Source organism: Budorcas taxicolor, chromosome 19 (assembly GCF_023091745.1).
Source record: "Budorcas taxicolor isolate Tak-1 chromosome 19, Takin1.1, whole genome shotgun sequence".
NCBI classification, from domain to species: Eukaryota; Metazoa; Chordata; class Mammalia; order Artiodactyla; family Bovidae; genus Budorcas; species Budorcas taxicolor.
Genome location: NC_068928.1, coordinates 12,729,181 through 13,014,347, shown reverse-complemented (window position 1 = coordinate 13,014,347; position 285,167 = coordinate 12,729,181). Strand labels below are relative to the sequence as shown.

General features: G+C 50.0%; 7 protein-coding genes and 2 non-coding genes across 16 annotated transcripts; 3 read left to right on the top strand and 6 right to left on the bottom strand.

The window, feature by feature from the left end:
• The first annotated feature begins 105,047 nt into the window (after window positions 1-105,047).
• Window positions 105,048-105,120, top strand: TRNAG-CCC (transfer RNA glycine (anticodon CCC)). Its single transcript has one exon. It is a non-coding gene; the product is annotated as a tRNA-Gly (tRNA).
• A 73,172-nt stretch (window positions 105,121-178,292) lies between these two features.
• MRM1 (mitochondrial rRNA methyltransferase 1) lies at window positions 178,293-187,459 on the bottom strand. The gene is made up of 5 exons (XM_052657847.1): window positions 186,869-187,459; window positions 186,574-186,667; window positions 181,159-181,291; window positions 180,947-181,066; window positions 178,293-180,461 (listed from the first exon to the last, which is right to left on the bottom strand). The coding sequence occupies exons 1-5, from the start codon at window positions 187,429-187,431 to the stop codon at window positions 180,289-180,291; spliced, it is 1,083 nt and encodes a 360-aa protein (XP_052513807.1). The 5' UTR covers window positions 187,432-187,459; the 3' UTR covers window positions 178,293-180,288.
• Window positions 187,460-188,268: 809 nt separating this feature from the next.
• DHRS11 (dehydrogenase/reductase 11) lies at window positions 188,269-196,574 on the bottom strand. Its single transcript, XM_052657770.1, has 7 exons — window positions 196,199-196,574; window positions 193,275-193,484; window positions 190,867-190,961; window positions 189,976-190,105; window positions 189,274-189,366; window positions 189,015-189,080; window positions 188,269-188,891 (listed from the first exon to the last, which is right to left on the bottom strand). The coding sequence occupies exons 1-7, from the start codon at window positions 196,553-196,555 to the stop codon at window positions 188,850-188,852; spliced, it is 993 nt and encodes a 330-aa protein (XP_052513730.1). The 5' UTR covers window positions 196,556-196,574; the 3' UTR covers window positions 188,269-188,849.
• Window positions 196,575-198,750: 2,176 nt separating this feature from the next.
• GGNBP2 (gametogenetin binding protein 2) lies at window positions 198,751-231,542 on the bottom strand. Of its 7 annotated transcripts, none has more exons than XM_052657661.1 (15): window positions 231,404-231,542; window positions 230,674-230,875; window positions 222,579-222,659; window positions 220,065-220,318; window positions 217,518-217,616; window positions 213,495-213,620; window positions 213,292-213,405; window positions 207,128-207,337; window positions 205,923-206,097; window positions 204,311-204,505; window positions 202,327-202,474; window positions 201,869-201,994; window positions 201,638-201,786; window positions 200,426-200,674; window positions 198,751-199,367 (listed from the first exon to the last, which is right to left on the bottom strand). In XM_052657661.1, the coding sequence occupies exons 2-15, from the start codon at window positions 230,764-230,766 to the stop codon at window positions 199,164-199,166; spliced, it is 2,223 nt and encodes a 740-aa protein (XP_052513621.1). In that variant the 5' UTR covers window positions 230,767-230,875; window positions 231,404-231,542; the 3' UTR covers window positions 198,751-199,163. The 7 variants fall into 7 exon arrangements, with proteins under 7 accessions (XP_052513621.1, XP_052513624.1, XP_052513623.1 ...); XM_052657664.1 differs by having other exon boundaries at window positions 204,326-204,505; XM_052657663.1 differs by having other exon boundaries at window positions 207,134-207,337.
• Window positions 231,543-235,660: 4,118 nt separating this feature from the next.
• PIGW (phosphatidylinositol glycan anchor biosynthesis class W) lies at window positions 235,661-239,071 on the bottom strand. Its single transcript, XM_052658269.1, has 2 exons — window positions 239,007-239,071; window positions 235,661-237,699 (listed from the first exon to the last, which is right to left on the bottom strand). Exon 2 carries the CDS (start codon window positions 237,685-237,687, stop codon window positions 236,176-236,178), a length of 1,512 nt encoding a protein of 503 aa, XP_052514229.1. The 5' UTR covers window positions 237,688-237,699; window positions 239,007-239,071; the 3' UTR covers window positions 235,661-236,175.
• On the top strand, window positions 238,987-240,260 carry LOC128064815 (potassium/sodium hyperpolarization-activated cyclic nucleotide-gated channel 2-like). Its single transcript, XM_052657771.1, has 2 exons — window positions 238,987-239,759; window positions 240,125-240,260. Exons 1-2 carry the CDS (start codon window positions 238,987-238,989, stop codon window positions 240,258-240,260), a joined length of 909 nt encoding a protein of 302 aa, XP_052513731.1.
• Window positions 239,623-273,437, top strand: MYO19 (myosin XIX). Of its 2 annotated transcripts, none has more exons than XM_052657947.1 (26): window positions 239,623-239,759; window positions 240,395-240,552; window positions 241,783-241,936; window positions 246,547-246,685; window positions 247,026-247,174; window positions 248,622-248,735; window positions 254,614-254,746; window positions 255,639-255,708; window positions 256,260-256,362; window positions 257,029-257,125; window positions 257,247-257,323; window positions 258,829-258,919; window positions 259,375-259,546; window positions 261,455-261,528; window positions 262,137-262,258; window positions 262,407-262,520; window positions 262,727-262,903; window positions 263,218-263,370; window positions 264,211-264,318; window positions 265,204-265,274; window positions 266,125-266,228; window positions 268,330-268,445; window positions 268,543-268,672; window positions 269,899-269,984; window positions 271,274-271,576; window positions 272,870-273,437. In XM_052657947.1, exons 3-26 carry the CDS (start codon window positions 241,925-241,927, stop codon window positions 273,233-273,235), a joined length of 3,081 nt encoding a protein of 1,026 aa, XP_052513907.1. In that variant the 5' UTR covers window positions 239,623-239,759; window positions 240,395-240,552; window positions 241,783-241,924; the 3' UTR covers window positions 273,236-273,437. The 2 variants fall into 2 exon arrangements, with proteins under 2 accessions (XP_052513907.1, XP_052513908.1); XM_052657948.1 differs by having other exon boundaries at window positions 272,680-272,997.
• On the bottom strand, window positions 270,978-271,107 carry LOC128065757 (small nucleolar RNA SNORA11). Its single transcript, XR_008201134.1, has one exon. It is a non-coding gene; the product is annotated as a small nucleolar RNA SNORA11 (small nucleolar RNA).
• On the bottom strand, window positions 273,326-280,468 carry ZNHIT3 (zinc finger HIT-type containing 3). The gene is made up of 5 exons (XM_052657949.1): window positions 280,317-280,468; window positions 280,177-280,208; window positions 275,599-275,685; window positions 274,334-274,417; window positions 273,326-273,824 (listed from the first exon to the last, which is right to left on the bottom strand). The coding sequence occupies exons 1-5, from the start codon at window positions 280,400-280,402 to the stop codon at window positions 273,643-273,645; spliced, it is 471 nt and encodes a 156-aa protein (XP_052513909.1). The 5' UTR covers window positions 280,403-280,468; the 3' UTR covers window positions 273,326-273,642.
• Between the last annotated feature and the right edge of the window lie 4,699 nt (window positions 280,469-285,167).

Below are 285,167 nucleotides of genomic sequence, written 5' to 3'. Positions count from 1 at the left end.
TGATTCTGTCAAAAGGATGAGCTGCTGTAACAAAGAGTCCACTGGTCTAAAGAACAGAAGAGTTTACCTAGCTCTCATGTATCAGGGCAGGTAGGAGAGCTGAGCTACTCCACACAGCCAGACAAAAACCTGCTACCTCCTCAAGGTTCTGTCCCCCAGCTCTAGGTGATACCTTCATCTGCACAGTCATGCTGGGCACAGCCATGTCCATGTAATGTCTTCAGGAAGGAGAAATGTGGGAAGAACACATGAGTAGTGTTTTAAGGGCTGGGCCAGAAGTATAATAGCAACACATCACTTCAACTCCCATTCCATTTGTGGGGAGGTAGTCATCTAATCACACCCAGGCTACACGGGGGTGGGGGAGTCTGGTCCCTAGCAGGGCAACCACATGCCAAGTTACAGCTTCACTGCTTTGGAAGAAAAGGAGAATGGCCTTTGGTTCAATAATACTGTCCTCTGTTTAATGGATGAGGTAGAGATGTGGAAATGGAAAGTTTTGCTCAAAGGGAAAAGAATTTATTCAGTTAGACACCATGCTAAGTGTTTTCCTGTACATTTAAAAGGCTCCAGGGTCTCATCTGGGGCTTTCCTGATAGCTCAGTTGGTAAAGAATCCGCCTGCAATGCAGGAGACCCCAGTTCTATTCCTGGGTTGGGAAAAGCCTCTGGAGAAGGGATAGGCTACCCACTCCAGTATTCTTGGGCTTCCCTGTAGCTCAGCTGGTAAAGAATCTGCCTGCAATGTGGGAGACCTGGGTTTGATGCCTGGGTTGGGAAGATCCCCTGGAGAAGGAAAAAGCTACCCCCTCCAGTATTCTGGCCTGGAGAATTCCACGGACTGAATAGTCCATGGGGTTGCAAACAGTCCCTAAATGTCCAGTTCTGTTACCTTTCCTAAACTTAGCTTGTCCTGTTTTCCTCATCTGAAATGCACTTGTATCATGGATAAGTTGATTCCATCCTGCCTTCAAGCTGAAGGACCACCTCTTGGATGATAAAATTTTAGAGCCAGAAGGAACCTCAAAAATAATTTATAAGTGAGGAAACTGAGGCCCAGAGATGGAAAATCATTTGTCCAAAGTTACACAGCAAGTTCTACACATAGCCGCATAGTCCATATCTAGAGCTCAGGACTCCAAGTTTACTTCTTTTCTTTTTTTTTGCCTTTAAAAAATTTTTTATTTAATTGGAGGCTAATTACTTTACAATATTGTTTTGGTTTTCCCATACACTGACATGAATCAGCCATGGGTGTACATGTGCTCCCCATCCTGAACCTCCCCTCCCACCTCCCTCCCCATCCCATCCCTCTGGGTCATCCCAGTGCACCAGCCCCGAGCACCCTGTATCATGCATTGAACCTGGCCTGGCAATTCATTTCACATATGATAATATACATGTTTCAATGCTATTCTCCCAAATCAGCCCACCCTCACCCTCTCCCAGAGTCCAAAAGACTGTTCTATACATCTGTGTCTCTTTTGCTGTCTCACATACAGGGTTATTGTTACCCTCTTTCTAAATTCCATATATATGCTTTAGTATACTGTATTGATGTTTTTCTTTCTGGCTTACTTCACTCTGTATAATAGGCTCCAGTTTCATCCACCTCATTAGAACTGACTTAAATGTATTCTTTTTAATGGCTGAGTGATATTCCATTGCTTTCTTATCCATTTGTCTGCTGATGGGCATCTAGGTTGCTTCCATGTCCAGAAAGAAGGAATAGAAGGAACATACCACAACATAATAAAAGCCATATATGACAAACCCACAGCAAACATTATCCTCAATGGTGAAAAATTGAAAGCATTTCCCCTAAAGTCAGAAACAAGACAAGGGTGCCCACTCTCACCACTACTATTCAACATAGTTTTGGAAGTTTTGGCCACAGCAATCGGAGCAGAAAAAGAATTAAAAGGAATCCAGATTGGAAAAGAAGTAAAACTCTCACTGTTTGCAGATGACATGATCCTCTACATAGAAAACCCTAAAGACTCCACCAGAAAATTACTAGAACTAATCACTGAATATAGTAAAGTTGCAGGATATAAAATCAACACATAGACATCCCTTGCATTCCTATACACTAACAATGAGAAAACAGAAAGAGAAATTAAGGAAAAAATTCCATTCACCATTGCAATGAAAAGAATAAAATACTTAGGAATATATCTACCTAAAGAAACAAAAGACCTATATATAGAAAACTATAAAACGCTGGTGAAAGAAATTAAAGAGGACACAAATAGATGGAGAAATATCGTGTTCACGGATTGGAGGAATCAATATAGTGAAAATGAGTATACTACCCAAAGCAATCTATAGATTCAATGCAATCCCTACCAACAGTATTTTTCAGAGAACTAGAACAAATAATTTCACAATTTGTATGGAAATACAAGTCTACTTCTAGCACTGAGAAATTCAGGTCTGTCCCCACAGGCTTCTGCTCTGCCTCTCATCATGTGGCTCTGGACAAATCTCTCAGCTTCTCTAATCTCCAGCTTCTTAACTGCAGAATGAACAAGCTGGGTCAGATTACCCTGAAGGTTCTGCTGGACACAGACCCAGTTGTGTAATGGCAGAGCCTCCTCAGACTTTCAGATCCTGGCCCTTCTCAGTGATGCTGAGACCCCTCTGCTCTGCCTGCCACCTCGGACAAAACTGTACCAACCCTTCCCCACCTCCTCCTATGGATGAATTCACAGTAGAATCAACAGAAAGGCTTCTTTCTTCCCGCCTCCCTGGTGACCAGGCATGGGGCTGAGTACTTTACATGCGGTATCTCATTTCATCATTAAAACTCCCTGGAAAGTAAGTATTATTCTCCCCAGTTTCTAGATGAAGGAACTTGGGCTCTGAGAGGGTCATGGCTTTGATCCTGGGGTCCCCAAGGTGGAGAGAGAAGACCAGTAGGGGAGGTAACGGGGAGATTTTGGCTTGATACACTAAGGAGATTCCCAGTAGAGGCGCCTTGGGAGAGATGGTTTGTCTTGGGAGGAAGGGATTTCCGTTCACTGGAAGGGAGCACACACAGGGTGAAAGATCAAAGGATTTTAGAGACAGGGGTCATGGGGTAGACTGTATCAGTGGTTCCCACAGATTATTTTAGGAGATACGTTAATCAGCATCAAATAGCATTTTGTACACAGAGAAAAAAGTTACTCCTTCAATTATTTTTCAAGCTTTCTAATTTTTGACCAGTAGAAGGCCTTAGTTTGGTGTGAATACAGCTTTCACCACTCTGTCACATGTTCATTCCCTTTTTAACAGGAGAGATTAAACCTCAGGCTCAGAGCTCTAGAGCAGGTGACAGGACTCAATTGAATGAAATAACATGGGGCTTTCTATTTTATCTTTTTATGGTTATCTTCTTTCATGGCAAGGGATTCTGGTTTCCCCATTATTGCTGTGATTGGAAGTTTCATTTTAAAAATGAATATATTTTAAGAAAATGAAAAGACAAGCCACAAATGGGAGAAAATATTTGTAAAACACACATTTGATAAAAGACATGTAACCAAAATATACAAAGGCGTCTAAAACTCAATAGTAAGATAACAAACAACTCCAAAAGTGGGCCAAAGATGTGGAACAGTCATCTCACCAGAGAACATAAACAGATGGCAAATAGGCAGATGAAAGATGCTCCATATCATATATTATTAGGGGATTGCAAGCCGCTAGCAGTAAAGAACCCGCCCGTCAATGCAGGAGACTTAAGAGACATGGGTTCCATCCCTGGGTCAGGAAGATCCCCTGGAGGAGGGCATGGCAACCCACTCCAGTATTCAATCCTGGAGAATCCCATGGACAGAGGAGTCTGGAGGGCTACAGTCCAGAGGGTCGCAAAGAATCAGACATGACTGAAGTGACTTAGCATGCATAAGTTTTAATAACAATGAAATGCTATTAACTACCTATTAGACATTCAAAATACCAACAACACTAAATTTGGAGCAACAGGAAGTCTCATTCATTGCTGGTGGGAATGCAAAATGGTACAGCCACATTAGAATACAGTTGGAAGTTTCTCACAAAGCTAAACATATTCTTGCCACATGACCTAGCAGTCACGCTCCTTGGTGTTCATCCAAACGAGTGGGAAACTAAGGTCCACACAAAAAACTGCATGAATGTTCATAGCATCTTTATTTCTAAAATTGCCCAAACTTGGAAGCAACCAGATATGGGTAAGCCAACTCTGGCTTGCCTCTGTACATTCATACAATAGAATATTATTCAGCATTAAAAAAGAGATGAACTATCAAGCCATGAAAAGACATGGAGCAAACTTAACTGCATACTACTACGTGAAAGAAGGCGGTCTGAAGAGCTACATACTGCATGATTCCAACTATATGACATTTGTTTTGCTTGTTTATTTTTGGCTGCACTGGCACTTTGTGCTTATGTGTGGGCTTTCTCTTGTTGCAAAGAGCAGGGTCAACTCTTTGTCATGGTGCATGGTCTTCTCATTGTGGTGGCTTCTCTTGCTGCGGAGCACAGGCTCTAAGGTGCTCAGGCTCAGTAGTTGTGGTGCATGAGCTTAGCTGCCGCAAGGCATGTGAGATCTTCCTGGTCCAGGGGTCAAACCCATGTTCCCTGTATTGACAGGTGGATTCTTAACCCCTGGACCACCAGGGAAGTCCTGCATGACATTTTGAAAAAGGCAAAACTATAAAGACAGTGAAAAGATCCATGGTTGAGGGGAGGGAGGAATAAATAGGTAGAGCACACAGAATTTTCAGGGCAGCAAAAACTATTCTGTGTGACATTTGAAAGGCAAACACATGAAATTATGCATTTGTCAAAACACACAGAACTGTACAACACAAACAGCGAATCTTAATGGGAACTGTGGGCTTCAGTTAATAATAGCATATCAGTATTTGTTTATTAATTGCAACTTGTACCATAGCAATGCAAGATGTTAATGAGTGGAAACAATGGGCAGAAGGAGCAGGGTCATATGGAAACTCTCTGTACTCTCTGCTCAGTTTTTCTGTAAATGTAAAAGTTTTCTAAAATATGAAGTCTGTTAATTTAAAAATCAGCTAATGTATTTAAGAGGTTTGTCCACCAGGCAATTCTACTTATAAAAAGCAGAGACATAAATACCCCAGTGTGTCGAAGGCTCATTGAAGCAGTATTGTTGGGAAGAACTGAATGTTCACCAGTAAAAGGGCGGATAAAGTAAGCACTACACACACACACACACACACACACACACACACACACACACACACACACAGGAATACTATACAGCAATGAAAAAGCAATGTGTGTCCATTGCACACAACATGAATAAATCTTGTAGACATAATGTTGAGTGCAAGAAGCCAAATACCAAAGAGTCTATCCCCTGTGATTCTGTTTTTATAAAGTTTTAAAAATGCAAAACCGATCCATGATAGTGTTAGAAGTCAGGAGAGCAGTTCCGCCTGGAGGGGGATGGTGTTGCTACTGCGAGGGGGTCTGTGGGAATCTTTGGGGTTTTGGTTATGTTTTCTCTGTCTGGGTACTGGTTACATGGGAGTCTGTCCTACATGAAAAATTCATCTAGAAATTCCCTTACATATGGTGTACTTTTCTGTACATACACTATAAAGTTTTTTTCCTTTATTTTATTTTTTTTAATTTTAAAATCTTTAATTCTTACATGTGTTCCCAAACATGAACCCCCCTCCAACCTCCCTCCCCATAACATCTCTGTGGGTCATCCCCATGCACCAGCCCCAAGCATGCTGTATCCTGCATCAGACATAGACTGGCGATTCAATTCTTACATGATAGTATACATGATAGAATGCCATTCTCCCAAATCATCTCACCCTCTCCCTCTCCCTCTGAGTCCAAAAGTCCGTTATACACAGCTGTGTCTTTTTTCCTGTCTTGCATACAGGGTCGTCATTGCCATCTTTCTAAATTCCATATATATGTGTTAGTATACTGTATTGGTGTTTTTCTTTCTGGCTTACTTCACTCTGTATAATCGGCTCCAGTTTCATCCATCTCATCAGAACTGATTCAAATGAATTCTTTTTAACGGCTGAGTAATACTCCATTGTGTATATGTACCACAGCTTTCTTATCCATTCATCTGCTGATGTACATACACTATAAAGTTTTATACAAATTGGGTATTAATGATATTGTACGTAAATAATGATAGAGGGTGAAACCCCATGACCTTGCACTTCCCCCCGGGGGATGCCCAGAAGAAGTGTGTTCATGTATCCACTAAACAGACTGTTTAGAACTGTGCACAGTAGCACGTGTTTAATAGTCCAAACCAGAAAAAGACCTCAAGTGTCTACCAACAGGAGACTGGATAAATAAATTTTGTGGTGTATAAATAAAATCAGCATGTGAAAGGGGCACACTGTAGCCTCACCCATACGGCAGCTCACTCCAGTATTCTTGCCTGGAAAGTCCCATGGACAGAGGAGCCTGGTGGGCTTCAGTCCATGGGGCCGCAGAGAGTCAGACATGGCTGAGTAACTGGGCACACGTGCGTGGCCTCACCCAACACGGCAGATGGAGCTCCCGGGAAAAGTGCTGAGTGAAGGAAGCAAGGCAAAGAAAAGGGCCTAGTGGCTGAGCCCACTTACATGAAGTTCAAAAAAACAGACAAAACGAGTCTTGGTTACTTTTGGAGAGCAGAGTACCGACTGGGAGAGGGCAAGAGAGAGCCTTCTGGGTGCTGGAGGTGGTCCATACTGGGATGGGAGGAACACTTTCGAAAATCCATCAGGCTGAGCACTTGCATATGTGCACTCTCAGTTTAAAAATACCAGGGAGGGACTTCCCTGGTAGTGGTTAAGAATCCACCTTCCAATGCAGGGGACGTGAGTTCAATCCCTGGTCGGGGAACTAAGATCCTGCCTGCTGCAGGGCAACTGAGCCTGTGTGCCACAACTGGAGAAGCCAACGAATGTGCCACACGAAAGATCCTGTGTGCCGCAAGTAAGACCTGACACAACCAAATTAATAAATATTAAAAATAAAACTAAAAATAAGAACACCAGGGCACTTGAACTGGCCAGCAGTGTGAAAGCAGATGGGGATTACTGAAGTTTGAAAAACAGTGGCCAAGAGGTTCTTTGGAGGCTTTCTAAGAGCAGGACCCTCTAACTACAACACTACTATGCCTCCCTGACTAAGGGCCTCAAGGCCTAAGGTCAGCGGGTGACCTGCCCTTTTATCTGGCTGGGTGATCAGTGGAGACACTGGGTTTAGGGGGTCAGGTGCCGGTTGCCCCCACTCTGTCCCCCAGGGCCAGCTCTGAGCCCTGAAACCTGAGGCCTCAGGATCACGAGGGCAGATTCCTGCCTGAGCCCTTACAAACAAACACAAGGGCTGTGGGGGTGCACAGGCTGCCACCCCCCACCCCAGGACTGCTGAGGCATGGTGGACCTTCTCCTGGGATGTCCTGAGCCTCCCTGGCCTGCCCTTATCTTGGACCCAAGCACCATTGGGCATCTTCCCATGGGCTCAGGCCCCATGTCATTTTCATCCACTTGGTGTTCACTAGCTTTTCTACAGACTCTATACAATGGATCATGTCCCTTCACCCCTCCATACCTTATTTCCACCTCTGCAGAATGTGCAGACAGAGAAGATTCTGGGTAGAAACACACACCAGCCCCACCCAATGATAGGCGCCCTCCTGCAACATCCCATCAATCACCCAGCTTCTGCTTGAATATCTCCTGTAATGGGGAGCTCACTTTGATCCTAGAAAGTGCTTCTTAGAAGTAAGGTTCATCCCAGACACTATAAAACTCTTAGAGGAAAATACAGGAAGAACAATCTGACATAAATTGCGGCAAGATCTTTTTTGATCCACACCCTAATGAAAGGAAAAATAAACAAATGGATCTAAATAAACTCAAAAGCTTTTGCACAGCAAAGGAAACCGTAAAGACAATGCTCAGAATGGGACAAAACATTTGCAAATGGAGAAACTGACAAGGGACTAATCTCTAAAATATACAAATAGCTCATGCAGCTTAATATATTAAAAAAACAAATAGCCCAATCAAAAAATGGGCAGAAGACCTAGACATTTCTCCAAAGAAGGCCTACAGATGACCAAAAAGCACAGGATAAGATACTCAATATCACTGTTATTAGAGAAATGCAAATTGAAACTATTGAATACAATGAGGTATCACCTCATGGTCCGAATGGCCATCATTTAAAAAAAATTTTTTTAATCTACAAACAATAAATGCTGGAGAGGGTGTGGAGAAAAGGAAACCCTTCTACACTGTTGGTGGGAATGTAAATTGATACAGTCACTATGGAGAACTAGTACATGACCCAGCAATCCCATTCCTGGGCAAATACCTAGAGAAAACCGTAATTCTAAAAGATACATGCACCCCAATGTTCATTGCAGCACTATTTATAATAGCCAGGACATGGAAAGAATGTATATGTCCATCAACAGAGAAATGAATAAAGAAAACATGGCATATATATGCGATGGAATGGAATTTTACTCAACAATAAAGAAGAACAAAATAATGCCGTTTGCAGCAGCATGAACGGACCTAGAGATTGTCTTACTGAGCGAACCAAGTCAGAACAGAAAGATAAATATCATGATATCGCTTATATATGGAATCTGGAAAAAATGACACAAATGAATTTAATTACAAAGCAGAAGTAGAGTCACAGATGTAGAAAACAAACATGGTTACTAGGGGGTAAGGTAACCATAAGTTTGTTACCTTATCCCCTGATATAAAGGGGGGAGGGATAAATTGGGAGATTGGAACTGACATATACACACTACTATATGCAGGATAAATAACTATATATAAAATAGATAACTAATAACCTGCTTTACAGCACAGGGAACTCTATCCAACACTCTGTAATGGCCTACATGAGAAAAGAATCTTAAAAAAAGTGGATATGTGATTCACTTTGTTGTATACCTGAAACTAACACAACAGTGTAAATAAACAATACTCCAATAAAAATTTAAAAATAAATAAAATTTAAAATTAAAAAAAAGAAATAAGGTGCATGCATGCAGCATATGGCTCTTTGTAAAAAATTTAAATTATTTGTCTAAATATATTTTATATATATATATATATATATATATATGATCGAACCCGGGTCTCCCGCATTCCAGGCAGATGCTTTAACCTCTAAGCCACCAGGGAAGCCCCATATATATATATATATATATGGCTAATATGCATAGATAAGCTCTCTCTGGAAGGTTCTGCTACAAAACAAGCAATATCATTTCACCCAAGGAGGGGAAATGGGTGGTAGGTACAGGGGTAGGTGGAAGATTTACTCTCTATTTGCACCCGTTTGTCATTTGGAATTTGGTACTCTGCGTACACTAGTAAAAATAGGCAGATTACTTTTGGAAAAACCATTCTAGTTCTTCCAGTCCATGGCTGACACAGCTCAGGGTGAAGCTGGGGTCAGCTGTGCCCCCATTCATCAGCTCACAAGCTACCAGGTGGGTTTTAAGGCTTTGGAAGCAAAGGTCTGAGCCTCAGTACCTGCCATCTGCCAGCACATATTGTAAGACTGGGACTTCTCTGGTGGCTCAGATGGTAAAGAATCTGCCTGCAATGCAGGAGACCCAGATTTTAAGATCAGCAAGTGATTTAACTTCTCTGAACCAAGGTCTCTTCACCTGTGAGACATGGAGTATTTCCTGCTATATCAGTAAACAAGGATGTCACAGTCATCAGCAATACCACCCCTCCAGAGCAACCAGAAAGGAGAGCAATACCTGCCGTTCTGCAGCCGTCAGGTTGTAGCCACTCCCTACGGTGAGCACTGAGGGAAAAAGCAGGGCACTGGCTCCAGATACCCAAGATGCATATGAAAGGAATGATCTCAGTGAGCTGGGCTCTTGTTTCTTCCAATATATAGAAAAGCACTAATTTCTTAACTTGAGATGTTTGGATTATTTTAAATCACAAAACTACTTTTGATGTTCAGACCATTTGCCCTTTGTTGCAAACTTCTATATAACTTGATTCTTCTCTCAGGGTCACTTGAGATGCTGTCCCTCAGGACTGAAGTTCTAAAAATTCCCACCAAATAAAACATTTGTCCTTGGTGGTGGTGTTCATTCACTCAGCTGTGCCCAACTCTGCAACCCCATGGACTGCAGCATGCCAGGCTTCCCTGTCCTTCACAATCTCCTGGAGTTTACTCATGTCCACTGAATCGGTGATGCCATTCATCTCATCCTCTGTTGTCCCCTTCTCTATCTGCCTTCAATCTTTCCCAGCGTCAGGGTCTTTTCCAATGAGTCAGCTCTTTGCATCAGGTGGCCAAAGTATTGGAGCTTCAGCTTCAACATCAGTCTTGCAATGAATATTCAGGGTTGATTTCCTTTGGGATTGACTGGTTTGATCTCCTTGCTGTCCAAGGGACTCTCAAGAGTCTTCTTGTACCACGGTTTCAAAGCATCAGTTCTTTGGTGCCCAGCTTTCTTTACGGTCCAATTCTCACACCCATACATGATTTCTGAAAGTTGTGACTATTTTTTAAGTCAACACCTATAAAATGTTAATAATGTCTGCTGCACTGGGTTACTGAGGATTGAGGAAGTTAATGCCTTGCTTAGTATAGGTGCTTGATAATGTTTGCTATTATTCATCTGTCCATGTATATCTTTCCATTTACAAAGTATTTTCCTATTTAATTCTCATAACAATGTTGGGTGTGTTTAATTCCATTTTACAGATGAGCAATAGAGGCTTATTTTAACTTATATGCACAGTACATTATGAGAAACGCTGGGCTGGAGGAAGTACAAGCTGGAATCAAGATTGCCGGGAGAAATATCAATAACCTCAGGTATGCAGATGATACCACCCTTATGGCAGAAAGTGAAGAAGAAGTAAAGAGCCTCTTGATGAAAGTGAAAGAGGAGAGTGAAAAAGTTGGCTTAAAACTCAACATTCAGAAAACTAAGATCATGGCATCCGGTCCCATCACTTCATGGCAAATAGATGGGGAAACAGTGGCTGACTTTATTTTTCTGGGCTCCAAAATCACTGCAGATGGTGACTGCAGCCATGAAATTAAAAGATGCTTACTCCTTAGAAGGAGGGTTATGACCAACCTAGACAGCATATTCAAAAGCAGAGACATTACTTTGCCAACAAAGGTTCGTCTAGTCAAGGCTATGGTTTTTCCAGTGGTCATGTATGGATGTGAGAGTTGGACTATAAAGAAAGCTGAGTGCCGAAGAATTGATGCTTTTGAACTGTGGTGTTGGAGAAGACTCTTGAGAGTCCCTTGGACTGCAAGGAGATCCAACCAGTCCATCCTAAAGGAGATCAGTCCTGGTTGTTCACTGGAAGGACTGATGTTGAAGCTGAAACTCCAATACTTTGGCCACCTGATGCGAAGAGCTGACTCACTTGAAAAGACCCTGATGCTGGGAAAGATTGAGGGCAGGAGGAGAAGAGGATGACAGAGGATGAGATGGTTGGATGACATCACCGACTTGATGGACATGAGTTTGGGTGGACTCTGGGAATTGGTGATGGACAGGGAGGCCTGGCGTGCTGCAGTTCATGGGGTCACAAAGAGTTGGACATGACTGAGCAACTGAACTGAACTGAACTGAATAGAGGCTCAGTGAATTGCCCAAGGTTACATTCAGAAAGGTCACCAAGCCAAGAATCGGGTTTCCTAATTGCCTGTGATGCTCTTTTCTCCTCACCAGGCTGGCTCTGGCTCTGGGATCTTGTTGAAGTATCTTAAATTATTCTCCAAGGACCTTGGATATGACCCTGACCCTCTTCCCTTCCACTCTCACCTCCACTCCTTGAGAAGTGTCACTATCTTAACTGAGTCCTTGTCCTGGGGCATTTAGAGATGTGGGGTTGGGAAGGAGAGAAGGAAGTGCTATCCCCACAGCCCGGCACAGCCCAAGTGTGACCCCACAGAAAGCCGGGGTCCCTGAGACTAGTTTGGGAGAGATCATGAGGAAAGACCAGCAAACTGGATGGTCCCAGGGCTATATGAAGATGTCACCACGAGAGGCCGGCACAGGGCAGGCAGCTATAATTAAGACCTTGATTGGAAGTCAGTATGGACAGAGAAAGCAGCTCCAGGGCCTCAAACCCAGCCCAGATACTGGAGGGCAGTGATTCCCCTCAGGCCGCCTCAGGCCATAAGGAATCTGCAGGCAGGATCCCCAGCCCACGGGGATGTGTTCACGGAGTTATCCCACTAAAGTCCATCTTGCTCCCGGGGCCTCAGTGGGTTCAGCTCCCATCTGTCATGCTTAACAGCACAGACAGAGCCTGGCACATACTGGCACCCATGAAATATTTGTCGAGTGGGAGAGTGGTACCCCATTAGCCATCTCATCCATCCCCCAGCCTCTGTGCACCGCTACCTCCATCACTCACCCATTTCGACCCTCCTTGGTGGTCTGGGAAGTTCTGGCGGAAGTCGGCCCTCCACTCTCCCTGGAGCAGCCTCGCCCCTGCCCCTTGCGTGGTAAATGAAGCATCAGGCTAGGGGCGTGGAGGATATTTTATAAGGAACTGCAGCAGAGTTACTGCAGCCCCCTCGGCTCCCTGCGTGCAGGAGAAAATCACTGCTGTAAATTTCCCCAACAGCCCCGCCCGGCTCCTCCCCCCGATTCCAGCCCCTTAGCTTATGATTTACAAATGCGGAAAAGCAGAAGGCGCCTCTGCAGGATGGAAGAGGGGACCAACAGCCCTGGCAGAGGGAATGTCCTCACTGCAGGCCTGGGCCGGGGACCCCAGCCACGCACCAACACCTCTGCTAAGCACGGCTCTTCCGTCTCCCTGCTGGGGGCCCCATTATCCTACCCACCCCACTCCAGACTCCTTGGGAAGCCAGGAAGCATCAGCTCCCAAAGAAGTTCATCCCACAGCCATTTTTCCCTTGCCTCTAGTTTTCCATCTGTCCAATGGGACTACTGGGGCCTCACTCTGAAATGGGGAGGGATCTAGCCGGGACCCTGCTGGAGCTGAGAAGAAAATCACGGCATTCACTGTTTTGCACTCATTCCCTTATTCTCTCCCTCAAAGCCAGGGCCCAGGTGGCACAGAGAGGAAGCTGTGGGGTGTCTGGAGTGGGTGGGGTGGAGGCTCTCCGCTCCTTTTCTGGCTTGGGGCTCCTTCCACCAGGTGGCGACGGGGAGAGAGCACTGGGCGGTGAGCCCAGATGTCTGGATTCGAGTCCTGCTCTGCCAGCAGCTCCTGGTATTCCCTCGGGTGAGTGGCCCTTTCTGTGGCTCAGTTCTTTATAATGCAGGCCCCTGGGTCAGGTAGGGTGGGAGCCTGAGTGGCACTCCCACTTCCTCCCACCCTGGAGTCTACTTCACGTCATGGGATAACACTCGCTGATCTGGCTCCCCCAGTGACCCGCATTTCCCCAAGTTGTGACATTATGCTGTGCTCCCCACTCCCTGATTCTGGGGGAGGCCCAAGGGTGGTCAGCTGCTGCCTATGTGCCCCCTTCATCCCCAGGGCTGTCACTGAGGCCAAGGGCCCCCTCTCATCCTAGCCTGAGGTCAGAGACTCTTGGAAGTCCCCCCCACCCCCCACTGCCCTCCATCCAGTAGTTCTTCTTACACTCAAAAGAGACTCAAACACAGAAGCCACCTTCTGGGGCTTCTTATGTCCACCCCCAACCCAGGCAGGGCTGCCCAGACTAGGCTGCATCCTCACGGCTCTAAGCAGGAACCCGGGAGCTTCTGAGAGGTCTGGGCTGGGTATCTTCTTGGCCCACTCCCAGCAGCAGGCAGACACCGGGCTGTCCCACTGTATCGGGGCCCCAGGGAGCAGAAAGTGGAGTGGGTGAAGAAATGACCTACGTGGGGGACAGCCACAGCAGTCCATACACGCTGAATGGGCTGACTGCAGCCAGTGTGGCAGTGGGCTGTGGGCAGTGCTCGGCCACATAGATAACAAAGGCCACATAGATAACAAAGACGAAGCCGCATTCACGGAGCCAAGTACTGCCCTAAGCACTTTACCCCAACAGCTCTTTTAATCATCACAACCACCCTAAAAAGCATGTGCTATCACTCCAGTACTCTTGCCTGGGAAATCCCGTGGACAGATGAGCCTGGCCGGCTACAGTCCATGGGATCGTGAAGAGACAAACACTACTATCCCCGACTTACAGGTAGGAAATGAAGCTCAAAGGGGTTGAAGTACTTGCTAAGAGCACAGGGCCAGGTTAGCACCCCAGGGGTCTGGCTCTGACGCCTGACCCCTACCCGCCACCCTGAGCATCAGACTGGGAGGCACCTTTGCTCTCCTCCTTTTATGGGAAACAGAGGCCCAGAGACAGGAGAAAAATCCCCCCAAATCACACAGCAGGGCAGAAGCAATCTTGTTGCTCAAACCAGTTCCCCAAGGGCCCGCCCTGAACTCTCAGCCAAACTCAGCCAGTCCTGGGGAAGCCCCAAGCAGAGCAGTCCCCACCACACAGAAAATCCTTCCCCTCTCCACCCTCTCTTTGGCAGAAAAGAAGACCGGTCTCCCAGATGCAGGAGGCTGCGCCATGGCTGTTGGTCAGGGATTCGTAAGCCTCTTCTCAAAACACAAATCCCAAGGCTCAGATCATGAAACCGAGTTTGCCATATTTATTTATTTATTTCTATACTTTTATTCATTAAATTTATGGCTGCGCTGGGTCTTTGCTGCTCTGCGCGGGCTTTCTACAGTTGCGGCAAGCAAGGGTTGCTCTCCAGCTGCGGTGAGCGGGCTTCTCACCAGGTGGCTCCTCTTGTTGCAGAGTACAGGCTCTAGGCGTGTGGGCTTCAGTAGAGGTAGCACGCGGGTAGTGGCACATGCGTTTTTATTTTTATATTAGTTCGAGTTCTTAGGCATGAGTCTTGCCCTCCTGAAATTCAGCTTGGTTATTGGTGAAACCCTCCATCTTCCCTGAGACCTCCCACCTGCCTACTCAGATACCGAGAAACAGGATCCAAACTCAGCTGAACCAAGCTCTGAGTCGTTTTTGCCGGCAAAAAAATTTTTTTTTAAGGTCTATAGTCCCCCAGTGCAAGATCTATGTGTCTCTATCAAACTGGCGGTGTCCAAGGCAGAGCTCTGTCTCCCCCATCTCACTGGGGATTCTCTCAGGAGAGTGTCTCCCCCATCAGACTGAGGGCTTTCCTGGGCCAGAGTTGTGACTCCCTCGTTAGACTGGTTTATTCTCCAAAGACAGCAGTGTGTCTCCCCCATGAGACTAGTTGCTCCCTGAGAAGAATGCAGTCTCCCCCGTCAGACTGAGAAGGGTCTGGGCTCCCTCCATCAAGTCCCCATCCTGGCACAACTGAGCCTATACCATCTGGCACAAGACCATTTCTCCCAGAATGAAATTTTGGATGACAGAAAAACCCCTGTATCCCTCCCACCCCCACCTCAGGGAGCCAAGCCAGAGAGGCCGCTGTAAGGACTCACAGGGGGGCCTGTCCCGGGCTGGCAGGGCCCAGCCAAGCCCACAGGCTCCTCTCCCCGCCTGCCACCCCCACTGGGCAGCCCGGCGCCCCCTGACCCCGTGGCCTTCCATCATGGGAGATCTATAACATTTACAATCCCAAAACAAAAGGCCCCGAGAGCCGAGGACAGAATTCATCTTCCCAGCTGACAAGCCCCGTTAATTAACGACTTAGAAATCGATGACGAGAAGGGACAGGCGGCAAATGACACCTCATCGCGGCCAGGAGGAGGAAGAAAACGTCCGGGGACTGGCGGACATGCACCACGGGGCTGGCGGGGCGCCTGGGAGAGCCACCACACCCATCCGTCACTGTCACTTCAAACGCGGTTGACTACCCCCCGGCCCAGAAATTCTCATTTCCCACTGCCGCAGACCCTCAAGGAAAGGAGGGTATGCGCCCAAAGAGTGCAGGGGAAGAAACAGTGAAGCACCTACTGTGTGCCAGGCACTGTGCTGCTGCTTTGCATTCATCATGCCCTCCACCAGCAGCTGTGAGAGGTAGGTTTTATGATTCCCATTTTAGGGATGAGAACATTAAGGGCAGGAGGCGAGTCAACCCAAGGCTGGAGTTGTGTTTTAAACTATCTGTTAAAAACTTCTTTTAATTAAAAAAATAAAAATAAATCAATAATTAAAAAAAAAAATTTCCCCCGCTGGTGGTCCAGTGGTTGAGAGACTCAACTGCAGGGGGCACAGGTTCAAACCCTAATCAGAGCAACTGGATCCCACATGCTATGCACCATGGCCAAGAGAAACTAATATAAAATGAAGAAAAATAATTAAAATGTCTGTTAGAGGTTGTTGAAACCAGCCCTTGCATCTAAAGAGGAAACTTGAAGAAAAGAGCTTTGGATGTGACAGGGCAAAAGATCGGAAACTGACGCCGCCTTCCTCCCCACTGCCTGTGTGATATCAGACAAGCGGCTGGGTTTCTCTAAGCCTCGGTTTCCTCATCTGTTACAGAGGAAGAAATAACCTCCACCTGACTCAGAAGATCAAGGGCTCACTAACCCTTACAGCTGAGCGTGGGACGCACCACACTTAGGGAAGGAGTCGGACAGCATTTTCTCATCGCCAGGCCTCTTGATCATCCCCGTTCAAATCTGGAACATGACAGATGTGGGGTGAAGTGCTGCAAGAGCCAGGGACTGGGCCAGGGCAGGGAAGATTTGGGAGGTCCGAAGGGTGGCCGTCACAGGGCCAACGGCAACAAGAAGCAGCCCCCTTTGTGCCCGCCTGAGAGGGGCACCTTTTTCTGAAGGAGGAGGTAATAAGAGTAGCTACCTTTTAAGGTCATTGTGAACTGGAGACAGATGATGTAAGAGCCCAGAGTGGCCTGGGATATAGTAAGTGCTCAATAAATGCTGGAACCTGTGAATGTTCTCTCACCCCCTACACTTCCTGCAAACAAATGCTCATTGAGAAGAGGAGCAGAAGCAGAAAATACAGCACAAGGAACCCCCACGTGCTCCGGGACTCCAAGCTGAGGGCCCGGGCGAGGGGCATGGCGCCCGCTCTTGGAGGAAATCCCTAAACGTGGACCTAAACCATCATTTAACATCCGCCATGAGGAGCTCAGTGTTGAGACGAGGACAGAGGTTCCTAAGAGCCCAGAGGGGAATGCTGAGTCCTGCCTGGAGGAGGTGCTGTCTGGGCTGGAAGCACATGCAGGGAGTCATCACAGAGGGACGTGAGGGCAGGGCACTCAGGCAAGGGGAAGGAGTCCAGCCTGGGGCCGGCACACAGCAGACACCTCTCCTTTCCTCTTCACCTGCAGCTCAGCAGAGTCCCAGCGGTGTCTGTGGAACACGAGAATCCTCTGTGGGTGCTGGAATTATGAGGCTGGAGAACCTGGAGGGGCTGGGGCCAAATATGAATAGGCCCAGAATGCCACCCCACACAGTTAGACCTCAGCTTCCTTTTCTATAAAATGGAACCAGGTTCCAAAGAAAACATTCAAATGGCAAATAAGCACGTAGAAAGATGCTCAACATCATTTGTCATCAGGGAAATGGAGATACAATTTCAGTCTCCTAAGATGACAAACCTAGACAGCATATTAAGAAGCAGAGATGTTACTTTACCAACAAAGGTCCATCTAGTCGAAGCTATGGTTTTTCAGTAATCATGTATGGATGTGAGAATTGTTCAGTTCAGCCACTCAGTCACGTCTGACTCCTTGTGACCCCATGAAGCACAGCACGCCAGGCCTCCCTGTCCATCACCAACTCCTGGAGTCCACCCAAACCCATGTCCATAGAGTTGGTGATGCCATCCAACCATCTCATCCTCTGTTGTCCCCTTCTCCTCCTGACCTCAATCTTTCCCAGCATCAGGGTCTTTTCAAATGAGTCAGCTCTTCACATCAGGTGGCCAAAGTATTGGAGTTTCAGCTTCAACATCAGTCCTTCCAATGAACAGCCAGGACTGATCTCCTTTAGGATGGACTGGTTGGATCTCCTTTCAACCCAAGGGACTCTCAGGAGTCTTCTCCAACACCACAGTTCCAAAGCATCAATTCTTTGGCACTCAAAGCAAGCTGAGTCCTGAAGAATTGATGCTTTGGAACTGTGGTGTTGAAGAAGACTCTTGAGAGTCCCTTGGACTGCAAGGAGATCCAACCAGTCAATCCTAAAGGAAATCAACCCTGAATATTCACTGGAAGCAATGATGCTGAAGCTGACGCTCCAATACTTTGACTACCTGATGCGAAGAGCTGACTCACTGGAAAAGACCCTGATGCTGGGAGAGATTGAAGGTGAGAGGAGAAGGGGCAACAGAGGATGAGATGGTTGGATGGCATCACCAACTCAATGGATATAAGTTTGAGCAAGCTCTGGGAGCTGGTGATGGTCCAGTGGTTAGGACTCCATACTTCCATTGCAGGGGGCACAGCTTTAATTCCTGGTAGAGGAATTAAGATCCTATAAGCCTCGTAGCACAGCCCCTTTTCCCCCAAAAAGAGAGAGAATAAAGAAAGAAAAGAAACAGAAAAGAAAGGGTGGTGGGATGTGGAGACATCGGAAGCTTCATGCATTGCTGGTAGAAGTGTAAAATGGTGCAGCTGTTGAGGAAAATAGTTTGGAGGGTCCTCAAAAATTAACCATAAAATTACCATGAAAGTGAAAAGTGTCAATCGCTCCGTCAGGTCTGACTCTTTGTGACCCCTTGGACTGTAGCTTGCCAGGCTCCTTTGTCCATGGAATTCTCCAGGCAAAAATACTGGAGTGGGTAGCCATGCCCTTCTCCAGGTGATCTTCCCAACCCAGGGATCAAACCCAGTTACCATCTGACCCACCAGGGAAGGTCAGCAATTCTAGCCCTAGGTGTATATCCAGAAAAGGATTGAAAATAGGCCCCCTCAAATAGATACTAATATACCAATGTTTCATAGCAGCATTATTCACAACAGCCATAAAGGTGGAAACAACTCAAGTGTCCATCAACAGATAAACAGATGACTAAAATTTGTTGCAGACATACAATGGACGGTTATTCAGCTACAAATAGGAATGAAGTTATGCTACATGCTACAACACAGATGAAGTTTGAAGACATTATGCTAAGTGAGAAAAACTGGACACAAAAGGATAACCATCACATGATTCCACTACTATGAAATATCCAGATGGGCAAAGTCAGAAAGACAGAAAGTATATTAACAGTTACCAGGGGCGGCAGGGAGTGGAAAGTGGGGGGTCATAGCTTCACAGGTACAGAGATTCTGTTTGGGGCAATTTAAAAGTTTTGGATATAGACAGTGGGGATGGTTGTACGACACTGTAAATGTAATTAATGCCGCTGAACTTAGAAAATGATTAAAATGGCTAAGTTTACCTTGCATATATTTTACCATGATTAAAAAAATTGTAATCCAACAGGAAAATACATGGGGCCAAGACCCTCTTTGGCAAGAACTCTGCTCTGTCTTTTTGGAATTAGGGGAGCCCTGTGTAGGGTGGACCCTCTAAAGTGAGAGTGGGAGACAGATTGTACTGTCCCTCTTTCTTTTTGCCAGCGGCCCTCAAGTCCCCAAACTGCCCCCTCTTCTGGCCCAAGGCACAAGCAGCAAGTTGGCCAGGATGGGGCCAACCTGGGCCTCCTCCGAGAGCAGATGGCTTCTCTCGCCTTCTCTCTCCCCACCCCCAGCCCCCTAAAGAAGAAGAGACCTTTCCAGAATACATCATCTCACTGGCGCTGTACATGTTGAATTTAAATTCATACTTTGTACCACCTTTGATTTCAAAGCGGATTACACCGCTGCGGTGAAAGGCGACCCCAGCGCAGGGCCTGAGCCGGCCTCCTGGGCCTCTGCTGGGCCCTGAAGCATTGTTAACTCCTTCCAATTCATTAGGTCTAATCCTGGTGGTGCTGAGTAAGGGGCCCTGGGCCGCAACCGGCACTCAGGACCATATGTGCCCATTGTATCTCTCAGCTGCTAATCCTGCGCCGTTGTGGGCACCAGCCCACTGGACAAGGGCTCTGGTCCCCTACACCAGGCCAGGAGAGGGTCCTGACCCTCAGTGGGAGGGCAGTTGGGGTCTGGCTCAGCTCCACCCCCAACCCACAAGCCTTTTATAGAGTGGGCTGCAGGGAGCACAGTGTGGGAGTCAGAGAGGGGTGGGAGGATGGACACCCGCCTGCCCTGCCAAGCTTCTCTCCACCAACATGCACTCGCTTACTAAATGCCCAATGTGAATCCACACGCATGTGCACACTTATTCACACACCCACACTCACTCTGCAATACACTTGTGCAACATGTCCACATGCTCACAACACCCAGCAGCACACCTGTGCACCAAGCATGTGCACCCCCAGACACAACCACTCTTGTGCACACTCACACAATCACCCCATGCATGACAGCCAATCCCCAGGGATATCCCCCTGTGCCTGCATACTCGTACACCTCACTCGGGCAGACGTGTACACACCCATGTGCCCGCAATACACCTGATCACTCAGGTATGCCCACCCACACACCTGTATCTACCCACTCACATCTACCTGGTCCACTTTACAGAACTTTCCAGGTTTGTTTTTTTAAAAAATAGAGTCCTGGGCATATATTTGGAGAAAATCATATTTCTAAAAGATACATGCACACCAGTGTTCGTTGCAGCACTGTTTATGATAGCCAGGACATAGAAGGAACCTAAATGTCTATGCACAGAGGAATGGATAAATAAGATGTAGTACATATACACCATGGAATATTACTCGGCAATGAAAAAGAACAAAATAATGCCATTTGCAGCAACATGGATGGATCTAAAGATTGTTCTACTGAGTAAAATAAGTCAGACAGAGAAAGACAAGTATCATATGATATCACTTATATGTGGAATCTAAAAAAAAAAGGGTACAAATGAACTTATCTACAAAACAGAATCAGAGTTACAGTTATAGAAAACAGACTCATGGTTACTAGAAGGTAAGGAGGGTAGGGATAAATTGGAAGATAGGGATTAACATATACACACTACTATATAAAAGAGATAACTAATAAGGACCGACTATGTAGCCCAGGGAACTCTACTCGATACCCTGTAATGGCCTATATGGGAAAAGGATCTAAAGAAAGAGTGAATAAAACACATACGTATAACTGATTCACTTTGCTACACAGCAGAAGCCAACGCAACATTGCAAATCAACTATACTCCAATAACACAATTTTTTAAAAAGAGCCCCTGGCACTCCTCACCCCCTCACCCCCACCCCTGTCCCCCACCTATTGCAATGCCCAGGATGTTAGTGCTGGGAGGGCCTTGAACGCGAATTGAGTCCCTCTGTCTTATTTACAGGTGGGCAGACGTGGCACCGCAGAGTGACAAGGCCAAGCAGGCAGGGTGGAAGCCTGGGAGGAGCAGGACCTGCTGTGAGCAGCTCTGCCCCATCTTGCTGGTGGGCTTTGAGAAATTCTCTCAAGACCCCAGAGCTCCCTGCTTCCTCATCCAACTAAAAAGTAAACGGCACTTATTTATTTTTGGCTGCTCGTGGGCTTTCTCTGCTTGCAATACCTGGGCTTCTCCTTGTGGTGGCTTCTCCTGGCATGCAGGACAGGGTCTAGGTGCCAGGCTTCAGTAGCTGTGGCACAAGGGCCCAGTAGTAGTTATGACCTCGCGGGTTCTAGAGTGCTCAGTAGGAATGGCATGTGGGCTCAGTTGCTTCACGGCATGTGGAATCTTCCTGGGCCAGGGACCAAAGCAAAGTCCCCTGCACTGGCAGGCAGATTCCTATCCACTGTACCCCCAGGGAAGTCTAGAAAAAGATATTTATAAGCACACTGGACCCACAGGACTGCGGTGAGGATAAGACAAAACAATCTGTGTCAAAGTGCTTTGTGAACGCGAAAGTGCCCCACGCCAGTGTGTGTGCCAAATGGGTTTCCAGGGTGGCTCGTGAAACAGCAACAATGGGAAGACCAGAACCCAAAGCCCTGGCCTCTGCCCAGGTTCCCACTGCCCATGGCTTTTCGGGAGAGAAAGAATGCCAACCCAGACCTCGAGGCTGGCAGGAAGAAGCCCAACAGCCCACAGCTGGGCCGGTCCTTGCTCAGGCCGCCCCCACATGGTGACCTGAAAGCAGGTTTTCCAGGCGAAAAGAGTGAACAGGGCATGTCTGGCCACTGATAAGTCCACGCCTATGCTCTGAGCCTGGCGCTCAGGTCTCTGAGGGCTCCCTGAAATGCAGGCTGGCTGCGGGTGACTCTCCGCTGGGAGGGGGGCAGAGGCTACCATGTCACCGCTGCCGTCCCCACATGGAGCCCCTAAGGCCTACTGAATGCAGAGGCCCCGGCCCAGCACCACCTGTCTACCTGCCATCAGTCTTTCTGGCCACCTACCCACAGTTTGGGCCGCCGAGGGAGAGGGCTGAGGGTAAGGTTGGCGGGGGAGGGGCTGGTTCTGTTTCATCTGATGATTTTCTCAAGCCAAGAAAAGAAACCTGCACACACTGGAGTCAGCTCCTACCTCACAAGAACCGAACACACACACACACACTACTTTCCAACTCCGTGTTCAGGGACACCACAGTTGACAGCTTGAAACTGGCTATGATGGAAGGACTTATCCTTCCGAAATGGGTGATCGCTACTAGCCGGGACTTTTTCCCAGAGAGCCAGTTGATAAACATTCACCAGCATCCCAGGAAGCATCAGCCTGGAGTCCTGTCTCCATCACCCCCTGACAGACCCTCAGATCCTGTTCACAGTGCTGACCCTGGATCCAGAGCGCCAAGGGAGCTCCAGACTCCCAGAGCCACAGAGCCACTTGTTAATTAATTGCACTAATTATCAGGGATGAGGTCGGACATCTGGACACTGCCCCGGGTGAGTTCAGACCCTCAGCACACTCTGGCTGAGGACAGTTGCCCACAGGGACATCATCTCCAGTGTGTCGGACCTGAACTCCCCCCTCGACAGGCACAGAGCTCCCCTGACACTCTGAGCACCCCAAAGGGAGGGGACACCAGATCAGGCTGGGGTCAGGAGCCCTAAACTACATCCCCACCAAAGGCCATTCCCCCCACCCTAGCCACCTCTAGAGTGAGGAGGGGTCGTGCCTTGCCTAGGGCTGGAAGGAGCTCTTTGAGCTGGGAAACCGCTGGGCCCCTCCTTGTAGCCTTGCTCATCTCCCCTGGGGCCCATGGACCATGATCCCCTTCATCCTCAGCACCCAGGGCCACTTATTGGCGTCTTTGTTTGACTATTCCTCTAGGTTCTCAGAGGTAATGTTTCTCAGACAAAAGCAAAACCATAAAGATCTATCATCCCTGTCATTCATTCATTCACTCAAAAAAATACTGATCAAGCACTGACTCGGAGTCATGCACTACGCCAGGCACTGAGCCTGCAGCCCTAACCGATACGTGATCTATACCTGCAATGGAGGAGTATATGGTCATGAAAAGGAATGGGATTCCGATACACGCTGCAATACATGTGGGTCTTGAGAATGTTGTGCTAAGTCAAATAAGTCAGACACAGAAGGGCTAAAATTGAATGATTCCACTCACATGAGGTATAGGCAAATTCAGACACAGAACACAGAATGGGGGTTACCAGGATTTTGGGGGAGGAGGGAATGGGGAGTGATTGTTTAAGGGGGATGGAGTGTGTTGGAGATGACGAAAAAGTATAGGATACAGACAGTGGTGATGGTTATGTAACATTGCAAATGTTTCTGATGCCACTGCACTGTACACTTACAAATAATTTAAATAAATATTGTTATAGATATATATCCCACAGTAAAAACACAAAACGGAAGTCCTTATCTTCATGGAGTTTAGATCCTAATGGAAAGAGAGAGCAAAAGTAATAATAGTAAGTAAAAATATATGAAAGATGGTGACAAGTACCGTGGAGAGAAGGGAGTGCCGGGGGGAGGGCTATGGAAATAAACAGGATGGCCAGCAAAACCCCACAGAGAGAGAGGACCTTCCAGTGAAGGCATGAAGTGGGTGAGAGCACGTGAACGTCTGGGGGCACAGAAACAAAGGCCCTGAGGTGGGAGCAGGTCTGGGGCCCAAGAGGTGCAACAGGTCAGTGGAGGGAGCAGAGGGCAGGGGTGGGAGGGGAGGTGGAGAGGAGCGGGGCTGATGGGATACAGGCCAGAGCGCACCTGGAGCACTCATCACACGCCCAGCACACACCTGTGAAGGCCTGTTGCACCCCAGGACCTCCCAGGCCCCTCTCCCCAACCCAGACCTACCCCTCACACACCTGACCCACCTCTCAGGTCCATCTGTCCGTGGACCCTCCTCCCATCTCTAAACTCGACCCCCTCCGTGTTCCCCCTTCAGGTACCTGGATACCCTCCTGAACTGCCCCCCCACCCCCCGCCCAGTCTCACTGCAACTACACTCAGGTAGATGTTCTAGTTCCCATCTACACGGCCCTCGGAGGGGCCCCCAGCCCAGGGCTCTCCCACAAACTTTGTCCCCACTTCTCAGGTGGGTACATCGAGGCTCTAACAGAAGGACACCAGTTTCTTGACCTGAGGTTTCCTAATTCTGCTTCAGCAGGAGGAGGAAGGCTTGAGTCCAATCCCAGAAAACAGTATCTTCAAGCTCCAGGATGTAGCCTGCACGTGTGTGTGTGCGTGTGTGTGCACATGCCTCCCCGAGGCTCACACTCCAGAAGAAATGCCTGCCACAGACCTCAGCGGGCAGAAAAGGAAAGATGATTGGAGGAGGGAAGCTCCAGCTCGGGACAGCAGCCCAAACATGTTCTTAGCAGAAGAAAACTACCAGTTCACGTTGAACGTGCTCAGGACCACCCACCCCAGCCTCTCCGGCCCCATCACCCTCTCTGGCTCCCACCTTCCTTCTCCTACAGTCTACTGTCAACCCAGCAGCCAGAGGGACCCCATTAAGCCTAAATCAGATTACATCTCCCCAGACTCAAACTCTGCTATGGCTCCCTGCTTCCCGCAGAGCCCCCCAGCGGCCCACCAGGACCACTCTATCCGTCACCAGTGCCCTTCCCTCTCAGCAACCCCCTCCCACCATGCCCTCCCCCTCTCATTCCACTGGCTTCATTCACTGACTCACCTCCAGTTCCCCAGGCCCTGTCCTGTCTCGGGGCTTTTTCACTAGCTGTTCCCTCTCCTCCAGAATTCTGCACAGCTTATCTAGATCAGGTCTCTGCTCAGCTGTCACCTTCTCCGGGAAGCCCTCATTGACTACCCTACTTAAAACCTATTTTACTCCCACAACGGCCTCCACACCCTTTTTGTCTCTTTCACTCACCACCTGATGTTATTTACCATCTGTCTCCTTCAGCTTGGATGTAAACTCCCTGAGGGCAGTCATTTCTGTCTCTTCATTGCTGGTCCCCAGTGCTTAGAACCATCCCTGCACCTAGTCTGTTTTCCATCAAATGAATGAATCTACCAGGAACTCCAACGGAGAGTGAAGCTCCCAGGGAAGGGGCGAGGAAAAGGGAAAAAGAAGAAAACTGGCATTTGTCTTAGCCTTTGGGTAGCTCAGATGGTAAAGAATCTGCCTGTAATGCAGGAGACCTGGGTTTGATCCCTGGGTCTGGAAGATCCCCTGGGGGAGGAAATGGCAACCCACTCCAGTATTCTCGCCTGGAGAATCCCATCGACAGAGGAGCCCAGTGGGAGTCCATGGGGTTGGAAAGAGGACTGAGCGACTAACACTTTCACTTTTCACTTTCTGTAAAATGAGCACCTCACATTCAGGAGATTGATGGGTCAGAGAGGTGAAGTAACTCGCCCAGGGTCACACAGCTTAGAAAGGCAGGGAGAGTGAGGTGTCTCTGCTTCAAAACCTGTTTAATTTACCTCGCGCTGTATCCTGACCTCCTGGGTACAATCCCCTCCGCCCTTCCTCTCTGCCCTCCTTGTTCCACTAAATGATGTTTCCAACAATTCTCCCTCTGCTCCTACATCAGGCAGCAATCCCATTCCTCGCCCCTTCCCCCTACATCATTCCCACTCGGAATCCTGTTCTGAAAAACCCTGGATTCTGAGTTCTAGTACCAAGAACCCATGTGAGCTTAGGCAAGGTCCTGCCCTCTGCACCCTGTGCTTTCTCACTGGTAAGCTTCGGGGCTACATTAGAAGACATCTAGGTCCCTTTGCGCCTGCTTGAGATGGGACGGACGCCTCCACGTGCCCCCAGTCCATGTGCCCCTTCACTTGCCCCCTACCCAGAGGACCTGCGCACGCGGCTGTGTTTCTGGGGGCGGGGCGGGGCAGGATGGAGGGGGCGGGGCAGGATGGAGGGGGCGGGGCAGGATGGAGGGGGCGGGGCAGGATGGAGGGGGCGGGGCAGGATGGAGGGGGCGGGGCAGGATGGAGGGGGCGGGGCAGGGGAATGAAGGAAGGGAACACCCTTGAAGCACTCCAAGCTTCCACAGGTGAGGGCTGCAGCTGGGACCAGGTCGAGGGACCCCACCCAAAGGAGGCGGCCGGAGAGGAGCTGCTAAGGAGAACAGAGCTGAGGGAAGACCCTAGGTGGGCATGGGGACAGGTGTGGGCTTACAGCCCTCTGCGAACCCATCAGTTGCAGGGTGATCGCCGCCACCATTACTGAGCGCGTGCTGTGTACCCTGTGTCGCGTCAACAGCTTCACACGCATTACTCTCCTTTCGTTCTCCCAGCTATCCTGGGAGGTTGGTCCTATTACTAGCCTCCATTTTATAGGTGAGAACACTGAGGCTCAGGGAGGCCGAGTGACCCGACCGTGATCCTACGGCCAGAAAGAGGCAGAGTTGGGATTAGAACTCAGTCCTTGCTGAGCCCAAAACCCATGCCCTGTTTTGCAGCTTTTAGGTGGGGCACCCAGCACCCCGCCTCTCCCAGGATGCCCCAGTTCCCTCAGTCTCATATTTAGGGTCATCGATTGATTATTGATGGGTGCATTTGTGGTCTGGCTCGGGCCTCTCAGTCAGGCCCTGGGCAAGGACAGGAACGGGGGTGGGGGCGGGGATCCTCCAACCCCAGGAAAGGCCCTCGGGCTGCCCCCACCCCAGCGCCTGCTTCTGGCGGCCAGCTCTGCCAACTCAACCCACCTTCCCTCCGCCTCTGGATTTAAAGGCACAGTGACAATTAATCACCCCACGACGTGGAGGGCAGGCTGCAGAGGAGTTAATTAATTAGGGAAATTTCTCCCAGCCCTTTGAAGGTGAAATGTGTGGGGAGGGGACAGGGCCAGAAACAGTTATTATTCAAGCTGAACAAGCTGACTCTGAGAGAAGTCTTCAGGAGTGGCTCCAGGGGGGCTTTGGTAGGGTGGGGGCAGCTTTTACCATCACCACTCCCCCATGTAGGAAAAGGGGGCTTTTACTAGGAAAGATCTGGGCATGCCCAAGACTGCCCTCCTCAGCCCAGCTCTAGGCCTCCAGCCTCCAAGGCTGGGGTCTCCCTCCTTTGTCAGTGGGATGTGTGTGCATGTTAGTTGATCAGGTGTGTCCGACCCTTTGCAATCCCATGGACTGTAGTCCACCAGGCTCCTCTGTCCATGGGATTTCCCGGGCAAGAATAGTGAAGCAGGTTTCCACTCCCTTCTCCAGAGGATCTTCCCATCCCAGGGATCGAACCCAGGTCTCCTGCATCGCAGGCAGATTCTTTACTATCTGAGCCACCAGGGAAACCCTGCCAATGGGATGGGGCATCCCTAGAGGCAGATGGGTAGAAGAAGAAAGGCAAAGCTGATTCCTGCACCTCTTCACCAAAAAATAGCAGCCAATGATATTGCATGTGCCAAAGCCCCCACTCCCACCACCTGGAATGATCTGAGTGTTGTTTTCACAGCTTCGGTGCCCCAGACACACAGATGCCTGGTAGCGAACTCCATCAGCCTGGGCTCAGGGAGGGTAACTGGGCAGGGGCCGCACTTGGTCATCAGAGTGGGGGACAGGAGGGTCATAAGCCCCCCTCCCCTCTGCCACTGTGTCCTCGAGGGGTTGATTCTCTTGTGCTGGAGGGGGCTCTGTGCTTTCTGCCAGGCTGGGCAGCTGGCCCTGGGGACACACTCTCACCCACTGGTGGAGCAGGTGGGCGGTTGACATGGTCATGAGAGTAAGGGCAGCAGGAAACCCCAACTGTCCCCCCAAATGCACATTAACTCTCACTCTCTGCAGCATCAAGGCTCGGAAGCTAGAGAGACACTGCTCTGAGAGAGATGCTTGAGACCTACCTGGTCCCTACCTCGCAGTCCCCCACGATGGGGTCAGATCATCGTATACCATTGGCAGACAAGCCAAAGGTTGAAGTCAACACATGGTCGATGCAAAGCCCCGAAGGAGCACAAAGGAGGCCCTATTCAGAATGATTAGGGGGCTCAGGAAAGACTCGAGGAGGCGTGTCGTCAGGGTGAACACCTGGAAGACAGTAAAAATCTCAACAAGCAAAGGAACGGATGGAGGTGGCACTCACACGGGGCACGTGGGGAAGGGTAGATGGTGAGCAGCCGGCCGCACTGTAGAGTGGATAGACGTGGCGTGGGGAGGGCTGGACTAAGAGCAGAGCAAGCAGGTGGGCCCCAGCAGCAGATGGCCTTATATGCTGGGACTGGACAGGATTCAGGCAGCAGGAGGGCTTTAAGGCAGAGCTGCCGTGACTGGAGAGCTCTGGGCTTGAGAAAGAATCCCCTGGCAGCTGGGGGGTCAGTGGGTTCACTGGGGAGGGGTGAGGCAAGACGGGAAACCACTGAGGAGGCAGGTGTCACGGTCCAGGAGAGAGATTATGTTGGCTTCAGCCAGGAGATAAAGCACAGGGGAAGCAACTATGGTTTATTGTTCACCTACTACGTCCCGGACATTGCACTGGACATTTTCATCATCTTCTCCCTCCATCTTGGGATTTGTATTATGTCCAGCATTTGGGGGCAGCTAGAGTTCCAGAAAAATATCTATTTCTGCTTTATTGACTATGCCAAAGCCTTTGACTGTGTGGATCACAATAAACTGTGGAAAATTCTGAAAGAGATGGGAATACCAGACCACCTGACCTGCCTCTTGAGAAACCTGTATGCAGATCAGGAAGCAACAGTTAGAACTGGACATGGAACAACAGACTGGTTCCAAATAGGAAAAGGAGTATGTCAAGGCTGTATATTGTCACCTTGCTTATTTAACTTATATGCAGAGTACATCATGAGAAATGCTGGGCTGAATGAAACACAAGCTGGAATCAAGATTGCCAGGAGAAATATCAATAACTTCAGATATGCAGATGACACCACCCTTATGGCAGAAAGTGAAGAGGAACTACAAAGCCTCTTGATGAAAGTGAAAGAGGAGAGTGAAAAAGTTGGCTTAAAGCTCAACATTCAGAAAATGAAGATCACAGCATCTGGTCCCATCACTTCATGGGAAATAGATGGAGAAACAGTGGAAACAGTGTCAGACTTTATTTTTTTGGGCTCCAAAATCACTGCAGATGGTGATTGCAGCCATGAAATTAAAAGACTCTTACTCCTTGGAAGGAAAGTTATGACCAACCTAGATAGCATATTCAAAAGCAGAGACATTACTTTGCCGACTAAGGTCCGTCTAGTCAAGGCTATGGTTTTTCCAGTGGTCATGTATGCATGTGAGAGTTGGACTGTGAAGAAAGCTGAGCACCGAAAAATTGATGCTTTTGAACTGTGGTGTTGAGAAGACTCTTGAGAGTCCCTTGGACTGCAAGGAAATCCAACCAGTCCATCCTAAAGGGGATCAGTCCTGGGTGTTCATTGGAAGGACAGATGCTGAAGCTGAAACTCCAGTACTTTGGCCACCTCATGTGAAGAGTTGACTCATTGGAAAAGACTCTGATGCTGGGAGGGATTGGGGGCAGGAGGAGAAGGGGACGACAGAGGATGAGATGGCTGGTTGCATCACCGACTCAATGGACATGAGTTTGGGTGAACTCCGGGAGTTGGTGATGGACAGGGAGGCCTGGCGTGCTGTGATTCATGGGGTTGCAAAGAGTCAGACACGACTGAGCGACTGAACTGACTGAGGGATCTAACGGAGAAGGAAATGACAACCCACTCTGGTATTCTTGCGTAGGAGATCCCACGGACAGAGGAGCCTGGCGGGCTACAGACCACGCGGTCACAAAGTCAGACACGACCTAGCGACTGAGCATCAGCAGGGGAGCTAATAAAGCTGAGCTAAGCAGGTTCTGCACACCTGAGCAGGTGGCTTTTCTCCCTTCTTTCCTCTCCCCTCCCCCTGGAAACCTCCTTCCCACCCTGCAGGAGGGTCAGGGGCCTGGGGACCCTGCTGGTGCCCAGCTCAGGGATCCCCATGGAGAAATCGTGAAAAGCAATGCCACGCAGTCCACACTGCCCCCAACCCCCCCATCCCCACCCCCTCTAATCATTTGTATGACAGGAAAAGAACCTAATCCCGAATCTGAAAAACTATGTGATGGAGGATTTACAGTATTAGAAGGCAAACAGTGGCAGGTGTAATTAGGAGAAAAATTTGTCATGCTCTCGACTTGGGGAAGGGAAGGGAAGGTCTGGCATCACAATCTCCCCGGTGTTTACCCAGTGTGTGCACACACGCAGGGGAGCGGGCGCTGGCCACGGGCAGATTAATATTTGATGCAAGGAAGAGAAATGCATGCTGTTCATGTTTATTTAGGATATTGTGAAATACAGTGAAATTTGCAATTTTATTGGATTTGGGGGGGGACGGTGTTTTGGAGAAGTCTTAAGCTGCATGGTAGGACACGCACATCTCTCTGGAGCATACCAGCTTCGGCTTTGGCGGTGAGCCCTCTTGACCCCCCTTCCCAAATCCAAACTTCTAGTTCCATTCCCCCTCCTGAAATGAGAGACGATTGGCCCCAGGGGTATGGGGGGAATAAGAGAAATCTCAGCTGGGCCTCTTAATCTGGAGTTTAGTGGCATGTGGCTGGCACAGAGAGAGGCCATCTCGGGGAGTGGGGGTTCTTGTCGATTACAGTAGGGCTGGAAGCCACGCTTGGACAGCTTTAGGCACTGGTGTCCAAGGCTGGTCTTAGTGGGGGTGCCTGGGAGGGGTAGGGAGAAAGGACAGAGTGAAATAGAGTCTTTCTCTTTGTATTCAGGAAACTGGGTGATGGGAATCCCCTGGCGGTCCAGTGGTTAGCCATCAGCACCAAATTTTTTAGATCTGTGAAAACGAAAGAAACTGGCTGATGGATAGAGCCTTAAAAGGCGGGAGTCTAAACTCCTTCTTTCATTCAGGGGTTCAACGTTCCCATTTCCTTTCTCCACATGGCCATCTAGCCTGCGCTTCCACGTCTCCAGTGCTGGGGAATCTCATGAACTCATTCCACGGACGAACACTCCCCACGGAAAACTTTCCCTTAGAAACAGTTTCCAAGGTACATAGTCAGGTTGCGGGGTGGAGGAGGGGCAAGGGTGAGGTCATGCATGCTCTCTGTCGTGTTAAAATAAAGGATCCAGATGATAGACAGATAGATAGATGGAAAAATAGATTGATCGATCAATATATAGATATGTATCCATTTCTGAAAGAAAACATGAGCATTGGTAATAGTGATTGTTTCCGGAGAGGGAAACTGGATGACTGGGAAACTGGGAAGTCTGGGAAGGGACAGAGACCTCCTTTTCACTGTATATGTTTGACCAGTTCGAACTTTTCATCACGTGCACGTAGTACTTTTTGTGAACAAAAACACTATTTACTTTTCAAAATAGAATATTTGCTACTCAGAGAATAGGGTGAGATAAAGATAAAACAGCGTGGTATAAAGAAAGAAATATGGGGACTTCCCTGGCGGCCTGCCAATGCAAGGGATGTGGGTTCGATCCCTGACTGGGGACCTAAGATACCATTTGAGGTCAAGAAACCAAAACATAAAACAGAAGCAATGTTGCAATAAATTCAACAAAGACTTTGAAAATGGTCCACATGAAAATCTTTTTAAAAAAAGAAATAAGAGAAATAGGAGAGCGGCTGAGGTAAAAGACTACTAGGAAACTAAGAATTCAAGAGCAGAATACACGCACACAGAGAAGTCACACCGATCGTTATATTGAACCAAAGTCTGACTGTCTCCCTGGAGCTTCTGCCCACTTTGCCGCTGCGCTAGTTCTATCAACTGGGTCACACAGAAATCCCTTCCCTCTGCCTATGGCAGCTCTAACGGTATTTGAAGATAGAATGAAATTCCACGAGTAGGTCTGGTACCTATAACCGTCTGAGCTGGACTGGATCGAGCCCTCGCCCCCACCCAAGCTTCTCTCCTTCACTACATTTGCTCCTCTTTCCCTCAAGGATGTGCTCTGGTGAGCTTGTCACTTCTGCTCTTGCCCCCAGGCTCACAGTCCTCTTAGGCTAGGAGCTCAAAGCTGGGCTGAGCCATGCCCCATTCAGGGCTGTCTCTGCTGTTGGCTCGCACTCCACGACCTGGACAGAGGCCCAACCTTCTTCAGCAACAAAAACTGTAGACCTCTGCAACCTTGGAGACAATCCAATCACCACATTTTAAGGATGGTGACCCGAGGTGTCACAGGATGGGGGATCATAAAAGCAAGTTTGGCTTTGGGTCTCCTCCCGTGGTGGTGAGCCCTCTGGAAATCCCACCAGGCTGGGACCTTGGGCCAGGTCACTGGGAGAAGTGGGAGCAATGGGAGGCAGCCTAGCGTTGGAAGTGGCTCTGCTTCCAGTATAAACCACCACCAAGCCCAAAGAGCCGGGCAAGCCAGACAGGGCAGGTGACTCAGCCTTGCGGAAAGGCCGGAGGCCAGGAAGACACCAGCGTGCAGCAGTGAGAGTGGGAAGGTGCCTATACTGATGCTTAGGGTACTCGTGTGTGTGTGTGTGTGTGTGTGTGCGTTTGTGTGTGTGTGCACATCTGCTACAGCCCCCAGCGCCCGCCCTGTCTTGCCACCTTTGTTCAAAAGGTTACCTCCTCCTCTGAACTGTGACCTGAGGTCTCATCTTTTTTTTTGAAATTTCAACATTCCCAGTGCCAAGCACCATCGAAGGCATATAGTAGGTGCTCAGTAAACACTTGCTGGACTGAACTGGACTGAACTGAATTTTCCTAGTGTACCAGGGAGGGGACAGGTGCCACGAGTGAAGCCTGGGGACAGTGTGCACACGCATGTCTGGGGCAAGGCTCCGAGTGTGCGTAGGGGTCCATCTACATGTTGTAAACCCGCCCTGGCACGAGTGAACGCAAACCACAAGGAGAGAATACGCATTCACCTGTGCGTATATGTGGGTGTACACACACGTGTGCCGGTTCCAAAAGCCCTCGCGGGCATGCAGAAAGCCTAGGGACTCCTGGCGTTAGTTGAGCCAGGTTTCTTCCCGGTAAACCTGGAGCAGCTAAAATTAGTATGAAAATGGTAGTGTTCGGTTAAAAGGAAGGGGGGTGGGAAGAGCTGAGGGTGCCCGTGAGTGCTATTTTATTTCTCAGTGAGAGGATAAAGTGATTTTTCCTACATAATTTTTGATGTAGAGGCTAAATTAGGCCAGAGGAGAGGGACAAAGCAACTTTCGCCCTCATTAGTATTCTGGCCGCGTTGGCCCAGCCACGGCAGTTATGTATTTTTGCAAGTATGCATATAATTTATTGTGGAGAACACAATTTACATGGTAGTCGATGCCTGTTTTATAGCCTCACAAATAGATGTATGAACTCAAGCATATAATGGCCCAACCAGCAGGCGCAAATACGTTCTAAATCTTCTAAATGTGCTTCACAAAAATGTAACTGAGGAATATAAAACAGATCAATTCTTGCATGTTATATATTGGTTTTTGATTTACAAATCTAATCTGGGACATTTCTTCAGAAATGAGGGGATTTTTTTCCCTCTTCCTCCTCCTCCTCCTCTTCTTCCACCAACTTCTCTGTGCACAGACCTGGCCTGTTGGTCAGGGGCCTGCAGGTGTTGCCCCCTCCACAGTGTGCCCACGTGTGTGCCCGTGTGTGGCACATGCTCTTCCCCAGCCCCCCGTATGTGCACTCGTAGGGGTGTAGGAAGCTGCAGACCTTGGGTGGGAGGCATGGAGTTATCTTTGATCCACCTATGTGATGTCCCCCATCTGAGGCTAAAAATTGGGACAGAGGGCTGATAAGAGAGCTCTCTTTGGCTTCTGGCGTCTCTCAGATCTAGTCCCTCTTGGCTCGGTTCTAAGTGACCTATTTTCTCTGAGACCCAGACTGGCATTGTGACTGACTGGAGAAGAAAAAGAAAGTGGTGAAGGTCTTAGAAATGAACATTGAATTAACACTCTCTGAGTTCCATCTTCAATTTGTATTTACTGTAAATATTTTTACCAATTTGTTTTCATGTCTTTTAACTTTTTTTTAAAGCTTATTCCATCAGTAGTTGGATGGACACATAAACAGTGATAGACTTATACAATGGAATACGATACAGCAAAGAAAAGGGAAACTCTCGTATTCAAGAGTATGGGTGAGTGTCACACACATGGTGTTAAATGCAAGAAGCCAGATCCAAAGGAGGACCTGCTGTAGTCTGGATTTATATGAAGTCCAAAACACCAACTGAACCAAAATATAAAGTTTAGAGATGGCAAAACTATCAAGGTAAGTAAAGAAATACTTTCCATAAAAGCCAGGATGCTTGTTATCTTTAGGGAAGAGAGGCTGGGGGAGTGTTTAAGGGGGCATCTGGGCATCTGGGCATCTGGCAGCATTCTACTTCTTGACTGGGTGTTAGTTCCAAGGGTGTTCCATTGGTGATAAGTTTCTGAGCTGGGTATTTGTTTTTGCTCACTTTTCCGTACATGTGCTTTATTTCACAATGAAAATATTTACAAAAACAGCCTGTAAGTGCTCACAGTTAAAAGCAAATGGCCTTCCCCCCCCTTCTTACTCCCAGAAAACAGTCCCTGGTAACTGTTTCTGACTGCTCTCTTCACAACTCGAGAAATGTTGTGGAACTTCTCTGGAGCCTCTGTACTAATAGCACTTTATAATCCTTTATATTTCTATAAGGTCAGTAGTGATATCTCCACTTCTATTTCTGATGTTAGTAACTTGAGTCTTCCCTTCCTTCTTGGTCAGTCTAGCTAAAAGTCGGTCAGTTTTGCTGATCTTTTCAGAGAACCAGCTTTTGGTTTTGTGGATTCTCCTTTGCAGTTGTTGCTCTTTTTCACTCCCCATTTATCTCTAACCCTTCTGCTGGCTTTGGGTTAAGTTCAGTCTTCTTTTCCTAGTAAAGTGAATTGAAAGTCACTCAGTCGTGTCCGACTCGTTGTGAACCCATGGACCATACAGTCCATGGAATTCTCCAGGCCAGAATACTGGAGTGGGGTAGCTTTTCCCTTCTCTGGGCGGGGGTAGGGGGGATCTTCCCAACCCAGGGATCGAACCCTGGTCTCACGCATTGTAGGTGGACTCTTTACCAGCTGAGCCATAGGGAAACCCAAGAACACTTGAGTGGGTAGCCTATCCCTTCTCCAGCTGATCTTCCCGACCCAGGAATCGAACCAGGGTCTCCTGCATTGCAGGCAGATTCTTTACCAACTGAGCTATCAGGGAGGCCCTTTTCTAGTAAGGTGAGGGGTTACTGACTAGAGATATTCTTCTATTTTAATGTTGATATTTCAGCTATAAATTTCCCTCTGAGCATCGTTTTTGCTGAATCTCATACATTTTGGTATGTGGCATCTTTTTTTTCATTCATCTCAAAGTATTCTCAGATTTCCCTTGTGATTTCTTCTTTGACCCATTAGTTATTTAACAGTGTGTTGTTTCATCGCCACATATATGTGACTTTTCCAAATTTCCTTCTTGATTTTTAAATTTCATTCCACTGTCATCAGAGAGCATGCTTTGTATGATGTCAATCTTTTACGACTTACAGAGGCTGATTTTGTAGCCTAAAATGTGTTCTCTCCTGAAGAACATTCCATGAACACTTGAGAACATGCATTCTGCAATTGTTGGGTGGAATATTCTATTAAGTTAGAAAATAGTAGGACTTCCCTAGCGGCCCAGTGGGTAAGACTCCTCGCTCCCAATCCAGGGGGCCTGGGTTCGATCCCTGGTCAGGGAACTAGATCCCACATGCTGCGCCTTAGAATGCCACAACTACAGATCCGGTAAGCCGCAACGAAGATGGAAGATTCCGCTTGCTGCAACTAAGATCCGCAGAGCCGAATAAAGACATATTTTTTTAAAAAGAAAGAAAATAGCGTCTGCTAGGCCTAGTGGTTTATCGTACTTTTCAAGTCTTCTATGTCCTTGTTGATCTTCTGTCTAGCTGTTCTAGCCGTTACATCAATGGGATTTTGCTTCTCACCTGTGTGGTACTCATGATATGCAAATCACAGCCCCAGTTTCAAGGGCTTACCATCTGGGGAGAAGATGGAGCTTTGGTTCTGCTGAGCTGGGCCACCTCATCCCTGCTCCCCGATAAAGGATGTGCTCTCTCACCCCCACTGGAGAATGCGATGGCACCCCACTCCAGTACTCTTGCCTGGAAAATCCCACGGACAGAGGAGCCTGGTAGGCTGCAGTCCATGGGGTCGCTAGGAGTTGGACACAACTGAGTGGCTTCACTTTCACTTTTCACTTTCATGCATTGGAGAAGGAAATGGCAACCCACTCCATTGTTCTTGCCTGGAGAATCCCAGGGATGGGGGAGCCTGGTGGGCTGCCATCTATGGGGTCACACAGAGTCGGACATGACTGAAGTGACTTAGCAGCAGCAGCAGCAGTAGCAGCTCTCACCTCCACACAGTCCTGTAGCCTGGGGGACTAGTGGAAACCCCAGATCAGCCTTAAACATCCCCCTCATTCCCAAGGTTAGTCACCCTGGGAGAGCAAAGCAGAACCGGGAGAGTCTTTGAGACCATGTAGTAGCGGCCCATGTGCCCCTGGTACCCAGGGGGAAACTGAGGCTTGGGAGGGGAGGATCTTGTTCAAGGTCTCTTGGAAGCAGGCCCACTGGTGTCTTATCATCTGCTCAGCCCACTGCACCATGACTAACACACTGGTTGTCAAATAAAGAGGGAGGACCTGTTGAAGTCACCCTGGCTGGCTCAGCGGGAAAGAATCCGCCTGCGATGCAGAAGATCAGAAGAGGCCGCAGATTCTATCCCTGGGTCGAGAAGATCCCCTGGAGGAGGGCATGACAACCCACTCCAGTATTCTTGCCTTGGCGAATCCCATGGACAGAAGAGCCTGGCAGGCTACAGTCCATACTGTTGCACAGAGTCAGACACAACAGAAGCGACTCAGCACACACACACAGGCTGGTGGAGGTGAACAGGGGTTGGACAGAAGGTCAGGAGACACGTTGAATGGCCATCCCAGCAAACTTAGAAGACTTCCATCTCAGCCTCACTTACTCTGAGCTGTGTGACCTTGGGTGAGTCATTCTTCAAAGTTCAGTTTCCTCTGAAAGTATCACAATCATTGCCATCATTTTCTGAGTCTCCAGCATGCTCCTGGTATGGTACATATAGAATCTCATTCAATCCTCCCCCTAGCCTTGGAAGAGGTCAGTACCTCAGGTGTAAGAGGAAACTTGGGTCCCCTAAAGCAAAATAACTTCCCCAAAGCCACAGCAATCACCCGTCACTTCTCTGGAGGTCCCAAAGCTACAGCCCAGAGAGTTTGCTATTTTGGCTTCCATTCACCCTCGGATTATGAGTCTACATACTTAAAGGCAGATTTAAAGCCAGACCGAGAATTAGATGATATTCATCACTGAGATTACTGTTCATTTGGTTAGGTGTGATCACCGCGTGGTCAGTTATCAAGGGGAGATACATGCTGAAGTGTTTCCAGATGAAATGGCCTGCTATCTGCTGATTTGCTTTCAACTACCCCAGCCAAAAAATTAAACAGAAAGTGAGAGAGAGGCAGTAGATGAAACAAGACGGGCGAAGCTGATGATTGTTGTACCTGAATGATGAATACCTGGGACTCAAAGTACTCTCTCCACTTTTTACTGTTTGAACATGTTCGTAATGAAATACTCACAAAAGCCCTCAGGGATTCTGACTCCAGATAGACCCCCATCTAGGAGAGTTGCTGGTTCTCAGATAAATTGGACACTCTTTGAGAACAAGTTCGAGGCCCCTCAGTGTCCCCAGGGTCAGCAAGAGTCTGGTCTCCTGGCCAGGAGGAGGGGAACCAGACGTGTGGCTGGGTGACTCCCTGCGTTTCTCTTCCTGCCCTGGCCACCTGCCAGCAAAGCCCTGGGGAAGCAAGAGGCCAGCCCCTGGACGCTGAGACCCAAGGTCCCCAGGACAATGGAGACTTTTCCCTTTGGCCCAGGAGAGCCCTCCTGAGAGGCAACGGAAGGAACGGAGCCCTTTGCTTTAAATAACAAAGAGGTGGATGGGCTGGCCCTCCAGTCCAGTTTCCCAGACAAACACACCCCGGCTGGGGGTCTCCACCTGCCAGGAAGGGGAGGGGTTGGAAGGCTCAAGTTGAACTTCCAGGCCTGTATTCATAGCCAGCATCCCCATAGCAACAAGCTAGTTAGAGGGTCCTCAGCACGGCCCCCTGGGGCCACTCAGCTGCACCCCCCACCAGGAGGGCAATATTAATGGGCTACTCTGCTCTCCTCCCACCTCCCAGCTCTCAGGTCTTCCCAAGCGACCCCCACCCCCTCCAACCAATTCCCTGGTGTACAGAGCCCAGGAGACAAAGGCTCCCTACCCCTGGCCCATGCAGACTCACGCATGCACAGACATACACACACACACCCCCTCATCTGGCTCTCACACATGTACATGTCCTTCTATCTCACACACACACACTTCTCTCTCATGCATATACTTCCTCTGCTTGACCTCGCTCTCCCTCCCACACAGAGAGGCCACTCTACGTTCAAGGGAAAAAAGGGGCAAGCATTTGCTCCCATGCTCGGACACACTCACAGTCACACAGATGTTCTCACAGTCACGCATGACCTGTCAGGCGTCAGCGGCCAGGCCTGCACGCCCTCCACACACACAGGAAGGGAAGGTCCAGTGTGGGAACCTTCCAGCCTGGGGAGGATCTGGCTCTGCTCTCGGGTATAATCACACCAGCTCAGCAAGCCCTGCTTCACCACCCAGCAATAGGGAAGTTGCTCATTGAGCCTAATTTTCCCCATCACTACATTGGGAATAATCAGACCAACCACTTATGCCAGCGGTTGTAAAGATTAAATCTGATTAGGAGAACACAGTAGGTGCTCAGTAAGTGCTTCCTCCTTCTACGCCTGGACCCAGGGCGGTCTCTGTCTGTGGGAGGCTGTGCTGGGTTCTGGGGAGGTAGGGCCTGGGCGTCAGACAGCATGGCAGGTGACTCTGGGCTCTGCCACCGACCAGATTCTTGACCTAAATGGTCATGTAATCTCTCAGAGCCCCAGTCTCCTCCTTTCTGGGTGTCCGTGAGGATTAGACATGTTAACACAGCATTTAGAACAATGCTTGCTATGTTGTTGTAGTAATAACATCACTATTGCTTTTCAGGTGGGTCAGGGGTAAAGAACCCTCCTGCCAATGCAGGAGATGTAGGTTCAATCCCTGGGCCAGGGAAGACCCCTTGGAGAAGGAAATGGCAACCCACTCCAGTATTCTTGCCTGGGAAATCCCATGGACAGAGGAGCCTGGCAGGCTACAGTCCATGGGGTCACAAAAAAGTCGGACACAACTTAGCAACTAAACAACAAAAATAATACTATTAATAATGTGTGTGTGTGTGTTCAGTCGCTCAGTCATGTCCGATTCTTTGTGACTCCATGGGCTGTTAATAATAATTAACAACACTATTACTATTATTACAAAAACTATTACAACTATTTTCACAACAAAACCTGATGCTGATGACAGCAAACGCTGCCTGATCAGAGAGCTTACCGTGTGCCCAGCTCTCCATCGACGCATGAGCCCAGCTAGTCCCTGCAAAGTCTAACAGGGAGGTATGCCCATCATTTCCATTTCACAGATGGGAAAACTGGGGTATAGAAACACTAAGAAACTCATTCAGACCGCAGAGATGGAAAGTGGTGGCGTGGGGCTTACACGCCAGGGAGCTTGACTCTCCTTGCCCTGCTGGGCTGCCCTGCAGTGTTGGGAGGTGCCACTGTCATTTTTTGGGAGAGGTCACGGATCACTGACCTGCTCAGCTTGAGTGAGGGCTGGACCCCTCACTTGACAGAAGGGAGAAGTGAGTTTTTGAGAGGTCACCCCATCGCATCATGTGCCTGATGCCACCTCCCTTCTAGGGGGCTCCACGCTGACCCAGGGCTGCAGAGAATCGGGCAGCGATAGTTGGCTGGAGCCTCAGTGGGGCTCTCATTGGCAGAGACCCCGGAATCTTGCCATAAGTCCCTCCCCTCCCTCATTTTTCATCCTTCACTCCTTCCTTCTTTTTCCCTTGCATGAATCTGACTGAATCTCAGCTCCTTGGGAGCAGTCTTTCATGCTCAGCAAGACTGCCCTCCCCCGCCCCCTCCACCAAGCTAGACAGCACACAGTGGGGCTTCTCTGTTTCCAGATTCCTTGACCTTGGGCGACCCTGCAACCACTTGGTTTTCTGTCTGTAAGATGGGGGTATCACACTCTCATTCCCAGGGCTTTTGTAACAAGTACCTGAGAGAACCTGGAAAAGCTCAGAGCAAGCCCTAGCGTGTGACACGTGCTCAAGAAAATGCTTTACTTCCAGGGCGTCCCTGGTGGTCCAGTGGCTGAGACTCTGCGTGTCCACTACAGGGGACGAGGGTTGATCTCTATTTGGGGGAGGTCCCACATACCACCTGGCACAGCCAAAAAATAAGTAAATAAAAATGAAAAATGCCAAAATCTTTAAAAAAGAAAGAGATGCCTTTCTTCTATTCTGTGCAGTTCTCAGCAGCAGCAGGGCCACTGGCAGACCCCATGCTCCTCTCTCAGCCCCTGCCCCCAGGCTTGGCACCCCTGGGGCCCAGGCTCATGCATTTCTCCCCCCCTCCAATGATCCGGAGCGGAGAGCCATTTGAGGCTGTATTTGCTTAGACCCTGGCTTCAGAGGACCCCACACATGGCAGGAGAGAGAAGCGAGCATCCTAGTAAGTGAGGAGACCACTCCACACACACAGGGAGACAGCCAGCTCCAGTGGTCCTCATCGCAGGATGCATGTCAGAATCTTCTGAGATTCCTATGCCTGGAGCGTACATGATGGGGTCACCCGTGGGGTTGGAGTGGACCACAGGGTCTCCTAGGGCCCTTGGTCACAGTGTGGGGGGTGGAGAGGAGGCGGAGCACAGAGTCACCGCAAGGAAAGAGTCTGGTACCCACCCCCTCTATCACCAAGTTCTAGAAACAGCAAAAGCTTTAAAAAAAAAAGGACTTTTAGATACATGGACTCTCCAGGAAGTTCCCCTGGAGGAGGAAATGGCAATGCACTCCAGTACTCTTGCCTGGGGAAGCCCACGGACAGAGGAGCCTGGCAGGCTACAGTCCATGGGGTCACAAAGAGTCGGACACGACTGAGCACGCACACGTGCACGCACGCACTCCACTCCAAGAAAGAAAGTGTCTTAGAAATCAACTTGTCCAACTCCCCATACAGATGGGGAAACTGAGGCCCAGAGAAGCGCATGCAGGGAGTCACCAGCATCTGGGGGGCAGTGTTGCATGTGAGCATTCCCTGCACAGTCCCTGGGGGGAGGGGCAAGGATGGGGGATGCCCCCTGGCTGTTCTCGCACTGGAGAACTCACACTGGAGGCCGGTGAACCAATTTTAAGGGGCTGTATTCATCTCCTAGGGCTGCCACAAAGGTACCTCACTCTTGGTGAAACGACAGAAATGTCTCACAGTTCTCCAGACCAGAAGGCTGAAAGCAAGGTGCTGGCAGGCTTGGCCCTCCTGCAGCTTCTGAAGGAGAGTCTACGCCGGGCCTCTCTCCTTACTTTCTGACAGCTGCCAGCATTCCTTGGCTTCTGGCTGCATCACCGCAGTCTCTGCCTCCATCTCCACATGGCCCTCTCTGTGGGTCTCAAATCTCCCTCCTCTTCAAAGGACATGGGTCATTAATGCAGTCGTTGTGGTTTAGTTGCTAAGTCGTGTCCAACTCTTTGCAACCTCATGGACTGCAGCCTGCTAGCCTCCTCCATCCATGGGATTTCCCAGGCAAGAATACTGGAGTGGGCTGCCATTTCCTTCTCCAGGGGATCTTCCCAACTCAAGGATCAAACCTGTGTCTCCTGCTTGGCAGGCAGATTCTTTACCACTGAGCCACCAGGGAAATCCTGTAGCTGCTACTGCTAAGTCACTTCAGTCGTGTCCAACTCTGTGCGACCCCATAGACGGCAGCCCACCAGGCTCCCCCGTCCCGGGGATCCTCCAAACAAGAACACTGGGGTGGGTTGCCATTTCCTTCTCCAGTGCATGAAGGTGAAAAGTGAAAGTGAAGTCGCTCAGTCGTGTCCGACTGTTTGCGACCCCATGGACTGTAGCCTACCAGGCTCCCCCGTCCATGGGATTTTCCAGGCAAGAGGACTGGAGTGGGGTGCCATTGCTTTCTCCAACCCTGTAGGGCCCACCCTAAATGCAGGATGATCTCATCTCAAGATCCTTAAATTAATTATATCAATGAAGATTCTATTTCTGAATAAGGCCACATTCTCGGGTACTGGGGGTTAGCTTTTGGACACATATTTTGGGGGGAAGACAATTCAGCTCACTAATAAGGGCCTCTCTGGGTCACCATGGAAGAGAGGGGAGCAGCAGGGTCCGCACATCTGACCCTCTCTGCCCTGCACTGTCCTGGGTCCAGCAGCCTCAAGTGTGCCCTCCATGCTCATCGGCACCCCAGGATGAGCCCAGGTGTGTGCTGGAGCATCAAGTCCCAGAGAGAGCAGGACACTGTCTGCATGCTTCCCACGTGCTGGGGACTGCGCTGGGTGCTGGTGGGAAGCCAGAGGGGGAGCTGAGTTCCAGACTCCTGAACAGAGGGACCTGTGAGTACTGGCTTGGGCTGACAACGCTGTGGGGCAGGGACCGCCCAGGGCAGCCTGCCAAGAAGACCAGGAGGAGATGAGGGAGGGTCAGGAGATGATGCTGGGTTTAGCCTTGAAGGATGTGGAGGACTTCAAAGGAGAGAAGTGGGAAGGAGGTTCTAACTGTGGGAGTGGGTGCAGGGAGGGTCGTCCCTGGAGCTCCCCAGGCTGGGCCCCAGGAGACTCTTGCTACACGTGGTGTCCTTGGTTTGTCCTCCGCTGACCCCTCCACCCGGCACTGAGCTCCTCAGAGCAGAGGCTGGGTGTTTCATCAGAGCACCTGCACACAGTGGGGACTCAACACCTTCTCTGACTGAGCGATGGACAAAGGACTGCTCCTGCAGGGACCCCCTAAGGGAAAGCCCCTGAGAATCTTGAGATGAGGGCTCCCCCACTTCATTTTCAACTCATGCCACCATCATTACCATCAGTGATTGACTCCTAGGGTCCTTTATGTACCATGCAACACACACACACACACACACACTGTCAAGAATTTGGTGCAGCGTGTAAAAACAACATACAAATCAGTTCAGTTCAGTTCAGTCGCTCAGTCGCTCAGTCGTGTCCGACTCTCTGTGACCCCATGAACCACAGCACGCCAGGCCTCCCTGTCCATCACCAACTCCTGGAGTTCACCCAAACTCATGTCCATCGAGTCAGTGATGCCATCCAACCATCTCATCCTCTGTCGCCCCCTTCTCCTCCTGCCCTCAATCTTTCCCAGCATCATGGTCTTTTCCAATGAGTCAGTTCTTCACATCAGGTGGCCGAAGTATTGGAGTTTCAGCTTCAGCATCAGTGCTTCCAATGAACACCCAGGACTGATCCCCTTTAGGACGGACTGGTTGGATTTCCTTGCAGTCCAAGGGACTCTCAAGAGTCCTCTCCAACACCACAGTTCAAGAGCATCAATTCTTCGGTGCTCAGCTTTCTTTATAGGCCAACTCTCATATCCATACATGACCACTGGAAAAATCATAGCCTTGACTAGACAGACCTTTGTTGGCAAAGTAATGTCTCTGCTTTGGAATATGCTGTCTAGGTTGGTCATAACTTTCCTTCCAAGGAGTAAGCGTCTTTTAATTTCTTGGCTGCAGTCACCATCTGCAGTGATTTTGGAGCCCAGAAAAATAAAGTCAGCCACTGTTTCCCCATCTATTTGCCATGAAGTGATGGGACCGGATGCCATGATCTTAGTTTTCTGAATGTTGAGTTTTAAGCCAACTTTTTCACTCTCCTCTTTCACTTTCATCAAGAGGCTCTTCTTTACTTTCTGCCATAAGGGTGATGTCATCTGCATATCTGAGGTTATTGATATTTCTCCCGGCAATCTTGATTCCAGCTTGTGCTTCCTCCAGCCCAGCATTTCTCATGATGTACTCTGCATATAAGTTAAATAAGGAAGGTGACAATACATAGCCTTGAGGTACTCCTTTTGCTATTTGGAACCAGTACAAATAGGTAAAGCAAAATTTAAATATATGAAGATGAAATTGAGGCCAAAGAAAAATGTAGATAGAGGTATTAGCACTGGCCTCATCCATTGAGTACCTACTGTATGCCTTCACAGATGGGTGACTCCAGCTTCTCAGTTGGACCTGGCCAGGGAAGGGGCTGGTCATTTTAGAATTCCAGGGGTTTCAATCTGGAAAAGCCCCTAGAGGTGCCTGAATTCAATCTCCTACACAAAGAGGAGTGCCCTAGACTCCATTCGTTCACTCATTCATGTGTTTATTCCACAAGTCTTTTATTGAGCACCTGCTGTGTGCACACTGAGAAGCATAGACAGGCTGTCTGGACAGAATGGCAGCCGTCTGTCCCTGCTCCATCAATCTCCACACTTCACAAAGTGCTCTCCAGGGTCTCTCTCTCTTTCTCTCTCTTTCTCTTTCTCTCTCTCTGGTGGCTCCATGCTGTGACAGAGCCACCTCTACAGGGAAGCGGGACACAGGTGCTGGGATCCAGCCTGCCGGGACCATTGAATAAGAGACAGGGTGGAGGCCAGGCCCGATCCAGGCTTTCTGGAATGGGAACGGGACTGAGGCCAGGCATTAAATAGGCTTTTCATGTAGTGTACTTCATTTTCTGTGTCATAATGCAGCGTGACCTTGGGTTAGATACTCAGCCTCTCTGGGCCTCCCTAAGCTCATCCGTGAAGGTGAGACGATCAAAACCTCAAGGACCTAAATGTGCCAGTGTTGGTTTTGACAAATGTACAGTGGTTAACGTAAGATGTTAATAATAGGGGAAGCTGGGTGAGGGGGTTATGGGAATTTTCCTCTGTTTGGGCAACTTTCCTGTAAATTTAAAATTACTCCAAATGTAAAAGTTTAGTAAAAAAAATTAAAAGGCTATCTCCAAAGTTTGTTGTGAGGAGGACTAACTATGTAATAAAATACATTCTAAGTACTGGTGATCATGACTTAATCCTCACAAAATACTGAGGGAGGCTTATGATTTCCATTTTCCAAAGGCCTCAGAGAAGTTCAGGGAGTTGCCTGAGGTCACACAGACAGTATCGGGCAACATCTGGATTCAAACCCAGGCCTGAAATGCTCCAAAGGCCACACTCTACCACACTCAGCTCCCTCTAACATTTTAGAACTTTCAGTGACAAGGAAATGACCGCTTTGCTGGGAGCAGTACTGCTAACTGGAGCCTGATCACCGTAATGACAAATGATCGCATGTCCTCTCCTTGCTCAGGCCTCGATTCTGAATGAATGGTCACCACCTCACCCACCCCATCTCACACAAGCTGACCCATCTCAGCTGGTCATCGTCTCCATTTACCTTAAGTGAGGGGCTCAGAACAGGCTCAGGGCTCTGGGTATGGCCCCTTAGAGTTCAGCCATCCTCTTCCTCCAGGGATCTGGGCAGCACGGTGCAGCTCAAGCAACCTGGGAGGAAGGAAGCCTCATCCTGCTGCTGAAGGAGCCAGAGAGAGCACCACCCTGGCTGCTCGGATGTCATCAACTAAAAAGGCACAGCATTCAGTCCTGGCCATTCTGTGTGTCGGTGCGGTTGTGGGCAGTCCATTAACCCTCCTAAGACTCAGTTACCTTACCTGTTACACAGGAGACTAATAACAATACTTCCTGTCCCCACCTGCCTCCCAGGCAGAGTTTCAGGTGAGCTACCCCAGCCCTGCCCATCTGCCCACCACAGTCCCTATACTTCCCAATGGCCTAGCCTATGGGACTGATACGTAACATAGCATAGCCTATGGGACCTTGGGCTTCCCTGGTGGCTCAGACTGTAGAGAATCCACCTGCAGTCTGGGAGACCTGGTTCCATCCCTGGGTTGGGAAGATCCCCTGGAGCAGGGCATGGCAACCCACTCCAGTATTCTTGCCTGGAGAATCCCCATGGACAGAGGATTCCAGTGGTCTACAGTCATAGGGTTGCAAAGAGTCAGACACAACTGAGCAACTATGCACATGGGACTGTGACACCACTTTTCTTGTATCTCTGCCCCCCAGAAATCTATCATTCCTTCTGGCAGGAGCAACTGTGTCTTGTTTATCTTGGGGTTGCTCAATGTCTAATCAGATTGACAGAAGAAAACTTTCTAGAGCACTTCCTCTGGGTTGGGCTCAACCCTGCGAGGTAGACACTATTTTTTTTTCCCAGAAGATCACTCTGATACATATTTATTCATCCAACAAGCACTTATTGAGCACCTACTATTCGCCAGCCATGGGCCTGTAATAGCTGCCCTCCTGGAGTTGACCTCTTGTGGGAAGAGAAAGGCAGATGGGCGATGGGGCAAGCAAGACCACGGAAGAAAGAAGAGGCCACAGGGGTTCTGAGAAAGAAAGAGAGGGACAGCGGAGCAGATGGGGATGTGGAGGGGAGAGGAGAGAAAGGGAGCAGTCTGAGAGATGCAGGAGGAAGCGTCCGCAGGCGTCGGGGTGAGTCAGCAGTGGTCCAGGGGAGGGCGGTCATGGTGGGGACTGTGAGAAGAGCCCGGGGTCGGGCCTCCTCGGCTCAAGCTGAGAGCTCTGCGGCCAGGACACCTGGCCCGCATCTCCTCCACCGCCTGGAGGAGTCTCACAGGTGCACCACACCTGCGCTCTCAGGCTTCTCCGACTCTGTGCATCCCGCCTTGGGCTCCACCCCTTACCACCCAGATTTCCGAGACCAGTAGATCCTATTTTTATCCCTGTTTTACAGACGAGGAGCCTGAAGCACAGAGAGATGTCTGGAACTGTACCTGGCACACAGTGTCTAATATCTGCTCGTTAGAAAGATGGAAGCAAGGATAGGTGAGTTAATGAGCGGCTCGGTGGATGGATGGTTGGGAGGATGGATGAGTGTATGAAGGAATGGGTGGATGGGTGCATATGAAGCGCAGATGGCTTGGTAAATAGGTGAGTGCAGGCGTGAGTAGACGGGGTGGGTGGGCATGTGGAAGGATGACTGGACGAGTGGGAAGATGGATGGGTGGATGGATGGGGGCGTGGGTAGATGGATGGATGGGGGAGTGGGTAGATGGATAGATACTGGATGTGTGGGTGAGTCAGGAAATGGATGAAGGAGTGAGTGAACAGATGGATACCTGGACAAGTGCTCAGAGGGTGATTCGGAAAGCGCCTCTGTTATCAAGTCCTGAGAGTGAGGAAATAACCTTGCAACCATTTAAAGGGTGGAGGCATTTAGAAATAGCAAAGGAAATCTCCTCCGCACTAATCTTGGAGAGCTACTGCAACAGGAGACAGCCTCCCTCCACTCCTGACTCCAGATCCTTGGGCAGACAGCCACCCCAACACGTGTGATCTCTCTCCTCCCCCGCCCCTGACACTGGCCCCCACCCCTCACACCTGAGGATGAAAGGTGGGCAGAGGCGGGGGTGAGGGGTGGGGGGTGGGGGTGGGAGGGGGGAGGGCAGCTTGCTCCCTCATTGTCGGAGGTAACCTTCCTCCAGGCTGCTTGTTCTTCGTAATGTTACACTTGTCTTCCTGCAACACTTGGATACCCGAGCCAATTTTGTCATGCAAATTAATTCAGCCCACTGTAAATCCCGCGGAGGGAGCGGGTCTCTGAGCCAGCGGGGGCGGGGCTGCGCCAAGAGCCGAGCGGTGCCCCCCCCCCCTGCACCCCCTCCTCCACCACGGAGGAAAGGGGTTACAGAGCTTTGCAGCGGACCACTGGCCCTTCCCCACCCCCCCCACCCACCCCCACCCCCCAGAATCCCAGACCGTTAAAGGCTTCACAGATGATCATCTCCGATGACAGGTTAATAATCTGAGGCCCAGAGAGGGTCAGTGACTTGACCTAGGCACACAGCCGTCATTAACAGTCAGGGCTCACCTGCTTCTCAGTCAGCATTCCCTCCACTGCGGTGGAGCTGCCCCTGCTATGTCTTCATTCAGAGCCCACTGGCCACCAGAGTGGCCCCAGTCGACTCCTCCATCCAGTCTAAACTCCAGGGAGACAGTAGGACCTTCCAGGGGCAGGGGCCTCCCGGGAGCTAGTCCTGCTACAGGGGGCAAGACTGAAGTGGGGACTAGGGACAGGTCTGACTCAGGAGAGGCAGGAGGGTCTAGGGAACAGTCCGTCGGTCTAGGCAGGTGAAGGCCGTGTCCAGGGATGCTGGACATGGCAGGCGGGGCTGCACTGACAGGTGTAAGAGGTGGGTTTTCAGGCTGGAGTGCAAATGCCAGGGGTTTTGCTGAGGACAGACTGGCATGAATGCCAGGATGTCATCATCAGCAAAGGCAGGAAAGGGTGGGAGCGGTGCTTGGCCCCTGGGAGACGAGGTGTGACTAAACGCTCATCGCTATCTGGGGCCTTGAGGAGCGTGAGTGCTGTGTGTGAGCTGGCCTGGGGAGGGCAGGCCGCCTTGTCCCAGCTGCAGTGCTGACAGCGGGCAGGGTAGGAGGTGAAGAAAGGAGAACTGGCTTTTAGCTCAAGGCTGCAACACTCCAGCCACTTGACACAATCCTGAGCTAATTCTTGCAGCCATCTGTGAGACAGGTGTTGTCCCCACTTTACAGATTAGAAAACTGATTCCAGGGAGATGATCTTCCTGGCCCCCAAAGCCTCGGAGCCTGGAGATCTGATTCACAGTTCACTAGATTTGGGCATTCCAGAGGCAGTGATCTTGCCACGCCACATTCTGCCACTCCTGCCAAACTCTGCTACGGGGAATCAGTCCCACAGTGAGCTGTTGACACCTGAGGAAGATGGGTTTGATGAGGGTGGTAGTACTGCATAGTTGAAAGCAGGAAAGAAGGGAGGGAAGGAGAGAGGAAGGCGCGGATGAGGCGGGAGGGAGGGAAATGGGGGGGGGAGGGGAGGAGTGGGAAGGGAAGGGAAAGGAAGGCAGGAACTGGAGGCCAGCTGGCCCTAGAAGGAAGACATGGAGCAGACATGGAGTGAATAAATCCCAAACTTTGGAGTCCAAGAGTCCAGAGTCTTACGGCCTGTTACTTCGTCTCTCTGGGGCACTTCCCTGGCAGTCAAGTGGTTAGGACTTTGCCCTCTCACTGCCGAGGGCCCAGGTTCTATCCCTGCTTGAGGGGACTGAACACATGGGATGTGCAGTGGAGCCGAAAAAGAGAGAGAGAGAACACGCTTCATCTCCCTGGTCTCAGTGCTTCCCCCTGTAAACTGAGCATGGGGATGGCTTCCTCTTAGGTAGTGGTGAGATAACAGAAGAGAAGTAAAAAAAAACGTGTGATATGTAAGAAGGGCTCAACAGATGCTGAGGCCCTTAACTACGCCCTGCCCAGGGCTGGGCTCTTGCCAAGTGCCCAGGAGGGTGTGTGGGTGAGTCGTGTATCAGGAGAGGCTGCGTCTGAGGGCTCCCCCACTGTCCACACCTGCCCCATCCCGTCACTACATCCTCTGCTGATGACCCTGTCCCTTTCTCAGCTGGCCTGAGCCAAACCAGATGCAGAGGCGCAATCCACTGCTAGGAGCACTCCCATTTTGGAGCCTGACTTGGGCCATTCTGAGCAAGCTGCAGACCAGAACAGCCTCGGATACGGGCTCAGGGCCCCAGGGCCAGTGGCAGGGCCTTGCGTCCCCTCTGCCCCCCACAGCTGCAAGCACCAGTGATCTCTCCTGCCTGGCCAGCCTGATGACGGAAGCAGCCCAGAAGGCAGGATGCTGCAAAGGAGAGGAACTCCCCCACCACCACCCCGGAGAGCTGTGAGACCTGAGCCTTTGTCCAGCTCTGCCTAGGACCTACCGTGTGCCCCGGGCCAGCCCCTTCCTTCTCTGGGCCTCAATACCCCATCTGCCAAGCGAAAGGAATGGACTCAGGAAATGTCAAGGCCTCAGCTTTATGGAAGCAGAAACCTCTCCCCTGAACCTCACTTTTCCCCTCGCTGGCCCAGATGAAGGAGGAAGCGCTGCGCTGTACACAGGCCTTAGGACCATCCAGGAACAGCAACCACACAGAAAGGAACGGGCTTACCGAGCACGCGGAAGGTGCAGGCATTGTGCTAACATGTGCGCGTTTGTGCTCGTCACCACAGTCGTGTCCGTCTCTTTGTGACCCCATGGTCAGTAGCCCGCCAGGCTCCTCTGTCCATGGGATTCTCCAGGCAAGAATACTGGAATGGGTTGTCATGCCCTCCTCCCGGGGATCTTCCCAACCCAGGGATCAAACCAGCATCTCCTGTGTCTCCTGCCTGGCAGGCGGGTTCTTTACTCTGAGCCATCGGTGGCGGGGGGGCGGGGGGGGGGCCGGGAAGCCCCAGGGTGCTGACAGACCTTCTTCAATGATCTCGCCAGTCCTTTCGACCACTCTACAGGGCGGCCCCCATTATTATCCGCATTTCTCAGTGGGGAAAGGGCAAGAGAAGGGCCCCTGTCCCAAGCTCCCCAGAGCCCAGTTCTGCCCACCCCAGTCTCCACTTCGGCATCTGGGTTGGACCCCGCCTGGCTTCAGGGCTTGGTCTGGGGACATTTGTGAGCCTCTCTGCCCAGACGTTCCCACTCCCCTCTGCTGACTTTGAAGGAGGGTGGCCCATGGTAGACAGAGGGAGGAGTTTACAGGCAAAACATGCTCACAGTGCCCCTCAGCGCCTGGCTCCTCCTAGGCACTGGTGCTGGAGGAAGGGCAGGTGAGGAAGGGAGAGACCCACAGCCCCCGATGTTCAGGGCACATCCACCCTCCACATCACCACCTGGACAGCAGTCCGGAGGCTCACCTCTTTCAACCAAGCCACATGGGAGGTGTGGGCCAAGGTGGAAGTCTCTAGAACGACAAGAGCCTGCAAGAGGCCTCAGGCGCACCCTTCCCTTCTTTGATCCTCATCCCTGCCAGACGTGGACTTGAACCCCAGGACCGTCTCCACCGCCCACCGGCTTCACCGCACTCCCCCAGCCCCTGGCAGCTCAGCGAGCCTCCCCCATCCCCCCACACCTCCGCCCACAGCCCCCGCTGGTGAATACAGTACGCCCAGGGGGTCCGGATGCGGGATCCCCTCCGGGCCTTCCACCGCGCCCACGGGGTGCGCCTGGCCGCCCGCGGGCTGGACGCCGCCTTTCGCGGGCGTAATGTATGCCCCGCGCCGCCGCCACCCCGTCACTCGGTCCCAGCCGGTCTGCGGAGGCAGAGATAGTCCTTAATGAGAAGGGCCCGGCTTTATCTGCTTTCTACTTCAGCCATTATCTCCCCCAGTCTATAGACACGCAGTTACCTCTGACAATAATGCTCAGAGGCAACAAATGCTGATGAGTTTTCTATGCAGTCCGCACAATAAGTCTATCAAAACAACCTCGGAAAATTATGAACCCCCGTGACAGACAAATACAACCAGCTCCGGCATGAATTTAGAGCCCCCAACGCTCCGTTTCTTTTAATCCTTCAGGCCTCTCTTATCTCTGCTGTTCCTCTTCTGGTAGGGAGATAACAGTAATTCTTCTCCGTGCTGGGTTTTTTTTTTTTTCTCTCTCTCTCTCTCTCCCTCCCCCCTCCTTTTTTTTTTTTTTTTCCACCCACTGAGTGAGATGTTTTCCATGTCTTTCTGCTTGCTAAAGATAAAGGGTTAAAGACCAACTTATGTTGGGTGCTGGGAAGGGGGGAGGGGGCACGGGAAGGGGGGGCCAAAAGTAATCAGCATTCAAGAGATTGCTATCAGAGAATCGGCGCAGAGAACAGTAATTTTGCTGGCTTCGGCGAGGGCTCTCTCCGCTCCCCCCCCCCCCCCACCTTCTTTTTTTTTTGAATGCACATAATGCCTGGAGTGTTGGGGCCAGATAAAAGAATTAGCGGCAGGCAGGGGGACGGCGGCCCGGAGAACAGGGGCGAATTAGAATGTCTATCTTTGTCTCTTCCGGCTCATCCAGCCAGCCGAGGCTCCCGGCTCGTAAACAATTTAATCTTTTTGCTACAGTTAAAACACAAAGACAGCAAGCCTCCTTCCAAATGGAAACGGGAGGAGGAGCAGGAGGAGGAGGAGGATGGGGAGGTGGGGCTAGGGGGGGTCCGCAGGGTGAGGGCGAGGCAGATAGGAAAGGGCTGACGCCAGAAACTTAGCTGCTGGGGGCTTAACCCCTTGGCCTTGAGACCTCAAGAACTGACCCCCCTCCCATCCATCCACACTGCCCCCGACTGGGGACACAGCCTAGACCTGGTTTGGCCCAGCCACTGGAGGAAGGGGACACTGCAGGGGTTGGGGGGTGGGGCGGTGCTGGAGGCAGTCTTGCTTCTTCAGAGGGTCCCTGGTCCCCTGTCTTCCAGGGAGGTGACAGCTGAGGCCATTCTCCCCATCCTTCCTCCCTTGGAAAGTAAGGAAAGCCAAGGCCTGTCTTTACTCCTCCGCCACCTCCTGCCTCTCCTCCCCTGGCTCCTTGTAAGCTCTGCTGAGAGTTCTCAAGTCTTGCAAAATGACTTGCTCGCCAGGCTGCAAGCTCCCTGAGGCTCAGAGGTTATAGCGGGCATTGTGCCACCGTGCTCCCTGCAGGGGACAAGAATGGGGCTTTCTGCCTTGAAGCAGGGCTCCAGCTCTGCACCTACTGAGACCAGGGATGGAGAAGGAGGTCCTAGGGATGGAGAGAGGTAGAGATGAGATGTAAGGGCACATCCTTTCTCCCTTTTTCCTGTTCTTTCACACAGGCACACACACAGTGGAAGACCAGAACTCAGGAAACAACCTAGTCTAGAAGGAATAGCCCCTCTGCAAGGACAGATCATTTTGAGGAACTTGAAAATAAGCCAGAAAAGTAGAAGCCTTCTAAGGGGTCCTAGAGATGAGTTTAGAGAAGGCAGGACCCCTCCAACCCAAGGGTGCCAGCAGCCCATGTGACTGGCCAGCTGGGCATCCTAAGGCAATCCAAACAGCCCCCACGTGCTCGCGGTGACACCACACTGGGGCCACTCTGAGCCATTCCAGCTGGACTCTTGTCCCAGATGACATGAAAAGCTCCCTTCCCATAGGGCCGAGTTGGAAGCTGGTTCCTCCTCCTCTGCCCTCGTCTCTCCTGCACAGTACTCATCCCAGGGTACCGGCAGCGAATGCGCTGCCCCCTCTTGCTCGAAAGCTCTTAAATGGCCAGGAGCGTCCTCCCCACCCCTGGATGCCTGAACCCAGCACAGCGCCTGGCCAAGCCGAGTGAACTCATGCTGAGTGATTCGGTAAATGAAGACAGGAGTGAAGGCAAGGAAAGCTGGGTGAGAGGAGGGGGCTTCTTTGGCACCAGACAGGCACTTGAGGAGGGGCCACCAGGCAAAGGACAGGGGATGAGGGCTCACAAGAAGCAGGATGGAGGTGTGGTCCCGAGAGCCAGTCCTTTCTCCCCAGGATCCACCGCTGCAGCCATTCCGCTAATGGCAGGAATCAAAGCGATCGGGCCTCAGCCACTGTCCAGTGAAACCCCAGCCCCTTGGCTTGGGTCCCTTCCCAAGCAAGCATGGAGGGAAATCGTGGGCCTTGGGGTCAAGGAAGCTGGGGGCACTCGCAGCTCTAACCTCTTGTGAGCTGTGTGTGTGCACTCCATCCAGTGGGTCCATCTCTCTGAGCCTCCTCAGCCCCCTATCTATAAAATGGAAATAATAAAGACTCCTATTAATACCTTGGAGAGTTGGGTTAGCACATAGTAGTTGGTCATATCAAAGGAGAAGAAGCAATGCCTTGTAACGACAAGCACAGCAGACACAATAAACCAAGGATGCTGAAAACTGAAGCTCAAAGCTCCACAGAGAAGCTTCCATTTACAGTTGACCCTTGAACAGCCTGGGGGTTAATTTCAGGTTATAAGCTAGACATAACATATATGTCTAACATAACACATATAACATGCATAACATATACATATGTATAACATGGCATAACATATACATATAACATATATATATATGTAAAACTTAAATAACCTGTAACTTGGAGTTGGCCCTCCGTATCTCTGGGTGCTGCGCATCTCTGTGTATTTACATAGTCCATCCTACCTCTGCCCTCTACTCTCCGGGAAACTGAGACTGGTCTGAGCCATGATTGGGGGGCAGGGATTGTAAAGTTGCTTCCCTCAGCTCCTCTGTCCCTCCCAGGCCTAGGAAAGGAGCAGTTCAGGATGAGCTCTTGGGGGAGACTCCAAGGGAGGTGGGGGCTAGTCACCTGCTCCAGGGTTCACAGCTTTGCAAATAACCTCCAGCCTGCTGGCTTCCCTTCCAGTCCCTTCACATCTGTGACCTGGGCTAAACTCTCCCTCTGGTCCCAACTCCAAGCCCAACTTATTCATCCTTCTGCACCCTGACTCCAATGTTACCCTGAAAATGACCCCCCCAGTGTAGCCGAGGTGACGTGGGAGTGGAAAGTAGTGTATGAACATGGGTTTACATAAACAATGTTCAAATAATAATATTTAGTATTTATATCTTCAAACCAGGTAACAGTTATTTTCAAACATACATGAATTATATGTAATCTTGGTCATGTCCTAAGCCAGGATATCCCCAAATCATCCACATGTCAGGATCACATGGGTAATTTTAAAAGAATACTAGATTCTGAGGCCAAGCCTGGAGATTCTGAATCAACGTCTATGTGGGTGTTTTTAGATTTGGGGGGTGAGAAAGTAGATTTTTTGAAAGATCCCAGGTGATTCAGTTGAGCAGTCTAATTTGGGATCTGTCTTTAGCAGCAAAGAAAATGGCTTCACTTTATTCATTAATTCAACTTTTTAAATTAATGAATTCATTAATTCAGTACTTTTGAGCCCCTTCTATCTATCCTTGTGTTGCAGACGCGGTTTGGGGGGCAGGACATAAGCCAAAAAACCCACAGGGCACAAACAGCTGTGTCTAACCACGAAGCTAGTCCCCACTCCCCAGCCTCAGTGGAAAAATGCACCCAACACTGATTTGTCCCCTTCTGACATCCGTAGGGCTTAGTGTCTCTTCTCTACTTAAGAACAGAGCGAGTCAAACTCTTTGCTACCCCATACAGTGTCACCCCTCAGGCTCCTCTGTCCATGAGATTCTCCAGGCAAGAATACTGGAGTGGGGAGCCATTCCCTTCTCCAGGGGCTCTTCCCAGTCCAGGCACTGAACCTGGGTCTCCTGCATTGTAGGCAGATTCTTTACCATCTGAGCCACCAGGGAAGCCCCAAGAATACAGCAGGAATACATATTAAGTAAGGATCTGTTAAGTGCCAAGCACTATCAGTGTGTAACTATACCTATGATTGAATTTAATCCATACTTTGAATTGGTAGTTATTGTTTTTTTTTTATTTCATTTATTTGGTTGTGCCAGGTCTTGTTTGCAGTACGAAGGGTCTTCAATACTCATTGTAGCATGCAGGATCATTCAATTGCAGCACGTGATCTCTTAGCTGTGACATGTGGGTTCTAGTTCCCCGACAAGGAACCACACCCGGGCCCTGTGCATTGGGCGTGTGGAGCCTCAGCCACTGGACCACCAGGAAAGTAGTTATTATGACTTCATATTATGAATGAGGACACAGAGACACAAAGAGGCTGAAGAATTCACATAAGCTCACAATGCTAGCAAGGGACAGGGTATACCTTTCCACCGGAATTGTGTGCTGCTTAAGTGCAGGGTCTTGGCTTTCTATTTTTTTAATGATTAATCACAGTGCATACTGCTTAATCAGTCATTCAGTGAAAAAACTGATAAACCACCCACTGTGTGCAAGGCACTTGACTGTGGGGGCGGGGGGGATGAAAAAGACCCTGTCCTCAGAGTGCAGTTTAGCAGGTGAACCTGGACAACTAGCACATAATTCAGAGGAAAGGTATGAGTGCCTCCCAGGAGAGGGGCAGTAGCAAGTGATCAGAATCCGTGGAGAGACATTCCTTCCAGCTTCAGGACTTGGAATGCCAGAAATCCAGAGGTCCTTGGCAAGCACGGAGGCCTTATTTCATCAGAGGTGACACAACTCACGCAAGGTCCCGCAGTTGGGTGTGCCATAAATACATGATGAATCGAAGGAGATTATTCACTAACGCCAATTACATCTTCACCGCTAATAACTTGGCGCTGGCTCCCCTAATGGGATTTCCTCCTTGGACATCAACTTTCCCTCCCCCTTCCACTGACATCAGCCAGTTAGAGAAGGGCAGGTGCTGTGATTGGGGTCACCGTGAGAGCAAGGGATGAAGAGGACCACAGCTCACCCTCACCCAAAGCTGAGAAGGAGGTGATCAGTTTCAGGGGCTCACAGCCTCTTGTGACGGCGTCTAAGAGAAGCTCACGCATGTGGCACTTGGATGTCCATGTTCAAATGCCCCCAACACGAATGCCTACAGCATCCTTTTCGCACCATGTTGAAGACCGGCGGGCGTGGGGAGGGATGCAGAGCTATATGGAGAGACACTGAGGCAGACCAGCAGAACTGAAGACAGACACCGACAAGGAGAGGAACGATAGCCCAAGAAACACACGCATACCCGAGCACAGACTGGGTACTGCCCCCAAACCAGCTACTGAGAGAGTCACAGAGACCCAGAAAGATGCGGGCAGACACAAAGGAATTCTGGGCAGATTCAGGTATCCACTGATTTATTCCACTGGAATATATGCGTGCTTGAGTGCTCAGTCGTGTCTAACTCTCTGCAATCCCACGGATTGTAGCCCACCCGGCTCCTCTGTCCATGGGGTTTTCCAGGCAAGAATACTGGAGTGGGTTTGCCATTTCCTCCTCCAGGGGATCTTCCCGACCCAGGGATCAAACCCGCATCTCCTGTGTCTCCTGCATCACAGGTGGACTCTTTACCTGCTGAGCCATCAGGAAAGCCCACTGGAATGTACGAGGCACCTACTATGTGAAGGTGCAGGGCGCTCTTTGTCCGCACAGAGCTCATGCTCTGGTGGGAGAGAGCAGGCATGGGAACAGCAATTACAATGCACGGAGCAAGAAACACAAAGATGAAAAGCAGCCCGGAGAAGCACAAAAAGACAGCCAGGGAGGAAAAGACACAAAGAGAAACCCAGAGGTGCTGAGGAAGAGGAAGGCAGAGGTGAAAACACACAGAAGTGCTTAGAGAGGGCAAGAGGTGTGCACAGGCACACACACACATGCCAACACCTCTGCTCCGCATGGTGGAGTACAGGAGAGGTTCCTGCCCAGAGCCCCCTCTCAGCAGACCCAGAGCTTCTTCCCGTGAGGACATGAGAGTGGGGCTTGGGGATGTCTAAGGTTTCTCCTGCAGGGGCCCAGTAGGCTCAGGTGTGGGAAGGGTCAGGCCCCGAGGATGGCAAACAAGATCTGTAGATGTGGGCAGAGAAGAGCAAGATGGCAGCTGCTGTCCCGGGAGCCAAGGCCACCTGCCCAGCTCCTGCAGATTCTCCATGATGACTATGTTTGGGTCAGCATCCCTCTGCCACAAACCAAGAGCCCTTCAGCTGGCCCGCTGCAGAGGAAGGGGGTCTCCTGACCTTGAGAAAGTGCCCTCGGGCTTCTCTGGTGGCTCAGTGGTTAATGAATCCTCCTGCCAATGCAGGAGACTCAGGTTTGATCCCTGGTCCGGGGAGATCCCACATGCCTCTGGGCAACTAAGCCCATGTGCCACAACCACTGAGCCTGTGATCTGAAGCCTGGAAACCGCAACTACTGAGCCTGAGTGCCTAGCACCCATGCTCCACAACAAGAGAAACCACCACAATGAGAAGCCCAAGCTCACCGCAACTAGAAAAAAAGCCCATGCTGGAACAAAGACCAAAGCACAGCCAAAAACAAATAAATAGATAGATAACAATTTTTTAAAAAAAGAAAAAGTCCCCAGTCACCTAAGCCGGAACCACGCAGTCCTGAAAGCTAACATCCTTTCAGTCTACCTTGTCTCTCCAACTGGGGCTTAGGTCCACCTTCAGTGGTAGAGGGCAGGAGCTCAAGGTCACAGAGCTGGTCTTTCCAGCATGCCTGCTTCATTCTGATCACCTGCTCAGGAGCCTGGCCCTGTGGAAGTCACCTAAAGTGGCACCCCTTGGAAGAGGTTCTAGACCGAGCTTCATTAGACAGAGGGCAAGTCAGGGACAGGATGGGGAGGAGGAACTGGGCCAAGATTTTGAAGAGGTGGGATTGGAAGGGGGTCCTGACTCCTCACAGGAAGGCTAAGTCATTTCAGCCGAGTCTGAATCTGTGCAACTGCATAAGCTGTAGCCCGCCAGGCGCCTCTGTCCATGGGATTCTCCAGGCAAGAATACTGGAGCGGGTTGCCATTCCCTTCTCCTCATAACACAGCCCTTTACCCCACCGCCCCTGGCCACTGGTTCCTGGTGGAAGCCAGGAGCCTCTGGCTGACTTGAACCCAAGGGGACACAGTCCACACCCCAAGGACTGGAGAGGGTTTGGATGCAGTCTTAGAGGACATGAGCTTGTCCCAGCACCCCACCCAAGCCCTACACACATCTAACAGGACAGGGTCAGGCACCCCACGGGTCACCCACCGCGGCCAGCCCCCTCCCACCACCTGAGCCCAGGGGTCAGCTAATTTCCTCAGCATCCTTCCTCCTGCCATGTTTCCATTCATTCCACAATTGTCTGTTGAGAGCCTCCCCCTGGGCTGAGCACTGGGATGCGGAAGTGATAAAAACTAGACTCCCTGAAGGGGCTGATGAACCGGGTTGGAAGCGCGAGGGAGGCCCACGCAGGGCCAGTAACCTCACAAAAGGCTGAATAGGAGCAGAGGGGCTGCAGGGCAGGGGCTCATCCACCCGGTGTCCACTGCCCGGGGCCTCTGCACCCCACAAGTCTCTCGACCCCTGCTCTCCTACCCAGCCCCGCCCAGCCTGGGCATCCCCCGACCGCGTGTGCCCGGCCCAGGCTACTCTCTGATTCCGCTCGCGCCCCGCCGGCCTCTGCCACCTGCCCGTGACCTTGACCCTGCCCGTGACCCGGCGCTTGCGCTGCGGGACGCCGCCAGACCACCGTCCTGCCGGCGGGCCGCGGGCTCAGCTGGCTCCACGGCCCGGAGCGCAAGCGCGCCCCGCCGCTCCTGGGGACTTGCCGGGGGCGGCGCGCACTGCGCCTCCAGAGGCAGTGCCCGGCGCGCCCCCCGCATGTTAAGTGCGGGGCCCAGACTTAAACAGCAATTAAGGCTGCCAGAGAAGAAAGAGAGGGCAAACAGCCTGTTTATTTCCCTCCCTCCTCTATCCCCATTACACACACACCTCGTAGATGGAAGAAAAAAGGGTAAGAGTGAGAGAAAAGGGAGGAGGAGGGAAAAAAAACTAAACCAAACATCACTGCAATTAGAAGAGCCGGCTGGGGGAAAAAAAAAGATATGTATTAAATGGATGTTTCTGCACAAAAGCCCCAGGCTGACAACATCTCTGGCCTTGTAAGGGGGAAATGACCGAGCCTCGGTGTTTACATAGCCGAAATCAGGGGGAATTATGCTGTCATACCGACGACTGTAGGCGGACAATTTTAAAATTACACCGTTCAACACCTTTAATGATTTGTAACAGAAGAGGTGTGGCTACTCCTATTAAATGTGTTGCCAAATCAATAAAAGGGATAATTGGAGTTGTTAGAGCAAATTATAGCCGCGTCTCTTCTGTTGCTGTACAATGTTCCCTTGTAAACTGCTATTACAGGCAGTGCCGTATTTCTCTCTTATTTGGCCGCTTTGTAATGAGTTGGCATTTTGCGGCATAATAGTTCCACTTTCTTTTATGGAGCTCTTACTTTAACTTTTTCTCCTTTGTGCAGCCTATAATTTCCTCGCCTTCCCAGCCTCCCTGCCTGTTTTCAGAGGTGGCCGCACTGCCTGTCAGCAGCCTCTGGGTGATAAACTATATTATTTCACATTATTTTCAGGCCTTTTCAATTGGCAGTTGGATGGGGCTGAGGGGTAGATGAGTCTGAAGGGATGGGGCTGTGGAAGGCAGGGAGAGAGGAGACAGGGCCAGGAGGAGAACTAAAAATTGCCAGAAATGGAAAGGAAAGGGGATGGGCAGGGAGTCCGAGGTGAATCTGAATCCCAGGGGTGAGGGACCTGGCCCTTCAAACACAGGACTTGGCAGAGGCTTCTGAGCTGAGCAGAGACTCTGCCTGGTGGCTTGGCTATTGGTGTGATGAGGAGAGGGTGTGTTGCAGAACCCTGCCAGACCCCAGCTTCACCCTCAGCACCCTGGAATCTCCACCTTTCCCTGCTCCTAAAAGTAAAACCCAACGAACAGCTCAGGAGCAAGGAGCTATTATTTCTCCCTACCCGGGCCCCATCCACCCACCTTCTCTGCCTGGGCAGAAAGAAGCAGGCATCCAGAGCTAAAGCCAGGCCACCGGAGGAGTGAGGAAGTTGCCCTCCGGGAAGCATCTAGGAACCCAGATGGATGGAGGAGCCTTAGAGGGTGGACCATTCCCATTATAGACAAAGCCTGAAACCGCAGGGAATTCTAAAGCACCACAGTCGCAGCAGAGGCAAGGAGATGGAGACCATTGCAGGCCTGTTCCTGGGGATGTATCAAGAAACCAGAAGCCTAGCTTCCAGGCCTGAAAGTGCCACCACTCACCTCACCCACACACAGGCTTTGGACCCTGGCTGGAGAGGACCGTGCCCCTGGGCAGCTCTGGACCAGCCTCGTGGTATGTACCATTCAGTTCCCAAGACAGCGACAAAAATTCTAGCCCAGATAAACCTGACTCAGTCAGTCCCTGCGTCGGGTTACAGGACAATCAGTCGGAATCACTGAGGGGTCTCAGTGAAAGAATTGGAAGCGAAACACCACTTGATTACTTCCACGGGGCTACCATCCCTGGAACCCATCTGCTGCCAAGCAGCGTGGCAGCGAGACCAGCTCGGATGAGCAGATAAGACTTGATGGCGAGCAAATAAGATCCATCTGCAATGAGCAGCATCAATTTGCTTGCCAACAATGAACGAAGTCCTAATTCTCTATGGTAGGTGCCTTATGGCCTTTGGAGTGTCCTCTTGTTTCTATCCTTCATGGTTCAGGCTAACTTTTTTTTTTCCCAAGAAAGCAAATGAAAGTCAGCTTGCTTAGGTGAGACGAGAAGAAGTTTTAGATGATTAAGGTTTGAGTGAATGCCATTTAGCCTGTGACAGATTTCCAGGTACCTGTCACCAAGCTCCCTAATTTGAGCAATAATCAGTCCCATACAATCCCAGCAAAATGAAAACGTGTGGACAGTCCCATAGCATCTGCTTTCAGCAAGAAGGTGACATTTTTCTTTATACCAGTCTGTACTGACAGTACTTCAATTCAAAGAGTTAACTATCAATCCAACCCAGGTTAACAGCCTCTGATATTCCAAGCACTGTACTGACTGTTAGGGATTCAGTGGTGAACACAAAGAACATCATCACTACCCTCCAGGAGGGCACCGCAAACGCCATGATGAGCAAGACAGGTGTCAGGCTTGCTCCTATGCAGCTTAGGGTCCAGTAGCAAAGCTAGACATCAATCAAATCATCATATGAAAATGTAATTGCAGAATGGGATGAATACTGGGAAGGAAACTTCAGCAGGAAATTTACACTACATGTTAGGAATACCACTCACCGCAGATGTCCTGGGCAGATGGGACTAGAGAGGCCCAAAGCAGGAAGAGGAAGACTGGTCCTGGTGGGCTATAGTCCACGGGGTCACGGAAAAGTCAGACACAACTTAGCGATTAAAGAACATTAAAGTTAAATATAAGTATACACTGTGACCCAAAGTAAAGCCCACCAAAAGACATGAGCTTTATGTTTATTTGTAGGAGCAAAAAAACGGAAACAAATGTCCAACAACTGCAGAATGGGCACATAAACCATGGTCTATCCACAGTGGAACATTGTACAGCAATGATAAAGAACAGTCTACTGTTAAACACCACATGGATGAATCTTGCAATAGAAGAGAAGATATACTGGATGTTTCTATTTATATGAATTTCAAAATGGGCAAACAAATCTATAAGGACAACAATCAGAATAACTTATTTTGGGGAGGGACAATGACCATGACGTGGTAAAGCTGGGAGCTTCTATATCTCCATCTGGACGGTGGTTACAATAGGGTAAAAGCTCATCAAACTGCATTTCGGGTTTGCACACTTTGCTAAATGTGGCACCTCCAAAAAAGCTTAGTGAAAAGAATTGACAGAGGTTTAGACTAGGAAGGTGGCAGAGGTGATGGCGAGATGTGGACAGAATAGAGAGAGAGTTAACATGTAAGATAATACCTATCTAGCTTGCCTTGCCAAAGTGTCCTGAGGCTTGAATGAGATCATACACAGGAAAGGTTGTCAGCCAGTGGCTTTCTTGCTGTGAAAATTCCAACTAAAACAAAAAGAATTTCTGGCTCAGAGCTAATTTGTTTTAGATGACCCCACAACACCCACCTTTCCCACACCCCAGAGGAAGAGCATAATGAAAGTGTTTGCCTGAAGTATGGGATTCCTTGTTTTACAGAAGGTGTAGTTTCAACTAGAAGCCTCAGCAGCAGCCTGGGACCAACTGGGCTGGGAGACACGCAGGGCTTCCTGGTAGTAAAAAGGCCACTTGCTTTCTGGCTGCAGTGTAGCCACTAGTGGCTGCCCCCAAGTCCCTCTTTATCCTAATTACATTGAATCACACCATTTTCCTGTGATAACGGGATTTCCACGGGTGGCACGGGGTTGCAGCTAAGACCGGATAAGGCTGCTGCTAGTGAAATAGGATGAGAGCGCCTAAGGGGAGGCCACGGAGAGCTTCCCCAGTGCCCTCCTCGACAGCCATGTGCGGTAGGCATTTCTAACACACAAGGGCATTAAAGCTCAGAAGGGGAAGGGGATTGCCCAACCCAAGCTGGGGGGAGCAGAACTAAACTGTGAAATTTAGGTCTGGTCCACTGCCCTGCTGGTCTACTAGTGTGGCCCCTCCTTCCCCACAGCCCAAGCTCTGAAAGCATCAGCTATCACTTCAGTTCAGTTGCTTAGTCATGTCCGACTCTGCGACCCCATGGTCGCATGCCAGGCCTCCCTGCAGCATGCCAGGCCTCCCTGTCCATCACCAACTCCCTGAGCTTGCTCAAACTCATGTCCATTGAGTCAGTGATGCCATCCAACCATCTCATCCTCTGTCGTCCCCTTTTCCTCCTGCCTTCAATCTTTCCCAGCATCAGGGTCTTTTCCAATGAGTCAGTTCTTTGCATCAGGTGGCCAAAGGATTGGAGCTTCAGCTTCAGCATCAGTCCTTCCAATGAATATTCAAAACTGATTTCCTTAAGCTGAAAATTCTTTAAGTTGCCATAGTTGAAAGCATCAACTACAAAAAAGCCGAATTCACCATCCTTCACAGACATAGGCCTAGATATAAAGTGTCACTGGTTAGTAACCTCATTCAGCAGACCCCCCTCTTTTTGATCCCTAGAGGGGTACCACTTCATGGTTTACTCATCTTGAAGGTCCCCCAGGGAGCAGCGCTGCTCAGAAGGGGAGAGTCCAACACAGCACTCATAATGTGGACATGGCCCAGTCATACCTGCCCTGAAAGTTTCTCAGGCCAAGATCAATCCGGTCATGGTCCACGGGGTGGAATTGTGGGTCTAGATCAAGTTCCTGTCTGTGAGCATGACGGGTAGCAAAAGACCCATCTTAAGGGGAAAGCTTGGGTTCGCCTACACGGGGACCCTCCAGTCCACCTGCACACGAGACCTTCCAGGTAGGAAGAACACTTACCCATCTCCTTTAGTCTTAGCATGTTGTCCACTCCTCTGGGTTCCAAAACCTAAGGATCTTCCCACCCTCGGTGGGTGACTGGAAATTCTGAGGCTTCCTTCAGCATGCTCAGGGAACGGTGCAGTTTTGAAATGTTCTCCAGTCCAGGGAAAATGTCCAGCTTAGGACTGTGAAGAAAAGTCTCAGTCCAAAGACTCAAAGTGGAACAGAAAACCTATTTTTCTTTCATGTAAATTAGTTTCCATTTGGAGTCTTCATTCCACTAGTAACGGGGGGCAGGGCAGGGCAGGGGGAGGTTGGACAATTCAGTCTCAGGCATTTCTGTTTTTTCTCCAGCTCTTTTCCTTTCCCTAGACTTGTAAGTTACAGCGGTGTATATAGTACTTATGTCAAGGAGGGACCATATGACTCACCATGTTATCTGTTCACTCTCTAAGAGGACCTTCTTTCTTGCCAAAACTTACGCCTTCAGGTCTGTGCTGTATGGGACCATGATGGAACGCACATTGGTGATTTGCTGCTCCTATCTTGGGAATGGGATTCCCCCTGCAGGCACAGATGCCAACTGTCTAGAGTCACCTCTCAGCTACGCCCTCTGGGATCTTGGGGCCTCATCATCTGAGGTCCAGCAACACCTAAATTCTCAGCCTGGAAACTGTCCATTCCCCCCAAGCTCCTGAGGTTTTGAAGACCCAAGCTAGAAAGCCTTCATGATCTCCACTTTCTACCCTGCTGTGGTGCTGAGGGGTGGAGAGAGGGGAAGTTGTAAAGGCTGAAAAGAAAAAACAGTAAGCATTTCAAAAATACCCCACCACAGAAGTGATATTTATGCAGTACTTTTATTCAACAGTAAACATTTATTGTACACGTAGAATGTGCCAAGTAAAATGCTGAGGTTAGGAAAAAAAAAAAAAAAGACCTAAAGACCAAAAGTACTATAGGAGACTGTGATGTTAAGGGAAAGTCACACTCTGGCCTCACACTACCCGGGTTCTTTCTAATCATGGCTCAGTTACTCCAGCCCTGGAACTTCGCACAAGTTCCATAACCTCTCTACCTTCAGTTTCCTCATCCATAAAATGGACTCAACACATGGTTTAAATGCAGCAATATTTATCTTTTCTAAAGTAACTAAACACAGTGCAAGTGCCTATTAATTGTGGTCATTATGCCAAGGAAGCCATAAGAGCTCAGAAGAGAAGCAGCTGAGCGCTAGATGACATAAAAGCAACAAGGAAGGGACTTCCCTGTGGCCCAGCAGTCAAGAATCTGTCTTACAACTAAAAAAGACACATGTACCCCAATGTTCGTTGCAGCACTATTTACAATAACTAGAACATGGAAGCTGGAGAAGGCAATGGCACCCCACCCCAGTACTCTTGCCTGGAGAGTCCCATGGACGGAGGAGCCTGGTGGGCTGCAGTCCATGGGGTCGTGAAGAGTTGGACATGACCGAGCGACTTCACTTTCACTTTTCACTTTCATGCATTGGAGAAGGAAATGGCAACCCACTCCAGTGTTCTTGCCTGGAGAATCCCAGGGACGGGGGAGCCTGGTGGGCTGCCGTCTATGGCGTCGCACAGAGTCAGACACGACTGAAGTGACTTCGCAGAACATGGAAGCAACCTAGATGTCCATTGACAGATGAATGGATAAAGAAGCTGTGGTGCAATGGAATATTACTCAGCCATGAAAAAGAACACATTTGAGTCAGTTCTAATGAGGTGGACGAGCCTACAGACTATTAGACAAAGTGAACTAAGTCAGAAAGAGAGATATAAATATCGTATACTGATGCATATATATGGAATCTATAAAGATGGTACTGATGAACTTACTTTCATGTCAGCGATGGAGAAACAGGCATAGAAAGCAGACTTACGGACACAGAAGGAGGGGCGGAGGGAGAGGGTGAGACGTATGGACAGAGTAACATGAAAACTTATGATATCGTATGGAAAACAGATAGCCAATGGGAATTTGCTGTATGAGTTGGGGGAACTCAGACAGGGACAATGTAACAGTCTGGAAGTGCAGGATGGGGAAGGAGATGGGAGGGAGGTTCAGGAGGGAGGGGACATGGGTGTGCCTATGGCTGACTCTTGTTGATGTATGACAAGAAAACGACAAGATTCTGTAAGGCAAATATCCTTCAATTAAAATAATAAAGTGGCAAAAAAAAAAATCTGCCTTACAAGGCAGGGGACACAGTTTCCATCCCTCGTTGGGAACTAAGCTCCCACATGTCACCGAGCGACTAAGCGTACACGCCACAACTCCTGAGTCCCTCTGACATGACCAGGGTCTGTGTGCCGCAGTGAAAGGTCCTGCATGACACAGTGAAGATCCCCGTGCTGTGACTAAGACCCAACGCAGACAAATAAATAATGTTTTAAAAAGCAATAATTACACGCTAAATGATCTTTTTACTAAAAAAAATATATACTTAAGTATAGAGGGAAAAAGAAAAAAAGGGAGCAATCAACCATAGTCTCAACACTCAGAATTCACACTGTGAGAACCTTGGGACATCTTTTTTTTTTTTTCCCCTAAAGTAAAACCACCCTATTGCTTTTGTAAGCATTATCCACACTTGTTCTAAAAATTCAAGCAATGACTAAAAATTCCAAGCTGAGAGTAAACAAATTCACTTCATATCTCACCACTTGGTCACTGATGGATTTTTAGGGTGGGGAATGTGGGGGGTGATGATGGGGTTTGTGTGTTAGAAAGATCACAGACTGCTGGGCGGGGGACAGTCTGGAGGTAGACCAGGGAAGAGGCAGGAAATGACGAGGTCCCACCCTACCCGGTGACAGAGGGAAAGAAAGAAAAGGACGAGCTGGATTGGGATGGCCGGTGGGGGCACGCCCTCCAGTAGGCATTCTGAATGCTTTCCTTGCTTCCAGCTGAGTCCCTAGAAAGCCGTATAGCTGGACCGCACTAACTTAGCCTTCTGCAGGATCGCCTTCACTGGGTCTGAGCTTTCACACTGTGCCTTCGGCTTTTATTGAGGGCAGATGCCAGAAACAGCCACATGAAGATCAGGGCTGGCTGCACCTGCTGGAAATCTCCAACGGAAGCCTTTGTCCACTTGCTCTCTGAGTCCCTGAGCAGCAACTCGGGTGACGGCTACATATTTGAATGTAGAAGCAGGGAATGTCAATCCTAAAGGAAATCAGTCCTGAATATTCATTGGAAGGACTGATGCTGAAGCTGAAGCTCCAATCCTTTGGCCACCTGACGTGAAGAACCAACTCACTGGAAAAGATTCTGATGCTGGGAAAGACTGAAGGCAGAAGAAGGGGACAGGGAGGCCTGGCGTGCTGCAGTCCATGGGGTCACAAAGAGTCGGACACGACTGAGCAACTGAACTGAACTGAACAGGGAATGGGGCTTCCCTGGTGGCTCAGTGGTAAAGAATCTGCCTGCCAATGCGGGAGACACAGGTTCAACCCCTGGGTTGGGAAGATTCCCCTGGGGAAGGAAGTGGCTACCCATTCCAACATTCCTGCCTGGGAAATCCCATGGACATGGGTTACAGTCCATGGAGTCATAATGAGTCAGACACAACTGAGTGACTAATCCACAATAGCAGCCAGGGAACAGTTTGTTTCTCTTGGAAAAAAAAAAAAAAAAGTAGCAGATTTTTTTTCTCCCAGATAATGAAAATGATGTGATCCAATAGTTTTCCCCTTTTGCCCTTGTTGCCAAGAAGCTCAGAGCCTAATTTCATGTTATATCAGCTCTATGCCTAGACACCTTTACCTCTTTACTGCTTTTCCATCTTAATTTTGATAACTTTGTTGCAAATGTATCTTTTGAGAAAATCTTTTATGAAATAAAAACTCCCACTTTGAGGCTGGTGGACAATAGATGTTGGGAAAGTGTTTGATGAGTGAATGAAGGAATAAATTAAAAAGTCAGATTTTAATTCTGCTTGGGAGTCAAGCGGGGTGATTCAGAGGCAGATATCTCTTGTGGCCATGGGTGCAGCCCACAGGAAATAATGGGGCGTTTAAGGAATTAATAAGGAATTAATGAAACAGTCTCTTCTGGATTGAGTACATATGACTTATTCTCAGAGCCTAAGTACTATTCAGGAAACACTGAGCCAGTGAACGGAAGAAACAAAAATACAGTATGAGTGTGTGTGTGTGTGTGTGTGTTTGATCCTCTGAACTTAACCCTTGGCGACAACTACCCTCTGCCTATCAAATTTCTGCCTGCCCTTAAGTGCGTAAGGCAAGTTACCCCTGGATCCCAGTACATGATTATAATTGTAACCCATTTTGCGAATATAGGATCTTACAAGAGGCTTCCCAGGTGGCTCAGTGGTAAAGAATCTGCCTGCCCATACAAGAGATGCAGGTTCGATCCCTGAGGTCAGGAAGATCCCCTGGAGGAGAATATGGCTACCCACTCTAGGATTCTTGCCTGGAGAATCCCATGGACAGAGGAGCCTGGTGGGTTACAGTCCATGGGGTCGCAAAGAGTTGGACATGACTTAGTGACTGGGCATGAGTACACAGTATCTTAGAAACATATTGCCTCTCATTCCATTTTCCAACAGCCCTGTGAAGGGCATGGTGCTAGCCTTGTCTATATTTTGCAGATGAAAATAATCGGGGGTCTCGAGCTGTGCAGTCCCTTAAGGTTGGCCACTAGCCATACGTAAGCTACCAAACACTTGAAATTTGTCTAGTCTGAATTGAATTTGGCTCCCAGTGCAAAATACACAAATGATTTCAAAAACAGTTCCCCAAAATACAAAATATCTCATTAATAAGTTTCATGTCGATTACATGTTGAAATGACAATATTTTCATTATATCGAACTAAATAAAATATACTCTAGCTAACTAATTAAAATAGACTCTAAATTCACCTGCTTCTTTTTACTTTTAAAATGTGGCTACTAGGAAATGCAGACTCAAACATACAATGGTGTTCTGGATTTCTGTATAAATAGATGGTATTTATTCCATATAAAAACATTTCTGAATAAATAGATAGTAAATACTTTAGCGCCTACGGGCCATACAGTCTCTGTCACAACTACTCTGTCACTGTAGTGCGAAAGATGATATCAGCCAGAGGTGATAGTCAGTAAATGGGAGTGGCTGTGCTCCAACGATTATATTTACAGACAAGGCCAGCAGGCTGAGCAGTAATTGACTGATTCTTGCTCTAGACCAAAAAGAAGCAATGTAGTGCAAGAGCTCAGGACTGGGAAGAAGAGAGCTTTGTATCTGCCTCCGCCTGTTGCCAGCTGTGTAACCGTGAGTGGATTACTTAACTACTCCGAGCCTCAGTTTCTTTGTCCACAAAATGGGGATAACTAGTCTAATAGAAAGTGGGCAAAGGGAGGAGGGGGCTCGAGGGACGGGACATATGTATACAAATGACTGATCCATGTTGATGGATGGCAGAAACCAGCACAATACTATAATTATCCTTCGATTAAAAATAAATAAACCTTTTAAAAGAAAGAAAAGCAAGTGGGCAAAGGGAATCCTCTGGCTGTCCAGTGGTTAGAACCCTGGATTTTTCACTGCGGAGGGGCCAGGTTCGGTCCCTGGTTGGAGGAGCTAAAACCTTATAAGTGGCCAAGAAGCCAAAAAAGAGAAAATGGGCAAAGAATACCAACGAACAATTTATAGCATGCAAATGGCTGAGAGGTGTAGAAAATATGTTTAACTTCACCACAAGAAACAGTGAAGACTAAGACAGTAACAAGTTGAAAGGTTTTTTAAAATTATGAAGTGTGTACTTAAGTGTATGTCTTCTATATAGTTAATGGGGATGTAAATCTATATAACCCTCTTGGGAAGCAATTTGGCAATCAGTTCAGTTCAGTCACTCAGTCGTGTCCAACTCTTTGGGATCCCATGGACTGCAGGACACCAAGCTTCCCTGTCCATCCCTAACTCCCAGAGTTTACTCAAACTCATGTCCATTGCGTCAGTGATGCCATCCAACCATCGCATCCTCTGTCGGCCCCTTCTCCTCCCGCCTTCAATCTTTCCCAGCATCAGGGTCTTTTACAGTGAGTCAGTTCTTTGCATGAGGTGGCCAAAGTACTGGAGTTTCAGCTTCAGCATCCATCCTTCCAATGAATGTTCAGGACTGATTTCCTATAGGATAGACTGGTTGGATCTCCTTGCAGTCCAAGGGACTCTCAAGAGTCTTCTCCAACACCACAGGTCAAAAGCATCAATTCTTCGGCACTCAGCTTTCTTTATAGTCCAACTCTCACATCCATACATGACCACTGGAAAAACCATAGCTTTGACTAGATCGACTTTTGTCGGTAAAGTAACGTCTCTGCTTTTTAATATGCTGTCTAGGATGATCATAGCTTTTCTTCCAAGAGCGAGGGTCTTTTAATTTCGTGGCTGCAGTCACCATCTGCAGTGATTTTGGAGCCCCTAAAAATAAAGTCTGTCACTGTTTCCATTGTTTCCCCATCTATTTGCCGTGAAGTAATGGGACCAGATGCCATGATCTTAGTTTTCTGAATGTTGTTTTTTTCACTCTCCTCTTTCACTTTCATCAAGAGGCTCTTTAGTTCTTCTTCCCTTTCTGCCATTAGGGTGGTGTCAACTACATATCTGAGGTTATTGATATTTCTCCCGACAATCTTGATTCCAGCTTGTGCTTCAACCAGCCCTGCATTTCGTATGATGTACTCTGCATATAAGTTAAATAAGCAGGATGACAATATACAACCTTGACGTACTCCTTTCCCGATTTGGAACCAGTCTGTTGTTCCGTGTCCAGTTCTAACTCTTGCTTCTTGATCTGCATACAGATTTCTCAGGAGGCAGGTCAGGTGGTCTGATATTCCAGTCTCTTTCAGAATTTTCCACAGTTTGCTGTGATCCACACAGTCAAAGGCTTTGGCTTAGTCAATAAAGCAAAAGTAGATGTTTTTCTGGAACTCTCTTGCTTTTTCCATGATCCAGCAAATGTTGGCAATTTGATCTCTGGTTCCTCTATCTTTTCTAAATCCAGCTTGAACATTTGGAAGTTCACGGTTCACGTACTGTTGAAGTCTGGCTTGGAGAATTTTGAGCATTACTTTACTAGCGTGTGAGATGAGTGCAATTGTGCAGTAGTTTGAGCATTCTTTGGCATTGCCTTTCTTTGGGATTGGAATGAAAACTGACCTTTTCCAGTCTTGTGGCCACTGGTAAGTTTTCCAGATTTGCTGGCATATTGAATGCAGCACTTTCACAGCATCATCTTTTAGGATTTGAAATAGCTCAACTGGAATTCCATCACCTCCACTAGCTTTGTTCACAGTGATGCTTCCTAAGGCCCACTTGACTTTGCACTCCAGGATGTCTGGCTCTAGGTGAGTGATCACCCCATCGTGGTTATCTGGGACATGAAGATCTTTTTTGTATAGTTCTTCTGTGTATTCTTGCCACCTCTTCTTAATATCTTCTGCTTCTTTTAGGTCCATACAATTTCTGTCCTTTATTGTGCTCATCTTTGCTTGAAATGTTTCTTTGGTATCTCTAATTTTCTTGAAGAAATCTCTAGTCTTTCCCATTCTACTGTTTTCCTCTATTTCTTTGCATTGATCGCTGAGGAAGGCTTTCTTATCTCTCCTTGCTATTCTTTGGAACTCTGCATTCAGATGGGTATATCTTTCCTTGGCAATATGGATCAAAAGTCTTTAACAATTTATACCTTCGATCCTGTAATTGCACTTCAAGGAATCTCTTAAGAAAACAATCAAAGACGCAGACAGAGATCTATGTACAAAGATGTTCACGCTAGTGTTATTTATAATAGTGAAAAAAACTGGAAGCAACTTATAATTCTGTAATTAGCATAATGGCTAGATGAATGTTGATTTGATCAATACTGAGCAAACATTAAAAATTATGTTTAAGATATTTAAAAGGAAAATGTGTCCATTGTAATGTCAAGTGGGAGAAGACGTACAGGACTGTATAAACCATGTTATTCTAAGAGTAGAAGTACGGAGCACAAATATTTGCATAGAAAAAAGGTGCAAAAATGCACAGAGATGCTCCCCAGTGTTATCTCAGGGTGGAGGGATTATATGTTGAATCTATTTTCTTTCTTTGTTGCTGTCTTTGTTTTCTAATAGCCTTCATTTAAGACGTACTATATGTATTTTATACTCAGAAAATTAATATTATAAACACCTTAAAGCCTCAACCCAATCAAAATATAGGCAAAGCATATACCTAGATGAGATATAAAAAGGGCAAAGAAGGACTTCCCTGGTGGTACACTGGATAAGAATTCACCTGCCAACGCAGGGGATACCAGTTTGATCCCTGGTCCGGGAAAATCCCACATGCCTCGGAGCAGATAAGCCTGTGTACCGCAACTACTGAATCTGTGCTCTAGAGCCCACAAGCCGCAACTACTAAAGTCTGCATACTCCAGGGCCTGAGAGCCGCGACTAATGAGCCCCTGCGTGGCGGCTGCTGAAGCCCGCTTGCCTAGAGCCCGTGTTTTGTAACAGGAGAAGCCACCACAGTGAGAAGTCTGCATTCCACAACTGGAGAGCAGCCCCGCTCTCTACAACTAGAGAAAGCCCACCGCAGCCAGAAATAAACAAATAAATATAGCAGTGTGTGTATGTCAAAAATAAATAAATAAAGGGCAAAAAATATACAAAAAATAGCAAATAAACAAAAAGCTCCTCAGTCTCAGTGGTAATCAGTCAAATTAAAACAATAAAAGTTTTTTTTTTTCATACACAGCTTAGCAAAAAAGGAAAAAAGATGCATCAAAGGATACAAGGCGATGAGGGCCCTCTCATACACTTTGCAGGGAGCATGATGCCTTTTTGGAGGATGGTTTGGCAACAGCTATAAAAATGTTAAGGCACATTCTGCTGCTGCTGCTAAGTCGCTTCAGTCGTGTCTGGCCTGTCTGCAATTCTACTTCTAGGTATTGAGCACATGTGCACAAAAGGGCTGCACTGGAATGTTTGGGGAAGCACTGCTCATTACATTCAATATCAAAGAACTGGAAACAGCCCACCCGTCTATCAATGGGGGCATTAAAGTGAAACCATTCTGGGAAATATTAGGCAGAAGTTAAAAGAATAAGATAGATCTACTTGTATTGACATCAATGAGAAAAGAGAAAAGCAAACTATAGAACAATACAAAAGAATGGTGGCATATGGGGGAAAATCCATTTATATAAGCATACGTAAATGGGGTGGTGGTGGTTTACTTGCTAAGTCATGTCCAACCCTTGCGCCCCTGTGGACTGGAGCCCGCCAGGCTCCTCTGTCCATGGGATTCTCCAGGCAAGAATACTGGCATGGGTTGCCATTTCCTCCTCCAGGGGAATCTTCCCAACCCAGGGACTGAATCCTCGTCTCCTACATTGTAGGCAGATTCTTCACCAACCAAGCCATCGTGGAGGCACATATGCATAAATGTGTGTGTGTGTGTGTGTGTGTGTGTGTGTGTGTGTGTGTGTGTGTGTGTGAAAATTCTACCTCATAGCTCTTTGAAGGAAAGGGAGATGGGAAGGTAGAATGTGGCCAGGGTACAATGAGGCAACAGGGAGCTTCTCCCTTTGATTCCATAAGCTTCTCTTATTAAAAGCTTTGGGTCAATGGCTCTGGTGATAGACTCAGTTTAGTTCAGGTCAGTCGCTCAGTCATGTCCGACGCTTTGCAACCCCATAGACTGCAGCACGCCAGGCTTCCATGTCCATCACCAACTCCCGGAGCTTGCTGTAACTCATGTCCATCAAGTCAGTGATGCCATCCAACCAGCTCATCCTCTGTCAGCCCCTTCTCCTCCTGTCTTCAATCTTTCCCAGCATCAGGGTCTTTTCTAATGAGTCAGTTCTTCGTATCAGGAGAACTTCAGCTTCTCATGTTTTGGAGCTTCAGCTTCCACATCAGTCCTTCCAAAGAATATTCAGGACTGATTTCCTTTAGGTTGACTGGTTTAATCTCCTTGCAGTCCAAGGGACTCTCGAGAGTCTTCTCCAATACCACAGTTCAAAAGCATCAATTCTTTGGCACTCAGCTTTTTTTATGGTCCAACTCTCACATCCATACATGACTACTGGAAAAACCATAGCTTTGACTAGATGGACATTTGTTGGCAAAGTAATGTTTCTGCTTTTTAATATGCTGTCTAGCTTTGTCATAGCCTTTCTTCCAAGGAGCAAGCATCTTTTAATTTCATGGCTGGGCTGAATTCCTGGTTCCCCCACTTATTGCATGCGTCTGAAGAAGTCGATTAACCTCCTCAAAACCTCGGTTTCCTCATCTATAAAATAGAGACGATACAGTAGCTGTCTCATGAAGTTGTGGAGGAAATGAAACAGGGCAGTACTTAGCACAGAACTACCGTCCCTAGAACCATGATGATCAGACGCACGGCACTTAAAATACTTCCGTCAAATACTTGCACAAAGATAGAAATATTAAAAGGGCCAACAGATTTATACACACCTAAATGACAGTAAAGATCTCAAACTGGGGAGGGAGCTGTGAAGAAGCAGGTATGTGGCACACAGCAGATTATGAGTTTAAGAGCTTCACCTCTGGAGTCAGCTTGTCTCGGAATCTTCCAGAATCTCCCACATGCTGGTTGTGCAAATTCTCTGCACCTTAATTTCTCAGCATCTCAGTTTCCTCATCTACAGAGTACCAGTCTTCCAAGGTTGTGAGGATAAAGTGAACTTCTATGGGCTAAACTTCTTGAGAAAGTGCTTGACACAGAGAAAGCATTAACTATTCTGGCTATTGCTACTGATAGTACTGTTGCTGCTGCTGCTAAGTCATTTCAATCGTGTCCAACTCTGTGCAACCCCATAGACGGCAGCCCACCAGGCTCCCCCATCCCTGGGATTCTCCAGGCAAGAACACTGGAGTGGATTGCCATTTCCTTCTCCAATGCGTGAAAGTGAAGTCGCTCAGTCATGTCCAGCTCTTTGCGACCCCATGGACTGCAGACTACCAGGCTCCTCCGTCCATGGGATGTTCCAGGCAAGAGGACTGGAGTGGGCTGCCATTGTCTTCTCTGGATAGTACTGTTAGCCGCACAGTAATGGTAGGGGTACTGCAACCACTGTGCTGTGTTTAGTCACTCAGTCGTGTTCGACTCCTTTTGACCCCATGGACTGTAGCCCACCAGGCTCCTCTGTCCAGGGGGATTCTCCAGACAGGAATACTGGAGTGGGTTGCCATGCCCTCCTCCAGGGGATCTTCCCAACCCAGGGATCGAACCCAGGTCTCCTGCACTGCAGGCAGATTCTTTACCATCTGAGCCACCAGGGAAGCCCAACCACCACCACATCTATTGCTAAATGTCTTCTCTCTCCCCAAGTGGCCCCCAGACTCCTCCAGGGCAGCAACAACATCTCATTCTTATGAGCCTCTCACCGGTGCCTGACAGATAGTAGGCACTTATATATTTGCAAGATTACTATCACTGCTTTAGTTTGACGTATCATTTCAAAACCAGAGCGAGGGGCAGCCAGAGGGAATGGGAAGAACGTGAGCTTTGGAGGAAGGTGGCCTTGAATTCCAATCTTGGTGCCTGTCCCACCTGAGTGACCTCTGGCTGGCATGTCATTGACTGAGTCTCCCTGATCCTCAGGGTCCTCATCAGTGAGATGGCTTAGTAATATTTTATATCTGGTAAGGTCATTGAGAAGATAAAGGAGGTAATTCATGTAACCCCACCTCCCCAGCCCTCAACAGAAGTCCAACAATGCTGGCTCCTTAATGCTACTCTCTATGCTGGCTTCATAGGGATGGGAAAGGCAAGTGCATACTAAGCCTGCTTGGATGTTTGGATCATAATTAGACATCACCACACATCTATTCTGGAGAAGGAAATGGCTACCCACTCCAGTACTCTGGCCTGGGAAATCCCATGGACAGAGGAGCCTGGTGGGCTACAGTCCATGGGGGCGTCGCAAAGTCGAACACAACTGATCAATTAATAGTTTCCCTTCCACACATCTATTCACAGTACACCACAACTTGGACCAAACACCGAACAGGAAATAGCCACTTAAAATGCAGAATTTGCCAAGTTATGGATAGGTAGTAACTTCCTAGAGGCTGAGTTGTAGAAAACAAAGGTGGATGGGAGAGGGTAGAATCAAATAATAAAATGAGCAGCAACAATAGCAATAGTGTCTGTGCTGGGCACAGAGCTAGGCGTCTCACATTTATTAGTATCTTTCTTCTTTACGATGTTCCTGTAAGGTTTCATTCCCAATGTGTGTGTGTGTGTGCACACAAGCACACATGCTCAGTAGCTCAGTCAGATCTGACTCTTTGCAACCCCATGGACTGAAGCCCTCCAGGCTCCTCTGTCCATGGGATTTCCCAGGCAAGAATACTGGAGTGGGTTGCCATTTCCTTCTCCAGGGGATCTTCCTGACCCAGGGATCGACCCCAGGTCTCCTGCACTGGCAGGCAGGTTCTTTACTACTGAGCCACCAGGAAAACCCATTCCCAATATAATAAACCCCAACTTAGAGATGTGGAAATGAGTCTGAAAGCAGTGAAGAAACTCTCCCAAGGTCAAAGATCAGGAGGCGGCAGAGCAAGATCCTGAACTGCAGATCCTCTGTTTCTAGGACTCAAACAGTGAACGTGTCTCCTCTGAGGGAGATAGGGCACATGCACACACACACACATACATGCACGCACACACGCCTCAGCGCCCACCCAAGGCATGGATGGCTACGTCTGCAGGGCTTCAGAAGTCTCACCTCGCTTTGTCTCCTGTAGGGAAGGAAAACAGGCCTCACACAGCACACCTGGGCAGAACTAAGCGCCTGAGTCCCAGCGTCTGCGCTCTTAGTTCAGCAGGAGCAGCCTTCATCCTTCCCGGACACGCAAACGTGTCTACATCAATTTTTTTAAGTCTGTACTTTTCTGAATGAGTATACATCTTTACATAAAAATGAACACACAAAAATAAAAATAAAGGCTCCAGAAGGTTGGGGAGCCAGGAGTCGGTGTTCAGGATCACAGAGCAGTGAAAACCAGAAAAGACTCAGCTGTGCTGCCCTCTTGGGGCCGGCAGATGGCGGGGCACGGGCAGGAGGCCAGGGACAGAGCGGCCCCAGCTTGGTCTAAGCAGCAACCTTCACCCTCCCAAGACTGGAACACACTCGGGCCCAGGGAGCATCTTGGCGCTGGGTACCCTGGACCACCCTGCACTCCGGCAGTGATGGGCTATCTGGTTATCTGATAACTATTCTTCCTTGCAGGGTGGACAAGGCCTCAGCATTAGACAGGAGGGCAGACGGCATCATGATAGAGATGAGAAAACAGGACCAGTGGGACCCATTCCTGGATCCTCTTAGTTAATCTCCGGAAGTTGTGCTTTGTGAATGGGCAAGGGCTCTGAGTGAAAATTTAATGCATGAGAGCAGGAGGGACAATGCAGAACGGAGTGACAGAGCCAGCTGTGGGTTGCACGAGTCCACACGGTGGTGTGCAAGTATGTGTGTATACGCACTCATCTGAGAGTTGCAAAGGGAAGGCGGCCAGATGCGCCCATGTAACCTTACAGGTTTTTTCCAGGCCTGAGATCCTGGGTCTTGGTTTCAGGGAGCAAGAAGGAATCAAATGGTGAAGCCATGCCTGCATTCAAGTGTGTGAGACTCAGCCGGGGAGAGCTCAGAAGCGTCACCAGGGGTATCTGTTGTTGGGTGATGGAGCCAGCCCAGAGAGGGTTTCCTACCGCTCCTTTCCCACCTAATCAAACCTCCTGGCATTGACAGAGGGGAATGGGGGTGGAGAGATCTGCCTCACCATTATCTCTGCTCTCGCGGCACCTTCTCCTCTCTCCCTCCCTTCTCTATCCCAGCTTTGCTCCCGCCTATGAAAAATCAGCAAATAAAAAGTTACATTAACCCCACCCTGACCTCACCGACATAATACACTGCAGGCTGATGCGCTGCCTTTGGAGGCTCGCTGAGAACCTGTCACTCTCCAATGTCCCGAGCACAGCCTGGGGAGCATTTACTGGATAATTAATATATTAAATGCATGAAAAATAGTTACACAGACTTCCCCTCCCCACCCAGGGAAGAAGGGTGGGATGCAAAAAAGACAGATTCAGGCTGTATACCATCAATATAACAGCATCCCCCGAATAGCCGTCATAAAAACTGTTCATAATTTTATAGCTTCATTCCTGTTGGAGCACCATAAAGGCAAGTCATATTTTTTACACTCAGGATGCCCCATAAAAAAAAAAAAAAAAGGAGCAAGTGAGAAAACGAGAACTTGGCAGGAGGTTCTTTACTCTCACCTGAGGGTGAGGGACAAGAAGGCGCCCCCCACGTTTGTCCTCTCTGACCCCTTTTTTTCCACTTTTCTTGGCCTGGCTGTGAATTCTGATGAGTCTATCAGAATAATTATTAATTGCATGACTTTATTACTTTTTATTTGACCTTTTTTTTGGCTGGTTCCGTATTTGCCTTTTTGTGAGGATGGAGGTGGGTGGAGTTGGGGGTGAAGTACTGTGTCCAAGTACTTCAAGTCCTTCACCTTTCTTCTGAGAGGCTGGGGTATAAGGAGAGAATGATGAGGGTCTGGTTGGACCGCCTGGATATGTAAAGGTTCAAGTGAAGAAAAGGGCAGGTGCCGTGGACATGTATTCTGTGGAAAATGGTAAGGGCCCCAAACTGGTTGATGGAGAGAGAAGGAAGAAGAGGGGCTGGCACACGGTAACTGCAGTGTCCCCTGATCTCCTGAGCTTAAGTTGTCCTGGATGAAGTCCTCGGGTCCCTCAAAGAAGCCCAGTGTTCCTGCGCTAGACTCTCCTGCAGACAGCTCCAGAGTGGCGGCAGGGAGCATTTGAGATTAGCTACAGACCCAGGCCTGCTCCCCCACCCTGTGAGCGGAGCACTCAGAGCTCAGGAGACGGTCGTTTTCTAGTCAGCCCTGCACTGCCCCCAAGAAGGCATGAACAGCAAGAAGACCCCTTTACAGCAACACCCCCGAACACATCCCTGGGCCTTCAGAGAGACCCATCAGGCTCCCGATCCCGCTGGCCCCAAGAGGAACCCTTGTAGCTCTTCCTAACCCTGGAGAAGGAGAGCGGGTCTGGGAAGGGTTTCCCCTCTTCGCGGGGTCAGGTTCTGGCAGGAGAGAGACTCGCAGATGCGCATTCCCCAAGCCTCTGTGAGGAGCTGCGGACGCATGGGGGAGACAGATACTCGGCGGAGAGACGCGTGAGGGAGGCGCCCCACCTCCTGACACACACCCCGGCGCCTGCCTGTTAAACTCCGGGAACCTTTGGACCGAGAGGAGAGGCATGAAGAAGGCAACGGTGTGAGAAGGACCGGAGGGCGGAACTGCGGGTACCCACGGCTGCGTGGTCACTGGCCGAGGTGCTGAAAAGGGAGCTTTCCTGGCAGGCCGAGTTTTCCCGCAGGCTTCCAGTTCGACCTTACAGGGTTAGGCTGGCACGCCCAGACTCGCTGAGGATCCGCCACTTTGGTAGGCTTGGGGTGATTTCTTCAAGGCTAAACTGAATGGTGTGTGCCTCCCCTTCTTGGCATTACCTGCTTTCAGTTGCCCTGTTGTCCCTGTCAGAGTAGAAGCTAAGAGACACTATGTCTCTTCAATCAAGACTGGAGCATCTGTCCCTGCAGAAAAGCCCCCACCCCCAGTCATCCTGGCACACCTCGCTGAGGCCAAGGGGTCTGTCTTCCTCAGCAGTCTGGGAGCTCTGTTTTCTCCCACCAGAAAGGCCTTTTTTCCGGGCTGTTTCATCAGACTGAAATCTCTCCAAGATAAACTCTGTCTCCCATCAGATGGGATTTTACTATGCCAGGCTAATGCATCTCTCACCAGGTTTAGAGCTCCCTTGAAGTAAGAACTGCCTCTACCAACAAACTGGGGTCCTCTCCCTCTCCCTCACCCTCAGAACAAAGGCTGCGTGTCTCCTCTACCAGACTAGAGCTTCCTCAAAGGTAGGTAGGGGCTCAGTTTCCCTAACCAGATTAGAAGCCCTCCACCCTGATCAGAAGCTTGGTTTCTCTCACTGAACTAGAATGTCTCCCAGACTGAGGTCTGGAATCCCCTCATAAGACTAGTACCCCCTCCACACACCAAACACACACAATAGGCACTATAATTCCTTCTTAAGATTTGCAGCCCCTCAAAGGACAAGGGTTTCACCAACAAACCAGAAGCCACTCAGGTCAGAGCCTGAGTTTCTGTCATAAGATTAGGGGCCTCCAGGGTAGGGATTATGACTGCTTCATAGGACTTTAAGGCCCCTCAAGAACAGAGGTTCCCCCACTACACTGGAAGCTCCCACACATGAGGTTTCCCTGGGGCAGGAGGTTGTGTGTATCCTTTGTTTGACCCTGCACCCAGGAGAGGTGTTTGGTTCCTGCTGTAGTTGAGTCTGACCACACCATCTGTGAACAGGGGAAAATAGACTAACATGATTGGTCCCCTCCATGTGCTAGCCACGGTCCCAGGCTTTTCACACCCGTTATCTCCTGGCCTCCCCACCATCTTGCATGGCAGGTATTCTTATCCCCTTTCCACCGATGAGATGAGACTAATACCCAAGGGTCCTGCTCCAACTCTCTCACCCCCGGTCCTGACCTCCCCCCTCCCTCACCTCCCCCATGCTCCTGCCCAAGCCTGATGATCCATTCCCATAAAAGCGGCCAACTCAAGACCAAAATCCCAGGGCTTGAGAGAAATCAGCCTTCCAGCAAAGAAGAAACTGTACATAGGTACATTCTTCCATCTCCTTGAATATTCAGGATTGTGGGCAATAGTGGGGCTGGGCCTGCAGGTAAACAGGGGACTACATTCCCTCTAGAAGCCACTGTTAGCTCTGTGATTCTGTATGCACTAGGAAAAGGGGAGATGAATGGAGAAAAGGAAGGCCACAGGGGTACTCTTTGTAAATCAGATTTTATGATTCCACTTTTCCTTTTTTTTTTCCTTGCTAAATCAAAACCTAAGCCCTCCTTCTCCTCCTTATTTCCAACTTAGTGTCTCCACATGCTGGACTGAGAGCAGCTATTAGCATCTCTGTATTATACACGGTCTGTGTGTGTGTGTTCAATAAAAACAGGTCCACCTCCTCTTCTAGACCAGAACTAAAAATAGAGGGGGTGGGGGTGGGGGAGAAGCATCTCTTCCCCAAAAGGAAAAGCATCAACTAATTTGAAAAATATTTAAGAAACTCTGGGTCGTCATCCACTCGCCTCTCCCTGCTCCATAATTACACTGCAGTGCCTGATATTTTCATGGGACATTAAACCAGGAGTCAGGTGATGGGTTCCTTCCGTCTACGCCTATCCGTTAGCCGCCAGGCCCCCGCGGACCTTGACATTATTAATAGTCCTATTCATTAAGTATTACTCTTGTAGAATGAGTAGCATAATATTGGCCTGGAGATAGGAACAGGCAGAAGGAATAAGTCAAATTAATTTTCCGGAGCAAACGCCCCGGTTCTGTAAATGACATTCTGTACTGTTAGCATTTTAAATGTGGCACAAATGGCAGGAGACACAATTTGAAAGCAAAATACTAGAAGACATGGCTCAGGGTGGAATGTGGCAGTAAGAAAGTCTAAGAGCATCGGGGACCTGGAAGTGGGAGGGTCTGGCCCATGTAGTTGTGGGAAGAGGAGGCTTTTTTTTTTTTTAATAAGCATTTATTTTAAATGCAGGTTAGGGAGGAAGGTGGCAGGAGGGCAGGTAGCAAGGTCTGTGTGTGTGACAGTGTGTGAATATATGGAGACATGTCTCGTGGAATAAGAAAGAGGAATCAATCACTGCTTTCCTTCCCCCTCTCTGACCCCAAGGGAAGGGTTGGAGCTGAGAGCTTTCTGCCACTTACTCCCTAAGTGGGAGGTTTTTCACCCCTTCCAAGCCTTTCTGATCAGGTCTAGGGAAGGCTAACTCATGAATTCTTTGATAGGTAAGAACATTCCACTTCTATTCATTTGTATAACAATACATGCCAATTCTGAGACAGATCCTGTTTTATATTTTAGAGTGGGTCACACACAAATTGGTTGGGGGTTCCCCAGTGGCTTGGTGGTAAAGAATCTGCCCGCAGTGCAGGAGACGCAGGAGACTCCGGTTCAGTCCCTGCATGGAGAAGATCCCCTGGAGGAGGAAATGGCAATCCACTCCAGTATTCTGGCCTGGAGAATCCCATGGACAGAGGAGCCTGGTGGGCTACAGTCTGTGGGATCGCAAAGAGTCAGACATGACTGAGAGACTGAACATGCAAGGCAGTGTACATGTAAATTGGTTAGGCAAGGCCTCACACCCTCAAAGCTTAGACTAGTGGTTGACTGAGCCAGGAGGAGCCCAGATAACTGTGGTATAGTGCAGTTTCTAATAAGGGCAATGAGAGAAGGAAATGTGAAGACTATAGGGTGCTCAATACAGAAAGAGTCCATTCCACTACAGGATGCTTGCTAGAAGTGATGATGTGAACCTGGGCTTTGATGGATGAGCAGAATTTGGACATGAAATAACAGAGAAAGGCAATTCAGATGAAGAGAGTGGGATGAAACAAGGCTGGAGGTATCTGAGGGAGCCATGTGAATCAGGAACAGTGGGCCATCGTCCAGGACAAAAAACTTGGAAAGGGTCATCATTAGAGATGACATTGGGAAGGCCACTCTCAGAAAGTCCTGTTTGTCAGGCAGCTGAAAGTACAGATGCTAGTCTGGGAAGATGGTGCCTTTTTGGAAGTCTGTACTCCTGCCTCATTCTCCCCAAGACAGAAGGGCAGGTGCTTGATGGGAGTAGGAGGAGGACACTATGGACTACAGGCCATGCCTTGGATGGTTTCTGGGTCCAAACCATTGCATCCCAGACAGTGGCTAGGCAAACCAGCCTGGCTAGAAATAAGACTGCTCCTCAACAAAGTTAGGCTGTAGGCAAGGAAAAAGACAAATGTCCACTCATATGACCTTACTATTCCCACCCAGAAGCCAGAAGCAGAACTTCTTTCTCTTCAATACTCACTTACCAGTGGGTTTTTTTGGAGTCTAACACTTATCACTACCTAAAGTACCCTCAAGTGTTTCAAAAATCCATAGAGGACAGGCAGAGACTTCACCCTGGGCCTCATGCTTGCCTGGGTTTCTACATAACTAAGTTTCTGTCCTCCTTACCCCATCCTCATCCAAGTTGAAGAAGGCTTTTTTTCTTCTCCTCTTTGAGCAGGGCAATATCCAAACTTACCTAGATCCTGAGTAGGACCTGAGGCCATTCTAGACCTAAGTAAACAAAATTCCTGAGGTACAGGCCTTAGAATCCATCCTTAAGGAACTCAAAGAACAGAGACAAATACACAAACAACTTAATACAGTGCAGTGCACATTTAAAATGTTAAATCCAGAATAGCTATCACTTACATAGCAATCTGGAGTACAAACTGGCAACCCACTCCAGTATTCTTGCCTGGAAAGCTCCATGGACAGAGAAGCCTGGCAGGTCCATGGGGTCACAAAGAGTTGGACACCACTGAGTGACTGAACACACATGCGCACGCACACACACACACACACACACACACACACACAGCAATCAGACACTGTTCTAGGTACTGTTGTGTATATTAGCTCATTTAAACTTTATATCAACCTTATGAGGTCAGTACTGTTATCATAGGGGTTAACTTGCACAAAGTTACAACAGTCATAAAGTGGCAGGTCCAGGATTTAAATCCAAGCAGCTTGGCTCCAGAGCCCATGCCGTTAATGGCAGCCAGGGCCTAGGGGACCCAGGTCCAGGGAGATAGTCTAGAAGGTTCTTAGGATCAGAAAACCCATATATGTTGGCATCTCAGACAGGGATGAGTAACCATACAAAGAATCCCTCTTCCCCAAGTACAGGGGAGGAGATGCTGCCTTAAGTCTGCCTGGTCTGAGTTTGGCCTTGGCTTGTCTGGGGCAGAGATTTACACACCCAAAATGCTAACTCATCTTAGCCCCTGCTTCTAGTACTGGCCCTGTTCATGCTACCATGAAAAAGGGAGGGGTGTAGTATGAAAAGCACTGGATTGGGAGTCAAGAGCCTGATCCACCCCTATGGATCTTGGAGAGGCCATGGCCTCTCTGAGCCTCAACTCCTCATCTGCAAAATGAAGAACTTGAACCAGGTGCTTATCTCCAAGCCTTGGTATGCTCCTAAAGGGATTCTCAGCTTTGGAGGCACACTGGAATCACCCAGGTTCTTACTGATTTTTTTTTATCAGTAAGAACACCAGCACTTGGGTCACACACACCCCAGGCCAATTGAATCAGAATCTCTTGAGATGTAAACCCAACATACACTGGCATTTTAAAAACCTCTCCCAGTCATTTTAATGTGATTTCATGGGTGTATAGAACCCAGGTGCATTGAAGAACTAAGGCTGTACTCTTCTTCTAGTCAGAGATCTCAGAAACTGGTGACCAGAGCCATGGATAGAAGGTTGTGGGGTTCAACAGATAAAAAGACCATCACAGTTGACCCAAGAGTTCCAGAGTAGCCTCAGAACCTACAGAAAAGCAGCCTCTTAAAAATGACTGACTAGAATAAAACCACGATTCTGTGGGCAAGTCTCCAAAGTGAGGACCACATGAAGATGCCAAGACACAGGATCTGGCTCATCCTTCTTCCTCCTAGCATTCAAGTCCCTTAATGGCTGGCATCTCCCCCCATTTTTGGAGTTGTCTCCCTCCTTAAGTTCCTCCCAGATAACTGGGATCCCCACCTCCCTCCAAATCCCATTGGGTACCACATCTTTTGAGAAACAGTAGGGAGAAGGATCTCTTCTACCTAATCCCAGAGGAGAAGCCACATCGTCCCCCCACAGAACTGAATAAATACATTTAGCACCGCCTCTGCCTTTTTTTCCCCAATTTAGTATTGTTTAATATGCATTTAATCAGGCCATTCGGTATTACAGCGGCTATGTAGCGTGACTCCCCCCGCGGGCGCGGGGGGAGGGCGTTATAGGCCATTAGGCTAAAGTAATATGTATGAGGAGTCACTTTTCCCCAGGGCGCAGTAACTATTTTTGCTCCCCAGTCGTCCCCATTAAATCATTAAACCTCATGACTATACTTTCTGAACTCTACCATGATCTTTAAAAAGCCAAGCATTAAAGGGCAGCTGTCACCCTCCACCGCCCAGGCCTCGCGCTTTATGTATTCACAGCATTAAGTCCTTTGTCAGTCTATACATCATTGGTGCTGGGGTGGGGGTGGGTGGGAGGTAGTTACAGCGCTTGAGGAGTCGATCCGGCCCCCAGCTCTCCCCTGGGCGGGGCGGGTGCCCAAAGGGTCTGATGATGGACCGCTCCTTAAGAGAACGCAGGTAACAAGGCAGGGCTGCCAGGCAAGAGGGGCGAGGTTGCCGGCGTCTGGGGCTGTCCGTGGTGCTGAAGTCCTGTCCCACCAATGGACGTTACCCTCTCTTCCCTTCTCTAACCAACTACATTTGGCTTTCTCAACCGGCAAGTCACTGTATAACCAAATATATCCCCGCAAATCCCTGTTTTTTTTTCCCTCTATAAAGTGAGTATGATACCGCCCAAGGAAAGCTGTGGAGTAGCAGAAAGACCTGTGGATTAGGACTTAAAAATAGGCTGCAACCCACTCCAGTACTCTTGCCTGGAAAATCCCATGGATGGAGGAGCCTGGTAGGCTGCAGTCCATGGGGTCCCAAAGAGTTGGACATGACTGAGAGACTTCACTTTAGCTTTTCACTTTCATGCATTGGAGAAGGACATGGCAACCCACTCCAGTGTTTTTGCCTGGAGAATCCCAGGGATAGCGGAGCCTGGTGGGCTGCCATCTATGGGGGTGCACAGACTCGGATACAACTGAAGCGACTTACCAGCAGCAGCAGCAGCAGCAGCCACATTTAGACAAGTCTGAGTATCAGTTTCTTCCGTGGCAAACAGTGATAATGTTGGTCACACAGTGTTGTCAGATTTAGAGGATTTATATTTGTTAGTTATTTGCAAACCACAAACACTGTGTATGTAATAATATATTAATGTGTTCATAATAAATATTGATATTAATTTTGCTTTTATTATTTAGTAAATATTTATTTTATACTGATACTACTGTTTATGATTGTTCTTGTGGATAGGTGTTACTCAAGAACCATTTTCCAGAAATTTCCTTCTGCTCTAGGAAATCTCCTCCCATAGGGATGAAAAAAGAGGACTCTTATCAGCAGAAAAAGAGAGCCCTTATCAGCAGAAAAAGAGACCTGGTATGTTTTTATTTATTCCCTTCCTATGAGTTGAAGTAGAGAAAACCCTTGAGTCCCTTTTCCCAAGACCCAGCCCCAACCCTGTGGGGTCCCTGCCCAACCCTAATTTCGACTCTCCAATCTTCATCTCTGACACACAGGTGCTTTTCCTGCTCTGCATCTCACCATCAAAAGCCTGGGCAAGGAAGGGTTAAGCATCTCAGCAACCCCCGACAGGGTCCTCCTCACAGGCTGGGAAACAATGGAGCCATCAGTCTATATTTGACCTTTGCTCCTGCAGCGCTTATGACTTATTCCTCTCCTCCACAGCCTGCTGTGATTCAGCCTTCAATCTCCCACCTCTTGCCAGAGCATAGCTGGCCCTCCCCCAACATCCTCCCCAGCCTCTTAGGCCTCCTTCCTTCCCCTTTTCTCACCTTCCTTCCTCACCTCTCCCAGATTCCTTCCTGTCTCCTTCCTCATTTGCTTGTATTTCCCCCCTCCCTGTATTTCCTTTACAAGCTCTCCACCCCAACTTCCGTTCTCTCTCTCTTTCCTGCCTTTTCTTCTCTTCCCTTCCTTCCTCCCTCCTTGCTTTTTCTTTCTCCCCTTACCATACTAATTTATCTGTGGGCATGCCAGATCTGAGTAACACTCTTAGAAAAATCTCAGCTTGCTCTCTTCTCTCCAGTTAATAACCTCAAACTTATAGATCCCTTCCTGCTCACCCCTCATCCCTGACATTATTTCCCAAAGTGGACATTAGTTGGCAAAATGAAGGTGTGGGGAATAGGGAGGGTGCTGTATCAATTCATGAGGTGGGGGCTCTCCATGGGTGGGGATAGTTTCACTCAGACTAGAAAAGAGATGAATGGAGGGTCTTATCAAAGAGGAGGAACCCTGGTGGGTAGAAAAAAGGAAAAGAGTGCAAGGGCTTAAATATCAGAAAGAACCAGATTCCAGCCCTAGCTCATCCACCTACTAAGTGACCTTGGACAAGCCCCTTATCCTATTTGAGCTTCTTCCTGCACTGCAAAATGGGAGTTAATAATATCTGCCTTGACTTGGCTTGCAAGGTTGTTACAGGGATCAAGAAACAGAAAGAGTATAAAACTGTGTTGTAAACCATAGAGGGCTGGATAGATACAAAGCAGAAGGTTGTATTATTTTTTTCTTAGAGACTCATCTGGCTACCCTGCTTCCACTCCCTGCCTCACCCCACCCCACCCCACCCCACCCCACCCCTGCATATGGATGGAGGAAGCAGTGATCTATAAGTTTGAGGTTGTTAGCTGGAGAGAAGAGGGCAAGCTGAGATTTTTCTAAGAGTCCTTACCCAGATGTGACAATGATTCTGTAGCACCTTCCTATTTAAAAAGCATTGCAACAGCGTTTTTTCACTTTTAAAACAGCCTTATGGATGGAAGACATATCATTGGCCCCATTTCATGGATGTGGGCAACAAGGCTTAAGCAGGTTTGAAGTGACTTGTCCAAGGCCATTACACTAGAAAGTCATAAAGCCAAGACTCAAGCTGAAGTTTTCAGTCTCCAAGTTCATTGCTCTTTCCACCAACTCCTATGGTTTCTCACTTGCCCTGAGGTCCCCCCGGGCAAAAGGGCATCCATCTGAACCAGCCTATTACCTACCTTGCACTGTCTGTTTACAAGCCTACCTTCCTCCAGCAATGGTGAGTTCCATGAAAGGAGAGAACACGTCTGGTGGGCACTTGAATTGTTTGCCAAATGAATGAATGAATGAATGAATGAAACCCTGCCCCATTCCATCACATACAGTGTTACCCCTGGGGGCAGGGTTATGTCCCAGAAGGTGAATTACAACTTGGTCCTCTTCTTCACAACTCCAGAGGACTCTGGGCTCTGGCATGAGAGTCTCTCTGGAGGAGGGGTCCAACCTGCCACCCCTCTGCACACACACACATTGCTCAGCCCCTGCCCCCAGCCCTGTGACAGCAGCCTCTGTAATGAATGGCTCTGCAGTGGGGCCCAGCAAAAGGACAGGAGGGCACCAGACAAATCATAGCTGCCAGGCGCTAATCTTCCCCTGGGAAAGTCACCTCCACCCCCCTCATCCATCACTGGGCACTGGGCTGCCACTATAGCCCCACACGCACACACCCAAGACAACTGTGGATGCACGTGAGAGTACACAGAGAGGTGGGCTACAGCATTCACGTGGCTTCTGTACACAAGCAGAGCAGCCCCTGCAAAAACAAACCAAAGAAAAAGGCCATTAGTGCTCTATATGAGGCCCCTGCCTCGGTTCTCCCACCCCCAGAAAAAGTGACATCTAATGATCCCAAATAGATCCACTGAGCCATACATTTGTTTAATTGCCTAAGAAATGTTTGTTGAGAGTCTATTTCAGGTAAAGCAATGTAGTACAGAGGACACAGAAGTGAACAGAACAGGGTCTAGTCATGAAGGATCTCACAGTCCAGCAGGAGAGCTGAAACAGACCAAGGGACGTGGGGAGGAGAGGGACACGGGAGTGAGATAAGAGGAGGATGGAGAGTCAAGGGAGGGATTTTTCCCAGCTGAAGGTGCAGGAACAGCTTCACGAAGGAAGAGCTTGAAGGGTGAGTGGGGTTTGCAGGGATAGGAAGAAAGCCATCCAGGAGCAGCAAACTGGGTGAGTCAGAGCAGAGTGTGAAGGCAAAGTGTGCCTGTGAGAGTGGCAATAAGTGGTTCATGAAGAGGGGCAGAGAAAGATGAGACTGACCTCTGTCCACTGAAAGCCACACGCTCCCCCACGTCCATCGATTCCCAGCACACGCACACACAAAGCATCTCAGCATCATGAAAGAGGAGCCAGTCCAAATTCTGCCAGAGATCAATGGCATGGAGATATGTCCAGCCACCGGCACATCTTTGGAGGCGCGGACCTATACCCACAAGCCATGTCACTGTCGAGCCGCTCTGTGCGTTGTTACCCTCCAGGCCAGTGCTCACTGAGCACCATTCTTAGTGCTTCACCGAGTCATGAATTCCCACTAGAATGTAAGCCCCATGGGGCATGGAATATCTCACGCACTGCTAAACCCCCAGAGCTCAGAACAATTGCTTGGCACACAGGTGTTTGACTAGCTTTCAGTGAATAAATGAAAGAGCTCATGGCTTCGTTTAATAAGGTGGTTATGCTATCAGAAGACTTCCCAGGTGGCACAATGGTAAAGAATCCACCTGCGGGTGCAAGAGACACAGGAGACGCAGGTTCAATCTCTGGATCAGGAAGGCCAATTCCAGTATTCTTGCCTGAGAAAATCCATGGACAGAGGAGCCTGGTGAGCTAGAGTCCATGGGGTCGCAAAGAACTGGACATGACTTGAACACGCATACACAGGCATGCTAAAAGATAGACCCTCATTTTATAGAAAACTCAGTCTTGGAGAGATTCAAAAACTTGCCAACTGGTCATGCAACTAGCAGAGGGTCCTCAATGCAAACCCAGCTTGGTCACCAGGGCAAGCTCTCTGCCAGCTAGGCTAAGAGCAGCGGCCCTGCCTCTGGCTTTTATATCTCTGCAGTTGTGGTTATGTTTCAAGAAGGTCTAATTTGAGCCTTCTTTTTCATAGGCTACATAATCATGAACTCTGATAACAAGGCACTAATATAGCCACTGTCTACAGTTACACACCCTCAGTCAGCCCACTTAAAGAAAGCCCAATACAAACAAGCATACCCAATTTTCAAAGTAGGTAAATCTAGGAGCTCTCCTTTGCTTTATAGAAAAACTCTTTGCACTATAAATAAGAGGTGTTATCAAAGCAGTGTTTTAAGTAGCAGAACTTCCCTGGACACAGCAGTGCTTACCCAAAGGGGACGGATGGAGTGTTGACACTAACATTCGTGGCTCGCCCACTGTGTGCCAGGCATTTCAGCTCCTTGTAGAGGAGATAGTTTAACCCCGCTTTAGAGATGAGGAAGCTGAAGACCATGGGAACTCCCTGGTGGTCCATTGGCTAGGATGCCAAGCTTCCACTGCTGAGGGCCTCGGTTCATTCCCTGACTGGGGAACTAAGATCCCTCAAACTGCAAGGAAAGGCACAGCCAAAAAAAAAAAAAGATGGGGAACTGAAGATCAGGTTCAACACATGTAGTCATTCAGCATTGCTCATTCTGGCTCTGTGCAGGCCCCAAGAAAGCAGATATATACAGGCACATCTTTGCACCTACCCCACTCCCCGACCCCACCCCACCTAAGGGCACTTGTAATGGGGAGAGATAGGTAATAAATGAATAAGTGCACAAATCTTCAAGAAAATGTCATGTTGTGAGAAGTGCTATGAAGAAAATGCAGAGGGTGATAAGAGAGAGCTGGGGTGTCTCATGCAGATATGGAGGCATTAGGGGACCCCCTTGGGCCCCTCAGTTAGAAGCTGGCTGACTTCATCTCTGGCTCTTCCACCTCAATACAAAAAAAAAGGGCGGGGGGAGAAGGAAGAAGGAAAGAGGGAGAGAGGGAGGCATTCAGCCTCCAAATGGGCAGAAATCCAAATGGAAAAGAGTTGCTAGAGAAGCAAAGTGTATTTGAAGTCATTGTCCATCACACACCCCTCTGCAGTTAGCTCTGGAGCCCTGGCACTAACTCTCTGCAAAAACAAGGGAGTGATCTGTAAAATTCCAGCTCACCTTGCTTGGTGGGAGCCCTGGAGCGAGGAGGTCTGGGGCCGTGGGGGGAGAGGGCGATGCAGGCTGATGAAGTGAGGCTTGGGGAGGGATGAGGAGCCAGGCCTGTGGCTCACCTGCCTAAGGGCACATGGCTTCCCTGGGGATGTCCAATCTCTCTGCGCTCCAGACTCCCCATCTGTCAGCTGGGGATGGTGATGGGCCCCCACTTCGAGGGCTGTGGGAGGAGGAAGTGCATCAGCGCGCACCGCTGTCTGCTGTGGAGGGACCGGCCGAAGGTCTTCTCATGTGCAGGAGCTGGAGGAACTAAGGGTGCAGACGCGCAAAGAGGGCAGGAAGGAAAAGAGGGGTGCAGAACTGGAGAGCGGTGGGGGGACGAGAGGAGATGAGCAAAGAGGAAGCAGGTGTGCAAATCGTGACCAGGCTTCCCTCAACCTCCCCCCAAAGCTTAATAGATTTCTAAATGGGCTTATTATCACCACCTATGAATTCTTTTAAAGGACCTAATTATCAATAGAAAACACCAAACTAGCTAATTAGGTTTCCTGAGCGGGCCTTGACAGGGGTGCAAACAGGCTCTCCGGATGGTAGTCCTGGCAAAGCCTACAGACCCGAATCAATGGCTGGGGGGTGTAGGGGGCGGTGGGGAGGGCTGCCATGGCCCCCAGTTAGGCCCATAACTGCAGGGCCCCTCCTGCCAAGGCCAGGTCCCTGGAGACACTCACTGCCCGACCTCTCTCACCTGGTGGCCTGGAGCCCAGGGCCCACAAAATAGGGTCCAGCTGCCCTTGCACCCCTCTGGGCTAGGAGCTGAGGAGGAAGCAAGCGGGTGTTCTCAGAATCCAGCTTGATGGGGGGGCGCTGCATGCCGGTGGAGGGGTCAAGGAATCAAGCTGTTGGCATCCCTCCCTCCAGTCCTAAGCAGAAATGCCCAGGGCAGGGGCTTTACTGAGATGCTGAGAAAATGCGCTTGTCCTGCACATCATTGGAGGGATTGTGGTTGGGGGCATAATAACATGACAGAGATGGCTACGCCCCTCCCCCATCAGATTACAGGACCCCGGTGAGGGGCGAGGGCCTGAGTTCTCAAAGACTGGATGGTGCTCACCTGAAACCCTGTCTCCACTACAGTGGTTTCCAAAGTGTGTTCCCCAAACCCCAGAAAACATCAGCATCATCTGGGAAATTGTTCGAAAGGCACACCGTCGGATACCACCCAGGGGTAGGGCCTAGCAAACGGTGGGTTTATTATTATTATTTATCTATTTATTTGGTGACATTGGGTCTTAGTTGCAGCATGCGGGATCTTCCTTGCATCATGTGGGGTTTTTCTGATGAGCCCTCCAAGAAATTCAGAGGCTGTCTCCAGTTTGAGAACCTCTGCTCTCGTGTATATGTACAGGAGGAGGTCATTCATCAGCACAGCTGCCGATGGTGCTGCCGCTGGCTTGTCTGGGGTGGGGGTGGTGGGGTGGGTGCAGAGAGGTCTGTTTCTTAAATTAAACTAAATGATGGCCATTAAGGGGGCGTCCCCTGCACATAATTAATTCTCCTTTAGCTAAAAGAGGCAGGTGAGAATTGGACAGCTACTGATGATCTCGGCGTGCCGCATCCTCCTTCTCTGCCACCCTCCCATCTCCAGGGTCCTTCTCTGGGAGGCCCCACCCCTCAAGTCGGGTTCTCCTTCTGTGCAGCCACCCAGGGGAGTCTGAGCTTTGTTAGCTACCTGGCACTCACTTCTCCAAGTGCCACACCCCTGTCCCCTTCTCCAAGTCAGTCACCCCTCTCACAAAGTCTGACCTCCTCCCCCCAGTCCTCTGGTCCCCATGTCCCTCTTTCATCAGAGCACTTCCGCTTTACCCAGGTTGGCATGTTAAACTCATGGGCAGAATTTTGTTTACTATTTAAACCGCAGGTGCCATGATGTTTAGAGATGTAAAAATCTTGGAGCTTGAAATCCACACCCCAGGCCTTTCCAGACTCAACGGACTGACTAAGGGAAGCCAAACTCTTGGGGTAGATTGGGGCCGTCCTTTACTAGCTGTGTGACCCCAGATGAGTGCACTCACCTCTCTGAGCCTCATTTCCACAGCTCTCAGATGTGGGTGATGCCACCCATCTTGTTAGGTTTTGGTAAGGATGGACAGAAACTCTATGTGGGAAGCCTCCAGGCAGACTCAGTTCCACATTAGGGCTGGGGACACACTCCCCCTTCACGCCCTCCAGTGGGTTCCAGATGAACCCAAATGGGGCTCATTCTCTGGGTCTCAGCAGCTCACCCCCTTTATACCTTTATATTTATATTAATAAATCCTGGAGTCCAGGTGCTAGGCCAAGTTCAGGACAGTTCAATAAACCTTTTCGCAGGTACCTGCTGTGTGCCAGGTGCCTTGACAATGGCTGAAGACGCAGAGACAGAGCAAGAAAGGACCTTGCACCCCAGAAGTTCAAGTGTGGTAGGACAGACGCATCCTTAAGAAGACGCATCCTTATAATGCATCCTTAAGAAGAAGGGAAGAAGCAGAGTGGTGCCCCAAAAGATAGTAGCCTTGGAGACAGACCTGGGTTCAGATCTTGACTTTGCCACTAAGGAACCAGCTAACGCTGTGATTTTTCCAGTAGTCACGCATAGATGTGAGAGTTAGACCATAAAGAAGGCTGAGCACCGAAGAACTGATGCTTTCGAACTGCAGGGCTGGAGAAGACTCTAGAGAGTCCCTTGGACTGCAAGGAGATCAAACCAGTCAATCCAAAAGGAGACGTACCCTGAATATTCGTTGGAAGGACTGATGCTGAAACTGAAGCTCCAATACTTTGGCCACCTGAGACACAGAACAAACTCATTGGAAAAGACCCTGATTCTGGGAAAAATTGAAGACAGGAAAAAAAGGGGGTGACAGAGGATGAGATGATTGGATGGCATCACTGACTGAATGGACATGAATCTGAGCAAGCTCCAGGAGATGGTGAAGGACAGGGAAGCCTAGCATGCTGCTGTCTATGGGGTCACAAAGAGTTGGACACGGCTGAGCGACTGAAGAATAACAACGTTGTGCTAATATTACTTAATCTCTTTGTATCCCCTTTTTCTCCTTTATAAGGTGGGGAAAAGGAACTTCAAAGGATGAGGCCTACAGATGTAGGTAAGCACCTGGCACGTGTGGAGGCTCGGAAAATGCTGCCATCATTATCATCATTATGAACGCAGTGGGCTTCCTCATCCTCCAGGACCCCACCCTTCCTCTACAGGGTCAGGGGCTGCACCATCCTGGTGGCCCCAGGCTTTGGAGTTAACCAGATGATCCTTTAATACACAAAGAAACCCCAAATAGCTTAACCTCAGCTGCAGCACAGAGGGCCCGGCTGCCCGGCAAATACTGGGCCCGAATCCTGTGCTCCATTATTGCATCTGAAAATCCGTTAACATTTCACACAATTTCCTGCACAGCAGTGCGCTTCATAATGCTGGGAGCCAAGCCGGCCCAGTAATTGGGACTGGAGTGGGGCAGAGTCCAAAGCAATTAATCCAGCCTCCTTCCTTGTTTGCGCCAGGATAAGCCTGATGGGGTGGAGAGTAATTGGAAAGGAGCGGCCTCCATCCCCAACTCGGAATTAATATTTTCCTGTCCTGATTTAATTCCGCCCGGGAACAGTGACACAGAGACACGCCGTGTCAAGCGCTAAGTAATCCACCACGAGCCACCTGAGGAGGAGCGAAGGACTTTTCCTTTTCTTTACGGTTGGCAGGGGGTAGAGGGCAATGGCGGCTAACGAGACAGAACCTCACAAGTTGGAGGGCCTTCCAAGGACATCTGAAGCCTAACTCTCCTCTCACCCAACCCCACCCAGTGCAAGGACATGCCGCAGAGGAGACAGACCTGGGTTCAGATCATGGCTTTGGGACTTCCCTGGCAGTTCAGTGGTTAAGACTCTGTGCTTCCAGTTCAGGGGACAGGGGTTCGATCCCTAGTCAGGGAACCAAGATCTCACTTGCAGAGCAGCAGCGGATCAAAATATATATATATAAATCCTGGCTTTGCTGCTTAGAGGTGTGACTATGGGCAAATCATTTAAATCTCACTGAGCCTCAGTTTCCTCACCTGCAAAATAGTACCTCCCATGAATAACTGTCATCGGATGCATTACAATAAATACAAGGCACTTAATGCCTATATAATGGCCCATCAATGGTTGCTATATTTCCTCTTGTTCTAGTTTTTATGACCAGGAGCCAAGCACAATGGTAATCATAAAGAATAACACACGAGCAAAAAAAAAAAAGAAAGAAAGAACGCAAACAGAAACAAAACAGGGGCCCAGGACTTCCTGGTGACTCAGTCGTAAGGAATCCGTCTCCCAGTGCAGGAGACACGGGTTCCATCCCTGACCCTGGAGGATTCCACACGCCTCAGACTAACTAAACCAGGGCTCTACAGCTCTTGGGTCTGTGCTCTAGAGCCCGGGAACCACGACTGCTGAAGCCCCACCCCCACCAGCATCAATGAGAAGCCTGTGCACTGCCACGAGAAAGCAGCCCCCATTCACCATACCTGGAGAAAAGCCTCCACAGCAACGAAGACCCAACACAGGCAAAAATAAATAAGTTAAAAAAAAAAAAAAAACGGGCCCAGCACTGTAGGAGCTTGAATTCTAGTCCCATATAGCTAAAGCTTGCTGTATACAGCAGGCATTTAATATGCACTGGCTCTTTGCCTTGTGCCTCTGGCATCCCTGGGCAGGCGAGCACTCGGCCTCTGCCTGATCACCTCCTGTCACTGTGCTGCTGATGCCTTTGCCCACGTGTCGGCCTCCTCTTGGGCTTCTGGCTGCCTCCCTGTCACCACATCCCCCCACCCCACCTGCACCCAGTTCTAGCTCCGTTCTAGGGCCAACTAGAGAGAGACACATCCAAGCACAGGATCTGGGACTCAGGAATGTGCAGGTTTCTGCTGGAGACTCCTGTGTGGCTGAGCCTTTTCCCAACTGGCTCAGCCGTCGTCTCGCGGGAGGAGGGCTCCCAGCTGTATCCCCTCTCATCCCCGGGGCGCTGTCCGCAGGGGCTCGGGCATGTTAGGCGAGGAACTGGGGAGGAATTAACCTCAACTACCAAAGAGGTACCCTTTTGCATCCCACATCCCATCGGTTCCTGGAGCTCCCTTTCACCTCCCCGGCAAACGATTTCCAATGAGTTCTTGTCCCAGAGTCTGCTTCTGAGCAGACCGAGACCGCTGGGTATTCTATAGACCCTGAGGCCCGCATGGCCCGGCCAGGGGTCCCCCCTAATGAAAGTCAGCACCAAGAAACAGAGCGGGGAGGACATGCCTGCTGACCGCCAGGCAGCCTGAGCATCCCAAGGCTTTTGAGGTGTTGGCAGAGGTGCCGGGTGGAAGGGCAGACGTTTCCCAGGAGGTGGGGCGGGGCGGGGGCAGACTTATTCACGAGTAAGCTGAGACCCCTACCCACCCAGGACACTCAGAAACACTTACAGGCCACCAGGCAGCAGGAATCTTACAGGCTCACAAAGGGGCAAAAATCAGGGAGGTCTGGTTATTCGTGTTCCCCTCCACCCAACAGGTGGAAGGAAAAGCTTCAAGGGTGGGAAGGAAGATGCCTCACTGGGCTCCCAACTCCCCCAGAAAAGTCGAAACAGAGAGTTGCCAGAAAAAACCCTGTGTTCCACAAAACTGCAGGAAAACACTATGCAAATGTGAAACTGCTGGGGGGTGGGGGAGCAGGCCAGGAATAAGCCAAACATTAAATCACAGCAGTAGGAGAATAATAGCTGAACTCCTTCTTACTTGTAGCACTCAATTCTGCAGTCGATACGGGCCAGAATGAATGAACAGCTTCCTCAGAGCCACATCTAAATTCAACGTGTGCAGCACCCCAAACTCCAAGAGCGGGGCAGGCCAGCCAAGGGCAATCCTGCCTCACTCCATATCTTCCACCCACAGGGGTTCATGGGAAGGTACCAAGCCTAGGCCCCCAAGGCAGCTAGGGTGTAGCACAGGGGCTGGGTGACATGGGGCAAGTCAAGTGCTGTCTCTGAGCCTCAGGGAATCACCACGGGGGCATCCTGAGGGGGTTGGTGGGATGCAGGGTCACAGAGGCCTGGTGGTTGGCCACAGTGCCCAGAGGGGGAGGAAGCCGCTTGAATGGGGCCAGGTAGTCTGTGCCGTGGCCCAGAGTGAGCCTGGGGGCACAGGAGAGGCTGAAGTGCCCAGCTGCATTCAGGTCCCATGTGCAGAGGGTCATGGATCAGCTGCCCCTGTCATTCATCCCACAGCCATTCATGGATAGAGACTGCATGTCAGGTACGGCCAGTACCTGGGAACAACCACATGTGTGCTGTGGTCCTGCCCTCCATCAAAGACCAAAGGGGAGGGACTTCCCTGGTGGTCCAGAGGTTAAGACTCTGCCTGCCAATGAAGGCGACACAGGAAGATCCCACATGCGATGGGATAGCTAAGCCCTTGACCCACAACTACTGAGGCCCACATGCCTAGAGCCAGTGCTCTGTGGTAAGAGAAGCCGCCGTAATGAGAAGCCCATGCACCGCAGTGAAGATAGCCCCCTCCCAGCGCACAGCAACGAAGACCCGGTGCAGCAAAAAATAAATAAATTTTAAATGTTTAAAAAAAAATTTTTTTTTTACTAGGCAGCAGCTTTAAAAAAATTTTTTAATTAAAAAAATACTTTTATAAAAACCAAAAGACCAGAGGGGAAGACACAGCAGACATATCAATTCAGAACCTGGGAGGATTTCTGTATGCAAGTTCAGCTTCTAGGACCAGGGGGCAAATGGGTCTTACCTGAGGAGCTCCTGGGAGCCAGGTTGGGGTCAGCACTCATGTTTTCTCACTCCATCCTCAGAAACTCACTTCACAGAGTAGGGGATTGGCTCAGAGTCCCATTGCTGGAAAGAGGATGTGAACCCAAGTGTGTGATTTTAGAGACCAGCACTGCTGGTGACTCATCAACCAGGCCCACATAGAGATGAGGATGTGGGTGGTGGAGCTGGAACATTTCTTCCCTTCCCCAGGAGGGCAGCCTCAGGGCTCCACTGCTGTCTTCAAGCTCCCCCAACAGGTGAAGGACCCCTCACACCCTACCTTGGGCTTTATCCCAGCTGTCTGCAAAGGTCTAGACATGACTCAGGGCCAGAAGAACCTCACCTATTCTGCGTTCATCCTCCCCACTGCTCCTGCCTCTGACCTCGGGACTTCAGTGGATTTCTGTGGCTTTCATCTCTCCAGAATCGATCTCTTTTCAGACTGTGCCTCGAATTTTCCTGGGAGCCTGCATCCCTCTCGCACTGTGAGTCCATGACGTTCTGCAGGGGCAGAACCAGGGATGCCTGTGGGCCTAAATCCTCCCTCTGCCCCCAGCTAGAGTGACTGGTTCATGAGTGGGCATGTAACCTCAGCTGGGCCAATGAAATTCAGTCTCGAGAATTTTACTCTTACTATTGGAAAGAACATGTTTCCTTTGCTGAATCATTAGGATATGGGCCTAGTGCTAATGGCAGCCATTTTGTCACCATGAGTGGAAGGCATTGCCTGAGAAAAATCCCTAGAGGGCAAAAGGAACTGAAAGAAGAAGAGAGATATTTGGTAATGTCTGAAGTTCCAGGTCACATGTTACCTGAAGACTCCCTTGGCCTCTTTAATAGTCAATAACCTCCTTTGTGGTGCTAGAGAAGACTCTGGAGAATCCCTTGGACATCAAACCAGTCAATCCTAAAGGAAATCAGTCCTGACTATTCATTGGAAGGACTGATGCTGAAGCTGAAGCTCCAATATTTTAGCTCCCTGATGCAAAGAGCCAACTCATTGGAAAAGATTCTGATGCTGGGAAAGATTGAGGGTAGGAGGAGAAGGGGGCAACAGAGAATGAGATGGTTGGATGGCATTACCAATTCAATGGACATGAGTTTGAGCAAATTCCAATGAAGTGAAGGACAGGGAGGCCTGGCCTGCTTCTGCCCAAGGGGTCCCAGATAGTCAGACATGACTCAGCAACTGAACAACAATAATAACCTCCTTTTTGCATAAGCCAATTCAACTTTAGGTTTCTATAAGCCTCTTTCCCCAAACTGAAAAGAACTGGGACTAATGTAGGCAACAACATCCCTTGGGAATTGTGCCAGCGTGTGAACCTCTGCCCACCCTCATCCTCTAGAAGGAATCTCAGACAATGGAGTCCAAATCCATCTTTGGCAGTGGAAGAAATTGAATCCCACAATTTTTTCAAGTCACTTATTCAAAGCAACAGAGCCAGTTAGGGACAGAATTGAGATTCAAATTCAAACCTGAAAACTCACTCCTGTGTGCTTTCTGGACAAGTGTGTGATCTGTTTGTCTAGTTCTGAAAAGGAATGTGTGTGTGTGTGCATGCACTTCTGGGTCCTCAGAGAGATACTGAGGTCCCCAAGGGCCAAGCTTGTGCCACGGATATGCCCGATGAGTGCATGCTAAGTTGCTTCAGTTGTATCCGACTCTTTGAGACCCTCTGGACTGTAGTCTGCCAGGCTCCTCTGTTCATGGGATTCTCTAGACAAGAATACTGGAATAGGTTCCCATGTCCTACTCTAGGGGACTTTCCCGACCCAGGGATTGAACCCTCATCTCTTGCATCTCCTGCATTGGCAAGTGGGTTCTTTCCCACTAGTACCACCCACCCAAGTTAATGTAGTGGGTCCCCCAGGTGATCCCTGGACATTAAGTATCAATGGGCTTCCTGGAGATGTCCTCTGGCATGCCCAGTGTTGGGCAGTCATCTGTTTCTGGGAATGACACACTGTATGCCCAGGGGAAGAGGTCAACCTTTCTGAGACACAGGCTAATATAAAGTTGAATATAATAAGCATAACGCTAGCAAAAGAGGTATCTTTCATGAGTTATCTCTTGTGCAAAAATGGACACTTGCTAAAAAAAAAAAAAAGGACATTGTATTCACCTTAAGAGAATCCAAGACCCGAAATTTAAATTTACCCTATGAATTTAGAGGATAAAGGACAATTTCATAAAAAGAGTCTAATTGTTACAGCAGTTCTACTAAGGATCCAGAGTGGGTGTTTACAGACCTCCCCAGCAGGAAGGCAGGAATGAATGAAACAAAGACGTTAAGGCCCGAAGCCCTACCCACTGAGAGCCCCACTGAGAGGAAGGAAAGGATCTCAGAGCGGGCAGAGGAAGAAGTCAGTGGACAACAGTCATGCAGATATATGATTGTGTAGAGGGGGTGTAAACACCTGCATAAAGCAGCATTACTCCTAATTACACTGAGCTGAGATCCCCTGGTCTATCCAAACAAGATCCTGGACCCCAAATCCTGGAGCAGCCTGGACCCAAGACCAAGTCCAGGAGGGTATGGTTTAGCACATCACAGTATCCACTGCCTTCTCCTTCAACCCATTGCTACAGGGCCTCCCCCCATGGCCATCCTCCTATGGGAGAAGTGTACTTTCCACTCCATTGACACTGGAGTTGATAATATGACTCCTTTTGGTGAATGGAATGGAAGCAGAAGTGATATATATGTGTCAAGCAAAAGTTTTAGGAAAGGATAATGGTAGGATAATGCATGCAGGCAAGCTTAGTCACTCAGTCATGCCTGACTCTTTGCAACCCCATGGACTGTAGCCAGCCAGGCTCTCTATCCATGAGATTTTTCCAGGCAAGAACACTAGAGTAGGCTACCATTTCCTCCTCCAGGGGATCTTTCAAATCCAAGGATTGAACCTGCTTCTCCTGTGTCACCTGCAAGGAGGCAGATTCTTTACCCACTGAGCCACCTGGGAAACATCAGATATTTCCACCATCTCTCTTGCTCTTTTCCCTCTGCCACTGAAATAACAAGTCTTTGATTGAGACTGCTTTTTCAGTCTGACCCCAAGAATGAAAACATACAGAGCTGGGTCACAAACGACCCACAGCAGATATGTACCATGAGCGAAAAAGTATCTCTTGTTGCTGTAAGCTGCAGAGACTTGGGGATTGCTTGTTACTGCATCCCAAACTAGCAAAAGCTGACTAATGCAGAGGGCAACATTCACAGCCTTCAGGCCACCTCTGACAACAGAATGGGATAAGTGGTTCAGATCACGTCACTTCAGATCCATGGGTACCAAACACGTCTGGGAATCACAAGAGACACTTAGTAAAATGCAGCTTCCCTGATCCCGCTCCTGAGCTTTAGTCAGTTCATCCAAGGAAGGGCCCAGGAAATTAATATTTTTGACTAGATCTGAAGGTGACTATCATGTGGCTATCAACAGACTATAACTTGGGAAACTCTGATCCAATGAGTCCAGTCTTTTTGATACCCAGAGAGGCACAGTGACATGCCCGAGGTCACACAGCAAGATGCCAACAGGAAACAGATCTTCAGCTCTTTTTCCTGAAGCACACGGTCCTTCCCCAGAGAAGAGGGGCAGGAGGCAGAAGGGAAAAGAGAAACTCACAGACTGAAAATGCAGTTCCAGAGAGAAAGACCAGTGAAGGCTAGGAATTCAAGTTGAATCAGGGTCCAGATTCCAAGCTGAGAAGGAGGCTGCCCTGTGGGTGGGTGGCTAAGTGGCCCCTGGAGGCCTTCTCCGGAAGACTAGAGGTGGGGAGAAAGGATTCGGCTTTCAGAGCAGGGAGGCTAGAGGAAAGAGATAGAAAAAATAAATAAAAATAGAAAGGGGATAAAAAAGCCTTCTAGCCCTGGTGAGCCCAAACATCCCCAGCATCACTGCAGGAGCCGCCCCAGCCCTCTTCGATTTTGATGTACAGTTTGAAACAAATCAATAGCAGTATAATAATACTCAGCACGCTGTGTAATTTTTATATCATTAGTTTTCATTTTCCGCTCCCCATGCATCAAAAAACTTACAACGGGCTCGTAAAGTTTATTTAGTATTCCATGAATTCCTAATCAGTTTCATTTCATAATGATTCAGGAGCCGCCCGCTGCCTAGGCCCCCATGTCAAAAAATCGATAAAACCAACACAGTTTTCCTGATGGCGGCTGCAAAAGGATCTATTGTAGGGGAATTATGATTTATGCCCTGGCCTGACCGTGAGCAGCAGCCTCCACCCGGCAGCTCAGGGCTGAGGTCTTCGCCAATAATGATTTATGCACCTTCTGCTGGCCCCACCCTGGCTCCCTCCCTGCCCCAGCTGGCCTCTGACACTGGGGGGTGGGGGGGAAGGAGGGTGGACAGGGCGGGCAGGAGAAGGCAGGTTCAGCTGGGAGGGAAGAAGGCACAAGGGAAAGGTTGACCAGAAGTCTGAGCATCTGTGCATGGGCCCAGCATCTGTCTCTGAGTCCATATACTTCCAGGAAGGCCTGAGCAGAGAAGTGGGTTGTTTGGGGATCCCCCCACCTGGCCCCAAAGATCTTCAAAGGGAATAGGGGTGCGTGGATGAAGCGGGGGTGTCCCTGGCTTTGCAACTGGAAACCTCAGTCCCATCCAGCCCTCCATTCTGGCTTCACAGGTAAGTCCTTGGCCCCCCACCTCAGCTCCATGCAGTCACCTCCACTCTTGCTGATTCTGCCCCAGTGGCTCCAAAGAAGCTCAGTGGGAAAGCGGTCCCAAGGGTCATGGTGGCCAAAAGGCCTCAGCTGAATCTCTTGGGATGCAGACACAGCCAGCCTCCAGGAGTTCTGAGGCTGGAAAGCAAGTTTCCCCGCCTCCCAAGAGGGATCAAAGGGTGGGCTTGAGTCTCAGGCGCCTTCTTGTCTCCAGAGGCAGCTTGGCTTGGTTTTGAGAACCCTCTGCCCTCCCATCCCCTTCCTCCACTGGTGGGGGATTGCTAGGTCTCGGAGACAGGATAAAGGGAGGCATTCAGTCCAACAACTGATTTAATTAAGAGTAACCAATCCAGCCCAGAAACAGAGACCTCAGGGTGACTTTCCAGGGGAGAGGATGCTACCAGCACTGAGAGGGGCCACCAGAACTGCGGCCCCAGGATGTGCACCTTCATCCACCACAAATCAGTTGGCTCGCCTGCCTGCAGGGAGAGGGGGGCCACATTTAGGTGGGTTGAGAGGGACAGATGTTCAGGGGCTGGGTGTCTGCAGGGACCCTGTCCCCGGTCAAAGGGGGAGCTCCAGCCTTAGACCCAAGTTAGAATATGTGTCTTCCTCTTCCTGCCTCAGCTTGCCTTTTTGTTCACTTATTTGGCAAACAGGGAAAAGACACCTCACAGCCACTCCATCTACGTGTGACTCAGAGATAAGGGGCTCACCCAACCTTGCACAGGTGAAAAGGGGCAAAGCCAGGGTGCTAAGGAAGGTTTTCCAGGCCTAGGGCACGCCCCGCCCCACTACACCCGGTGAATCCCTCCCCGTGCCTGGCATGTACCCCTCTCTCCCTCATTCAGGCTCTCCCCTCCCCCGCCTCAATCCCATGCACACAGCAGCATGAAAAGAGCCAGACTTTGGGACCAGACCTGGATTCGAATCCTGATTTCCATCATCACTGGCTGAGTGACCTTGGGCAATTTAATTAACCTTTCTGAGTCCGGCTTCCCTCACGTGTGAAAATGGGAGTCATAATTTCTGCCCCACCGATGGCAAGGGCTCAAAAGGGCAAGTATATAAAATGCAAGTATATAATCCCCCGGGAGGCCCCTGAGAGAGGCTTCCTGCCCTTCCCCCCACTGCCCTTCACCTCTCAGCCTCACATCCCCAGCAGAAAGTTACCTGTGTGGTGCTGGGGGTCAGAGGAGGCCTGGACATGTCCCCACTTGCCCAGAATAATTGAAAAACCAAAACCCAGCCAAGACTTGGCATCCATGGGCTCCGAGCTGTGTCACTACTCCAAGCTGCGGTCCAGCTTCATTTACACAAATCTGAGCTGAGCTCCTGCCAGGGCCCCTGTCCCCGGCTGTGAGACAGAAAGGAGCCTGGAGCCTGGCAGCCCACAGTCCTGGGAATCGTGTCTTAGGAACCAGCAGCTTCTCCCAGGTCAGGAGCTGGAGGGTGGAAGGGGGTGGGGGGTGGGGGGGCCAGAGCCTGGATCCAGGTGAGAGGAGAGGAGAGACCAGGGCTGGAGAAGCCCTGCCTGAACCCCTCCATCCCCCAAAAGGGGAAGCTGTGTTTCTCCCCTTGCAAAAGAGTCCAGATTCTTCCCCATGGAAACGGAGACCCTGGAGCCTGGGCACCACTCCAAGGATGCAGGATTTGCCGCCCCGGCTCGACCGGGATGGGCAGCCAACAGGCTGCTGTTGGTTCTCCCTGGTCTCACTCCTTCTCTGCCTACTTCTGTCTCCCGGGCTCTGTGTCTTGGTGAGTTTCCAATCCTCCTGCCTCGTCTCTACTCCCTTCCTCCATCACTGACTTCAGCCCCTAGGGAAAATAAACATTTCATCCTGCCAGGCCTGCGGGGTCCTCACACCTCCCCCACCGCGACGAGCAGTGCTAAAAGGCCTGAGATTTCAGGCAATAACCTCTCTCCCCGGATCCCCTTTCTGCTGCCAGATCCCCTCCTTGGTCCCCTCAGCTGTTCTGTCACCCCTGGGCTCAGTGACAGTCCCTACTGGGAAGGTAGGCACACTGGGCCAGGAGGCTGATGGACGGCCAACCCAGAGCTGGACATCCAATGGCCAGCACCGCAGCACAAACGCCAGCCTGCTTCTGGCAGCTGAGGGCACTAGAGGTGCCCGTCTTCAGCCTCTTTTTTGGACCCCATAAACACACACGGGCTCCTCAGCCCAAGGGGCCGGCTCCACACTGCTCTGCTGCCCCCACCCCTGCCCTCTCCCTCTCCCTCTGCCCCTGCATGCGCCTCTCACTCTGCCAGAGACCAGAGTCTCAGCTGTTCCAGTGCCTTGACGACTGGGTCCCACTCGGGCTCTCCGAGCATCCGTTCGTTCTTTCTTCTGTGAAATGGGCTCAGTGAGAGATTTCCCATCAGGGCAAGGGGTCAGGGTTGCCTCATGTGCTGTGGGGGCTGTGACGCCTTCTTTAACCATCCTTGGATGGCATCACACAGAGATCTTCCCCAGATGACCCTGTAAGTTACAAAGCTTTCCCGCTAGCAGAGTCACTGGAGATCAGAGGCTTGTTTCAGGGACACAGACAGTCACAAAGAAAACAAGAAAACAGAGGGACTTCCCTGGTGGTCCAGTGGCTAAGACGCCTCACTCCCAATGCAGGGGGCCCAGGTTCCATCCCTGGTCAGGGAACTAGATCCCATATGCTGCAACTGAGAGGTCACATGCCCCAACTAAAGATCCTGTGTGCGGCAACTAGGACCCAATGCAGCCAAATTATTTTTTTTTTTTTTGGAAAGAAAAAAAGAACAGGAAAACGGAGACCTGACTCAGCACTCCTTAGCCATGTGGCACTGAACAAGGACGCTCCTTGGCCTCCTGAGCCTTAGTTCCCTGTCTGTACAGTGGGATCGATCATCCTTATTGTCACCAGCTTTAGACGTCACATGGGATGGGAGTCAAAGCACCGTGTTGCAGGGGCACCTGGTGAGTTCACAACAAACGATGCTTTCCTCTCCCTCCTTCCTGTCTTCTTCCTTTTCCCCTCACCCCATTTCTAGAAATGAGAAGCCATTTTCCATAGTGAACATTGTGTTTTTCCATAGTGTTTTCTTAGACACCTGGAAAAGTTTGGCTGGAGCTTATGACAAGCAAGTTTGCCCTTTATTGGATGCCAAGTACCATGCTGTTTCCCGTGGCTCAGACGGTAAAGAATCTGCCTGCAATGAAGGAGACCCGGGTTCGATCCCTGGGCTTAGACGATCCCCTGGAGAAGAGAATGGCAACCCACTCCAGTATTCTTGCCTGGAGAATCCCATGGACAGAGAAACCCGGTGGGCTCCAGTCCATGGGATCCCAAAGAGTTGGACAAAACTGAACGACTAACACTTTCAACACTGTCAAGTACCATGCAGCATCTTTTTCCATTTTCTCCATGCCACTACAAGGCAGGCATTATTACCTACTGATGATAAAGCCCAAAGATGGGGCTTCCCTAAGGTCACATAGCAAGAGCCAGGGTTGGGAATCAGTTCTGTTTGCAGGTGGCTGGAGGCCCAGGTGAGCTCCTTTCACCCAGAGTCTCTCCTTTCCCAACCTCCCAGACGGGCTTGGGTGTGGAGCTGCAGCATGTCACATGCAGAAGGTGAGAGATGGTTTGCTGTTCCACTTCAGGGATGAGGAAACTGAGGCCGAACAAGGATAAGAGTCTCAGGCAAGGACTCGCAGACAGGAGGGGTGTAGACTCAGCTGGAACCACCAGCCTACCTCTGCTCTCGTCCTGCCCATCTGAGCCACTTGGCATTTAGAGGGCAAGACTATTTATTTATGGCCTCAAATCCCAAGCCCTAACCCAGCCATGACTAATGTTGTCTCCTTCCCCACCCCATCCTCAGGGATGTGCCCCAGGACAGACCCTCCTTCAGGTCAGGTCCTGCAGCGGGGGCTACACACTTGATTGCTTTCACGTCTACGGCTCTGCAGGTCAGATCTCACTACACCGAGAGCCATTACAGCAAAAGGGCCCGCCTGCCACTGCAGGAGGCACAAGAGACACAGGTCCAATCCCTGGATCAGGAAGACCCCCTGGAGGAGGAGATGGCAACCCACTCCAGTATTCCTCCTGGAGAATCCCGTGGACAGAGGAGCCTGGTGGGCTACAGTGCACGGGGCTGCAGAGTTGGACATGACCTAGCCACTAAACAACTCTACCAAGATATTTTGCCAAAGCCAGTCCAGGAGGTATGTAGTCAGCTCATATAGCACCTCCTCAAAGGACTGGGCAGAATGCGGATCTGCATGTCCTCATTTCACAAGTGGGGAAACTGAGGCTCAGAGAGGACTCACAGAGAGGAAGTGGTGGATGGCCCATGTCAATCTGGCCACAAAACCTCCGAGGCTCCTTCCATTCTCCAGACTTTCCTGAGCCAGGAACTGACACGGGTACCTGGGCCCAATACACACAAGGGGCTGCTCGTATTTCTGCCTACTGACACGCACCGTGCCCACCCCCCACTGTAAACACACGCACGGCACAAGTGTACACCAGGTACACATGCACACTCTCACGGGCACACACAGGCCCTGGGGCAGTGGCCCTCCACCTGGGATGCACACTGGTATCGCTTGGGGAGCTTTGAAACATACCCGTGCCAAGTTCCACCCCCAGCGATGCTGATGACATGACTGTGTACGAGTTACCTACTGCTGCATGACAATTACCGCCTACGTGTAGCACCTTACAACAACCCCTCTTCTCCTATGAGGTTTCTGGGGGTCAGGAATCTAGGAGCAACCCTTCCATCCCACCTCCCCTGGAGGCCATCTCAAAGACTCCCATCCACAGGCGCGGGGTCTGGCCCCCAGCCCATCATCACCCCTGCGTCTGGTTTCAGCCCTGTGCGAGCACACAGGCTTGCGTGAGTGGGTGTCCACACAAACTCGTCTGCTTACCAGTCAGGGCTCCTGACCAGAGGGAACCGTCTTCTCTGTGCCCCTCCAATGTCGTCTTTCCCCTTCTCTCCCCTCTTTATCTTCCCTCTCTTTTCTTGCTCTTTATTTTTAATATCTTTTTAAATTTTTTACTTATTTGTCTTTTGTGGCTGTGCTGGGTCTTTGTTGCTGTTCACAGGCGTTCTCCAGTTGCACGGGCGAGCGGGGGCTGCTCTCTAGTTACAGGGCGTGGACTTCTCATTGCTGTGGCTTCTCACTGCCGGGGAGCCTGGGCTTTAGGGCACGTGGGCCTCAGTAGCTGTGGCAGGTACGCTCAGCAGTCGCCCAGTGTGGACTTAGTTGCCTGGCGGCAGGTGGAATCTTCCTGGACCAGGGATTGAGCCTGTGTCCCCTGCATTGGCAGGCAGACTCTTAACCACTGGGTCACCAGGGAAATCCTTTATTCTTCAATCTTTTTTTTTTTTTTTTTTGCTGCACCGCCAGGCATGTGAGATATTAGATCCCTGACCAGGGATCGAACCCGTGACACCCACAATAGGAGCACAGTCTTCCCACTAGACCACCAGGGAAGCCCCTCTGTTCTTGCTCTTGACTCTTTTCTACCGCCCTGTCTCCCCGGCCTCTCTCTCCCCCTCCTGATCCTGCAGTCTCCACACCCTCTCCCTCTCACCCGCCAGGAGGCCCAGCAGCATCTCGGGCACAGCTCTGATGCAGCCGCCCTTCCTTGCCCTCCTCCAGGAATCCCGCGGGCCGGCCATTCTGCGTCTCAGGGCCGGGGGTGGGGGCCACTTCCCTTCCAGCAACTTTAACTTCCGGGTGGAAGGGGACGTGGATGATGGGTGGTGGGCAGGAGCCAGGGAAGAGCCAGTCCTGGGTCTGCATCTACTTCCTAACTCATATGCTTCTCTCCCCGTCCGCGGCGGGCCTGACCTATGGGCTTCCAGAACCTTCCTTGCTCTCCACACTCTCTCTGTTTCTATCTCCATCTCTCTCCCTCTCTCCCTTTCTGTTGCTGTGACTTCCTCTTGCAGAGAAGCGGGCGCTGGCCACAGCTCCGAAGGCTGCGGAAGCAAGGAGAGTAGCTCTGCCCTAGTAACACGCAGCAGAGACAACTCTTCTCGGGAATTAATGAGACCACGAAGAACAAAAGAGGCGACGACCAGCAGAGGCCAGAGAGGCGGGGCCCAGCAAAGCCGTCCCCGCAGAACTGCACGCCCTCAATAATAGAGTGAGGAAAAATGGAGTAGAGATCCCTGTGGTAAAAACTATTAGAGGAGGCGAATTATAAAACTATTAACCAGAATGTAACTCCCAATTAAAAGATGATTTAACACTGGAACCTGATGGATGAATTTTGATTAAATGGAGAACTATTAGGAGCCCAGGGATAAGGCTGCTCCTGCCAGTTCTAAAAGTTAAAAGGCAGTTTGATATAAAAATTTATAAATTAAGGTTAATTACTTTAAATAACATGGCTGCAAGCAATGAAAGGAAATTTGTCAGAATCTCCAGAGTTTGGGGCGAGATGGATACAGATGTCCCAGCTGGCCCCTGGGAGCTTGGAGGTCAGGGTAGGGACGGTTGAGGCCAGCAAGAGGGCAGGTGATGTCCACACTCCCACCAGGCCCCCCAAGGAGCCAGGTGTGGCCTGAGGCACCAGGGGTAGGGGGGTGCCCTCATTGCCCTCTGCTCCAAGGCCACAGCAAGACACAGTGGTTCTGGGAGATGGGCAGGAAGGAGGCCTCAGGGCCCCAGAACTGGCCTGAAGAGCTAGTCTCCTCTGCCTGGGGAGCCTTCCCCTTGTTGGAGGGGTCACAGCAGGACCAGCTGTTTACTGAGCACTCAGCAGGGGTGGGGGAATCCATCACCCCACTTCAGTCCTGCCCTGGCTGGAGGAGTCACCAGCACCCCCATGCCTGACCTGCCTGGCTCTGCTCTGTACCCCCCGACCCCACCCCATGAGTCCTGATGGGCAGGACAGGGCCCTGCAAGGCGATTCTGCAGGGTGCAGACTCTTCTTCTCCATCGCCCCAAGGTGGTGGGTTCTAAAGCCACTCCATAGGCCACCCCTTCCCTGGGGCCCCAGAGCTTCCCTGGGTAGGAGGGAGGCTTCCAGGAGGCGTGGGCACTACACGTGCCCAGGGCAGTCTGAACCCTCCACTGCCAGGCAGTCCTCTCCAGTGCTCTGCCGTGGGAAACCATCCCCTCCCCAGAGCCCCACCCTTGCCCAGTTAGGATGTCCCCAGCACATCACAGAGGGGGTGAGGAGGAGCACTACGCCCCTGGGAGGATAGGACCACAATGGGACCACAGCAAGGGACATCCCCTGCATAGGACGGTGCTCAGCTCACAGCCAGGTGACATTAACACAAGACTGGTTCCCAGGGTGGGAACATGGCCGTTCAAGCCAGACTCCTCGGGTTCCAGCTCTAGTTCCAACACTTACCAACCTATGTCTTCAGGATTTACCTCTCCAGGCCTCATCTCCTCATTTGTAAAACAGAGATGGGGACTTCCCTGGTGGTCCAGTGGTTAAGAAGTTTCCAATGCTGTGGAGGTGGGTTCGATCCCTGATCCGGGGACTAAGATCCCACATGAGGTGGGGCAAAGAGCCCATGTGCTACAACAAGGATCACACATGCCGCAGTCAGCACCAGAAGCAGCCAAATTAATAAATGTTTTTTAAAAAATAAATAAAATGGAGATGATAATCTCTTCTTGCGGGGGACAGCCAGGCAGATCAGAGGTAAAGCCCCAGCATACAGCAGGTGCTCATTAAATGGCCGTGAGTCTCATCCCCTGTCCTCACTTCTCATCTTGTAAGAGATGTTATCATCCAGCAGAGCTTTCCCCAGGCTTCCTGGCACAGGTGTATGTAAACACTTTGCACACACAAGGTAAAGACACCTTGTTTAATCTTCCCATCACACTTTGCAGTCAGTCGAGTCATTACTCCCATTTCACAGATAAGGAAACTAAGGCAGAGAGGTTCTGTCACAAGCCCCAAGCCTCACAGCTGGCAATGGCCAGTCTAGAGTCAGGTCTTTCAGCAACTTGACCCCCTCACCTCACACCACCTCCCAGGGCACCGTGTTAAGGCTTTTATATTCTCTCTTGCTGTGCCTCTCGCTGTAAACTTCAAATAAACTATATGGAAGTAGAATCAACAAGAAAGGAAGGAGGGGTGGAGGAATAAAGGAAGTGGGTCAGAAAGGGAGGGAAGGAGGAAGGAAAGAAGAAAAGGGAAGGGGATAAGTTGATGAGTTTGTTTAATTTTTTTTTTTTTTTTTGGCCTCACGTGGGCTTTCTTTAGTTGCAGTGAGCAGGGCTGACTCTTCGTTGCAGTGTGCAGGCTTCTCATTGCCGTGGCTTCTCTTGTTGCAGTACACAGGCTCGAGGTGAGCAGGCCTCGGTAGCTGTGGCTCTCAGGCTTAGCTGACCCATGGCACGTGAGATCTTTCCGGACCAGGGATTGAACCCGGGGCCCCTGAATGGCAGGTGGATTCTTAACCACTGGACCACCCGGGAAGTCCCAATGAGTGGTTTTTTGTTTTTGTTTTTTAAACAAACCTCTGTGGGGTAGTGGTCAGGTGTGTTAACCTTGGGTGAAGGGAGAATACACCAGGGAGGTTCTTTGGGGCAGGAGATGATCTGTTTCAGACACAGATGCTGATTACACAGATGTTTTTACTTTGTTAAAAATTCATCACTCTGTGTGCTGATGTGTGCTCTTTATATAGAAAAATTATTATAATAAACAACTTTTAAATGAATATGATAATAGGTAAATCTTACGATATATGAATATCTTAACAAAACTGTTTTATTTTAATACAGCATACCAAAAGCTATGACAAACCTAGACAGCATATTAAAAAGCAGAGACATCGCTTTGCCGACAAAGGTCCGTCTAGTCAAAGCTATGGTTTTTCCAGTGGTCATGTACAGAGGGAGAGTTGGATTATAAAGAAGACTGAGCGCCAAAGAACTGATGCTTTCGAACTGTGGTGTTGGAGAAGACTGTTGAGAGTCCCTTGGACTGCAAGGAGATCGAATCAGTCCATCCTAAAGGAAATCAACCTTGAATACTCATTGGAAGGACTGATGCTGAAGCTGAAGCACCAGTACTTTGGCCACCTGATGCGAAGAGCTGACTCACTGGAAAAGACCCTGCTGCTGGGAAAAACTGAAGGTGGGAGGAGAAGGGGACAAGAGAGGATGAGATGGTTGGGTGGCATCACTGACTCAATGGACATGAGTTTGAGCAAACTCTGGAATATGGTGAAGGACAGCGAAGCCTGGCGTGCTGCAGTCCATGGGGTCCAAAAGAGTCAAACATGACTTGGCAACTGAACAACGACAACATAACAAAAGACAGTCCTGACGTCGCTTAGCAGAGCATAATAGAGACCAAGCATGACAAGACTGAGACAGAGCCAGAGAAGCTCGTGGTTGGCCCTGGGATGAGTCCATCACGGATGCTTCTCAGAAGTGGGGTGTGCTGTGCAGGGGGGCTGTGGGAGAGGGGCAGGAGATGGGGGCTGCCTGTCTCACCATACACACTGAGCCACATCACTTCCCCTCTCCAAGCCTCCCTTATTTTTGTCAGGAACAAGGGGAGGAAGGGGAGAGCAACCTAAGGGGCCTGGCACAGGCAAAGGCTTAGGAGAGAGGAGTCCCAGGCGTGAGGAACAGACTGGAGCTGCCCTGAGCTCAAGGAAGGGATCAAGGTGCTTAGAAATGGGGAGGATGCAGAAAAATCTCCAAAAAATTCTGCAAAAAAGTATCATTGCAACTGACACGCAACTAACGTGATCGTGATGATCTCTTTCACGGTGTCGCTGTTATTGTACTGCTCCTGGCATCTCTGTTGTTACCAGGGAAGCCTTGGGGGTGAAGTACAGCTCTTCCCAAAGTGAGATCCAAGGAATGCTTCTCCCGCAAGCTTCTTCCCAACAAATTATCTCACAGTGAAGAAGTTCATACTAACTGCTCTCCTCTTGGAGCTTCCTAAGGCACACCAGCGTAATAAAGGCTCTGAGAAGCAAATAACTTCTAACTTTTTGAAAACAGCCTTCCCTAAACAGAGTTGATCATGAAACATTTTTTAACATAATTATTATTAACACCCCCCCCCCACCCAGGAATTGAATAGGAAGAATATACACTCCAAAATAGGACAGACTAAGCTCCGTGTCAGCCTGTTTCATGCGGCCTTGGGGAATTTGTTTTACCCCTCTGTGACTCAGCTTCCCCAGCTGCTAAGTGGAGCAATCTCAAAATGTAGTGGCCAGATTTAAATTAAATGTGGCACATAATGGAATTCCCCAGCAGTCCAGTGGTTAGGACTCGGTGCTTTTGCTGCTAGGGCCCAGGTTCAATCCCTGGTGGGGACATGAAGATCCTGCAAGCCAGGCGGTGCCGTCAAAAAGCAAATAAACAAAAAAATAGGTGTCACATAAGAGAGACTCAACAAATGTATGTCCACCCATTTTACAGATGAGCTAACTTGCCTAAGAGTACAGAAGCAGGGAGCAGCAGCCACGGGGTGCCCAAGTCTAGGTCTTCTGTTTGGAGAGGTGGCTGCGAACCTCTGCCTGGTCTTGATATGTGGGGCAAATGAGGTACTTTTAGCTGAGGAGTCCTGCTCTGAAGTGTAAAGGATACAGGATTAGTTCCTGACAGGACAGCATGGCCCAAGCCCCGGATCGTCTGAGTCTGAGTCATGGCTCCACCACTTACAAGCTCTGTGACCTTGGGAAGGTCACTTAACTGCTCTGGTTTCTGCATCTGTAAAGTAGAGATTAAAACAATTCTCTCCATAGGGTTGTTCTGAGGCAGAAATGAGGTATAGTGCTTAAAAATAGAGATTGATATACAGGCCCTTGAGACATGAGCTATTATTTTTATTTTTTAATTTTTATCTATTTATTTGGCTGTGCTGGGTCTTAGTTTGCAGCAGGTGGGCTTCAGATCCCTGACCAGGGATCCCACCCAGGCCCCCTGCATTGAGAGCCTGGAGTCTTAGCCACTGGACCACCAGGGAAGTCCCAAGCTATTGTCTTTTTATTATTCTTACTGTTCACTGCCGGGCTGCAACTCAGTTGACAGAAGGAAGGGAGAATTCTTTTTCCCACAGGGTCCTGAAAAGCAAGATGGCAGTCCCCCATCTTCCAGGACCCCTCTTCTGGGTCTGTCCTTCCCCAGATCCCAGCCACGCCTGGGCCCCTTCCTGTCCCTGCAGAGGTCTCACCCTGGACGCCCACCCTCTTGGGGCTGCAGTGCCAAGGGTGAACCTGTGATGCGCGGGTCCTCACGGGCTTCATCTCGCTGCAGAATTACTGTGACCACCCCCTCACCCAGCTCCTGTGTGAACAGTGGACGCGACCTCTCCAGTCACCATCACTTCCGTGCCACCTCTGAGATGAACAACGTGAGTCTTGCATCCAGTTTATCGGTGGAGAAACTTAGGCACACAGCGCAATGAAGACACCCCTGGAGCCCAGTTGGAGGGCCATGAACCTAGATTTCCTGACCTCCAAGCCCTGGGTTTTCCTCCTGTATTGCAATAAAACAAACCCTGCCTTTCCAGGTGGCGCTAGTGGTAAAGAATCCACCTGCCAGTACAGGAGACACAAAAGACGCAGGTTCGATCCCTGGGTCGGAAAGATCCCCTGGAGTAGGCCATGGCAACCCATTCCAGTATTCTCGCCTGGAGAATCCCATGGACAGAGGAGCCTGGCGGGCTACAGTCCATGGGGTCTCAAAGAGTCGGACACACACACACAAAGTTACTCTGAGTTGTAAGTTTGTCCCCTTACCAAAGAGGCCCTGCGTGGTAACAGGTGAAGCCCAGGGAGACAGTGAGCCCTGTTAATTGTCCTTGGCCTCAAGGCGCCCCGCCCCTTTCTCTACACACCCTCCAGAACACCTGCCACTCCTCCCCATTTCGGGCCTCCCACAACCACGCTCCCAAGCAGCGAATCACACTGTCGTCTGGACTCTGAAGGCTACAGAGGCCTGGACCTGTGCCACCTTTGACCCCATAGATAGAGCTGAGCTGTAGGTACCTATAATCACGTTCCAGCCTAATGAGCCTCCTGGTATCCCCCAACACAGAGTTCAAAGACCATGGTGGCCCCATCCGAAGATACAGCTCTAGAGTTAGAGGCCCAGGGTTAGGGCCAGAGTCACCCCCTCTGCTCTCTTTCTCTCCTCATGCATGCTAAGTCACTTCAGTTGTGTCCCGACTCTTTGTGATCCTATGGACTAAAGCCTGCCAGACTCCTCTGTCCATGGCATTTTCCAGGCAAGAATACTGGAGTGGGTTGCCATGCCCTCCTCTAGGGGGTCTTCTTGACACAGGGATCGAACCTGCGTCTCTTACATCTCCTCCATTGGCAGGTGGGTTCTTAACTGCTAGTGCCACCATTATATGTGTGTATGGTGGTGGTGGTTTAGTTGCTAAGTCGTGTCTGACTCTTGCAACCCCATGGACTGTAGCCTGCCAGGCTCCTCTGTCCCTGGGGATTCTCCAGGCAAGAATACTGAAGTGGGTTGCCATTTTCTTCTCCAGTATGTGTGTGTGTGTGTGTGTGTGTATATATATATATATATATATATATATGTATATGTAACATGCACACACATTCATGAGACCAAGTGGCATGTATTTGAATCTTCTCCCGTCTCCCACTCCCTCCCACAGCTCATTCAAGGTGCCTCAACCTCCCCTGAAGCCCTCACCAAACCAGCCCCTGCAGGTGCCTACCTCCACTCTCCCCTCTGCCTTTTATCCTTCGATCCTCTCCAGCCAGGAGGGGCACTCTGTCTTTTCTGAAGGAAGTTATTCTAAGGTTTCTGGGCTTCTTTCAACTTTCTTTCCAATCCACTATGCCCACCCAAGCTATTGAGGCCCAAACAGGGCTAAACACAGAAACTTCCCTGGGGACAGAGGAAAGGTGAAGTCTAGGGACCCTTGAATGTAAACTTTTGGGGAGCCTGTAATAAATATGTAGATGTTATTACCAGGCACATCAACACACAATTACTGCCAGTCACACTTTGCTCCTCAGGGAGCTTCCAGTCAACTTGAGGAAATAACCTGAAACAATTAGACAACATTGAAAAATCTGACCTGCCTGTGACAGACAGGCTGTTGTGGGCTGGATGTTTGTTCCTCACAAAATTCATACGCTGAAGCCCAATGTGATTGGGTTTGGAGATGAGGACTTTGGGAGGTAATTTAATAAAGTCAGGAGGATGGGGCCCTGTGGTGGAATTAGTGCCTTGTAAGAAGAGAAAGAGACCAGAGCTCTTCCCCGCTCTCTGTCTACCACGTGAAGACCCCAGAGAGAAGGCAGCCATCTGCAGCCAGGAGAACAGGGACCCTCCAGGGAACCAAATGAGCCAGTGCCTTGACCTTGGACTTCCCAGAATTAGGCAAAATACATTTCTGTTGTTTAAACCACCCAGTCTATCGTGTTTTGTTATGGCAGCTCAAGCTGACTAAGATACATGCCTTCTGAGAATTCTCTGATAGTCCAGTGGTTAAGACTCTGCGCTTTCACTGCAGAGGACCCTGATTCAACCTCTGGCGAGGCAACTAAGCTCCCACAAGCCACAAAGCTTGGCCAAAAAATAAGAAAAAGAAAAAGATACATGCTTTCTGAAAGAAGTGGTCAGGAAAGGCGTTCCAGAGTGGGAACGACTTGAGCTGAGCCTACAAAGAAAGAGATGAGTCAGCCTTGACCAAGGGGCAAGACAGGGCGTTCCTGCAGGGCACTCTGAGTTTGCACAGGTGCAGGTAAGAAGAGGCACCAAGAACTGACCAATCAGGAGATGAGAACTCGAGAGTCGTCGAGGCCAGAGAGGCAGGCAGGGATCACATCACAGTGGGGCTTGAGAGCAGGCTGGAAGTCAGAGCTGTGGACCCTGGGTCATGGGTCCACAATGGGGCCACGGTGGCTTTGAGGCACAGGAATGAAGCAGTCAAATCTAAGTTACAGGAAGCTAACAGCTGGCCAGGAGGAAAAGGAGAATTCTGGGGCGAGGGGCCAGTGAGAAGTGCTGCAGAGGTCCAAGGGGGGGATAAATCAGCCAAGGGCAGGAGCGGTGGGGCTGGATTCAGATATTGACAGCAACCAGATGGGTGGGGTGGGGAAGGGAGAAAGACCCCTGGTTCTAGGTGATGGCTGCTTCCCCAACCTGCATCTCTTGCTGCCCCTGCTGACCCCCTTCCCATCCCAGTCAGTCCCAGTCAAATGTCCTCTGCCTCTTCCCAACCTTAATGGCCTAATTTATCCAGGCCTGTGTGCTCCTTCACCTCCTATCCTTCCCTCTGGGGCCCCAGACTCTGATCCACGGCTTCTCTCCTCACCAAACCCCCTGCCCTTGAAATACCAGGGAGTTGTTGCTGGCCAAGCACTGCTCAAAGGAGGGAATCACCTGTGAAACGTTCAGCACAATGCCGGGTACACAGTAAGTACCCAATAAGCACTGATTCATTTTTACATATCAGGTCCAGGACTTCCCCGGTGGTCCAGTGGTTGAGACTCTGCCTCCCAGTGCAGGGGGCAAAATTTTGATCCCTGGTTGGGGAAACTAAGGTCCCTCCCATGCTCCAGGGTGCTGTCAAAAATTGACTATAGCGGCTTCCCTGGTCGCTCAGTAGAGAAGAATCCACCTGTCGATGCTGGAGACACAGGTTCCATCCCTGATCTGGGAGGATCCCATATGCCACGGAGCAGCTAAGCCTGTGCACCACAGCTACTGAGCCTGCGCTCCAGAGCCCGGGAGCCGCAACTGCTGAAGCCTGTGCTCCTCGGCGAGAGAAGCCATCGTAACTAGAGAGTAGCCCCCTCTCCCCCGTCTCTGCAGGTAGAAAAAAGCCCAAGCAAGCAAGACAAAGACCCAGCACAGCCAAAAACATAAATAAATTTAAATTTTTTAAATTAAATATATATGTGAAACAGATCCTGTGCCAAACACTAGGGAGGCCAGACACATACATTAAGGAGGGGCCCCTGCTTTCAGAGTAAACAGGGTAAGCCAAGAAATGAAGGCCTTTTGAATTTCAGAAGACAAAAGAAATAAAAGACACCTCTATACCCTCAGGGTAACCCCATCTTGGGGGAAGGATTTCAGGGGCTCAGTCTCTGCCTTTCAAAAGCTTAGAGTCTAATGGAAGAAACACAGACACCCAACCTCTCACCCCCACCTTCCCACCCCCCCCACCCCATCCGCAATTCCACTCCCACCCCCACCATCTACCCCACGAACTTCCTTTCTGCTGGGTACGTTGGACTTTGCACATCAAGGGCTTCCCGCCTGGGCTGTCCTTTCTGTCTGAGCACTTGGAGAAGCACTAGTCTTTTTTTTTTTAATATAGATATATATTTTAATTTCAGCTGCACCGGGCGTTAATTGCAGCACACGAGATCCCCATTGCTGCATGCAGGATCTCTAATTGCAGCAAGTGAACTCTCAATTGCAGCATGTGGAATCTAGTTCCCTGACCTGGGATCAGACTCAGGCCTCCTTCTTTGGGAGGGCAGAGCCTCAACGGTTGGGCCACCAGGGGAGTCCCGAGAAGCCCTTTGTCTTCCTTCATCATCTCCTCTGAGAAGGCTTCCTGGGTCCCCATCTGACACAGGAGGGCTCCCATCCTTGATGTTCCTGGACCGATTTGCTTCCTCCTGTATCAGATCATTCACACTCTGCATCAAAGGAGACTCGTGTGTGTGTGTGTGTGTGTGTGTGTAGTGTGTCCGTGTTTGGGTGTCTGTCTGCAGATCACCTGCCCATGGCCCACAAACCGCCACACCTATGAAGGCGGAGATCCGGGCTGCTCCACAGGAAGCATCTCGGCACACAGCTGATGTTGAACAAGTGAACACATGGATGGACTGGCTGAGGGTGAGAGAGACAGTCCGGAGACCTTGGTCTGCTGGAGAAGATGGACACTGGGTCAAGCCGCAGCCTTCTGACACACACCTAGGATGATGATAACTTCCCAGGGGCCTCTGAGAAAATCCGGGCACCAAGAGCATCCCTGCCTGCCCTGTCTCTATATGATTATGCCAGCCATAATCAATAGCAGTGCCCTCTGTCTTCGGGACTGGCTGTCTTCCCCATCTGGGCAGCATGCCCTGGAAAAACCACCACAAATAAAACATACGTCCATTGCCAAACAAAAGAGCAGGAGCATATGACAAGAAAATCACAGAGTGTGTCCCAATGCCCTCTGGAACCAAGTCGGGGCTTTGCCCACCCCTGGGATGGTTCACACAGGCAGAACAAGAGCAGCGTAGATCTTCAAAACAAGCTGGGCCAGTCAAGGTCGAGGACCCAGAGGACAGAGAGCAGGCTCCACTCCCTTCCTCCTAAAGGTGTTCAGGAGGGTTCTCCCCAGAGCCCCAAAAGGAGCCTGTAGCAGTGCTGAATCCACATCTTGTGTGATCTTGGATAAGACATTTGGTCTCTTTGAGCCTCAGCTTCCCCATCCAGAAAATGGGTATGATGACAGGTCAGAAAGGGCTGCAGCGAGAGTAAATACAAGCTTGCATGGGGCGAAGCTTTGTAAAGGGCACAAAGAAGAGGCTGGGACCCTGTGGAGTGTTTGAGCGTTACTATCATCAGAGCACAGCAGCAGAGACTTAAACCAGGACCCCGAGGCCAGTGCTGCGACCCCGCCAAGGGGCCCCCGGCACCTGCTCTGAGCCAAGTTTTCTGAAATGAGGGCCAACCAAGGCAGAGAACAACTGGGGAGAGAGAAGAAGAGCGTGTGTGTGCAAGTGTGTGTGTGTGCCTGTGTGAGTGTGGCACAGGAGTGTGCCTGTGCCCCCCTCCGGGGTGGGGTGGGGAGGGGATGGAGGGGAGAAGGGGAGAATTGAGAAGAAAAGAAGAAAAGCACCGGGACGAGAAGGACTGAGGTATTCGGTTACATGATCTAAATTCTAATCAAACATCATTTAAAGCGTGTTTTATTTCAGCCTCGGGAGAGCCAGTCCCTCCTGGCTGCTCACCATGGCAACGGGCCGCTCATTTCAGAAGTGTCATGCCACATTATCGTCCTGCCGCCTCACACGCTCTCACCGCCTGACAACTTCGCTCTGCCCCTTGCGACAACCATCCCCGCTCAGCCGGTTTATTTCTGGTGTCAGCCGGCCCCCCTCCCCTGCCTCCCGCTCATCATCAGTGGATTGAAAGACAACCTCAGCCCTCCAGCCAGTGAGCATCGTGGCCTATTTGGTGATAAGAGATAATTTGAGGAGATATTTGCTTACATGTGTATGAACAATTTGCTGCATTAAGACAATTCCACCTGGTGCGTGGATGGGGATGGGGGCGGGTGGCCAGTGCTCAAGCTGACAACACCCAGGCAAGAGGAGAGGGCGGGCACCCCTCATTTCTCAAGCACCCCCCCAAACCGGGAGCCCTAGGAGATTCCCCTCGGGTTGCCTACCCCAGCATCATCACTCGCTGTGTGATCTTGTGCAGGTCGCTCCCCTTCTCTGAGCTTCCCTGCCCTTATCTATCAAAAGGTGGGGTTGGACCAGCTGGAATCTGGGATCCCTGCCGAAGACCAGGGTTGGGGAGCAGAGGGCTGAGGACCCAGAAGGAGGACAGACCCCTGGTCTGGTCACCACTGGTTGATGAAGGGAAAAGAGGTTAGCCTGACACCGCCCACCTCCGTCCAGGTGACCAATGCAGAAATGGACAGGGCAGTGGTGGGGGAGTAGGGGGGGCGCGGGGGGTTCCTGAAGCGACCCAGGATAGGACCCTGTCCTGGGAAGGAAGGGCCTTTCTGGGACCCTTTTCTGTGCTCTTCACAGAACAAGAGACATCTTTTCATCACGTTCACACACAGGCTCCCACATGCATCTCCCCTAGATCAAGGGCCACCTGGAGCTAAAGGCAGACTCAGAAGAAGCTGGGAGAAAGATGTGTACCCTGAGACCCCAGTTTAGAAGACCTTGGCCCGAAAATAATGGGCTGAAAGGCAAGGTGGCCCCACCCAATGCCTCCACCCACCAAACAGCAAGACTAATTATGGTATATGTGTTAGTCTCTCAGTCATGTCCGACTCTTTGTGACCCGGTGGACTGTAGCCTGCCAGGCTCCTCTGTCCTTGGGATTCTCCAGGCAGTGATACCAGAGTACGGAGTATGTATCCACTCCCTTCTCCAGGGGCTCTTCCCAGTCCAGGGATTGAACCTGGTCTCCTGCATTGCAGGTGGATTCTTCACCGTCTGAGCCACCAGGGAAGCCTAATAATAGCGGACCTATGACTGATCCACATGGATGTATGGCAGAAACCTGCTCACTATGGTAAAGCAATTATCTCAATTAAAAATAAATAAAACAAACAAACAAAAGAATAATAAAGAAGCTACGTGTATTGAGGGCTTCCAGGGGCCAGGCCCTGTGCTGAGATTATAAGGGTCTGGAGACCCCTCTCCACGTGCTGTGTCCTCCTGTCCCCACCCCCGGGTCAGGCGAGCTTCTGCCTCTATTTACTCATCGGTCAGGTGGAGTTAATATAGTTGCTACTGCACACGGCAGCTGTCAGGATTAAGAGAAGGCTTAGCACAGTTTGGGGCACATGGTCAGTGTTCAATGATGACAGCTATTTGAAGTTGTCATAGGAACTGGGGTCTGAGGAACCAGGGCTTTCTGAAAACGGGCCTCACTTCCCCAAAGCCTCAGCCTGTGTGCACCTGGGTCCCGTGGCTGGTTTTGCTCCCACCAGGGCCCATCCTAGAAAGGATGAAGCCCTGGGATGCCTACACCTGCCCACCCTGGCCCCATGGAATTTCTCTAGTAGGGGGTCTTTGGCCTCTCCAGGAGTAATTCAGACCATGGGAGGTAATCTCTCTCCCATCATCCGTGGCACCTTCCTCTGAAACCTGAGGATACACAGCCCCCACCCTCCCACCCCCAGGGACCCTCTTCTGTCTGCCCAGGGTTGAGGGCAACTGTCAGCTGAGAGCTCTGACCTCCACCTCCCACACCTGACTACCCTCTGCCTTGACCCGCAGTCCCACCCAGACTCCGTAGGAGAACTGGCCCAAGGAAAACCACAAGAGGGAGGTGAATGCCAGCCTCCTTTCCCATTGAGTGCTGGGTCATCTCCCCAAGGCCTCTGCAGTCCACTTCCTAGTGAAAGAGAGCGGCCACAGAAGAATCTCTCTACGGTCAATGGGACTCAGGTCCAATCCCAGCTTCACCACCTCTCAGCAGTGGAGTTTTAGATCAGGGGCCCAGCCTCAGTGTTCATATCTATAAAATAGGGATAACAATATGTATTACATAGTGTTGCTGGCATGATGAAAGGTATACTGAACACTTAGTAGGCATCCAAGAAAAAGCAGCTGTTATGAATAAAAACCACCAAAGCTGCCCCAAGCCAGGGAGCTGTTTCCTTCCACCCTCTGGGGGTCTCTGGCCCAGCCTTGGTGCCCTGGGCTTACTCCCCCCACCCACCTCCTCCTGACTCTGCCTCTCTCTGTCACTTGAGCCTGGGAAATGATGCTGGGGCAGGGCAGGGGGCGGGGGCAGTCTGTAATGTCATGCCCCTACTCCAACAAGGCACGCGTGCCCCAGCTTGGGCCTCTTTTTCTCAGCAAAATAACAAAATGAATCAAATTACTCATCTCAACACTCCACTCATATGCGCTTGACTCAGAACTGTGGGAGAGATTCAGGGGTCTCCGGGAAGGAAGCTTTGCCCAAAGGAGGGAGGGGTAGACGGGTCAAAAAGAAGGGTTATCAAATCACAGCCACATTTCTGTATCTTTTTTAATATGACGTGTTAGTGAAAGTGTTAGTCACTTCAGTCGCGTCCAACTCTTTGTGACCCCATGGACTGTAGCCTGCCAGGCTCCTCTGTCCATGGGGTTTCCCAGGCAAGAATACTAGAGTGAGTTGTCATGCCCTCCTCCAGGAGATCTTCCCGACCCAGACCCGGGTCTCCAGCATTTCAGGTGGATTCTTTTCTGTCTCAGCCACCTGGAAACATGAAGAGCAGGAATTATTTTCATGATTATTTTCCTGTATTATTTTCAAACCACAGGAGGTTGCTGGATGCGGACATTTCCTGAACCCACAAGCTCCCCCACACCCAGTACCCAGATCCCAGAGCTCTTGGAGGCAACCTGCTGGGGATTTAGGGGGCTGAACACAGGCTGGGGGTTCTGCAGACCTAGATCTCTCCCTGTTCATCCCTCCCCAGAGGCAGGGTCTGCAGCAGGTCACTAAATCTCCTGAGCCTGTTTCCACATCTGCACTGTGAGCAGAAGGCCGACCAGACCTCAGGACCCCTGTGAAGAGTTAAGCTGCTCCCCGCACCCCGTCCTGACCAGCAGAGGGTCCCTCAGGTCCTCGGGCTGTGGGCCTTCGCCTCTCAGATTCTCCCCTGAAGCAGCTTCGGGCCCCAGATCGCTTAAGTTCCCCAGATAGGAACGGGTCAGGAAAGAGGAGCTGGGCGTCCGGCTTCCCTCCTCCGGCGCGGCTGCGGCCGCAGGGCCTCAGGGATTCAGCCGGGATCTCGGCGGGGGCCCGCGACAGGCCGCTCCCCCGCACCCCCCACCCCCGGGGCCTTGGGGGAAGGGAAGGGGCGGGCGCCTCCGGCTCACCTTCTGACGGTGAAATGTGGCCATTTACCTTCACGCTTCAGTGCCAGCCCCTAAATCACTGTCTCCGCGCCCGCGCTCAAGGTTGCTCCCCGAGCCGGCCGCCAACAAAGCCGCCGCCGCCGCCGCCGCCCGGGACCCGGGCGCCGAGCCCCCCGCCCCCGCCCCGACCCCCGCGGCCGCGAAGACCGGGAAGGGCCCGCTCCCCGCCGGGTCCGCTGCGCCCCCGCCGCCTTCCTCTTTCCTTCTGTCTCTGTATCTCCATTTTTTTGTCCCAAGGCCCTATCTCCGGGAAGAGGCATCCAGAGGCTCGCGGTCCAGACTCACCAAGAAACCTCCTCAAGTTCACTCCGCTATGGTAAATGCACGGAGTGAGGAACTCCGGCTCTTAACTGTGTAGCTACTTTACGCCCCCGGACTGCAGAGCTTTTGATGCAGAGACGGCCTCGCGAGTGTCACTGATAACGCAGGACCGCGTGCACTTCTCACCTGCAGCCGCAGACACTTCACCCATCTCCGTGGCTCTGCTGTGACATGGCTTCATTAGCCCTGCTCCCTTCCTTCCCCTCCGCGATCTTGCCCTCCCGGATCTTTCTTTCCTGTCCTCCGGGATCTCCATTTGTCTTCTGTGCAAAGAGACAGGGGAGGGGGGAGACGGGAGAGAGTCCAAGTCCTGGGCACACAGGACTCGGGGTGGGGGGGGCTGTTTGGAAAACGGGGAGCTGTTGGCGCAGAGAATCAGGACCGTGGCGAGGAGGTCTCCGTCCCTGCCAAGGCCTGACGTTTCCCCACCTGCCAGTCATGGGAGAGGTCAGCCCAGGGGGGAAACGCAGACGTGGGGAAGGAGCAGGGGGAAGCTGATGACCCGTCCCCACCCCACCTCCGCCCCGCTTAGGCCCCGCCCTAACCCGGAAGTGAGGCGCTGGGCACACCAGGGCTAGGGTCCTGCCCTTGTGCTCCGAGCTCTGTTTGCAGAGTCCATTCGCTCTGGCTCGAATCTCACTCATTTGCACCCTTTTTCTTTTTTCTCTGTGTGGATCGGTTAGATTGGCGTCTCATCTGACTGATGGAGACTGTGCTTTCTCATCAGACCAGAGGCACCCTCCCCCACCGCCAGGGCAGAGGCTGTATTTCTCTCCCCACCCCACCCCCGCCCTGCATTAGATTGCTTGCTCCCCAGAATAGGGGAGCCTCCTCCATTAGCCTGAGAGCTTTCCTTTGGCAGGGGATCTGTCCCCCCATCAGATTCGGAGCTCCCCAGAATAGGGGCTTCTGTCCCCTGCCATCAGACTAAGAACTCCCCCAGGTCAAGGGAGTCTCTCCTCTCCAGACTGGGAGTCTCCATCCCTCCCACCCCACCCCTCAAGATCCTGCTGACCACAGCTGAGCTCACGTTCAAAAGCCCTGGGTCCTCCCCAGTTCTCAGGCACTGAGGCTCTAGGATGCTCTAGTCTTCAAGGATGGATTCAAACCCAGCTTCATTGTGGTTTTGTTCTGTGACCTTGAACAAGTCACATGACCTCTGGGGCGCATACTGCAAGTACTCAGGGTCTTGTGAGGCTTCAAGGAGACAGTATTTGGTGAAAGGGCCAAGGCCAGGGTCTGGCATACAGCAGGTGTTCAATAAATGCTGTCTCTCTCTCCCTCATTAAACTGAGAAGTACATCTCAAGCCACCTCAGCCTGAGAAGACAGAGGGGAACCAGAGTTGGAAAAGAGTGCCCACAAAACACACACACACAATGCACACACACATACACACACACGATCCCATCAAGCAACTGGGTAGTGGCCTCCTTCTTTAGGGGATGGGGCGGTGGCAAGGAGTTAAATGTATTAAGCAATTTACAATTAATATAGAAGTCATTCCAGAGATAGCTACTAGAAAGAGTACAACAGGGCAATTAACCCACTAATACACTAGGCTATTACATCGCTATGTCTCTTATTTTAGCCCGAGGTGATTTGAAACGCATTGGATTAAAGGATATTACAGGAGATAGCATGAAAAATAGCTTAATGTAATGAGCCATCCCGTGATGTCTGCTATTAAAGATGATTTGCAGTTGAAAACTACAACATACAGTAGTTCAGCTATTTGAGGACCGAGGGGGTGGGGGTGGGGCAGTGCTATTAACCCTTCCCTCCTTCCAGCTGCCCCTACCCCCACCAGGCCCTCCACTACCTTCATGCCAAGATTATCAAGTGCATCTTATTAGGCGACAATGGCTTCATTGGGAGATTGGAGACTGGGGCCTGGGGTTGATAAAGAACCAATAATCTGCTAATAACCTTTAAAAAATAGATTCCCCCAGGGAGCTGTACTAATGGGCTGAGGCTGGGGAGGGAGGTTGATTGGCAATCGGGTGGCTAATGTGGAAAAGGGTGGGGGGATCAGGGTTGGGGGAGGCTTCCCTGGGCAGGGCCAAGATCAACAGGAACCCCAGCCCTGGTTCCCCTGACTGAGAGGGCATGGAGGTGCATGGGTATGGACTGCTGCTAAGAAGGTGTGCCCAGGTGTACATGTGTGAATAAGTACAACACACACAAAAAATAATTTTTCTTCTATTTAGCAGACCTTTGTATGATGCATTACAGCTTTTAAAGGGTATTTCACATGCATTAGTTCTCCGGAGTTGACAAGCATCCAGAGAGGCAAGTGGTAGTAGACCTTCAGTGGACAAAGATATGTGAATCAGAGAGAGCAAGTAACTTACCGAAAGTTAATTCAGCCAATTGCGTCATAAAACAGGGATCAACAAGAGGTTTTCTTATTTCAAAGCCTGTGCTTAAAGCCAGGCCACTTTAGCTTGAGTGTTCTACCCGCCTGCTCCAAGGTCACAAAGGTCTTCTCTTATGTTTCCCCCTTCTTCTCCTAAATGTATTTATTTGTTGCCTCTGCTAGGTCTTCCCTGCTACGTGCCGGGTTTTCTCTCGTGTGGTGAGTGGGGGCTACTCTCTAGTTGTGGAGCACAGGCTCTAGCGAGGCTTGGTCGTTGTGGTGTGTGAGCTCTATAGTCATGACCCCCAGGCTTTGTTGCCCCACGGCATGTGGGATCTTCCAGGACCAGGGATCGAACCCGTGTTCCCTGCAATGGCACCGGACTACCAGGAAAGTCCTTTCTCTTACGTTTTCTTCCAGAAGTTTTATTGTTTCCACATCTTACATTGAGGTCATTGATCCATTTTGAATAAACTTTTGGGTATGATCTGAGGTAAGAGTTGATGTTCATTTCTTTCAGTTGGACCATGAGTGTGTTTGCACATTCATGTGTGTGGACAGGTGTGTCTGGACTGGAGTACATACACATGTGCTGGCTGCCACACAGAGAAAGCTGCCTAATCTGAGGGCATACACGTAGAGGCTAAAGTGAAAGCGAAAGTCGCTCAGTCATGTCCAGTGCTTTGTGACCCCATGACTGTAGCCTGCCAGTTTCCTCTGTCCATGGAATTCTCCAGGCCAGAATACTGGAGTGGGTAGCCATTCCCTTCTCCACGGGATCTTCCCAACCCAGGGATCGAACCCAGGTCTCCCGCATTGCAGGAGGATTCTTTACCAGCTGAGCCACCAGGGAAGCCCAAGGCAGACACATATAGAGACACGCCGAAGGTCAAGGATACATGAGCACTAGGGCAGGAGAAGGCAGCAAGTACCCCAGAGAGGCTGTGACACAGGCTTGTTTAGGGGAGCCTCGTGTGAGCATGTGCTGGCATACGGCTGTGTCTGTCACTGTACCTGTGTTGGTAAATGGGTGTCCCCGGGCATAGATCAGACTATGTATATGCTCACAGCTGTGGGTGTCACTTAGCATACGTGTGTGGTCAGCATTTGTGGGCATGTCATTGTTGTGGCTGAGTCTGTGTGTGTGTATGTGTCTGTGTGTGTGTGTGTGTGTATGAGGTTGTTGGCATGTCTGGCACTGTGTGTCTGTGTGTGCACCCCATTGTGCGTATGTGTTGTTGTGTGTGTGTGTATTTCTGTGCATGCACACCACTGTGTGTGTGTGCTGGTGTGTCTGTGAAAGCATCATCGTGCCTGTGTGCTGGTGTGTCTACGTGCACCATTGTGTGTGCGTGCTGGTGTGTCTGTGTGCACACACCATTGTGCAGGTGTGCTGGCATGTCTGTGTGAAAGCTTTATTGTACATGTGTGCTGGTGTGTCTGTATGTATGCATCATCGTGCATGTGTGCTGGTGTGTCTATGTACACTATTGCGCATGTGTGCTGGTGTGTCTGTGTGTGCACACCATTGTGCAAGTGTGCTGGAGTGTCTGTGTGAAAGCATTATTGTACATGTGTGCTGGTGTGTCTGTGGGCATGCACCGTTGTGTGTGTGTTAGTGTGTCTGTGCATGCACACCATTGTGTGTGCATGCTGCTGTGTCTGTGGGCATGCACCATTGTGCGTGTGTGTTAGTGTGTCTGCATGCACCATTGTGCGTGTGTGCTGGTGTGTCTGTGGGTGCACACCATTGTGCACGTGTGTTGGTGTGTCTGTGTGTGCACACCATTGTGCGTGTGTGCTGGTGTGTCTGCACACACCATTGTGCACGTGTGCTGGTGTGTCTGTGTGCACACACCATTGTGTGTGGGTGCTGCTGTGTCTGTGGGCATGCACCATTGTGCATGTGTGCTGCTGTGTCTGTGTGTGCACACCATTGTGCCTGTGTGCTGGTGTGTCTGCATGCACCATTGTGCATGTGTGCTGGTGTGTCTGTGTGTGTACACCATTGTGTGTTCATGCTGCTGTGTCTGTGTGTGCACACCATTGTGTGTGCGTGCTGCTGTGTCTGTGTGTGCACACCATTGTGTGTGCGTGCTGCTGTGTCTGTGTGTGCACACCATTGTGCCTGTGTGCTGGTGTGTCTGCATGCACCATTGTGCATGTGTGCTGCTGTGTCTGTGTGCGCACACCATTGTGTATGCATGCTGCTGTGTCTGTGGGCACGCATCATTGTGTGTTCATGCTGCTGTGTCTGTGTGTGCACACCATTGTGCATGTGTGCTGGTGTGTCTGTGTGTGTACACCATTGCGTGTTCATGCTGCTGTGTCTGTGTGTGCACACCATTGTGTGTGCGTGCTGCTGTGTCTGTGTGTGCACACCATTGTGTGTGCGTGCTGCTGTATCTGTGTGTGCACACCATTGTGCATGTGTGTTGGTGTGTCTGTGGGCATGCACCATTGTACATGTGTGCTGGTGTGTCTGTGTGTGCACACCATTGTGCCTGTGTGCTGGTGTGTCTGTGTGTGCACACCATTGTGCCTGTGTGCTGGTGTGTCTGCATGCACCATTGTGCATGTGTGCTGGTGTGTCTGTGTGCACACACCATTGTGTGTTCATACTGCTGTGTCTGTGTGTGCACACCATTGTGCCTGTGTGCTGGTGTGTCTGTGTGTGCACACCATTGTGCATGTGTGCTGCTGTGTCTGTGGGCATGCACCACTGTGCGTGTGTGCTGGTACCACTGTCTGTGTGTGCATGTCACTGTGCCCATGTGTTGCTAACTGCAAGTCCCCTGGCGCTGCCACCTCCAACAGCTGCAGGGCCAGCCGGGAACAGCCCCCGTGCCCCCTCCCTGCTGTCTTTTATCATCATTTGCCACGAAAGGGAGCCCAAGAGGACGGTGATAAATAAGGGCCACTTAAAATATGAGACGACCACTCTGACTTTGGGGAATATTTCTTCTGTGGAGCAGCTGGTGCCGCCTCTGTCCTTGTGGAAAGGGGTCCCAGGGGCGGCAGCCCCTGCCCGGCTTCCTCAAGCCCCCTCCTCTCTACTCCCTCCCCGGCCCCTGCCCTCCCGGCTCTGGCCTTGGAGGGTTTGGGAGGGTTTGGGAGGCCTGGGAAGGGGAGTGGAGGGGACGCACCCGAGGCCAGTGCCATCAAGTCAGGACGGCCCTCAGCTTGCCCCTCCTCGATGCTCTGTGGAAGACTGGGTGTCAGGTGAGAGGGGGTGGGGAGTACGTGACCTCCATCTTGTGGGGTTCCCCTTCGAACTCCCTTTCCTTTCTAAATTCAAGTGAGGGGACAATTGAGGGGCTCCACAGAGCTGAGACACGTGGAGAAGCACATGTGGACACATACCCAGTCACATAATTTTCAGCACCTACTATGTGCCAAGCCCGAAGAGAAAGACATGATAGACACATGTCTCGTGCAGAGAGAACCATGAACACACACACAGTACTTGCCACATAAAGACACAAGCAGGCGTGCAGGAAGACTTGTATGTAAGACTTGTTCTGGGAAGACATGAGTTCTAGGAAGAGGAGAAGGAAGAGAAAAGACTCGAAGAAGCCCAGAGAAGGAAAGAAATAATTAAAAACACAAAAACATGGATGTAAAGCATGAACAACTGCACCAGGATAGAGGTAGCCCCTAGCGGGGAGGGAGAGGCGGGGCTGGGGTAGAGGGCTGCCCTGTATGGGAGTGCAGGTTTTGACTGCCCAAAGGGCAGGCAACAGCTAAAGTCCAGCCTTTGCTCTACTGACCAAGCCACACCCTGCTATGAGGCTGTGGTTCACAGAGAGCGCCCTCCACCAGTCTTGCCCTGTACCCACAGGAAGGCTGTACCCTCTGGAAGGCTGGGCCCTCCCAGAGCAGTCAGTTCAGTTCAGTTCAGTTCAGTCGCTCAGTCGTGTCTGACTCTTTGTGACCCCATGAATCGCAGCACGCCAGGCCTCCCTGTCCATCACCAACTCCTGAAGTTCACTCAGACTCACCTCCATCGACTCAGTGATGCCATCCAGCCATCTCATCCTCTGTCATCCCCTTCTCCTCCTGCCCCCAATCCCTCCCAGCATCAGAGTCTTTTCCAATGAGTCAACTCTTCGCATGAGGTGACCAAAGCACTGGAGTTTCAGCTTTAGCATCATTCCTTCCAAAGAAATCCCAGGGTTGATCTCCTTCAGAATGGACTGGTTGGATCTCCTTGCAGTCCAAGGGACTCTCAAGAGTCTTCTCCAACACCACAGTTCAAAAGCATCAATTCTTCAGCACTCAGCTTTCTTCACAGTCCAACTCTCACATCCATACATGACCACTGGAAAAACCATAGCCTTGACTAGATGGACCTTTGTTGGCAAAGTAATGTCTCTACTTTTAAATATGCTCTCTAGGTTGGTCATAACTTTTCTTCCAAGGATTTTCCTAATTCTTACAGAGATGCTTCTTGGACCAGCCAGGCCCTGAGAGGTGGGGCTCCTTCAACTGTGTCTAGGAGACATCATTTGCTTAAAAAAAAAAAAAGACAGACCTCCCTGGTGGTCCAGTGGTTTACAGTCCACCCTCTAATGTGATGGAGAAGGCAATGGCACCCCACTCCAGTACTCTTGCCTGGAAAATCCCATGGACAGAGGAGCCTGGTAGGCTGCGGTCCATGGGGTCGTGAAGAATCGGACACGACTGACTGACTTCACTTTCACTTTTCACTTTCATGCATTGGAGAAGGAAATGGCAACCCACTCCAGTGTTCTTGCCTGGAGAATCCCAGGGATGGGGGAGCCTGGTGGGCTGCCGTCTATAGGGTCACACAGAGTCGGACACGACTGCAGTGACTTAGCAGCTGTAGCAGCAGCAGCTCTAATGTGAGGGACATGGGTTCAACCCCTGGTCGGGGAGCTGGGATCCCACATAACTCGGGGCAACTAAGCCCACGGCCACAACTACTAAGCCCACGAGTCCCAACCAAAGGGAGGCACGTGAACTGCAACAGAAGATCATGCATGCCATAGCGAGGGCCCGGCATGGCCAAATCAATAAAAAGAAGCTTAGAAGATTAATTTTAAAGCAATAAAATGGTGAAGAAAAGTAGGAAGTGAGACAGAGGAGAAAAAGGAAAAGAAAGAGGGAAAGAAGGGAAGGAAGAAAGAAAGAAGAGGAAGAAGAGGGGCATCAAACCGCAGAGCTTTTCTAATCAAAGAACTTGTCACTGTCACTCTGCTAGTTGAGATGCCAAGACTAATCTGGGCCTGCCGGCATCCAGGGCTGGGGGTGAGGGGTGAATTAGAACTAACGGGTCACACACACACACACACACACACACACACACACACACAATCTCCCTTGCCCACCCTGTCTCCCTTCTCAGACTATGCCAGGTGGCCAGGGACCTGTCATGTCTCATTTCCTTCTCCTAGACCTAGTGATGGGAGCTGTGGAGAGGTGGGGGGAACCCCTCTGAGCTGACCTTTTCTCCTTCAATTTCCCTCCCAAGCTCCTCAGCCGTCAGCCATGGGTCCACTGACACCCTCAGATTCCATCACCCCCCGACAGGCACAGAGCCGTGTCACTCCCCGATCGGGGGCTGTCTGGGAGGAGACAGGGCAGGGCAGAGCTAGCTTCCTTTATCTGGGGTTTTCAATCACTGAGCTTCCCCAGGTGGGCACCCTGGAGTCTACCCAAAGCCCCCACCACCACCCAGAGCTTCAGATCTTTAATCCCCACAACACCCTCCCCCCAGCCAGTCCTCCCAAACATTCTCCAAGGCCCTGGAACACCTTTCAAGTCTGCCCCCTCTATGGAAGTGAAAGTGGAAGAGAACTGACCTTCACTGAGTACCCACTGGGGGCTAGGGACCCTGAGGCCCAGCTGTACCATTTCATGCTCACAAGAACCCTTTGAGATGAGTTTTAATTCAGAATCTCCAGTTAGTAGATGGGAAAGCCTCGCAGCTTCCCCAGGAAGCAGGAAAAGCAACCCTGGTCTCTCAACTTAAATCCTGCTCTTTCCACTACAGCATCAGACTCTTTCCTGGAAATCTCTCCCTCCCTAATCTTCTCAATCTGATCACTGAGGGCCTACCCCGTGCCAGGCTAAACAAATTACTACATGATCTCATTCAACCCTACACTCACCCGTAAGGAGTAGCTATTAGTATCCCCATTCCACAGATGAGGAAATCGAGGCTCAGAGCAGCTGAGTGACTCACCCAGGGTTACGCAGCATGGAAATGGTGGGGCCAGGAGACAAACTGGATCTCCTGACACCCAGTGAACACGCTTTGCCCAGTGTGATGAAAACATGGATCCTGCCACTACTGCCTGCAGCCTAGAGCTGGCAGAAGGACTCCCAGGGCAGGCCCCTCCACTCCCCAGGGCCAGCAGAGGGGGGTGCAAGAGTCGAGGGCGGGGTGCCCGGGCCTCGGCAGACAAAGAGGAAGGAGGGATCAGGGTCAGCGCTAAGCATCCTCTATCTTCCCAGGAGCGCCGGCCCCATCGTCCCCACAAGTGCCCTCAGACTGTCAGAGCCAGAGCCTCATCTGGCCCTCAGAATATATGGCCACAGAATAATATGACGGTAGGGGGTGGAGAGGTGGGAGGCGGGGGCGGAGGGGCAAATGAAGAAGGAGCCACACAGCCCCCAGAAGAAAACTTAATAGTCTGGGGGCTCCCTTGGGTCCTTCTCATTAAAAAAAAAAAATCTCTATTTAAATGCAAATTTGTGCCGGAGCTGGGATGGGTTGGCGGGAGGCAGAGAAGTATCCAGACGCTGATACAGACCCGCCATTGAACCTTCTCCCCAAGCTCACCTCGCAGTCTGGGGCCCTGTGGCCAGAAGTTAGCTTCATCCCCAAAGATCGCACTTCCCAGGAAAGCCTGGTTCAGCTTAACCCCTCACCACCTCGCTGTCTCTCTTTATGTCTGTCTGTCACACACACACACACACACACACACACACACACATTCCCTCTAAGCTATAAATAGAAATATGTGGAGCACAAGGAATTATACCCGGTATCTTATAATAACATATAATGGAATATAATCTACAAAAAAAATCTGAAATCACTATGCTGTACTCCTGAAACTAAACAGTACTTATCAATTATACTTTAGTTAAAAAAAGAAAGAAAGAAATGTGTCATTGGAGGAAGGGTGGCAAGCTGTAAACCTAGATTACAGTTTTCTCCCTAAATCCAGGAAGGTGGGGATCCTCACCCTATATCCCTCCTCCACTCACCTTCCTCCAAGAAAAGAACTTCAGTTTGAAAAGAAGCAGCAGAACTTCTACATTTGTATCTACTTCTGGCCCAACCCTCCATATCTCCCGTGCGGTGCTGTGCTGAGGTGCTGAGTCCTGTCCAACTCTGCAACACCATGGACTGTAACCCACCAGGCTCCTCTGTCCTTGGAGATTCTCCTGGCAAGAATACTGCAGCGGGTTGCCATGCCCTCCACCAGAGGATCTTTCCAACCCAAGGATCAAACCAGCATCTTCTGCATCTCCTGCACTGCAGGTGGATTCTTTACCAACAGAGCCACACCCCGGAAAGCCAAGAATACTGGAGTGGGTAGCCTATCCCTTCTCAGGGGGATCTTCCCTACCCAGGAATCAAACGGGGATCTCCTGCATTGCGTCTCCTCTTTACCATCTGAGCTACCAGGGAAGCCCCTGTGTCTCCTACCCCTCCCCAAACTAGAAAACTTTGAATCCCTCTCTCTCTGTCTCTCTTTCTCTCTCTCTCTCTCTCTCTCACAAACACACACACACACACACACACACACACACTCCAGGTTTCCAGCTAGACAACAGAAGAGAAACCCAGACCTCAAATTCAATTCTTGTGGGAAACACAGTCACAGGGTGGGGGATGGAGGTTGGCAGCTGGGACCCCCACCTACCCAGCACCCACATCCTGGCCCTGTCCCCCTCCCACAGACAGGAAGATCCTTTTGCTCCCCCAGCATCAGCAAACCCTTCATCCTGAGCTCCATCCCCACCCCCACCTCTCTAAGCCCATTACCTCCGGGGATAATTATGTGGGTGATTCGCTGGCCCTGGAGGGCTCTTCAGCAGTAGGCATTAACTCCGGATGAGAGGAGGGTTGCCCCTGACTACCACCCTACTCTCCCCTCTTCCTCCCCACTAACCAATGAGGGTGTTAATTTAGGGGGAGATAAGGAGATGCTATGTAACTCCATCTAGAACACGTTTACCTGCCCCAAACTTTTTTCACTTCCATTTCTGGCTTTATCAGGGGAAACTGAGTCAAGAGCCTAATCCCAAAATAGACACAGGGGTAGAGATTCCCCCACACTGCCTGCGGGCCCCGCCTCCTCCTTCCTGCTTCTCCCCCTCTGCCACCCCACCAAGCCCCCCACCCAGGCAGATCTTTTCTGCTCCACGTTGGCTAGGATGAGCTGTCCTTGCCGGATGCTGCATGGAGGCGGCACAGGGAAAGGAGGTTTGGGATTGCGGTGGGGCATCCAGGAGACATGTTAAAGCTTCGCAGCCAGAACCAAATTTCAGGCTTGTCTGCTCATACCCTTGACAGTCAGCTGTTGAGAAGAGAGGACAGCCAAGGTCAGTTCAGAAAGAAAGTCACTCAGTTGTGTCCAACTCTTTGCGACTCCATGGATTGTAGCCTGCCAGTCTCCACTGTCCATGGGATTCTCCAGGCAAGAATCCTGGAGTGGGTAGCCATGCCCTCCTCCAGGGGATCTCCCCGACCCAGGGATCAAACCCGGCATTGCTTATACTCCTGCATTGGCAGGCATGTTCTTCACCATCTGAGCCACCAGGGAAGCCCATGGTCAGTTCACCCACTGCCTATTTCCCGTGCTATGGCCCACACTGGGCTCCCCTCTGGACACCACGGGGCTCTTGGCGTGGGAGGAAAGGCCTCTGGGACCAAGAGTGGTCGGAGCAAGTGTGGGGACCTTGAGTGCACAAGACAGAGTAGAGGCTGGAGGTCAGGGACGGGGAGAGACCCCTCCTGCCTCCTTCTGAGAAAAAACCCTGAGTGCGAGAGAAGCGAACAACCGAACAACCGCGAGGAGAGGAGGATTCACGGACAGCTGGGGCTCGGAGATCCTCTGCTGAGACAGAGAAGGGCCCAGAGTGGGAACGGAATTGCCTTCTGTCACACAGCGTCACAGCTGGGAGGAGAAGGCAGGAACCTGGGCTCTTGACTCTGAAGCCACAGGCTGACTTCAATTTGATGGAGAGAGTTTTTTGGTTTAAGATTTTTTATGTGGACCATTTTTTTTAAGTCTTTATTGAATTGGTTACAATAGTGCTTTTGTTGTTTATGTCCTGATTTTTAGGTCTGGCGGCATATGGGATCTTAGCTCTCTGAGCAGGGGTCAAACCTGCACCCCCTGCATTGGAAAGCGAAGTCTTAGCCACTGGGCCACGAGGAAAGCCCCTGGAAAGAGTTCTCTATGTACAGTTTGCACAACCACAAGTGCAAGAAGTGCCCAGCATGTGCAGGAGCCTGGATGTATTCGCTCACACAATTGCTCACACAATGGTGTCTGCACGTGGCAGTTTGTCTGCCTACATCTTCATGATGTTTGTGGGCGTGAGCCTGTCTGTGCACGTGGGGCTGGGTCACACTCACGGGTGTGTGTGGAGGGCAGGGCCCAGGCCCCTCCCTGTAGGTTGGGGAGCAGCAGGCTCCGCCGCCCCACCGGCAGGGGTCCCTGTGCCCAGAGCTCCTCCCAGAGCAGCTCCCCGGGAGCTGGCTGGGCCTGGGCAGACCCCCGGCCCCAAGCTCTTCCGTTCAACTGCTTCCTGCCGGAGGACCCTCCCGGAGGAGGCCAAGCTACTGGTGCGATGGTAGAAACAATTAACTGGAAGAGACAGCTCATACCCAAAGGAAAACATTTCCAGATACGATATTACAGCCTCGGCCTCAAAAATGGGACTTTACCACGAGGCAAGACAGTTTATTAGAAGACACATTTTTTAATTTAATTATATAATCTTTGGGTTTTTTTTAAAGTGGTATGGAGTGGGGGAGGAGCTGAGATATTGGAACCCATCCTTTGCTTCTGGTGTGTGACCCCTGGGACAGCACGTGAGTGGAAATGAGGAGGTGACTGAGGACGTCCCGGGGATGGGGCAGACCCAAATCCATCCTGGAGCCCCCAGTATAACCCTGAGATGGCTCTGGGGATCGTGGGGCAGAACTGGGAAGGGAAACCACAGGCCAAGTCCACTGCCACCTCGGGGGACGGTGAGGGCCCGGGCTCACGCAGGCCATCCATCTCACTGGCCAGACCAGGCCATGGCACACTCCTCCTGGCTTCTGCTTGACACACATGTACACATAGACTTACATACATACACACCCACAAAAAAAACTTATACCATGGAGCGCCCAGGCAGTCCAGGCAGTCACCCAGACCAGACCCTCAACCATCTAAACAGTCCCGGGAGAAGAAGGAAAATGAGGCTCCTCCACTTAACTACCGAACAGACTTCTTGGCTTTGGACAAGTTGCTGACCCCTCCCAGGCTGCAGTTTCCCCATCTTTGGGGAAGGTGGGATAGATGGTTTCCAAGAGCATTTCCAGCTTTAACCCCCGTGCCTTGAATCACCATCCTTTGTACATGCCTCCTTCCTCCTGGACTTTCTCAAGGGTGGGTAGCAGGCCCTGGTATCAGGCAGTCATCAGCTCCAATGCCCACCCACACTTGCTAAGTATGTGACCCCAGGCAAGGGACCACGTGTCTCCACACCACCCTGTGCCCAACTGTAAAGTGGGGAGAGCAGCTATGCCATAAGATGCCAGCCAAACCTTCTGCCTACTGTTGAAGTGTGGGACTCAGGGTCTCCGTCATGCTCATTGGTCCCCAGGAGAGACCGTGAAAGGCCCACGAGTGCTCCCCAGGGATGAATATAGCCAATACTGGCAGGAAGCAGATACATTAATAGGACCCCAGGTGGCGCTAGTGGTAAAGAGCCCGCTTGCCAATGCAGGAGACACAAGAGATGGGGATTTAATCCCTAGGTCGGGAAGGTCCCCTGGAGGAGAGTACAGCAACGCATCCCAGAATTCTTGCGTGGAGAATCCCAAGGACAGAGGAGCCCGGCGGGCTACAGCCCATGGGGTCACACAGAGTCGGACACGACCGAAGCAACTTAGCACAGCACCTCTCTTCATCCGGCTGCCCCAGCTGTGGCCTCTTCCACCCTCAACCCCATGACCACTGACCTTTCCCCCTGGCCAACTCTAACCCCCTCCTCCATCATCCAGCCTCCTCCCCGGGTCCAGGGTCCTCAAGGCACAGAAACCCAGAGGCCTGTGTCCTCAGCCCAAAGTGCTGGTGCTGCCCAGCTACAGGAGGGGGGCCCGGGGAGGGGGGCTACCCAGGCATGGGGGCATCTTTGGCGGCAGCAAATCTCCCCACTTAGGTACTAATGCAGTAAAGTCCTATCAAGTCAGAGTGAAAAGGGGCGTAATTTTCACAGAAAACAATGCAAGTGATGTATGCCAGAGACTGGCACACAATAAAACTGTAGAGGAGAGCAGAAAAAATGCGCCCAGTCAATACAATAAAATCAGCACAAATACACCCGTGTAAAGCAAATAAATCTCCCAATCCAAACATTTTACAGCACACGCACCACAAAGAGGAAGGCGGAGAAGTGAGTGTGTCTGGGCTGTTCAAGATTTTCCCAGAAATCTCTAGGGGAAAAAAAACAAAACGGCCAGCGAGGTCCCCTCTCCCCCGCCCCGCATCGCCCCAACCACTGCCCCCCACCCCAGTAAATAAACAAACACATATGAAGGACTTGGGGGCGGGTTTGCGTTTCTGGCCTCAACCAGCGAAGGCGACTGGGAGCTGGAAGGCCCCAAATTACCATTCATCTGGCCTTGTTGTGGAAATTTTCAAGGGATTTGCAGTAATTATATGACAAAATGCTTGCAAATCTCACTCATTGCTGAACAGAAACAGGCGGGTCAGGGATTGAACACTTTCAGCTGGGTAATTTGTAAATGTCAATCAGGCAACAGGGCAGAGAGAGAGAGAGAGAGAGAGAGAGGGGGGCCAGAAAAAGACTGTAGCAACCTCAGTGTAAGAGGCTTCTTCACCCTCCCCAAGCCGGGGATGGAAAGGGCCAGGCCAAAGTCAAGGCAGAAGGTTTGGGGGGGCTGGGGGGCGGGGGGTGGCAGCGGCGCAGAGGGGAGGAGGAGTTAGGAGAAGGCGGGAGAGGAAGGAGGAAAAGGACAGAGCCCAGAACCAGACACACACAAAAAAGAAGCTGGGATGAGAGGGGAGGGGGAAGTTGTGGATGGAGAGAAAAGAGAGTGAATCAGGAAAAACAGTTTAAATAAAACCAGGGGAGATTAAATTAACTGATACATACATTCCAAGAGGTAGGTCGCGGGAGCAGCCATAAATACCAGCTCCCTATCTCCCCTGCTCAAGACAGCGGGGAGAGCAAAATAAAATTAAAAGATATAACAATAAAAATTACGAATGCATCTTGAGGACCCTGTCCCCGAGGTCTGTAATGGAGGCGCTGAGCAGGGTGAGCTTGGGGCACAGCCTTCACTCAAGCCAGGAGAGCTTCAAGGTGGAAGCCAGAGGAACATTTTCTGTGTGGCTGCTCATTCTGTGTCTCCAATTTTATACAACAGAAATGCAGGGTGCACACTACATGCACGTGAAGGACCTAAAGGATGGGGGTGACTGCCGTGACAACTGATGGGGCTCTTGATAAGGTTTTCCTGGTCATCGCCACCCCTGGAGGGAACTAGGTTTTTATTCCACCCATTTTACAGGTGAGGAAACTGAGGCTTGGAGAAGCTGTGATTTTGGCTCAAGATAATTTGCTCCCTAACAAGAAGAGCATGGATTTGAACCTAGGCTCACTGACTCCACATCCTTTCCACCACTGCCTTCAAGGAGCCTATTCCTACCAGCTTCATTTGAGGAACTGAACACATTTTTCGAGCACACACCTGTCACACCACCACTACGTCGCGTGAATGGCAAACCTGACAAGCTGTGAACAGAACAAGATACCATTCTTCTGAAGCAGGAATGTCCAGCTCTCCAGATTCCAAGGATCTTTTTTAGCATCTCAAAGTTATTTGACACCCCACCAACCACAGGCACTCGCAAGCGCACTGGATGGTTCTATTTCTAAACACCTGTAAATTGAGAAAAGTGCCCAATGACCCAAAGCTACAATAAACCCAAGCACACGTTTAAAGGAATTTTAATTTTCATCACCATATTCTTGGGGGGAAAAAAATTAAAACACAGGCAAATAAGACAGAAGTCCTGCAGTCTACACTTGTCATGATCTCTAAGGGGGGTTATGTTGACAGCCACAGGGCCACCCCAGCAGAGCCGGAAGGTGTTTCTCTTACAGCTTTAAACTGGAGTCTCACCTGCCCGCACTGCCTGGAGTGCGCCATTCACTCCTCAGAGGAGCAGCAAGGCGCCCAGGCTCCTACCCTGTGCTGAGCATCACTCTAGAGGCCAGAGTCACAGTGGCAAACAAACCAGGGAACCAAAAGCCTGCTGTCCTGGAGCTCACCTTGCATTCATCATTTTCTCAGTCTTGAAATGATTCTGTGAGAGGCACAATCATATGCCTCGTCTTTCATGAGTTAAAAGTGTTAACTTATGGAATGTAAATCACATAACCCTTCTGCAATCCTTTTCGGCATTTCTTCCTTTTTAAATGCACTGGAGGGATTTCCCTGGTGGTCCAGGGGTTAAGAATCTGCCTTGTCATGCAGGGGACATGGGTTTGATCCCCGGTAGGGGAACTCAGAGCCCACAGAATGAGGAGCAACGAAGTCCGTGAACTCTAGAGCCTGCGCCTCACAGCTAGAGAGTCCGAGTGCCGCGACGAAAGATCCCACATGCTGTAACTAAGCCCTGAGGCAGCCAAATAAATAAATAAAAACTTTAAAAATTCATTTGAGTCAGTTCTAATGAGGTGGATGAACCTAGAGCCTATTATATAGCGTGAAGTAAGTCAGAAAGAGAAAGATAAATATTGTATATTGACGCATATATATGGAATCTAGAAAGATGGTGCTGATGAATTTATTTGCAGGGCAGCAGTGGAGAAACAGACATAGAGAACAGACTTATGGACCCAGGGGGAGGATTAGATATACAGAGAGAGTAACGTGGAAACTTACAACACCATATGGAAAATAGATAGCCAATGGGAATTTGCGGTATGACTTGGGGGAACTCAGGGGCTCTGTAACAATCTGGAAGTGTGGGATGGGGAGGGAGATGGGAGGGAGGTTCAAGAGGGAGAGGACATATGTACACTTATGGCTGATTCATGTTGATGTTTGACAGAAAACAACAAAAATCTGTAAAACAATTATCCTTCAATTAAAAATAAATAAATTTTTTAAAGATTAAAAAAATTTTTTTAATGTATTGGAATCTCAGAAATAGAAAAGGCCTATAGGGAGATTCTGGGCAGGGCAGGGCACTCAAAGTCATCCATCTCACAAAAGGTAGCTGCTACCCTCCTGGATGCCAGAGGTGGCCAGGGTGATTTAGTCAGCGGCCGGAAGGCGCTGACACTGGCTTGACGCATCTCTTCCTCCCGCCTTCCTTTCCCTCCTTTGGCCAATATCGTGGTTCTGGAGTTAAGAGCCCCTGCTCTGATCGGTTCATCCCCCAGACTATTTGCTCTTCCTGCCCACCACCTCTCAACAAAAAGAATTCCTGGAGAGGGAAGGCATCAGGAAAATTTACAAATAATCCACTTAGCTATGGCTGCATGGATGAGGTCACTGCAGAGTACTGAAGCCTTGAGTCTCTCCACCCCAGCATGGTCATAGGTTGTGCAAACCTGAGCAAAATGTTTTCACCTCACTGCAACTCTTTTGCCTCATCTGTAAAATGGAGATAAACACTAGCAGCTGCTCTAGCAGGGCTGTTGTGAAGACTCAAGGACACAAGGCATGTGCTCCATAAATGTTAACTATTATGATTATTGCCTTCAAGAGAACATAAAATCCGGGGGCAGGAGAGAAAGTGGGGCAAAGCTACAGAGTTTCTGAACCTGTTGCTGGCCCCAGAAAGTAGGAGACCAAGTCTCCATCGGCCAGTCCCTAGCTCTGTAACAGCCTCGCTCTGAGCCTCAGTTTCCCCATCTGTTCGATGAAGAGGTGGGGATATCTGGGCTGGAAGTGTCTCTGGTTCTAGAAATTAGTGTTGGAATGAGATAGGGCCCAGGACAAGACCGGACCAGCTACAGTCCTTGACCAAAGGTGGAATGTCCCTGGATGGGGCTTTGTCTTTCTGGCAGGTTCTCCTGGAAATGTCAGGCTCAGAGGAGTAAACTAAGCCGAAATGACCCCACAGACCCATCGATATCAGTTGGCAGAAGGTGGAATGCCTGAGGGGGCAGCAGGAGATGAGGGGGTGGCACCCTACTGTCTCACCTGCCGTCTTGGAACCTGGTACCTGCTCCTTCCATTAGCTCCACCCTCAGCTGGATTTAATGAATCTGAGAAAAATTATGAAGTCTCATAAAGCCACAAGTATCATAAAAAGTATAATAAAATTGAGAAAAGCTATTAAGTTATAAATACAACCAATGCGTGCAACATCACTCAGTCGGGGAGGAAGTCGCTATAAAATAAAGTCATTCCACAAGTGACTAAATCTTTTAATTCACAAGGCACACGCTTCCCGTTACGGCGCCCGGCTCCGTTGTCTCCGCCAGGAGTTTTGTGTCACGGGAACTTTCCGTGGCAGAGAACGGTGGGCGGGAAGACAAAGCCAAAACCGAGAGCAGATGACAGAATAACAGAGCGGAGCGAAGGCGGGAACCCAGGCCGCCGGCAAGATCGAGGTAGGAGGCCTGGGAAGTAGGACGCCCTTCGGAGTCCGCACTGTGCGGTGGGATCGTCTGGATCCCAAATCCACCACTATTTACTCCGCCCAGCGGCCAAGGTGAAAGAAGGGAAGGAACTGCACGGAGGGAAGCTTTTAGCTAGTGCTTTGATTTGTGGGCTCCGGGACCCCTTGATTCCGCCCGGCCGGGAGCCCACCCACCATCCTAGCCCGGGACTAGCGGCAGCACCCCCGCCCCCCCACACACACACCCCCAGTCTCTCCTGGCGCCCAGTCCCCCCGGCGCATCTCCCTGGGGCGTCCCCCCTACCAAGAGCCACCCCCGCGCTATGAATATTCATAGCTGTAATTAGAGAGCGCGCCCGGCGCCCAAGATGGTTATTGTGCGTCCAATGAAAACAAACACGCTAATGAGCAGCTTTAATGCGGGGCTGGCGGCGCGGGTGGGGAGGACCCCAGCGCGCCCGTCGCGTGGCCCGGAGTGGGAACTGGCAGCACGACCAGGGCGCTGGGGACGGAAAGGAGCGACCCCCGAGAAGGGTGTGAGATCGGTCTAGGAGAAGGGGAGCAAAGGCGAGAGGGGGGCGCCCCCGTCCCCGAAGGGCGGCCGCTGTGTGCTTTCACACCGCGGAGACACCTCTGGGGAGGGAGTCCCGGCCTCGAGCAGGGGCTCCTGAAACCCCGGGAGTTAGGGCTACACAGGCCAGGCCCCAGGATGGGACGCTGAAGCGGCTGGTGCGCCCGGGAGCCCCGGCCTCGCTGGACCAGTGGATTCCAAAAGACTGCATTTTTAATGGTTTTTGCGGATTGCCCAGGGCCTATGTAGAGACACAGTGGGGCTTCCCAGGGGTCTCCGTGGTAAAGAACTCGCCTGCAATGCAGGAGGCCCAGATTCCATCCCTGGCTGGGGAAGATCCCTTGAAGAAGGAAATGGCACCCCACTCCAGTATTCTTGCCTTGGAGACTCTCATGGACAGAGGAGCCTGGTGGGCTACAGTCCATGGAGAAGCTAAGACTCGGACACTGACTGAAGCCACTCAGCAGACACAGGGCCTAAGGCAGCCCCGGCCTTGTCCTCCTGGGAAGGGTGGAAGGAATGCCTGGAGCACTCTGGGCCCAGGCCCTGGGTACCCGAGGCGGGCCACCGAGGCAGTGGGGAGGAGGGGGCCATGGGCTCTGGGGAAGGAAGGCAGCCCCAGTGAAGAGCAAGGTATAGAAAGGAAAGGGGCCTGAAGTCCACCAGCTGACCTACCGGGTGCCCTTAGAAAGAGACAGGGGAGAGGACAGGCCGCCCTATCAGCTGGGCACTTACACAGGGTGAAGGCGATGGCACCCCACTCCAATACTCTTGCCTGGAAAATCCCATGGACGGAGGAGCCTGGTAGGCTGTAGGCACTAAGAGTCGGGCACAACTGAGCAACTTCACTTTCACTTTTCACTTTCCCGCATTGGAGAAGGAAATGGCAACCCACTCCAGTGTTCTTGCCTGGAGAATCCCAGGGATGGGGGAGCCTGGTGGGCTGCCGTCTATGGGGTCGCACAGAGTCAGACATGACTGAAGCGACTTAGCAGCAGCAGCAACACAGTAACACGTTAACAGAAGTGGCCGGGCACCTTCTTATCCATGCCAGGAGCTGGGAGGCACACACATTAGGAAACCCCCAGGAGGGACTTCCCTGGTGGTCCAGTGGTTGAGACTCCATGCTTCCAGTGACGCTCTGGGGACCCCTGAGGGCCAGCAGGAAGGAAAGGGCCACAATCACGCTGCCTCAGGAAGCTTAGATAAGAAGGACGGTGCGAAGCCCAACTACCCTGGCCACTTGTTGGCCCTGGCATCCACCATAACCTGCACGGGGCACACACAGAAGGTGCTGCCTTAATGTTTGTTCAAGTAATGAAAGAAGGGGGAATTCCCTGGTGGTCCTAGGACTCATCTTCCACTGCAAGGGGCACAAGTTCAGTCCCTGGCCAGGGAACTAAGTTCCCACCAAGCTGTGTGACGTGGTCAAAAAATTAAAAATAAAAAATTTTTTTAAAGAATGAAAGAAGGTAGAGACTGGGAACAGGGGACTTGGTGTGGGAAGACGGCGAGCAAAGGAACGATCTAGAAGAGAGATGGGGGATGAAGCCTAGACCAGTGGTCCTCAAGTTTAGCATAATCAGAACCAGATAAGGATTTCTTACAGTTATGCACACAGAATTTTTTGGATCAAATTTCCATAGTATTATTGTGGGGAAGTGAACAGGATGGCACCAGTCAGCCTTTCTCCCCCATTCTTTCACGCCCTCTCACCCCATATTCCGTAACCAAGGCCTTTGCACCATTATGTAAACGGCTGAACTCACTTGTAGCACTGCACATACGCGTCAGGAGGTAGCCGCTTGGCCACAGGGTACTTTGTGGAGTACACCAAAGGTATGAGCTTCAGCATGAAAGCCCTGGCTGCTGCTGCACTGGAGCGGCATTGGAGCAACATCATGGTTATGTTAAATGAGGTAATGTTACGGCTATGTTATGGCTGTGTTATGGCTGCGGCTACAGCTGCTGCGTCAGCCAGGAGGGAGGCTGTGTTATGGCTGTCCACACTGTCTCCTGAACCCAGCGTAGGCAAGGCGAGCTAAGAGGCTGGACGGAGGCTTGAGGAGCCATAGGAAACGCAGACACATTTAGCTCCTACTCACCTTGGCTACCCTGGAAATGGTGTGAACAGCAAGACAATTGGCGTCATGAACAGGATCAGCAATACAATTATTATGATAGCCTAAAAGGAGAAACAACACAAATGTCTATCACGTGATGAGTGGATAAACAAAATGTGGCATACACAGACGATAGAATAGTATTCAGCAGCAAAAAGACTAAGTTGCTTTTATACTGTTACCATATGTATGAACCTTGAAGACATCATGCGAAGTGAAAAAAAGCCAGTCACAGAGGCCCACATGTTATATGAATCTATTACATAACATTCTGGAAATGTCCAGAATAGGCAAATCTACTGGAATCAGAAAGTGGATTAGCAGTTGCCTAGGATTGGAGGATAAGAGAATTTGGAAGTGACAACAGCATTTCTTTCTGGAGTAATGAAAATGTTCTCAAATCAATGTTGCACATCTCTGTGAATATATTAAAAGCTATTGAACTGTACACATCTTTTTTTCTTTACTGTGCCTGACAGCATGTGGGATCTTAGTTCCCTAACCAGGGATCCAACCCTAGCCTCCAGCATTGGAAGGGTGGAATCTTAACCACTGGACCATCGGGCAAGTCCTGAACTGTAGTTTAAAAGGGTAAATTGTATATCTCAACAGAGCTGTTAACAAAACTTTATGCTAAGTAAAATAAGTTAGACTCAAAAGATCGTCCAAAATAAGCAAATCTATACAGACAGAAAGTACATTAGTAGTTGCCCAGGGCTTGAGGGAGGGAGAGGATGAACTGTAAACAGACGTCAGGGATCTTATTGGGGTGATAGAAATGTTCTATAACTGGGTTGTGGCGATGGTTGCACAACTCAATAAATTTCCTAAAAAATCATTGAATAGCATGCTTTAAAAGGGTGAATTTTATGGTATGTGAATTATACTTCAATAAAGTTGTTTTTTTAAAAAAACATGGATTGCTGAAGCCTTCTCACAGTTTCTGATTCAGTAGGTTTGAGATGGTTGGAGAATCAACCCTATTATCTGGTGCCAACTAAGGCCATCCCACCCCAGTGGGAGGACGTCCCACCCCAGTGGGAGGACCGCTGGCCTACAGAGATGAAAGGCCAAAGCCAGGAAGGGGAGGAGTCTGTTTAAACAACAACAACACGAACAAGGACACTACCCTGGGCACACCTCTCCACGCGGCCCACACCCCTGCCTCCAGTGTAACCCCAGCGGATATCCGGGAGGCGCTGTAAGGGGCGGCAGGGAGCCGACCTCCCCCAGCGTCTGGCAGACAGGCCTCCGCGGCAGACAGCGGCAGAGCTCATTTCAAGGCAGCCTCTTCACCATCAACAGAAATTGGCAGCGCAGATAGGAACCGCTGTTTATTTGCCACTTACCTCTGTCTTGTTCCGCTTAAATACTGAGGGGAAACCGGAGCCATTAGGGTCAGAAGAAAATTACAAGCACGCGGCGTCGCTGTGGGTGGGTGAAAATGATATTAGAGATGGGAGGGGGGGAATAAATAGAAGAAGGAAGGAGGGAGGGTGGGAAGAAGAGGGAACACTGCCTTGCACCAACAGAGCATGAAATAAAATAAAATTAAATAAAGATCTGTTTGGTGGGTGGGGAATCTTCATCCTGGGAAATATGGGTGGAGGTTTCGGGGGAGAGGAGAGTTGTTATTTAATTGTTTTTTTGTAAAGCCAGATCGAGGAGATGAAATTCTGATTTCTGTTGTCTGGCCTGATGAGCAAAGTTGAGCGTGATTCTTTTTTCTCTGGGTCACCAGGAAACAGGCCCAGGGAGGGGACAAAAGCCAAAAGCAACCACCGCCCCCACCTTGGGATGGGGGTAAGGTAATCTCCCCCACCTCTGGGGTCTCGGCTCCCCTCCTAGGGCTTCACACCCAGAGGACGCCCCCTGCTCCCCGACTGGTCCCCACCCCTGGCGGCATTAATTGGAGGCCGGAGCAGTACCACGTTTATTACCTTCCCTCCTGCTCCACACTAAATCTTGTGGCAATGCTTCTAAAAGTCAATAAAACGAGAAGGAAGATGCGATAAAATTAAGGTGGAAAGTGCGATGGGGAGAGGAAATGGGAATCTTCTTTTTAATTTAGCTTTAATTTTAATTTTTTGTCACCTCTCCAAACAGCCTACGTGCTGGTACAGTGGAGGGGTCGGGGGCTGGGGGAGAGGCTGGCCTGGCTTTCTATGGCCAAGAAGAAGCTGTGCTGTAGGCTGGGTCTTGGAGGAGGGGGGGATGAGGAGGGGGCTACCTATCGTGGGAGCTGCAGCTGGGAGCAGGCAGGAGTTAGGGGTGGGAGGCTGCCTGCCAAAGCCTTACCCAGGAGGCACCCCTTTGTTTGTGCTCCCAGAGCAGCCTGTCCAGCAGGCTGATTCTGTGCCCCTGAGAGTAGGACCTGGGTCTGGATGATTTTAATCATCCCTTTACCTGGTACCTGACACATAACCCCTAGTGGCTCAGACCATAAAGAGTCTGTCTGCAATGCAGGAGACCTGGATTCGATCCCTGAGTGGGGAAGATCCCATGGAGGAGGGCATGGCAACCCAAGCCAGTATTCTTGCCTGGAGCATCCCATGGACAGAGGAGCCTGGCGGGCTACAGTCCATGGGGTTGCAAAGAGTCGGACCCTGAGCGATTAACACTATTACTACTTACCTGGTACCTGACACGTAATAGTGATGCTGATCTGATAATGATGGTATCAGCATCATTGCTCCAGCATTGTCCTAAACACAATTCACACTTATACAATTTCATCTGATTCTTCCCATCAATGCTATGAGATAGCTATCATTACAAAGCCCCATTTTACAGGTAAGGAGATTGAGGACAGAGAGGTGAAGCCCCTTGACCGCAGTCACAGAGCTTGTGGGTGGCAGGAGTGTTATTCAGGAAACAGGTGTGGATAATTCTTACTTATCAAGTGGATGAGGACATCCCTCGTGGTCCAGTGGCTAAGACTCCACGCTCCCAATTTGGGGGGCCTGGGCTTTGATCCCTGGTCGGGGAACTAGATCCTGCATGCTCCAGCTAAAAGACCGAGCCTGCTGCAACGAAGACCCAGGGAAACCAAATAAATTTTAAAAAGAAATTTTTTAAGTGGGTGGATGAAGGGCTTTAGTGGCAACAACAACAATAACAAAATCCACCTGCCAATGCAGGAGACCCTGGTTTGATCCCTGCTCCAGGAAGATCCCACATGCTGCGGAGCAAATAAGCCCGTGTGTCACAACTACTGAGCCCGTGCTTTGCAACAAGAGAAGCCACTGCAATGAGAAGTCCGCATACCGCAACTCGAGAAAGTCCACGTGCAGCAACAAAGACCCGGCACAACCAGAAATAAACAAATCTTTTTTTTTTTTAATGGGTGAATTAATGAGTGAATGAAACTTTTCAGAATGTGACATATTGCCAGTGGTCCTGGAGTCCCTCCCACATGCACTGAGCCCAGGAACACTGGGGCTGCAGAGCAAGGCAGAGGCAGCTGACCTCAGAGCCCTTGGAACAGAGGCTTCTCCGTGTTGGTGGGAAAGACCTTGAGCTCAAGTCAACATTGCCTGTCGCATGATTTCTGTCCCATTTTTAGGAAGGATGGAATCACACTCGATCCCTCATCTCTCTCAAACCAGATGTTCCTCTCACAGAGGTCCAGCCGGGAGACAGAAGCTCTGTGGCTCCGGCTGTAACCTCTTCCCAAGAACAGGAGCCCTGAGGCAGCAGCATAATTGAGCCTCCTGTCCCCCGGCAACAGCCAGGTGTCCGGGAGGTTCACAGCAGAGAAAAGTCAGGCCCAAGGAGAGGACAGGCTTCCCTTGGGTCACACAGTTGGTCCCCTCTCCATACCTGGAGGTTTGCTCTGTCTTTTGTTATTTTGATGTGAGTCCCAGAGTCAGTATTCTTCCACATCCTAAGTTTTCTCGTGTCTCAGGCCTTGGTAACAACCTTCCAGGAGATGGGTAGGAGGCAGGTGCTGTTTCCTCTACATACAGATGGGGAAATTGAGGCTTAGACAGGCTCAAATTGTCTCCAGGACCACGTACTAACCCTGGCATCAATGCCCAGTGAAGGATTCTGACTGTTGTCTATCCTCAATTGAGTATGAAAAAAAAATTATGTTTTCAGAAGATATTTTCCTCTCTCAAGCTCAGGTTCTAAAGCAACCCTGCCAGCTCCTTGCCCCACTTCCCCGTCCACTGGTCACAATGAGTGGCCCTGCCCCACCCCAGTATCACCCTTCTGTATTTCTGAAGACTGGGGGAGGCCAAAATGGATGGACTTCTTGCCCAAAATATTGTTTCCCTCATCAAAAAAAAACCAACACAGTTTCAAAGATTACTTGACAGCATGGAGAAGCACACAAGAAGTATTTGTAAGTTAAAAAGAAATCAAGCTACCAAATGTCGTGCAGAATATAATCCTAATTATGTTTCATTTTAAATGTAGTTTATGGCTATATTTGTGTCCCAGGGTAGCTCAGCTGGAAAAGAATCCGCCTGCAATGCAGGAGGCCCCAGTTTGATTTCTGGGTCAGGAAGTTCCCCTGGAGGATGGATAGGCTACCCACTCCAGTATTCTTGAGCTTCCCTGGAGCCTCAGTGGTAAAGAATCTGCCTGCAATGTGAGAGACATGGGTTCGAACCCTGGGTTGGGCAGATCACCTGGAGAATCAACCCACTCCAGTATTCTTGCCTGGAGAATCCCCATGGACAGAGGAGTCTGGCGGGCTCCAGTCCATGGGGTCGCAAAGAGTCAGAGCGACTGAGCACAGAAGGCTAGAGGGATATACACACCAAAATATTTATAGTGCTTTTGTTTCCTTCCTTAATGTTTCTACATTTTCCAAATTTTCTGTTGAGAACATGTGTTCAGTGAATTTTTAAATTTGCCTTATTAGCAGTTTTTAAAATACTGATGCCCTTTAGCTTGCTGGCTCCATGGTCTCATAAGCATCAGCCAAGAACAGATCACATATGTGTGCGTGTGTGTGTGTGTGTGTGTGTGTGTGTGTGTGTTGGGGGGTCCCAACTCTCCCACCTTCTCCCAGTGACTGCTGTTCATCATAACCAGGACAATTAACCATCCCTTATTATTCACACGTCATGATTACTAATCATCCTTATTAATATCCATGCTTTGCAAAACCGCGAGGCAGCTTGGCTGGGATGCTTGGAACTCCACAGGAGTCCAGTCCTGACCCCAGGCACATCCCTTCCTGACTTGTGCCTTCACCTCCCCCTGAACTGGGACGACCTGCCCCTTCCTCATCCCTCTGCAGTGACCACTGCCCTCTGCTTCCCTTCTTTGCCAGCTCATGAGAGCCTCATACCCCAAGAGGACCACCTAAATTCCTGAGCCCATTTGCCACCTGAACCACTGACTTTCCTTCCACTGGATCTGAAATAAGGGTCTCTTTCTATAGTTGATCCCTTTTCCCATTCCACCCACTTTGTTCATAAAATGTATGCTCTACCCCCAAACAGACGTGTTAAGGCTAAAACCTGAACTTCATGGTTCTACCACCTACCCATTTTCAGTCTCTAAATCTTGCTACCTGTTTGGAAAAATGCATTAGCAATTTCACGTTAAGCTGGCTATTGATAACCTTGGCCATTCGGCTAACACTAAGTCCCCTGGACAAGGTTTGAAGTAGATTTATTCTCCGGGTCACTTCAGCTCTTGGTTTTTGATGTGATGGTGGCTATGCAGTAGTGAAATGGGCCCAGACCACGTGCACACAGGGAATTTACCCTGCTGGTAAATTACTGGTAATTACCAATATACCAGTCCCCAAAGAGGTGGTGTAACCTCTTCTGGGTGGAGGTGAATGTAAAACCACAAGAGATGGTTGAGTGACTTCCCTGGTGGTCTAGTGGCTGAGATGCTGAGCTACCAAGGCAGGGGGCATGGGTTCAACTCCCAGTCAGGGAACTAGATCCCACTTGCTGCAACTAAAGATCCTGCTTGTTACAGCTAAAGACCCCACATGCCCTAGCAAGGGTCCAAGATCCCGAGCACCACAACTGAGACTCGGTGCAGTCAAAATTTGAGTAAGGAGAGAGGAAAAAAAAAGAGGTGGTTGGAACCTGCTCTGCACTGATTGTGCTCTAAGTCAAGATACCGAGGACTGACTACCACCGAACCCCGACTGTGAGACCGAGCCACGGTACCCTACCTGCACCTACTCATGGAACACGCTGGGCATGAAGACCATAGTGGAAGCAATTTGAGCAAAATACTCACAGCAGCTGCATTTATTACGGTAAGAAATTAGACACCCCTCACACACCCAGCAAGGAGGGAGTGACTGAAAGAGGCGGCACCCATCGAAGTGATGGGACACCACGTGGACGTTAAAGTGACCATGTTTCAGACTCTGCCACCCTGAAAATGTCCGTGTGCCTGGACATTAGGTGAAAGCAGGAGATTCAGAGGGCACACGGCCCCCAGGAAGAGTGCCCTGCACCAGCTCAGGGGAGAACTGAGGTGGGTTCCAATCCAACCTCATTGGTTAACGCTGTTCATGAGCCTTGAGTGTTCCATTGGTAAAAGGCAATCAACACCCCTGCTCGTGGCATGGTGTTGTGGGAGGGTTAAATCAGATTCCAAAGTTCCAAACTTTGGGGCTAACAAAAAACACTCCCCGAAGGCTGTAAAAATCAAGAAAGAAAGGACCAAAATGCAAACTTTTAGAAATGAAAGTTCTTGGAATTCCCTGGCAGTCGAGCGGTTAGGACTCCATGCTCTTACTGCTGGGGGCAGGGGTGGCCAGATTCAATACCTGGTCCCCAGTGGGGAAACAAAGATCCCACAGGCAATGGTGCAGAAAAAAAAAAAAAATGCTTTAGATCGTTTTTGGAATAAGTCCATTTAAAAAAAAGAAAGAAAGAAAAAAGACAAGACGTGGTTTGAGAGGAAGGGCTCCAGAGCTTTGAGGCTTCCCCATGGAGGACAGGAGACCCGGGAAGGATTGGCTGGGTTCTGGAAGAAAGAGGGAGAGGGACTCCCCAGGCAGGCCAGCGGTTGAGAGTCCACCTGCCAAGGCAGGAGACACAGGTTCATTCCCTAGTTCGGGAAGATTCCACATGCTGAGGAGCAACTGAGCCCGTGGGCCACCACTCCTGAGCCCATGCTCTGAAACAAGAGAAGTCTGAGCACAGCAACGGGGAGCAGCCCCTGCTTGCCACACCAGAGAAATCCCACAAGCAGCGATGAAGACCCAACACAGCCAAAAATAAATAAATACAATTTTTAAAAGGAAGGAAAGAAAGGAGGGGGAAAGAAGTGTGGGTTCCCTGCCACCAGGGCCCCCAGAGAGGACCAAAGCCACACTCCGTGGCTGGGCACGAGAAATTTGTCCATCTAAAATGAGAAGGAACAAAAATCATCCCACCCGGCTCAGCCCTCAGGAAGCACCAAGGAGCCAAAAGAGTCACAGGGGAGATGAGGGGGAGAGCTGGAAGCAGGGACGGAGGAGGGCCCAAGCGTCTTCTCCTGTAGCTTGCAGCCTGCCCCCTTCAGCGACGGGCTCTGCCAGATCTCTGCTAGCTGGCGGCCGCCACCTCCTCCTTCTCTCCCGCTGCCCAAACAGCATCCCCTTCCCTGGGTATCCACTTGAAGAAGGAAGAGGCTAGTAAGCCCAGTGTAACGTAAATCACTTGACCTGAGTATTTCTGGCAGAGAACAGGATCCTCCCCTATGTGTATCTGCCCTGGGGACTTAAGAAAGATACGGGACCCCAGACACCCCCAAGACTAGACTGTCCCTCTTTATTATCCTAGCACAGCCGGGGGACCACCTTGCCTTCCTGTCTGAACTTCCTCCCACACGACCTTCTTTTTCAAGGAGTGGGAATGGGGTTAAAGACACAAGGTGAAGTTTAAGGAGGGGAGGAGGAAGAAGGGAAAGGGATGCTCTTCTGGGGAAGGTAGTGGAGAAACATTTTCCTCCACTGTTGTTTTTAAGGAGAAAGGGAAAGAAAGAGGCGGGTCACCTTGAGGGAGCAGATTCCTCAAATGACAGCATTTTAGCGAGGATCCAAGTAATTCAGCCTCCTCCCCTCTTCCCAGTGCACTCTAGTTTTTTATTTGTTTTTTCAGTTCTTTATTTTTGGTTGCGCTGGGTCTTCATTTCTGCGTGGGCTTCCTCTACTTGCGGCAACTGGAGACTGCTCTGTTGCACTGAGCGGGCTCTGGGTGTGTGGGCTTCGGAGTTGCCGCACGGCACACAGGCTCAGTTGCTCCGAGGCAAGTGGGATCTTCCCAGACCATGGATCGAACCCGTGTCCACTGTATTGGCAGACAGATTCTTGACTACCAGACCTCCAGGGAAGTCCTGGTGGGAAGTCCAGCGGGACTTCTAATAAGCTGGGAACTGGGTCAAGGCCCTTTCAGCCTCACTCACTCGCCCTCTGCTCTAGGAAAGCAGCCTTTTTGCACTTTGGCGCATGTGTCCCCAGCGTGTCCACCTCTAGGCTCTGCTCCTGCTAATCCTTCCACCAGCCACCCCTCCCCTTCCCCACCAGTCAGAGTCTCAGAGCAGCCCCTCCTTCACAAGGCCAGGCAGTCTCTCAACTAGAAATGCTCCTTTCTTGTCTCTGCTGTCTAGGAAAGGAATTACACTCTGGGATTTTCTGCTCACACCCCTATCTCCCAACTGAATGGCATCTTGCTCATTCCCTGTGCTGCCTTTCACTTAATCAATCAATCAACAAGCTAAGAAAAGTAGTTGAGGTGGGGGATGGGAGGCCACAAAACTGCCCAAATCCCAGGTAACTGATCCTATCAACGAAGTTTGGATTCACAGTCTGAGGCACATCACACACGTCACCCCCTGAAAGTCGCATCTCCACCCTACACAGCAGACTCTATTGCCATCCCATCCTGCCCAGGATCTGCCCCCCTAGCTGGTAAAGGATCGGAACCCCAGGCTGGCTAACCCCAAGACCCATGTTCTTCCTATTCTGTCACACTGCCTCTTACAGGTCTTTTCTGGGGGAAGCGGGAGCTGCCCCCAATCCAAATTCTCCCAGAAGGGAGATGATTCCTCTTTGCTTCTTCAGTCTCATCCAAGCTGAACTCTGACCAGCTCCACCACTCAGCCAGCTGCTGGGCAGGTGGGGTGGGTGGGGGCTGGGGAGCCCTGGGCACTAACAACATCAATGGGAGTGACCAAGCACCTTCTTATGGGCACAAGGAGCAGGAGGCACAGACATCGAAAACCTCTGGAAAGGACTTTCCTGGTTTAGACTCCATGCTTCCAATGCAGGGGCACAGGTTCGATCCCTGATCAGGGAGCTGAGATCCCTCATGTTGCATGGTCAAAAAAATCTTCTGGGATAGAGTCCCACTGTATTACTTATTCCTGGGTCAGTCCACATCTTAGCAGCAGGAATTAGCCTGGAGGGAGAGGCTGCTGGGGGAGAGGGAGGCTCGTGCCGAAAGAGACGCTCACAGAGGGGAGAAAGGACCCCCTGACCTCAGCAGGCTTCCCCGCCAGCGCTTCATCCTGAGCTGGGATGGCGAGTGGGGTAGATCCCAACTCAGTCTCTGGAGTTTCTCTCCTGACTTCCTGCGTGTGCACTCAGTTGCGCAGTCATGTCCGATTCTCTGCGACCCCATGGACTGGGACCCACCAGGCTCCTCTGTCCATGGAATTCTCCAGGCAAGAATACTGGAGTGGGTTGCCATTTCCTCCTCCAGAGGATCTTCCCAACCCAGGGATCGAACCCGTGTCTCTTTTATCTCCTGCATTGGCAGGTGGATTCTTTACCACTGCGCCACCTGGAAAGCCCTTGACTTCCTAGGCCTTTGGAGAAATGCTACAATTCTCCCCTGGGCCCTTATCTTCACATTTCGGCCTGCATTTCAGTCCCAGCCCCAAGGCTCTGGAATAGACATGCTGTCATGAATTGCCAGGCACCACACAGCCATCTGACGGCTTGCCTGAACTCACATAGCCTGCAGGATGGATGGAGCACAAACGCTGGCATCTCTGTTACACAAACACACACACACACACAATTTAAACTGACCCTTCCCCATGCATTATCTTAATTGGTTTAAACCTCAGAACAGGGTCCTGGGAGGTGGGCAGGGCAGATGTCTTGAACCCATTTCTTAGATGAGGAATCTGAGATTCAAGGAAGGTAAACAACTGAATCAAGGTCACACTGTCCAGAGCTAGTGACCACGTTACTGATAACCCCACAGCCATTCAGTGCCCGGAGCAGCACTGAGCGCTTTCCATGCATATGACATTCATTCAGCCCCATGGTGGGGAGACGTTATCATCCCCATCTCCCCATTTCACAGATGATGAAACACGCACTTAGAGTTGTTAGGTGATTTGGGGAAGCCACTTGGAGCCAAGCCTCAAACCGCCTGGCCCCGTGGACCCGCCCCAGAGTGGGTCCCCTGAGTCCCTGGCACCTGTGACAGTGTGTGACCCGCTAAGGGGCTCACTGAACGTCTGCAGCACATTTGTCCACTGAGTTGTCCCCCACTTGCTTGATCTTGCTTCTCCTTCAGGACCGTTCTCATCCTTCCCTCTCCTGACTCCTTACACGGCTCCAGCCAGACATTTGACATATTGCCTCCAGGAGTTCAGGGTCATGGAACCCCCAGGCCCCCTAAGGAGGCTGGGAAGACAATCTGCCACCTCCCCCCTGCACCTACCAGCTTTCAGGGATTTGTGGTTTGATGCAATGACACCCCTTGCCTCAGTTTCCCCACCTGTACCAGAGCTGTAGGCAAGCAGGCTGCTGGAAAAGAGGCCCTCTACCTCTTTCCACCCCAGGGGGTGCTGGGATCCTCTTTCTCTCTCGAGCCCCACAGAACCGCAGACACGCAGTGAGGGACCTGCAAGGGGAGAGACCAGGAACGGGTATGAGGACTGGTCAGCCCCACCTCCAGAGCGTGCATTCCTAAACAGGGAAAATGCTAATATCTGAGGGCAGGAGTCTCTCAGGGAAGATCCCCCACAGGCTGAGGTTTGAAGGTCCCTTTGGAACACTGCCAACTCCAGCTGCCCCAACCCCAGGCGTTAATCAACCAACATCACTGAGAGTTCACTGGCCTGCAGGCAAAGAATGGGTGAAGATGCCACTCCTGCCAACCACCAGCCAAGAGAGATGCTTCAGTCGGGCACACTGAGTGCTTCTCTAGGCACACTCTTGTTTAAGCTTGCCAGCAACTCTGAGAATTATGTCCATATCACAGAGGGTGAAGCACGGGTCTCGGTGGCCTGCCCCTCGTCACATGGCTGTGTGTGCGTGTGTTAGTTGCTCAGTCAGGTCCGACTCTTTGCGACCCCGTGAACTCCAGCACCCAGGCTCCTCTGTCCATGGTACTTTCCAGGCAAGAACGCTGGAGTGGGTAGCCATCTCCATCTCCTTCTCCAGGGGATCTTCCCAACCCAGGGACTGAACCTGAGTATCCCACACTGCAGGCAGATTCTTTACCATGTGAGCCACCACGGGAGCCCCAGTCACATGGTTGGGACACGGCTAAACTAGAGACAAATGCAAGGCTTTTCGGGCCTGTGCCTGCATCTTGTTCTGAGAACAAAGCTATTCTCTCACCAACATTTCCCAAGCCTTCCTTTTTTAAAGATTTGTATTTATTTATTTTTGGCTGCACTGGGTCTTCATTGCTGTGTGCAGGCTTTCTCTAGCAGCCTTGAGCAGGGACTACGCTCTAGCTGTAGTTCACAGGCTTCTCATGGTAGCTTCCCTGGTTGCAGAGAACAGGCTCTAGAGTGTGGGCGCAGTAGTTGGGGCACATGGGCCTCTTTGTCCTATGGCAAGTAGAATCTTCTGGACCAGGGATCGAACCCATGTCCCCTGCATTGGCAGGCAGATTCTTAACCATTGGACCACCAGGGACGTCCCCAAGGCTTCCTTTGATAGAGGCTGGATGCCTTACACATTCCTCCTCCCCCCCGCGCCCCCCCCACCGCCGCCCGCCCAGCCTCTTACCTGTCCTGGGATCCAAGAGCAAATGAGGCGGGTCCTAGGTTTAGAACCCTAAACCTTTAGTGGTCAATGACAGGACTGGAGGAGACTCTTGAGAGTCCCTTGGACTGCAAGGAGATCCCAACCAATCAATCCTAAAGGAAATCAACCCTGAATATTCATTGGAAGGACTGAGGCCACCTGATGAGAAGAGCTGACTCATTGAAAAAGAGTGCTTTAGTGGTCAATGACAGGACTGGAGGAGACTCTTGAGAGTCCCTTGGACTTCAAGGAGATCCCAACCAATCAATCCTAAAGGAAATCAACCCTGAATATTCATTGGAAGGACTGAGGCCACCTGATGAGAAGAGCTGACTCATTGAAAAAGACTCTAATGCTGGGAAAGATTGAAGGCAGGGGGAGAAGTGGGGGACTGAGGATGAGATGGTTGGATGGCATCGCTAAATCACTAGACGTGAGTTTGAGCAAACTCCAGGACAGGAAAGCCTGGTGTGCTGTAGTCCACGGAGTCACAAAGGGTCGGACATGGCTTAGCGACTGAACAACAACAGGACACATGGCTCAGGCCCCCCACCTGACCTTCACCCCCACGCAGCACACGTCTCTCTGTGCTTCCTACTGCCACCCTTCCAGTCCCCACTGCCTGTAGCCCCGAGGATGACCAGGAGGCCAGAGTGGGAGGAACAACACTCCTGACCCCCAGCCTGGCTGGGACCTCTCCAGTGCCTGTCACCTAGCCCCAGCCGGGCGTCAGGTCCAGCCAGACCCCCTTCCCCTCCAAGTCACCCCTGCCGTGCCCTCTGGCCAGGCCCCTCCAGGCGCTCCAGGGATTGACCGATATCAGAGCGCCACCTAGTGTGCCTGGTGGGCGCCCCGGACCCTGCCCAGGACTTGCCGGGTTCACTTCTCTGCTGCTACTGCTGCTAAATCGCTTCAGTCATGTCCGACTCTGTGCGACCCCATAGACGGCAGCCCCCCAGGCTCCACGGTCCCTGGGATTCTCCAGGCAAGAACACTGGAGTGGGTTGCCGTTTCCTTCTCCAATGCATGAAAGTGAAAAGTGAAAGTGAAGTCGCTCAGTCGTGTCCGACTCTTAGCGACCCCGTGGACTGCAGCCTACCAGGCTCCTCTGTCCATGGGATTTTCCAGGCAAGAGTACTGGAGTGGGGTGCCATCACTTCTCCTCTAGGGAGGGTCAAACACCAGGAAGAGTCTCTGTCCTGGCTGGGACTCACTTGCAAAGAGCCTCAAATCCTACCTGCTGACGTTCTGCGCTGTGAAACTATTCCTCCAGTCACAGAGATCCTGGCACCTAGTGAGGGCGGTGCCCCATCATGGGACAGCACTGCCTGCAAAGCCCTGGCTTCATACTGCCTGTAAGGCTTAAAGTGAGCTTTCCAGTAGTTTAATCAAATTGCATTGTTTTGTGTCCATTGGTGAAAAGCAAATTTCCCAAATTAGCCACAATTTTGATAAACCCTCTTTGTGTGCGCTCAGTCGTGTCCTCTTGGTGACCCCATGGACTGAGGCCCACCAGACTCCTCTGTCCATGGGTTTTTCCAGGCAAGAACGGTGGAGTGACTTGCCATCCCCTTCAAGTCCTGATGTTGCACAAGAGCCTCAAACAGTGATCAGTGTGGGGCCTGTGCTCCATCCCACCCCCGCCTCCAAACACAGTCAAATAAGCACACAGCAGGGGCAGAGAGGTCAGGCCAAGTCCAGGTTTGAAGCCTTGCTCCGTACCAACTGTGTGACCTTGAAAAATTCACTTAATAATGCCGTGGGGGTGGCCTAATCAGGAAGGAAATCCAAAAAAAGAGGGGATATTTGTGTACACACAGCTGATTCACTCTGCCGTACAGCAGAAACTATTACAACATTGTAAGGCAACTATACTCCAACAAAAATTTTTTTAAAGAAAGAAAAACTCACCTAGGCTCTCTGAGCCTCACTTTTCCTACCTGTGAGATGGGGTTGTAATGAGCATCGTATGAGATAACAAACGTGGCCTTCAGCGGTGCCAGCCACTCACTCAAGTCTCTGTAACAGCCAGACTCGTCTTTCTCATCTCCCGCGGGGACTCCACAGCACCTCAAGCCAGGTCTCCGCCGTTTTCTCGTCTCGGAGCACATGTCACAGGCACGTTGCCTCTATTTTCTGTGGACATGTCCATTTACCCATCCCGGTGCCAAGCCAACGGTGAGTATATATTAACCAGCCGCTCGACAGAATGTTCTCAGGCCAAATGGCCACACCTGTGGAAAGAGCCTGTTCTTCAGTTCGGAGGTGAAACCAATCCAGCTTTCTAGTCGTGTCCAAACAAACACGCCTTGTCCCAGAGCCTCGGCTTCTCCCCACTCTGAAGTGGTGTTGAAGCTCCTGACTTGCACAGTGTGTTAAGACATAAAGAAGATGTATTTGAAGGCCCTGGTAAAGGGTGTAACACCCACCAAGTAGAATAACAGGTAGAATGTATTATGCTGATCGCTGGGAGGCCCCGTTGGGTTTCAAAGCAATGTCAACAGAGAGACTTCCCTGGAGGTCCAGTGGTTGAGAATCCGCTTTCCAATGCAGGGGATACATGTTCAATCCCCGGTCGGGGAACTAAGAGCCCACATACCGCAGGGCAACTGAGACTTTGAGCCACAGCTACTGAACCCACGCGCTCTAGAGCCTGCTTGCCACAATACAAGGTCCCACGCACTGCAACCTGACACAGCCAAAAATAAAATAATTAATTGAATTTTTTTAAAAAAGCTACATCAAAGGAAAACAGAAAGAGTGTCATCTCTGTGCACCAGAGACATCCGGGCAAGGAGGCCGAGGGCAAGTCAGGCCCGAGTGAGAAATGCTTGAAACAGGCAAAAATGAAAGCCCAGTCAGGGTCTCAGTCAACAGCTGATCTACAGAGAAGACATCCCACAGACCAGGAGCAACTGGGTGGTGAGGGGGGGCTCTCTTTCTCCTGGGCTGGGGATGGGGAATGGGCCAGTGCAGTGAGGGAGGAGGGGGTGAACAGCCTCTTTATTAACACAATTATTTTATTTGCCAAAAGGTAATCATCCTAAGTGAGGTCAGCAGCTGGCCCAAGTTGCCATGGCAACAGAACCTGATCACTTCCAGCAGCAGCAAGGGCTGGAGGCTCCTGAGGAACGAGCCCCCCCAGGCCTCTCTTCTCCTCCCCCGGAGAAGGGCTGAACTACACCGGCCAGTGTCTGAGTTCCCCCTCCGCGCCCCAACTGGCAGACCAAGAGTCCTTGGGAGACACCCCAGCCCAGGTTCACAGGGGGCCCATCTTAGGGGAGAGGGACCTTGGCATCCATCATCCCTTTTTACCCCATAATAACCCTGCCACGAAGTGACTGAGCATCGCCTGACCATTTCACAGACCACTGTGGCTCAGAGGGGTTAGTGACCTGTCCACAGACACACAGGACTTGGAGATTTCGGGGCTGAAGCGTGAAGCCCCACTCACAGTTGCCTCAGCGCCAGGGGCTGTGAGATTGACAGGGAAGGACTGGACCAGGGTCTTGAATCGCCACGAAACTGGTGTGGAGGAAAAGTTGCTAACGTAAAATCAGAGAGGCCTAGGTTTGGGTCCCAGTCCCCTCCTCGCAGGTCACATTACCCACAGCAAATGTGCTCTGAGCCTCGGTTTACCCAACGCATTCTGCATCTATGACTTGTCAGACTCTGCAAGTTCAAGCAATGACCAAGACATGTTTCTCCATCTGTAAAATGGGCCAGTAAAGGCCTGTCCTGGGGACACAGGTAAACTTGCCCCAGTGTACACAAATGTAAGACTCTAGTTCTGGGGTTCTTGTTGTTTCGTCATTACGTCAGGTGAGCGACTCTGTGCAACCCCATGGACGGTAGCCCACCAGGCTCCTGTCCATGGGGTTCTCCAGGCAAGAATACACGGGTTGCCATTTCCTTCTTCAGGGGATCTTCCCAACCCAGGGATCAAATCCGAGTCTCCTGCTTAGCCGGCAGATTCTTTACCGCTGAGCTGCTGATTGACACCTAGCTTATTTTCATCCAAATCTCTAGGAGTGTTAACTCTGCAGAGAAGAGTCAACACCAACTGTGAGTGGTGCTTCAGGCTTCCGGCCCCGAAATATCCAAGTTCTGTGTGTCTGTGGACAGGTCACTAACCCCTCCAAGCCACAGAGGTCTGTGAAATGGTCAGGCTATGCATCCTGACCCCAAATCCTCCAGCCCTGAAGTCCAGGAGACACCACAGCAGAGGCAGGTCCAAGGCCAGGTAGAGCCAGGCTGTTGCAGGTCCCCTTGGCTTGTGACCAAAAAGCGAAGAGGAACTAAAGCGCCTCTTGATGAAAGTGAAAGAAGAGGGTGAAAAAGCTGGGTTAAAACTCAACATTCAAAAAACGAAGATCATGGCATCTGGTCTCACCAGTTCATGGCAAATAGATGGGGAAACAATGGAAACAGTGACAGATTTTATTTTCTCGGGCTCCAAAATCACTGCAATTGGTGACTGCAGCCATGAAATTAAAAGACACTTACTCCTTGGAAGAAAAGCTATAACAAACCTAGACAGTGTATTAAAAATCAGAGACATCACTTTGCCAACAAAGGTCCATATAGTCAAAGCCACGTTTTTTCCAGAAGTCACGTACAGATGTGAGAGTTGGACCATAAAGAAGGCTGAGCAGTGAAGAATTGATGCTTTTGAACTGTGGTATTAGAGAAGACTCCTGAGAGTCCCTTGAACTGCAAGGAGAGCCAACCAGTCAATCCTAAAGGAAATCACTCCTGAATAGTCACTGGGAGGACTGATGCCGAAGCTGAAGCTCCAATACTTTGGCCACCTGAGGCAAAGAGTCAACTCACTGGAAGAGATTCTGCTGCTGGGAAAGATTGAAGGCAGGAGGAGAAGGGGACGAGATGGTTGGATGGCATCACCGACTCAATGACATGAGTTTGAGCAAGCTCCAAGAGATGCTGAAGGATGGGGAAGCCTGGCGTGCTGCAGTCCATGGGGTTGCAAAGAGTCAGACATGACTGAGCAACTGAACAAGAACCACATGGCATCTACCATGCCCTGGCAGAGAAGCGTGCCACAGGTACAAGAAAGTGGAAGTGTTAGACACCCAGTCGTGTCCAGACTCTTTGACACCCCATGGACTACAGGCTGCCAGGCTCCTCCATCTGTGGAACTTTCCAGGCGAGAATACTGGAGGGGGTAGCCATTCCCTTCTCCAGGGGATCTTCCTGACCTAGGGATCACATCCAGGTCTCCTGCATTACAGACAGATTCTTTACCGTCTGAACCACCAAGGGACAACCACAACCAGAAGGAATTCAGATGGGGTGGTGGAGGGGCTGACAGTTCTAAGGGAGCATCTCGGCAGGCTTTGTGGGAAGAGGGGCAGTGAGGCTTGAGCTGCGTCTCCTAGAAGGTGGACGTGGGGATGAGAGCAGGAGGGAAGACATTTCCGGCAGTGGAAACTACCCACAATAAAAGTCTTCAAAGTGTCAGATGCCGCAGGGGTTTGGGGGGAAGAGGGTTTGAGTAGGGATCGAGGGCAGAGTGAAGGAACTTCAAGGGACCCAGGAGGGTGTAGGAGCCAGACTGGGGCAGATTGTGGATAGCTTTGACCCTGAGGCTAAGAAACCTGCACTTTATCTTGGAGGCAACAGGAGCCATTGAAGTTTTCTGAGCTGGGACAGGAAAGATCTGATTTGCATTTTAGGATTTCCCTTTGGAGAGGGAGTGGAGACAAAAAGGCTATCGGAGGACTATCCCTGGTGATCCCGTGGTTAAGAATCCACCTGCCAATGCAAGGGACGTGGGTTTGATCCTGGTCCAGGAAGATTCCACATGCCATGCAGCAGCTAAGCCCGTGCTCCACAAAAGAAGCCACCGCAATGAGAAGCCTGTGAACCGCAATGAGAGTAGCCCCTGCTTGTCCCAACTAGAGAAAGCCCAGGGCAGCCATAAATAAACAATTTTTATGGGCGCCACTTCCTTCCATTAACAAAAGCAACAGCTCATGGCCTGACTGGAGACCTTTTGTTGTTATTGTTTAGTCGCTAAGTTGTGCCCAATTCTTTGCAACCTCATGAACTGCAGCACCCCAGGGTCCCCTGTCCTTTACCATCTCCTGGAGTTTGCTCAGATTCATGTCCAATGAGTCAGTGACACTATCTGACCATCTCATCCTCTGCTGCCCCCTTCTCTTTTTGCCTTCAGTCTTCCCCATCATCAGGGTCTTCTCCAATGAGTTAGCTCTTTGCATCAAGTAGCCAAAGTATTGGAGCTTCAGCATCAGTCCTTCCAGTGACTATTCAGGGTTGATTTCCTTTAGGATTGACTGGTTTGATCTCTTTGCATTCCAAGGGACTCTCAAGAGTCTTCTCCAGCACCACAACTCGAAGGGATCAATTCTTATAAGGAGACCTTGAAGTGAAGTGAAGTGAAGTCGCTCAGTCGTGTCTGACTCTTAGAGACCCCATGGACTATAGCCTATCAGGCTCCTCAGTCCATGGGATTTTCCAGGCAAGAGTCCTGGAGTGGGTTGCCATTTCCTTCTCCAGGGGATCTTCCCGACCCAGGGATCAAACCCGGGTCTCCCGCATTGTAGGCAGACACTTCACCATCTGAGCTAGCCCTTTTTTTAACCACTGCACACAGGCCTCAAGCTGTGTGGGTTTCCAGCCTGAAGACAGGCACTGGGGACAGTGAAACTCCAGGCGCTGGTTCCCGCACTGGTCTCCTCAGACAGGGCCCCAACACTGCCTGAGGAGTATGTAAGTCCCCCGAAAGGTGAAGGGGTAGGGGATCAGAAGGGGGCCGGGAGGGAGCCCCTTTACTGAGCATCTGCTCGGTCCTCACCCTTTACCCCCGGTCCCAGTGACCATGGGGGTAAGTGCCCTGAAATAATTATCTCTGTTCCAAAGAAGGAAACCAAGACCCGTGGCGGTTAGGAACAGCCCAGGAACCCCAGGGCCAGGATGCCAGCCCAGGAGGGTCTGACCTCAAGGCTCCTCAGACCACAAGCAGAAAGAGAAACTGAGACCTCAAGGAAGCAAACTTCCTGCTCCCGGGAGGACCACTCTGGCCCAGACCACAAGGGGAGGCGTTCTGGGGGCCCCCGCCCCTGCAGTCTCTCCACCAGCCTCCTAGGACACACGCTCACACGCATCATGCTTTGAGTTCTTAGTGCGTCACAGACATTCACAGAGAACATCACAGTTCATCCAACTTCCCAGTTTATTCACCAACCTCATCTGAGGATGCCAACCGGAGTCCCCGGCCTGTGCCAGATGATGTTAAGTAAAGGCAGGAGATAGCAGAGGGGGTCCCCAGGTTGGGGTCCACGCCCCACCAGCCCTGGGGGACCCCCCTGGGGTGGGGACATGGCAGACAGGAGAAGTGCTGAGGGAAGGCTGGGCCCCTGAAGGGGGACAAGGACAGCAGGTTAGAGGGGGCATCTGGGCAGGAGACACAGGCAGGGCGAGAGGTGGAGAGGAAGCAGACGGTTCTGGTTCACCTCCAGTGAGGCCCAGGGTGCTGGCCACACACCAGCCCAGTAATAGCACCAGTTCAGGCCTAAACTTGAATCAGTCCATCTAAGGCTTGGCCACAATCAGCCGCAAAGAAGATTAGCAAAGACCAGGGAGGGAAGCAGGGGGCGGGGGTTTGCCGGGCCAAGGAATAATGTGCATGGAATCTATCTTGGGGGGAAAGGGGGTTCAGCACCCCTTCCCACAGGACATGGAGTGGGAAGCGGAGGTAGGAGACAGACCGAGCTATGTCAGCTTGGAGGGCACAGATCTGACCCACTGAGGCTGTCAGACCCTAAAACTCTGCCTCCAATACCTCCCTCCCTCAACCTCAACAAGCTCAAGTGAGACACCGAGAACTTCCCAACCCCAGTGAGACCCCAGAATGCCTGAGCAGCTCAAGCTGTTCATGCCGTCCTTGGCAGAGGAGGGCAGTCCCAGCAGGGCATGTGTGGTACCCCCGTGGCCCCCTTCAGGCCAGGCTGTAGTTGTATCCGGGATGACCCAATGGGCTACATTCCCGGCCCACAAATGCTCTGGAGGCAGAGTGGAAAGTAGGAGGCTTCAAATGGAATCAGCTGCCCAGCATAACGTATTAGCATCTAGGCGAGATTAATCAAGCCCAGAAACCTCGAGTAGACCCCTAATTAGTTGCTGCTGATAACTATATTTGTCATGCTCTCCAATTATTCCACTGTAAATTTCAGAGTTTAATTGCACCTTGTTCTTCATTGAAGTGTCACTGTTTGCACATGCTCCCCTAATTCTTTAGCAAATTTGACAAAATTCAGCATTAAATATAGATTATCTTTAGATTTCCATAATTAACACAACCAAACTGTCTCAGGCCTAAATATTTCTCCCAGCACCATAAATCTGGCCTGTCCCCGGAACCCAGAGAGCTGCTCCCAGCTCCCCCGGCAGAGGCCGCAGTGAGAATACACATGCTCATCCTTGAACTCACACAGGACACGCCTGTGAAGGGCTGGGACTGGGGATGCAGGGGAGGCTTCACTGAGGGCACGCATCCAGGGACCGTCCCACCCCCAAATGTGTGGGAGACCTCACTGAGGCTGCTTCCTGGGGCATCTCAGCCATGTCCCAGGGCTTAGAAGGCCAGGCCAGCATCATGGCTGACCTCTGTCCCTGGCAGGTGGTGATTTTGTGAGTTAGTCGCTCTGTCAAGTCCGACTCGTTGAAAGCCCATGGACTGTAGCCCACCAGGTTTCTCTGTCCATTGGATCCTCTAGGCAAGAATACTGGAGTGGGTTGCCATTTCCTTCTCTAGGGGATCTTTCCAACCTAGGGATCAAACCCAGGTCTCCCGCATTGTGGGCAGATTCTTTAATGTCTGAGCTACCAGAGAAAACCCCTGCAGCCAGGCCATAAGCCACTCCACACCACGAAAGCCAAAGGGCCCGTGTGACCTTTATACCCATTAAGGCGGTCTTTGATTCTGCTGGGAAGGCGGCTCAGGCGGACAGGGATGCTCTCTGTGCACACCCCCTTTCTGGCATCCTCACTGACCAACCTTCCCTCCAGACTCACCGGGTGCACATGTGGTTGTTGTTCAGTCGCTGAGTCATCTCTGGCCCTTTACAGCCCCATGGACTGCAGCTCACCAGGCTCCTCCGGCCTCCACTGTCCCCCAGAGTTTGCTCGGGTGAATGCATGTCCATTCCACTCCAAACACTCACCTGGGGCTCTTAGCTCAGACACTCAACATCAGGCTACAAATCTTTACCACCAGTTCCCCCAAGCCCCAATTTTTTGTTGGGGAACAACAAAACCAGCAAGGTGTCCCATTTCCAAGACGACAGTGGGACAGCAGGGATAGCTAGGAGAAGACAGGAATGCCTATGCCCCCTCCAGAGCCCTCCCAGTCCGTGGCCCCTGGGAACAGATCCACTGGTTTATCCCACGTAGGGCTTCCCAGGTGGCACGAGCGGTGAAGAACCCGCCTGGCAGTGCAGGAGATGTAAGAGATGAGGGTTCAGTCCCTGGGTCGGGAAGATCCCCTGGAGGAGGGCATGCAACCCACTGCAGTATTCTTGCCTGGAGAATCCCATGCAGAGGAGCCTGGCGGGCTACACTCCATGGGGTCGCCAAGAGTCGGACACGACTGAAGCGACTTAGCTTGCACATGCACACACCCCAAGTCAAGTCTGGCTGGTCCATGGGCAGCAGAACATCCAGAGTTCAACTGCCTGCCAAGCCCCATCCCCCATCCTGCAGTCATGCAAGCGTGCACACACGCACACACAGATGTACACACAGAAACAGAGACAAACGGACTCGGATACACAGAGACACACCATCAGCACCCAGGGACACACAGGCAGACACACAGTCACACACTGACATGCAAAGACAGATATACACAAAGAAATACACACACTGCTCTGCGCAAACCCGGAAGATGGGGTCAGCCAGATAGGAGAATACTCACTCCCCAGAAATCAGGGGCATTTCTAGAATCTTGTTGCCTTGAAGGGCCAGAGCGGGCTAGGGGCTCCAGAAGACCGTCCCCAGCCCTCTCACTCTCTTAAGAAGCCTCAGTGTATACTTGCTGCAAATTTGGAGGAAAATCAATGACCTTTATTGAGATTTGAGTTTTTGCCCCAACGAGGGGTGCTGAGCTGGGAGTGATGTGGGAGCTCTCTGGGCGCAGTGTGCTAGGAGATGGGGCTAGGCACAGCTTACAGGGCAGGGAGGGACTGGGCAACGAGCGGCGGGGAGGCTCCAGGGCCAGCAGCCTCCAGGACAGGCCAAGACAGAGGACCAACAGATAGGCGATCAGGCTGCCACCCAGCCCCAGCCTGCCGGGCCGAGAGGGCCCCTGGGCCGGCTTAGGGGTCTGCTGGGGCCAGGCTGCATTCTGGATCCAGGACTCTGGACTCTCAACCTCAGAAGGAAGGAGGGGCTGAGATCCACCCAGGTCTGAGGGGCTGCTCGTGGCCAAGAAGAGCAGGAAGCAGCAACACAGGGTGGGGGTTGTACAGCCCACTCAAGGTCATCGGCTTTGGAGGGTGATGAGGGGCAGTTATTGAGCAGCTTCCTGGCTCGAAGCACCTGTTATCATCATTCTGCAGAAAATCCTGCAAGAGACACAATGGCCCCCTTGCTCAGATGAGGAGAGTGGGGATAGAGAAGTTGAAGAAATTGCCCACAGCCGCCCAGGTGGCAAATGCCCGAGGCAGCACCTGAACCAAGGCCTGCCAGGCCTGGAAGTCTGTTTTCCCCGTTCTGCTGGCAGGCAGCACCTCGCAGGCCATGAAGGTGCCACATCGTCACCTGTCTTCTCCTCTTCCAGATACTTGGGCCATCTGGGTCAGAGCTTGGGTTCAGGCTCCAGAGTGACGGGAACTCAGGGAATCTTCTCCACAACTCAACCCCAAATTACAAGACATACCCCAGGCACAAAACAGAGGACATCTGTCAGCCGAAATCCTGTCTACCCTACCCCACTGGCTAAAGTTTGACTTCCCTCCTTCTCTACTGAATAATTGAAGGGACCAGAGGCCATCAACCCAATCTTAATATCATGTGCCTGAAGCCCCTAGCAATATCCTGCCTGAGTGGTCATCTGAGTGCTTGCATTCCTCCAGTGACAAGGAGCTCACTATCTACAAAGTACCCCCATTCAATCTTTGGAATCCTGTTAAGACTGAGCTGCTATTTGACTCCCTGGGCCTCCCACTGGGCCCATACTTCCCTCTGGGTTATCAGTCTGGCCCATGAGAAGCTCTTCTGTAATTGGAATACCACGACCGCTGCTCCCACTACAACCACCACCCCCACTCTCCTGGCTAAACTCTTCCTCATTTCCTCAACCACAGCCAACTGTCCTCCCCCATCCCTCCTACTCACCCAAAGTTATCAGCAGAATTGTTGACAGACAGGAGTGGTTAACAACAACCATTTTGGATGGACTTGGCAATGAAGGCACAGGCAATAAAAGAAGGTAAATGAGACTAAATCAAAATTTAAAACTTCTATGTATCAGAGAGGACTTCCAAGTGGTGCAATGATAAAAGAATCTGCCTGCCAATACAGGAGACACAGCAGACGTGGGTTCAATCCCTAGGTCGAGAAGATCGCCTGGAGAAGGGACTGGCAACCCACTCCAGCATTCAAATAAAAAAAGATTAAAAACAGAATTACCATATGAGCTGGGCTTCCCAGGAAGCACTAGTAGTAAAGAACACGCCTGCTAATGCAGGAGGCATGTGAGAGGCGGGCTCAAGAAGATGCCCTGGAGAAGCGCACGGCTACCCACTCCAGTAATTCTTGCCTGGAGAACCCCATGGACAGAGAAGCCTGGCGGGCTCCAGTCCATAGGGGTTGCAAAGAAGCAGACATGACTGAAGCGACTTAGCACGCACACACCATACGATCCAGTAATCCCTCTAGGTATATATCCACAAGAATCAAAACGCAGGATCTCACAGAGAGATTTGCACCTTCACGTTCCATGCAGCATTACCCACCATAGCCAAGAGACAGAAGCAACCCAGTGCCCACCAGCTGATGAATGGATAAACAAAACATGGTAAATACATACTCTGAAATATTATTCAGCCTTAAAAAGGGAAGGAAATCCTGTCACATGCTACATGAACGGACATTGAAGACATTGTACTAACTGAAATAATGCGGTCATAAAAAAAAATACTGTATGATTCCACTTCAATGAGTATCTAAACTTGTCAAATTCACAGAAACAGAAAATAGAATGGTGATCGTCAGGGGCTGAGGATGAGGAATGATGGTTTAATGGGTAGAGAGTTTCAATTCTGTAAGATGGGAAAGATCTCCAGATCTATTTCACAACAGTGCGAAAATACTTAACTCCTGGAATGTACACATAAAAGTGATAACGATGGTAACCAAAAAAGAAGGAAAGACAAATGATTTTGGAGTCAGACAAAATTGGCTTTGATTTCCAGCTGTGTCATTTCCTAGCTGCATGACCCTGGGCAAGCTGCTGAATGTCTTTGAGCCTTAGTACCCTCAACTAGACGAGGGACTTGAGAGAGTCTGAGAAGAGCGTTGTCTTCCTGGCAAAGTCGGTGGAGGACCTTGGACATGGTCACTATTGGAGGGATAAATTAGTAGGAAGGGATTAACATATACGTACTACTATGTATAAAATTCCCTGGTGGCTCAGACGGTAAAACATCTGCTTACAACGTGGGAGTCCCAGGTTTGATCCCTGAGTCAGGAAGATCCCCTGGAGGAGGAAATGGCACCCCACTCCAGTACTCTTGCCTGGAAAATCCCATGGACAGAGGACCCTGGTAAGCTGCAGTCCACGGTTGCAAAGAGTCAGACACGACCGAGCGACTTCACATTAGTGGCTTTTAGTGGCTTATATAAAATAGACAACAGGCCTTCCCTGGTGGTCCAGTGGTGAAGAATCACCTGCCAGTGCAGGGGACACAGGTTCGATCCTTGGTTGGAAAAGATTCCACGTGCCGAGGGGCATCTAAGCCTGTGCCTGGCCACTACTGAAGCCCAGGCTCCCTAGAGACTGAGCTCCTTAATAAGAGAAGGCCCCGCAATGAGAAACCCGCACACTGCAACTAGTCATCCCAACCCGAAGCAACTAGAGAAGGCCGTGCCCAGCAGTGAGCACCCACCCAGTGCAGCCAGAATATCAATCGATAAATGAATGAAACCATTTATTAAACATCTGTTTAAAAATATATAAAATAAAACTAGATAACCCACAGAGACCTTCTGTATAGCACAGGGAACGATATTTTGCAATAACCTATAAGGAAAAAGAATCTGAAAAAGTATACACACACACACATATGTACAACTGGCTCACTGCGCTGTACACCTGAAATTAAGACAGCGTCCTAAGTCAACTGTACTTCAGCTCTGCTTGTTGTTGTTCTTGTTTAGTTGCTCAGTTGTGTCTGACTCTTTGCAACGCTATGGACTGCACCCCACCAGGCTCCTCTGTCCGTGGGATTCTCCAGGCAAGAATACTGGAGTGGGTTGCCATTTCCTCCTCCAGGGGGATCTTCCCAACCCTGGGATGGAACCAGCATCTCTGGCATCGGCAGGCAGCTTCTTCACCACTGAGCCACCCAGGAAGCCCACTACATACTTCAACTACACTTCAGTAAAAGTCAAAAATAAATAAACAGAGACTCCTGACATGGCTGGAGCAGCAGAGTCATGCTCTAGAAGCTGTCCTGTGCGGAGCTGCTCGGGCCTCTCAGCCTGGACTGACTGTGTGCCCCGCCGTGCCCGAGCCTGGCCCTCCACCCCCACCCCCACCCCACCCAGCTCCCCTCCTTTCCTCCTTCCCTCCTTATCCCTCACTCCAGCCACCTGCCTTCCTTGGGAGCCCAAAGCACACCGCTCTGGCCCTGCCAGAAGGCGTCTGGCCCTTCTCTCGGTTTCCACAGCACAGAAAGCTCAGAGCGCTCACTACTTCCCTTTCCCGGGTATTTGTGTACAGGTCATCTTTGCAAGGGGGCCAGTCTCTGACCACACTATTCAAAGTGGCGCCTCCCTCAGACTGCACGCTTACCCTCCTCTTCCTGCTCCACTTCTTACATAACACACTATATAACTTTACTGACTGATTTTCACGGACTTCCACACTGCTGTATCCCTGGCTGACCCATACTAGATGCTCAATAAATACTTGTCCAATGACAGCATGAGCTAAGCCTTGGCAGTGTGTCCCCAGAAGACCTCTGCCCCACCCTCTACTCCCATCAGAGCAGCAGGGCCTTGCAGCTGGACGGACTCCCACTCCCGTGTCTCAGAAGGAGAGGCCGGAGCCCTGGGGCCTTGCAGCTCCAGGCTCCCCAACTGCCTCCCCCTCGGCCTGGGCACTGATCCTGTCCATCAATACTGGCCTCCAGCAGCCTCCCTTGGATGCCCACCCCAATCGATAACCAGCGGCTGCCATCGATCAGCCCCAAGGGGTGGAGCCAGAGGAGAGGCAAAGAGAGGGCCCTCCGGTGTGTGGAGATGCAGCCCTAGAGAGGAACGGCGGCAGGGGCCCCCAGTGACAGCAGACGGGATGGCAACATGGGAACCCAGGCAGAGCAGAGGAGGAGAGGGGGCGGGAGACCCAGAGCCCTGAAGACCCACCTTGTGCCATGGGCATCTGCTTTCAAGCCCCAGCACACCCTCAGGAGAAAGCCAGTCTCAGTTCAGTTCAGTCGCTCAATCATGTCTGACTCTTTGCGACCCCATGGACTGCAGCACGCCAGGCCTCCCTGTCCATCACCAATCCCCGGAGCTTGCTCAGACTCATGTCCATCCAGTCATTGATGCCATCCAACCATCTCATCTTCTGTCGTCCCCTTCTCCTGCCTTCAATCTGTCCCAGCATCAGGGTCTTTTCCAATGAGTTAGCTCTTCGAATCAGGTGGCCAAAGTATTGGAGTTTCAGCTTCAACCTCAGTCCTTCCAGTGAATATTCAAAGCCAGTTTGGGCACCGTTTTACTTTTCTGATGTGGACCATTTTTTAAATCTTTGTTGAATTTGTTACAATACTGCTTCTGTTCTGTGTTTTGGTTTTTGTGGCCACAAGTCATGTGGATCTTAGCTCCCCCGTCAGGAATCGAGCCCTCACCCCCTGCCTTGGAAGGCGAAGCCCTAACTACTGGACTGCCAGGGAAGTCCCATGGGCACCGTTTTACAGGGAGAAAACTAAGCAGACAGGCTCAGAAACTCAGCCCAGGTCCAAGGCTTTAGACACGAGAGCAGGGGCAGGATTCAAACCCAAGTCTGGGTGTCTCTAGGAGCCTTGCCACCCACTGCAGCCCACCCAGCCTAACACCCACGGCCGAGCGGGGAGCAGGTGGAGGTGCCCTGCACTGGGATGCCCCGCTTTGAGCTTGTCAGGAGACCTGGGGAGGGGCGGGGAGGGGAGTCAGGGTGGGGCCCTGCGTGCGCGGAGGGGCTTGGTGTAGGGGTGGGGAGGGTGGCCGCTTGCCCCGTGGCCTGGCCTTCCCGGCGGCAGCCTCCGAGGGGATGCCTGGGCGGCAGGTCCTCTCCTGCCCACCCTGGCTCCTCCCTCCTTCCTACACCCTTCTGACTGCCCCACCATGACCTTGGGCAATTCCTCAACCCCTCCGTGCCCGTTTGCTATCTATAAAGCAAAGGTAGTAACGGTGGCCGCCCCAAAAGCATCGAAAGGATTCAAGGAGACGAGGCACGTAAAACTGCCAGCACACAGCACATACATAATAAACATTAGTACTATCACCAAGCCAGCATCATCATTCCCATCATCAACATCATAGCCCTGCTGCCAGCTTCCGGGTCCCACATCCACCACGGTGAGTGAGGGGTGTGTGTGTTGGCCTCGGGGCTTTAAGCAAGATCCAGCCCGCACCCCCCCGCCCCTGTCGAGGGGAGGGGCTTCCACGCGGGGCCTGGGTCCTGATGGATCTCAGCAGGGCGAAGGGCTGAGGGCTTCTGCAGACCATCCCCTCAGTCTTCGATGAGCTCCTTTGTTTCAGAGAATCGAGAGCAGCTGTGGCTGGGGGATCATTTGCATCTTGCCTCTTCTGAAAAGTGGAGGGGCAGGGATTTGCCCCCACAACCCACCCCACCGAAGAGAAGCAGGAGGCAATTAGTCTTCAACCTCAGGACCTATTTGCTTTTTCATTCATGGTTTATAAACTAGCCCCCCTCTCCCTGTAAGTGCCTGGCCCTGTGTAGGGGACCTAGGAAGCTATTAATACTTCCTGCCCCCAAAGACTCAAGGACGGGGTGGGCCTTCCTAGGGGCAGGGGAGGGGGAGCTTAGGGTCTTCAGAGGACTCTGGGGGCCAAGAGGCTGGGGGAAGGGCCTTAAGGCTGCTAGCAAGAAGGAAGCAAGCCCCCCCAACCCCGTTACTGCCTCCCTTGTTTGCTGACTTCTCATTTTCTTCTTTCTGAAGGAAACTGTTGAGCCCACTGACATTTTTTTGAGCTGACAGACAAACCACAAAAGGTACCGCTTTCCATAGTCTTTCCCTTCTGACATCCACAAACCCCAGCCAAAAGCAGGGCATCGGAGGGGGGCCAGGAGGGTGACAGGTGGCAGGAGAAAGCAGAAGGGGTCAAGTTCAACTAGACTGCCTGACTGGGGGTGGGAAGAGCGGAGAGGGGCTCGGGCCCAGCCCCCCCTCCACCCGAGCCCCTCCTCCCCCGGGCCACCGCAGCTGGTGAAGAGCATCCTCAGAAATGGACCATTGTGACCGGGAGGGCAGACGGGGGCGAAGGACAGGCATTTCCATAAGAAGCCTTCTTGGAGTGTAGTGGAGAGGAACCTTATTTAGAAGCAGCCTTCCCAGAGCCCGAGGAATAAATCTCCTGGTCCCAGTTCACTGACTAGCCCCACTCCCTCTCCCAGTCTGCGGTCGGTCGGAGCTGGAACAATTCATCTGGGCGAAGCTCACGCCCTCTCCTGCTTCCTGGAACCTGACAGGTCCTTGGGACCCTGGCCTCCGCTCCCCGACCCCCCAGCTGGCTAAACCAAGTCCTGGGGTGTAGAATGATCGTTCTGAGAGTGGTTGTCATTCCCTGTGAAATCACAACTGCTGCCCGTTGTGGAGAACTGACCGATTTAGCGGGCCGTGGGCTTCTGGGCTGTGGGTGTCGTGTCCCCGTTTTGCAGAACTGGTTAGATGTCCTGGAGGAGAGCGACTTGCCTCTGGTCATCAAGCTAGGAAGCGGTGGGTCAGGATGAGAGCCCAGGACCAAGCCGTGTTCACAGTCACGGAGATCCAAAAGGAAGGAAGAAGTGGCTGAGCTGGGTGGGACGCACTGGGGAGGAGAGGCTGGTGGGGAGCAAGGGGCAGCTTCAGACGCCAGACCCCCTGACCAGGCCCCCAGGACCCTTGGGTGGGGGGACAGAGATAGCCTCCGGGCCAGCGGCCACCTCTCTCCCACATAAAGCTCTGTCTACGCGAGTCTGAGCACAGACCTAGCAGCGCGGAGCAGTGAGCTCTGGGCCAGGGAGTTAGAACTTTCCGGAGCACCTCCCCCAGCAGGATGAGCTGAAGACCACCAGGGAGGTGTTAATGAAACAGAGAAGCTGCGAACAGACCCAGGAGGGATTCCAATCTGACACCTCCACCCCAGCCCCTGCCAGTAATGAGCCAGGACCGTCCTTCTCCCCAGGGGAGCCCGGGGTGGGGGTGGGGGGCAGCAGGAGGAAACTCCCCGAACATCCTGGAACTTCAGAGACCTCCTTTCCTATTATCGTCCTCACCATTATCATTACTTCGGCTGCCCTGAAAGTGTTCACCTTTATTGAGCACCTACTATGTCCCCAGAACCGTGCTGAGTCCTTCTTATACATCCCATTGTTTATGCTCACAACGACCCCTATGAAAGGCACTGTTCCTATCTCCACAGATGAAGAAACTGCAGTTAAATCAGGTTAAGGGATGGGCCTGAGGCTGACCCAATATGTGGACCCAGGACTGTCTGACTCAGAAGTGTCTGTGTGTGTTTTGATATTCATTATTTGGCTGCGTGGGGTCTTAGTTGCTGCCCACAGGATCTCTGCAGGGTCTGCAGGGCAGCGGACAAGTTCTCTAGTTGTGGCACGTGGGCTCCAGAGCAACAGGCTCAGCAGTCGCAGTGCAATGCCTTAGCTGCCTGGTGGCATGTGGTGGCTCAGTGATAGAAGAACCCACCTGCCAATGCAGGAGACTTGGGTTTGATCCCTGGGTTGGAAAGATCCCCTGGAGAGGGAAATGACAACCCACTCCAGCATAATTCCCTGGGAAATCCCGTGGACAGAGGCGCTTAGCAGGCTACAGGCCGTGTGGGTGCACAAGAGTCGGACACGACTGAACGACTTAAGAACAAAAACAAAACAAAACAACGTGGGAGATTAGTTCCCCGACCAGGGATGGAACCCACGTCCCCAGCATTAGAAGGCAGATCATTAACCACTGGGCCAGCAGGGAAGTCCCCTAGAGGTGTGTTCCTGATGCTTTAGCTACTTTGCCTGTGAGAGGACCCAGGCAGTTCTCAGGAGGGTAGGTGGGGTGGAAATGCCCCCCTGTCTGGGGAGAGGCCTTGGGGCGCCGTGGCCAGGCCCACTCCTCCAGGAAGGGAGGCGTGTGTGCCCCAGGGATAGCGCTGGGAGTTCCGGAACTGGGGAGGAAAGAGAGCAAGGGCCCAGCCCCGCAGCCTCTGGGTTCCCTGCATTTTCACGGGGCCTCCGCTCTACCTGTGTGCAGTGAGGACTGGGCCAGGGCTCTGGAAGGGCCTCCAGCTCTGCTCGCTGCCTGGGGGAGGGGATGGAAGGGGTGTTGGGTGGGGAGGTCTAAAGTAGTGGGCTACATGGGGTGGGGGGCTGGGGGGTGGTGCTCGGAAGACCCCTGCCTCCTGGCCCTGGAGGAGGGTGCTGAGCAGCTCTGAGAGCAGAGTCCTGTGTTTGTAAACATCATTAATCAGGGATTAGCAGATGGGCATGCTAATTGCACCTGTGGAAGTCAGAGACCTCAAGGTTGATTACATTTACAAACTGTGGGGCTCCCTGGCACCCGGCCCTCCCTGTAGGAGTAGGGGGACTCTAGTTGAGGATCCCAGCCTGGGGCGGGGTGGGGAAACTGGCAATATAGCCTTCTGTAGGGGAAAAAAAAAAGATGCCAGCCCTGGAGGGGGTAGGGTTCTCTGGGAACCCCACCTTCTGAGACCCTGCCCCTATTGGCTGGGAGACCCTGACAAGAGGAGCCTGGGAATGTCATTTCAGCCCCCGCCTCTTCCAGCTCCCTCTGTTCTCCCCGGTAAACCATTGTGTCTTGCAGCTAAAAGGGGTCCTAGAGCCTCTGGGGAAACTGAAGCCAGGGTGGTGGAAGGGCAGGGTCCAGTGTCCTGACCTCTAGGTCAGCCCCCCATGTCGGCTGTGAGAGCATCTCGAAGTCCAAGGAAACAGGGCAGAGGGCTTTACATGCGCGATCCGCCCACGTGGACACTGTTGTCTTCCCTATTTACAGATGAGGAAAGCCAAGGCTTGGAAAAGTTAAGGACATGGCCACCTTGACACCACTGCCGAGTGTCAGAGCTGGAGCTCAAAGCGCACACTGCTTGCCAGCCAAGGTCGTGTCCTCAGCCACCACCGTGCTCTCCTCCAGCCGCACCCTGACCCTGCTGCCCTTTGTACCCACGCCTCAGCCGCCCCAGGTCCCGGGTGTTGAACCACACTAGCTGAGCTGAGCAGCCCTTATGTACCTGGCACCTGAGGTCGCGTGCAGAGAAGCAGGCCTCAGCCTTGGCCTCAGGGCCTTTCTTCATTTGGGGAGTGAGTATCTGTGTTGCATGACAACTATGGATCTGTACGTCCTGGGCAGGTAATTTCAGCCGCAATTCCCTCTGGTTCAAGTGAACCTGTCTTCCAGAGGACAGCCAGCCAGCTGCCTGGGGGGATGAAGCAGGAAGGAGCCACCTGGGCCCGGCTGTCTCCCCGGGGGAGTGGTCCTGGAGGTGACCCAGACCACACGGACTCAGAGAGCTGGATAGCAGCTTGGGCCGGATAGCAGGCCCAAGGTTAGATAGGGCTCCGGACACCGCAGAGGAGTCGGTGGGCAGGAGAGGGCTCCGGACCCCAAGAACACCCAAGCCTACTTCTAGGTTCCATGCTGGCTTTAGTTCTGGAGAGCAGAGCTCAATTCTGCACCCCAGTATGGCGGGAGCACCAGGACACCTCAGTTTGTTTTCACCAGATCTATTAGTCTGGGATCTCCAGAGAAACAGACCCAACAGGAGAAACGGAACCTCTCTCTCTCTCTATGCGGCTGCTGCTAAGTCGACTTGACTTCCCAGGTGTACAGTGGTAAAGAATCTGCCAATGCAGGAGATACAAGATGCAGGTTTGATCCCTGGGTGAGGAAGATCCCCTGGAAAAGGAAAGGACTACTCACTCCAGTATCCTTGCCTGAAAAATCCCAAGGACCAAGGAGCCTGGCGGGCTACAGTCCATGGGGTTGCACAGAGTCAGACATGACCAAGCATGCAGGCATGCGTGTGCACACACACACACACACAAATATGCACACCCACATATATATATACACACTATATATGTTATAAGGAATTGGGTCATGTGATTATAGAGGCTGAGAAGCCCCAAGTTCTGCAGGGTAGGCCTGGAAACCCCAGGAGAGCTGATGATATAGTGACCATCTGAGGGCCAGCAGGCTTGACACCTGGGAAGAGGCCATGTTCCAGTTCCAAAAGGCAGGCAGATTCTCTTACGTGGCGAAGGGTCAGCCTTTCTGTTCTGCTGGGGGTCCTCAACGGATTAGACAAGGCCCACCACACAGGGGAGTGCAATCCGCTTTACTCAGTCCAGCAATGCTAATCTCATCCAAAAACACCCTCACAGAACCACCCAGGATAATGCTTGACCAAGTATCTGGGCACCCTGTGGCCCGCTCAGGTTGACACATTTACCTGAACCCTTACATCCAGGTTTGAATTATGACGTGCCAGTCCTGGGCACACAGTGCTGCAGTTTACACAGCGCTTTTTTATCTTTACAACTTCCCTGTTGGGGAGAGGGTAGCTGGAGCAGGTGTAGATGGCACTACCCCCATTGTACAGATGAGGAGACCGAGGCACCACCCAGGGAGGAAGCCAGAGTCAGGGCTGGAGATCCAGCATCTTCTGAAGAACCTTGGGGACAGGTAAAAGCTTGCTTGGCCCAAACTTTCAGGTATGCACTCAAAAGCACGGGTGTGAACGACTTGGAAGCAGTTGGACATATGTGGTACTCTGACAGCCAGTGATTCTCCACCTGGCTGTATACTGGCCATCAACTGGATAGTTCTAAAAAAAAATTGCTGGTGCCTGGCTTCTTCCCAACAGATGCTGATTCAGTCAGCCTGGTACCTCTGCACACCTGGACTATTCAAGTGACCCTCCCTTTCCCTGACCCCATGAGACTAGAGACCACACAAGGGGGACCGCCCTGGTGGTCAGAGGTTAAGACTCAGTGCTTCCACTACAGTGGGAAGGGGCTTGATCCCTGGGCAGGGGAACTAAGATCTCACTTACCATGTGGTGCAGCCAGAAAAAAGAAGAAAAACACAAACACACTAGCCTCTTCGTCACGAGAGCAGAGGTGATGCGGGAGGCGGTGTCGTACACCTGAGATGGATGGAGATCACATTGTGTGGCAGTCAGGGACGGAGCTCAGGGAGAAACCTGTGTGATGATCTATGGAGTGTATGAAGGAGGGGTTCCTCCTCCTTTTTGAGAGGAAAAGCTCTGATTTTAAAGCCATCGTTGTCCCTTTTATTCATTTATAATTTACTTTTAAATTGGAGGGACTCCCTGGTGGCTCAGACGGTAGTCTGCCTGCAATGCAGAGACCTCGGTTCAATCCCTGGGTCGGGAAGATCCCCTGGAGCAGGAAATGGCAACCGACTCCAGTATCCTTGCCTGGAAAACCCCATGAATGGAGGAGCCTGGTGGGCTGTAGTCTCTGGGGTCACAAAGAGTCGGACACAACTGACTTCACTTTCACTTTTTAATTGGAGGAAAACTGCTTCACAATGTTGTTTTCTGCTGTACAACAATCCAAATCAGCTGGAATTATACGATTTTTTTTTTCTTTTTTAATATTTATTTGGCTGCACCAGGTCTTAGCTTCAGCACGTGGGATCTAGTTCCATGACTAGGGATCAAACCCAGGCCCCCTGCCTTGGGAGCACAGAATCTTAAGTACTGGACTGCCAGGGAAGTCCCATCTTTGGCTTTTTTAAAATTGAAGTCAGTCTTTCTAAACTGGCATCACCATTAGAATTCGAGATGAATCCATCCCACAGAGAATATGGCAGTACTACTTACCAAGCATCTACAATGTGTAAGGCCCTGAATTCTCCTGCCTCTCCCCTCCCTGCCACCCAGGCAGGCAGGATTATCCCCGCCCACTAGGAGCAGGAGGGTGAGGAACTGGCCAAGGTCACAGGGTTAGGACCTGCACCTCCGGCGGCCATCCCCCAGACCCACGCTCCCAAGCAGTGCTGCTCAAGGGCTGATCCCATCTCCCTGGGGACACACGGCAGCGTCTAGAGATGTTTTTGGTTGTCACAACTCAGGAGACAGAGGGTGCTTACTGTCATCTTGTGGGCAGAGGCCAGAGATGCTGCTAAACACCCTACAATGCACAAGACAGGCCTTCACAAGTTACCCAGCCCAGAACATCAGTAGAAACCTAATGGGTCCCGGCCTGGGCTGCAACTGGAACCCAGCTCGGGGAGCTTTAACAATTCAGATGTTCAGAATCTCCCTGGTGGCTCAGAGGTAAAGAATCCGCCTGCCAATGCAGGGGACAAGGGTTGGATCCCTGATCCGGGAAGACCCCACGTGCCGCAGGGCAACTAAGCCCATTCACCGCAACTACTGAGCCTGTGCTCTAGAAGCTGGGGAGCTGCAGCCGCGGAGCGCTTGTGCCGCAGCTACTGAAGCCCGCGCACACAGCTAGAGCAGCCCTGCTCTCCACAACTAGAGAAGAGCCCGAGCAGCAGTGAAGACCCAGCACGGCCAAAAAAGAAAACAAATAAAATCCTTTAAAAAAACAGAAAGTCGGATGTTCATGTTGCACACTGACCAATTACATCAGGCTGAGAGGGGTGTCAGCTGTTCTTCAAAGCTTGCCAGGTGGTTCCAGTGAGCAGCCAAGACTGCTCCAAGGTACTTATCCTAGTGGCTTCTGCTCCACTCATGGGAGCCTGGGAAAGGAGTACCAAATCTGTCTGGGTTGTACAATAAACAGCAAATCTCCAAGGTCCTCACCACCTCCCAGAAGCAAAGGCCAGAACTCTGGTTCGGCAGGTCCTTCCATGGAGGCCAACTAACTGGTGACTCACCCATGGTGAGTACTGGAGGACCAGTGAATTGACAGTTATTTGCTAATCTTTCTCCTGCCTCTCTCGGGTGGGCCACAGCCAGGAATCTCCCCAGGTGGCTGAGAGAGCTTCCCAAAGGGACTGTGGACCAAAGAGCAAGGCTGCCACCTAGTGGAGGAACCAGAGAGAAGGGGTGCCTGCTGGATATCAAGTGATGTTTCACTGGATCCTGACAATAGCCCTAGGGGTTAGAAAGATGAAGCCGTGTGTTCACAGGGTTTGAGCCTGGATTTGCACCTGTCTGGCCCACAGGAGTACCCCGGGCTTCCCTCTGCCTTCTCACACCCGTCCAGGAGGAAGAGGACCCTGGATGGGGCTGCCCGATGCCCTTCTTTCTGATGTCCGAAACTCCCCCTCACTTCCAGGTGGGACCTGGGAAGAAACAGACCCTCTGTCCCAGCGCAGCGCAGAAATTAACAAGCTGCCACCTCCAACCGCAAGTCCAAAAAAATGGGAAACTGAACTTCCTGTGGCCTCTACTGCAAAGCTCCTGGCTCCCCAGGACAGTGGTTTATAAACAGAGGCCTGATGCCCACTCAAGAAGACAAGAGACTCCAGCACATTCGAGGGTGTGGGTGCGTGCGATCCCAGCACACAGACACCGTGGACAGTCCCAGTTAGCCCCCGTCTTGGCTCTTCTTTTCCGATCCTGAGGACAGTCCTGGGTGCTGAGCTGCTCTGGCTGCTTCAGATGAGGCCGAGGGATCCTGGGGGTCGTGGAGAAGTTGCTCTCTCCTCCCTTCCACTGGGAACCCCTTCCTCTGGCTGCAAATGGAGTGAAGAAGGATTCCTGCACAGACAGACAGAAGGACAAGGGTGGACACCTGGAGGAGGGGCCATGGGCCAGGCACTTCTTCACTTCATCCTGAAGAAGCTGTAGGGGGCTTCCCTGGTGGTCCACTGGTTAAAACCTGCCTGCCAATGCTGGGGACAGAGGTTCCCTCCCTGGTTCGGGAAGATTCCCACATGTTCCGCAGGGCGATGACGCCCAGGCACCACGGCCACTGACCCCACACACAAACAAGAGAAGCCACTGCAAGGAGAAGCCTGCAACTAGAGTGACCTCTGCTCAGCTTAATGAGAAAAAGCCCTTGGGCAGCAATGATGGCCCAGAGCAGTCAAAACTTATATTAACTTTTAAGATGTAGATATGTTCCTCATTTGGCACATATAAGCAATTTGGACACAGAAAGATTGAGAAAGGTATTTAGGATGAATTGAAGCAGCTGTATGCGTGTGATCAGAGGCAGAGAAGGACAGGGAGTGGAAACTCACCTGCGGCCACAGAGACGTTTAAGGACTCGAGTCCAGGAGGCAGCTGCCGGCCGGGCAGGATGGTGAGGAGAAGCTGGCAGGAGGCCTGCACTGCCCGGGACAGACCAGAGCCCTCGTTCCCTGCAGAGCATGGAGGGTTATGGAGGCCCCAGCTGGGCAGGCAGGCACTCAGGAAGCTTTCATCTCAGCAAAGAGCAGGGACATCTACCTACCCAGCACGAGGAGGGTAGGCCGGTCCCAGAGGAAATCCAAGCAGCAAGTGATGGGGATCTTGGAGGATGGGGCGATCTCAGGGCTCGGGCAGCCCACTGTGCCAGCCACGAGCCAGCCCTGCCGGGCTCTGGCCTGAAGGGGGGAGGAGAAATCAATCCTTCAGTGGAGCACCAGCTGGGAGGAGCCTGGCCTTGCCCATCTAGTCATCCCCTCGTTAAACCGCTGGATTCAGTCAGTAGTTATCAAGCACCTAGAGTGGACAGGCTCTGTGCTCAGCACTGGGGATAAGGTGATGAACAAAACAGGCCCAAAGCCCAGCCTCGTGGCAGGGAGGTCAGGGAAGCCTCATTGAAGTGTAGACCTGCGGGAGGTGAAGGAAGGGAGCACCACGCAGACACCTGGGGGAGGAGATACTCTAGGCAGAGATCAGTAAGGGCAAAAGCCAAGAGGCAGGTGCTTACCGGGCAAGCGTGAGGAACAGCAGAACAGCCAAGTGGCCAGTGGAAAGGGAGCTGCTGAGACAGGAAAGGAAAAGAGAGGCCACAGGAGGTAGGACCTCAAGGTGACTGGAAGGCCTTTGGCTTTCACTCTGAGAGAGGCAAAGCCTTTGACGGGTTTTGAGCAGAGAAGCTGTGACATGGTCTGACTCACGTCTCTACAGAATCACTCTATGTTGAGAGCAGAAGCAAGCAGACCAGTTAGGTTTCTGCAGTGACACAGGCAGAGATGATGGTGGCGTGGACCACAGTGTTAACACTGGAGATGGTTAGAAATGGTCAGAATGTGGAAATAAGGTCAAGGTAAAAATGAAAGGATGTGCCTTAACAATATCTGTTTATTTTACATCCTTGTCTAATCTCTGGGGCACCTTTGTCGTCAGCTGCATGTGCAGGACTGGACAATCACATCCTCGTAAGACAGGTGGGATGAGGGGTGAGAGCAGGAAGACCCAAGGAGGATGCCAAGGCCTGACAACTGAAGGCAGGAGGAGCTGCCATCAACTGAGCTGGCTGAGTCTGCAAAAGGAACAGGAGCATTTGGAAACCCTGTTTGAAATGCCCATTAGAAAAAAGAGCTGTTGAGTTGGCAACTAGATATGTGAATCTGAGGTTCAGGAGCAAAACCCAGAAGGATATATATTTGGGAGGCATTCGTATCTAAACGGCAATTTAAAACCATCAGATTGCATGTGACAAACAAGAAATAAGTATGTACAGAAAAAGGACCCAAGGACTGAGGAGCCCTGGGGGATGGCCAGAGAAATTGCTAAATACATGGCAATACTGCCCCCTTGTGTCTAGCAAGGGAAGCACAGCACAGTTCAGTTCAGTTCAGTTCAGTTCAGTCGCTCAGTCATGTCCGACTCTGCGACCCCATGAATCGCAGCAAGCCAGGTCTCCCTGTCCATCACCAACTCCTGGAGTTCACTCGGACTCACATCCATCGAGTCAGTGATGTCATCCAGCCATCTCATCCTCTGTCGTCCCCTTCTCCTCCTGCCCCAATCCCTCCCAGCATCAGAGTCTTTTCCAATGAGTCAACTCTTCGCATGAGGTGGCCAAAGTACTGGAGCTTCAGCTTTAGCATCATTCCTTCCAAAGAAATCCCAGGGCTCATTTCCTTCGGAATGGACTGGTTGGAACTTCTTGCAGTCCAAGGGACGCTCAAGGGTCTTCTCCAGCACCACAGTTCAAAAGCATCAATTCTTCAGCGCTCAGCCTTCTTCACAGTCCAAGTCTCACATCCATACATGACCACTGGAAAAACCATAGCCTTGACAAGACGGACCTTTGTTGGAAAAGTAATGTCTCTGCTTTTGAATATGCTATCTAGGTTGGTCATAACTTTCCTTTCAAGGAGTAAGCATCTTTTAATTTCATGGCTGCAGTCACCATCTGCAGTGATTTTGGAGCCCAGAAAAATAAAGTCTGACACTGTTTCCACTATTTCCCCATCTATTTCCCATGAAGTGATGGCACCAGATGCCATGATCTTAGTTTTCTGAATGTTGAGCTTTAAGCCAACTTTTTCACTCTCCTCTTTCACTTTCAAGAGGCTTTTTAGTTCCTCTTCACTTTCTGCCGTAAGGGTGGTGTCATCTGCATATCTGAGGTTATTGATATTCCTCCCGGCAATCGTGATTCCAGCTTGTGCTTCTTCCAGCCCAGCGTTTCTCATGATGTACTCTGCATAGAAGTTAAATAAGCGGGGTAACAATATACAGCCTTGACGTACTCCTTTTCCTATTTGGAACCAATCTGTTGTTCCATGTCCAGTTCTAACTGTTGCTTCCTGACCTGCACACAGATTTCTCAAGAGGCAGGTCAGGTGGTCTGGTATTCCCATCTCTTTCAGAATTTTCCAGTTTCTTGTGATCCACACAGTCAAAGGCTTTGGCATAGTCAATAAAGCAGAAATAGATGTTTTTCTGGAACTCTCTTGCTTTTTCCATGATCCAGCGGATGTTGACAATTTGGTCTCTGGTTCCTCTGCCTTTTCTAAAACGAGCTTGAACCTCTGGAAGTGCACGGTTCACGTATTGCTGAAGCCTGGCTTGGAGAATTTTAAGGATTACTTTACTAGTGTGTGAGATGAGTACAAATGTGCAGTAGTTTGAGCATTCTTTGGCATTGCCTTTCTTTGGGATTGGAATGAAAACTGACCTTTTCCAGTCCTGTGGCCACTGCTGAGTTTTCCAAATTTGCTGGCATATTAAGTGCTGCACTTACACAGCATCATCTTTCAGGATTTGAAATAGCTCCACTGGAATTCCATCACCTCCACTAGCTTTGTTCGTAATGATGCTTTCTAAGGCCCACTTGACTTCATATTCCAGGATGTCTGGCTCTAGGTGAGTGATCACACGATCGTGATTATCTGGGTCGTGAAGATCTTTTTTGTACAGTTCTTCTGTGTATTCTTGCCATCTCTTCTTAATATCTTCTGCTTCTGTTAGGTCCAGACCATTTCTGTCCTTTATCGAGCCCATCTTTGCATGAAATGTTCCCTTGGTATCTCTAATTTTCTTGAAGAGATCTCTAGTCTTTCCCATTCTATCGTTTTCCTCTATTTCTATGCATTGATCGCTGAGGAAGGCTTTCTTATCTCTTCTTGCTGTTCTTTGGAACTCTGCATTCAGATGCTTTTATCTTTCCTTTTCGCCTTTGCTTTTCGTTTCTCTTCTTTTCACAGCTATTTGTAAGGCCTCCCCAGACAGCCATTTTGCTTTTCTGCATTTCTTTTCCATGGGGATGGTCTTGATCCCTGTCTCCTGTACAATGTCACGAACCTCCGTCCATAGTTCATCAGGCACTCTATCAGATCTAGTCCCTTAAATCTATTTCTCACTTCCATTGTATAATCATAAGGGGTGTGATTTAGGTCATACCTGAACAGTCTAGTGGTTTTCCCTACTTTCTTCAAGTCTGAATTTGGCAATAAGGAGTTCATGATCTGAGCCACAGTCAGCTCCCAGTCTTGTTTTTGTTGACTATATAGAGCTTCTCCATCTTTGGCTGCAAATAATATAATCAGTCTGATTTCGGTGTTGACCATCTGGTGATGTCCATGTGTAGAGTCTTCTCTTGTGTTGTTGGAAGAGGGTGTTTGCTATGACACCCTGGTGTTGGCCGAAGACAAATGCTGATGGACCGGGGGTTTTGCTAAGGTTTGACAGAGGATGAGATGGCTGGATGGCATCACCCACTTGATGGACATGAGTTTGGGTGAACTCCGGGAGTTGGTGATGGACAGGGAGGACTGGCGTGCTGCAATTCATGGGGTGGCAAAGAGTCGGACACGACTGAGCGACTGAACTGAACTGTCCCTTCCTTCCTAGACATCAAAGGGGGGTTTTTTGGTGGTGGTGATGATGCTGCTGGTGGTAGTAGTTTGGGGGGTTTTCTTTGTTTCTTCGTTTGTGGGAGGAACCAGGGGAAAGGGATAGACTAGTCCTTGTTCAAAGAGCCTTTCTAAGTGCTTCCCTACAGGAGGAAGCAGGAACCACTGGTTTCTCACGAGTGAACATTTACTGACTAGATGGGTTTCCCTGGTGGCTCAGATGGTAAAGAGCCTGCCTGCAATGCAGGAGACCTGGGTTCGGTCCCCTGGGTTGAGAAGATCCCCTGGAGAAGGGAATGGCTACCCACACCACTATTCTTGCCTGAAGAATTCCATGGACAGAGGAGCCTGGCAGGCTACAGTCCATAGGGCCCCAAAGAGTTGGACACGACTGAGCAACTAACACTTTACTTACTAGGCAGTGAACTGAAAGTCACTCAGTCATGTCGACTCTTTGCGTCTCCATGGACTATACAGTCCATGGAATTCTCCAGGCCAGAATACTGGAGTGGGTAGCCTATCCCTTCTCCACTGGATCTTCCCGACCCAGGAATCGAACCAGGGTCTCCTGCATTGCAGGCATATTCTTTACCAACTGAGCCATCAGGATGCCCCTAGGCAATGAAGCACTGAGTAAACCAGCAGGAGGGGCAAAAAGTATGCCTCTGAAAGGAGTGCAGTGGAAGTCCCTAATGGCAGATTCTGCTCCATGCATGCTTTTTAAAACTCCAGATCCTTCTCTCCTGAAAGCAATTTAGACAGCTGGATGACTCACGAGCTGGAATCAAGACTGCCAGGAGAAATATCAACCTCAGATATGCAGACGATACCACTCTAATGGCAGAAACTAAGAGGAACTAAAGAGCTTCTTGAAGAGGGTGAAAGAGTGAAAAGGCTGGCTTAAAACTCAACATTCAAAAAACAAAGATCATGGCATCTGGTCTTATTACTTCATGACAAATAGAAGGGGAAAAAGTGGAAACAGTGACAGGTTTTATTTTGGAGGCTCCAAAATCACTGCAAATGGTGACTTTAACTATGAAATTAAAAGATGCTTGCTCCTTGGAAGAAAAGCTATGACCAACCTAGACAGCGTTATTAAAAAGCAGAGACATCACTTTGCCAAAAAAGGTCCATATAGCCAAAGCTACAGTTTTTCCAGTAGTCATGTATGGATGCGAGAGTTGGACCATAAAGAAGGCTGAGCTCCGAAGAATTAATGCCTTCAAATTGTGGAGCTGGAGAAAACTCTTGAGAGTCCCTTGGACTGCAAGGAGAGCAAACTAGTCCATCCCAAAGGAAATCAATCCTAAATATTCACTGGAAGGACTAATGCTGAAGCTCCAATGGCCACAATACTTTGGACAGGGAAGCCTGGCGTGCTGCAGGTCCGTGAGGTCGCAAAGAGTGGACACGACTTCGTGACTAAACAAACAAGGAAGCGATACCAACACGCCCCCCCACCCCCCCACCCTTTCCTCCCTCAGCTGCTGGCCAGGAGGCCCTTGGAGAGACTGAGCTTGGCTCATTTCTTCTCCTTTACTGACACACCCCCGCTTCCCCCGCGCCATTACCTGTAAAAAAGCGGCCAGGTCATCAGTGGAGAACACGTCCATCACCTCCATAGCCCCGGCGCTGGCCTTGCTGACTACTGGAGTGAGCGGGCAGCTGCAAGGTTTCCCCATGCCACCATATGAAGCCGGGTAACCTCAGGCCCGGTGCTGTGCCCTCCCCCATACCCCAAGGGTTAGGGGGTAAGAATTCTGGCGTCGGGGAGGCCTGGCTGAGGGACCACCCAAGGGTCAAGGTGCTTAGGAACTCGGCTGCGCCTCCAGATGGGGACGCACGGGGAATAAAGGGCGTCCGTGCCTGTTTCTCCGGCTGGTGATGACCTTATCCACTCCGAGGAAGTGAGCGGAGCGCAGCACGGCCCCAAGATTCCGGGGATCCTGCAGCCCCTCGAGGACGAGCCACAGCTGCTGGGGGTCGTCTCCTGGCCGGGCCGCCTCGGCCTCGGCCCAGGGCCGGGGTCGCAGCGGGCTCACTTCCATGCAGACGCCCTGGTGAACCTGGTGACGGCACAGGGCGTCCAGCTCCCGCCGCCGGGGCCGCAGCACCGGGATGGCCCGCGCCTCGGCCGCGCGCAGCAGCTCGGCCCGCTGCCCCTGCAGCCCCGACCTGCAGGCCTGGAGCAGGAGCCGGGCGACGCGGCGGCGGGCGGCCTGCAGCGCCAAGAGGCACGGGGAGAGGCCAAACAGGAGCTCCGGGCCGCCGGCCGGCCGCGGCACCGACGCCAGGTCATCCAGGGGCAGGCGGCCGAGCTCCTCCCCGCCGGGTCGCCCCCCACGCCGCGTCGCTTGGGAGAAAGGACGCGTGAGGGGGAGGCCGCAGCAGGGCCAGGTCCCGGCCCCGACGGCCGGGAGCAGCGGCATGGTCGATGCCCGGGCTGCACCCGCAGGGGCGGTCACTCCCGCTGGCGCCGTCCCCCACGTGAGCAGCTCCGCTTCCGCGTCTGGACGCCCCGCCCCCGCCCGGGAGCCGCAAGGCGCATGCGCGGAGGCCAGGCCGTTCCCACAGCGCCCCCTGGAGGGCCGGCGGAGCGACCATCATCCACCGCCGAAGAGAAGGGGTGCTCGCCGCGAAGCCGACCCGACCGCGGGCTGGGCGGCGTCGTGCACCCTCCCTCCAAGGCCCCGGGAGGCTGGAAGACCTTTCACCCCGGCGCCAGCAAAGGACACGTTAAGGCGATGTGTTGGGTTTCCTGTCCAACCTGTCTGGGCGTAGGGACGCCCTCCGCCACCGGGGGGCTGGCGGTTTTCCTCCGGAGCTGCTTCTGCATCCAGCCCCTCCGCGACACCTCCACTGCCTGTCACACCTTAGCACCCGTCTGGCCTACTGACAAGCCCGCTGATGCCCTTGGCCGCACAGGTTAAGGGCCAGACTCCTTGCTCAGGACCCAGACCCCGCCCCCCCCACCGAGATCCAGGCAGGAGCTACATTTTCAGCCGCACCGTCACTCCTGCACTAAGTTCTGTGCTATTCCAGCCCTGCGTGCTCTTCGGGGCTTCCCTGCCTGGCGCGCCCTGCGGTCCTCTTTTTCTGGCCGGAAATTCCTACCCATTTTCCAGACCCAACCGAAAGGTAATTCACACTCCAGGAAGGATGGCCCCAATCCACCCACCTTCCCGCTCTCCTGTAAGAAACTGAGACAACCATTCCTCATCACAGGAAGGGGTAAGAACGGAAAGACACTTTTGCAGCCAAGATTTTTTAATGCAATTTTTCTTTTTTTAATGATCACAGTGAAACCCACTTGGGAGGCAGGACCTGGTATTCTGCTGCCATAGTCAGAGTGGAGGGAGGACCCCATGAGGGGTGGAGAAGCCACAGTGGGGCTGGAGAACTGAGATGGGGCAAAGAAGGGACGGTGGGGGAGGGAGGGGGACGCCTGGAGCCCCAGTAAGCATTCAGATGGAAGGTGAGGGCTTCCCTCCGTGGCCTCATCCTCAAGGGACGGTGGGGATGGGGATAGGGGAAAGCCCCACTTTTGGCCACAGTCCCTTCCCCAGGCCGAAGGGAAGAAGACAAGGGCAGCAGACAAAGGCCAGGGAGCCCAAGAAGGGGACCGAGAAAGCAGGAGGAGGTAAAACAATCAGGGGACACCACCTCCTCTCCCCTCACCCATTCATGGTGCAAACAATTTGACATATAAAAACCTCGAGTTTTCTAGCCCCTGGTGGGAGTGGGGAAAGGAAGTGGAATCCAGGGGTTGAGAAATCAACACCCCCAGTCCAGGGGCAGGTGCCCAGCTGTGAGGGGGGTGCGGGAAGGAGGAGCTCCCCACAGGGCACTAGGTCACCTGCTCCGTGGGCCTCATCTGGATGTCTCCAATCTGCAGAAGGCACAAGGCTTGAGGAAGCCGGGACGCTCTCCCCACCCTCTTAAGGCCTCCCCACTCTCTGCCTCTGGGCTGGCTGGGCTCCTCCAGGGGACAGACAGCCAAGGCCAGACTCACCTGGACATGTGGGGGCGTGCTGAGAACATAGATGACAGCCTCGGCCACGTCCTCAGGTTTGAGACACTGGGAGCACGGGGGGAAAGGGGTGAGGCGAAGACAGAATGATCCAAGGTCCTCCCCGCCACCAGGGAGGTCCTCTCCAGCATCCATGTTCCCCCAACCCAGGAGAGGCGACAGGCTGGCTAGAAGGGCGAGGTCTGAAGGCCAGGGCTCCCTCGCCTTCATTTAGGGAGTGGGTAGCTTCACTGGGCCCCACCTTCATGTGTTCATAGGTGGCGGCTGCCTTCTCAGGGTCCTTGTCGTGAAGTTTGAAGGCAAACTGTGTCTCCACCACTCCTGGAGAAATGCACTGGGCCAACAGAGAGAGCCTGTTCAGGAGCTGAGCCCTGGCCTGAGGTCAGGCCTGGGGCGGGGGCTGGAAGGGAAAGGACGGAGGCCACAGGGCCCCAGCCTCACAGGGACGGCCACCCAAGTTCCAGCAGCCACCTCCGCCCTCCAAAGCTGCCACGGGGGCGGTTATCAGAATGATTCCTACCAGCTACCGGGCCGTTACTAAAAGCCAGGTCAGCTTTACAAAGTGGCTTCCCTTAAACCCTCATAACCTGCTAGGTGATTTCATCTCCATTTTACAGCTGGGAAGACTGAGGCATGGAGAGGCTGAGCAAGCCACCCAAGCTCGGGCAGCCTTCCCCGGGAGAGCCCCAGTCCTGCTTTCCGGCCGTGGCCTCCCAAGGCCCCCTGTGCTCCCTCAGCCTCACCCCTCTGCCCCCGCCCCCTCCTCTAGGTTCAAGTCAGCCCCTCTCCCGCCTTAAAGGCAGAGACACGCGGGGACTTGAGCACTGAGCAGGGCCACGCAGGCAGCAGCAGAGCCCGGGAGGCCTGTGCCCGGGGCGGACGCCGGGCTCTGGGGCCGCGAGTGTGTGCGGCGGGAAGGGGCCGGGGTCAGGTCGCCCCTCACCGTGGCTCGGATGTGGCTCTGGGCCTCCCGGAGCTCTTGCCTCAGCCCCTCCGTCAGCGCGGTGACAGCGTACTTGGTAGCGCTGTAGAAATGGGTCTCGGCCGGGGGTGGCACTCGGTGGCCGCTCATGCTGGGCGGAGGGAGGCAAGGGGAAGGAGAGAGTGACGCCGGGCTGCCTGCCGGACCAGCTGCACCCCCAGGTGCCTCCTGAACATCAGGGACGGTCCCCCCGCCACTCATCTGGCTTATCCACATTGACAGCTCCTCCGGCCCCCTTCCTCCAAGGCCTCCCTCTGTGGACCCCAGGATTCCCTCTTCAGTCCACGCAGGCTGTCAAAGCTCTCTCCCTTTCACCCGTGTGGTTCACTGAGAGGCTTCTCCTGAGAGTCTACGGCACGGAAGCCGTGTCTCCGCGGGCGCCCCCATGACAGAGACTGCAGCCTCTGTGCCACCGGGTGAGGTTCCTGCTGCGGCCTGAGGGATGGACAACCCCAGTCCCGGGAGGGCCCCCAGGCCTCAGCCACCAAGGGGCCGAGCTACCCCTTCCAGCCAACGAGGGGCTGGCGTTTGGCATGTACTCTTCTTCCCCCGCTGGAGGGGGGCATGGCAGCCCACTCCAGTTTTCTTGCCTGGAGAATCCCATGGACCGAGGAGCCTGGCGGGCTACAGTCCACGGGGTCACAAAGAGTCAGACAGGACTAAGCAACTAAACAACCACAACAACATTCTTTCCCGCCCCCAAGTCGTGCCATCTGGGTGCTAACTGGGTGTGAAAGCCCTGCTCCTACCACCGGGGAACACTGAGGTCCAAAGAGGTCAAAGGAGCCGCGGCAGGTCACTCCGCTGGGAGGGTGGGGGCAACCTGACCCCAGCCCCCGCTGCCCGCCGCACCTGTTGATGTTGATGATGTGTCCGTCATCCACCTTCCGCTCCCGCATGGACTGGTAGGCTTCCCGCGTGCAGATGCTGAGGGCCAGCACGTTCACCTGCAGGCCGGGGTGGGGGCAACGCGTGTCTGCATCTTTGGGCCTGTATGAGCAGGTGATGGAGCCCCAGAGCACTCTGGGGTGGGGGGCATCCCAAACAGGGCCGGGTCCTACCCTAGACCAAGGACAGGCCAGCATCGTGGGCCTTGCGTGCCACTGCCGTCCAGCCACCAGCCCCAGCTGACAGCAGAGGCAGCTCCCCACCCTGGGTGATGCCCTCAAGTTCCCGTGTATTCGGGGAGAGACACTACCCCTCCCGAGAACGCACCCAGGACCCAGGAGCGCTCTCCATCTTGGCTGTCTCCTCTGCCTCAGGGAATTCACCCCCTTTTCTTCCCCAAATGCCCTACTCTTCTCTGGGACAGAGTCACTGGCTCTCGTCTCTCCAAAACAGCCTAAAATCCTTCCTTTGAAAATCTCTCTCCTCGGGACCAAGCTCAACCTTTCACCCCGCAGCTCTCTGTCTTTCTGGCCCCTCCCTCGAGACTAGAGTGGATGGGAGAAGGCTGGCCCTCCGTCCTTCCAGGCCATCCTCCAACCTCCATCCCATTTACAGGACTGGGCACAGGGGGTGCGGTCACGTGTCACTGTGTGGCAAGGGGCCTCCCAAGGGCATGAGGCTTCCCGCACCCTGCCCACTCCTGCTCCTCCGGCAGAGGTGACCCCCAGATCCCAGCCTGCAGGGAACAGAGGCCTGACGGAAGGGTCTCTGCTAAAAGCACCCACCCAGCCCCACCACTTAGGCTCGCCCAGGAGGGCAAGCAGAGATAAAACTTTCAGCAGGCCTTCACTCTCTCCTCCGGGGAAGAGAGACCAGCTGGGAGGTCAGACGTTTCTCTTTATCAGGTGTTAGCGCCAGGCATCGGGACAGAACACTCCCGCTATAAACCTGGCCCGGCGTTCACAGCAGGACACAGGCAGTTTCCAGCCCTGCTTTTGGTCCTCTTAACAACTTGGGTTTGTGGGGCAGAGAACTCAGCTCCTGGGGACGGAGGGATGGAGGCGGAGAAACTAGGAGAAACAGATCCCCTCGGGCCAGGGGAGTGAATCTCCTAGATCTGGGGGTCAAGGGTTCCCTCTGTGATCACTGATGTGGTTCTCTTGGGAGATGCCTCGTAAGACAATCCTAAGAGAAAGACATAATGTTCGAGCTGAATGGGGTCTTAGGGATTTCATATCCGTGCCTCGCTTTACAGTCGGGCAAGCTGAGGTCTAGGTTTAGAGACGCCCTGACTGCAGGTGAAGTCCACAACTTGGATCTCCCAGAAGGTTCTCTAAGGGCAAGGGCAGGGCTGCATATCCCTGTTTAACGTTTCAATGTTTGTTGCTCATTTCTGGGCCCAAGCACCTGTCAGGTGCTATTGTAAGCACAGAGGAAAAGTCTGGGGCGTTGCGGGGGGGGGGGGGGGGGGGGGGGGGGGGCGCGTTGGGGGTGGATAGAAACATTCCATTTACACACTGCTTTTCACTTCTCAGAATTAGTTTCATACCCTGAAGGTACTGCCCCATATTACAGTCTAGAGGTTGAAAACTCATGCCCTGAAGGCTGAGCTTGGTCTACACATGGTTTTAAAACATTCTAAAAATAAAATAGACAGACAGAAGTCCTTGCATTCCTGGAGCTGAGATTTTGGTGAATGGGGTGAGTGGGGGGTCTCCATGGAAATTGATGGCCAAGAAGTCACACGATCTGGCCACACCAGGCTGTGTTTGCCTAGATGGCAGCGAGGGGGTGCCTCCACGGCCAAGCGCTTCCCTGTGTGACCCGCCCCACTCTCTGGGCTCCTGCCTGGCCTCAGGGGACACTGGAATTTGTGACCCCAGACATTGACGGCCTAGGTGCAGTTCATCCCAATTAACATGTGACAAGACTGCAGCTCAGAGAGGGTGACGACCTGCCTGAAGCCACACGGTTACTGGAGGGGCTGAATGAGACCACCATCTTCATCTGCCTCTGGGTTCCTTTCCTTCCCATCAGACCGTGTCCCCAAGCATAAAGCTGACACCTGGGGACATCTGACGGAAGGCAGTTTTCTTTCCTACCAATCTCCCTTCCAACAGCTTTTAAGCACTGCCCCCACGGGCTCAAAGGAAAGAAGAATGGGAAAGATTTGGCCATTCCTCCACTCCCTCTCCCTCTGGGGAGCAGGTGAGACTCAAAGTGCCCCAGGCAGAAACCTGAAGCCCCCTCTCCCTAGATGTCTACCTTCCTGCTTTCCTCCTGGCTATAGATGTCTCTGGTTTCTTCCTGTTTTCCTCCCAGCTGCTGTGACCCTCTTCTCCCCACCCACAGACCTCACCCCCAGGCCTTACACTGAACATTTCCTTCCAGCCTCTGGTGCTGCCGGAGAGCAGGGTGTCGGACCGGGCCAGGCCAGCGTTGTTGATGCAGATGTCCACACCACTGTGCTGAGAGCGGACCGCTGAGAACATGGAGAGGATGTCCTCCTCGTTCGACAGGTCGCATCTGTAGGGGATCAAAGTCCCGGGGTAGCCTGCACTCTTACATTCTGCAGCCAGCTCCTATGAAACCCAACAGGGGTCTAACTGGGATGAGCTGCTCACTCCACACACAACCCATCCCACGCCCTCAAACCCCACCTCCCGCCGCTGTCACCGCTCACAGAGCTCTCTCCTCTGGTGGCCATCCCCACAGCCTGACCTCTCAGGTCCAAGTCCAGGGGTGAGAGCAGTCCCTGAGTGAGGGTCGGAGAGGCTGAGATCATCAGCGGAGGAACCTCCCAAATAAACTCGAGTCTTCCGTTCAAGAAGGGAGAAGTTTCTGGGGCTCTGGGGTGAGGTGGGGGGGTCAGAGAAGGGGCCTGGGGATCCCGGGAATGAAGAGATGTCTCTTTTCTGACTCTTTCCCAATAGGAACACCCCTCCACTCATAGCCATACTCCACCCCATGCTTCTTCCACCAGCGCCCAGAGTCACCAGGACCTCGATTTGCTTCTCTCCCATCGCTCTACCAACCCCTCTCAGAAAGGCTTATATCTACATGATTGCTGTCCCTCCACAAGCTGCAGCCAGCTGGCTCAGAACCCTCACACAGACTTTTCACTTTTCATTTGAGCTCAACAGCCAGTCTCCCTTCGCCCCGCCTATAAAAATCGTTAGGAGGTCAGGGGAGTCTTTCTCTCTGACCCACGGGGCACCACCCTCCACCCCAGTTTCTCTGGAGACTGTGAGCCAAGCCAGGTAGTAGGTGACACTGGGCACCCCCTGGGCACTGCCAGGGCCCTAGAGACACTAAGGATCCCTGAGAGAGAAAGGCCACTGGGAGATAGATGAGGTAAGCGGCCATTCAGAAGCATGAAGAAAACCGGCTGTGTGGTTGCTTTGGAGGCCAGTGACTGGGCACCTGAGCCTCCTCAAGGTGTCTATGGACATGTGTGGGTGGGCCCTGGGTGCCAGGGCAGGGAGCTCTAGAGGAGGGCCAGCTTGGTCTCCTGCCCTGGAACACCGTCCTACCCCCAAACGAAGTCAGGAATAAAGGGCTCGGTCAGGTGATCTAGGAAATTCTTTTCTGCGTTAACTTTCCATAAGTTTAAGCAGTACAGTCTTCTGGGACTCAGAAGTCCCCCTTCACCCAATTTCACCTACTCAACGACTCCCTCGGGAAACAGGGCTTCTCATTGTAGGAGGTTGGAACTCAAATTTTGTTTGAGTGTCAGTGAATGAATCCATCAACCAATCAAGAAAATCAGATGGTGGGCAAAGCACCCTGGAATTCTGCCCTCTCCTGGCAGGAAACTTCTCCATTCCTCCTCCAGACTCAAAGCCCTAAATGGAGGGACTGATACTACATGTCTCTCTGTCGCTGTCTTCTCGTTGCCCTACCTGTCCGCATCTATCTTCAAAAAGGACCTGAAATCATGTCAGTCCCCTCACAGCTGAGCCATCCCCCCTCATTAAAGGAGTCCTCCTGGGGGGCAAGTGATCAGGCGGGGGCTCTCCTCAGGGTTCAGGGACCCTTCTCCTGGCTGGTTTGCAGTGGGGGTGGGAGTAGGAACAGAAGGCAAGAGTGGCTTTAGAATCAGAGAATCAAGTGGCCTAATCCCTGGTCTGATCCTCTAGGCTCCTGAGTGGAGGCAGGCCCTGAGCACCTCAGAACAGGAGAAAGGGAGGGGCAGTGTGGGGCAAGGGTATAGCCAGGTGACCTTGGAACCGTCTAGGAGGCTATAAAGCATACCTTTGGTCGGCAGCAGGGGAGGGGACAGGCCTCCCTCCAGCACACCTTCCAGGTCAGCCCCACCCAAGGCCTTCTCGCCCTCTCCCTGCCCCGAGGACTTTGAGCAAGGGTGGAGGTCAAGCTCAGCACCAGCCCAAACCCTGAGGGGGGCTCCTGCCTGGGGTAAATCCAAAGTGCTCCTATGATGGAAACTGCTCTTCCTTCTTCCTCCCTGCTCCAACACAGCCAACTTCATTTCCTTTTTCTCTAAGCTCTTATTGCTCACAACCCTTGGGGCTCCCAACCCCCATTAAGAGAAAAACCAGGGAGTTCAGTTCCACATTGCTTTGTCCCCCAGAGCGCACAGGTTCAATGCCCTGGTTCACCTGCTCAGTCCCACCTGTGACAGTGAAACTGAAAAAAGGTCTACTTTATATATACATCCCATTTGTCCCTTATGTCCATCGAGGAGGGGTTACCCCTCACCTTCAGGAGAAGGTGGAGCTGAGCCTCTTCAGAAAAGCTCCACTCCCACTCCAACCCCACTCTCAGTCCTGGGTGAAAACTGAGCAGGATCAAGTCCTCTAGCTCCTGCTCGCTTTGTTTGGCTTTGTGGACTAGGTCTGGGAATCAGAGGAAGCAACCCAGTAGCTAGCTTAGCCACTGAGGCCAGAAAGCTTTCTTCCCTTCTCCCTGGCTTCTCCTTTTCTCAGCCAACCTGAGCAGGCAGGTAGGGAAGCAGGAGAAAAGATGCCAGGGAGTCAGAGACTTGGTATACTAGAACAGAGGCTGTCAGGAAAAAAGCTCCCTAACGGATAAGACTTTAAAAAGCAAAGATACAGTCCTGCCCTGAGGGATCCAAAAGCCTCCTCCACCAACTAGGCATCCACCTCTCTTGTCCCTGAGCCCGCTGCAAGTGGATATGTGGAGGAAAGGTATGAGTGCTAGGATTAAGATTGAGAGGACTAGGGCTTGGCTCCGACCGCTCCCCATCCCCCACCTGGACCCAAGCCCGGCGGAAACGACGCCACCCGGAGCCACTCGCTCCCCCGCAGGGCCTTACCTCGATGTTGCCCACGGTGCGGGCACAACCCACCACCTTCAGACCCTGCTGGACCAGGGCCCGGGCCACGGCCGCGCCGATGCCTCCCGAGGCTCCCGTCACCAGTGCCAGCCGGTCACGCCACCGCTCCATGCCGGCTCTGGCCAGGGTCCCGAGCCGCCCGCGCACCTCGCTCTGGGAGCAGAGCACTTGGACCGCCTGGCTCCGCCCTAGGTCGTAGGGGCCCGGCCGCTCTCTCGTCACCCCCGCGGCGCCCGCCGTCGACCTGCCCGCGTCAGAGGTACGCCAGGACCTGCCTCCACTCTGGCCGGCCTCCGCCCCCTGCTCCACCCTCCGCTCCTCGGCGATCGGCCACATCCCGGCTGGAGGACGATGCGGGCCGGCGGCCCCGCCCCGCCCCGCCCCGCCCCTGCCGCGCGGGCACGGCCCCGCCCCTTCCGGCCCTCGGCGGATCCGCGACCCCGCTCCGTTCCCCTCCAGCACGGCCCCGCCCCTTCCGGCCCTCGCCCGGCCCCCGCCCGGAGAAAACCGCTTCTCGCGGGACTGGGCGGGAGGGTCCCGGTGGTTTGTAGTTTTCCCTCTGTGAGCCCTTATCCTTGGAAGAGAACGAGGCTCGGCGCGGGCTTGCACCAGGCCTGAGGACGCGCGTACTCGCCTCTTGCTCTGTCTGCCTTCCCTATCCTGACCCAAAGGCCAGGAAGAGAAGTTACAGGGCACTTAAGGTGACGCCTTCCTCAACCAGCCGGTGGCTGATGGGAACGGTTCAGCTTAAGAGAAGGTTGAGCGTCTCAGCGGTCGACGCTGGGTGACCTTGGGACGGGGTGATCTTTCAACCCCGCCTGATCGCTCGGCCTTTCTAACCGAGGAGAACTCATGGTTAAAAATGCAAACACTTCCAAGTACACGTGTTTTGGGGTGGAGGGGATTGTATCCCTAATAACCTACAGTCTACAACTTCGCTAAGTCCCCCTGCTCCCACTGGAGCAAATACATCATGGTGTATGCGAAAGATAAAAGCAACAGCTAACATTGAGCGCTTACTGTGACAGGCGCAGTAAAATATATTTTAAGCACCTCAAATGTATTAATGTGCACAAGAGCCCTATGAGATAGAACCTATTAACACTGTCATTTTATAGGATATACCGAGACAGATGAAGAGCCTGGCTTGGATGGCAAGCAGTCCAGTATTAGGCCAGGGGATGTGTTCTGAAATTGCCTTCACTGTGTCTCTTCACCTTGTCTCTTCTTAGGTTGTTGGTTCTGTTCAAAGTAGAAGTCACTTTGCTGACCACTAAGGATATGCCATCAAAACACTGAATACTGCCTCACTTCTGCATTCTTTATATAGCCATCCTTTCAAAGAGAAAACATCTCTGCTGGAATCCCACCACTGCAACCAATGGAATAAGCCATGAATGTGGCTGGGGTATTCAATCAGCAAGCCCTCCTGTGTTTAGCCCCAAGGGCAAAGATGAAAACAAAACCAGCCCTTGCTTAATTTAGGAGTCTCAAGAGAAAACTTGACTGCAACAGGTGGTGGAAAGAGGATTGGGCTCAGAGCCAAGGGCTGTTGGGAGAACCCTTAGTCGTTTTTTATGGATTCTAAGATGAAGGCAAACAAGGATCAGAAAGGAATTACTCATTTTATCTCTGCCCTAGTCCTTGTACAACACTATGATTTGAAAAGACAACTCAGCGGGTAGCTCAAAAGAATACCAAATACAAAAGTTAAAATCTCACTAAGCTTCTGCTGTTCCCACTTGAAATCTGATTAGAAATCTGAGTAAGTGGTAGAAAATCCAGAAGGTTCACTCCATCCCCACTGCAGAGAGGTACTGACCGTCCCACCATTTGTCTGCTGCCCACCAAGTATTATCAACATGTAAACACAAAGCTCTAAGCACATGATTTTACTGAACTATTGACTCAACCTTTTAAATGACAGCCAAATGCTACTCCTAGGGGAATCTCACCTTCAGTACTCACAGACAGCTTGTGAAAACAGTAAACTGTAAAGCCAGAGTGACTTTATTGTTGGAAACCAGATAAGGAACAGGCACTTACACAGACCGCAGTGTGGTCAGCTCTCAGCGTAGCCTTCTGCTCCCAGTTCTCTACGCACTGAGTAACTACTGACCAGGCAACCCCTGGCTGAAATTCTGCCAAGTTTTGCTTTCACTCTTCTAGTTCAATCTGAACCTCTGAATTTAAGGTGCTTTGTGTTATGTTATCAGGGAGCATTAGAAATAACAGCAGTTTAAAAATCTCACAAGGAAGTAATATGCTAGTCAGTATTTAAAGGTATCGCAGCAGATTTATTCTTTCAGAACAAAAGACTGGAACCTGCTCTTCTCAGCTGTCAACTCCGATGAAGGGAAGAATTTTTGTCTTCAACAGCCTGTATCTCTCTCCTCATCTGCTCTTCATCCTCTCTAATATCATCACTGGTCAAGTACCAAGACCACAGGTGGCTAATTAAAATACTGCCACACATTAAGTAGAAACATGTACACCAAATTCTACTATGCGTATTAATAAATATTCTTTATTTTAAATTTTGCACATTGCGCTTTAACATTACATCCAAACATTTCGCAAGTGGATGTCTACTTTGTAAAACCATATATTCAGCTCATTGTCATTTCTGTACAGAAGTATAAGTACAACATTACTTTTGCCACTAAGTTGCTTTTTAGTAAGTCTCACAGGAAGAGAAACATTTAATGAAAAGAGATGGCTTAAATCATATGGCAGGCCTGCGCAGCCACACAACTAAAGACACAAGCCTGAAGAAAGAACAAACTAATGAGGTTACCTCCACCGTCTCCCAAAACAAGAAAGAATCACATTGATTTAAGATAAAATTTTGCCATAAGTCACTAAAATTAAAGAGTTTTTTTGAAAGAGAAGGCGCAGTAGTCATCTTGAGTGTTTCATTGAAAGACAGAGCTATTTTATTTATTTAATTTGCTCCAGCCGTTGTCAACCAGCCACTACAAATGGGCCTCTTGTGATCATTTAAGCGGCAGTATTTATTAAATTTCTCCTTCAGATGCTGTCGGTATTGTTCTCTATTGCTGTAGAAAGACTGGTTATTAGCCATAAATGACTGTATTTCATCTTGTGAGATAAAGATTTCCTCATCTGAAGTACATTCAGACTCATCCTGCAAATTAAAGCAGTAGTTAAGACTATGACTTAAATGAAGAATGCAAAATGCTATGCTAATAGAAGACAGCTAAAAATTAAAGCAGGCTAGTTTTTAGGTTTAATTCAGTCACATAAAGCCTTTAAATAGAATGTTTACAGGATAACAAAATGTCATTCTGCCTTGGAAAGTACTAAGTAAGAATAAAATGCAACTCAACTTGATTTAAAACTCGATCTATAATTTGTCCCAGAAGCCTATAAGCAGACTACTAACACACCTTAGCCTTAAAAAGTGATTAATTAGAGATGGTTATAAATAGCTACCAAATTTTAAATAATCTGACTTTTCTCTGGCTGGTTCTATGTTGAAACATTTATCTCCACAAGTTAGGTAAAATATAACCTTTTTAAAACTTGTGAAATATACCATATCACCAATAAACTTTACAACTATATAAAAAAGAAAAAAGCTAGTATTCTAAAGTATTTGTTTCCCTTGGAATCCTGTAATGACTACAGAAAAGATGCCACCCTTTTCTTTCCTTGTCCCTCCTCCAAATTCCACATGAACTATGCCCCAGGTTGCTTGGAATCAGGTATAATTCATCTAAAGTATAAAGACTGCAAATCAATTATAAAAGATGTCCGAAGTTCGGTTATGCTTTTATCCTACATGACATGAAGGTTACATGAAGGAAGTAACCCGGAAAATGGACTCGAGTTCAGATTCTATATACTTTCCTCGTCTGGAAGGCTGGCTACCATTAATAAGCACTCAGAAAGGCAGCTTGCTTATAATAACCCCCACCAAGGAGTCGGACTCTTAAGACTTGATGCTAACTCTCCGTGCCTCTCCCAACTAGGCTCTTCTACCTTTGAGACAAAGGAGGACAAGGAAATGTGCTCCAGAACAGTTACACAATGGAAGAGCAGGAATGAAGTCACCAAAAAATAATAAAATACTGCTTAAAAGCCTCCTCCCATTCCCAATGTTAAACCCTCAAATACTGTCTCCTCCCACATCTATCCCATGAGCAATCAGTTATCCACAAAAAGATACCATGGCTTACTTACAAGGAGTTCAACTAAGCTCTTGGCACCTTTTCCAGAATCAGGACCAAACGATGTTTCTGTAGGTTCTGCAAACTGTGGTACATTTTTCCTATGCTCAAACCAAGGCAGTGGCTGCCCGCCCTTTTCAGAGCTGCAACAGCTTTCAGGATGTGCATCTTTGGTCTTGTCACGGTGAAACACTGTGTGCACGGTATTTCCTGAGGTCTCTCGATTACCTGGATCTGTGATACAGCTTCCTAGCTTTTGGATCTGAAACCACAGCAAAAGTATCTCTCAGGTAAAAAGGCAGGTGGTGGTTGTTGAGTTGTGAAGTCGTGTCGGACTCTTTGCGACCCCATGAACTGCAGCCCGCCAGGCTCCTCTGTCCATGGGATTTCCTAGACAAGAATACTGGAGTGGGCTGCCATTTCCTTCTCCAGGGGAATCTTCCTAATCCAGGGATCGAACCCAGGTCTCCCGCCTGGCAGGCAGGTTCTTTACCACTAAGCCAAGGAAGCCCCAAAAGGCAGAGCATAATAGCAATGACTATTTTTTACAGAAAAAAATGCATGCCCCGAGACTATGTTAAGATTTCACCAGGAATACAGAACAGCAGCAACAGCGGGCAGTTACTAGGCATTTACTGCACAGCAAACACTATGCTTCCCAGGTGGCTCAGCAGTAAAGAATCTGCCTGCCACCACAAGAAACACAAGAGATAAGGGTTCGATCCTTCAGTCGGGATGATCCCCTGGAGTAGAAAATGGCAACCCACTCCAGTACTCTTGCTTGGGAAATTCCATTAACAGACGAGCCTGGGGGGCTACAGTCCAGGGGGTCACAAAAAGTCAGACACAACTGAGCATGCATACACAAACACTATGTAACCCATTAATATACTCTCATTTCATCTTTACAGAATCTGCTCTGACAGGGACTATTATCTCCATTGTACAGCAGGGAAAACAGATCAAGCAAACCGCTCAAGATCACAGAGCTAACAGATTAAAAACTATTGCAAAAAAATGAATTGGATTTATGTCACACATGGACTGTTGGACAAACACCCACACATCAGACACACATGCCTAAAAAAATCACAGGATGAGGAACCAACGGAAGTGCATAGGTATTCATTCTAAAAAAAAAAAGCCTAGTAACTAAGGTGTGTAGCGACTAAGCGACTCCAAGGAAAAGAGCAAAGGTTTAAGAATGACACTTTATGACACTTACATGTTCATCACATTTCAACATCTTGCTTTTCTTTTTCTTCTTTTTATTTTTTCCTTTGGTGGTGTTCTCTTCTGAATTTGCCCAACATTCAACACAACTATCACCATCATCCTCTTTGTCTTCACAGTGATGAACACAGGAGTCATCACCTGCAGGAATCAGTAATTTCTTATTTATGTGCTTAACTCAACCATGTAGCAGAAATAATTGGGAAGTGTAATCTGAACCTACCGTGTTCGTCATGATTACAAATGCCTTCAGTGCAGGCAACGTCTGAACCCTCCCGAGAGCCTGTTTCACTCCCTTCCATGCTAGATGAATATCCACAATCACTACCATTACAGTGTGGCGATAAGCCTGAGGACAAATCAAGTGGGTTACTATTAACATGCCAATAAATATATTGAGGCAAAGGATAACCCAAATGGGGACTACTTAAAAATTTCAAAACCGATGGCTTACTGAAAGTAAATAGTACATTAAATAATGAAAATGTGACTGGAGACTTACGGTTTTTTACTTCCTTATTGTTTAACAAATCAAATACTGTAAGTGTTTGACTAAATTATATGATATTTTGGGTCTATAAAGCACTTCCTAACCTTTAGGTTACAGACTCTCTAAAAGCTCTTGTATTTTAAAAGAAAGAATAAACTTGAGAGTTAGTATTTTTTAAACTATTTACTTACCTTTCTTTATTTTAGGAGACCCCAAAAGATTGCCACTGGTAGGACAGGTACAGGATGTATTTTCATTGGTAACAATTACTTCTACACAACTATTACCATCTTCAGTGCTGCCACAGGCTTTGCAGCTGTTTTCTATGAAGTCTGTTTCCTTTAAGGATCAATATGAAGAGATAGTAAAAATCTTTACCTCCATATGGCTATATTTTAATTTCCTCAACATTAACTAATTAAAGATAAAAATTAAAGAAAAAAAAAACTATTCTCATGAAGATCATTAATTCATTTAAAAACCGAGAACCAACTAGAACCAAGTCAAGACCTTAATGATATCAGGAAAGTCTAGGACAACTGTTCCCAAAAGTGTGGTCTGCTGGCTCCAGGAGTTCCCTAGGTCAAAACCGTTTTCATCCCAACACTAAGATGTGATTTGCCTTCTTCATTGTCTTGACACTTACACTGATGGTATAAAAGCAGTGGTGGGAAAAGCAACCAAAGTGTGTACCAACAGTCACTGTATTCTTCACTTGTCAAGCATTCTCATCAGAAATAAACAGAGATAAAAGGATATTTCACTTATAAATGTCTTTGATGCATGCAGCACTAAAAATATTAATTTTATTAAATACCAACTCATGAAGTAGAGGTCTTTTTATTAGTCTGTGAGAAACGAGAAGAATGCTTAAAGCATTTTTGAATACCAATGTATGACTGTCTCAAGAAGTACGCTTAAAGCATTTTTGATGAATACCAGTGTATGACTGTCTCAAGAAGTACCTGTGCAATAGTTTGAGTTGCAACCTAAACTAGCTAGAACACCAACTTCACTTGAAAGAGAGGATAAGAGACAAACTATGGTTATTCAGACTTGAATATTTAAAAGACATTTTCTCAAAAATAAATGAAGTCAGTCTAGCTCTTAAAAGAAAAAGACAGTGTGTGTTGTCACTGATAAAATTTAAACTTTCAAACTACAATTAGAATTTTGAAAACTTGTATATATAAGCACAATGAGATTGAAGCTTAAGACCTTTCTAATGGGAAGAACAGTGGTTTTAACATGACTGTCTGATACTATGTAATGAAATGTCAACAGCTGGGGAGATGTGCCTACCTCAGTGAACCATTATGTTTTCAAATGACCAGTGCATGATGTTACAGAATCATGCGTGAATAAAATTTATTCAAACTGCTGATGGATTGTAAAAGTATGAAAGGTCACTTTAAGGCGTCAGGTTCCACACTATAAAAAATCTTTACGAAATTACCACCTGTCAAGTTATAATGCCGAAGAAGAATATCCACAACTATCTAAAAAGGCTTATATTAAAATAGTCCTCTCCTCTTTTCCTACCATATACGAGTGAAGTCAGACTTTATTCACATGCTTTGACCAAGCAACATATGCAAACAGACTGAATGCAGAAACAGATAAAGAGAATCTATCTGATCCCTTTTAAGCCAAATATTAAAGAGATTTGCAAAAATATAAAGTAAAGCCACCCTTCCCAAATTTTCCTAGAAAGCAGTTCTTTTTCAAAATATGTTATTCATGTTAACATTTAATAGGCTTACTATTTTTAAAAGAACAAATAACTTTAAATTTCTCCACTTTAATTTCTAATACAATAAATGCTGATAAGTATAATTCACATAAACAAAAGCTCACTAGGCACCCTAATTTTTAAGAATGAGAAGAGATCCTGAGACCAGAAGTTGAGAACTGCTCTAGGTCATGCATGGAGATAACTTTTCACATCTGGGCTTTGATCTAACAGAACACTAAGGTCAGACAGTAAGATACTACTAATTATTGAACATTGTCTTTATAAAACAAATGACATTAAAGAGGTTGTTATACAGACTATAGTAAGAAAAAAAGCCAACGTACAAGCCAGAGGAACCCATGTTCTGAGAAAGCACAGTGAAAGTGCTGAAATCTAGGAAAAAAGCCATATATTGTCAAGTCAATATTAAGGAGTACTACCTTCTCTTGGCTTACTTCCTTTTCATCTGCTGTTTGTAAGGGAGTAGGGATATCACATACACATTTGTTTTTTCGTCTATTTTTCCGTTTCTGGCGCTTCTTTTCTTGCTTGAGTTCTCTTACTCGTTCCTCTTCTGAAAATTCTTCACAAAGTTGTTCCAATCGACTAATACCCTGTACTTTTTCCACAGTCATCTATTATAAAAACAAAGCTGAGACTGAGTACTGGCTCAAACTTCTCTTTATTCTCCAAGGAAATTCTCACTTGTTAATTTTAAATGATATCACACACACAGAAACTGGCATTGCATGCTGCAATTTTGACTGGCAGTCCCCAAAAAGAATTTTAAATTTTAATACCTTAAATAATGACAGTCTTAAAATATCAGGAAATGAATGTGCAACTAACTCCTATGGGAAAGGGAGACTTACACATACTCCAGTTTAAATCCAGAAATTCTAATTTTAAATTTCAGAATTTTAACACAGCAAAGTAAACATTCATCCTATTTCTTCATACAATGAGAACACTATTTAACCTGATTAAATGATCTAGTTTCTGAAGACACAAATATACAAAGAGAAAAGGAATAAGAAATCTTTTCGGCAAGAATGAACATATATCTCCTCAGACTCCCCAGAACAATGTTTAAAGTCCAAGGATGGGCTTTTGAAAAAGAGTTTATAGTTCTAATACCATTCTCAAAAGGGACAGGTGACCAGTTAAATAGTTATGACCCTGCCCTAGAATATAACAGAATATTCACTAGCCAAATATTTATATTCTACAGAGCATAACTGAAAAAAGACATTACTAAATCACAACACAAAACCCAATACCAGCATTATAAAGAGCCTTCAGTGTGCTTCTAAAAAGTAGCTCTCATATCATGGCATTCAGACAGCATTTACTTCATATTACTGGAAAGAAGCAGGCAAACTGGGACTCATTAAATGTTTCTAATTTTGATGCTTATTTTTGGGCTGCTTTTAACTTGTCAATAGTTATGTTTCATAGCAGCTTCTTATTATTAAATAATCGTCGATTTCAGTTCTCTACTCTGAAAATCTCTAAAAAATAAGGCTGGCAGTGCGATAGGTTTAAAAAACAAAGAAAAATCCACAAACTTGTTCTAAATTCCAGCTCTCCAGCAAACTCCTCTCCTAACCCTCCAGAGCCATGACCAGTGGATCACAGCTCTCTAAGGCAAGGTGAGGGCAGCGATTCACATTAAGATTCAGTCCACAGTTCACAACTTCCGCGGTGGTCCAGTGGATAAGAATCTGCCTGTGAATGCAGTGGACACGGGTTTGATCCCTGGTCTGGGAAGATTCCATATGTGGCAGGGCAGATAAGCCCATGCACCACAACTGCTGAGCCTGCCCGCGCTCTGCAGACCCAGAGACCCAACTACTGAACCTGCAACTACTGAAGCCCGTGCACCTAGAGCCTGTGCTGTGCGACCAGAGACGCCATCACGTGAGAAGGCCGCGTGAAAAAAGCCCTCATGCAGCAAAGAGACCCAGCACAATCAAGAAATAAGTAATTTAAAAAAAAGATTCCACCTTCCAACTAAGCAGCCCAGACATTGAAGCAGTCCACTGTTCTTACCTCGAAACTCTTGCGTAAAGCATCAACACCAAGATAGAAAAGCATCTGCCATGTCTGCTCTTCTGCCCGCAGCTTTTGCCAGATTCGATGCAGTCTTTCATAAAGATGAATTCCCAAGCAGGTCAGAACTTCTTCTTGAGCTATATCTATTGTCTTAGCATGCCTTTCTCTTCTCCTATAAAGGAGAATAAATCACACATGTTTCCTACAGTTCTTAAGCTGAAACAGTAAGAGATCAATGACACCTCTCTGCAGGTTCAGGTTTTAAATATAATCTGTGTATCTAGTAAACAAACTAATAAAAAGACATTTATACATTCAAACTCAACAGATATATAAATACACAAGCACACATGTATATTACCAATGCAAAATACACATGCAAGCAGAACTTAGTCCTAATATTGCTAAAAAGAAGGTAATTCAGGAACTGGCCCCAAAGAGATGCTTTTGGGGGCACAGAGACGTCACATATTTAAGTGCCCAGCTCATAGCAGGCATGACAGTGCATCTTCCAATTATACCAAATGCCTACTTGGTTTTTGTTCTTTTTGATGGGAATGGAGAAAGACAATGCTAAAGTGACTCAATGCTGGGCAAAAGCCCTCTAGGCTAGTCTTTACTAGAAATGATCACAAACTTCGGTGACAGAAGTGGCGTTTGTACTCTAAATGCCTAGCAGAAAACAGGCACTCACATGACAGCTAATACACAAAACAGAGAGGGAGTGGGTTTGATGTATTCTGTGAAAAATTTTTCCTGACTTTTACAACAAAGCCAGAGATAAAATTTTAGGTTCCTCTGTAATTTAATAGTAACAGCCACAGTTCATGAATTACATTCAGTAAGGTATTTCTTAAACCCCTGTTGCAAAGATCTCGTTTCCTATGCAAAAACCATCATCATAAACAAAATTTAAACATGTAAATGCATGGATGGAGGGGAGGAAAAAAATCCCTTCTAATCATTTTCAAGTGAAAATGATAAGCTATAATAATGAAAGCAAAAAAAAAAGCCGGAATTCCTACTTCAAGCAACAATGAGCAGACAATGGATCAACACTTTCTTCTTTTTTTTACTCAACTAAATGCATATTTTAAAGAAAGCAAAATCTGTACAGGCACACTTTAATTTACACACAGATGTACTGAGGCAGGATAAAATGAAGCAAAGCGCTAGATAGCCCATTCTAGCAAATTACATACTCATACCCTCCTGCGAACTCTGGCTCAGCACGACCCAGAAGATGTGCAATGAAGTCTGTCTCACAGCAAACATGAATGTGCCGCTCATGTGGACAGCACCGCAAGCCTTCATAAAGTGCAGCACAGTAGCCCTTCTCTTTGCTGCAATCAAGTTCACCAATAAGGATATTATAGGCTCGCAGGACTTTATTTTTGCAATCAGTACAAAACCTGTTGAAAAGAAAAATTTCAAAATGAAGAACTGGCTGTGTAATTATTTCATGAGGTATTTAACAGTGTGCTAGACAATGACATTCCCCTCCCATACAGAGCATTAAAAAAGCCTCCACACACTGAAGTCATACACACACAAGGTAAATACACATTTAGGGACTACACAGCTATAGCTAGTTCTCCACTTATAAATGATTTTTAAACTAGAGAAACACATGGGCCTAAAAGAATGAAGCAGAAAAATACCTGTTAGTTCATAAAATACATGCCCAGAAGATATTAGTTGCCAAGGACTATGTATCTTCACTTCACAAGATATCTGTGCAAGTCAGAAATAAAACAACAGAGGCTACCAACCAATGACTCTAGGATCCCTCTCCTTTCAGTCTCTGAAAACAGTATCTTCAACCAGTAAACCTTGATTCAAATGTTTACATTTTAATAAATACATCACTAGCTAAGTATTAATATGTAGGGTGGGGAGGGCAAGAAGAATGGGAAAGTGGTACATGTATTTTTAGTTTACTGGTAATTTCCTAAATGTCAAATTCTTTCCTCCAGCCACACAAAAAAGTATGTTTCTCAACACACACATAAATAATATATACAACATATATGTAGAAATGTGGTTTCAACTTAAGTGTACCTAATGTGGTAAAAGTGTAGAAGAGCATGTGAAGCAGGATGACAACATTTTCTTCTAGAAACCAAACATCATTCAATCAGAAAAGAAAAAATAGAGTCTGGTCTTTCCAGTTTTCAATTCCTAAAATAAGGAAGAATTCGGTCAGGTGAAAAAGCCAGGCTCACAATATTAGTAATTGGCTCTCTGAGAAGATCAGCTGTGATGGAATGAGGAAATTTTGCTCTCTGTGATTTAAATTCATCTATCCAGGTGAGCTCATCTACTCCCATAGCGACTCCCATCAACATGTCAACTCCACAGCTCCGCTCAAGGCTCTGTCCTTGCCTGAAGGCCAGACCCATGCTGAAAAATGCGGGACAACACAGATGTCCAAAACCAAGGGCAACATGGTTCCCTTCCTATGTTCTCTTCCATAGGTGTTAAGAAATCACCATTTACAGTTACCCAGGATGGACCCTCAGGTTTAGTTAATTCCAACTCCTGCTTTTAGGGGTGGAGCCAATTGGTATCAATTCTTTCTTACACTGAGGAAGGTTACTTCTTTTCAACTCCCTCTGCCCTGTTTTAAATTGCCTAGTCAATTTAAAAAAAAAAAAGCTTCCTAATACATTTTTCCCTGCTTCCACTCTTACTAGCTCTAATGCATCTCTCATACCAAAATAATTTTTTAAAACATCTCATTACCTCACTCTCAGCTTAAAAACCTCCCCACCATCTACGAATAAAGTTCAAACTCGTCAAGGCCTCTGGTGCTTTCTTCTCTTACCCAACCTACTATTTCCAGACTTTTTCCCAAGACTCACCTCTCCCTTCATGGTCTCTCTACGCTACCCTGCCCCCATACACACAATATATATACAAATGGACTACTTTTGTTTTTCTTTAATTGAAGTATAGCTGATGTATAATGTTGTGTTAGTTTCTGGTGTATGCCACAGGGATTCAGATACACACACAGAAGGTCTTTTCCATAGTCTTTTCCATAATGGTTTATTACAGAATACTGAAAATAGTTCCTGTGCTATATATACAGTAGGATCTTGCTGTTTATCGATTTTATACAAAGCAATGTGTGTACCTGCTAACCCCAAACTCCTAATTTATCCCTGCCCTATTTTCTTCCCCTGCCCCTATTTTCTTCCCCCTCTGGTAACCGTAAGTTTGTTTTCTATGTCTGTGAGTCCGTTTCTGTTTTGTAAGTAAGTTGATTTGTATCATATTTTAGATTCCACATATAAGTGATATCATATGGAATTTGCCTTTGTGATTTACTTCACTTAATATGATAATCTCTTGGGTTTCCCAGGTGGCTCTGTGGTGAAGAATCCACCTGCTAATGCAGGAGACGCAAGAGATGCAGGTTTGCACCAGGTCGGGAAGATCCCATGGAGGAGGAAAATGGTAACCCACTTCAGTATTTTTGCCTAGAAAATTCCATGGACAGAGGAGCCTGGCAGGCTACAGTTCACGGAGCCACAGTCAGACACAACTGAGCAACCAAGCACGCAGCATGCTAACCCCTAGGCCCGTCCATGCTGCTGCAAGCGGCATCATCTCGGCCTCCTTTCTGGCTGAGCAGTACTCCACAGCGCGTATGCACGGGCACACACACCATCTTCTTAATCCATGCATCTGTCAATGAACATTTAGGTCGCTTCCATGTACAATGGACTACTTTGTACATAACTGATGCGTCCCTACTACAAAGTCTTTTTTCCTTCTGTTTCCTCCCCACTCCCCTCCACATTCATCTCCATTTGCCTGAATCATACCCATCCTTAAAAAAGCCTCTTGCAATTTCCATAACTAAAATTTAACCTTCCTATATTCCTATTATCTCTGACTTACACTTATCGTTATAGCATTTACCCTTACAATGTCATGTAATCATTTTGTTATGCACATCTTTTTGACCCAATAGCAGATAACTCTGTTTCTTGAAATGAGTATTTGTTAAAACAGAAGCTCTAAGCCCTTTGTAAACAAAAGCAATCACGTTGGCAAGTAAAAAATCACTGTTTCACTAAAAAAGAGACAGAGAAATAGACAAAAATTAACTCAAAATGTGTTAAAGACCTAAATATTAAGACCTGAAACTGTAAAACTATTAGAGAACATGTGACAGTGGAATAGGTGATGACTTCTTGCATATGGAATCAAAAGCACAAGGAACAAAAGAGAAAACAGACAAATGAGACTACATCAAACCTAAAAACTTCTGTGCAGTAAAGGAAACAATAGCGTGAAGGACAACCTATGGAACAGAGAAAGCATTTACAAACCATACACTGGATAAGGGGTTAATGTACAGAATAAGGAACTCTCATAATTCCATAACAGACAAAAAAAAAAGTATGATTAAAAAATGGACAAAGGACATGAACAGACACTTCAAAGAAGATAGACTAGTAAGTACATGACAAAATGCTCAATATCACTAATCATCAGGGAGATGCTAATCAAAACCACACAAAATCACCTCAAGCCCACTGTATGGCCACTGTCAAAAATTAGAAAAGAAAGACTTCCCTGGTGGCTCAGCAGCTAAGACTGCACCCCCAATGCAGGGAGCCCAGGGTCAATCCCTGCCCTGGGAACTGGATTTCACAGGCCACAACTAAGAGTTCACAGGCGCCACCTAAAGAGCCCTAATGCCGCAATGAAGACTGAAGATCCCAAGTGCATCCACTAAGACCCAGCACAACCAAATATATTTTTATATATATATATATATTTTTTTTTTAATTAGAAAATAGCAAGTGTTGGCAAGGATCTGGAGAAATTGGAACCCTTCCTTGCACACTGTTGACAAGATTATAAAATGGCTGCCAGCATGGCAAATAGTATAGCATTTCCTTAAAAAATTAAGAATACAATTACCATATAATCCAGCAATCCCAATTCTGGAAACACATACAAAAGTATTAAAAAGGGAATCTCAAAGAGCTTTTGGCACACATCCATGTTCACTACAGCGTTATTCACAAAAGCCAAGATGTGGGAACAACCTAAATGTCCCTTGATAGAGGGACACAGTGTATACATACAATGGGACATTATTCATCCTTAAAAAGAGATAATTCTGTCATATGTTAAAACATGGGTAAACCCTGAGGACATTATGCTAAGTGAAATAAGCTAAACACAAAAGACAAATATGGCATGATTCCACCTATATGAGTTACATGAAGTAACTGAACTCAAACAGAAAACAGAACGGTGGCTGGCAGGAGGTGCAGGGAGGGGGAAATGAGCTTTTATTCAATGGGTGGGTTTAGCTTCAGTCATGCAAGATGAAAAAGTTCTAGAGATCCAGTGCACAACAGCTAGTAAACAGTTAACAGCACCGTACTATACACTTAAAAACTGTTAAGAGGGTAAACACATGTTATGTATTTTTTAATCACAAGTTTTAAAAAGTCTTCCCCTTGGTGGGAGAAATGGTCTTAGACACAGAAATAAAATTACTTCCACATTTTGACGCTATAAATGGTAAGTCTACATTTTTTTAGTAAATAAATGGTTAAATATCATATAGTACCAATAATAAAACTTGAAATATTTTCCCCATATCTTACTGCTTTAAATCGTCAGTTTAATATGTTTGACTGTACATGATCGTTAAGTAACATAAACATAAGCAAACAGTCATTTAAAATTTTATACGGAAGCTGTAAGAATGAAAGTGATTTTTCCTGTTTTCAAAAGTAACCTTGCACACAAATTAAAAAAAAAAAAGTTTCTTAAGACAGAGGTTTCAGAGTTTCTAACACCTAATTTCTAATAATGCACTATTATAACACTTAACTGGCTAAAAAGTGTTATAAAATCTTTATTATACACTGCTCAGAAAAATCTATTAAATAAAATAGATGTGCCAAGAACATCCACTATTCAGACCTTTAAAAATCATTTTCAACTGACTGTACCTCAAAAACTCAAAACTGTACCTAAAATAAGAACTCGATACACAGGAATAACAAGGACTTGCAAATCTGGCAGACACATATTCCCTGGTGTGCTTACCACGTGCCAGATACTGTTCTAAGTCTTATTATGTATCATCAATCCTAACAAGTTTAGTCTTATAAGTTCTATAGGACTACTACTATTATTTTGTCTTAAAAAAGAAAAACACGGAAGCACAGAAAAGTAATCTGTACAAAGCTATAATCAGTAGGACCTAGATTCACTGCAATCTTCCTTAACTGCTTCTAATCATACTTCTTCCCCTGCATCCTTAAAAATATTTATAAAACGGACTCCACCTTTCCTATAAAATACTGCCCCCCAAACACAGGAAATATCTACAACCAATACAGGAAATTCCAAAATGTTAGCTCTAATAACTAGTAATTTATCACCCAAAAAAGCTCTTTTGGGCCAATTCATACTGAATATAAGGATCAATTCATATTGAAAAAGAAAGGTATCTATGACGGACCTATACACTCATATGTTTTACGTTTACTTCCCAAACTCCAAATAACTGACATTCTCTATTCTTTTGGGTACAATCAACCAAAAAGGCAAAAAACAAGCTTGTAATTGAAAAAAGAAAAATAGTTAATAAACTTAGTATGCAGATTAAGTCATTAGCTCATTGCCATAAGAACACAACCTTGATAATGCCAGTTTTTATAATTTATGTATGTTTTCTAGAAGCGTCCCCAAAGTAATTGTGTATATCTGTCCCAAAGTCAAAGAACACATAACCACAAACCCAACATGTGACAAATTTTTATTGGAAGAGTGCAACTCCCCCCAAGAACACCACCTCTAGATGACTCCTTTACCAGTTTCCTTTCTACTGCACTCTCCCTCCCTACGAATTCGCAAATGTTAATGACACTTGGAAAATTCTTTGTAAAGTAGTATTCTAAAAAGAAAAATCTGAAGTTACTCCTATAATACATGAAGCACATGATTTCCAACTCCATTTTTAGCTCTTGACAAAGAAAAAATAATTGAAAATATTACTAAGTAAAAGCTGCTATTTTAATTTTAGTTTTGAAAATGACACCATGAAACACTTCCATCAAAAACAAGGAATACAAGAATTTCCACAGTGATTAAGTACACTTTACTCGATGCACAGCTACTCTGTGTTCCTTGAAAGGCTGGCCTGGAACCAACAGGTAAAACACAAGAAGGCCAACATCACGCCATAAAGGAACTTCCTGCCCTGCCACTAAGCTCCGCCTGGCGTCAGGTATTAACCAGAAGGCTAGAGTACCATTACAGGAAGAAGGTGACCGACCCCTAAAGCATCTTCCCACTACATCATCATGACCTTTGGACTTACCTGTGTTTTCGCAGATAGGTTTCTAGTGTTTCTAAAAGACAACTAGAGTCAATTAAAACTACTTCATCCCTGCATTCTTGGGACATGAGTTCCCATACGTCCATCCAACAACCTCTGCAGAAAGAAACAAATCTTAGTGAGGTGGAAGAATATATAATGGAAAAACATTTTAAAAAGCGGAGTAAAGGAGTGCTTGATTTTACCTGGCTGTTCCCTGGAAAGGTCCATAATGGAAAATGATCCTACACTTGCTGTCCTTCCTGTGGTCTTCACTACTCCTCTTATCTGTACTTAACTTCTCTGAACTGACACTGCTACTGCTCCCTTCACTGTAGTACAGCACAGTACAAAGCTTAGTGACACTGAGATCATCTGAAGGAAGAATCTCTACAGTCTAAATTAAGATCATGAACTCTTTAATACATTAAGATATATTAGTAGGGTAAGTTTGCAAATTTGTATATAATTACATATTTACTTTAACCATATTAAAATGTTATTTATGCAGGAGCTCATATCTTTACACAAAAACGTGTGCTCAACTATTACGTTTACTTGATAATAATTTAACATTTACATTTATCAAGATAGCAACTGTTTAATATAGTAAGCATTTTAGGAGCATATCTACTTGGAATGTTAAAATCAAAAGGGCTGAAAAAATTATAAAATATTTTCACTTCTATACACGGATCAACTTTTCACAAATTGAAAATGCTAATTAGTGTTGATCTACTTAATGTGATTTTATAGCTAGCCCACGGCAACAAAATTCTTATCTACCTTCACATTTATAAGCAGCTGGGAAAGTCACAGATTAATCTAATTATAGTAAATAAAATTTTACATTTTTGAAAATAAAGATAGTATACTAAGATGAACACTTTACACAGCCTAAATTAGTAGTACTACACAAATAATTTTTTAAAAACTTACTAAAAACTTCCCAGACTCTCCCTCCCCCACAGGTTTCAATGTGGCGCTGGTCACGCATTTTGCTTTGTTGCAGATGTGCATTCCAAGAGAAATGTGTTTCTATTTTCCATTCAATGATAGTCTTCTTGATTTTTCATGATTCTGAACAACTGGCTCCTGCCTGTTCTTCTGCAGGTCTCACTAGTCCTAGAAATTCATTACCTGGGATGCTTGAGATGGAAACACTTCTGAATCTTTACTTGACCTACTTTCTACAGCTAAATAGGTATTTCTCAACCCCCTGCCCACCACATAAGATCAGACATACAATTCAGCTCCCTAGTCCCATCTCACAAGGGCTCAAGAAAGGGTGAACTGTCCTTGTTTTTGAAGCAAACACCTCAACTCCTGCTCTGCCTTGCATGTTACATCCTTCTACTCTCATCTTCCAAGTTTCGAATTTTCTAATTATGCTTCAGTGATCCACATAACTCTCAAATTCTCAGTATTGATGAAAAGGGCTGGGGAATGACTATTATACCATCTGAATGTGAAACCATTATTCTAAAACGACTTGAAAATTCTATAACTCAAATCAAGATGTTATCGGTAATCTCTCCAAACCAAATGTCTTTATACCACTTCTTCCTGTCAAGATCAAGCTTTCTGAAAAAGGAAGTCTTTTCACTTCTTTGTTCTACTTCCATACTTTCCACTGACAGCTTAGTCCATTAAAACCCTGCAATGCATGCATTTTTCTACACATTCTGATCTGGATTCTGAGCCATTCAACCACAGATCTGCTCATCAAGATCACCAATTATCTTGGTGTTGCTATATCCAATGGACTCTGAGGTCCTTGATAACTCAGCAACCTTCACCACGGCTGTCCAAGTCCCTGCCCCCAAAACACTTTTCCCGTGGTTTCCTCCTGCCTCCGGCCACTCTCTCAAGTTTCTTTAGACTTATTCTTTCCTACCATTAAACTGAAGTCCTCAGCATTCCTTTCTGTTACCCTTCTTTTCCTGTAGGTGATCTTATACGGCTGACCACTGAACAACACGAGGCTGAATTGCGCAGGTCAACTTACACATGGATTTCTTTCAATAGTTAAGTACCACAGCACTGCACAGTCTGCAGTTACTGAGTATGAGGACATGAAGGAACCATGTATAATACATGAAGTTGCCGACTAGAAGTTACACTCAAATTTTCCACTGTGTGGAGGGTCTGTGCTCCTAATCCCTGTGCTGTTCAAGAGTCGGCGGTACATCACTCATCAGCTACAGGCCCACAACCCGGGCCTAGACCTTTCTTTCAGACCACACACTTACTCCCAGACAATAACTGGGGTTTGCTTGTATGAATATGAGAATACTCTAAGAAAGACTGAACTGGACTGTTACTATTGGTTAGGCTAAAACTTAATTAACTGTATTATACCTTCCCCTGAAGAAAATGAAAGGGGGGAACAACAGTGGAAAAATACAAAAAGTCATAGTAGCACAGAATGGCGGTGACCATCCAAAGTGGAGGAGGAGAAGTCTTGGCTAAGCACACTGTACTCTCTGACCAGCTATCCACGTGGCATGGGGAATAACTGAAACTACCTTAGGAGGTGTTGCTTAAGATCAACTAACTCCACTCACACTGATCGCATAATTCGGCAAACAACCTTCCAAAACATTTGGCTTCCTATGTGGTGGGGCTAGAGCTGACGTTGGATGTGAAGTCTGCAGAGGTATGCAGATACAGCTATATGTCAATTTAATGAAAGTAGATAATCAATGAAGCAGTCAAGGAGAACAAGAGAGCAGTGGAATCCAGAGCAAAAGTGGAAGGACTGGTCTTTGTAGGAAGGTAGCAATGAGCACAGATGTTTACGATGTGGGGTAGCTCTTGCTTTTCAGCTCCTCAGTGACAAACATTCATAATCAAGAAACAGAAGGCAGCCTTTGTATTGTATCAGACTACTCTGTGGTTTTAGTCAACGGGTTATTCAGATAAAGGTTACTGTCCAATGAAAATCAGACTAAATTCTGTACTCAGAGAGTCAGGAATTCTTTAAAGATACTGGTAAATCAGGTATGTGAAATAATTATCCTTAGATAACCATTTGGGGTTGTACAGAGCTTTACTGCGCTTAGAGTTCTCACATTTAGAAATCATATGTGATTCTTATGTAAATCTTGATTCTAACAAATCAGTGTAAGAAGACACTTTCAGAGAGAGTCGGTGAAACGTGAATATGAACTGGGTATTAGATTATTGTAGTTAAGTTTTTGTTAGGTGTTATAATGGCACTGTCATGAAAGAGAATGTCACTGTATTTAGAGATGAATGCAGTAGTAAAATAACATGATGTCTGGAACTTGCTTTAAAATACTTCAGCCAAGGAAAAGGCGAACAAATGAAATAAACTTGGCAAATCCTGATAACAACTGGGTCTGGGTAAAGGTATTTGGGGGTAACAGAGTCCTTGTATAGTCTCTCTACTTTTCTATGTGTTTGACAGTCTTCATGATGAAAGTTTAAAAAAAATTTTTTGTTCCTGAGTATGGAGGGAAAAAGAGATTATTAACATACCACCACCTGGTCATCCAGATCTTTTTACCAGAGAGGAAAATGTCAACAATACTAATGAGATGTTCAAAAAACTAACTTCTAAAATTAATTCAGGAGCACAGTTTTATATCATCCCATTCTCCCCAAAAGTTACTTCTTAGAAACTCCCTTCAAATTCTATGATTTCTCCTTACCACCCACCCCCAACCCCAAGCACTTTTGAAAGGGAAACTTGACACTGAGCTGGGAGAAGGGGGCAGCCTTGGGCACTATAGCACCTAACCAAGAAGAAAACTGCAAATTAGTTACATAAATTCACATTGCTTTAACTAACTCAAGGTTTTTTTGGTAAATCCTTGATAAATTATTAGGGAGACCTAAAGACAAGAAAGACAAGAAAAATAATTTATATAACTATTACATAGATTAAAGAATGATACCACTACTTTGAAAAAATTAATATTGGCTACATAAATTTACACAAGGATCTCAACCTCCCTTCTCTGAAACATATAGTACAAGGGAAAATAAATTTTAGAAGTCAGACTTACACTGAGACCCTATACAGACCCAATGCAAAAAGAACTAGAAGACATATTTATTTTGACCAATTATATGGTGTTCTATTTTACAGTGTAAACAATTAATGAAATAAAACTAGCATTGTTTCTTCTCTTTTTACCAAATAGGATCAACATTTATAATCTTAACACTAACAAAGTATCTTGATAATCAATTCTACTTACCCCAAAGGTTTTGGTTTGTGCGTGTCTAAGGAGTGCAACTGACATCTCTTGTTCTTTTTACTTTTTGGAATAGCATCTATCATGTCATTTAGTTTGGACCTAATAAATAAATAATAAAAAATAAATAAACCATTAAAGGTCTGATTAACATTAATTTTTCTTTAGAATTTTCAAAATCTTTACGCCCTTTAATGAGAAGTATATTTAAAGTATTACAGACATATCACTTTGAAAAATTCTCTTCAAATGAACTCTAACCCAAGAGTCTATACAATTTTATTCCTATTCCATTCTCAGACTATCAGAATGTTGAAAGAGGCCTGCTCTATTCAACATACTCTTTCCCTTAGTCTGCATCCATCTCATTCATCCCTGCATCTCCATTGTATCTAGCAGTGTGCCTGGCACTCCAGTATTTTATGACTTATTGCTACCTGACACTCAGCCACACTCCCTTATCCAAACAATAGATATCTAAACTGACAATATCCTTGACAATTCCCTGGCAGTCCAGTGGTTAGGACTCTGAGCTCTCACTACTAACAGCCCAGGTTCAATCCCTGCTCAGGGATCTAAAATCCCACAAGCTGTGTAGTATGGCCAAAAAAAAAAGAGGAGGCAGAGGTTAATTAAAAATAAAATAAACAGGGGATTCCCTGGTAGCTCAATGGTAAAGAATCTGAGTGCCAGTGCAGGAGACAGGGGCTCAATCCCTGTTCTGCCAGGCTCCCACATGCCACGGAGCCCCTCAGCCCATGAGCACAACTATCAAGCCCGTGCTCTAGAGCTCGGAGCAGCAACTGCAGAAGCCCACAAGCCCCAGAGCCCGTGCTCGTAAGAGACACCCCTGCAACGAGGAGCCCGAGCACCACAACTAGAGAAGAGCCCCACTCTCTGCAACCAGAGCAAAGCTCGAGTAGTAACGAAGACCCAGCACAGCCAAAATAAAAATAACTGTTAAAAGTCCTAGCTCATACAGCTAGTAAGTTTCTAAAAATAAACAAATTATCCTTGACGAAGAGCCTTCAACAGAAATTTTATGCAAATATAGAAATACATAATGCTAAACATCCAAACCCTGAATCCAACCAATAAGCAAAGCTTGTCAACTCTTAAATATATCCAGAATTAGATCACTTCTCATCACTGCCACTGTTATGACCCTTGTCCCACTCACCTCTCTAGCTTAGTCAATTCCAACAGTTGGCCTCCCAAATGGTCTCCTTGCCATCTACCCTCTGCCTTTACATTCTACGTTTCACTTAGCAGCTGGAGTCATCTTTTCAAGACAAAAATCATATTGTTCTATCTCTATTCAGAAATCCTTCAAAGCTTCTTTTCTCAGGCGGAATAAAAATCCATAATCTCTACCACCACCTTCAAACAGCTTCACTTTTCCTATTCACACCACTTACCCTTTGGTGATCACATTTCACCTCATAGGTGGGTGTGTGTGTGGGTGGGTGGGTGTGTGTGTGGGTGGGTGGGTGGGGGTGGGGGTGTGGGTGTGGGTGGGTGCGTGGGTGTGGGTGTGTGTGGGGGTGTGTGTGGGTGGGTGGGTGTGTATGTGTATCTGTGTGTGTGTGTGCATATGCTGATGACACAAATTTATATCCCTAGCCCAGAACTCTCTGAACTCTACTTGCACTCCCAACTGCTACCTCAAATTAACATGCCCAAAAGTCAGCTCTGCGAAATTGCTCCTCCTAGGACTTCCAAGGTGGTCTAGTGATTAAGAATCTGCCTTTCAGTGCAGGGGACTCAGGTTCCATCCCTGGTTGGGGAACTAAAATCCCACACGCCTCGGGGCAACTTAGCCCAGGCACTGCAACTACTGGATCCAGCCATCTCTCATTATCTCTGTGGCCACTACACTGGCCACTATTCTTTCTTGCATGGACTACTGAACAGCTTGTTTCTCTGCCTTCCACTTACTCGTAACGCAGAGGTAAAAGGAAGCGTAACTCCAAGGTAGACCACATACTCCTCTGCTCAAAACCTTCCTCAATCTTCCCGTCTCAGAGTTAAGATAAAAGCCCTCAGCATAGCACCACATAATTAGGCCTCTCAGTGCTCCTCTGACCTCATCTTTTATTACTGTTCCCTTCATTCATCTGCCTCCAGTCACAATGGCTTCCTTACTGTTGTTCAAACATGCTGGGGAAACTCCCATCTCTGAACCCTTACCCTGCTGCCCTTTCTCTGCTTCACCCAAGTAACGACATGGCTCACTCCCTCACTCTACTCTAGCCTATATGCGATGTCATTTTATTAGAGAGGCTTTCCCTGACCACTCTCCATGTGAGTTCTACCCACTCATTCTCTCTTACTGGTTTGTCTTCATAACAACATTCTTGACAAAGTATGTATTTGCCTACTGCCTGTCTCTCCCTCAAGAAAAGAAACTTTACAGTCACTGGCACACAGAAGTTACTTGTGTTAAATCTGAACTCAAGCTTTGCCCCAGTCAAAGTTACAAAAAAGCTACCCACTGTCACTGAGTTTAAAATTAAGCAAATCCATTGTTTCCTAATTGATTATACTCACCCATGTACGTAAAATAATGTATAAAGCTTCTTTGCATCAGTCATGCAGCTTCGAGTTACAGACAGGACTCCCTTGGGGCCCACCGTCAGGGGTTCAAGGGCAGGATTTCCAGACTCCACAAGCTGGGAAAAGAGGCGTTCCACACTGCGACGACAACCCACACATGGCACAAGCTGAGAAAGTGCGCTCAAGACTTCACGTGATGTCACCACCATGGCAATACTTAGATCTTGTTGCTTAAGCATACTATGTCGCTGAGAAAAAAGGGGAAGAAAAATAAAGAAGAGTTCATAAAGGAAGACATAAAATGACTTTCACTACTCTTTCTGATTCCTTATCCTTGTGCAGTAAGTACAACCTGGGCAGGGCCTGCCATCTACCTGCAACTGAGTCAGGAAGGCAAGATGGGCCAGCCTTACCCATGCTGCACTGAGTTTATTCCACAACCCTTATACTGCCCTCCCCCGAGCCCAGTTTTAGAATCTCAAGTATAAAAAACGCTGCTTACGGACTTTCCCTGGTGGTCTAATAGCTAAGACCCTGAGCTCCCAGTGCAGGGGGCACGGGTTCAATCCTGAGTTGGGGAACTAAGATCCTGCATGCTGCACAGCACAGCTAAAATGAACAAGCGCTGCTTGGGATGCCAGGGCTGTGCAGTAGGTGACCAGCGCAGCAAAAAGAAACCCTGCATCTGGAAACCTAGTGTTCAGTCACTGTGTGTATCAGGCATAGCACTCTCACTTAAAACAAAAACCTTTAAAAGGAAAAAGAACAAAGACAGTGTAGCTTTACTATGTCTCCTTTTCAACCTTTAACCACACACTATGTTTAGCTGCATGAGTCAAGTTAGGATGGTGATCATGCAGGGCAGCAATTCTCAACCTGGAGCCGTGAGCAGGTGAGTTACCGATCAGTGGGAGAGAACAAGGCCCATTTCACCTATGGAGGAGCCTGCAGTGAGTGAGTCGGAGAAGGCAATGGCACCCCACTCCAGTACTTTTGCCTGGAAAATCCCATGGACGGAGGAGCCTGGTAGGGTGCAGGCAAGGGGGTCGCAAAGAGTGGGACACAACTGAGCAACTTTACTTTTACTTTTCACTTTCATGCACTGGAGAAGGAAATGGCAACCCACTCCAGTGTTCTTGCCTGGAGAATTCCAGGGACAGAGGAGCCTGGTGGGCTGCTGTCTAAGGGGTCGCACAGAGTTGGACACAACTGAAGCGATTTAGCAGCAGCAGCAGCAGCAGTGAGTGAGTAAACTGCTGGTGCATATGAATGTAGGGAAATGGACAAAAACTCCAGGAAATAACTTCGACTTAGCTGGAGCTATAGTTATACTACAAGTAATGTAGTGTAGTTTACCAATAATCCAGTTTACCAAAATAAATAAATAAAGGTGAGAAAGGTAACTCCCAAGAAGGATATTATCATATTTACCATTAACCTTTAATTCAGTTTTCTCCAAAAGTTGAAACAATTTTGAAATAAAGTAACCATTTATCTTCCTTTATACTGATCATATATATATTTACTATAATTGTTTTCCTCAGTTAAAAAACTTTGTATTGTGAATTTTCTGATTTTTATTTCTTTTTTAAATTTTATTTTTTTTATGGAAGTATAGTTGATATACAGTGTCATGCTAATTTTTGCTGTACAGCAGATGTTTATTTACAAAGCATCACACTGTCTAAAAATTAAATAGGACTGGGAGTTTGGGATTAGTAGCCACAAATTATTACATTTTTTAAAAGTCTTTATTGAATTTGTTACAATATTGCTTCTGTTGTTTATATTCTGGTTTTTTGGCCATGAGGCATGCAGGATCTCAGCTCCTCATTAGAGACAGAACTCACACCACACCCTTTGTATTAGAAAGTAAAGTCTTAACCACTGGACATCCAGGGAAGTCCCACAAACTATTACATTTAAAATGCATAAACAACAAGGTCCTACTGTACAGCACAGGGAACTACAGCCAATCTTCTGGGATAAGCCATAAAGGAAAAGAATATAAAGAATGTGTACATGTGTATCATCAGCCACTCTGCTGTACAGCAAAAATGAGCATGACACTGTATATCAACTATACTTCCATAAAAAAAAAATTTAAAAAGAATTAAATAAAAATCAGAAAATTCACACTACAAAGTTTTTTTTAAACCGAAGAAAACAATTATAGAAAATAACAAAGTTCTCAAAGAAAAGTTGTCTGTCCTATCTTTTAAAAACAAGGAAATTAAACTAAATTTAAAATTAAACCAGTGAAACTAACGCCTTATGGACATGTAAAATGGTAACACACCACCACCAAATCTTTCGCATCACAGGGATGTAAATGTAACTGGAGCCATAGTAAAACAAAGCAACCTCACTGAACCTTAAGACCTAAAGAGCCCTAGGTAAGATGAAATGACTGCTCACATCTGACTCCTTAAAACACACACACACATACATACACACACATGCTCATGCACACACACGCCATTTAAAACATTAATTTTTAAAACTTACCTGAATGAACTGCTTCAGTTGTGCACCATTATTTTGATGCCCATCAAGATTTAACACATTGTCAGGAAATTCCATCACCATCTTAATATGTAAAAGAATACAAATCAATTATTTTACCTTCTATGAAAGCACTGATACAGATTATTTTATAATTTCCTAGGACAGAAATAGACTCCCCTAAAGCCAGATTTGCTCCCTCCCACCTCCATCAAAAAGTTAAAAAAAAAAAAATCCAAATTACAGTTTTTAAAGCCAGAAATGGTATAGTCATTATAAGCAAGGGCACTGAAGTCAGGCAGACCTGAATTCAAATGCACTTTTATTATAATTTACAATTTATGTCACAATTCTGGGCAAGTTACTTAAGAAGTCTGATTTTCAGCTTCCTTATGTGTAAAATGAGATTAAGTAGTAACTTTTAATATCTCTTATAGAATGGGTTGTGAGGATTAACTTGTATTTAAAAATGTGTGTTGTAGTGGCTAATGAAAGCACTTAGTAAGTGAAATAACCTGATATCTTACATTAAAAATCCTGACATTTTCAGTTATTCCTCAGAGCTACAGAACACAGTAAATCTTATCATGTAAATAACTATATATACATATATGACTATATATATAATGACTTCACTTTACATATACACACACACACACAGATACATACTCAGAATAATACCTAACACAGAGCAAATGTTTGCTCTAATCATGAACGGAAAAAAATACACTGAAATACTTATTCAGTTCTCAAAATTCATTGCAGAGGATGAGAGAGATATAAAGCTTAAGGCTGTTTTGGGGTGTCAGACAATGGAAATCAGTAATCACCACATTTCACTGATCTGTGACACCACTAACTTCAAGGAATAACTTATGTACCACTAGGTACCACTAGGTAAGAACCATTGTAACTGGAAGATGTCATCAAATGAAAGAAGTATCCCAATTTTAGAGATTTTTTTTTTTTAATGTTCCAATAAAACTTTATTTGGCCCATCCCGATCAAGTTTAATAATGTTTAATAGATATTTTTAAAACATGAGTAATAGCAATTCCTCTGTAATAACAATTATACGTGAATTCCTTGTCAAGATCAGCAGCTTGTTCCTTTACCAAAAAAGTAAAGCCGCCCTCTGAGGACAAATGGCACGTGAGAGTGGTGAACGTCTCCTTTTCTTAAAATAAAAAAAGGAAACCCCAACACTTCATATTTACATATTTCCCACGTAAAACTCGGTCAGTACGGTTAATTGTTTTTAAATACAAGTTTCTAATGTGCTATAGGTTTCAATGTACAGATCCTAGTTAGCTGATTAGACTTAAGGTGCTGTTGAGGTGAGGGTGAACACAGCCTACGATCAACACTGGGGGATCCTCTGTTTACAGATCGGCTCCTATGGGCATCTCTGGGGGGAGCTGAACGCGGGTGGTGGAAACGGAAGAGCGTTTGCCGGGGACCGGACTCCATGCCTCTGCAGAGGGCCTGCCATGCTACACACCGTCCCCTGAGGCTCTGTGAACGCGTGCACATCTGGTTTGCTAAGTTACTTCAGTTGTGTCTGACTCTGTGCGACCCCATAGACGGCAGCCCACCAGGCTACCCCGTCCCTGGGATTCTCCAGGCAAGAACACTGGAGTGGGTTGCCATTTCCTTCTCCATAGAGATGTTAAATATGAAAAAAGTATGCCTTCGAAACAATGAAATAAAGTAACACATTTATATCTTAACTAGAGCATTGTTAAATGTATCAAACATACTATGCTAGGACAAACTTCTATTTCCAGGTGACAAGGGCCACAAACTCCTACACACTGAAAGAGTGAAGTCAAGACCAAGAGACCATGTGAGGCAAAAACTAAAAAACCCACTCAGCTGAACGTGATCTTAAAAACATACTTTCCTTCACCAACCAGCATCACAAAGACCTGCTTCTTTAAACAAGTGACCACTCTTTCCCCTCCACATCAGAAATGAGAGCCTAAACACGTGCTTGTTCCAACAGTAAACAGAGGACTAAACAATCACGGCAAGTATAAACAACAGATATAAGACCTTTTCTTGATTTGTGAAGAGGGGACTACTGGATATGTGTGCGAGAAAGGCAAGTAGTTACTAAGGATGGATGCAAACACCTATTCAACAATCCAGAGGACTTGAGTGTATTTTACAGAACCAAAAACTGCATGTACAATATGATTCAAATTTTCATGTGTGTTATCTTCTTACAGAAAAAGAAAATATGTATTAGATGTGGCTATCTCTAGGTGAAAAGATAGATGACTTTCCCAAATGTATTGTAACACACATACACCACTTATTACCAGGGAAAGAGCCAGTGTTCCTTATTTCCAATTCTATATTCATCATATCAAGTTCAGAGATATGTTCATGCTTCCATCTCAATAGCTTTTACTATGCTGGAAGTTTCTTCTTCCATACATATAGACTGCATGTCCACAGCTCACAGTTTTACGATCAATTACCGAATTTTTAGGCTAACCAACTTGTCACCAGTTTTTGGTGTCTTATCCCCAAAGACTGACAGTAATAATAATAAAGACATTTAACATAGCTTTATGTATACTAGCCTTTGTTCTGAGCACTGTCATATATTAACTTTGCCAACAGTACAAAATAAAATTGGTTACTAGTCTTAACAATCCTGGTATTAGAAATCCTGGCCCATAAAAACTGAAAAAAAGAACAGTACAATTAACTCACATGTTCTCTGGAATCACCACATGGTTTAAAACACAAATAAATTTAACTCATCAAGCCATAAAAAAAGGTACAGGATAAACCATGTAACTCACTAGAACACTGCAAGTCACTCCAATATACCATTTAAACAATTAATACTTTGATTTACATTTTCACTTGCTTGATACATCATTTCACCACATATTACTTGCCACCATTAAAAAGAAAACAACTGAGACAATTACCTATACTATTTTAAAATCAAAGTTATTTAATTTACCAAATCAATGCCTCACCAGTTCATAGGTGAAATCCTAAATTCTGACTCTGTATAAGTAAATTATTTTTATTCTGATCAACTATATTTTATTGTTTTAATAATTAAAGCAGAGGACTGAGAGCATACCTATATATTAAAATCTACATGCTGACCTTTAAAATACATATGTTTATAAAATTTAATAGGGGCTTCCCTGTGATAAAGAATCCGGCTTCCAATGCAGGAGACACGGGTTCAATCCCTGATGCAGGAGGATCAAGCCTCGGGCCAACGAAGCCTGTGTGCCACAACTACTGGCCCTACGCTCTAGAGCCTGGGAGCTGAAACTGCTAAAGACCATGCACCCTACAGTGTGTGCTCCGCAAGAAAGAGAAGCCACCGCAAGAAGAAGCTTGCACACTACAACCGAAAGTAGCCCCAGCTTGCCACAACTAGAGAAAAGCCCATGCAGCAATGAAGACCCAGCACAGCCATAAGTAAGTAAAATTTAATGAATAATACCTAATTCTCGAATCCTTTTCAAAAAGTCGATAAAGAACAGGCTTAAAATTTTTGAAACAAAACCCTCATTTCCAACCGTTTCATTTTTACCTAACTAGTACCTAAATGTAAAGATCAAGTATATTACTGTGTCTTTCCTGTGTTTCACTGGCTTGAACACTACTAAATTTTCTCTTGTACATACACAACTGAGCTTCTGAGCACGCATGCACACACTCACACACACGTTCAATACCGCCCCAATTAGAAACTCCATGCTCACAGTAAATAATTATTGTCCTTGCCTTTCCCTTACAACAATGGCTTTTTACTTGTTTACTGGCCAATCACTATATCCTCTTCAATGATGACACCAAAATAAGAAAAAGGGAAAAAATAAAAAGAGGAAGATAAGAGGACAGCAGAACTATTTTCCCTCATTCTTTAAAATCACTTCCCTGACTTATTCTTCAGATTCTAGGTTACCCAAAGGAAGACACTCACGTAAAGTACTTCAGGTGTGGTCTCACAGAGGAATCATTAGTGTCTGGTTCATGATGAGGTTGCCTATCCCTAGGCTTGCCAAAAATAGAACAAGTCATTGTCCTGCAATTACTGCTTTATAAAGTTTATTGAATCCATTACCCACTGTCACTCTTAAGTACCTGTCCTGGTTTCTCCTGATCACAAATAATCTGTTCCTAGCGCATTCTCACAAGCTCTAATCCAACAATACTGTTTGTATTTACTAAAAATCCCTGTCCTTTTAGTTTTACTTTTTTACTTCTTCATCTTCACAGCCATCTGTAACATCTATCACCTTTGGTAAATTAAAAACTTAATCAAGAATTTAAAACAGGCAAATTTCCCTGGTGGGCCAGTGGTTAAGACTCTGAGCTCCCAATGCAGGGGGCACAGGTTCGATCCCTGGTCAGGGAACTAAGATCCCCCGTGCCATGACACACATGGCCTAGCCTAAAATATAAAATAAATAAATAAAGATCTAAGTTGTTTTTTTTTTTTTTAAAGCAAACAATACTAAACTTCTAACTGATGCTGACTACCTAATCCTCAAGAGGATACACTACATTTAAAGTCTCAAAAACCCTTATCAGAGCTTCTAGTCCATTTAGATTGGTTTGAATTAGGAGGGTAAACTGTGTTCCACATTGTACTAACTTGACAGTATGTATCAAGAATTTTATAGAAGATTTTTATCCTTTGATCCAGTAATTTTCCTTTGAAAAGCCAGAAAAAATTGTTAATGCAAAGTTTTATGCATTATTCATATTCTTAAGAATGTTATTCATAGCAAAAACTAGGACCACCTCTACGCCCAACAAAGGAGGAATGATTACATCCTGGAATGTCATACAACACAGTATTACAAGGCCATTAACACTGCTTAATAACAAGAGAAAATGTTCTCAATATTACATTCAGTGAGAAGAAGCAAGATATGAAGTGTTACAGAAGATGACATATCTCAACTCTGAATCTGTATGTTGCTATGATGGGAACTACACGAAATGCTGCTCTATAATCTCAGCTATCTCTGGGAAGCAGGGTAAAGGATAATTTGTTTTGTTTTGCAACTATTTTTCAAGATTATATTATAAGGAGTATATATTTTGACTATTAATTCCTTCTAAAAATACTTTAAAAACGGTAATTCTTCAAAGAAAGTGTGTTAGCCACTCAGTGTTGTCCTCAACCCCATAGACTGTAGCCCACCAGGATCCTCTCTGTCCAGAGAATTATCTAGGCAAGAATACTGGAGTGGGGTGCCATATCCTTCTCCAGGGGATCTTCCCGACCCAGGGATCGAATCTGGGTCTCCTGCATTGCAGGCAGATTCTCTACCATCTGAGCCACTAGGGAAGCCCCAATTCTTCAAAGATGTCTTTAAAATAAAATCTGTATTCTGTCCATCTGCTATTCTATAATTCTAATAACACTGAAAAGCATTTTGGCTACACAGCATACCATTTTCCTAAATATTCCACCAGTTTACTTACTTGGGATTTTTCTCAAACACACCTATATCAGCACTGTACTCACGTACTCAAACCCACTGAACTGTCATGAGTCTTTTAAATGTGGCTACAACATACCACATAAAAGAGGCTACTTCCTCATCTACAAGCTTGTTAATTTCATTTTACAGATCCAACTTAAAATCGCTAGTTTACCTCAGACTAGAGGTTTTGGCTTCTGCAAAAATAAATATTTGTAACTGACTGTAAACATTACAACTAGACTTAACACCTAGAAGTTAACAAGGTTCTAAGACTTGAAATAATCACACGTTTCCTCAGTGGATTACCTATGGAGTCTAGGAACAAAGATCAAACCAAAAGTTACCTTCAGGGATACAATGTCATCAAACTATCAATGACCCAGTGCTGAGCATAACCCTCTGTTACAGGCTTGCTTCCTCCCTCTTCCTCAACAGGTGTTTGCTCTACACTCTTCCTTTAAGTAGTGTCTGGTAGAACGGTTCTGAAAAAAACTTGTTTCCCTAAATATGATGGACTCTTGACAAGATTTTACACAAACCAGCATTCAGTGACATATGTAAGTTCCATAACAAAGCAATGGAGAGTCCCACTCACTTCCTAGTGATAAAAACCCTTCCAGAGTAAAGAAACATTAAAAAAAAAAGATGCTACTTAAGATACTTAAATTAAGCAAGCCTAAATTTTATTTGCCTGGGTCACAAGTCCACCATACAATAAAAGCAAAACTCTACTGCCAAGTCAGTCCAATCCCAACTTCCCTAGAGAAGTAAGTACAATAATAAATCACAGCGCAGGTTACATCTTTTTCTAAGGAAAATTTTGGAAATTCATTTAGAAGAGAGTTTAAAAACACCCAAAAGTTGTCTATTTTAAAAAACTATTTAATGGATATATCAGTGCCACGTCCATATTAAAGGTAACTCTGTGAACATAAGGAGAGACTCATAAGTGTCTTAAATTTTTGTAAATACTCAAATCTTAGGTTGATTTCCCCTGTTTTGATAGTATACACTCAATAGTAACCTTATGTCCAAATTTTTTTTTTAACTTCAAAGATTATTTAGGACAATAAACACAAAAGATTGATAACAAACTATATGCTCTAGAAAAGTATCTGTGGTGAAGGGAGAGAAAAGAAAGAAAATTATCAATAAATGAACTCATATTAATTTTCAAATTGAGAAATCCTTCATTTAATTTGATCTGAGTGCTAATTTTTTAAAAAACACTTTTTAAAATACAAGTCCTTTATACTTTTACTGCAAAAAGTGCAGAAATCATGACCAAAGCATACAAGTACACTTTCTTATGAAACACAAAGTCTATGTACCTTACGTGAGCCCAATCATTCTTTTTCCATGAAAAAATTTTAAAAACGCACTTAGGTAATTATATGCTTTCATTTAAAAAGTTCTAACAAATTAAGTCATTCAATAGCTCTTCTAATGCTTTTTAAAGGTACTGCAGCTCAATCAAGTGTTAATTGAGACTGGCAAACAGAAAGCATAGAGTGACATCTCTACAATGACTTGCATTTTACACAAAATTTGAAAAAAGTTCAGTAGGTATTTGCAAAAAAGAAATTCAGGAACAAAACACACCAACCACCTTTGAAAAGGAAAAAAGGCAAAGGCGGTATGATGAAGACACTTAGTTAAACCTTATCAAAATGCAAATGTATAATCCAAAGCTTCAGCATCATCAAAATGCACATTTCAAGATTCTCAGAAAAGGTCCATTTCATTTCTTAAGAAATTGTGACAAGCGACTGCACTCATTTCCTGTTCAGATTCAAATTTCTGCCATTTCCTTCTTAAGGAAACACTACAGCAACCCAGGGCAGAGGGTCTGTAATGCCGTACCACCATCAACTCTAAAAAGGGTAACTACTCAGAACTGGGGTTGACATTCAAGATGAGCCATCAGCCTTTTATAATGCCCTTACACATTCAATATTGTGGCTTCCTTAGGAAAAGCTATCTGTAAATTAAAGAATCATTAATGCCAAGAAAGCCCGTTTTGAAGAGTCATGGCCTAGCAATACAATCATTTCCAACAGTTTTAATGGACTAGGCATATTGAGACTCTAGCGAAATCAGATCCTTTTAGCGGGATCTTTCCTGTACAAAAGCATGTCACCCTGCCCTCCGTAATTATGCTTTAGGGAGTGAGAGCTGTAGTATTAAGCTAGAAAATAGACAGGTAGCAGTGCAGCTGCGACATTTCCAGGTAATTAAGCCTCCCCGAGGGGAGGTGGTTTCTGTAAGGGATAGGCCCTGGACGCCCGAGATCCTTCAGCCCCTCTCCAAGGAGCTTGCTTTGGGCAAAAGCACCGTCTCCGAAAGGGAAAGGGTGAAGGAAGAGAGTGGCAAAGGAGGGTAAGAGCCGGGGAGAGGGGCTCTCACTGCGGGTGGAGCGCCAGCCTAGGGGCCCGCGGACGTTACCAAACGACCCACTGCAAAGGCGAGTTTGTGGGGCCTGCCGGAGAGAAGGCCTCGCCTAGGAGTTGCAACACACTCTTTTCTCCAGTGCGCAGCGCTCGGCCTGGGGGAGGGGGAGGAGGGGAAACAGCTGCCAGGGGAGCGGCGAGCCCGGCCCGGCCCGGCCCGCTCACCGTGAGGGTGTCGTCTATGTAGAGGGGAATCTGCCTCCTCTCGAAGGGGAATTCCTCCTCCCCGTCCCTGCACACTGCCACCAGTCGCGCCATCGTCCCTGACGCTGCCGTTGCCACCGTCACCACCTCCTCCCAGCTGCTGCTGCTGCTGCTGCCGCCGCCGCTCTTGCCGCTGCCGCTGCCGCCTCCTCCCAGCTCCTGCCTGCAACAGCCAAACCCCGCGAGCGTAAGCACCCGCCGCCGCGCAGCACTTTCGCCACGGGGTGGAGGCGGGGGGAGAGCGAGAGCAGCAGGAGGGGACGGGAGAGCTGGGCTGCGTTTCCCATCACCCGATTCCACACGCGCTCAGCCAATCAGCGGCGAGCAGCGCGGGGACCCGCCCCCTCGCGCCGTTCTCCCCACCCCCCCACCCAGCCCGCCGGCCTCCAGTCAGGGTCCAAAGGAGAGGCGGAAGGGACCTGGCGGCCCCGGGGCTTCCCCTAGCCGGTCAGCGTAGTCCCAGCTCTAGGACGCCACCCCCAGCTTCCGCTCCTCAGCCCACGGCCCGCCGCCCGGAAGCCCTCAGCCCACCCCCCCATACAGCTGACCCCTTCTCCCCCTTTAAGGGCGCGCCCCGCCCCATCAGTCCCCTGGGCTGCAGTTGCCCAGCGCGACCCCGCCCCTGGGAGGGGTCGACCCCGCCTCAGCTCTGCGGAGTCCGCGGGGGAGGCACAGACCCTCCCCTCCTCACCCTTCTCGGAGGAGGCCTCCCGCTTCTGACCTTCACCGCTTGCGTGGTCGCCTCCCTGACCCCCCACCTCGGCTCCCCGTTACCGGCTGACGAGGCCCGCGTCGGGGCCGGCCTGGGCGGGAGCGCGGCTCAGAATGCCGTTTCCTCTCCCGGCTCAGTCAGCCGCTCGCGCCACGGGGGAGTGGGGGAGGGAGGGTGGGGGGGATGTGGGGAGGGTGGGGCGGGGCAGGGCCGAGCGAGCCGGGCGGGGCCCCGCCTCCTCTCGCGAGACTCCAGGCGCGCTCCAGGATCGCCCCTTTCGAAACCCCGGCGGAGGGGGCGGGGTGCTCCCCCGGCGGTCTCCTGACGCGTGACCTGCGCCCTCCCCGGAGTCTAGCTACTCAAATAAACCCGAAATAGGGCTGTTAGGAGGGGTGAGTAGGCCTCCGCTCAGTCCTCTGCTGTGTGGGGCCCGGGAACCGCCCTGCCGAGGGCGGAGGGGAGAAGGGAGCGGAGCCGAGGGGACTCTGCCGAGGGTCGGGGCCCAGTGAGGACTTGGGTAAGTGAAGTGAGGGGGAGCTGAGACTTTTCAAAAGCAGTGAGAGCAAAAGGTGGGAGTCGGGGGAGGGGAGACTAGGCTGGGTTTCCAGGCCCTTGACGCCGCTTTCCCTGACCCCCTGGTTCTTCAGAAGCTAGGCGCTTTCCAGACTCATTGAGATCCCTCCGGGAGGGGCAGAAAATATATTAAGTGCTGACAGTTTTTTGTTGTTACACTGTGCAGATAGTGGCTTGTGTACGCGTCCTGGGCAGAGAAACTTCTTGGGTCCGGTTAATATTAACCTAGAGACTCAAACAGGACAACAGTTCCCTTGGGCAAAGTGCTGGTGCTGGCCAAAGGCCTTCCCCTCTGATCCTCTTCCGAGAATCTGAGCTACCGACAAGACAAATTCATGCACACTCTGCGTGCCATCGTGTACTCGGTTCTTACCTTGAAGGCGTTAGAGTCCTGTTTGTAAAGCCAGTATAGTTGTCGAGATTTTTTTGCCTGTGAAAAGTCTTGACGATTTTAAGACTCAATCCATCGGATGCTCTTACAACTAACTGATCCTGGTGATCTGTATTTCCTGGTAGAATAGGCTAGAGCTGTGATACTGACTTTAAAAAGTATTTTGGTCATCACATGAAGTCTTAGAGATTCGCAACAAAAAAAACCCATAGTGCATGCAACCCCTTAGCCATGTTGACTTATGACATTGTGTGGTCACTGTTAGGGTAGGTGACATAATAAACTGGAAGAACCATTGTTCAGTCCCAAAGGTGTGATTATCCAGTAAGTATTTATGTCCTTAGCCATGTTAGAGCAGAAGAGTGTGGTCTTTAGCTTAAATTCAATAGGCATATAGGATTGCATGTAAGTTCTGACAAATTAGACTCCATAGCCAAAATACGGACAGTTTTAGAGAATTTTGTGTTTTATGTAAAACATCCCTAAGGAAAAAAAAAAAAAAAATAAGGTGGCTTCTAAAATCTGAAAGTGCTCCTATAACGACTGTCAATTAATGTACCTATGTTATACCTTTCAAACTTTCCTTGGATGATGGTTGGCAAAGGACATTGAAAATACAAGTTCAATGTATAGGTGTTAATTTTAATAACTTTCATGACTGAGTACACACTGGGGACTAGCAAAGAGTATTCACCTTGGGGGTTTAAATCTAAGTTTAAAAAAAGGCATTAAAACTCAGATATAAAACTTAAAATGAGGAGACTACAGCAATGTCTAAATCTGAGATTACTTCCCCTGATTTGGATTTGTCTTCTAGATCCACTGAGCACACTGTGTAGTATCTTTGGACAATGTTTCACATACTATTTAATAATGCACTTCTTATAAGGCTAAAAAGTTAATTTGCTTGATAAATTGCTCTTTCTCAGGGAGGTCCCTGGGTGCTACAAATAAGACAAAATCAACATTTGAGGGGAAAATGCTTAGCAAATTACCTCACTACAAAACAACTTTTTAGTATCTTTAACCTTGTATCTTCTTCATTTTAGAGCGGGCATTCATTTTTTTCACTATTGGTCTGCAGCTATATTTAGCTGAAGCAAATATTATATTTAGTGCTACAGCAAATGTTTCATGACTAAGGATCTGCCTTCAGAGAGCTTATCTTTGATAAAACGATTACATTTTTAAAAGAGCCAGTTGTTGCCTTGTTAAATTTCAATACTGGCATTGTGAAGGGCAAAGCTGAAAATTTTTAAAAGCTAAGAAAAAGCAGGCAGTTAACAACAGAAGACCTTTTGCTGGTACCTCATAAGGAACAGTTGGTGCGATGGAGATGCGATATCGTATCACATTCTCCATAAAAATACCATTCTTTTTCTTCTTTGGCAGGTCCACGATGCGCGAGAAGCCAAGGGCAAAACTCAGACATGATGAGATATGACTAGTCTCCAAGCTACCTGGGTTTAAAAGCAATAAAGGATACTGATTTGTTCCTTATATTCCTGTATTCATAGACGAATTCCTAGGGAGCAAAGTATGTTCTTATTTAATTTACACAACATACTGGACAAGGTGCTCAATAAAAATAAAACATTGTCATCTAATGAACACAAAACTATTAATGCATATGTAGTAGACATCCCCAGTTTATAATAGTGTAAAATTAAAGTCATGGGAATGAGTCACTTTCTGAAGGTCACAGATAAGTCCTAGACTAGATTATATTCTTTCTTTTCCCCTCTCTTCTCTGTCCTCAAAAATTGATAGTTGAAGATTAAAATACCTACTGTTGTTTTCACTATAATAACCTCATTGTTTTATGTGGTACTAAAATCAACAGCAAAATCTTATTACTTAATTTACCACAGTTGTCCAGATCTGAGTATCTGTGAATTGGGTTTTCTTTTTCATGACCTGACAGTGGGAGGTTCTATTGTATCTGTCAAAAATAGGGACAGATTTTCCCCATTATAAGAAAATTTTTAAAGGAAAAATAATGTCCACAAGTTAAAATAGAAGCCCCTTGAGGGCAGGGTGTTATTTTCTGTTGTTTCCCCAGCACCTGTATCTAGCACATTGGAACTGAATAAATATTTATTTAATGATCTCTTTCTCTTCTGTAAACTAAAATCAGATTGGTTTATTATTTTTTATGAATGTAATTTCATTAACTTTCTCTTCCATGACTTTCCTAATTGGAGGTACTTTCCTAACTGGAGGTGGGAAAAACATATAGTCAGAGAAGGCGATGGCACCCTACTCCAGCACTCTTGCCTGGAAAATCCCATGGACAGAGGAGCCTGGTGGGCTGCAGTCCATGGGGTCGCTAAGAGTCAGACACAACTGAGCGACTTCACTTTCACTTCATTTTCATGCATTGGAGAAGGAAATGGCAACCCACTCCAGTGTTCTTGCCTGGAGAATCCCAGGGACGGGGGAGCCTGATGGGCTGCCGTCTATGGGGTCACACAGAGTTGGACACGACTGAAGCGACTTAGCAGCAAAACATATAGTACATTTTGTTCTTAGTTATGATTCAGTGTCTATAATTGGCAGACTTACTGAAAGATATTTAAGACCTGGGACAAGAAGCAGCAGACCAATTAGACAGATGGTCATTAAGTCACCAAATACTTTTTAAATTACTATTTTAATGAGAACGATATGGTTAGAGCCTCTCAGCCCTCCTAAAATGCTTTGAACACAACAGGAAAACCAGTCACCTTTGCTAGTCGCTTAATTTACATACTATAATCTTGGTTAAATTTCAAGTCTTCCTTATTAATCAGAAATAAAATCTAATCTTTTGTTTTTATAGCAACATAACTATTCAATATGTTGACTTTTTTAAGGGGGAAATTTCTTTCAATAGATTACCTCCAAATATAACTAACTGTAGTTAGCAAGGATAAAATGCTACCTAAGCACTAAATTAGTCCTCATCAACTTAAGAAATTTAAACTCATTGGTAACAATAGTCATGTTTGCTGTTGACCCTCTCCCTTACTAGCATCTGACCCTCTGCTCCCTAGACACACAAACACTAACTCTTCATTCCACCCATCGACTCTAGCTCAAAAAAAAAAAAAAAACAATTTAACCATCTGTGGGCCTGGCAAGCTCCTGGGGTCAAAAAGAGTTGGACACCTGAGCAACTAACACATTCTTCTTTGGAGCATTTAGCTGTTTTATGATCTTTTAAGTATTTGACTTTAAACATTGCTTTCTTATACCGAGTCTTTTTTAAAGATTAAAATTGAGCAGTACTGTTGGCAATCCCACAACTGAGATATTTTAATGTAAATATTATAAAATACATACAATAGAAAATACAGAATGGTAATAGGTGATACAAGACAGAAAGTAAAAGGGGCTTTCCTGGCAGTCCAGTGGTTAAGACTCCCCACTTCCACTGCAGGGGACAAAGGTAATCCCTGGTGGAGAAACTAAGATCCTTCCTCCTTCTGTCCCCCCCCCAAAAAGATATAATGTAAGAAATCCTCCTTCCTACCCTCCAATCTTCCAGTGTCACAACTGTAAACACAACAGCTTCTTTAAAATAACTAAAATTTATAGGTATTCTAACAAGTCATAAGGCTTTGTTTCTTCTATATTGATTTGTTTTACATAGTGTTGACATACATTTAAAATATTAAGCATCACTACTGTTAAAGCAGGAATAAAACTTTAACCCTGGATCGATAGACGCCCGTTTTCTTCACATTTTATATTTATTCTTCCTCATTAACATAATATTGCTCAAAACACATACTACCCCTATTGATCACCAAAATTTTATTGTCTTATCTTGCAAGTGTAGCACATATATAATTAAGCAGTTGGTGAACATGTAGAGATTGAGCAGGCACAAGGCCCACGGGGTACTGCTGTGTAATGTATCTATGGAAAGGTTGACTAGACCAGTTGTTACATTTGACAGCAAGAAAAAAAGTAACTGGTTTCTGTTCATTGCTGTGATTAAACAGAGAGTGGGTTCCTTTCTTTTGGCTTCAGAGACTATGGATTCCAAATGCTTTTTATTTGCAGTGGGTGACTGGATAAGTTTCCAAGAACATGGTACTGCTGCCTCTTTAATTACAAATTTGGCAAAACTCAAAATTATATCACCCAGTAATAAACTACTAAGAAGGATCAGGCAAGAAGCAACTATCCAAATACAAAAAGCTAAATTGGCCATTCTTCGAGATGCTACTTCTACATTTACCTGAACTATGTAAAGTGAAATGAAGAGGCCAATAGCTGTCAATAGAATACAGTATGCTACTTTTATCCAGTCTTTGATATGTGACCTTTCTTTAAGCACATATAACCCTGTTTGAACACCAGCCATGTGTACTGCCACGTACCCCAAGACAGAGATGATTCCTTCTCGGTTGGCATTTAAGAAACCAACCCTTGTGCCACTACCATCAGTGCCATACAAAATTAAACTTTTCAAGGGGGTAAAATCAAGGGCTAGCTGGTATAATGCAGTAATGCTGATGGCTACAATCCAGGATTTATTTAGGGGAAAAATAATCAAAAGCAGTGATGTTATCAATTTCACAGCTATTAAGGTAAAGAAAAAGTTCCAGTGAACACCATACTCAGTTAAATGTTCCTGATAGTCTATGGATTTTATAGCAACTAATCGCCCCATTCCTAGGAAAACTAATGGCCAAAGAGAGTACAGTGACTTTGTAGGATAACAAAGTCTGGAGCCTTTCGTATATTTTCTCCTAACCTCTGGAGAAACCATTGCAGACCCAAAAATAAAGCCCCCTACTCCATAATCCATTGCTCCTGTCCCGTAGAGCTCGGTTTTGGCATATCTTCTGGGAAACAGTGGGAAGTCCACAGCCAAAATCGCAACAGCAGTAAAGGCACTGTTGACAACACGGAAACAGGAGATGGCTGGAATGTGTTCTGATTCTAGATTGACTTTCAAAAATTTCTCACAGATTTTCTGGAAAGGCATTCTGGCATAGCAAGTTCTTCTGCAGTATATTTCATAGAGCAGCCCTGCCCCAAGGATAATTGCAACAAGATACTCGAGGAGGACAAATGAAGAGAAAATGGTCAACGTGGTGACCAGGGGAACTATCAGGAACGCAAAGTCAACCAAGAATCGAGTCCTCGAGTTATGTGAAGAAGAACATAAGTGCTGTGAGAGAATGATCAGGAGCCCTCTACACAGGACGCAGAGTGCAGGCAGGCACAAGCCCTCAGTGATCTCCAGCACGCTCGTTCCATTCTGGTTACTGACAAAAGCTTCCTTCATCTGCTTTTGAGACATTTTTTCTTCTTCCTGTGAAAACAAGAGCAAAGGGATGCATTTGTGAAAAGCAACCTTTCTGTGGGATTGGCATATAGATGCACCTGACTGGATTTTACTTATTCCTGAATTTCAGAGCAGAATCTAGGACTTGAGATTCCCCTTCCAAGGATTGTTGGAAGAAGCCTAATATATGAAGATAAGGATGTCCTACTAATAGAATGAAATTACTGGTTAAAAAGCTTTAGCTGGGACTTCCCTGGTGGTGTAGTGGTTGGGAGTCCACCTTAAGAGTGCAGGGGACATGGGTTCGATCCCAGGTCCCAGAAGATTCCACATGCCACAGGGCAGCTAGGCCTGGGCCACAAGCACTGAGGCCGGACACGTCCTGAAGCCTGTACACAACAAAAAGAAGCCACTGCAGTGAGAAGCCTGGGCACCCACAAGTAGAGAGCAGTCCCTACTCTCTGCAAAGAGAGAGAGCCCTCCCACAGCAAGGAAGACCCAGAATTGCTAAAAAATACACACAGTACATTGTCATGAAAATAATGTAATGAAAGTTAAACACACCTAACTAATGATTTCCAGTGTACTATGAGGGGGGAGGAGAAGGCGATGGCACCCCACTCCAGTACTCTTGCCTGGAAAATCCTATGGGCAGAGGAGCCTGGTAGGCTGCAGTCCATGGGGTCGCTAGGAGTCGGACACGACTGAGTGACTTCACATTCACTTTGCACTTTCATGCATTGGAGAAGGAAATGGCAACCCACTCCAGTGTTCTTGCCTGGAGAATTCCAGGGACAGAAGAGCCTGGTGGGCTGCCGTCTATGGGGTCGCACAGAGTCGAACACGACTGAATCGACTTAGCAGCAGCAGCATGAGGGGGGAGGAGAAGGGACGCGGAAAGAGAAGGTGCTTAAAGTACACTTTGGATTTGGGGGCCTCAGTTTCTGTCCCGAGCCTCTCTCAACCTCCTGCCTCCAGCACAAAATGCGAACCCTCCAGGGATCTCCCGAGCTCCCCAGGCTGCTTGCTCCTCACCTCCTTTACAAGGTGTAGGTAGAGTGGAAGGGACGCTAATCACGAAGGAGTAGGGACCGTAAAGTATATACTAGTGTTAATTGTTTTAAGGTTACAAAACTCCTCTACGCCCCAAGTCCATGTCTGAAAAGCGGCACACGGGAAGCGCACATCAGTCAGTCAAACAAGAACCACCCCGAGAATGCATGTTTGAGGGATGGCCTATCGGGACCCAATCACCCGAGAAGAAACCTATCTGAACCGGCTGGCCTTTTAAAAACAGCTCTTTTCCTGACAGACATGCGCGCCGGTCCTCATACCTCACGTGCTCCTGGGGTTTCGGCGCCCCGCGGCAGAGGGCCGCGTCACTGGGCTCGAGAGCCCGGACCCCGCCGCCGCGGGAAGAGCGGAAGCCCGCCACTTCCGCCTCGCGAGCGGCGCTTCCGGCCGCGATGGGGCGGGGCGGCCCGCGCTCCCAGGCCCCGCCCACCGCGCGGCCCCGCCCGGAAGGGTGCCCGTTTCCCACGCCCCGCCTGTTCCCCGCGCGCTTCCCTCCCGGTCCCCGGCTCAGCCAGCCCAGGTCCTGACTCCGTGACCCGGACCGCTAGCAAGACGGTCTGTCAGAGGCGCCCGGGCGGAAACGGGTCCCGCACCCCACCACTGGCCATCAGACCCCGCGGCGAGCGTCAGGGCGCCCGGTCTCCCGGCGGGGAGACCCGCAGTCCCGCGAGGGCCCCGGGGCCCCTCCGTCCCTCCCCGCTCCCTCGCACCTCACCGCGGGCTCTACAGTACACAGTCCCGGAGCAAGCCCTCGTCTCCAGATCCCGGCGTCCCGGGCGGGCCACGTGCGCCCGGCTGTCGCGCGCCCCGCCCCCGGGGAGGAGCCGGCCGGCTCCCGGCCACTCGGCCCGAGGCCCGGCGCCCGCAGCCTTCCCGGCGCCTCCCCGGCCGGCCCCCGCCCCGCGCCCGCCCTCCGCCGCGCTGGCCCTTCCCGCCGCCTCACCCGGCCCGCCCGTCTGTCTTTCCAGTCTGGCCGGGGGGCCGCACGCTCGGCGGCTCGGGCCGTGCGACCGGTGAGTGCCACCCCGCAGCCGGGCCCGAAGGAACCGGGGAGGCCAGCGGGCCCCCGCGGCGCTGGAGAAGGGGGCGCCCCTCTTTTCCCCTTTCCAGAGCGCGGGTTCACTTCTTTGCCCTTTCGTTTTTGACCCTCTCGTATCCCAGGAGGAGGAAGCCCGGCTCTCTGCCTTTTGCTCCAGGACGAGGACCCTCCGGGGTCACGCCTCACCGTGCCGGCAGGGGCGGCCTAGGGTGCAGGGAGGCCCCACTCCCGCTGCGCGCCTCTCCCCGCCTGGAGACCTGGGGGGGGGGGGGGGGGGCCAGGGAGGCTTGCAGACAGCCGCGCCCTTGGCTGGGGGGTCACGTCCACCTTCTCGAGAAGGACGGAGTGTCCCCGTGCCCAGTGTTTCCGGAGCGGCATCCCAGCCCTGGGCCCGGCGGCAGCTCGCCGGGACCGGGAGTGCCCGGTTCCCGCCGGGAAGCTGCGGGCGGGGCCTGCCGGGCTCCCGGGACCCTAACCCTGCCAGTCTCGTCTGCCCGGAGGCTGGAGGAGGGGGGCGGGGGGAGGGAGGAGTTGATAATCAGGTTGCCACTTGCCTTGCCCTGCCTAGGGGCTTTCATCTATTCATCCCTGTCTCCCTCCTGCCCACAGTGGTCACGCCCTTTTCAGAAATTCTCGGCTGGTAATCGCGAAGCCGACAGGGAGCAAGAGCTGGGGGAACCTGGAGAAAACCGCTTCCATCTGACTTGATTCTGGCAGGAAGTGGGCTCCGTATCGTAGTAACCAGCATTTGCCAAGCGCTCTCAAAGGTACTATCTCGTTGATCCTTAACTCGGCCTTGTGAGATCTGGGTATTAGTAGTCCTTTTTGCAAAGGAAGAAACGGAATAAGGCTTACATAGGTCCTGTGAACTGCATTTTTGAGGGGTTGTGGACTCTGGATTCTAACTACACAACCTGCTGTATTCCCCTCTGATCCCCTCTCTTAAGATGAGCTTTCCATTGAGGGAACTTTGTTGGCCTTGAGTCTCCGGAACCCTCTGCACAGCTGTCGCCTGGATGGGGTACAGTCAGTGTCCAGAGTGAATCTGTCCATCCCAGTCTTGATGCCCTCCTCTGCCTACATTATCCTTTTTCCTGTTTTCTTGGAGGTCCCTCATTCCTGAGTTCTTTCAAAGGCTTAATGTGTTCAGAGCCTCAAGAAAGTTTCTCCAAGGTCAGTCCATTACCAGGACCCCTCATCCTCATCCCTCCTTGCTGGGGATGTGTGGGGCCTGAAAATTCTGTCATTCACAATTTTTCAGAGATTGGCCCAAACCCAGCCTCACAACACCCCCCTCTCAGATGGATTCTCCTCCTCCAAAAGCTTGGCCTTATTAATGCTGACACTGAACTGTTCCACCTGATCAGTGCTCCTGAATGGGTCATCCATCCTTCTTACTAACAATGTTTCTCCTCTAAATGAATATTCAGATTTGGACTTTGTAGAGTGTTTCACCTGATTGACCTTCACAGCTGCTCCCTGCAAAGTAGCTTTTATTATCTCCATTTTCCAGATGAGGAGTGAAGGCAGGCAGGGAAGGTGAGGTGGCTGAGCTATGAAAGGTGAAGGTGAAAGACTAAGCTATGGTTTCTGTCCCACACAACCGCTTTCCTGGGATGTCAAGAATTGACTCCAGCCTTCCTGCCCCACTGAATACTGGCTGTACTAAGGTGGAATATTTCTGTGTGCCCGAGAGGCTTCTCTGCCTTCCAGTGTCCTCAGCCTCCATGGCACACTGACCCAGAAAATTTGCAGCCCCACCCCAAGCCCTGTAGTGAAACTGGCCCTGAAGGAACCCCAGGAGGCTCTGGAGGCTCTTGTAAAAGTTACCTTCGTTCCCTAATTGGCAGGGAGCAGGACAGAGTCTTCCTCTCTGCCCAGGCTCGCCCTGGGTGTCATTTTGGTTCCTGATGCTCAGTGGGAGGAGCAGGACTGAGTCACCTTGGAGAAACCCTCATCACCTGTATGCGGCCCTTATCATCTCTCTTCTACCACAGGCTCTGGGGTGGCTCATCTCAGAGATTCCTTGGGAGCTGAGCCCTTCGCAGGATCCATGCCCCAGCCTGTGCACCCATGACCAGGTGGATAGCATTCCATGTACCCGTGACCCAGAATCCTGGCTGACCACACTGAAGCAGGATGCTCCAGCAGGTAAAGTCCTCACCCTAAGATAACCCAGACCCTCAAGTACCTAAGGCAGCTCCGCCTCTTTCGTTTACCCGAATGATGCTTCCACTGCCCTGACCTGGAAGGGAGGGAAAGACCCCTTCTTTTCTGTCTTCAGAGAGGCACCTTGGTGCCTTTTGTCTGTTGCTGAGAAGCTCTTCCCGATACCTAATTTGAATATCTCCTGTTGTGGTTTTTAGCTCTTTTCCCTAGGATGGGGTGTTTTGGTGACCTTACAAGCCTGAACCTGTGAGGGAGTCCTGAGAGATGCTCCTCACAGCCTGAATTGTAAAGACAAGTTGGAAGCCTGGGGCTTCTAAGCGGAGGTGTTCTTTAAAGCTGAGCCTTAAAGAAGTAAGAATTGAGACTTCCTCGGCAGTCCAGTGGTTAAGACTTACACTCCCATCGCAAAGGGCACTGGTTCAACCCCTGGTTGGGGAACTCAGATCCTACATGCCACATGGCCCAGCCAGAAAAAAGAAAGAGTAGGAATTAGTCAAATGGAGAAGGAAAGTAAGCAGTCCAGGCAGAGTCAGCCTGTGCAGAAATGTGGGAGAAGATGACCTATGTGGAAATAGACAAGAATTCTGATGAATGGATCACAGGGAACATGGGGGGCTGCTAATGGGATGGATGTGAAACCCGCCCTTGACTGCGGGCCTCTGCCGCTAAAGGCTCCTATGGCCCCGGGCCTGCAGGATTCCAAATCACCCTTCCCTGTGGAGCCCCACCTCCTACCTATATCATCCTTCACTTGCAGCTCTTGGTCCGGAGAGAATGCCAGATATTAGCTGAATTTTAATTTACTGAGTGTTGCCGTTGGACCATGAAGAAGGAAATGGCAACCCACTCCAGTATTCTTGCCTGGAGAATCCCATGGACAGAGGAGCCTAGTGGGTTACAGTCCATGGGGTCGCAGAGTCGGACACAACTGAAGCAACTTAGCAGCAGCTGCAGCAGCCATTGGGCCAAGGCAGATATTTAAGATGATTCCTGGACTAGTGGAGTCCCAGGCGAGTAAGGCAGGATAACTGAATGTGAAGTCAGCCAGCCTCAAGGGAACCCTGGCAGACTCTGCTGCTTGACCTCTTAATCCTTTGGCTCGTGAAACAGGCTTGAAAGCCAGAGAGAAGCAGGCAGGACAGCTGCCTGCTCCAGGCTTTTTTTTTTTTTTTTTTTTTGCAGAGGGAACTTTTTTATTGTCCATTTTTAACTTCTTTGTCATTTAAAAAACAGTCATGTTTATCAGGGCTTCCCTTGTTGGCTCAGCAGTAAAGAATCACCTGTAATGCAGGAGATGACAGTTCGATCCCTCGGTTGGGAAGATCCCCTGGAGAAGGAAATGGCAACCCACTCTAGTATTCTTGCCTGGGAAATCCTATGAACAGAGGAGTCGGTCAGGCTGCAGTCTGTGGGGCCACAAAAGAGTCAGACGTGACTTAGCAACTAAAAAACAACCACGTTTATCGTAACTATACTAGCAGCTCCTCTGTATTGCACTCTTGATGTATAGTGAGCACTATACCAAGCATTTTGCACATATAATTTTGTTTAGTACTTGAGAAGGATACAGTGTTACATATCCAATGCCATTATATCCCCATTTTGAAGATAGGGCTCAGAGCAGTTAGGTGACTTACTCAAGGTCATGTTCATTACAATGATGTGGGAAATATAGATAAGCAAAAAGAACATTACAATTACCCATAATTGTACTGCCCATAGATAACTGACATTTTAAAGGATATCCTAGATTTTTCTCCCTAAAAATTTTTAAAACATTTAAAGATATCATTCTCTTTGTAACCTGCTTAATTCAATTGTAAGGAGGTAGGTTAAAGCGTCTGCCTCCAATGCGGGAGACCCGGGTTCGATCCCTGGGTTGGGAAGATCCCCTGGAGAAGGAAATGGTAACCCACTCTAGTATTCTTGCCTGGAGAACCCCATGGATGGAGTAGCCTGGTAGGCTACAGTCCATGGGGTTGCAAAGAGTCAGACATGACTGAGCAACTTCACTTTCACTTCACTATAATTTAAGGTGCTATTTGGACGCTTAGGTTTTTTTGTTTGTTTGTTTTGCAATTGTAAATGTTTCTATATACGCAGAACATTCTTATGGCCTTTACATAGTATCATGTTCTAGAAGAAGAATTGCAGGGTAGTTTTAAGGCCCTTGGTATGAAAAGTGAAAGAACGTGAAGTTGCTCAGTCCGTGTCCGACTCTTTGCGACCCCATGGACTGTAGCCTATCAGGTTCCTCCGTCCATGTGGTTTTTCAGGCAAGAATACTGGAGTGAGTTGCCATTTCCTTCTCCAGGAGATCTTCCCGACCCAGAGATTGAACCTGGGTCTCCCACACTATAGGCAGACGCTTTATCATCTGAGCCACCAGTATCTTATTGCCTAATTAGAAGAGCTACTTTTTAACAGAATAATAATAGCAAACTTTTGGTGGCAGAAACCAGATGTTTTTTCTAAATACTTCATGTGCTTGTTAGCATCTATGAGATCTATCACTACTACCACCATTCCCATTTTACAGATGAGGAACATTGAGGTGCAAAGAGACTAAGAAACTTACATAAGATTCTGTAACTAGGACGTGGTGGAATCAAGAATCAAACCCAGGCAATCTAGCTTTCAAGTCCAACTCAAGAACCATGATACTCAGCTGCCTGTCTGGTTGGATCAGATCTGTTCATAAATTATGGCTGGGTGTGAGTGATTTCCTTTTTCCACTAGGGTAGAGGGATTTCCATGGACACAGTCACGCTCTGACCTCAGCAGTTAATCCTGGAGATAAGAGTCTGCCTTGTGCATGCATTGTGGTGGGCCTGAGTTCAGAGAACAGGTAGCATCTTTGGAAGGAAGCTTATCACTGGGCCTCTCAAGTGACACTTGCCACTTTTGTTGGAGATTTTTGAACTCTAAGGTTCACTGGTCTCGTTAGAAACCTGCACATAGGAACTCCCGTGGTGGTCCAGTGGCTAAGAATCCACCTGCAGGGGACAGGTTTGATCCCTGATCCAGAAAGATTCCATATTGCCACGGGCGACTAAGCTCTTGAGCTGCAACTGAAGATCGCTTGCCCCAGAACCCATGCTCGGCACCAAGACAAGCTGCTGAAAGGAGAAGCCTGTGAACCCCAACTAGAGAGTAGCCCCTGCTTGCCGCAACTAGAGAAAGCCTCTGCACAGCAGTGAAGACCCAGCACAGCCAAATAAATGAACAAAAATTTCCAAAAAAGAAACCCGCACATGTTATATCACATCCCCTTCCTCCAAAAGCAGATTTCAGCCAGGTTACTGCCTGCTCCGCACACCTTCCCTGCAGCCCCCTGGGAGAAGAGAGAAGTGGGATCACAGGAGGAAAGTGGGGAGAAGTTACGTAAAGCGTTGGTATCAGGGATGGGCAAGGGAGAGGCAGAGACGGCCTCTTCCCCCTGGTGCTTGTTCTTGACCTCATCTGCTCTCAAGTAGACCAGGGCAGCCAGAGCTAATTAATTAGCCAGGCTAAATTCAGTCTCCAGAGGCAGGTGATGAAGGCATGGTACTACCTCACCGCTGATTTTTCACCTCAAGCTGATAGCGTCTCTTTCGAAAAAGGCCCAAACCTTGGTTCTTTCCCTTCGCGGTACCCCCCCACCTCGGGCCTCACCCCCGCCAGCCCAGTAAGGCCGGGCACTGACTCACCTGAAAGCTGGAGTGCTTGGCAGAGGAGAAGGGATCACATGTATTGATTTCCTGAGTACATGCTTCCCTGATGGCTCAGCGGGTGAAGAATGCGCCTGCAGTGCGGGAGACACAGGGAATGAGAGTTTGATCCCTGGGTCGGGAAGATCTCCTGGAGGAGGGCATGGCACCCCACTCCAGTACTCTTGCCTGGAGAACCCCATGGACAGAGGAGCCTGGAGGGCTACATTCCTATGGGGTCACAAAGAGTCGGACATGACTGAAACGACGAACACTTCCGCTTTGAGTACATTCTCTGTGCCAGGCACCAAGGGCTTTGCGTGTTTGCCCCCAGCATTTATCTATTTGGCTGCATCAGGTCTTGGTTGCTGCATTCAGGGTGTTCATTGCATCGTCTGGTGTCTTTCCTTGCAGCACAGAATCTCTGGTTGTGGCAGGTGCAACACTAGGGCTCTCCAGGTGTGGCCCACTGCGTCCAGAGCACACAGGTTCGATAGTTGTGGCTTGTGGGCCTAGATGCTCCGCAGCAACGTGGGATCTTAGTTCCCCAACCAGGACTCAAACTCGCATCCCCAGCGTTGCAAGGCAGATTCTTAACCACTGCTTCACCAGGGAGGTCCCCAACTAAGTGCTTTCCATATCTCTTTCTTGTTTTTCTTCCAAACAACCTTGTGAGTTGATTCTGTTTTCCTTTATTTACAAAGAAAGAAACCGCCACTTAACCTCAGAGAGGTTAAGAAGCTTTTGCAGGCTCACAGGTCTAGTAAATGGCGGAGGTACAATTTGAACAACCAGATCGTGATCCCAGAGGCCGGTTTTCTATCTCCAGTACAAGCCCTCACCCTGACGGAGCTGCCGGCCGGTCTGAGTCCCCGCACTTCTGGTCCTGTTTTTCCCTCCCAGGTTAACGGCCACAGTTCAGGCTCTGCTGCCCACAGCGGGGAGTCCCTCAGGGAAGACCTGCAGGAGTTCCTGGGCGGGGAGGCCCCACTGCAACAGCTCGATGACCTCACCAAGGTGAATCCTGTGACACTGGAGACAGGTATGCCTCCTCCTCCCACCCCACCCCACCCCAGAGGGGTGCGCCTTCTCCCAGAGGGTATTCAGTTCCGCTGCCTCGGGCCAGACCGGACATGGACAGCCAGGTGGGCTGCTCCAGACCCCCGCCTGGCGGCTCCCCCCAGGCTCCCCAACACAGGCTTTGCTCCAGATGTGGGGTTCATCTTAATTAGATCTTTCTCATACCTGCTCATCAGGGAGAGGCTGGGATCTCATGGCTCTTGGCTAATTGCGGAGGGAACTCTGGTAGGTGGGGTGTTGGTCTGTACATGTGGCTATGTCTCCATCTGAGCCAGAGTTTGCTAACAGCACCCCTGCCTCAGTCCTGAGGTGTCTGCAGGCCCGGTACACGGCTGACACATTCTACACCAACGCCGGCTGCACCCTGGTGGCTATGAACCCCTTCAAGCCTGTCCCTCAGCTCTACTCGCCCGAGCTGATGCAAGAGTACCACGCTGCGTCTCAGCCCCAGGTGAGACCCCCTGCTTCCGAGGGAATCAGGGCTCCCCCTCCTCCCCGCAGGCACCTGGCAGCTTTGCTGTCCTAATCTGTGTCTTCATCAGCCGTGCTGTCTTTCAGAGTCTACTGGGGCGGTGACCTGCCCACCAGAAGCTCACAGAAGTTTGGACACATGCCAGGAGGTGCAAAATGAGAGAGAAAGCAGTATTTGCCTAGCTGATTTTGGAACCTAAAATAGAGACATTCTTGTTTGTGAATTTATTAGTTGGAAGGAATTTCCCAAGGCACATTTGTGTATTTAAAAACCACTTTTTGGGGAAAAGAATAAAATTACGTGTGGTAAGGATTGCCTTAGAAAATTCAGCACCTGTTCATCTCCACTGATTGAGATGAGGGGTCACGTCTTACGCAAGTGGGAATGAAGCTGGTGCAGGCAGGGAACAGCCCAGCTAATGTTAGTGTGCAGGGAGAAGCCAGAGCAGACTCCACGGCGGGAGCAGGGTGCTGTGGGGAGAAGCACAGATGGGGCCGGGAAGGTGAGCTACTCCAGGGCTGTCGCCAGAGGGCCTGCACTACAGCTGAGAGTCCACAGAGCTGCTTCATCGGGCTGGGAGTGGGGCTGTGAGCGGAGCCCGCCATGGGGATGAAGCTGGGGGACTTGGGTTAAGGAAGGTGAGATCAGCGGCTGAAGGGTGGGAGGCTTTGTAACTGTCCAGGTGAGCAGTGGGTAGGGTGAGGGCCTAGAGAGAGAGAGAGATGGTTCTGACAGCCTCCAGAATGATGCCCTCTCCCTTCAGGAAGCTGTAGGCAAGCGGTCATTGCTGGCAGAGCCGCACTGGGTCTGCATGGACTAACCCGGCTCATCCAGGGTTTGTGTCTGGATGGGAAGCCAGGGAGGTCTGGCCTGAGAGCCCATCTTACCGACTGCCTCCTCAAAGGCAAAGCTGTATGATGGTCCCCTCTGTTCCCTCAGTGCCCGGCTTGATGCCCAGCATACAGAACAATTAATCCTTGTTGATGGAAAGGAGAACAGTAACATTGGAATCCAAATCACACAGATGCCTCTATTTGCTGAGTGGCCTTGAGAAGGTTATTTAACCCATATGAACCTCAGATTTCTCATCTACAATATAGGGTTACTTCTTAGGCAATAACTGGTAAGAAAGTTCTTGCAAATTGCAATAACATAAAAACAGTAGCAGAATAAAACTATTGACATCAGATAAGATGGGAGGATAACGTGTTAATGTCACAGACTGGTCAAGGCCAGCACTGCTTCCAAACAGAAGATGAATGGGTCATGCCCGCAACTGGGCCTCACATTGTTATACCAAGAAGTTTTTCTAGAGGAAGCCTCTGCCGCTGCTGTGGACAGGCTCCCCATTGCAGCCATCGCTGGATCAACCACTCCTCGCAGACAGGGGTTTGCTCCCATGACCTTTCACCCCTTGATGTTTCAGACACTGAAGCCCCACATCTTCACTGTGGGTGAACAGACCTACAGGAATGTCAAGAGCCTGATGGAGCCGGTCAACCAGTCTATTGTTGTCAGTGGAGAGAGTGGCGCTGGAAAGGTAGGCGGGCCTCCTTCCCACCCTGTCAGCTTCATGACTGGCTGGGCGGGCAGACAGGCTGGGCCGGGGCTCCGGGGAGTGTCACTCGTGGAGTCGGCGTGCAGCACTGGGTGGGACCTGGGCAGAAATCAGGAGCCAGGGGTCCTAGGCCGGCTCTTCGGCCAGCTCTGCCCTGACCCGAGGGGAGAGTCTTTCCTCTCTGAGCCTTCATGTCCTCATCGGAGGACTCTCCCAACTCTGAGAGCCATTGGAAACTAAAGTCAGCAGTTGAGGGTTCCAGCATAGCGTTGAAGGTCACGTCAGAACAGTATTTAGCTCTTGCAGACCTCAGTTCTTCCACGTGTAAAATGGCAAGGAGGGAAGGACTGGCACGTCGCTCATGGGGGCCTCCTGTGCACATAAGGCGCTTGGTGGCGTGCTTGGCGCTAGGCTGCTCTCCTCCAGAGTCGGGGTTCCCATAAGGAAGCAGCCTGCCTGCGTCTCTGGGCTGCCCTTGATGGCAAGGGCAGTGCGTGGGGCCGGCTGCGGGGAAGGACAGAGTCTCCTGTGTGGCCATGTGGTCCCCAGGTGGCACAGTCAGTCCAGGTGACACGGACCATTGTGCACGGATGGGTGAGGAGTCGCGCAGCTGTCAGAGGCCTGCTGGCCTGGGCCTCACCCCCTTCTTGTCAAGCCTCACCAGCCACCCCACCCTTTCCTCCACGTTACCTTCTCAAGGGATTCTTTGGACTGTAAACCCACTCTGTCTACAGTCACCCATGAAAGCATTGCCAAGCACCAAGGCAGGTTCTAGGCCCTGGGCTAGCCAGTGAGGAGTAGCAAGGGGAGAAACAGAGATAGCCCAGTTGGTAAAGAATCCACCTGCAAAGCAGGAGACCCTGGTTCAATTCCTGGGTTGGGAAGATCCACTGGAGAAGGGATAGGCTACCCACTCCAGTATTCTTGGGCTTCCCTTGTGGCTCAGCTGATGAAGAATCCTCCTGCAATGCAGGAGACCTGGGTTCAATGCCTGGGTTGGGAAGATCCCCTGGAGAAGGGAAAGGCTACCCACTCCAGTATTCTGGCCTGGAGAATTCCATGAACTGTATAGTCTATGGGGCCACAAGGAGTCTGATGCGACTTAGCAACTTTCACAACAACGCTTGGCCCAGTGGGAAAGACAGACAAGGAAGCAGATGAAGACTGCACGCTCTAGGGATGAGGCTAGGACTTGAGTACAGAGGTGATCGTCGAGAGCTGTGCCGAGGCTGCTGCTGGGGTGGTGATGCTCGGCTCCTGGGTGAAGCCCAGTGTCCTCCAGAATTGCTCTGGGGAGCTGAGGCTGGACCTGGCCCTAGACCCAAACTAGCAATATAGGTACATACTTCAAAAATCAAGCAATGCTACAGGGCTTACAAAGAAAAACAGCAGCCCTGCCTTGTGTCTCTCAACCCTGTTGCCTGTCTCAGGGGCAACTGACTTTCCATCTTAGCAGTTTGGGTATGGCCATCCACGTTTCTAAACAGTGTGCTTATGTAATTAGTTACTGATTTTTCCCTTTTGAACCTTCTCTGTTCTCTTCCTACTTTGACGGTGTAGCCCTGTTACCCTGCCCCCAAATGCGTATGTAATTATCTTATGATTTCTAAGGAGGTTAATATCTATAGTGCTCATTTACAGCTACATACGTATTGTTCACAGCCAAGCACTATAATATTCTATGATTATATTTCCTTTTTTGTATGATTTTTACTTTCTTCTTAATAACTCCCGCATATTTTCACTTGTATAGTTTTTATATACCTGTTCTTTATTAGCAAACTTGTCACCAGAACTGGGAAACACCTGCCCAGCTGGTAGGTACATCAGGTGCTTTTTTTCCCCTGGTGATGCCCTAGCTAGCGCTCTCACGTCTCCTCCATCTGGACTGGTGGCTGCCAAGGGCTACTGGGGCGCTATTACCCGGGAGCTGTCTGCCTCGCTCTGGGGATCCAGAGTGCCGTCTGTCCTACGGTAAATCCCCTGTTGTTGGAGCCCAGTGGCTTCCTCCTCTTGCTTTACTGCCTTGTTTCACTGGGGCATTTTCTTTAGTAGCTTCTCGACAAAGGCTACATGAAGGGCATATTTTGAGTTGTTGCACATCTGCACGTTTATTGTGCCTTAATTCGACATGTTGGCTGGATATTCCGATCTCAAGTTGGAAATCATTTTCTTTCTGAATTTAGAAGTTATTTCTTTATATATTCTTCAAGTGTTGATGTTAAAAGTCCCAGTCCATAAGTGGCAGTTTGTATTTTCTTTCCAAAAGTTTTTAGGGACATCTTTTCTATCCATAGGTGTTCAAATTCACAGTGACGTGTCTTTTCTCTCTTGCTATGCTGGATACTTTGTGTAGGTCTTTTTAACCTTGAGACTCACGTCCTTTAGTTTGGGAAAATGCCATATGTAATAGTTTAATGATTTACACCCCTTGTTTTCTACTTCTGGAATTCCCATTAGGAGGGAGTTTGATAAATTGTCTAATATCCTATTTTTCTTACATATTCTTCTATCTCTTCATATTTTGTTGTGTCTTCTGGGAGATATTCTCTAATTTATCCTTCAGTTCTTTTTAACTTTGAATTTTTATTAAGCAGTTTACTTCTAGGAGTTCTTTCTTGTTCTCTGAGTATAATTCTCCCCCCAGCATCTTGGTCTTATTTCTTCACTTCTCTTTGAGGATCTTTCATGATTTTTACTTGGCTCCTGCCCTTTTCATTTCTGTTTCCTTCTAGTCCTTTTCCTCTTTTGTTGTGATACTTGCCAGTCACGTAAAAGAAGTTCACCAAGTAGTTGATGATTGAATTTCTGTTCATACTTAAGAGTAAAGCCTTAAGCAACTGATTAGAATCCCTTATGTTTATGGACAGGATACCATGAACATAAGAGATTATGAAAGAGTCTAGAAAGCTACTTCACCAGGGGTAGCTTTCTAAACCTGTAGGACCCTGAATGCCCATAACTTTTCTCATGAGCTTGTTAGTATCTCCAGAAAAGATTTCACCCAGTCTCTTTCCTGAGAGATGGAAACTACAGTTAAATGGACATGATAAAAATTAAAAACATGAACAACTCCTTTATGCTTATCAGCAGATTAGACATGCAGAAGAATACATCAGTGAACTTGAGAGTGGGTCAATAAAAATCAAAAAGCAAAGAGGAAATTGAGAAAGAGAAAAAGTGTGTTCAGGAGCTTTGGTGCAATATCAAATGGTTTACCATACTTGTAATTGGTGTCCCAGGTGAAGAGAGAATGTGGGTCAGAAGTATTAATAATATCCTAAGAAAATTACCAAAAGGTGGCAACCACAGATCCTTGCTCTTAAATGCAATTGAAAGGAGAAATAAAGTCAAAATTAATAGTTTGATATTTGTACATTCAAGTACACGTAGAATTGATATGGACTCTCTTCTGAGCCATAAAACATATCTCAATTTGAAAAGATTAAAATATAAACTGTGTTGTAAATATCCTTTGGGTCAAAGAAGTAATCACAATGCATGTTAGAAAACACTTTGAACTGAATGAAAAGGAAAGCACAACATATCAAAATCTGTGCTTTAAAAAAAGAAAAAGCGGTACCTGGAGGGAGATTTGTTGTAGCTTGTGTTGGAGAGCACGAGAGGCCTGCGCAGCACAACTGGAGAGAAGCCCCACTGGCCACACCTAGAGAGAAGCCCACACGGCCACCAGGGTCCAGCACAGCCAGGAATGAAGGAGTTGTCGCTGCTGAATCGCTGAGTCGTGTCCAGCTCTCTGCGACCCCACGGACCGCAACATACCAGGTGTCCTGGTCCTTCGCTATCTTCTGGGGCTTGCTCAAACTTATGTCCATTGAGTCGGTGGTGCCATCCAACCATCTCATCCTCTGTCATCCCCTTCTCCTCCTGCCCTCAATCTTTCCCAACGTCAGGGTCTTTTCGAATGAGTCAGCTCTTCACATCAGGTGGCCAAAGTAAGGGAGTTTCAGCTTCAGCATCAGTCCTTCCAGTGAATCTTCAGGGTTGATTTCCTTTAGGATTGACTGGTTTGATCTCCTTGCAGTCCAAGGGACTCTCAAGGGTATTCTCCAACACCACAGTTTGAAAGCATCAGTTCTTTGGCTTTCAGCCTTCTTTATGGTCCAATACTCACATCTGTACACGAGTACTGGAAAAACCATTGCTTTGACTATACGGACCTTTGTCAGCAAAGTGGTGTCCATAGTTCTTAAATAAATAAATGTATTTTTAACAAAACACTAAAGTGGAAACAGAAAAAAAATAATAAAGTAAATGAAATCAATGGCTGTCTTTTTTAAAGATCAGTAAAATCAATAACCCTCTAGTCAGACTTTTTTACTGTCCATTAGCGTAGGATCTTAGTTCCCCGACCAGGGATCAAACCTGAACCACGACTCGACCGCTGGGGAGGTCCCCCTCTAACCAGACTTAAAGAGAAAAAAGGACAAATTACAAATGTCAGAAATGAAAGAATAGGCATAACTAAAGATCCCACAGATGAGATTTCTCATTAACTTTATTTCAATAAATTCTCCAATTTAGCGAAAGAGTATTTTGAAATATGCAAACAGCTGCAGCTCACACAAGAAGAAATATATAACCTCAATATCTAAATTTCTGAGGCAAATTTAAATCATAGAAAGCCCCAGACTCAGGCAGCTTCACTTTGTGGATTCTTCCAAGTGTTTAAGAACCTGATGCTGGGAAAGATTGAGGGCGGGAGGAGAAGGGGACGACAGGATGAGATGGTTGGATGGCATCACGGACTCAATGGACGTGAGTTTGAGCAAAGTCTAGGAGACAGGGAAGCCTGGCGTGCTGCAGTCCCTGGAGTCAGGAAGAGTCGGACACAACTGAGCCACTGAAGGACAGCTACAACCAAGCATTTCAGAAATCAGTGTTACCAGTTCCATACAGATTCTTCTAAAAAACAGTAGAGAGGGAACACCTCCCACCTCAGAGCGAGATCTAAAAAAACATACACCAAAAGAGCAACCAAAAAAAAAAAACAAAACCCCAAAACCAAGCTACAACTAAAAACTTAGGTCTAGAGCAGTGACGAGATCCAGAGTCAGTATATAGAAATCTCTTGCGGTTCTCTGTCCTCGTGATGAACAAATGGAAGTCAAAATGTGAATAGACCTCAGCTGAGAGAAAAACAGTGGGAATTTTATAATTAGATTGCCTGAGTATAAATCAGAGCCCTATCATTTACTGAATAAGTCATCTTCAATAACATTTGGGTTTTTCTGATGCCCGAGTTTCATCATTTAGGAAGCAGGTAGTGTATAATTGCACCTGCATCTGTAGGGCTGGTGAAAACATGTGGCTTAGTAGCCTGCTCAGGTCGGTGTGGGTGGTCCTCCTCTACCCCAGGCCCTGTCATTTGCTTTTTTCTCTTTGGCCGCGCCAAGTCTCTGTTGCAGCTTGCAGGCGTTCTCTAGGTGTGTCCCGTGGGCTTCCCTTGTTGCGGAGCGCGGGCTCAGTAGTTGCCACTTACCAGCTTCTCTAGCGGCTCTTGGGCTTAGTTGCCCCACGGCACGTGGGATCTCAGTTCCTCAACCAGGAATCAAACCCTTATCCCCTGCCTTGGAAGGCAGATTCTTAACCGCTGGGCCACCAGAGAAGTTCCTCACCACCACCCCCCAATTCTTAAGTGTATCCTCAGGAGCTAGGAGAAGCAGAAGTCAGTGTCCCCATCACATAGATGAGGGACACAGTTGAATTCAGCTTTCAGCCCTTTGATGAGCACCATGGATGGCGGACAAGAGGGCGGTCATGGGCCCCCAGTCCCCCTGGCAGGCTCACACGTGCACAGAACGTGGGCACAGCCCCCACAGGGCCATTTCTGCCACAGACGTGGACATCCCGCTGCCTGATGAAGTTCTACGCCGTGGTAGCCGCCTCACCCACGTCCTGGGAAAGCCACAAGGTTGCCGAGAGGATCGAACAGCGCATCTTGAACTCCAACCCCGTCATGGAAGCTTTTGGTAAGCCCAGTGTCCTCCGCACAGCTCCCCTGCCCCGTCTCCTCTGGGATTTACCACCTTTCGGGCGGGGGAGCAGTGCTTTGAGACCCTCTCTGCGGGGTGGAGAGTGACTCATCATTCACTGCCCTGGATCCGCAACCACGCCTCCTGGGTGCCCTTAGCCTCCTTCCAGCAGTGATAGTATCACTCTGTCGTCCTCTCCGTCTTGCTCAGGCAGAGGGAGCAGAGGTGCAGGAGAGGCTCGCCTAGTCCATGTCCCGTCCTTCTGAACAGCTCCCTGATGGTTCAGAGAAGGGGACATGTCTGAGGATGCACAGCTGCCCCTTACTGTCCGCCTCAGTAGTAACCGCTTGTTTTTTTTGAGGGGGTGGTGGGGCATGCTGGGTCTCTGCTGCTGCAAATGGGCCTTCTCTCGTGGCAAGTGGAGGCTACTCCACAGTCGCAGTGCACAGGCTTCTCATTGCAGTGACTTCTCTTCTTGAGCACCGGCTCTAGGCGAGCAGGCTTTGGTAGTTGTGGCACATGGGCTCAGATGCCCCGAGACACATGGAATCTTCCCGGACCAGGGATCAAAAACCTGGGTCTCCTGCATTAGCAGGAGTATTTTTAAGCCTTGGACCACCAGGGAAGTCCCGACATCTTGTTTTTCATCCTTTCCCTTCAAACAAAAATCCCTGACTGCCTAGATTGGCTCTTCCCACTTTGCCAGGAAGTTCTAACCCAACCGAATCACACTTGCTAAAAGCCCAAGTGCCCAGTCCCTAGCCCTGCCCCCTGTGACCCGGAAACCAGTAGAGGGGCCTGTCGGTGACTTGAGGATAGCGACGTGGCCCCGGCAGACCTGCGGCCACCTTAGCCCGTGGGGCCTCTGAACAGAAGCTGTGGTCCGTAGGGAACGCGTGCACGCTGAGGAACAACAACAGCAGCCGCTTCGGGAAGTTCATCCAGCTCCAGCTGAACGGGTAATCTCTGTGGCCGCCCTGGCTGCTGGGGGCTGGGTGGGCTCGGGGGCAGTGCCCAGCCTGGGCGGCCGCCGCGGACAAAACCCCACCGCTCCTGGCAGGTTCTTATGTGAGATGAGTGAACCTGCGTGTACACTTTGAACCTGGGGAACTCTAGCTGCCCCAGCCCGAGGGACCCAGGGACAGTGCCTGTCCTGACACGTGCCTTCTGGCTTCTGCCCTTCGCGGAGACTTCTGGTTAAAACTGTCACCTCTCGGCCGCATCTCTGAGCCTGAGGCTGGGGCTGCTGTTCCTGCCTTGGGCTGGGGCAAAGTGAGGCACCGAGGCCTGGGCCCTGTCCCTGAGCTGGTTGGAGGGGACTGTCCCGGCCTATCCCCTCCCTACCCCTGTCCCCACCCCAGGACCTGCTGAGTGGTCCTTCCGAGTCCTCATGACCCCCTTTCCTTAAGTGAAAGAACTGGGGCGAGGCTGCAGCCTGGCACACAATAAGTTCCCAATAAATGGCTCTGGAATGAACAGGCTACTAACGGGCCAACCTGCTTGTGCCCAGGGCCCAGCAGATGACGGGAGCTGCAGTTCAGACCTACCTCCTGGAGAAAACTCGAGTGGCCTGCCAGGCCCCCAGCGAGAGGAACTTCCACATCTTCTACCAGGTGGGTCCCAGGCGGGGCCCGCAGCTGCCCAGGTGCAGCGTGGAGAAGGGTCTGTGCCTCTCAACCTACCCGGCCCCCCGCCCGCCTTGCTTCCTGCCTCCTGTTCGCCCGGCTTTCAGCACTACCACCCCAGGTACTCCCACAAACCTCGCATCACACTCACGCCTCACCCTGGCCCTCAGCTCCCAGGGCAGTCCCAGGCCTGGAGGTGCGCTCGCCTTCTCTTCCCATCAGAGGGTCCTTGAGGCTGGGCCTGTCTCCACACGGGAAACGCTCACCTTCAGACGGAGGGCTGTCCTGGAACGGCAGCTGCCTCCACCAACCGAACAAGGCCTTCTCTAAACCGTGCCCCCTCCATCAGACCGGGGGTCCCCCGAGGCATGGACAGTGTCTCCCTGCTCTCAGATCGGGACCGGGGGCTCCCCAGACGGGGTTAGGGTTTCCTCCTCATGCCGCAGGCCCTATCAGTGAGTGGGGTTTTTTTGCTCCGAGTGGAGACTCCCAGAACTGTTTGCCGCTGCTTTCGCACCCCCGCCCGCCCGTGGCTCCCTTCAGGGGCCTCTGGGTCTTGTGGTATGGCTGCTGCCCCCCCCCGCCCACCCAAGCCCATGCAGGCCTGGGCGTCCCCAGGACCCCCACCTCAGCCACCCGCCTCCACCCCCACAGATCTACAAAGGAGCCCACGCGGAGGAGAGGGTCCGGTGGTGCCTCCCCGAGGGAGCCACCTTCTCCTGGCTGCCCCGCCCAGAGAGGACCTTGGAAGGTAGGGGGAGCCTTGCCCGGCTCCCTGGGCTGGCCAGCAGCACCCACACATCCCCCCAGGGCCCGCCGCCCCCGCTGACCTCAGGTCCTGACACAGAGCTGTGGCTCGGATTCCTTTACAGAGGATTGTTTCGAGGTGACCAGGGAGGCCATGCTTCATTTGGGCATCGATGCCCCCACCCAGAACAACATCTTTCAGGTCAGAGGAAAAGCCACACCACTCAGGTGTGGCGGCGGTGATGGGCAGCCCCCTTCGAAGGGCCCTTCTCTCAACTCGGGAGTCTCTTTCCCTGAGGATCTAGGACTCTAGGCTCCGACGGCACGATCGCCAAGAGAAGGCGACCACCTCTCTGCGCAGCGGAGCCTGGAGACAGGGTGTCAGGGTGGACAGGGGCAGAGCACAGAGCGCCGTAGAAGAGACCAGCACGGTGATCCCGGAGGTCAGAGGGAAAGTGCCTGGATCAGTTGTTGCTCTGTTAACTCAGAGCAGAGCAAACAGTCTGCCACATGTTTGTCTAGCGTGTTAAAACTTTTAAATCATCACTCTTAGCTCACTTGTTTTTTCCAGCAGTTCCATGGGTGTGGAGATTATTCCCACTCCACGGTTGAGACCTGCCCAAAGCCAGACAGCACTCGGTGGTACAGATAGTTTGTTGGAGACGTGCCGGTTCCAACTTCCCACCTGCTTCTCCTTCCTCCTGGGGCTCAGTGCTGGCCCAGGCGAGCCGGGCCCAGTCACCCCCAGTGGCAGCCTCCGTCTGCAGGTGGTGACCCCTGCAGAGCAGTGGGGTGAAGTGTGGCCTCCATCTCCACGTGGGGGCTGCTTAGGCAGGGGAGGGGGGTCACAGCCAGTACAGGCAGCTTGGCCAGAGGGACGGCACAGGGGACAAGCCCAGGGCAAGTGGACCACCCAGGAGTCTGGCCAGGAGTGCGAGCTTGAGGCCAGCGTGAGCCCTGGCCCATCCACAATGCCCATCAGCACGGCGGTCTCCTCCTGAGGTGCTTGTGGCTTGGAAGCCGGTAGCATATGGAGCCACCCTTTCTGGGACCAGACAGGGATGGGGGGAGAGGCCCTGCTCTACTGGTGCCTGGTCCAAGGGTTTCCAAATTGCTGGACCTGGGGGTCCTCTTCCTTCAGCCCCCAGGGGCTCCCCCGAGTGGATCGCTGAGTGCAAAAGCAAGGGAGCACCCACTGTACAGAGACCAAGCTCACAGCTCCTTCCCTGGGCTGGGCTATCGGAGCCCAACAGTGTTGGGAAAGGGCCAAAGGGCACCAGAGCCAAGCCCCCAGCAGCCACCCAGAAGTGTCCTGGAGCACAGGAGACAGCCTGCTCCTGGAGCGGGAGACAGAGGGTCAGACTGGGTGGCGTGGCGCTCCCTCTGGCTTCCCCGGAAGGGATCGGAAGTCGGACTGCCTGGGCTCCACCCTGGGCTCCTTCTCCTTTACCAAGTGTGGGCTTTAACCTCTGCTTGCGTCGTCTCTGCCGTGGGCATCAGCATAGCACGTGCCTCACTGGTTACACGAGACGATGCGTATCAGTTGTGCAGAGTCCTGCCTGGCCGAGTCCGGGAGTAAGTGGGCAGTAAATGAGAGCTGTTGCTATTCCGCTATCGTGATTCTGTTCGGCAGGAGAGAGACCCTTCCTGGGCTGGGCTCCAGCCCTTGAGAAGGTGCCCACTGGGTGTCCTCTCCTGCCCCCTCAGGCCCTGGCTGGATTGCTGCACCTTGGCAACACCCAGTTTGCTGACTCAGGAAACGAAGCCCAGCCCTGCCCACTGGTGGATGATGCTCAGTGTGAGGGCGAGGACGGGGGCCCTTGGTCACACTGCCCAGGAGCAAGGCAGGCCCCGACCGGAGGAGGGCCAGTGTGTGGTGGGATCGGGTGCAAGGAGGCCAGAGGGTGCAGTTTGGGATCTGTGCCCCTGAAGCTGTCGCTGTAGGGCCCTGCCCTGGAGGGGTTCCTCCTCATCCCATCTCTGCTGAGGCAGACAGGTTCCTTACAGATGAGAAAATGAGAGCTGGGGCGGGTGCGGGGGCGTGGGTTATGTAGTGCTTTATCCCACTCCTGGCCATGTGGACTGGGACACAGCAGTCCTGGGTTCAAGTCCTGCCCCTGCCCCTGCTGAGTCTCTTCCCTCCCCGTTCCTGAGTTTGCTCTGCCCCACTGAGGGGGTCACGGCTCTACCATGCTGACTTCACGGGGCCTTGTGCAGAGGGCTGTTTGGACAGAGGATGTTTGTGCCTCCCAGGCTCTGTTGGGACGTCAGCCTTGCTGCTGGGGCTCCCGGAAGATCATCTGCTGGAAACACTGCGGATTCGAACCATCCGGGCGGGCAGGGGCCGGCAGGTGTTCCGGAAGCCCTGCTCCCAGGCCGAGTGCGATACCCGCAGAGACTGTCTGGCCAAACTGGTCTATGCACGGTGAGTGTTCCGGGCCCTGCCCTCCTCCCAGATGCCCCAGTCTGGAGTTGGACCAGACGGAAGCAGACGGGTTCCCTGCCCTGTTCCCCAGCCCCGGGGGGACAGCAGGGAGTGGCTGCTGGGCTTCCTCGAGCAAAGCCCTTGGCTCAATTCCAGAGGGCTCTGCCTGGGGAAGTGGCCACAGCCTGGCCTAGATTCAGTGTGTTGTTCGGGGACAGGAGCCTGCCTTCACCTTGGCGATGGGCGAGGAAGGCCTTCCTGGCTGGCCGCTGGCAAGGCCGGCCCAGAGGTGACGTGAGGTCCTCCCAGGTCCAGGCGCAGACCTGTGGGTCAACAGGCTCCTGGGTCCCTGCCCTCGTGCTCTCTGTAGTGGGGTTTTGATAGCTGCTGGTAGAGCTGGGAGTTTAGCCCACAGCCTTGAGCTACACTGCAGGGAGTGGAGCCCAGAACGGGGAATGTGGGGGTCGTGGCCTTTCCCTGTTGGTTCTGTGGGCATCTCCACCCTCCGGGCATGCGCTTGGGGGCATTTCTCACCCTGGGCTCTCAGACCCTTCAGGATGCCCCTGAGGGTATCTGGGGCCCAGGAGTCTCTGAAATTATGGGACAGAACACCTCTGTGTGTACGTGTGCACACATCTGAGTGCTTGGGCAGCTGGAGGGAAGGTCCCGTTGCTTTCATGAACTGCTCAAGAGCTAAGAGCCTGACCAGCACCGCTGAGGGAGTCAGAACCTCTGAGGGAAAGTGGCCCAGGGCCCCTGGGCCCAGACTGAACCCAGTTTAGCAAGGGGCTCCGTTCTCCCTTGAAGCAAATTTCAGGTCAGAATTTCAGGGCAAAGATTTTTAAAGGTTTTGTGTCAGATGACTGCAAAATGGGTAGATAAAGCGTGCCGGTCACAGACACGGTGAACCTCTAACTGGCTCATTCTACACATAGCAAACAGGTCCTTGTATCACTAGGTCTCTTGTTTCTACTGCCTCACATGGGTATTTGAAGCCCTTATTGCAAAAATAGAAACCGTTTAAAAATTTGCAGAGCAGTTACTTAAAGAAGCCGTAAGGAAGAAAACGCTTGTATCACGTCATACGTGTCACCACGTTGGACGGCAACCATTCCATCGTCTCAGGGGTGATGGTTGCAGAGTGCAGGGTGTCACTGTCCAGCTGGGGTGACGGGGTGCCCTCATACAGAACAGAGTAGGGGGATGTCGGGGGGCCTTGAGCTCTGGCCTCCACTGGCCGAGGTTTGCAGGGGAGTCCAGTGAACTCAGTCGTTTATAATCCCACCCAGGCCTGCCCCTCCACCCCTTCTTGTCAAGACGGCAGCTGGGTGTCAGGCCAGTGACTGAGGCGCACCCCCACCCTGTCTGGCCCCAGTGTTCCACAGCAGACCTCAGCGATATGGTAGGGTCACTTTCAGACCACCGCAGGAAAGCGAGAAATTTGTTGGTTTCTTAGTACATAGATAAGGTGTATTTACACTAGATGGTAGTCTGTTAAGTGCGATAGCTTTATGTCTGAAAGAACAACGTATAATAACTTTAAAATAGCACTGTCGGAGAAGTGGCACCATAGGCTTGCTCGATGCCGAGTTGGCACAGACTCTCAGCCTGTGAGCAGGCGGTAAAGGGAGCTTACTGTGATGTGCCTGTGGCTGGTTCCCTGCTCACTCTGGCTGTGACCCAGCCAGGCCTTCATGTGCCTGGGAACACACGTGACCCCAGCCTGCAGATGTAGGGAGCTGGGACAGGATGGGCGGGAAACCAGCGGAGAGGGTTTAGCCCTTGGCCTTTCAGGCTCAGAAGACAGGCCCTCCATCCAAGGGTGGTACCCAGGCGGGAAGGGCAGTTCTGCCACCCTTCCAGCTCAACCGGACCCCTCTCACCCGAACCCCCCACACATACCAACAGGCTGTTTGACTGGCTGGTCTCGGTGATCAACAGCAGCATCTGTGCCGCCCCCGACTCCTGGACCACTTTCATAGGTAGGTCGGGGGACCCTGGACAGAGAGCAGAGCCCAGGTCTCCTGGGGGCCTCTGGGCAACTCCTGCACCCATCCCCTCCTGCTCCACCAGTGTGGGCCAATGTCGCTTTCTCCGGTGCCCGTGTCTGGCCATCCCTAGCTCTCCAGGCAGGCTCAGTTGGTGCCCGGGTCACGAGGGCTCCTTCACCCCCTGGAGACCCAGATCCAGTCTCAGGAGAGGAGTGAGGAGCAGCGAACGGGCTCGAAGGGCCTCGGGGGGGATTTGAGAACATCTTTGGACCCTGGGTGGGACAGTCAGGTAGGGGAGGAAGCAAAGCTCAGAGGCATCAGTAATGTTGGCTCACAGAACGGCGAGCACTCAATGAGTGTCCGCGACCCAGGCCGTCCAGACTGGATGGGACACGGGGTCCCTGGGTCCTGGTTCCCTCACACCTTCGGCCTCTTCCTGTCGAGTTCTGAGGGGCAGGAGGTGGCGATGGGAACCGCCTCCCTCCTTGGGGTGGGGTAGAGTACCCACTCGGTTCCATCCTCAGGCTGCCAAGGGTGAGGCCTCACCCCAGGCCCCTGTAGCCCCACAGTAACCCCCACGGGTTCCCCCGGCCCCCCAGGCCTGCTGGACGTGTACGGGTTTGAGTCGTTCCCCAACAACAGCCTGGAGCAGCTCTGCATCAACTACGCCAACGAGAAGCTGCAGCAGCACTTCGTGGCTCACTACCTCCGGGCCCAGCAGGTGCGCGGTGGGCGGCCCGCGTCCTCGCCCTCTCCCCGGCCCCCAGCCCCGGCCTGGGTGCCGCTGGGCGCCTTCAGTTCCCTCTGTGAGTGCCGAGGCCAGCAGGGGGTGACCCACCAGAGCTCAGACCCCTGCCCTCCACCCCCAGGAGGAGTACGCAGTCGAGGGCCTGGAGTGGTCGTTTGTCAGCTACCAGGACAATCAGCCCTGCTTAGATCTCATCGAGGGGAGCCCCGTCAGCATCTGCTCCCTCATAAACGAGGTGGGAGGGTTGCCGGTGTGCGGAGCCCCCTGGGCGGGGCTTTGGGCTTTTCCTGGGACCCCGAGGCCCACCCTGTGCCTCTTTCTCTCTGTCTGCTTAGTGGGTTCGCCTGCCCTGTGAGCCCGCCGTTGCAGGGGTGCCATGGTGCTCGCATGGGTGGGTTCCCGCGCCCCTCTGCCCTGCGGCTGACTGCCCGCCCCACACAGGAGTGCCGCCTTAATCGGCCAAGCAGCGCAGCCCAGCTCCAGACGCGCATCGAGAGCGCCCTGACTGGCCACCCCCGCCTGGGCCGCGACAGGCTGAGCCCGGAGCCCAGCTTCATTGTGCTGCATTACGCGGGGCCCGTGCGGTACTGCACCAGAGGCCTGGTGGAGAAGAACAAGGTGAGGGCCGGGCCGTGCCCGGTGTCACCTGTGAATCCAAAGGCGGAGGCATCGCCGCACGTGTGCAGAAGCATCCACGGTGTCCCCTGCCCGCCCGCACATCCTCTCGGGGTCTAGGGTCACCTCTCGGGCCCGCCTTTCTGAAGTCTCTGCTACTCCAGCACGACCTGCCCGGAAACGACCCGCCTCACACAGCGTCTCCTGACCTCCAGGCTCAGACGTGGGCCAGCCCTCCTCCTGGAGCCCCAGTGAACAGGGCTGGCAGCTCCCCCCAAACCCCCACCCTCACCCGCTGCCCTTTCCTTTCCCCATAGGACCCTGTTCCCCCGGAGCTGACCAGGCTCCTCCAGCAATCCCAGGACCCCCTGCTCAAGGTGCTGTTTCCTGCCGACCCCGAAGAAAAGTCCCAGGAGGAGCCCTCCGGCCAGAACCGGACCCCTGTGTTGACCGTGGTTTCCAAGTTCAAGGTGGGTCTGGCGGCATTGACACCACGTGCTCTCTCATGAGTGTCCAGCATTTACCGAACACCTCTTGGGATCGGGGCTGTGCACCCGGAGCACAGCGGAGCCCAGAGCCATGGTCCTGGTGTGCGGTAGAGACAGGAACCTGACAGATGAACTGGGGGTCTGTAGTTGACGTGACAGGAAGCCTCGGGCCCGTGGGCGGCGGTGTGCCCTCTCGCCCTCCGCCAATAGAGTGATCACAAAAGAGCAGTGGCTGCTGAACCTCCGTGACGGCCGGCTGCCAGCTCCCTCACTTCCGGACGGACTCTGTCCTCGGGCGCCGTGGGCTGCTCTCAGCCCCGCCCCTCAGCCCTCCCCTCAGCTCTGCGGCACTCCCACCCTCGAGCCGCCCCTCTCGGTTTATTCCTTGTCCTGCTTCCGACCGATCTTCTCATCACCTCCCGGGGCAGGGAAACACTTCCCTGTCCAGCCTCAGACATGCCCCTGAGGGCTCGCCCCGTGTCTGCGAGGCCCAGCGCTGTGAGATGACAGCAGACAGCTGTGTCGTAGCCCTGGCACACACAACGGGCTTAGTAATGACAGGAGTCGCCTGAATGAACGACAGAGGTTCTGAGACGGTTCCCTTCTGGGAAGGTTGCCCTGGTTTTGTTGGGGGAGCCTGAGACTAGATGCAGGCAGATGGACCAGGTGGAGGGTCACAGGTCAAGAAGGGTCCCTGGGGGCGTGCTCTGGGTATACCCAGTGAGGGCCGCTGGGAGTCATCCTGGGTGTGTAAGGGTCCTGGTCTCCGGGTTGCCCAGCCGATGCCCCCCTGCAGCCTGAGCCGCAGTCTCTCCTCTGCAGGCCTCCCTGGAGCAGCTCCTGCAGGTGCTACACGGCACTACACCCCACTACATTCGCTGCATCAAGCCCAACAGCCAGGCCCAGGCGCAGATATTCCACCGAGAGGAGGTAACACACTGGGCTGGAGCTGCTTCGTGGAGGGTCCCATTGTGCCAAGAGGCTGGAGGGGTGAGAGACGGACATCTGCTCCAAGTGGAATGGCGTGAGGAAGGGCTTCTCTCCCCAGCTCTGGCAGGACAGTCGTGTACGGTGGTGTGGCCTGTGCTGCACAGTGGCCCAGCCACAGAGGCGAGAAGGGGCCACAGTGCATCTTGCTCCCTGCTCGCCAAGCCACGTGCCCTGAAGGACAGGCGGCCAAGAGGAACGGGTGTCTTTTGTGATTAGCCGAGAGTCTGCGTCACCTTACAGACCAGGCACAGGGCTGGTTCTGATGAGGGTGTATGTAGTTCCTTCCTAAAATTTGCTCAGAAGCACTGTGTGGCCAGCAGCTGCCCTTTGGCCTGTGGAGGGATGTGGGTGAGGTGTGAGAGCTGGACGGTGCTGGAGTGGGCCCCACAGCCACATGGTTCATGTGGCCTTAGGGTCCATGGCCAGGATCATGGCTCTGTGGTAAAGACCTTGGGTGGGTCCCAGAAGCGTCTTCACAGTACAACCTCCCCCACCTCTCAGCTGTGACGCACTGTGTTGTCTGCAGAATATAAAATAAATAAAAACTAGGAACTGGATCGGGCTACATTGTGAAGCACAGTTGGAAGCAGTAAGACGGCCAGCACTGGCCTCCACTGTACCAGAAGCCAGGCTTCACATAAAGGGATCTGGAGCCACCGGGACCGCTTCTAGCAGGGAGAGTCTCTCCAGGTCCCTTGATTGCTCGCTGCCCCAAAGGGTGTCCGCCCTCACGGGAGCCCGCAGCTCCTTGCCAGCAGGGCCACTGATGGCATGGCGTCTGGGGCCTCTGGCCCCTGCTGCCCACGCCATCTCCCCTCCCCGCAGGTCCTGAGCCAGCTGGAGGCCTGTGGCCTCGTGGAGACCATCCACATCAGTGCCGCCGGCTTCCCCATCCGGTGAGTGGGTCGGTCTGTCAGTCCAGCATGGGGGCGGCGCGGAGCCAGGGTGGCGCTCGGGCCACGGGGCCACGCCCAGCAGATGCGGAGATGGAGTGAGAGGCAGGCCCGCGGAGGTCGGCCTGGAGATCGGGGGCTGTGCTCACTTGCTGTGCCCTGGTTTGTGGAGGCACCGGGCCTGCCCTACAGTCAGGAGAGAAGGGAGGATGTGAGTGGGAGATGGTTACTGATCCTCCAGGTGCAAGGATGGCCTGGTGAAAGAAAAGGGGTAGAAGTGGACTGTGGCGTGGCTGTGGGAATGGGACCTGGGCTGATGGACGGTGGGTCACTGGGGAGGGGAGCGGCCGACTTCCAGGCCACAGAAGCAACTTTCAGCTTCCATCTGAGGCAAATGGGTGAATCGGGACAGTTGCTGACACAGGATGACCTGGGGGGACGCCCAGGGGTGGGGAGTCAGGTTTGAAATGTTGGGGCATGTGAGGGACTGTTCTCCGTGACTTTTAACAGCATGAGCAAGGAGGAGACCCAGGGTGAGGCGGGAGGTGTGAGGCCACTCCCTGAGGGATGAGAAGCCAGCAACAGCGTGGAGGGAGTCGGGGGTAAAAGAGGAAGCGGGGCTGTGGGTGTCCTGGAGGCTGAGAGTGAGTGCACTCTGTTAAGGCCTTGCGGAGAAAAGCAAGGCTCCATCTGGCAAAGGCCAAGGCTGGCTTCCCGCCAAAGGAGCCCAGTGACCTCATCCACGCAGTGGGCACAGCAGGGCAGTGTCTCACGGGTGGTCAAGCAGAGTAAACAGTGAGCCGGCTCCCCGCTGGTCACTCTTGATTCTCCTTCCTCCTGTCTCGGCTTCCAGGGTCTCTCACCGGAACTTTGTGGAGCGGTACGAGCTACTGAGAAGGCTCCGTCCTGCCACAACCCCCGGCCACCATGGCCTGTATCCGGATGGAGGGCGCTCAGGTGAGGGCACCCACTGGCCAGTCATCTGTTCACCCAGTTCCCTGGGCACCTACTTGGACCATCTCAGGGCGAGGGCCTGGGGCCTTAGAGATAAGTAAGACACAGTCCTGCCCTCATGGCTGTTGGTCCAGTGGAATAGAGACTAAAAGAAGGCAGTTAAGCAGTGAGGAAAATGGCGAGACAGAAACAAGATGCTGTGCATGGTGTAGAGAGGTATGAACCAGGAAGGCTTCCTGGAGGAGGTGGCATCTGAGGTGGGGTGGGACTAGCCGGGTGAAGGCACTGCATGGACAGGAGACAGCACCGTGTGTGTGAGGAGCTCCAGGCTGTTGAAGCTTGCTGGCTCCTGGGGATAGAGGACAGTGAGGCGAGGCTGGGGGCAGGCAGGCCCCAGTCCCAGAAGCCGGACATTGTCCAGAGAGATGGGAGGCACTTCCAGGAAGGGAGGGGGTGATACCAGCCTGGGGCTTTCTGGAGGCCACCGCAGGGTAGGGCCCTGAGTGGCCAGAGGGGAGAGAGGCTCTAGATGTGGGCACAGTTGGGAAATGTTGGGAAGAAATTGGTCGGACTTGGCTAGCATTGGATTCGATGTAGGGAGGATTAGCCACGCCCGGCCAGCAGGGAAGAGTGGTCGGGAAGGGGCTTTCTTCTTGGGGCAGCTGCCAGGCCAGGCCTGGCCAGGGGGATGTCAGGAGAGGCCTGCTCTACGGGGGGTTGTCTGTCACACTTGGCGTCACTGAGGCTGTGAGAGCAGGTGTGAAGACCCTGGGCAAAGGCCAAGGACGGGGCAAGTCCCCTCAATACACCCACACACACACACACAGACACACACAGACACACACACTTGGGCAAAGGCTGCCGTGTCCTCCCAGTACATTCACACACAGACATACACCTGGGCAAAGGCCAAGGACGGGGTGAGTCCCCCCAGTACATACAAACACACACAGAGACACAGACACACACACACCTGGGCAAAGGCCAAGGACGGGGCGAGTCCCCCCAGTACACACACACACACACACAGACACACAGACACACCTGGGCAAAGGCCAAGGACGGGGTGAGTCCCCCCAGTACACACACACACACAGACACAGACACACACACACCTGGGCAAAGGCCAAGGACAGGGCGAGTCCCCCCAGTACACACAAACACACACCTGGGCAAAGGCCAAGGACGGGGCGAGTCCCCCCAATACACACACACACAGAGACACACACACACACACACACCTGGGCAAAGGCCTAGGACGGGGCAAGTCCCCTCAGTACACCTACACACACACAGAGACACACACACTTGGGCAAAGGCTGCCCCGTCCTCCCGATACACTCACACACAGACACACGCACCTGGGCAAAGGCCAAGGACGGGGCAAGTCCCCCCAGCACACCCCCCCCAGCCTTGCCCCGGGGCCCTGCACCCGCAGGCACAGTTCTGCTTTGGATCTCCCATCTCTCGGGCAGTTTTCCCACTCCTTTCATCCTTTCTCCCCACCTCTCCCCACTCTCCCTGCGGTGTGCTCTCCTGTTCTGTCTCTTGCCCAAAGCCCCCCGGGCCCCTGGTCGGCTTTGCTGCTGTTTCTCATCTGCTGCGTCACCTCTGGCTGCCGCTGTCTCCAGAGAGGCCCTGGGCAGCTAAAGGTGGTCAGAACCGTCAGGTAAACCCTCCATCTGCAGGAGCTGCCCCACCAGGTGTGGGGGGTAGGCAGGGCCCCTGCTGGGGTCTGGGGGTCTGTTCTCCGCTTTCCATCCGGGGCGGGAGGGCTTGGGGGCAGAGGGGGAGGCTGGGCTGCCCCGTGCAGCCCTCAGCATGTTTGGGGCCTTGGAAACAGGCTGGCGAAGCAGCGTGGGAGTCTAGGCACCAAGTGCCCCTACCCGAGGGTACCTCCAGGGTGGGGGCTGCCGGCCAGTGCAGGGCATAGCCTCCAGGGGGACCCCGAGATCCCTCAGGGCAGCCTGGGGTACAATGAGACGAGGCCCCCTCCGGCCTCCTCCCCAAAAGGAAGCAGGTGCAGCGGGAAGGAAGCCAGTGGCGCGTCAGGGGGACGCTGAGGGGATGGTGACACGCTGACGGGCCCTGTCTCCATCCTCAGAGCACCCTCCGTGCACCGAGCCGGCCACGCTGCAGGGCCTCCTCCAGGAGATCCTCCACGCACTGCCAGCCCCGCTGCACTGCGGCAGGACCAAGGTGTTCATGACCGACTCCACGGTAAGCGGGCCTGGGGTGAGGAGCTGGCAGCCACGGGCCCGGGTGGAGGACAGGGAGCGCAGGAGGCTGAGGACCTCAGCGGACGCCCTTCCCCCAGCTGGAGCTCCTGGAGCGCGGGCGTGCCCAGGTGCTGGAGCAGTGTGCCCGCCACATCCAGCGTGGCTGGAGGAGACACCGGTGCCGCACGCAGGCCAGGCGGAGGCGGGCAGCTGTGCTCATCCAGGCAGGTAGGAGGGGGGCCCGGGGCACACAGCCCGCACTCACGGCCAGCAGGTGGGCCCAGGGGCGGCCATCTCTGCAGCTGCACATGACCCCACAGGATACCTGTTTCCCTTGAGACGCTGCTCCTAGAGTCCCCACAGACCAAAGCGGCCTGTGTCCCAGCCTCTAGATGTTAACTGTGTGACCCCATGGTGTGCTGGGCCTCCAATTCCCTGTCCAGCTCACCCAGAGCACCACCAGTTCAGTGCAGACCACGTCCCACCCCAACTAAGGGTGCTCCATAGGTGGCAGAGGCTCAGCAGTCGCCTTGAATCCCCCTCCCCCAGTCCCAGCTAGCTATGTTTGTCATGTATTATTCCCCTTGACGCCAACTCCCATCATCACCTGGGTTCCCGGGCTTGTTGCGCTTAAGAAGGTAAAAACCAGTAAGATCTGATGAAACAGGGAAGCAGTGTATGAACCATGACACAGCCTCACTTTGAAAAGCAAAAATACTAGAAACAACCCAAATATATGATGCTGGTGGAGGCATGGCTATGGACCCATCCTTGTGATCCAGCTAAGAAGTGTTCTTGAAGAATATTTTTAGTTTCATGGGAACCCCACTTCCAATCTGATGCTTAAACCTGCATGATGCGCTTACACAGCAAGGTGATGCCACCTTCCTAAGGGGTGTGTGTGTGTAGGCCTGAAAAACATGAAGGGTGCTGCAAAACTACCTGGGTTGATAACAAGTGACTTTCCTATGTCTTTACCAAATAGCCCCTTTTCTGAGTGACTGTACCAAGAAACCAGAAAATGCATATTTCAAAAGGAGAAAATTAAAATTGCCCCATGATCCGTCTCCCATCCAGTAGCTATGACCTTCACCAGGTGTGGGTGTGTGGTGGCATCCATCACGGATTCATAAGGCGAGCGAGCAAATTCAAATGAGGGCTTCCAAAAATAGAGGTCGTTTTAAAAGGTGCAGACAGTTGAGACCCCTCGTGCTCCCTGGGCGCTGCCCAGGGTGGGAGGTGGCAGCTTCCCCTTGGCTGTAGGCATCTGCTTGCAGGTCTGAGCACTTTTTCAGAGCCAGGTCCACGTCCCGTTGACTCAGTCCCTGACCTCACGCAGCTGCCGCCGTTCATTCCCACGTTTACGGCAGCTCTGGCGCTGGTGTAGCCTGGTTTACCAAGAGCTCTAACTGGCATGTTAACTCTCGTTTCCTGTTTCCGGACAAACCCCTCAGCCGTCCGTTCCTGGCTGACTCGGAAGCACGTCCAGCGGCTGCACGCGGCTGCCACAGTCATCAAGCGTGCGTGGCGGGAGTGGAGGGTAAGTGCTGAGCTGGAGGTCAGGGCGGCCAGTGATGGGCCCAGGCTGGGGACTGGCCCTGCCCGCGGGGCAGGTGACCGCAGGGCCTCAGGAGTGATGTGGGCACCACGCCAGCCATGCGGCAGGACAGCTGTGACGGGTACAAGTCACTCCGGGAATACACTAAAACTCACACAGCCGTACACTTTAAAAGCATGAATTTTACAGTATATCAATTAGATCTCAAAAAGGCGGATTTTTTTTTTTAGGTTAATTTATGCTTTTATTTGCCAGCATAATTAACCACAGTGGCCTGCAGGCTTCTTTGATCTAAAAAAAATACATTTTATATCACAATCCAACACACACACACACATATATAATATGTATACATACATAAAAGTGAAACAAAAGTTTTGCCAAAAGTGTCTACCTGAGTGTTAAATTTTTTTTGGAGATCTTTTTCTTTTTTTAAAGCAGTTTTAGGTTTACAATAAAACTTGACAGGAATGTACAGAAATTCCCCACATATGGCCTCCCCTCACATGAACAGCCATTATCAACAGAATGGTACCTCTACTCTTTTTCTTTTTAGACCAAGGGTGACTGCGCTGACACATAATCAGCACATCCCCAGGACACCTCAGGGCTCACTCCAATGGGCAGAGCAGTTCCATACTCTGTGGGTTTGGACAAAAGTATGACCACATAGATCCATAATGTCGCTCAAAGTACTTCCACTGCTCATGAAGACTTCTGTACTCTGTATGTTCCTCTCTGCAAACTCCTGACAACCACTGATCTTTTTATTGTCTCCACAGTTTTGCCTTTCCAATACAGGTGGAATCTTGTTCTTTCTCCTTGAAATGAGAGGTTCAGACCCTTTATGAGACCACTCCTGGCCCACCCAGGCGTGGACTAGACAGGCTCCAGGTGGCAAGCTCCCCCACTACGTGCTGCGGCTTTCCTTCCAGTACTGGCCCTGCCCAGCAGCCACGTGGAGGTCAGGGGGACACGTGTTGGGTTTCTGTTCATAGGAAGGCCACACGTTTTATGCCCCTTGTCACAGTGAACCCAGATTCCTGTCGGGTGTGTTATAAACAGACAAGCCATTTCTTCAGGCCCCCTGCTCTGAGCACACCCCAAAGGGGTAAAAGAATGTGAAGCCTCAGCACAGCCGCCGTGGGTACAGGCTTGTGCCGCATCCAGCCAGGTGCCCTTCAGTTCACCTTGTTAAGGGTGAATCACCAAAGAGCCTTTTGGTTTGTTTTCCATTAAGAGAAAGCTGTGATGTGGTGTTCTTTTTTAAGATCAGAATGGCCTTCCTTGCTTCTGAAGAACTGGATGGTGTGGAAGAAAAACACTCATCTCAAGCTCCCTGCTCTCCGAGCTCCAGCCCACTGCCCCTGGCTCAGACCGGGCTCCAGGGCGCAATAACCCGCCTCTGGCCCCTGGGACTGGCCCTGGCCAACGCAGCGGTGGGTGTTCATGGCTTTCAGAGGAAGCTGGTGGTCTTCGCCTGCCTCCAACTCCCTGTGGGCAGCCCCAGGAGCTGCGCCATCCAGACGGCCCAAGAACAAGCTGGAGTCCTGTCCATCCGAGCGCTGCCTCAGGTGGGCCATGTGATGGGGCTGGCATTCTGACTGTGGGGTGCGAGGTTGGGGGCAGAGCCAGGGGTCGCAGCAGGAGCAGGACTGAGGCTGAGATGAAGGCCTCCGAACCCTGCGCATCCCAGCTGGCAGCAGTCGCGTCGTTCCCATCATTACAGTTAGGGTTTTCCAAAGCCCTTTCACTGTTGAAAAGCTGCCTCCAAGTGTTGTAGCATCTCTTCTGAGTCATCTTTAAATTAGTCCTACTTCCAAAAAAATGGGTCGTGGTAACAGCAGCTTTTCCCTCCAGTGGCGCTGGATTTAGCACCACGCTTCCCCCTACTTGGGCTTCCCTGGCGGCTCTGATGGTAAAGAATCCGCCTGCAATACAGGAGACCCAGGCTCGTTCCCTGGGTTGGGATCCCCTGGAGGAGGAACTGGCGCCCCACTCCACTATTCTCGCCTAGAAAATCCCAGGGACAGAGGAGCCTGGCGGGCTACAGTCCATGGGGTGGCCAACAGTCGGACACAACCTAGCGAGACTAACACACACTTTCCCCTCACTTTTATCCCTTGGTTTATCTTATTCCTGAGAAGCACATGAGTCAGTGGTTCAGGGTTTTATATTGTGGGCAGCCGCCAGGGAAAGAGGCAGCGAGCACAGACAAGGGCTAATACCTGCCTTTTACAAGGATCAAGTGACACAAGGCAGAAGGAAGGAAACACTGCATTTCCTACCGGAGGAATTCCTATAGGACATAATCTGGATAAAACCGCCATGACAACACTCAGGCCCGCCAGAGGGTAAACAGAAGTACAGCTCTTTGACCTTCCAGCTTTAAGCAGTCCCAAGACTGGGACAGATGATATTCTTGGCAGGAGAGCGCTCCCTCCTAGCGTTTCCTCATCTATCTCACGCTAGGTGGATGTGACAGTTCGTCTTTAATACCGTTTTGGACTTTGCTACCATTTTAGAGTAAGGAGGAAAACCACACTCAGTCAGTCTGCCACTGCTGTGACTCCAGCAGGTCCTTCGGTGTCCCTACCTCCCTGCACTCCTAGCCTTCACTCCAAGAGGTCCCTTCGACCTCCTGGGAGCTGGGGCTGAGCTGCATCTCTCTCCCCAGGGCTCAATCAGGTTCCACTGCAGAAAGTCTCCACTGCGCTACGCTGACACCTGCCCTGGACCCTCGCCCGACAGTGTTACTGGCTTTAATCAGATCCTGCTGGAAAGACACAGGCCGGGCCACGTGTGACCTCTTCTCCCCTCCCAGCCTCACCCAGCTGGGCCATCCCCTATGCCTTTGTTTCCACAAGGCCTTTTCCTGCCAGCGGCCTCGCCAGAGACATGTAATCAACACCCGGCTGCCAGACGACTCCCACAACGACTCCGAGCGCACTCAGGGAGCCGTGGCTCCGCAGGCAGGCGGGCCAGCGGCTGCACCAGTGGCCTGGGGCGGCAGGCTACGCACCCCCTGCCTCCACACCCTGATGGGTGTCAGGGTTGACAGTGACCAAACCAGGATTAGGAAACATCAGGGCCTTCACTACCTTCACGGATCCAACTCAGCGGTGCTGGCCATCACTGCAGCGGGCACCCCACTCTTCCAGCCCCACAGGCAAAGTCAGTTGATATCAGCTCTAGAATTGTGGCTGGGGAAACTTTGCCTTGAGTTCCTTTAAAAGGAACAAAACCTTACTATTTAAATATGTGATTAATTTAATGTCAAACAACTAGATTGTAAATCAAGAATGATCAATGCAATATACCAAAGAAACACCACACCGAAATTTTATTTAGAAACACTGAGCAAGTTTTTACTCAAATGGGTGTGGAAACTCAGTAAATATTTATGTCTTAATTGTACCAAAAATAAAACACTTAAAAACTACCATTTGAACATCGAGTTCTCTCTCCATATGGGTCTGCCACCGTAAGTACCTCCGCCTGCCTGCGCCCCGGCCTGCAGTGCTGGAAGGGGTCTGGGGGCCCACCTGACGTCAGCCGCCGAGTCCTGGCAGCGCCACCCCTGGGCAGGGCCCCCCACGTGGCGGCCTCCCAGCAGGAGCAGGCAACACAGCAATCCACCCTAAGGACCCTCGCGCTGAGGCGGCTCCACGATGCGCAGGCAGCAGTCAGCAAACTCCACAAACAAGGGCTCCCGCATGCAGGCTCGCATGAGCTCGGCCTTGTCGCCCGCCTGATCGAGGTCGACCATCAGCCGTCTGAGGTGCGGGTTGAGCAGTAAGCTCCTCAGTGCTGCAGACTCCCCTTAAAATGAACAGCGAAGAGCGCCAAGCTGAGCTCAAGTGGGTGCAGGCAGAGACGGCTGAAAGCCACATGTTCCAAACGTAATCAACACGAAGCACGCTGCACCCCCGACCCAGCATTTCACATGAGGTGGGGCTTCCCAGGTGGCGATAGTGGTAGAGAATCCACCTGCCAACGCAGGAGACACACGAGGTGTGGGTTTGATCCCTGGGTCAGGAAGATCCCCTGGAGAAGGGAATGGCGACCCACTCCAGTATTCTGGCCTGGAAAAGTCCATGGACAGAGGAGCCTGGTGGGCTACAGTTCAGGGGGTTGCAGAGAGTCGGGTATGACTGAGCATGCATGCTCACATAAGGTGAGGTCAGCACATCAGGTGGCTTCCAAGTTAAATGCTGTCCGAATCTTTTTCTTTATTAGACCTCTGTAAATATCTTAATGCCATTCACCTAAGAAAAAGTTATTTTACCTGCACAGACTTAGCTTAAAAACTGTCTTACCTGCAGACTTACCTAAATTCTTTAAATTCTGCAAAGACACTCGGTCCTCTTCCTCATCACTATTGAGAAAATCAGCCACAGAGTCGTCATCATCATCTAAGGAACATAAACAGTCACCTGTTTAAGTGACCACAAAGGAAACCTAGGTGCCAGACTTTGACAACTCCAGTAAATAAAAAATGTGTGTGCACACACACGACAAGAATAGAGAGAAAGCAAGTGGGTACAGACAAAACAACCACTTCTGAGGAATCTGTGACTACACTAACACGCTTTAGTTTAGGAAAGTGAAGAGCTGGTGACTTTAACAAATGCCTCCTAGTGTTCACACACTTGAACTATGTTTGGGCTTAGGGCCTTATTTTCCAATTCTTCCCAGCCTACCTCTGCTCACTATGGCTCCAGCCCTGTCTGTAAAACCCCACGGACAGGACTTCCCTGTGTTTTCGGCATGGGTGGAAACTTCTGAACGCAACAAGGAGGTTTTTCAAAGGGCAGAAGCAGGCCATCCCCTGGCTCTGACTGCTCAATACCTTTTCAGTGGCACCGGGAGGGGCCGTCTTCAGAGCCCAGCATGATGCACGGGGCACAGGAGGCATTAAAGAAAGGGTACGTGGGGCTTGCCTGGTGGCCCAGGGGTTAAGAATCTGCCTTGCAATGCAAGGAACACAGGTTCAATTCCTGGGCCCGGAAGATCCTGTATGCTGCGCCACAACTATGGAGCCTGCGCTCTGGAACCCGAGCGCCGTCCCACTGCAGCCCGCTCACCCTAGAGCCTGTGCTGCCCTCTGCAGCTAGAGAAAGCCAGCACACGGCAACCAAGGTCCAATACCAGAAAAAAAATATATATATATATTTTTAAAAAGGCTAGATGGATGGGAAGGACACTCGTGCTGCAGGCTCTGAGGGCCGCCAGGAGCAGCGAGGCCAAAGGCCGCACGCCACATGGGTCCAGGTCAGGTGAACCCCCGCCAGGCCCAGAGAGGGAGACCCAAAGCCATGACTAGAGGCGGCTCCTGCCACCAGGGTCCACCGCTCACCCCAAACCACGGCTGCGGCCTTTCCCCCCACCGCCCCCCGTCCTTCTCCTGCATCTTCAGGCGGCCCCACCTCGCCACCCGTGATGACGTGTGCCCCACAGTGCACAGGGCTGAGGAAGCTGCTGCTCCCTGGTGAACCTGCCTCCTGGCCCCAGTCCATGAGTCTCTTCTCCTCTTTCCACATATTCTATTTGAAAGCCTTTTCTCGGTTTGTGTGTTTGCAGTCAACCAACCCACCTTCATTTTCCACAGGCTTTTGAGTTACTGCAGTAAGAGCTGATCTTATTTTTTTCTCGACAGGACCAGCTGCAGGCTTGCACTGCTCTGAAAAGACACAAATCTCAGGTGTAGGTCACCTCCGTTTGAGTGACAAGGCTGCAGCACTCCCCCAAGCCAGCATCCAGCATCTAGGGGGAAGCCTATGTAGGGGGCAAGGGACTGGGTGGGGGATGAAGGAGTGGAAGTGAGAGATCCCGTCAAGGGGCAGGAGAAACCTGGGCCCGGCAGAAGGGCTGAGGAAGCCCGCCTCACGCTCCCCTAGGGCCCGTCGCCATCCTCCCTGTCCTGCCTGATCCCAGAGACTTCACCACAATGCAGTAACACACTGACTTTAATTAGCCGCAAACTGTGTTCTCAGCGGTTTCAGATACTGAATGTGCAGGTTCCACGCGCCACCGGGAGTCCACACATGAAACTCACCAGGCCCACCTGGGAGGGGTTCCGCCTCATAGAGGACAGAGAGATGGACGAGGTAAGGTGAGTTGGATCCGAGTCACCCAAGAGGGTGGGGAGATGAGGGGGAGGTGCTGCCAGCGCATTCCGGGCAGCAGGAAAGGCCCGTGGCTGGAGCGGACCCTTGAGCAAGTCGAGCCAGGTGCAAGGACATGGTGACAAGCAACTGGCAGCGGATAGGCAAAGCAGGCGTGGCAGGAGGATGGGGCACAAGAGGAGGAAGCCGCCTGCAAGACGCCAGTCTGTCTCATCCCACAGCACCTTAATGTGGAATCTAAAATGACACAAATGAGCCTATGAAACTGCAGCACACTCCTGGACAGAGAACAGACTGGTAGCTGCCGAGGGGGAGGGAACTGGGGGAGGGATGAAGCAGGAGGTTTGGGTTAGCAGATGCAAAATATTAGGAGAATGGATGAACAAGAAGGTCCTACTATACAGCACAGGCAACTACAGTCAGTATCCTATGATAAATCACAATAGAAAAGAATATAAAGAAAAAAGAATGCTATGTATGTACATAACTGAGTCACTGCTGTACAGAGACTAGTAACACTGTAAATCACCTATACTTCAATTAAAAAAAAGAAAGATCACCAGACACTATGCACCATCTATAGCTGTGCCTAAGACCACCTGTAGTTTTGCCAGAGACTGACCCTGAGCTCTGATCCAGTCTCTAATCTGTCAATTTGTAAGAAATAGAGGACTGAGGAGTATGCCTAACCGCAGCGAGTTTGCAGTCTGCAAAACCCAGACTGTGGGGAACTCTGCAAGTCAAATGGCTTGAATTCTTCCACAGAGAAATTGTTTTTTAAAAAAGGTAACAACAGAGGATGGAGGAGCAATTTACAAATTAAGAAAGACTTAAAAGAAATATCACATTTTGGGGGAATTCCCTGGCAGTCCAGTGGTTGGGACTTGGTTAGGTTAGGTTCAATCCCTGGTCAGGAAACTAAGAACAAGATGAAACAATACTCTTTCAGGATACATACTTGCATAATAAAACTGAAAAAGCAAAGACGTGATTGCTATAAAGTTCAACAGAGTGGTCATTTACAGGAAGTGAGAACAGTGGGTCAGGACAGGGCATGTGGAGGGGTTTCTGGAGTGGATGGCAAAGTTCTATTTTCTTTTTAAATTTTTTTTATTTTTGGATGTGCTGGGTCTTTCTTGCTCCAAGGGCTTATCTCTCCTTGCACCAAGTGGGGGCTACTCTCCTGCTGCAAAGCACAGGTTCTAGGGGAACAGGCTTCAGTAGCTGTGGCATGCGGGCTTAGCTGCCCCGAGGCATATGGAAATTTCAGAGACCACGGATGGAACACACTGGCCCTGCACTGACAGGCAGTTTTTTAAATATTTTAAAAAATATATAATTTATTTTTATTTTATTTTGGTTGCACCGGGTCTTTATTGCTACACACAGACTTTCTCTAGTTGCAACAGACAGGGGCTGCTCTTTCAATGCACAGGCTTCTCACTGCAGTGGCTTCTCTTGTTGCAGAGCAGAGGTTCTAGAATGTGGGCTCAGTAGTTGCGGTGCACGGGCTTAGAAGCTCCGAGGGGTAGAACCTGTGTCCCCTGCATTCACAGGCAGGTTCTTATCCACTGAACCACCAGGAAGTCCAAGTTTTATTTTCCTGACCTGGGTGGTGTTCACCTTATAATAATTCAGTAAGCCAAAAAAAAAAGAATCTACAAATAATAAATGCTGCTGAGTGTGGAAAAAAGGAACTCCTTCAAAAAAAAAAAAAAGGAAACCCTCCTACACAGTTGGTAGGAATGTAAGTTGGTATAGCCACTATGGAAAATGGTACGAAGATTCTCTAAAAAATTAAAAATAGTTTACCACAGCCCTCAATCCTACTCCTGGGCATATATCCAGAAAAAATAAAACCTCAAATCTGAAAAGATAAATGCACCCCAATGTTCATAGCAGCACTATTTACAATAGCCAAGACATGGAAGGAACCTAAATGTCCATCAACAGAGAGATGAATAAGGAAGACGTGGTGTATACATATATGGCAGAATACTACGCAGCCATAAAAATGAAATGATGCCATCTGCAGCAACATACATGGACCCAGAGATTATGATACCTAATGAAGTCAGTCAGAGAAAGACAAATAATCCTAATATCACTTATATCGAATCTAAAAAAATGATACAAATGAATTTACTTGCAAAACAGAAACAGACTTCAGACACAGAAAACAAATTTATGGGTCCAAAGGAGAAGGGATGAAGGATAAATTAGGAATATGGGATTAACAGAAACACACTACCATGTACAAAATAGATAAACAACATGGGCCTAAAATATATTATTATTTCATTTAGTTGCTAAGTGGTAGCTGACTCTTGTGACCCCATGGATTGTAGCCCTCCAGGCTTCTCTGTCCATGGGATGTCCCAGGCAAGAATACTGGAGTGGGTTGCCATGTCCTTCTCCAGCAGATCTTCCCAACTCAAGGAATTAACCCGTGTCTCCTGCACTGGCAGGCAGACTCTTTACCACTGAACCACCAAGGAAAGTATATCATAGGGAACTATATTCATTACCTTGTAATAACTTATAATGAGAAAGAACCAAAAAAGGATACAGATCACCGAATCACTTTGCTGTATACCTGAAACACTGTAAATCAACTATACTTCAATTAAAAAAGTTTTTTTTTAATAAGAACAAAGCAAGCAGAGTTTCCCTGTGGTCCAGTGCTTCCACACCAGTTCAATCCCTGGTCGGAGAAGATGCCACGTGCCATAGGGCAATGAAGCCTGTGGGCCACAACTACTGAGCCCATGTACCCTAGAGCCAGTGCTCTGCAACAAGAGAAGCGACTGCATGATAAGCCCAAGCACTGTAACTAAAGAGAAGGACCACCCTCCCACCCGGCCCCCACACCGCAACTAGACAAAGTCCCTTAGCAGCAAACAAGAACCAACGCAGCGTTCCCCTCGCCCCTCAAAAAAACACACTAACGGAGAAACTGGAGTTTTCAACACAGGAGAAAGTGAAAGTGAAGTCGCTCAGTTGTGTCTGACTCTTTGCAACCCCATGGACTGTAGCCTACCAGGCTTCTCCGCCCGTGGGATTCTCCAGGCAAGAGTACTGGAGTGGGTTACCATTTCCTTCTCCAGGAGATCTTCCCAGCCCAGGGATCGAACCGGGGTCTCCCGCATTGCAGGCAGACGCTTTACCATCTGAGCCACCAGGGAAGACTCTCAACACAGGAGTGAACTGCGCAAACCTGTGTATCAGAAAAATTACCCAGATTGCGCTACCGGGTCTTGGCAGGGGCCTCACAGGGCTGTAGGACCAGACAGAAGCATTCCAGACACAGCTCCCAAACTATTCCAGCAAAGCAGTTCTACTTCGTTCCTATCTTGAGCTGAAAAAAATTTTTTTTCAAAGTGCTCCAAAGACATTAGGATTAAAAAATTAAAAAAGCTGGAGCGGGGACGGTGGTGCGCGAAACAAACAGCTGTAAAATCAGAGACTGGAGGGGATAAAACTACAGGTAAACCACCAGTGAGGAACTCTTAGCAGAAAAGTCACTGAGAGAAAGAGGGCGTGGGAAAGGGTCCTTGAAGACTGAGAAGAGGCGCCGATAGAAAAAGACATAAAATGTAGACTTGGTAACAGTGAGAGCCAGGGACGCTGTTCCTCACAGTAAACTGGTGTTACCTCCCCGTTTCTATCAAGATATCACTTAAAAGAAAGAAAACGTCGTTAACCTCAGCCAGAGCAGCTTCTGCCAAAGAACGCGGAGCTGAAAACTAAGAGGAAGGTACAGCTAGGAGAGGCTTTTGGGGCAAAAACCAAAGACTGTTTAAAAAAAAAAAAAAAGAAAAGATGGCACGCAGAAAGGAAAGTGGAGCAGAGGAAAGGTTTTTTATTGTCCGTAAAGTGGAGGCGCATTCGCAAGAAGAGGTATCCGTCTGCCCACGGTAGGTGGGAGGCGGTCCCCAGGGTCGGGCGCTGCAAGGCTGACAGGCTGATAGCCGGGCCCCGGGATTCACGTTCCCGAGACCGCAGAGGCATGAGGGCGCTGCGGTCCACGAAGAAGGGGGCCTTACCTTTGTGCTTCCGGAAGCAGGGCAAGGAGCAGCTGCAAAAACAAAGCCACAGGCTGCGTCAGTCCCAAGGGCGGCGCGGAGCCTCCCGCCGCCCCGCCGCCCCGCCGCCCGCCCCCTTCCCAGCGACCCCCGGCACTCACTAGGGCACGCGGCAGGCGGGGCAGCGGTATTTGGGTTTCTCCAAACAGACAACGCAGACGGCGGTACCGCAGCTGAGCGACGCCATGGTCTCTCCCGGGACGCGCCCCCCGTCTACGTGCCAGCCCCACGCCGCGGAGCCCCACGTGCACGCCCTTTCTTCCGTTTCCTCAACCAGGACCAATCAGCGCGCAGCACTTACTGGTCGTCAAAAGCAATCGATTGATCCCACTCATCGTTCCAGGCCTGAGAAGTAGAAAGTCGATGCACTCGATACGCATCCAGAGCCCATTGTCAGGGATACTCCCTGATTAGGCTTGAGGCTCAGTTGGTAAACAATCCGCCCGCAATGAGGGAGACCTGGGTTCGATCCCTGGGTTGGGACGATCCCCTGGAGAAGGGAACGGCTACCCACTCCAGTATTCTGGCCTGGAGAATTTCATGGACTGTATATAGTCCATGGGATCGCAGAGTCGGACACAACTGAGCGACTTTCACTCCCTGATTAGGTCACGTCGTGGAAGAACTTGTTATATAGCCCTGTGCCTGTCCCTACGCGGCTATGTGACTTTCAGCAAGTCATTGTCATTCTCCGGCTCTGTTGCCCTGCATATACCTAAAGAGAATAGGTGGGGCTAAATGCCCTTATCTTCTGCCTTGGACTTTCTCAGTATTGCATGGGTATTGGGTTCTCCCCACACATCTCATTTGGGCTTCCCTGGTGGCTCAGCTGCAAAAGAATCCGCCCACAATGGGGGAGACCTGGGTTCCATCCCTGGGTTGGGAAGATCCCCTGAAGAAGGGAAAGGGTACCCACCCCAGTATTCTGGCCTGGAGAATCCCCATGGACAGAGGAGCCTGGCGGGCCACAGTCCATGGCATGGCAAAAAGTCAGGCATGACTGAGTGACTAAGGACAGCAAATGAGAAGTCCACACACTGGCCAAACCAGACTCAGCTAGACCACGTGACACACAGGTGCTCTTCCCAGCCATTTTTCTCACAGGAAAGGAAGACAAGCCTTGGCCAGTGACAAATGTTTATTGAGCTCTAACTGTGGGCCCAGTGCTTCCCAGACACTGGGCTGGGAACACCCAGGGATTAGCAGCCACTGTCTCTGGGAGCTTAAGGCTTAGAGTGAAGGCAGGAGGGAGAATCCCTGGGTAGAACTGATTGGCCAGGGAACAGATGAGTGACCTCTGGCCCAAAGGTGGAGATCCTGGTCCAGAAAAGGGCTTGAATGCCACCTTGGGCTTTAGGAATAGACAAAGTCATATTTTATTGGGAGCCCTGCTCCTCTTCCAAGCACTGTCCAGCTTTACCAGGCTTCCCACTCCACATGTGCGGTGCTGTCTTGGGGTCATAAGTCACCCTCACCCCCTAATCCTAACCCTAACCCCTTTGCGTTGATCCATCAGCCCTCAGGATCTCCTTACTACAAGGGCCCCGCTCCACTGTCATAGTCTGTAGGGATGAATCTGCTACATCCCCAAGCAGCCCTTCAAGTCTTAGCTCAGACCCCTTGCTGGCTGTGTGACTTGGAGAGACTGGCTACCCTATCTGAGCTCCCTCGTCTGTTAGAGTAGATGTCCCTACTTTCCTGAGCTATTGCAAGGCAGAGAGGTGACTGTAAAAAGATTTGTGATCTGCAGTGCTACAAAGGGTTGTTTATGTGGTATCTAGAGTCTATAATTCTTTTGAAGCTCTGGTCCCAACCCCATAAGCCCAGGTTCCAGGCTCCAAGTTCCTGGAGGCTGAGGTCTTGGAGCTCAGGCCCCTCTAAAAGGGTTCCACTGCCAGCCTCAGTGAGCCGCACTGGGGTTGGGCTGGAGTGACTAGCCGTCACTCCTTCGGCTTTGCCAGGCTGTTGAGGGTGCTGTCCAGTCCTCAGTGCTGAAGTGGCACTGCCCCTCTGGTTGCCCACCTGCCCCAGCATGCAGCTGCCCCTGCCTCCAGCCTCCTAACAGAACTCACACCAAAATCCAATGTTTTCCCACTGACCCAATACTCTGAAGCATCCCTTGCATCCCTCAACAGTTGTGACCACTGCTGGTTTGAATCGGAAGTGTCCCAGAAAGTCCGCGCCTAACAGGGAAGAACAGAGGTCAGTGATTTGAATCCCATGTTCTCTGGCATCAGTACTAATTCCCCCACTAAGGACATCACCATTGCCCACCCAGACTTCTCCTGTGAGTTGTGTGGAGGCTGAGGCCATGCCGAGTTTCCACAATTTTCAGGGGCTCAACCTGACCCCATCCACATCCATACCATGCTGACTCCCCTACCTTCAGGTTCAGAGATGGTGACTCCAGCAAAAAAAAAAAAAACTTCCTGGAATTCCTCTCATGCACATTCCATACAGTAGAAATACCTCTTCTACTCTGGGTGACTCCCATCTTCCATGAACCGACCCCTCCTGCTCCAATATCCTGGAAAGGAGGTGGCTTAACTGTGACGGCGGGGAGGTTGGGGAAAACCAAGAGGCAGCGACAGAAGCCTGGTACAGCTCCTCTGGACAATGGCTAGTTCAGAGCAGAAAGACAGGAATGACGCTGGGCCCAACAACTAGATGTCCACACTGATTTGCCCTGGCTCTCTATGTTCCCCCATCACGCCCTCCTAGCAGCTAAGGCTGCCTCGCGTCTTCTCAGCGTCAGCTTGAGGCGCACAGCAGAACCTGGAGAGAGGAGAGGTAATAATCATAGCGGAATGGTTTCCAGAGCCCCGCTGCCTGGCAGGCGCTGTCCAGCACATTCCAGGCGGGCCCAGCCCGCGCCGACGCTGAAGACTGGAGACGTTGTCTTCAAGGTGGAGGCCCAGGTCCAGCACCTAGCACCGCCAGAGGGCGCCCCAGATCGAGATTAGTCCTGGCGCGGCTGGCGCCTGAGCAGGTCTGCAGCGCCTCTCGCACCCGACTTTGCACCTTGCTTGGGAGGCAACATTGACCGCGCAGGGAAAAGCAAACCCAGGCTTGGCCTGCACAAGAAAGAGAGTCAAGAGTGAGGAGATGAAACCGACGACCGGATGGGCAGCAGTGACTCTCCCATGAAAGCAAGGCCCACACCAGGCCAGCCGAGAGCTCCAAATGCGCCTGGCTGTCCAGCGAGAGTTCCCGGGGTTGTCCCCCGGCCCGCGCCTCTTGGCAACCCCTGGAGCAGAGATCTGGCCACCCCATATTAGCTTGATGAAAGCGTAATAGTACTTCTGGAGCTTTCAGGTTGCTAACTAGGGCGCACCCAGTGCCCTGTGTCTTTCCTGATGCCATGATGGGGTGGGCATATAGGCTGCATGATGCCCGTATCCGAGGCCAGAGGTTGATAAAGCTGGGCTCCCTGTGGAGCTGTGCTCAATCTCAGCTTCTTTCTACAGTACTAATACCTCTAACCCTCCACCCTCTTGGTTGCACGAAGTGTCCACAGTGGTGTGTTTAGGGACCTATACTTCCTGGTTTCATCTCCTCCCTTCCACTTACTCTCTAGTATCTGAGAGCGTGCTTCAGAAGTTAAAGGGGGTGAGGTTGTTGGTATGAATCAAATAAAGACAGCCTGAGATTCTGGTGGAGTGGTTTCCAAGTTATCTGATTTCAACTCTCTGCATGTTATTTTATCTTGCAATGGCATTGATTCCCCAACTCGAGACAGTGACAGTCTGACCTTCTGTTAGACTCCAAGGAGAACTTCCAAGCAACAGAAGACATAGGGGCTTCCCTCCTGGGCCAGTTGTCAACAATCTGCCTTGCAATGCAGGGGACGCGGCTTTCGATTCCTGGTCAGGGAACTAAGATCCCACGTGCTATGAATCAATTAAGCTGCTGCGCTGCAACTAGAGAATCTGTGTGCTGCCACCAAAGAGCCTGTGTTATGCGACTAAGACCCGACACAGTCAAAAATATAGTTTTAAAATTTTTTTTAAAGAGAAAAAGAGTAATTGCATTATCTCAGCAGAACTGATAGAAGAGCACAGACCTTAAAGGTCAAACCCCACACTATCATTTTCTCACACCTTCTCCCACTTGCAAGTCAACATACATACATCTCTCACCATACATTCCCTAGAACAGAGATCAAAGGAGTCAAATAAAAATTAAAGCCTTGAGACTCTTTCATCAGCAGACCTCCACAGGAAAGTTATTCAGGCAATAGGAAAATGATATCAGATGCAAATTAAAATCACAATATAATTCCATAAACGTACCAGAGTAAGTAAAATTGCAAAGATTGGCAATACCGAGTGTTGGCAAGGAGGCTCCTATGAATTGGACATTTGCACCCCCTCAAAATTCATATGCTGAAATCCCAGCCCTCAATATGATAATATTAAGAGGTGGGTGGGGCCTTTGGTAGGTGATAAGGTCATGAGAATGGAACACTCATGAATGGTGTTAGTGCCCTTATATGTGACACCCCAGAGGGTTCTCATGCCCTCCTTTCATGAATAACAGTCTGTGAGGCAGGCACCACATTTGGTGACACCTTGATGTTGGACTTCCCAGCCTCCAGAACTGTGAGAACAAAAGGCTGGTGGGACTCCCTTGGTGGGTGAGTTCATTGCCAGATCAGAGAACTAAGCCCACTGCATCCAGCACTACAAGGAAGAGCCCGAGCACAGTGGTGAGAAACCCCACGTGCCCCATGCCTGCATGCTGCAACTAAGATCCAACACAAATAAATATTTTCCTAGATGTTTCCTGTTCAAGCCACCCATTTTGTAGTATTTTTATTATAGCAGCCCAAATGGTTTAAGACAGAAATCGGTACCAGGAAGTAGGGTGCTCCTGTAATAAGCCTAAAAATGTGAAAACAGCTTTGGGACCTGGTAATGGTAGAGGCCAGAAGAGTTTTGAGATGCAGCCTC

Bases quoted from the DNA above. Each gene is read 5' to 3' on its own strand.
- MRM1 (XM_052657847.1), bottom strand. From the start codon at position 187,431: ATGCCGCTGCTCCCGGCCGTCGGGGCCGGGACCTGGCCCTGCTGCGGC. The intron at 186,668-186,868 runs GCACGGACGCCC...GAAACCTTGCAG, and splicing joins ATCACCAGCCGGAGAAACAG to CTGCCCGCTCACTCCAGTAG. The intron at 181,292-186,573 runs GTAATGGCGCGG...TCCCCCCTTCAG, and splicing joins ACCTGGCCGCTTTTTTACAG to GCCAGAGCCCGGCAGGGCTG.
- DHRS11 (XM_052657770.1), bottom strand. From the start codon at position 196,555: ATGTGGCCGATCGCCGAGGAGCGGAGGGTGGAGCAGGGGGCGGAGGCC. The intron at 193,485-196,198 runs GTAAGGCCCTGC...TGGGTTTCATAG, and splicing joins GCACCGTGGGCAACATCGAG to GAGCTGGCTGCAGAATGTAA. The intron at 189,081-189,273 runs GTGGGGCCCAGT...CCGTGCTCCCAG, and splicing joins CCACCTATGAACACATGAAG to TGTCTCAAACCTGAGGACGT.
- GGNBP2 (XM_052657661.1), bottom strand. From the start codon at position 230,766: ATGGCGCGACTGGTGGCAGTGTGCAGGGACGGGGAGGAGGAATTCCCC. The intron at 213,406-213,494 runs GTAAAATCAAGC...TTCTTTCTGCAG, and splicing joins CCTTTCCAGGGAACAGCCAG to AGGTTGTTGGATGGACGTAT. The intron at 201,787-201,868 runs GTAGGTTCAGAT...TGATTCCTGCAG, and splicing joins TTGTAATCATGACGAACACG to GTGATGACTCCTGTGTTCAT.
- PIGW (XM_052658269.1), bottom strand. From the start codon at position 237,687: ATGTCTCAAAAGCAGATGAAGGAAGCTTTTGTCAGTAACCAGAATGGA.
- LOC128064815 (XM_052657771.1), top strand. From the start codon at position 238,987: ATGCGCGCCGGTCCTCATACCTCACGTGCTCCTGGGGTTTCGGCGCCC. The intron at 239,760-240,124 runs GTGAGTGCCACC...CTTCTCGAGAAG, and splicing joins CGGCTCGGGCCGTGCGACCG to GACGGAGTGTCCCCGTGCCC.
- MYO19 (XM_052657947.1), top strand. The intron at 257,324-258,828 runs GTCAGAGGAAAA...CTGCCCCCTCAG, and splicing joins CCCAGAACAACATCTTTCAG to GCCCTGGCTGGATTGCTGCA. The intron at 259,547-261,454 runs GTGAGTGTTCCG...ACATACCAACAG, and splicing joins GCCAAACTGGTCTATGCACG to GCTGTTTGACTGGCTGGTCT.
- ZNHIT3 (XM_052657949.1), bottom strand. From the start codon at position 280,402: ATGGCGTCGCTCAGCTGCGGTACCGCCGTCTGCGTTGTCTGTTTGGAG. The intron at 275,686-280,176 runs GTAAGGCCCCCT...GTGTCTTTTCAG, and splicing joins CTGCTTCCGGAAGCACAAAG to AGCAGTGCAAGCCTGCAGCT. The intron at 273,825-274,333 runs GTAAGTCTGCAG...GTTCATTTTAAG, and splicing joins GCAGAATTTAAAGAATTTAG to GGGAGTCTGCAGCACTGAGG.